This window comes from Salvelinus sp. IW2-2015, linkage group LG4p (assembly GCF_002910315.2).
Source record: "Salvelinus sp. IW2-2015 linkage group LG4p, ASM291031v2, whole genome shotgun sequence".
Classification (NCBI taxonomy): domain Eukaryota; kingdom Metazoa; phylum Chordata; class Actinopteri; order Salmoniformes; family Salmonidae; genus Salvelinus; species Salvelinus sp. IW2-2015.
The window spans coordinates 17,747,543-18,027,684 of NC_036841.1; the positions used below are offsets into that span (position 1 = coordinate 17,747,543).

Below are 280,142 nucleotides of genomic sequence, written 5' to 3' on the forward strand. Positions count from 1 at the left end.
TTTTCAACTTTGCCATGTATTCCCTTGAACATATTTATTATTCATTTGGATGAATGTATGTATGTATAACAGGTATACTGATGCTCCATCTACCACTATATCGAAATACGTTTGAGAAACAAATGAAATAAATGTGTATTTAAATAACTAGTTAATCAACTTGAATAAATATTTGGTTTATAGGTCACATCACTGATGCTGCTTAACACTACATCGCAATACTTTGATGGGAAACTTGATGAAAATGTATACATTTTAAAATAATGAATTAAACTGAACATAAGCTCCCCCTCTACTTCAGAGCGTTGTGTGACAGCCCTGGCGTGGACCCCAAGCTGATCAGTGAGGCCTGGGTGTTCAACAACTACCGCTGGGTGGTGTGGAAACAGGCCTGCATGGAGAGGGCATTCCCAGCAGTGATGGGCAGCCTCTGTCTCACACCAGAACAGGTGCTCCTACAACTGAAATACAGGTACAGCAGCAACCAAAAAGGTAGCTCTGGTGCAGGTTGTTGGGTGCACTTTCCTTCACTAACGACCCGTATCAATGTGCGCACATCAATACAGGACGATAGTAGAGGAACGCGCACTCACGCCCTGGACCAGAGCTACCAGCAAGTAACCTCATACTGCGTAAGCACATTAAATGATTTTGGATAAAGGTTGTGTATGTGTTTTGTGTAATATCCATGCCTATTCAGCCTTTTATGTGACCAGGATGTTTCAATTTCTGTTTTTATATGGCGAACCCATAACAATGTGTACAGTGCAGTGAGGTTGAAGAGAGACTTGCATACATAAACTGCAGACAAAACAAATGTATTGTGCGAACTAAATGTAACACGTATTTGTGTGTGCCACATACAATGTGGAGCTGAACCACAGCAGCAAGTAGCAAGGCTATTGAATGTGTGTGTGTGTGTGTGTCAGGTACGACTTGGAGGTGGACAACAGCAAGAGGTCCGCTCTAAGGAAGATCATGGAGAGAGACGACACGGCAGTCAAGACCATGGTGCTTTGTGTATGTGGTGTTGTCACCAAAGGCCATAACTCAACAAGGTGAAACAGTAGAACAATAAATGACTTTGTTCAATGTGCAGTTTGCCAAAATAATTCTATTGACTTCATGTCATATATAGTTCTGTCGAAATTCTTATGTTATCATTGTTTATAACCTCGGTTCAATGGAGGTCGAGAAGGAAATGCAACAAACCGGTATGGAGCTTGCTTCCCCATGAGTGTGTTGCATTTAGTAAGCCGACTGAAAGAGAACCCTATGTGTATCACACAGGCAGAGCTGGAGTGAGACCAAGACCAAAACACCACCCGGGAGCGCCGCAGGGTCTAAAGCGACGTCGTCCCCAGTAGGCTTGATCTGGCTGACGGATGGCTGGTACGCCATCAAGGCCCAGCTGGACGTCCCACTGACCGCCATGCTCCGCCGGGGCCGCCTGGCGATTGGGGGGAAGGTGCTGGTCCACGGGGCCGAGCTGGTGGGATCTCAGGATGCCTGCTCCCCACTAGAGGCTCCCGACTCCCTCATGCTGAAGGTAAGAACTGGGTTGTGTTCATTAGGCACCAACCAGAAGAAAAGAGACTAACTGGGAGGAACTACTTGTACTTGTCAAATTAGAAACGCTGTTTTCCATTGCGCCCCCCAATGAACTCAAATGTAAGAAGACAATATAGCCGATATGGGCTTAGAAGACACTCAGTATTCAGAATGATATATTTCAACTACATATTACTGCATGTAAATAGACTGAATTCTAAAGGAATTTACAGTACGACTCTGCTACCAGTAGGGCTGGCATGGTAATTGTCTAATCGTGTAACTGACGATTATGGAACGTGATAAATCTTTGTTGCGCCTTGTTTTAGCAAGGTGTTGTAGCGAGCGAGTCTTCGGTTGCCTAGGCAACGCACCTCGCCCTGCAGCAGCACATGCAGCCAGGAGAAAATGTGTGTAAACCAGGCTTTGTTGATTTAAAAATATATATATATATATAAAATTGTTCAAAGAGCAATTATTAACTGTGACCGACAAATAATTCATCCAAAATTCCAGAACTGTCACATCCCTAACTACCAATAACAGCTAGTGCCACTACTACTACGGATCTTCCTGGGTCATTTTCAGTAGGGCACACGAGTCCTGCACAGGCATGATTTTTAAGCCCTACCCATGCCCGATTGCTTCTGCCAAATTTAAGGCCCGGCCTTGCCCAAAATCAAAAATAAATTCCTCCGTTAGTAAATCCATTAGCTGTTCCTCTCTGTCACTCGCTCTCTGCACACAGCTCGCTCTGCTCATGGATGCTCTGAGTATCCATAGCAACGGCTCCACTGGGGCTGCTCTGCTCAATGACGAGACATGAGAGAGCAGTTAGCTGTTAGCTACTTTTCGTCACTCTAAAATCTGACAACTCAAGGACCGTTATTCTTTTCTGTGAAATAATCTGTCCTGTTTTATACTGTATTTGACGAGGTTAAAGCACTTCTGACACCATGTCATGATCTTAGTCAGATAAGACTGTACTGCGCAGCAGAGCACGAGCAAATGTGTCCTCTTCAAAATGTTAGGGATCAATTTAGTGATATCCGAGCCCTACGTGGCCATAAACCGACGTATAATGTCGGGCTCGGTTCGAGTAGCAGAGCTCTAGGGCATACTGTAACAAAACATTTTGCCACTGCTGTCGGCGTATGCACTCTAGGGACCCCAATGGTATAGCAACAAGTTGGGTTGTACCCACCCTCAGCCTGTATTTCCATTAACAGTATTGTCCCTTACACACTCCTTTTGGATTCATTTGGGATTGGGCATAACCTAAAGCGAAACATTTTTTGTTTTGTTTCAGCAGTGATTTTGAATGCAATTGCTTTTACCTAGCTCCGGGGACGAAAGCAGTTGATAGGCTACAGGGGGAAGCTGTAAGAGAATGAATTTAACTGATTGGAAGTGTTTCTTATTGGTTAAGTTCCGGTGGTACCTCCGCATTACACTCCATTTTGGACTTATTTCTTCTGTTTTGTGCCTAATGAACACGACCCTGATGTATGTGGTTTCAGATTAGGGCCAACGGCACCAGAGTGGCGCGTTGGTACACCAGGCTAGGGTTCTACAGCAACCCTAGTCCGTTCCTCCTCCCCCTCTCCTCCCTCTACAGCAACGGAGGCCCCGTGGGCTGTGTGGACATTGTGGTGCTGAGGAGCTACCCTACCCAGGTGTGTTTCACTGTACACGTTAGCTCTGGTCCATTGTGTTAGTTTGCGTTTACCATTTAGTGGAGGAACATGCACTAACGACATGAACCAGAGCTAGGCACACATCATCCACTTAATGAATCCACTAAGAAGGCATTGGTAGGGCCAGGAATTTTTCCCAGATCACGTAACCTGAACAAAGAGAAACTCTGGACCCCTAGCTGTGAGTGATGTACTCGGAGAGGGCGTGTTACATATGTGTAACTTAGGCCCATGTAACACTCCTGGCCCTTGGTGAGAGGTTTATTCAGAGAGGTTGTGTGTGTGTGTGTCCCTCCAGTGGATGGAGAAGAAGTCGGACGGAGGGTTTGCGTTCCGCGCAGGCCGTGCAGAGGAGAGGGAGGCGCGGCGTCACGGGGACGCCAAACACAAAGCCATGGAGATCCTGTTCGCCAAGATCCAGGCCCAGTTTGAGAAGGAGGACGGTAGGAAATCCTGGTTCCATCTCAAATGGCAACCTATTCCCTATACAGTGCACTACTTTTGATCAGGGTCCATAAGGAATAGGGTGCCCCTATTACTGTCTATTATTACTGACAGGAATGGTGAGGTTAGATAAGATCTGTCAATCATATTACCAGTTCAATTTTCTAGTTTGATTTAGTCCATAGACTTGTTCAGGTTCCTATATCTCAAATACAAATTATTTTCATGTTCCTGCATGTATTATGTATTGCAAATTCTTATAGAATTTAGTCTGACTGCTACCAATAACATCAACTACTACTACTTCCTACTAATACTAATCTTTCAGAGTCATTTTCAGCAGAGCACACTGTAGCAAAACATTTTGCGATGTACATCTGTGTAAGTTCAGGTCCCGCCTCCCCATTTCACTCAGTTACAAAACCTTTTCCGCCTACTGAACATGACCCAACAGTTTGCGGTAAACCCAGAGGCCGGAGACGGACCCTGCGTGGTCGAGACATTGAGACACTGCTGGACGGGGAGGAGCTGTACGACGCGGTGGAGAATGACCCAGTTTATCTGGAGGTGACCATAATCACACTGTCCAAATCCATTTGATCAACATTGGTGGGTTTAAATAAAGCATAAGCCTAATGGGACCTGATCAAAAGTGGTGCACTAAATATACAAAAGGGTGCCATTTGGGGCATAGCCCTTGCTAGGAAGGAGTCTTAGTTATGGTTAAGGATACATGACTGACCAAATCAGTTATGTATAGTCACTTATATGATGCTTTATTTCAATCCCACCAATGTTGATCAAACTGATTTGATTAGATGGATGTCCAAAACAAGGGTAAAAAAAACAAACTAATGATGACAGACAACCATCCATGATTCTGGTGTTTGATTTTGACAAAACATGATTCTTTTTGGTCTCTTTGTGTCAATATATCGTCATAACAGTTGAGCAAAACATAATAATTTCATACATTAATTTATACAGGGGAAAATGCCAATTGTACAGTTAAAAATATAAATTGGGAATTAAAAGAACTTGAGCCCTAAGTAGACCTACTGACTTTCATATTGTTTTGTGCTAGGGCCGTCTGAGTGAGCAGCAACGGGAGGCGTTGAACAGCTATAGGCGTTGTGTTGGTGAGAGGAGGCAAGCGGCACTGCAGGAGCGGTTCCGCCAGGCTCTGGAAAGCACCCAGGAGGGCGAGGGCGGGAGCTGTCACAACCGAGACGTGACCCCCATCTGGAAGCTCAGCGTCGCTGACTCCAGGGCCAAGCCGGGCAGCAATGGTGTGAATGGATCTTTGTATATAGCACAATCAGGGATGTAGTGGAGCCTTTTTTTCTCCCAACTTTATTCAGACCAAGGAGAAAGTAAAAGGGATACAGATATGGGAAAAGAGAAAGTTAGAAGGTCAACACAGGGATTTAACCCCGGACTCCGAAGGGGTAGTAGACCAGCGTTCGTCTTTGTTTAATTATTGGTTCCTCACCCAACCAACACCCTCCTTCCAGCAGTGTACCTGTTGAATATCTGGCGCCCCTCCATGGATCTGCAGTCCTTGCTGAAGGAGGGCTGTCGATACAAGGCCTACAAACTATCCACGTCGGAGGGCAAGAAACGGGCCGGTAACACCTCCATTCAGCTCACCGCCACCAAGAAAACCCAGTTCCAGAATTTACAGGTAACACTGAACTTAAACGACATAGTGTGTGAATACGAATGTAAATTCTAAAATTCTTTCCCAATCTCAAATCAACCCTAAACTATACCCTAGGCACTTGTGTATACACTCACCGGCCATTTTATAAGGTACACCCATCTAGTATTGGGTCGGGCCTCCAGAACAGCCTGAATTCTTTGTGGCATGGAATCCTGCCAGGAAAATATTCCCCACACCAGTAAACCACCAGCCTGTACCAGGCAGGATGGGTCCATGGACTCGTGCTGCTTACGCCAAATCCTGACTCTGCTGTTATTATGATGCAACAGGAACTGGGATTCGTCAGACCAGGCAACGTTTTTCCACACCTCAATTGTCCAGTGTTGGTGATCGTGTGCCCACTGGAGCCGCTTCGTGTTTTTAGCTGATAGGAGTGGAACCCAGTGTGTTAATCTTCTGCAATAGCCCATCCGTGACAAGGATCGACGAGTTGTGTGTTCCGAGATGCCGTTCTGCGCACCGTGGTTGTATTACACTGTTGTCTGTCTGTTTGGGGCCCGCCTGTTAACTTGCACGATTCTTGCCATTCTCCTTCGACCTCTCATCGAGCTGTTTTTGCCCACAGGACTGCCACTGACTTTTTTTCTTTTCTTTTCGTTGCACCATTATCGGTAAACCCGAGACAGTCGTGCGTGAAAAGCCTAGGAGGGCGCCCTTTTCTTACGATCAATCGAACAGTAACTGAATGCCTTGATGCCTGTCCGCCTGCTTTATATAGGAAGCCACGGCCACGTGACTCACTGCCGTGAACGGGGGGGTGTATGTAGTAAACTGGCCGGTAAGTGTAATAAACTGTTCGTTAAGTATAAACAACCCTTTACTTTTTCCACATTTTGTTGTTCCTAGGTGGAATTAAGTCTCTAAGAGTGTTCCACACATGGATTGTGCACAATTTGTCCATTGTTGACCAGTAGCTAGGTTTAAATCCAATTGACTACAGATTTTCATGCGTAAATACAATATGGTTATATCATTATTTGCGCATAAAAGCAGTTCCACTGCCATAGATTTAAGTCAAAACACATTGTAGAAGTCTAGCAAATTTTACTCGGCCACTCACAAACATTCACGGTCTTCTTGGTAAGCAACTCCTGTGTAGATATTGCCTAGAGTTTTAGGTTATTGTTCTGCTGAAAGGTGAATTCCTCTCCCAGTGTCTTGTGGAAAGCAGACTGAACCAGGTTTTTCTCTAGGATTCCTTTTATTTTTTTTATCCTGGAAAAACTACCCAGTCCTTAACAATTACTAGCATACCCATAACATGATGCAGCAACCACTATGCTTGAAAATATGGAGAGTGGTACTTACTAATGTGTTGTATTGTATTTGCCCCAAACATAACACTTTTGTATTCAGGACAAAAAGTGAATTGCAACAAGGCATTAAAGTAATTACAGCAAAAAATGTGGCAAAGCAAACAGGATGCATATTTTTGAATATTTTTATTCTATACAGGCTTCCTTTTCACTCTGTCAATTAGGTTAGTATTGTGTAGAAACTATTGTTGATCCATCCTAATTTTATTTTCATTAAACTCTAACTGTTTTGAAGTCACAGTTGGTCTCATGGTGAAATCCCTGAGCGGCTTCTTCCGACAACGGAGTTAGGTGACTGGGTAGTGACTGGGTGTATTGATGCACCATCCAAAGTGTAATTAATAACTTCACCATGCTCAAAGGGATATTCAATGTCTTTTTTTGTTTTACCCATCTACCAATAGGTGCCCTTTGAGGTATTGGAAAACCTCCCTGGTCTTTGTGGTTGAATGTGTTTTGAAATTCACTGTATGTGTGGGGGGTACTAACAGAGATAAGGTAGTCATAAAAAAATCATGTTGAACACCATTATTGCACACAGTGAGTACATGCAACTTATGTAACTTGATAAGCAAATGTTTACTCCTGAACTCATTTAGGCTTGCCATAACAAAGGGGTTGAATACTGACTCAAGGCATTTCAGCTTTTCATTTGTAAACATAAAAAAAAAAACATCATTCCACTTTGACATTGTGTGTGTAGGCCAGGCACAATTATTAATTTTTTTAATCAATTTTGAATTCTGTCTGTGACACAACAAAATGTGGAATAAGTCAAGGGGTGTGAATACTTTCTGAAGACACTGTATTACACTGATTTAATCCTCACAAGTGCCTAGTGGCAAGTGTTTTAGGGATTGATTTGGAATTGGTTGTCTCGTGTCATTTTCTCCATCACCCAGGCTTCTGCAGGGTGGTTGTCTGAGCGTTTCCAAGCCCGAGAGGCGGTTGGCTTTCGCGTTCTCCTGAACCGGGACTTAAAGCCGCTCTGTGGAGAGGTGGATCTGGTAGGCTACGTCATCTCCATCACAGACAGACAAGGTGGGTTGTTCATCAGGGCACACAACTGAAATGTTTTGTGACAAATTAGCTTCTCTAAATGTCCCCCCCTATTTAAGTGCGTTTTCTTATTTTTGGTGCCTGATGGCCAGGACCCTGTTTGGTCTGTAAAGAGTTCAGTTCTCAACTGATTTTATTCATCCCCCAAAGGGCTTATAAAGTGACAGGCAGACAAAATATAACAATATGCAAATCAGACCTGGATTTAAATACATGCATATTTAAAGATCCAAATGCAGCTTATATATATATATATATATATATATATATATATATATATATATATATATATATATATATATATGTGTGTGTGCGTGTGTATAAATGTGCGTGTGTATATATATATTTGTGTATGTGTATATATGTATTCATATGTGTGTAACAATTAAGTACCTTGTAATGTGATTGCTTTTCAGCAAAAAGCAATTTCTCAAGCAAGAATTTTGCCAGCACTGTCTGGGAGTGGTCTGAGTGGGGAGGGGAAAACTGAAAACTAGCTGTTATTGGCAGAGATGTTTGGAACTCTTTCTTATTGGTCTATTAACTAATTTAATGCCTGGTGATGTCAGCAGTCCGGCCAAAACTCCGTCCCACCAAGACAGGCTAAAATTTCAGGCAGTCTTTCTAAACCGCTCTTATTCTAAAAAGGCATAGTCATTTATTATTATTATTCCAACCTCGTAGTATGGAAATATATGTAAAACACAGGAAAATCACATTTTTGACTGCACTGGGCATTTATGTACTTTTGTGTGAGCATTTTTTTAATGTTCAACTATAATTAGTTGTAAATACATGCCAATACTTTCCACATGTGTTTTTCCAAATACATTCCAATGTTCACCTACTTGTATTTTCAAAGATACTTTGTCTAAATACTTACTTCAAAATGTATTTTAAGGTAATTTAAAAAAATAGTATTTGAACACAGGTCTGGAACAAATACATAACCAACAACCTATATGGTATATCAAGAACAAGCGTGAACAGATGGATTTGACCAACTCTGTTGACATGCTGTGCCTGCAGGTCACTCTCCAGTGGTGTATCTAGTGGATGGCTGGCTGGACTTTGTCAAGGTGCGCTGCTGCAGCAGTCTGGTCCAGCAGGGCTTGGAGGAGGTGGTCAAGCCTCTGGCTCTGGTGGCTCTCAGTAACCTTCAGCTCCGAGCCCATCCCTCCTCCCCCACCCCTATCCGCAGCGCCATCCCTGGCCTATACGCTGGAGAACTGGTCTCGTTTTCCACCAACCCCAAGGAGCCACATCTACAGGAGGCTGCCACTCAACTCAGAACCCTTGTCCAGGTAGCTAGGGATTGAGGGCATTTGAAGGTTTCGAAACGTCACAATCAAAACTGGAGTGTGATAGACAGAAAAGCTGTTATACAGGGAAATTGGACACGTTATTCCTGTGAGGTCAAGATTTGTCTTCCTCACTGCCACTGATTTGAGGATATTTGCAACAAACTGATGTTTGAATTTATTGTGTGTGGTTTGAACAGGGCCAGGAACACTTCTTCAGGACTGCAGAGGAGAGGTTATCTAACTTAGTCCAGGGGTCTGCCCAGTGTCTTCCTCCGCCGCCATGGACTCCAGGCTGGAAAGCAGATGCCAAACCAGATGCCAGGACTACTGTGAGTTTTTGTTGGTTTCCCAATCAGACAACTATTCTGGTCAAGCTGGAATGACAGTTGATTTATTTAAAAAAACAAAAAACATGTACATTCCTATGTACACAACACAAGTCTGTATCAATGTTATTCACCACTACACATCAAGTCACATCTACACATTGTACATTAAATTAACAAAGAATGTGTGTCAGGGTTCGCGGAAGGTGCTTGAGGTGCTTAAAGTACTGGAATTTGGCACTCTGAAATGGAATACTTTGAAAATTAGACATTTTCACAAGTTGGTAATTGAAAAGTGCTTGAATTAAAATGAGAGAACAGACCAAAATGTTTTTTTATTAAAAATGTATTGGTCTTGCGAATTAATTTCCGGGCAGACTACCTAGTATTGTTTCGTGCTGTGGTTGCCAGGCGAGCTCGCTCATTCTACCCACACTGTCACTCAGCCAGGAAGGTACAGAACTGACTGATTAGGTGCCGCCAAATGTCACATCGATAGCTAAAATGCTGGGTAGATTTAATCCTGCCTTTTTATGGGTATGGAAAATGTCTGGGATCTTTCATTTTAGCTCATGAAACATGGGACCAACACTTTACATGTTGCGTCTTATATTTTTGTTTTGCGAGCATGGGTGAATCGGCCCTGAAGAGTCACATGAAGGGGGGAAAAAGACAAACTGTGACTTTCTCTAAAACAACCTCCTGAGATTTTTTGCCAATCGCCTCATTCATATATCAAGCGGGTTCTGGTGGCTGTTCACATGCCGTTTTCCTCACACATCCCACCCGCCCGGCGACACTAAAGCTGCCACTCGGAAGCTAGATGCTTTTTCATAGCTATTAAGCAGGAGATTCCCAAATGCCCAATAAAAAGTAATTAAGCTGTAATTGTGTAGTCATTTTTATTTTATTTAACCTTTTTATTTAACTAGGCAAGTCAGTTAATAACCAATTCTATTTTACAATGACTGCCTAGCCCGGCCAAACCCGGACGACACTGGGCCAATTGTGTGCCGCCCTATGGGACTCCCAATCACGGCCGGTTGTGATACAGCCTGGAATTGAACCATGGTCTGTAGTGACGTCTCTAGCACCGAGATGCAGTGTCTAAGACCGCTGCGCCTCTCGGAAGTAATGCAAATAGGAAATGTGTGTTCATCAGTAGGCATCTCCCATAATCATCAGTACCGACTTAACACTCATGTATATGTATTGAAGCAACGTATTATTGAGTAGAACTTGTAAGGTAGTGAGGAATCGTTAGAATATTTTCCCATGAGGTTGTGGCGATCTACTGCCATCTGGCGGCAACTAGAAACAATTGCATAGTACTAACTATTACAAATTGATGGTCCTTGAAAATAAATATTAGTGCTTGAAAAAGTACTTAAGTCCTTGAATTTGACTTGCCACTCTCTGTACGAACTTTTAGTGTGTGTTGTCTTCCAGATGACACCCCAGCAGTCAGTTCGAAGCGTTGGCCCCTTCACCCCCCTGAACAGGGTCGTCCCCCCTCCACCCGCCTGCTCCTCCGGGGGGGACAACAAAGACCCCAAGAGCCTGAAAAGAAAGAGGTGCCTGGAGTACCTGTGTCGTGTCCCCTCTCCCCCTCCACTCTGCCCCTTGGGCACCATGACCTTACCCTCGCCGTCCGTCAACAAGACCTTCAACACACCTCGCAGGACCGAGACCCACCGGATCCTAAAGACACCTTTGGCCCCCGCTCCACAGCATGTCCACCTGCCCCTAGAGGATGAGTGGGTGGAGGATGAAGAGCTGGTCATGATTGACACTCAGGCCCTACACGATGGCATAGGGATAGACACGTGACAGAGAATGTATTGGATTGTTATTGGGAATCCACCTGGAAAGATGTAGGTTCTTTTTTAAGCTGGGGGGGGGAGGATTTTAGAGAGGCTAACCATGACATGATTGGTGCCAGGTGAATGTTAACACTAGCAAAATGTTGGGAAATTATCATATGGAGTTGTTTGTAACATCAGGCTGAATCAAGTTAGGATTTGGTCCATCTTGCCTTTTTGGGCAAAAGTATTGACGCCAACAAGGAGCCCAACAAAATGCATCGGACAGAAAAGGGGGTTGTCTTGGAGGACTCCTGAAATAGTATTAGAAGTGTATAATATAAATTAAAAAATACTGTAACATTTTTGTCCTTGTGTTTATGACCTTGTTGCTCAAATCTGCATGTTCACAATAAATGTTCTGATGTATTGGTAATATGAGTATTTTGTGTAATTTATTAACAGGATTTTACTGGTGTGGTCAAACACTTAAAGCAACAGCAGGTGGCGATATCGCTGTGAAACTGCCTCCATTTTTTTCACAAACAGTCAGTCTTCATGTTAATTTCCTTAAACAAAATGTTACCAAACTAATTTAAAATCATGAAAATGTATCATAACATCACTTTATGGTAAGTAGCTAATTCATTAGCACAATTCTGGCGGCTGCCTATGGCTATTTTATCAGTTACCAAATCTTGCCAAGCAGTAACTTTGCAAGACTTGCTTTAACATTGGCTAGCTTGCTAATGTTTGTAGCTATACTCCGTTGTAGCGGTATACTCTTAGTTTCATCTAGATTGTATATTTTGAATTGCTTAAAATAATATAAAATACATTCTCATGTTGGCTTGCTAGCCATCTATTTAGCATTGTTTTGTCTAGTTAACTTACCTCAGCCATTCTTTGAAACTAGCTATAGTTAAAGCTTGATGCTTGTCAATGAAGTGCAGAAATAATATTTCTTAAAAAAGTATCTTAACTTTCTGGCACTGATTTCAGCTTTGCTTGGCAAGTATTTGCTAAGTATTGCTAATCAAACCCATGAACTACGATGTGCGGTAGAGGGATTTTGGATTTGTCATTGAGGTCTTGTTTCCTTCGTTGCATGTTGATTCAAAGGATTTACCCCAACTTCTCGATGGCATTTCCGTGAGACAAGTCTGGAACTTCTCTCACTGGAAGAAATGGAGAACGGCTGGAGTGTTTAAAAGTGGAGACAAATGGAGCCTCTGCAACAGACAGAGTGCTGCCAGTGAGAATTGATGGAGGTCCCGGCATAAAGGGCAGAGCCAGTTATCAAAAAGCTGGGTACCAGCAGCGCTGCCTTCATTGGACCTGTACAGTTAAAGTCGGAAGTTTACATACACCTTAGCCAAATACATTTAAACTCAGTTTTTCACTATTCCTGACATTTAATCCTAGTAAAAAAATCCCTGTTTTAGGTCAGTTAGGATCACCACTTTAATTTTAAGAATGTGAAATGTCAGAATAATAGTAGAAAAAATGATTTCTTTCGTTTCTTTCACACATTCCCAGTGGGTCAGAAGTTTACATACACTCAATTAGTATTGCCTTTAAATTGTTTAACTTGGGTCAAATGTTTCGGGTAGCCTTCCACAAGCTTCCCACAATAAGTTGGGTGAATTTTGGCCCATTCCTCCTGACAGAGCTGGTGTAACTGAGTCAGGTTGTAGGCCTCCTTGTTCGCACACACTTTTTCAGTTCTGCCCACAAATTTTCTATGGGATTGAGGTCAGGGCTTTGTGATGGACCACTCCAATACCTTGACTTTGTTGTCCTTAAGCCATTTGCCACAACTTTGGAAGTATGCTTGGGGTCATTGTCCATTTGGAAGACCCATTTGCGACCAAGCTTTCATTTCCTGACTGACGTTGCTTCAATATATCCACATAATTTTCCTCCCTTATCTATTTTGTGAAGTGCATCAGTCCCTCATGCAGCAAAGCACCCCCACAACGTGATGCTGCCACCCCCGTGCTTCCCGGTTGGAATGGTGTTCTTCGACTTGCAAGCCTCCCCCTTTTTCCTCCAAACAAAACGATGGTCCTTATGACCTAACAGTTCTATTTTTGTTTCATCAGACCAGAGGACATTTCTCCAAAAAGTATGATCTTTGTCCCCATGCGCAGTTTCAAACCGTAGTCTGGCTTTTTTTATGGCGATTTTGAAGCAGTGGCTTCTTCCTTGCCGAGTGGCCTTTCAGGTTATGTCGATATAGGACTCGTTTTAATGTGGTTATAGATACTTGTGTACCTGTTTCCTCCAGCATCTTCACAAGGTCTTTTGCTGTTGTTCTGGGATTGATTTGCACTTTTCGCAAAAAAGTACATTCATCTCTAGGAAACAGAACGCGTCTCCTTCCTGAGCGGTATAATGGCTGCATGGTCCCATGGTGTTTAATAGCATACTATTGTTTGTACAGATGAACGTGGTACCTTCAGGCGTTTGGACATTTCTCCCAAGGATGAACCAGACTTGTGGAGGATTACATTTTTTTTTACCATAACCGACCTACTGTAATAACGCGCCTTGCCCACACTGTTATGACAATGAGCCATACCAGCCCAGGAGACCGATGCCTTGGGGGCCCAGCTATGGTCCCAACTCAGATTACAATCACTGGTAACCTCCCCCACCTTTCCACACTCAGCCATACCCCAGGTTCCACAGACCTCCACACCGCCTCCTGCTGACCACCAGTATCACCCCCAAAGAGAGGGCTTTCAGCAGGTCCTACGTTGCCACAAGTTCCCTGTCCCTGATGGGTACAGAAACTCTCCAGACTTGGATGACCATGGCTTTCCCCCACAGCACTCTAAAAGAGGCAGAGGGGGCTATGGTTGGAGTGATGATGAGTATGAACAGCAGGTTAATGACCAGCAAGGTTCTTCTGAATGGCAGCAGAGGTTTGACAGAGGATCCGCACCAACCACCAGAAGATACAACATATGACTATGATCCCGAATATAACCCCCACCGTGGCAATTTATCTTCAGACCATGCTTCTCTCAATTATGAGAGGGCTAAGGTTTGAGTAGAGACCATACTTCTCTCAATTACAAGAGGGCTAAGGTTTGAGTCATTGCTGAATTCTTAATCATACCACGTGGTTAAACTCTGAGACTATCGAACCGACAGAATAAGAACAAATATTTGATACTAATTACTAGTCTGCAGCTAGAAATTCGGTATCATTGAACGCGAAGACCGACAACCGCCGAAACATCTATCTATAACAACATTGCTGAATGTTACTCTGAACTATCCATTCTAACCACGACAGAGAGAGAGAGGGCGGACAAACTCTCCAACAGAAACGAACTTTCCAACAGAGATCCCGACGACACACTGTGCGTAAATATATATATTGATTGCAATTATTCCCGAATGAGTGAGCGTTCATGTGCAAAGGATTAGCATTTCAATTGTTATAATTATCAACTTTGTAGTGTCTTCTCAGTCGACCCCCACTTCCCTTTTGTCCACCAAGCCGCGATGCCGGTTTAGCCCACTAGGGCTCATTTCCTTGTAACCATATCTACTTGTTTGTTTGTGTGCATTTCTATGATTATTTAGTTAGTAAATAAATGATTTAAGACAATTGATGTATGGATGACTCATAGTGAAGACTGGGTTCGTGCAGATAACCAACAATTTACGACGTTTGGAATGAGACTAACGTGATCGTAAAGAATAACTCATTAATTAGAAGAAAGTTATATTAGGAAAATTATAACTTTGTAATCTGAATATTTTCCTTGGTGCCCCGACTTCCTAGTTAATTACGTAATAATAATTACAGAGAATTGATTCAATAAACTAAAAATAAGTCTTGAGTTTTATGATGACAATGTGTTCTAAGATTAGGGGCCTGTCTGCTCTTCACTGTTCTCATAGGGGAGTTTACAACTAGATTTGTTTTCTGCTCTTGCGGCCTCGTACGGTTTTGCAAGTGTTCTCGACCCCCCCACCGGCCTCGATGAGGCTTATCATGGGCTAGTATTCCCCTCTTTGTGTCTCGGGGACCCCCCCACCAGCGGGTGATGTTGGTATCCGAGGCACAAACAAAGGTCGGACCTTATGTACGAGTTGTCAGCGACCGCGTCATGAGAATGGCTGAAACCTTGTAACCAAATCTCCTGGTGTTTGTGCTTCAAAACGCTCAGTGGCTGTCGAGCCCTGTCAGTCACCACAGCATCCGCGTTTGGCAACCTCTTCAGTACCTGCGAACTGAGACGAGGATATCTTTCTGTGATATTGCAAAGTGTTACACCAGTGGGAGTCATCGGGTCAGTTGCTGGACTGACGCCATTAGTGTCCTTGTGACATTAGTGTCCTTCCCCCACAAAGCGGAAGATGTATCATCGGAAGCAGAGTACACTTTGCACGCCGATGCTTTTACTGCTTTGGCGGCTGCAGTGCTTGCGGAAGTGTCCGGAGAACAAGAGAAGTTCATCACAGCAACAGTATTGCACGACTCCAAGGAGGAGGGAGGATGCTCATTCACAGAGACTGCTGGCTCGAAATCATGGTCAATCAGGTTTGCTGATGGAATGTATTGAGATCTCGTAATAACTCCTTGGATCGGATTCTGCACCAAGAGATTTCTAAACGTCTTTTTCCCAAGGGATGCTTCAACACATACCCCTCGTGGATGACTGTGTTGCAGCTAGCATTGGGGGAAGACAATGTGGTTAGTGGAGAAGGCACTGTGGCCTGTGACCATACATGGTTGGTTTACCAATCCATCAGTGGGAGTAACCGATCCATCAAGTCTGCTCCAAGTAGCAGGGGTTCAGATTCGAGGCTGGTAACATACACAGGGTGAACGAGCAATACGTCCTGGAAGTGTAGTTTCAGCATGACTCTCAATGTGAGGGGCGAGGTAGTCTGAGTGAAACCTCGAAGTGTAGTGTCGCATCGTTCCACTTTTAACCAACGTTTAGTTAGCTTCAAAGCCCTTTTGAGATCATCGAACGTTTGAGAGATGAGCGATATTGTCGCGCCCGAATCAATTAGTGCATGACAAGTTAAGCAGTCCTCCAGGACTGTTTCCAGGTATGGCCATTCAGATTCGCGTTTAGTGGACATATTTCCCACAAAGTGGAGTGGTCGTTCGCAATGGCCAAGATGGCGTAGCAGTCGGACGTGTGTTTGTCTTGTCTTGTCCCGTGTAAATAGTCCTCGTATTTTTCGTATACATTTCGTATATATTTTAATTTCACTTTCCATCTAGGAACTGAATATACATTCCTACATTCCGCCTCACCCAATGTGGTACGGACCTGCTATTTTTTATACTTTAGAACCGTAACCCCAATCAGAAGCTAGCCAGATAACTAGCTACTAGCTAGTAGTCAGTTAGCCACTGCTGCGGTCTTCACCCTTAACTCGGGCACAGCCAGCTTCAGCTCGGGCCAATACCTGCCAGTCTGCAAGCGCGATATCAACCCAGAGCATATAGGACTGCTTTTTCTCTACCACATCACCGGATTCCTGACGCAAGCTCTGGACAATTACACCGTTATCATCACAGCTAGCTAGCTGCAACCGGTGGCTACTACTGGCTAACACCTCTGTCCCGAAGCAAGCACCAGTTAGCCTTGAGCTAGCCTCGAGCTAGGCCCATCTGCCGGCTAGCCGAAGAGGTCTACCAGCGAATTCTTGGGCTACAATACCTCTTTTGCCAATTGGACTGGACCTTTTTTTGCCGACACAGAGCCCTGCCATCCATCACAACTGGTCTAAATCAGCTACAACGCTAATTCAGCCATTTTTTTGCCGCTGCTAGTAGCTTTTACCTTCTGCACAGACACAGCCCTGTTATTAGCCTGGATATTACTCACCAATTTACCAGCATCGGACTGTCTCTCGACAACTACGCCGGATTCCTGCCGTAATCCCTGAGCCACTACTTCTGATCCTCACAGCTAGCTTGCAGCTAGCGCCACTGCCACGAAGCTAGCACCAGTTAGCAAACACAATACAATTCAAACCTCTCTTTGCCACCGCCATCCGGCTTGGATTCTCTGTCGACACGACACGTCTGAGCAGACCCCCTCCGTCTGAGCAGACCACCCCCCGGGCTACTAACTTTAAACGCCGCGTGCTAGCTTAGTGGAGGCTCCCTGCTCCATCTACGGCTGCCCCCTGGACACTATGATCTCTTGGCTACATAGCTGATGCCTGCTTGACTGTCCATTAATTACGGTACTCCATTCTGTTTATTTGTTTTATCTGTCGGCTCTGTGCTTTAACTCAGATCTGTGTGTAGTTAATCCGACCCTCTCTGCCTAGTCGTCGCCATTTTTACCTGTGTGTGCTGTGTCAGACTAGCACCTGTTTTGCTGCTGTTATCTACCTGTTGTTTTAGCTAGCTCTCCCAATCAAGACCTGCAATCACTTTATGCCTTATGTATGCTCTTCTCAAATATCAATATGCCTTGCATACTGTTGTTCAGGCTAGTTATCATTATCATTGTTTTGGTTTGCAATGGACCCCGTAGTTCCACTCTCCGTACCTCTGATACCTCCTTTGTCCCACCCCCACACATGCGGTGACCTCACCCATTGAGACCAGCATGTCCAGAGATACAACCTCTCTTATCATCACCAGTGCCTGGGCTTGTCTCGCTGTACCCGCGCCCACACATACCCCTGTCTGCACATTATGCCCAGAATCTATTCTACGCCCATAAATCTGCTCCTTTTATTCTTTGTCCCCAACGCTCTAGGCGACCCAGTTTTGATAGCCTTTAGCCGCACCCTCATCTACTACTCTCTGTTCCTCGGGTGATGGAGGTAAACCCAGGCCCTGCATGTCCCCAGTCACCCTCATTTGTTGACTGTGATCGAAAAAGCCTTGGCCTCATGCATGTCAACATCAGAAGCCTCCTCCCTAAGTTTGCCTTACTCACCGCTTTAGCACACTCTGCAACCCTGATTCCTTGCCGTGTCCGAATCCTGGCTTAGGAAGGCCACCAAAAATTCTGGGATTTTATATACCCAACTATAACATTTCCGTCAAGATAGAACTGCCAAAGGGGGAGGAGTTGCAATCTACTGCAGAGATAGCCTGCAAAGTTCTGTCATACTTTCCAGGTCTATGCCCAAACAGTTCGAACTTCTAATTTTAAAAATTAATCTCTCCAGAAATAAGTCTCTCATGTTGCCGCCTGCTACCGACCCCCCTCAGCTCCCAGCTGTGCCCTGGACACCATCTGTGAATTGATCGTCTCCCATCTAGCTTCAGAGTTTGTTCTGTTAGGTGACCTAAACTGGGATATGCTTAACACCCGCGCAGTCCTACAATCCAAGCTTGATGCCTATCTCACACAAATCATCAAGGAACCCACCAGGTACAACCTAAATCCGTAAACATGGGCACCCTAATAGACATATCCTGACCAACCTGCCCTCCAATACCCTACCTGCTTGTTTTCAATCAAGATCTCAGCGATCACTGCCTCATTGCCTGTATCCGCACGGGTCCGCGGTCAAACGACCACCCCTCATAACTGTCAAACGCTCCCTAAAACACTTCTGCGAGCAGGCCTTTCTAATCGACTCTGGCCCGGGTACCCTGGAAGGATATTGACCTCATCCCGTCAGTTGAGGATGCCTGGTCATTCTTTAAAAGTTACTTCCTCACCATATTAGACAAGCATGCTCCGTTCAAAAATGCAGAACAAGAACAGATATAGCCCTTGGTTCACTCCAGACCTGACTGCCTCGACCAGCACAAAACATCCTGGTGCGCCTGCAATAGCATCGAAGAGCCCCGCGATATGCAACTGTTCAGGGAAGTCAGGAACCAATACACGCAGTCAGTCAGGAAAGCAAAGGCAGCTTTTTCAAGCAGAAAATTTGCATCCTGTAGCTCTAACTCCAAAAAGTTCTGGGATACTGAAGAGAGAACAAGAGCACCTCCTCCAGCTGCCCACTGCACTGAGGCTAGGTAACACGGTCACCACCGATAAATCCGTGATAATCGAAGACTTCAACAAGCATTTCAATGGTGCGCCATGCCTTCCTCCTGGCGACTCCAACCTGGCCAACAGCCCGCCCCCCCGCTGCTACTCGCCCAAACCTCCCCAGCTTCTCCTTTACCCAAATCCAGATAGCAGATGTTCTGAAAGAGCTGGAAAACCTGGACCCATACAAATCAGCTGGGCTTGACAATCTGGACCCCTATTTCTGAAACTGTCCGCCCGCCATTGTCGCACCCCCTATTACCAGCCTGTTCAACCTCTCCTTCGTATCATCTGAGATCCCCAAGGATTGGAAAGCTGCCGCGGTCATCCCCTCTTCAAAGGGGAGACACCCTGGACCCAAACGTTTACAGACCTATATCCATCCTGCCCTGTCTATCTAAGGTCTTCGAAAGCCAAGTCAACAAACAGATCACTGACCATCTCGAATCCCACCGTACTTCTTCCGCTGTGCAATCGCGTTTCGGAGCCGGTCATGGGTGCACCTCAGCCACGCTCAAGGTACTAAACGATATCATACCGCCATCGATAAAAGACATTACTGTGCAGCCGTCTTCATCGACCTGGCCAAGGCTTTCGACTCTGTCAATCACCATATTCTTATGGCAGACTCAGTAGCCTCGGTTTTTGTAATGACTGCCTTGCCTGGTTCACCAACTACTTTGCAGACAGAGTTCAGTGTGTAAATCGGAGGGCATGTTGTCCGGTCCTCTGGCAGTCTCTATGGGGGTACCACAGGTTTCAATTCTCGGCGCGACTTTTTCTGTATACATCAATGATGTTGCTCTTGCTGCGGGCGATTCCTGATCCACCTCTACGCAGACGACACCATTCTATATACTTCCGGCCCTTCTTGGACACTGTGCTATCTAACCTCCAAACGAGCTTCAATGCCATACAACATCCTTCCGTGGCCTCAACTGCTCTTAAACGCTAGTAAAACCAAATGCATGCTTTTCAACCATTCGCTGCCTGCACCCGCACGCCCGACTAGCATCACCACCTCTGGACGGTTCCGACCTAGAATATGTGGACATCTATAAGTACCTAGGTGTCTGGCTAGACTGCAAACTCTCCTTCCAGACTCATATCAAACATCTCCAATCCAAAATCAAATCAAGAATCGGCTTTCTATTCCGCAACAAAGCCTCCTTCACTCACGCCGCCAAACTTACCCTAGTAAACTGACTATCCTACCGATCCTCGACTTCGGCGATGTCATCTACAAAATAGCTTCCAATACTCTACTCAGCAAACTGGATGCAGTTTATCACAGTGCCATTCGTTTTGTTACTAAAGCACCTTATACGACCCACCACTGCGCCTGTATGCCCTAGTCGGCTGGCCCTCGCTACATGTTCGTCGTCAGACCCACTGGCTCCAGGTCATCTACAAGGCTATGCTAGGTAAAGTGCCGCCTTATCTCAGTTCACTGGTCACGATGGCTACACCCACCGCAGCACGCGCTCCAGCAGGTGTATCTCACTGATCATCCCTAAAGCCAAAACCTCATTTGGACGCCTTTCCTTCCAGTTCTCTGCTGCCTGCGACTGGAACGAATTGCAAAATCTTCTGAAGTTGGAGACTTTTATCTCCCTCAACAACTTAAAAAATCTGCTATCCGAGCAGCTAACCGATCGCTGTAGCTGTACATAGTCCATCTGTAAACTACCCACCCAATTTACCTACCTCACCCCCATACTGCTTTTATTTATTTACTTTTCTGCTTTTTTGCACAACCAGTATCTCTTCTTGCACATGATCATCTGATGATTTATCACTCCAGTGTTAATCTGCTAAATTGTAATAATTCGATTTATTGCCTACCTCATGCCTTTGGCACACATTGTATATAGATTTCTTTTTTTTTTCTCCATGTTATTGACTTGTTTATTGTTTACTCCATGTGTAACTCTGTGTTGTCTGTTCCACTCTTATGCTTTATCTTGGCCAGGTCGCAGTTGCAAATGAGAACTTGTTCTCAACTAGCCTACCTGGTTAAATAAAGGTGAAATAAAAAAAATAAAAAAAAATGACGTGATGCGCCATTTCTATTCAAGGTGAAAGCAGATCGACTTTTTGGATATTGAGTGGGCTTGGCTTTAACAAAGCTTTTGACCTTTTCTTCGCAACTTTTGTATCAGAGTCTATAGACAAAGTCTGTGGGCTTGTTTTTTGATCAAGCGGGCCCTGGATAGGGTCTTGAGTGAGAGCGGGAGAAATTAGATTTTTAATGTCCTTGTAAGGGTGTTAGCTTCTTGACGCACGGATCCCTTTAGCTGGATCATTTTCGTAAACAACCGCTGAATTGCAGAGCGCCAAATAAAATAAAAATACAACAAATATTTATAATCATGAAATCACAAGTGAAATATACCAAAACTCAGCTTAGCTTGTTAATCCACTTATCGTGTCAGATTTAGAAAATATGCTTTACAGCGAAAGCAATCCAAGCGTTTGTGAGTTTATCAATCACTAGACAAAACAGTAAGAACAGCTAGCCGCAAATTAGCTTGGTCACGAAAGTCAGAAAAGCAATAAAATTAATCGCTTACCTTTGATGATCTTCGGATGTTTGTCTTCACGAGACTCCCAGTTACACAATAAATGTTACTTTTGTTCGATAAAGATTATTTTAAACCAAAAACCTCCATTTGGTTTGCGCGTTATGTTCAGAAAACCACAGACTCGTGCTGGTCCTGAAGGGCAGAACTAATCAAATCTCGCTAATTTTTCAAAATAAAAGCTTGAAACTATGTCTACAGCCTGGTCACAGCCTGAGGAAGCCATTGGAAAAGGAATCTGGTTGATACCGCTTTAAATGGAGGATGGGCAGGCAATGAAACAGGGATTTTTCCAAATAAAAGGCACTTCTCGGTTGGATTTCCTCAGGTTTTCGCCTGCAAAATCAGTTCTGTTATACTTAGACAATAATTTGACAGTTTTGGAAACTTTAGAGTGTTCTCTATCCTAATCTGTCAATTATATGCATATTCTAGCATCTGGGCCTGAGAAATAGTCCGTTTACCTTGGGAACGTTATTTTTCCAAACATAAAAATAGTGCCCCCTAGCTGAAAAAGGTTAATTCCTGCAGACCTGGTATCCGGCAATTCCCCATCTAGTCCTATTGACTTATCTTTTACCCTTTTCTCAAAATGTTCTCGCTTTAGTTCTTCATGTAGTGGAACTTCTAGAGAACACTGGTCTACATTTTGATCGTCCTTTAACCCTTTGTTACCCTTGTGCTCTGACACTTTGTGTGGGTTGGGTGCAAGAACGTAGAGAACAGGTCGATTGTAGTGGTAGTCGTTTCGATGGCGACGTACTTTACAGTTATTTCGACCGAGGTGGTTATTGGTTTCGTGGTAGAAACCGTTGTTGTGCGTCATCTCTCAATGCTCCGATACCTGATAATGCATCCTCTAACTGGAGTGAGTGCTCCTGGTCAAACTTCAAGCCGAGTGGTCAGGGCTCTTAGCGTAGCGAGATTTTGATGCTTCAATAGCTGTGCTTGCAAGCTCCCTGAGTTATAAGATAGGCAAGCCAACGTGGGCTGTAGGGCTCAAGAAGGTAATGAAGGTGGGATACATGTTCGACAGAAACATTTGTTTGAATGGTAAAAGCTCTATCATTCCTGTTTTAGTGAGTTGGCCAAAGTAAGCTGAACGAAGCCTATGATCTGAGCATGTTTGACATTGTTAGCCAGTGAGCTATCGTGTTTGCGGGTCACAGAACCACTGAATTCTAATTTCAAAGCTGTGGCAAGTTTAGCGTAGTCGTTTAGCACGTGGTGCTGTTGTAGACGAATGAACCTCATGTCTATTCGACATTCGCTTCAACAGGTAAAACCTTTCAGAACCCGTAGCATTCAGGTAGCCGTCCTCTATGTCAGCTAGGAACGTCTCAGTATCGTTTTGCTGACCTGGAACGGGGTCTAAAGTGGGGAAATATTTGACGAGTTTGTCAAGGATTAATCATACCTGGATAGGCTATCGGAATTAAGCTTGAATTAAACTGAGAAGTTGGTTCATCTAGGTTAATATGGGAACGTTTAAAATGCCTCATTTACTTGGAAGAACTTGAAAAGGTATGTTCGGCAATTTAACCAATTAAATTGAATGAGACGATGATATCCAATCAATTGAGATTGTCTGGATTATCATAAGTGTAAACAGTAGTTTAAATGTTAGGGTACATTTATCACCAGGTTCACATGTCCCTAAGGCCGAAGCCACATGGGATTCCCGCTGGATCCAAGACTTCAATACTGGGTAGTCCTGAATGAGCTTTGCAATTGCAAATTTGACAGATTGAATCAATGTTAATGATACATCAAACCTGTATAGGTTATTTGGGAATTAAACTTTAATTAATCTGAGAGCCTTGTTGCTCTAGGTTAACCTCTCTGGGATATGGCCAACATCCAGTGAAAATGCAGAGCGCCAAATTCAAATAAATTACTATCAAAATTAAACTTTCATGATATCACACATGCAAATTAGCACACCAAATGATTATGTTAGGTCAGTACATAGTCACAGAAAAACACAGCCATTTTTCCAGCCAAAGAGAGGAGTCACAAAAAGCAGAAATAGAGATAGAATTAATCACTAACCTTTGATGATCTTCATCAGATGACACTCATAGGACTTCATGTTACACAATACATGTATGTTTTGTTCGATAAAGTTCATATACAAAAATCTGTTTACATTGGCGCGTTACGTTCAGTAATGTTTTGCTTCCAAAACATCCGGTGATTTTGCAGAGCCACATCAATTTACAGAAATAGTCATCATAAATGTTGATGAAAATACAAGTGTTATGCGTGGAACTTTAGATCCACTTCTTCTTAATGCAACCGCTGTGTTAGATTTAAAGAAAGCTTTACCGAAAAAGCACACCATGCAATAATCTGAGTACAGCGCTCAGACAACAAAACGAGCCATATAGATATCCGCCATGTTGTGTAGTCAACAGAAGCCAGAAATAGCATTATAAATATTCACTTACCTTTGATGATCTTCATCAGAATGCACTCTAAGGAATCCCAGTTCCACAATAAATGTTTGATTTGTTCGATAAAGTCCATAATTTGTCAGGTCCAGGCCAAAGTTCAGACGAAAATTCATATTACAGTTTGTAGAAACATGTCAAACTAAGTATAGAATCAATCTTTAGGATGTTTTTATCATAAATATTCAATAATGTTCCAACCGGAGAATTCCTTTGTCTGTAGAATTGCAATGGAACGCAAGCTACCTCTCGCGTGACCAGCTCATGCCACTCTGGCAAACCTCTAACTCATTCAGCTCCCATTCCCCCCTCCTTCACAGTAGAAGCATCAAACAAGGTTCTAAAGACTGTTGACATCTAGTGGAAGCCGCAGGAAGTGCAATATGATCCCATAGACACTGTATATTCGATAGGCAATGACTTGAAAAACTACAAACCTCAGATTTCCCACTTCCTGGTTGGATTCTTTCTAGGGTTTTTGCCTGCCATATGAGTTATGTTATACTCACAGACATCATTCAAACAGTTTTAGAAACTTCAGAGTGTTTTCTATCCAATAATAATATGCATATATTAGCAACTGTGCTTGAGTAGCAGGCAGTTTACTCTGGGCACCTTATTCATCCAAGCTACTCAATACTGCCCCCCAGTCCCAAAGAAGTTAACACCTGCCTGCTTAACCCAGAGAAGCCAGCCGCACCAATGTGTTGGAGGAAACACCGTTCAACTGACGACTGCAGGCGCTCGGCCCACCACAAGGAGTCGCTAGAGTGCGATGAGCCAAGTAGAGCCAAACCATCCCCTAACCCGGACAATGCTGGGCCAATTGTACGCTGCCCTATGGGACCCCGTTAACGGCCAGTTGTGATACAGCCCGGGATCGAACCCGGGTCTGTAGTGAGGCCTCTAGCACTGCGATGAAGTGCCTTACACGGCTGTGCCACTCGGGAGGCCCCTTTTAAATAGCCTGTGTGTTTATGCAACTTTCAAAATTATTCCACCAATTATTAGAGTGGATGTCAGTGACAGAAACCACAAAAGTGTCTTTTGAACACTCAAATATCTGGGCACAGCCATGCTTCAGAGTAGGTGAATAGAGCGAATACCATACTCATGGGAAATAAGATCCCGGACAAGCCCCCATTTTGTTACGTTCCCCAGAAAGAAAACCAAAAATGTCTCTCAAACAGAATGGGGAACTAATAAAGAGTCACTGACAATGACCAAAATGAAACAGGTGGGGTTCTAGGAGATGTTCTTTAAGACACTCATGGGGGTGTCCACTGAACGTTGACTAGCAACAAGAAATGGGGCCTAAAGGTCACCACCATGAACACCCACTACATTTGCCCAAGAAGAGGTAAACAAAATAAAACCCATACCAAACTTAAAAGAAAGGAAGCAAACCAAAAAGGTGAAGCAAAACAAAAACATGGAAGATCAGATAAAGGATAAAATAAAAAAATTAATATAAAATATGGCAAGCCAACTAAAGGTGTTAACCCTTCACATCTCTCAAGCCAACTCGAGCACTGGGACAGACGCTCTTAAACATAGGAGGAAACGCCTTCTGACAAACGAGATGACAAACCAGCACAGGTGTAAAACATACTAACGAGGTGACACCAATCGGTGCGGCCAATGTGCTAACATCCAACCTCGAAATATAAATGGAAAAACCAAAGCCTGTAATAGGGGGTATGGTATTTATGCCTCTAACTTTCTCACTCATCATTATTAACGATTCATTCAGGATGATCCGTAATCATGGTAGCATCCAAATTAATCTAGAAGTGTTTAGAAACATTCTATTCTTATTACAATAAAAGTGACTCCAAAATGACATAATACATTATTTACCATTCAAATTGTTTTGTGCCCAATAGAAATTAAACAACCAAAACAAACAGCAAATGCATCCAATAAATGTGTAGAGTCACAAGCTTGATCTAGTCATTTATTATTATGGGATCAAATACTTAACCTTTTACTACACATACTGTAAGTGAATTGTTCCCATTACTTTTGGTCCCCTAAAATGGGGGGACTATGTACAAAAAGTGCTGCAATTTCTAAACGTTTCACCCGATATGGATGAAAATACCCTCAAACTAAAGTTGACAGTCTGCACTTTAAACTCTGTCATTGTATCATTTCAAATTCAAAGTGCAAAAAACATGTTTTGTCACCGTTCCAATAGTTTGAGCTCACTGGATTTAGCATACCCCACCCTACCATGACACATCTATATCTTCACCACTGAAAAAAATACTGTTGAGTTTGATATCATTTGAACGTTTACAAACAGTTGTATACTTTCTTAAATTTCAAAGATAAAATGTAATTTATTAACCTTTGACATCAATTATCTAAAAGCGTAAACAAATTATTTTCATGGTCAAAATTAGTGCACTACATAGGGTGCCATTTGGGAAGCAAATCCCTGGACATGAAACCCAATACATGTATAGTATTACAGAGAATCATTGACTTGAGCAATGTCAGTTCTGAGGATAGCCGGTGAGCTTAAGGACCTATGCATTCCGTGTTTTCTCCCACAATCAGGCTAAGACTTACTTTTTAATGTTTTTATCAACTGTTTCTCCTGTGAGGTAGAAATGTAATTCAGACATGCTAAAGTTCTACTGATAAACACAACATTATTGTTTGTTTTGTGGGTTAGTTGAGACCCATATTCCCTGGCTGCTAGAGACGTTTCGTCCAGACCTAGTACTGTACGATGCTGGAGTCGACCCTCACTGGGATGACAAGCTGGGGAGGCTGCGGCTGACTGAGCAGGGTGAGTTGGATCAGTGTTTCCCAATCCTGGGGACCCAAACGGTTGCACGTTTTAGTTTTTTCCCTAATGTAAAGGACGTCACGGTCAAGCTGCTTGCTTAGAGAGTACCGACTTCCACATGGCCGGCTCATACCGAGACTAGAACTCAGGACCTCTGCCTCGCAAACACACGGACTGCCCTCCTGAAGCATTCCAACCCATTGCAAAAGGCCTTCTTCAATGGTGCCAGGGTCAACAGTTCAGACTGAGTGAGTTTCACAGTTTCCCCATCTGCTACATTCACACCCCAAACTCACTCCACAGCAACCCCAGCAGTCGAGTGGAGTGTAGATCCGAGTCTAGCGGCACCATTGTAAAGGATGTCACGCTGCTTGCTTAGCAACCTGTCTAGCCCCGGGGTTCCCCCACATTCCACTGAAAAGGCAGCGCGGGAAATTCAAAAATATTTTTTTGAAATATTTAACTTTCACACATTAACAAGTCCAATACAGCAAATGAAAGATAAACATCTTGTGAATCCAGCCAACATGTCTGATTTTTTAAATGTTTTACAGCGAAAACACCACGTATATTTATGTTAGCTCACCACCAAATACAAAAAAGCACAGACATTTCTTTCACAGCACAGGTAGCTTTCACAAAACCCCCAAATAGAGATAGAATTAATCACTAACCTTTGAAATTCTTCATCAGATGAGTCATATAACATCATGTTACACAATACATTTATGTTTTGTTCGATAATGTGCATATATATATATAAAAAAAATCTCAGTTTACATTGGCGCGTTACGTGCAGTAATGTTTTGATTCCAAAACATCTGGTGATTTTGCAGAAATATTCATAATAAACATTGATAAAAGATGCAAGTGTTATTCACATAATTAAAGATAAACTTATCCTCTATGCAACCGGTGTCAGATTTCAAAATAAACTTTACGGAAAAAGATTAATCTGAGAACGGCGTTTAGAGCACAATCCAGCCAAAGAAATAGTCGCCATTTTGGCATCAACAAAAGCAACAAAAACACTATAAATATGCACTTACCTTCAAATAACTTCATCAGAAGGCACTCCCAGGATTCCCAGATCGACAATAAATGACTGAAAAGTTCCATAAAGCCCATCATTTTAGCCACTTGTTAGTATGTTCAGCCCAGGAATCCATTTTCATGACGCACGAACAATCCCTCCAGACAAAAACTCAAAAAGTTCCGTTACAGGTCGTAGAAACAGGTCAAATGATGTTTGCAATCCATATTTAGTATGTGTTTTACATTAATCATCAATAAGGATCCAACCGGAGAATTTCATTGTCTGAAGAAAGAGCATTGGAACGAGAGCACTCTCTCTCCCTCGCAAAACCAGACTGAGATTTCTGACGACCACTCACTAAAACAGCTCCTATGAGCCCCTCCTTTATAGTAGAATCATGACTAAAATCTAAAGACGGTGACATCTAGTGGAAGCCCTAGGCAGTGTTTGTTCAGTCATATCTAGAAGGGGTGTCATTTGACACTCTTTTGAAAACCGAGTTCTCATTTCCTGTTTTGACCTCTTCTCAGGTTTTTGTCTGCCAAATGAGTTATGTTATACTTACAAAAATAATTCAAACAGTTTTAGAAACTTCAGAGTGTTTCCTATACAATAGTAATAATAATATGCATGTATTACCTTCTGGGACAGAGTAGGATGAAATTTCATTTGGGCACGCAATTTGTTCAAAGTGGAAACACCGCCCCCTATCCCGATGAAGTTAGCAAGTACCTCTTTCCCCTGATTCCATGCTGGTCATTTATGAACATTTGAACATCTTGGCCATGTTGTTATGCCAGAAGAGGACTGGCCACCCCTCATAGCCTGGTTCCTCTCTAGGTTTCTTCCTAGGTTTTGGCCTTTCTATGGAGTTTTTCCTAGCCACCGTGCTTCTACACCTGCATTGCTTGCTGTTTGGGGTTTTAGGCTGGGTTTCTGTACAGCACTTTGAGATATCAGCTGATGTAAGAAGGGCTATATAAATACATTTGATTTGATTTGATTCAGCTCATACCGAGATTCGAACTCAGGACCTCTGCCTCGCAAACAGACGTGACCGCCCTAATAAAGCATTTCAACCCACCGCGCTATTAAAAAACACTTCCGGCTGAGAAATGAATTTCATAGATCCCCAGCTACACTAGCACTAATACACTTGATTCAACTAATCATCAAGCCTGTATTTGAATCAGTTGTGTTAGCGCTAATGTAAAAGTATTGCTTCCATCCCTCTTCTTGCCCCAACCTGGACTCAAACCAAGGACCTTCTGCACACATCGACAACTGCCTTCCCACAAAGCATCGTTACCTATCGCTCCACAAAAGCCGTGGCCCTTGCAGAGCAAGAAAAAGAAAACTGCCTGCAATGACAAGCTCAGTCTTATGATGCTGTGAAACACCGCCCCAGACCATGATGGACCCTCCACCTCCAAATCGATCCCGCTCCAGAGTACAGGCCTCGGTGTAACGCTCATTCCTTAGACAATAAACGCAAATCCGACCATCACCCCTGGTAAGACAAAACCGCGACTCGTTAGTTAAGAGCACTTTTTGCCAGTCCGGTCTGGTCCAGCGACGGTGGGTTTGTGCCCATAGGCGATGTTGTTGCCGGTGATGTCTGGTGAGGACCTGCCTTACAACAGGCCAGCCTCTCTCAGTCTATTGCAGACAGCCTGAGCACTGATGGAGGGATTGTGCATTCCTGGTGTAACTCGGGCAGTTGTTGTTGCCATCCTGTACCTGTCCCACATGTGTGATGTTCGGATGTACCGATCCTGTGTTGTTACACGTGGTCTGCCACTGCGAGGACGATCAGCTATCCGTCCCGTCTCCCTGTAGCGCTGTCTTAGGCATCTCACAGTACGGACATTGCAATTTATTGCCCTGGCCACATCTGCAGTCCTCATGCCTCCTTGCAGCATGCCTAAGGCACATTCACACAGATGAGCAGGGACCCTGGGCATCTTTCTTTTGGGTTTTTTAGAGTCAGTAGAAAGGCCTCTTTAGTGTCCTAAGTTTTCATAACTGTGATCTTAATTGCCTACTGTCTGTAAGCGTCTTAACGACCGTTCCACAGGTGCATGTTCATTATTGTTTATGGTTCATTGAAACAGACTTTTCTTTTTTTGCTGAGTTTATGTAGTTCCCTGGCTTGCCATAGGATGGTACTAACAGTATTATGTAGTGTAGTCTATTAAATTTGTCTGACAGTTAATGTTGTTCTGTACCCGCATCCTTGGCCACGGCGTATCAGGAAATTGGTAGAATAAACATTTGATTAGAACCAGTAAATCAATCATAAGGAGATTCATAAAAATAATTTATTAAAAATGGGGTAAAAAACATACACGGACAAATGATACTTAAAAATGTTAACTTTTAAAAAGTAAACCTTACATTTTTTTTACTAAAATAATGTATGCTAGGTGATATCAATCTCTATACCAGTAACATAGAAGTAGGTCTAGAACAGTTGCACGGCTTATGCAACCTCCCTGGTTCATTGACTACAGGAATGTTTCAAGTTGTGCCGAGAACTATTCATGTGCGAACCACTGACATTCAGCAAGCAGCAACATACCTACAATGCAACGTTTCACAGTATCATCTAGGATGTGTCTGTTCATTTGACCAAAAAATTCTTAGTTCAGCCGGACAAAATATTAACACATCACACAGACAGTATTGAAATGATAGCACTTGCCTTAAGCATTCTTAATAACAGCACTTGCCTTAAGCATTCTTAATAACAGCACATGGCTCCTTAGAACATGACCCATTATACACAGGTGGTCCATAGAAAGGGATACCAACATCACAGAACGTTGCAGCAAGGTTGATTCCCCTTGTATATTGCGGAATATTTGAAGACAAATACAGGCAGAATTTGCATATATGAGAGACCCATTCCACCACTAATGGTCTCAAGGGTTGTGGCTAAAAACAGAAGATCAAAAGCTTGGAGGGGGAAAACTGAAATGACGCACATCCTTGGCAGACGTGGTCCATCGATAGCAGCATTGGAACGGAGGATGGAAGTCTTTGGAATAGGGTGCCATTTGGGACGCAGACATTTGGGTGCCATTTGGGACGCAATATCCTGGCCCTCTGGATACTGCTTTTAGGTGCTATTAATTTGCGAAACACAGTAACTCTTAAAACACCGTAAGAATGTGAACAGTACCTTTAAAAAGTGTATTTCTTTTTTACATTTGAGGCACAAAATGAATAAATTATTTTAAAAATACAAATCAAACTTATTAAAACCAAGTCATATCTTCCAAACCTGGACCTTCTCGGCCACCACGCACCAGTTGGCGTGGTCAAAGCAGGAGTAAAGGACGTGGAGCTCTTCGACGTGGCTCTTGATCAGCTCCGCCAGCTCGCCCTCCCGGAACACGTGGTAATAGCGCAGACACGAGGCAGCCTCTGGCTCCCCTTCACTGTCCTGAGGGCTCTGACTGCTGTCCTGTTTGAGGTCTCCTGGTGGGCCTGCTTCCCTCTCCCCTGGCCGCCCTGGTCCCTCTGTGTGCTCCATCTGGTAGGAGGTGACCAAGTCAGGCAGGGCCATCGAGCCACACTCCTGGACCAAGGCGGTAGAGGGAGGGGGAGTGGTTGTCTCTGTGGAGGGGGAGTGGTTGTCGTTGGCCCTGGAGATGGTCAGGCTGCCAAAGTCAAAGACTGAGTCCAGGGAGCGAGAGAAGAACCACAGCCTCTGTTGGGGACTGCAGGCCATCTCTTCATCCAGCACGAACGATGTGCTTTTCACCTTCCTGTGCTCGTCTTTGCTGTCGCTGTAGAGGTATTCTTGGATAGATAAGAATAGAATAGTACTTGGTTAGTCCAAGCTCTCACACGTGCGCATGCACACACATTTAAACACTATTTTAGTGCCTTGCTCAAAAGGGACAACAGCAGGAGATTGTACCTGGGATCAACAACAGCCTTCCAGATATTACCAGCTTCTCTCTTACATTGCCCTGCCTGGAATTTGAACCAGCAACCTTCTGGCACCTCCCTTACCCGTAAATAGCTACCTACCGCTCACACTCTGTGCTGCGTCCCTCCACCGGGGTGTGGGCCGCTCCCTGCCCAGGGTGGGGGACGGGGGGTTGGGGTTCCAGGGCACAAATATGTCCTGTTTCTGAAACTTCCGCCGTGTCTGCTCCATGGCCCACACGTAGATCATGATGCGCCCGCCCACACGCAGGGTCCTTGCCATTTCTTTAATTGCTCGAATACGACGCTCTTTGGTGGACAGATGATGGATGACTAGTAGGAGAAAAAAAAACATTTTAAAGTCAGAAAGTTTAAGTTCAGCAGCACAACTGGGACAGCGGTGGATGTTGGAGCTTCTTGTACAGTAGTGTCATGAAGGGCTGGGGGGAATATTGAGAGTGAAGAGAGACGAGCAAAATTAAAAGGAGGGTGGTCAAAAGGGCATAAGGCTACAGGGTTGGGTTCAATTCCAATTGCGGCAATCAACTCAGGAATTAAACTGAAATTCCATTTCAATAATAGCATAACGGGTATCTAAGTATTTAATAATTTCAAATGTTTTTGGTCAATTTTAAATTCGAATGTCTTCCTGAATTGATTTATTTCAATTTGAATTGACCCCAACCCTGATGGACTAGATTTAAACCCACGCCAACACAATACATGTGCTCTGAAGGCAGTGGCAGCAACTGTTCTACCACCCGAGGCCACTGACGGGCTAGTGTTTATTAATACGGTCCTAGGGCAAATGAGCACCCGAATCCTGCCTACTCACAGCGTTGGTAATTAGACACCAATTTACCTGCAATAAAACCATTGATTATTTCCCAAACATACTCTTGTTACCTTGGTGACCCAGCTGCCTAGGCAACTAGGGCAGCTGTGCCAGGAAATGCTTATCTTATGTCACCTGGTAACCCGCCTTGATTTCATTCATGTCACTCAACTACTTTGATATGAAGTGAAGCACATAACATGAACAGCTACATGATACCCAAGAAGAGGCAGTTGCCCGTATGCTAAATGAGCAATCTAGGATTCAAACAAAATGGAACCAGACACTTTTTTGGGTAAAACAGCAGAGGGATGGAGCTGTAGAAATGTAATTCAGACAGAGCTATGGTTGCAAGGACTGACTAAAATGAGATCAAAATGATTTTTAACCGTGTTGTATAGATGTACTGTGTTTGTAAACAAATAATGGAGTAAAACCAGGTGAAAAATATAATGGGTGATGGGTTAAGACAGTTTAACTAAGCTCATGATGCATGCGTACACACACATCATTCACTTAAAAATCGAGAAATGTACAGTACCAGTTAAAAGTTTAAACCTACTCATTCAAGGGTTTCTTTGTTTTGACTATTTTCTACATTGTAGAATAATAGTGAAGACATCAAAACTATGAAATAACACGTACGGAATCATGTAGTAAACAAAAAGAGTTAAACATATCAAAATATATATAGCCACCCTTTGCCATGATGACAGCTTTTCACACTCTTGGCATTCTCTCAACCAGCTTCACCTGGAATACTTTCCCAACAGTCTTGAAGGAGTTCCCACATATACTGACCACTTGTTGGCTGCTTTTCCTTCACTCTGCAGTCCAAATCATCCCAAACCATCTCAATTGGGTGGGAAGTCAGGTGATTGTGGAGGCCAGTTCATCTGATGCAGCACTCCATCACTCTCCTTCTTGATCAAATAGCCCTTACACAGCCTGGAGGTGTGTTTTGGTTCATTGTCCTGTTGAAAAACAAAACGAGATGGGATGGCGGATCGCTTCAGAATGCTGTGGTAGCCGTGCTGGTTAAGTGTGTCTTGAATTCTAAATAACTCCTCCTCCATGCTTCACGGTAGGAACCACACATGTGGAGATCATTCGTTCACTCACAAAGACACAGCATTTGGAACCAAAAATCGAACATTTGGACTCATCAGACCAAAGGACAGATTTCCATCGGTCTAACGTCCATTGCTCATATTTCTTGGCCCAAGCAAGTCTCTTCTTATTGGTGTCCTTTAGTAGTGGTTTCTTTGCAGCAATTTGACCATGAAGACCTGATTCACAGTCTCCTCTGAACAGTTGATGTTGAGATGTGTCTGTTACTTGAACTCTGTGAAGCATTTATTTGGGCTGCAATCTGAGGTGCAGTTAACTCTAATGAACGCATCATCTGCAGCAAAGGTAACTCTGGGTCTTCCTTTCCAGTTTCATCATAGCGCTTGATGGTTTTTGCGACTGCCCTTGAAGAAACTTCCAAATTCTTGAAATTTTGCAGATTAGCTGCCCTTCGTCTCTTAAAGGAATGATGGACTGTTGTTTCTCTTTGCTTATTTAAGCTGTTCTTGCCATAATATGGACTTGGTCTTTTACCAAACAGGGCTCTTCTGTATACCACCCGTACCAGCCGGAGCGCCATACCGGCACTTATACATTTTTTGAGTAACGGTACAGCGGCTCTTCTATTAAACAAAGTAGCCCATCACTGGCCCAGATTCACACACGGAGGCAAAAAAGGTTGATCAAAGCGGAATGAAGTCTGGATCTGCATTGAATAGCAATGGAGAGTGGGCATTCATTTCCTGATTCCATTTTGCTCAAGTTTATTTGCCGCTAGTCTGAATCTGCGTGACAGTAGGCTTTGAGATTGCAAAGAATGAAAATGCGCCAGCCTGAATGAGCATGATGCGCTGTTCCAAATTCATGAATGCACACCTAAATATTACCAACCACTTAAAAATCTACATATTAGCCATTATCGTAATGACCATTCAGTGCAGGTCCGTGTGTGCCAGTGCGAGTGGGCCACTGCCAGAGGGTGCGATATTTCAGCAGCATGTATAATTTATTTTATTTAACTGGCCTCTGGCAGTGGCCCACTCGCACTGGCACACACAGACCTGCACTGAATGGTCATTACGATAATGGCTTAAGTGGTTGATAATAGTAATCCTGACTTAATGAAGTGGTGATTAAAGAGCTCAGCCATGTGCTTCTTCTCAGTAACAACCACATCATCAACATTACAGGACATGGGCAGCTGTGAGGAGGAGGCTTTATTCTCCAGAGGGCGATATTTCAGCAGCATGTATATTTTTTATTTATTTAACTGGCCTTCTGGATAGCCTGAATACATGCTGCTGAAATATCGCACCCTCTCCTCTGCTGAGTGCACTTATTTCTCATTTGCCTGAACAAGAGCCAGTCAGCCTGAGTATGCGTAATGACCATTCACTGCAGGTCCGTGTGTGCCAGTGCGAGTGGGCCACTGCCAGAGGAGAGGGTGCGCTATTTAATTCAGTGCAGGTCCGTGTGTGCCAGTGGGCCACTGCCAGAGGAGGGTACTATATTTCAGCAGCATGTAATGTATACATTTTTTTATTTAACCTTTATTTAACTGGCCTTCTGGATAGCCTGACTCGCACACACGGACCTGCACTGAATGGTCATTACGATAATGGCTGATATGTAGATTTTTTTAAGTGTTTGATAATAGTAATCCTGACTTAATGAAGTGGTGATTAAAGAGCTCAGCCATGTGCTCCTTGTCAGTAACAACCACATCATGGACATGGGTAGCTGTGAGGAGGAGGCTTTATTCTCCAGGTCTTTAACCGTTTTCCAGAACTTCCTGGGATTAGACCCACAGGGAGAGAACTGCTCCTTAAAGTAACTCACTTTGGCCTTCTGGATAGCCTGAGTGCACTTATTTCTCATTTGCCTGAACAAGAGCCAGTCAGCCTGACTATGCGTGTGTCGAGCGATTTGCCAAATGGAATTCTTGAGGTGGAGTAATTCTGCCAGATCACGATCGAACCAGGGGCTGAATCTGTTTAATTATCATATTCTTTATAAAGGAATACCACTGAAAATATCCAAAAAAGGTCCAAGCGTCTTTAACAGAGATCTGTTAAAGCTGATTCGATTTTTTTATTTTTATTTAACCTTTATTTAACCAGGTAAGCTAGTTGAGAACAAGTTCTCATTTACAACTGCGACCTGGCCAAGATAAAGAAAAGCAGTGCGACAAAAACAACAGAGTTACACATGGAATAAACAAGCGTACAGTCAATAACACAATAGAAAAAAAGAAAGTCTATATACAGTGTGTGCAAATGGCGTATAGTAGTAGCGAAATAATTACAATTTAGCAGATTAACACTGGAGTGATAAATGAGCAGATGATGATAAGCAAGTAGAGATACTGGTGTGCAAAAGAGCAGAAAAGTAAATAAAAACAATATGGGGATGAGATAGGTAGATTGGGTGGGCTATTTACAGATGGACTATGTACAGCTGCAGCGATCGGTTAGCTGCTCAGATAGCTGATGTTTAAAGTTAGTGAGGGAAATATGTCTCCAAGCTTCAGCGATTTTTGCAATTCGTCACTGGCAGCAGAGAACTGGAAGGAAAAGAGGCCAAAGGAGGTGTTGGCTTTGGGGGATGACCAGTGAGATATACCTGCTGGAGCACGTGTTATGGATGGGTGTTGTTATCGTGACCAGTGAGCTGAGTTAAGGCGGAGCTTTACCTAGCATAGACTTATAGATGACCTGGAGCCCTGTCTCTTATACACATCTAGATGTGTATAAGAGACAGCTGTGATAGACTGCATCCAGTTTGCTGAGTAAAGTATTGGAGGCTATTTTGTAGATGACGTCGCCGAAGTCGAGGATCGGTTGGATAGTTCGTTTTACTAGGGTAAGTTTGGTGGCGTGAGTGAAGGAGGCTTTGTTGCGAAATAGAAATCCAATTCTAGATTTGATTTTGGATTGGAGATGTTTGATACGAGTCTGGAAGAAGAGTTTAGTCTAGCCAGACACCTAGGTATTTGTAGTTGTCCACATATTCTAGGTCAGAACCGTCCAGGGTGGTGATGCTAGTCGGGCGTGCGGGTGCAGGCAGCGAACGGTTGAAAAGCATGCATTTGGTTTTACTAGCGTTTAAGAGCAGTTGGAGGCCACGGAAGGAGTGTTGTATGGCATTGAAGCTCGTTTGGAGGTTAGATAGCACAGTGTCCAAGGAAGGGCCAGAAGTATACAGAATGGTGTCGTCTGCGTAGAGGTGGATCAGGGAATCACCCGCAGCAAGAGCGACATCATTGATATATACAGAGAAAAGAGTCGGCCCGAGAATCGAACCCTGTGGTACCCCCATAGAGACTGCCAGAGGTCCGGACAACAGGATTGCACAGCGGAGAAGTTACAGTGGGATTCGAAATGATCAGTGATCTGTTTATTAACTTGGCTTTCGAAGACTTTAGAGAGGCAGGGCAGGATGGATACAGGTCTATAACAGTTTGGGTCTAGAGTGTCACCCCCTTTGAAGAGGGGGATGACCGCGGCAGCTTAGCCATCTTTAGGGATCTCGGACGATACGAAAGAGAGGTTGAACAGACTGGTAATAGGGGTTGCAACAATGGCGGCGGATAGTTTTAGAAATAGAGGGTCCAGATTGTCTAGCCCAGCTGATTTGTACAGGTCCAGGTTCTGCAGCTCTTTCAGAACATCTGCAATCTGGATTTGGGTGAAGGAGATGCTGGGGAGGCTCGGGCAAGTAGCTGCGGGGGGGACGGAGCTGTTGGCCTATACCAATTTAGAGGCTAGGTCATGAAGGAAGGCTTGCTCAGCAAATCAAATTGTTTGGGGACAGACTTGGTGGTTGACAACCGAGCACTGAAGGTGTTCCTTGGTAAAGATTGCCACTCCACCACCTTTGGAAGATCTGTCTTGACAAAAAAGGTTATAACCAGAAAGGTTCATGTCAGTGTTCAAAACAACCTTTCTTAACCATGTCTCAGGAGCTGTGAACTCACTTTCAATTTATCAATTTTGGGTAAAAAAGACTCTAGCGTTAACGTGCAGAATATAATGCCAGACAGACTAACTAGATAGCCAAATAGAAACATAACTAGTGAGAAACTGCTACAGTTAACTATAGCTAACAAAGCATTCGTGTTGTTGTCACCTTTCCACCGGCACTGTAGATAGCCTAAATCAGGGATCATCAAATAGATTTAGCCGGGGCCGATTTCTTTGTGAGAGGATGGTCGGGGGGCCAGAACATAGTTACATATCATTTGTAGAATAATCCCAAACAGATATGACAAAAACATGATCATTTCAAACCTTAGGTAGGCTACTTCAAAGCAAGTTGTCTTTGAGCACTGATTCATCGAATGCAGGAATCATTTAAAAAAAGACAAAAGTATTTGGTTGTAATGTTGCAATACTTTATATCAAGGGTGGCAACCATCCTCCAGGATAGCTACTGGGTTTGCAGGATTTTGTTCCAGCCCTGGTCTAACCACATTGTAGCCTAAACATCAGCTGCTCAACAGGACCTTGATGAGCAGACTTGGATCAAAAGCCAAGCCTGCACACCCAGGAGCTCTCCAGATGGACGGTTGACAACATGTGACTAACAGTGCAGTTCTACTAACAGTGCAGTTCTACTTTGTGGGGGGTTAAGTGCCTTGATCAAGGGCACAATTGCAGGAGATGGTGGCCTACATGGGATCAGACACAGCAGACTTCCAGTGTCAATAATACTTACTCTTACATGTAGGCTATAATAATAATCATAAACATTTAGTTAAAAGTCATGGAAAATGGGTATAAACCCTTAACAATGAATAATCAGAGGTCTCTATAGCATAATGTAATTTGAGAATTTCCGTTAACATACGATAGTCTAATGGACCGACTTGGAAAAAGACAGCTCCTGCACTTCTTTCATCCCAAGTCACTGATTACACCTATCCAGACCCTTCCGATATGCAAACATTGTAGGGTTACGCCCGAGGAGTGAGTGAGGGGCACAGTGAAAATAAGACTGTAATGGTAGCAGGAGTGCGAGTTGGAATGCAAGCCTGTTTGCCAGATTCAAACCCATTCTGATTGAACTGGGGTCAGACACACTAACCGCTAGACCACTACCCTCCCATGTTGAGTGAAGTATAGGCCTACCTGCGATGGAAAGGACACCGTCAAAGCAGCTGTCCCTGTAGGGCAGCCTGAGGCAGTCACACAGCTGCACCTCGTGGCCCTGGCTCCGGGCTGAGTCCACAAGGGGGAGACACACATCACAGCCCAGCTTGAACACACTGCCGTTGACGTGCAGGTACTTGCCATTGCCACAGCCTGTGATGTGGAGGATGGCAGACAATCAACAACAAACACTAGGTCCCAGTTCTCTACCCTTCTACCACAGTGTGCACTTGCCATAATGGATTTTAAAGAATTGGATTGGTGTAAACATTGGCTGTAGGGAGTTTCCCACCATGGTTTATCTCTGACCGGAAATGTGCATGTGCACCCTTTGGGAGAATGGCGGAGAATCAGGATGCAGCCTAGATGTCAACCCCAGAAGACATGCATGAGGCCAATACAAAATGGCACCCTATTCGATTGCCTATATAGTGCACTACTTTTGGAGTGCTACTTGTGTTTTGACATTGACATCATGACTTGAAGCAAGGCCTCAGAATCAGAATGACTGGTACTTTCGAGTGTGAAAACCAATTCCTTAGCGTGAAATGAAAGATATCACAACATCTTACAGTAGCTGACTGCAAGCGTAAAAAAAATACCAATTAGCTTGACGACAACGAAACATTGCATCAAGAAATCAATCAAAAGCAGGTAGAAAACCTGTATGTTATTGTCCTTTTTGTTCGTTTCAATTAAACTCGGGCCACAACAGATAGTCGTAAGACAGAGGCCAGTAAAAAGCCAGACACATACCCACTTAATGCATGTCCATCAGTAGTAGAACAGATACCGTAGCGTACATACCCACGTCAGCGATGATACTGCCAGGCTCATGCTCCAGTAGGAACTGGCGCACCTTGGGCCAGGCCTTGTAGCGGCTGTCGTTAAAATAGGGAGCAATCTTCTCATAGACGCTGTGCACATACTCCCTCTCCAGCCGAGTGGCCGCGTCCTCCATCACAGTCATCCAGGCTCGCTCATAAAACCAGCCCACCTCAGCCGCACAGCTACAGGGAAGACAATAACAACGGGTTGGATTTTCAGGGCAGAGGCTGCATCCCAAATGGTGCTCCGATTCCCGAAATAGGATGCCATTTGGGACATAACCAGTGTTCTTATGGGCTAAGTTCAGGACAGGTAGTCCCTTGTCCCATTTCCACCCCAAAAATATATTGTGTGTACAAAACCTTGGCCTTTTAGCTCAGGACAGGTAGTCCCTTGTTCCGTTTCAAAACATTTTCTGCATTTCAAAACATTTGTTCCTACAGGACACAACCCTGGCCTTTTAATGTTCCTACATGATGAACAAAAGTATTCTTAAATCATTCAATATAATGATCGGTGAGAGAATTACAATGTCAGTACAGATGTCAAACCCAGCAACATCACAGCAGATTTAGCATGATTGCTAGAGGTCAAGCGAGGCTAAAGGATAACCAAAAGAGATTATGTCATTCGGGACAGACCGAAATGTACAGAACGGTTACCTGGAGGTTTTAGTATAAAAAAAAAATCTAATCCAAGGGAGGGTCATGTAGTTTGTAATGAATGAAATTGTTATATTTCTGTGTTTCAGAATGAGTTGCATATTACAATATATATATACACACACACACACACACACACACACACACACATAATATATATACACTGCTCAAAAAAATAAAGGGAACACTTAAACAACACAATGTAACTCCAAGTCAATCACACTTCTGTGAAATCAAACTGTCCACTTAGGAAGCAACACTGATTGACAATAAATTTCACATGCTGTTGTGCAAATGGAATAGACAAAAGGTGGAAATTAAAGGCAATTAGCAAGACACCCCCAAAAAAGGAGTGATTCTGCCAGTGTGACCACAGACAACTTCTCAGTTCCTATGCTTCCTGGCTGATGTGTTTGTCACTTTTGATATGATGGCGTGCTCTCACTTTAGTGGTAGCATGGACGGAGTCTACAACCACACAAGTGGCTCAGGTAGTGCAGTTCATCCAGGTGGCACATCAATGCGACTGTGCAAAAGGTTTGCTGTGTCTGTCAGCGTAGTGTCCAGAGCATGAGGCGCTACAGGAGACAGGCATACATCAGGAGACGTGGAGGAGGCCGTAGGAGGGCAACAACCCAGCAGCAGGACGCTACCTCGCCTTTGTGCAAGGAGGTGCACTGCAGAGCCCGCAAAATGACCTCAGCAGGCCACAAATGTGCATGTGTCAGCATATGGTCTCACAAGGGTCTGAGGATCTCATCTTCAGTTACTAATGGCAGACAGGCTACTCTGGCGAGCACATGGAGGGCTGTGCGGCCCACAAAGAAATGCCACCCACACCATGACTGACCCACCACCAAACCGTCATGCTGGAGATGTTACAGGCAGCAGAACGTTCTCCACGGGTCTCAGACACTGTCACGTCTGTCACATGTGCTCATGTGCTCAGTGTGAACCTGCTTTTCATCTGTGAAGAGCACAGCGCCAGTGGCGAATTTGCCAATCTTGGTGTTTCTCTGGAAATGCCAAACGTCCTGCACGGTGCTGGGCTGTAAGCACAACCCCACCTGTGGACGTCGGGCCCTCATACCACCCTCATGAGTCTGTTTCTGACCGTTTGAGCAGACACATGCACATTTGTGGCCTGCTGGAGGTCATTTTGCAGGCTCTGGCAGTGCACCTCCTGCACAAAGGCGGAGGTAGTGTGATTACTTGGAGTTCATTGTGTTGTTTAAGTGTTCCCTTTATTTTTTTTTGAGCAGTGTATATATATAATCACACATAATAATAAATAAATACATATAACACATATTAATAAATAAATACATATACACACATAATAACAATAAAAAAAATATACAGTTGAGTTCAGAAGTTTACTACACTTAGATGGAGTCATTAAAACTCGTTTTTCAACCATCTCCACAAATTTCTTTTAACAAACTATAATTTTGGCAAGTCGGTTAGGACATCTACTTTGTGCATGACACAAGTCATTTTTCCAAAATGTTTACAGACTGAAAAAGCATGTGCGAGCAATGAGGCCTACAACCTGACTCAGTTACACCAGCTCTGTCAGGAGGAATGGGCCAAAATTATCCCAACTTATTGTGGTATGCTTGTGGAAGGCTACCCGAAACGTTTGACCCAAGTTAAACAATTTAAAGGCTATGCTACCAAATACTAATTGAGTGTATGTAAACTTCTGACCCACTGGGAATGTGATGAAAGAAATAAAAGCTGAAATAAATAATTATCTTCTATTATTCTGACATTTCACATTCTTAAAATAAAGTAGTGATCTAACTGACCTAAAACAGGGAATTTTACTAGCATCAAATATCAGGAATTGTGAAAAACTGAGTTTAAATGTATTTGACTAAGGTGTATGTAAACTTCCGACTTCAACTGTAAACAATGAGCTGTAATCAACTGAGGTTTACTTCTAGGCCGGCGAGCCAACCGCATCACCCTCCCCATCATCAACCCTATATCATCCAAATCTAGTAGGTTGCCACTACCAGCACAAGCAGTCTTCACCATGAGCCCTAAGCAGACACACACTGTTGTGAAGGAACCTTCTGAAACTGGCTAGACCCTTCATCTCTGTCCTTTCCCCTCCATCTGTAGGCCTATACTGTAATTCGACGTTCAGCCGCAAATGTGCACATGATGAAATAAACATTCAACACCAACTCTCAATACATACAGTTCCAAATATGATGCGATATTCCTCTCAGAATCAAATGTTTCATTATTTGAACCATAGAGAATGAGAGACCTCTAGTGGCCAAAAGGCTATTTTAGCATGGGCAGCGCCATTGAATGCTTCCGCCATGCTTCCACCATTTTAAAGTAGCCAAAGTAGTCAACTGGGTGGGGATTCCTGTGTTGTAGCCTCAATGCGCTACCCAAGCTGTCACAGATTCTATAATGCCACAGATATAAAGATGCGCCCTCCATCTATCTCTATGATTTGAACAGAAACAGCCTACTGAACTGTAAATCTCAGCCGTTACTAAAGGCTTTCTGCTGTGCAATGCGAGTCAGTTAGGTTAATGATGATACAAGGCCATTCACAGCCAGCTAGTGTTACTTCCTCTGCAGAGTAGCGATTAAAGAGGAACAGCCAGAGCGGGGCTTGAGCCAGCAATCCTGCAGTTATAGGGAACATGCACAACAGGTCTCCTGGACACATTAAGCCTAGTCCTGGACTAAAAGCTATGTCAATGGCTATTCTCTGTTGAACATGCTTTTTAGTCCAGGACTAGGCTTAATCTGTGCCCTGGAAACCGACCCTAAATGTTCAGACCCTTTGGTAGAGGCTACACAGTCACATTAGAGGCTACACAAATCACTGGAAGAGGGAGAGCACAATACTAAGTCTCATAAACCACAACAGAACCGGTTTTTCAGTGAAGCATGCCGCTTAGATAGAGACAGTTGGTGACTCATTACCCAACGATTGACTGTGGTCCCCGGAGTTCCATAGGGCAATTCCTCTAACAGAGTGAATAAGATTCAGATTTCTCACTTTAAAACAAAAACCAAGGAGTGCAAAGTTAAACAAACCACACAACTCTATGCAGGACTCATTTAACAATGTTCACTGAATATTGTACAAACCCATATTTACTTGTACAGTGCAGATATAAAGTTTAGTAACAGAATAAAGGTTTGTGCCATTAGTCTGTTACCAAACTTTGCATCGGAGTCTCAGTGTCACTCTGTGAATGTGGAATTTCCCCATACAGTACTTACGAACAGATTATTTTACTTCTATTAGGCTGATAACGCTATAGAGGGACTCAGGGACCACAATAGAGATCAATCTTTTAGATCTGGGTTGATTACATTGATGTACCCTTACCCTACGAAAATATATATTTTTATTTTATTTAACTAGGCAAGTCAGTTAAGAACTAATTCTTATTTACAATGACGGCCTACCAAAAGGCAAAAGTCCTCCTGCGGGGACGGGGGTTGGGATTAAAAATAAAAATATAAATATAGGACAAAACACACATCACGACAAGAGAGACAGAACAACACTACATAAAGAGAGACCTAAGACAACAACATAGCAAGGCAGCAACACATGACAACCCAGCATGGTAGCAACACAACATGGTAGGAGCACAAAACATGGTACAAACATTATTCTGCACAGACAACAGCACAAAGGGCAAGAAGTTTGAGACAACAATACATCACACAAAGCAGCCACAACTGTCAGTAAGAGTGTCCATGATTGAGTCTTTGAATGAAGAGATTGATATAAAACTGTCCAGTTTTAGTGTTTGTTGCAGCTCGTTCCAGTCGTTAGCTGCAGCGAACTTAAAAGATGAGCGACCCAGGGATGTGTGTGCTTTGGGGACCTTTAACAGAATGTTACTGGCAGAACAGGTGTTGTATGTGGGCTGCAGTAGAGATCTCAGATAGGGGGGAGTGAGGCCTGAGAGGGTTTTATAAATAAGCATCAACCAGTGGGTCTTCTGACGGGTATACAGAGATGACCAGTTTACAGAGGATTATAGAGTGCAGGGATGTGTCCTATAAGGAGCATTGGTGGCAAATATGGTGGCAGAATGGTAAAGAACATCTAGCCGCTCGAGAGAACCCTTACCTGCCGATCTATAAATTATGTCTCCATAATCTAGCATGGGTAGGATGGTCATCTAAATCAGGGTTAGTTTGGCAGCTTGGGTGAAAGAGGAGTGATTATGATAGAGGAAACCAAGTCTAGATTTAACTTTAGCAGAATGGTAGTTGATAATTGATTCACGTTCAGATGGAGTATTTGCCTGCTAGTCTATCTCTGAAAATAACCTTAAATTAAGGTCACATAAGAGTACATCTTGGGCTAAGTGGTTCCCAACCTTTTTTGTTTACTGTACCACTGTTGGGTAACTGAATTTTGGTCTGCCTGGAGTACCCCCTCAAGTGCATTTTACCAGTAGGCCGATGGTCTCATGAGACTTCTCAATCACCAACTGTGGGTAGGCCAAGTACCCTCGAAGGGACCTAGTACCCCTGGTTGGGAACCACCGCATAAGTACATATACCCTAACTAGGCTAAAGAAACCGCTCTACTGAAAAACTATTACCACAAATTCAAAAGAACGATTCTTCGCGTAGCATAGTAAAATTTGTATCCCGTTCAATCGGCAACGTTATAACAATTTAACATGCATCATATTTACCGTATATTCTTCTGCCGGCCAATTTTTCGTTTCGGTTACATGTCAGCAACAACAGCAAGATGTACAAATAGGAAGGCTTCGTTGATAAACGCTGAGTGAAATTGGCTTTCTAACCTGTTTTGACTAGATGGGGTACAGTTTATGTCAGAATTGAGTTTCCGGAGCATGTTAAAACAAAGGTTCGGGTTAGCTCAAATGCGAACTAATTCAACTACCATTCTGTCCGTGACCAAGCCACACTGGCGGCGTCTAATCCATGATTGCCATTGGTTAGCTGTCTCACATGACCAACACACAATAAACACACATAGAGTGACAAAAGTCTACACACCCTTGAATTTTTTTCACATTTTGTTGTGTTACAAAGCGGGATTGAAATATATTTAATTATCGTTTCTTGTCACGGATCTACACAAAATACTCCATAATGTCAGAGTGAAAATAAAATAAATATTCTGAGAACATGGCAACCATGTTCTGTGTATTGTTGGTGGAATGTTGATGGATTATTCTCATAACCCACAGAAAACTGGACACATGAATGTTCTTGCAACGTTCCACTGAAACGTGTCCAGAACATTAATATCTTAAATTCTGAGAACATGGTAACCACGTTCTAGGTAAATTATAATTGACATTAAGGGGATGGTCTCTTGGAAACATTCCTTGCACATCAGGGGAACATTCCTATTAAAACGATAGTTAATGACCTAATGAGACTCTTAAAGGAATGTTCTCTCAAATTGGGGGAACTTTGTTAACTGGGAGCTCACATGTCCTGTCAGACAAAACTGTTCAAAGGAGCATGGTCTGAATGCACAATCATCACAATACTACAGGAACAATAAACAAATCACTGCTATTATACACAAAGGTGCTTTTCCATGAACCAGTTGGACTGGGATTACCATTTACTACCACCAGATTAGAACATATACCTGGCAGATTAAGGACACTCCGTTAAGATGCCCCAGAATTTGTGCCATGCACATTCGGATATTTGGGTGTTAGTTTGTGTTCAACTGGGGCAGTGATTACATGTTGTGTCCCTTGTAATTTCAGTGATGTGGTAGGTGTTCAGAACAGGTTGCTTCCCAAATTGCACCCTATGTACCCTGAGCATGCCAAACATTAGGAACACCTTCTTAATATTGAGTGGGAACACTTTATTAATATTTTGCCCTCAGAACAGCCTCAATTCGTCAGGGCATGGACTCTACAAGGTGTCGAAAGCATTCCACAGGGATGCTGGCTCATTTTGAGTCCAACGCTTCCCACAGTTGTGTGAAGTTGGCTGAATGTCCTTTGAGTGGTGGACTATTCTTGATACACACGGGAAACTGTTGAGCGTTAAAAAAATCCAGTAGCATTGCAGTTCTTGACACAAACCGATGAGTCTGGCACCTACTACCATACCCCCCTGTTCAAAGGCACTTCAATCTTTTCTTGTCCATTCATCCTCTTAATGGTACACATACACAATCCATATATCAATCGTCTCAAGGCTTTACAAAAATCATTTTTTTAACCTGTCTCCTCCCTTTCATCTACACTGATTAAAGTGGATTTAACAAGTGACCGCGTCAGTATGCATGCTCCACAGGAGTCGCTACAGCGCAATGGGACAAGAACATCCCGGCCGGCCAAACCCTACCCTAACCTGCACGACGCTGGGTCAATTGTGTGTCGCCTCATGGGTCTCCTGATTGTGGCCGGTTGCGACACAGGCCGGTATCGAACCAGGATCTGTAGTGACATGGAAAGAGTTCTTAATGTTTTATATACTCAGTGCACTACTTTTGACAAAAGCACCCTAATCCTTATATATTTGACTCCCGAGTGGCACAGCGGTCTAAGACACTGTATCTCAGTGCTAGAGGCGTCACTACAGACACCCTGGTTCGAATCCAGGCTCTATTACAACCGGCTGTGATTGGGAGTCCCATAGGGCAGCGCACAATTGGCCAAGTGTTGTCTGGGTGTGGCCGCTGTAGGCCGTCATTGTAAACAAGAATTTGTTCTTAACTGACTTGCCTAGGTAAATAAAGGATTAATGAAAAAAATATATTTAGTGAACTACTTTGACAGAGACCTGACAGTGTGGTGCCAGGACAACCTCTCCCTCAGCATTAGCAAGACAAAGGAGCTGATCGTTGGCTACAAGAAACGGAGGGGCGAGCACACCCCCATCGATGGGACTGTAGTGGAGTGGTTCGAGAACTTCAAGTTCCTCAGTGTCCACATCACGAAGGAATTAACATCGTCTACACACACAGTTGTGAAGAGGGCACGACAGTGCCCACCCAAGCCATAGACTGTTCTCTCTGCTACCGCAAGGCAAGTGGTACCAGTGCACCAAGTCTGTGAACCAACAGGACACTGATTATCTTCTACCCCCAAGCCATAAGACTGCTAAATAGCTAATCAAATGGCTACACGGACTGCCTGCATAGACCCTTTTTTGCACTAACTCTCTTACACACACTTACAATGACACCCCAACACACACACACATAACATGCGCACACATGCATACGGACACCACACACTGTAACGAACTTCGTCGGGAGAAGGAGAAGACCAAGGTGCAGCGTGGTAAGTGTTCATTTGAATGATATTAAATAAACTGAACACTGAATGAACAAATTACAACAAAGAGAGAGAACGAAACAGTCCTGTAAGGTATACACACAAAACAGAAAACAACCACCCACAAACACAGGTGGGAACAGGCTACCTAAGTATGGTTCTCAGAGACAACGATAGACAGCTGCCTCTGATTGGGAACCATACCAGGCCAAACACATAGAAATACAAAACAAGGACAACATAGAACACCAGACATAGAATGCCCACCCAAACTCACGCCCTGACCAACCAAAATAGAGACATAAAAAGGATCTCTACGGTCAGGGCGTGACACACACACTCACAACATACGCTGCTGCTACGGTCTTATCTATCCTGTTGCCTAGTCCCTATACCCCTACTGATATGTACAGTACTGTACATCTACTTCAATTACCTCGTACCCCTGCCCATTGACTCGGTACTGGTACTCCCTGTATATAGCCATGTTATTTTAACTCGGTGTTCACTGTGTATATATATTCCTCATGTCACTACTTTTATGGGGGTTTTTTTCTTTAGGGAACTGTAAGTAAGCAGTTCACTGTTAGTCTACACCTGTTGTTAATGAAGCCTGTGATAAATAACGTTTTATTTGGGACACAGCCATCATGCAGCATGACCAATACTCCTGGCAGAACTTCCATGTTCCACAGAGGAATATGAAGGAAACACATTTCATATAGAATATTTTATTGTTTAAACAGACTGGAAAATATATTAAGAAATTACATTCTCCTCTGCACAAGGCCAAAAAACAAATTTAATTAGTTGAAAATATATTATTTTCTGTTTAATACTCTTCATTTTCCGTCTCAAAACACTGATAAAACAATACATGGCAGCAAAATGGACCAAATACTTGATTTAATCTTCGCTTCATAGCTTGTTTATTTTTCTTCTTCTGCAGAGGTGCCTTTGCACATGCACAATAAAACGCAAACAGGAGTACACAAATGAAGGAACAAAACCGTATAAAATTACAACTTAAAAAATGCCATCTAAGACACTGTTTTTCCTTGTCACAGAATGATACAGAAGAAGAAAAAAAACAAATACTGAAAAATTACCGATACAGTACTGCTAAAAGTTGATTCCGAACATTCACTATGACAGTTAGAGCTGGTGCGATATCTTAGAGCTGGGAGAAACAAGCTATACAACTGCCTCCTGGCACAGGGGGTACAAAGGCAAGAGAGACTATTTACATTTATTTTCATCAGTTTGGATCATTCACGTGGTCGGCGTCACACAAAACACTGTTAGACAAACCAAGGTGGATGTGTGTGTGGCAAAGCTTAACAACTGAACATCAAGGACAGATACACAGCCAAGGCAAATCGATGTACAGCTCCTCTCCAACTGTCCTTGTCCTCCTGGTCACAGGCCTCCTGACAGTGGAGAAAAACACGTTCTCTGTCTCATCTTCACCTGCCTGTGTGGGAGCTAATGTAATATAAATAGGTGTAGTTGCTATGCTGAAGTAGCAAGGACATAAGTACATTGGCCAGAGGAAGAGAAGGTGACACCCAGTACATTTGCTATTTCTGAGTAGGGTAACATGCCAAAGATTACATTAAGCTAAACGAACATGAGTACATTAGCCAAGGCCATAAGTACATTTATGACAGCTGGACATGCTAATGTCAGAAGGACACAGGAAGGAGGATGGTAGCAAAATGACCAACAGGTGAAACATAAGTACGCAATAAATGTATTATTTTTGTATGACATCAAGGGGTCCCGCCACCATTATAATCTAACCGGAAGCAGATATGGGCGTTATTGGGCGTGAACAAGCAAAGAACTCAGACTAAAAGATAATGGTGGCAGAAAGACTAAGGGGAGTAACCTCATTTACATATGGGATGTACCCATACGCTGTATGTGTATAAAAGCAGAGCCGGTGCTCAGAGGGGTTGGTTGATCCGCGGACCAGCACGGCTTTGCTACTTTGTATTAAAGCCTATATTGAATTCACAAGTTCTTGTAAGAGTGTTATATTTCTSAGGCAATATTCCACAACACCTGTCTTCCGTTGCACCTGGGGACAACAACAGCATCGATTTCCTGGTTAAAAAGCTAGACATACAGTACCAGTCAAAAGTTTGGGCACCTACTCATTCCAGGTTTTTTCTTTATTTTTACTATTTTCTACATTGTAGAATAATAGTGAAGACATCAAAACTAGGAAATAACACATGTAGTAACCAAAAAAGTGTTAAACAAATAAAAATATATTTATATTCTTCAAAGTAGGCACCCTTTGCCTTGATGACAGCTCTGCACATTCTTGGCATTCAAAAATAAAGAAAAACCCTGGAATGAGTTGGTATCTCCAAACTTTTGACTGGTACTGTATATATAATTCTAATCCACAGATATCACACAATATTTTTAAGAGCATGCTGAAATTTGATCCTCTCAATTGAGCGATCAAAATATATTTTTTAATCTGATTTGGACAGCATTTTGGACAAATTGTTGTTGTTTTTTTTCATGCTACTAGGCTTAATATACCACTTACTAATGAAGTTTTGGCCAATTAAAATTACGGAACAGTAATTTTAGGGGACATTTCCATCACATTTCTGCATAAAATTGAAAGGACACATATATAAGGCATACTTTGGTCATTTTATTATGTTCTCCACATCACCTCAAACATTTTAAGCCATCATTGGGCTGTATGTACAAATTGTTTAGTTAGATATGGCCTTGTAAATCCTGTAATCTTAGAACCAATGTAGCTGGTTGTAGAGTATAATAGGTTATTAAATCTGCAATGGCACTATAACTAGACATCTTTATGTATCAGTTTAGTCACTTTGTGTAAAGACTGAAAGGTCTCATCATAATGGGTTACCCGTCTCTCTACTGGACATAATGCATTCTTATGGGATTTTACCTATCATATTATATATCACTGCGATCAGCAGACTTCACTTCAGGGAACACACGTACATTTTTTTAGTATTTAAATGTAAACTATTGAAACTAGCCATGAAAACATTTACAAAAAAACACGTTTTAACCACTTTTCTACTAGCATTTCAAAGGATATGTATATATGGCCTCAAACATTTTAAGCTATTATTGGGCTGTATGTACCAATTATTTATGGAGATATGGTAATGTGAATCATGTCCTGTACGGTCCCATGCAGCTGGTTGGTGGCTGTACAAAAGCTCTGAGTGGAGCAGCATACTTCTGAGAGGAACTTGATCAACCAAGTTGATTTCACCTGTTGACTCTCTCTCAATGCCACAAACTTGTCACAAATTATCAGGAATGCCCTGATAAGCTCCTTCACACCTTTAGTTTGTATTTAAATCCTGTCAAGGCATTCCTCAGTTTCTTTTCAGTTGTTAAGAGCAAGGGTTGGAACCGCTTCAGGGAACAGAACCGAAATTCAGAAAACAACTAAATTATTTGAGGAACCCGAACCGAAAACGAAAGTGTTCTGTGCTGTTCCGGAACAGAACCGTCATTTTAAAAGCATGGGAAACCGGTTAATAACGTTATTTTACGTTCCAGGCATTTTTTTCCCCCAGTCTCACAAAAATTGCAAAAAGGCGCCTATGCAAAACCCTCACTCTGTCACTCAGAAGGCTACCTGCCCCTCCCTTCTGAAGCATATGTTACTGTAGCCTACTGCCGACGTTACAAGCGTAATTCTGAAATTAGGGAGAGATGTTTAATTAGAGAAGAATGGATTTACTTTTTCAATGCTAGTTATGGACACTATGGTTATCACGTTTCACATTGGATTTATTAACTACAAAAAGGTAAGGTGTGTTTTTAATTCTAGTGCTACTCTGCACACACAAGCTTGTTAGCTAGCTAACATGTGCTCTGGTCCAACGTTAAATCAACACGGTAGTTCAAAGACATTTAAAGTTCCTCCATAGAAGCCGCTCCTGTCATGTTTTGTCTTTGATCATCATGTCTTGTCCCTGTGCTTCCCTCTGCTGGTCTTATTAGGTTCTTTCCCTCTTTCTCTCTCTCTCTCTCCTCCTCCCTCTCTCCCTCTCCCGCTCTCTCTCTCTATCGTTCCGTTCCTGCTCCCAGCTGTTTCTCATTCTCCTAACGACCTCATTTACTCTTTCACACCTGTCCCCTATTTTGCCCTCTGATTAGAGTCCTATTTCTCCCTCCTGTTTTCCGCTTCTGTCCTTGTCGGATTCTTGTTTGATGTTTGCTGTTCCTGTGTCCTTGTTCCGCCCTGTCGTGTTTTTGCCTTCTTCAGATGCTGCGTGTGAGCAGGTGTCTATGTCAGCTACGGCCTGTGCCTTCCTGAAGCGACCTGCAGTCTGTGGTCGCGTCTCCTGTCGTTCCTCTTACTGACGAGAGGATTTCAGTTTCCTGTTTTGGATTTACCTTTGATATATCCAGGAGAATCATTGTTTGTTTGATACTGGAATAAAGACTCTGTTTCTCTTACGTCGCTTTTGGGTCCTCATTCACCTGCATAACAGAAGAATCCGACCAAGAATGGACCCAGCGACTACGGATTCTCGCAACACTGCCGTCGAGATCCAGGGAGCAATGCTCGGCAGACACGAGCAGGAATTGTCTGCTGCTCGTCATGCCGTTGAGACCCTGTCCGCTCAGGTCTCCGATCTCTCAGGACAGTTTCAGAGTCTTCGTCTCGTGCCACCAGCTACTTCCTGGTCTTCCGAGTCCGGAACCTAGGGTTAATAACCCACCATGTTACTCTGGGCAGCCCACTGAGTGTCGCTCCTTTCTCACCCAGTGTGATATTGTGTTCTCTCTCCAGCCCAACACATACTCAAGAGAGAGAGCTCGGATCGCTTACGTCATATCACTCCTTACTGGTCGGGCTCGGGAGTGGGGCACAGCTATCTGGGAGGCAAGGGCTGAGTGTTCTAACGTTTATCAGAACTTTAAAGAGGAGATGATACGGGTTTTTGATCGTTCAGTTTTGGGAAGGAGGCTTCCAGGGCCCTGGCTTCCCTATGTCAAGGTGATCGATCCATAACGGATTACTCTATAGAGTTTCGCACTCTTGCTGCATCCAGTGCTGGAACGAGCCGGCGTTGCTCGCTCGTTTTCTGGAGGGACTCCACGCTGAGGTTAAGGATGAGATTCTCTCCCGGGAGGTTCCTTCCAGCGTGGACTCTTTGATTGCACTCGCCATCCGCATAGAACGACGGGTAGATCTTCGTCACCGAGCTCGTGGAAGAGAGCTCGCGTTAACGGTGTTTCCCCTCTCCGCATCTCAACCATCTCCTCCCACCGGCTCAGAGACTGAGCCCATGCAGCTGGGAGGTATTCGCATCTCGGCTAAGGAGAGGGAACGGAGAATCACCAACCGCCTTTGCCTCTATTGCGGTTCTGCTGGACATTTGTCATGTCATGTCCAGTAAAAGCCAGAGCTCATCAGTAAGCGGAGGGCTACTGGTGAGCGCTACTACTCAGGTCTCTCCATCAAGATCCTGTACTACCTTGTCGGTCCATCTACGCTGGACCGGTTCGGCTGCTTCCTGCAGTGCCTTGATAGACTCTGGGGCTGAGGGTTGTTTTATGGACGAAGCATGGGCTCGGAAACATGACATTCCTCTCAGACAGTTAGGGAAGCCCACGCCCATGTTCGCCTTAGATGGTAGTCTTCTCCCCAGTATCAGATGTGAGACACTACCTTTAACCCTCACAGTATCTGGTAACCACAGTGAGACCATTTCCTTTTTGATTTTTCGTTCACCTTTTACACCTGTTGTTTTGGGTCATCCCTGGCTAGTATGTCATAATCCTTCTATTAATTGGTCTAGTAATTCTATCCTATCCTGGAACGTTTCTTGTCATGTGAAGTGTTTAATGTCTGCTATCCCTCCTGTGTCTTCTGTCCCCTCTACTCAGGAGGAACCTGGTGATTTGACAGGAGTGCCGGAGGAATATCATGATCTGCGCACGGTCTTCAGTCGGTCCAGAGCCAGCTCCCTTCCTCCTCACCGGTCGTATGATTGTTGTATTGATCTCCTTCCGGGGACCACTCCCCCTGGGGTAGACTATACTCTCTGTCGGCTCCCGAACGTAAGGCTCTCGAGGATTATCTGTCTGTTTCTCTCGACGCCGGTACCGTGGTGCCTTCTTCCTCTCCCGCCGGAGCGGGATTTTTCTTTGTTAAGAAGAAGGACGGTACTCTTGCGCCCTGCGTGGATTATCGAGGGCTGAATGACTAACGGTTAAGAATCGTTATCCGCTTCCCCTTATGTCGTCAGCCTTCGAGATTTTGCAGGAGCCAGGTTCTTTACTAAGTTGGACCTTCGTAACGCTTACCATCTCGTACGCATCAGAGAGGGGGACGAGTGGAAAACGGCGTTTAACACTCCGTTAGGGCATTTTGAATACCGGGTTCTGCCGTTCGGTCTCGCTAATGCTCCAGCTGTCTTTCAGGCATTAGTTAATGATGTACTGAGAGACATGCTGAACATTTTTGTTTTCGTTTACCTTGACGATATCCTGATTTTTTCACCGTCACTCGAGATTCATGTTCAGCACGTTCGACGTGTACTCCAGCGCCTTTTAGAGAATTGTCTCTACGTGAAGGCTGAGAAGTGCGCCTTTCATGTCTCCTCTTGCACATTTCTCGGTTCTGTTATTTCCGCTGAAGGCATTCAGATGGATCCCGCTAAGGTCCAGGCTGTCAGCGATTGGCCCGTTCCTAAGTCACGTGTCGAGTTGCAGCGCTTTCTCGGTTTCGCTAATTTCTATCGGCGTTTCATTCGTAATTTCGGTCAAGTGGCTGCCCCTCTCACAGCTCTGACTTCTGTCAAGACTTGCTTTAAGTGGTCCGGTTCCGCCCAGGGAGCTTTTGATCTCCTCAAGAAGCGTTTTACATCCGCCCCTATCCTTGTTACTCCTGACGTCACTAAACAATTCATTGTCGAGGTTGACGCTTCAGAGGTGGGCGTGGGAGCCATTCTGTCTCAGCGCTTCCAGTCTGACGATAAGGTCCATCCTTGCGCTTACTTTTCTCATCGCCTGTCGCCATCGGAACGCAACTATGATGTGGGTAACCGCGAACTGCTCGCCATCCGCTTAGCCATAGGCGAATGGCGACAGTGGTTGGAGGGGGGACCGCCCTTTTGTCGTTTGGACTGACCATAAGAACCTTGAGTACATCCGTTCTGCCAAACGACTTAATGCACGTCAAGCTCGTTGGGCGTTGTTTTTCGCTCGTTTCGAGTTCGTGATTTCCTATCGTCCGGGAAATAAGAACACCAAGCCTGATGCCTTATCCCGTCTCTTTAGTTCTTCTGTGGCTTCTACCGACCCGAGGGGATTCTCCCTGAAGGGCGTGTTGTCGGGTTGACTGTCTGGGGAATTGAGAGACAGGTAAAGCAAGCACTCACTCACACTGCGTCGCCGCGCGCTTGTCCTAGTAACCTTCTGTTCGTTCCTGTCTCTACTCGTCTGGCTGTTCTTCAGTGGGCTCACTCTGCCAAGTTAGCTGGCACCCCGGCGTTCGGGGTACGCTTGCTTCTATTCGCCAGCGGTTTTGGTGGCCTACTCAGGAGCGGGACACGCGCCGTTTCGTGGCTGCTTGTTCGGACTGCGCGCAGACTAAGTCAGGTAACTCTCCTCCTGCCGGTCGTCTCAGACCGCTTCCATTCCTTCTCGACCATGGTCTCACATCGCCTTAGACTTTATTACCGGTCTGCTTCGTCTGCGGGAAGACTGTGATTCTTACGGTTATCGATAGGTTCTCTAAGGCGGCACATTTCATTCCCCTCGCTAAGCTTCCTTCCGCTAAGGAGACGGCACAAATCATCATTGAGAATGTGTTCAGAATTCATGGCCTCCCGTTAGACGCCGTTTCAGACAGAGGTCCGCAATTCACGTCACAGTTTTGGAGGGAGTTCTGTCGTTTGATTGGTGCTTCCGTCAGTCTCTCTTCCGGGTTTCATCCCCAGTCTAACGGTCAAGCAGAAAGGGCCAATCAGTCGATTGGTCGCATATTACGCAGCCTTTCGTTTCGAAACCCTGCGTCTTGGGCAGAAACAGCTCCCCTGGGCTGAGTACGCTCACAACTCGCTTCCTTCGTCTGCTACCGGGCTATCCCGTTTCAGAGTAGTCTTGGGTACCAGCCTCCTCTGTTCTCGTCCCAGCTCGCCGAGTCCAGCGTTCCCTCCGCTCAGGCTTTTGTCCAACGTTGTGAGCGCACCTGGAGAGGGTCAGGTCTGCACTTTGCCGTTACAGGCGCAGACTGTGAGAGCCGCCAATAAACGTAGATATAGAGTCCTAGGTATTGTCGCGGTCAGAGAGTGTGGCTTTCCACTCGTAACCTTCCCCTTACGACAGCTTCTCGCAAGTTGACTCCGCGGTTCATTGGTCCGTTCCGTGTCTCTCAGGTCGTCAATCCTGTCGCTGTGCGACTGCTTTCCGGACATCTTCGTCGCGTCCACCCTGTCTTCCATGTCTCTTGTGTCAAGCCTTTTCTTCGCGCCCCCGTTCGTCTTCTCCCCCCCCCCCCGTCTTGTCGAGGGCGCTCCTATTTACAAGGTACGGAAGATCATGGACATGCGTTCTCGGGACGTGGTCACCAGTACTTAGTGGATTGGGAGGGTTACGGTCCTGAGGAGAGGAGTTGGGTTCCATCTCGGGACGTGCTGGACCGTTCGTTGATTGATGATTTCCTTCGTTGCCGCCAGGGTTCCTCCTCGAGTGCGCCAGGAGGCGCTCGGTGAGTGGGGGGTACTGTCATGTTTTGTCTTTGATCATCATGTCTTGTCCCTGTGCTTCCCTCTGCTGGTCTTATTAGGTTCTTTCCTCTTTCTCTCTCTCTCTCTCCTCCTCCTCTCCTCTCCCGCTCTCTCTCTCTATCGTTCCGTTCTGCTCCCAGCTGTTTCTCATTCTCCTAACGACCTCATTTACTCTTTCACACCTGTCCCCTATTTTGCCCTCTGATTAGAGTCCCTATTTCTCCCTCTGTTTTCCGCTTCTGTCCTTGTCGGATTCTTGTTTGATGTTTGCTTGTCCTGTGTCCTTGTTCCGCCCTGTCGTGTTTTTGCCTTCTTCAGATGCTGCGTGTGAGCAGGTGTCTATGTCAGCTACGGCCTGTGCTTCCTGAAGGCGACTGCAGTCTGTGGTCGCGTCTCCTGTCGTTCCTCTCTACTGACGAGAGGATTTCAGTTTCCTGTTTTGGATTTACCTTTGATATATCCAGGAGAATCATTGTTTGTTTGATACTGGAATAAAGACTCTGTTTCTCTTACGTCGCTTTTGGGTCCTCATTCACCTGCATAACAGCTCCTCCGTAGGTATAATGTGTTTGTATTTCATTATGATTAAACCATTCTGTTACGGCAGGAACAGTGGAATGGAACGAGAAGGAAAATGGTTATGTTCAGAACAAAACAATTGGATAATAATTTCAGTTCCAACACCTGATTAAGAGTAAGTTTAATTGCTATTTACCATGTACACTCACCAGCCAGTTTTAGGTACACCACCCGTTCACGAAAATGGATCGCTCTTACAGACAGTGGGTCACGTGCCAATGGCTTGCTACATAAAGCAGGCGGACAGCCATTGAGGCAATCAGTTACTGTTTGATTAAACACTAGAATGGGCAAAACGAGTGACCTAAGACTTTGAGCGTGATATGATCGTCAGTGCCAAGCACACTGGATCCAGTAAACGGCGGCAGTCCTGTGGGTGAAAACAGCTCGTTGATGAGAGAGGTCGAAGGATAATAGCAAGAATCGTGCAAGCCAACAGGCGGACCACAAACAGACAAATAACGGCGCAGAACAGCATCTCGGAATCCACAACTTGTCGATCCTTGTCATGGATGGGCAATTGCAGTAGACAACCACACCGGGTTCCTCTCCTATCAAATAAAAACAAGAAGAAGTGGCTCCAGTGGGCACGTGATCACCAACACTGGACAATTGCTGCTGATGGCAGAGTCAGGACTTGGCGTAAGCAGCATGAGTCCATAGACCCATCCTGTCTGGTGTCAATGGTACAGGCTGGTGGCGGTGGTGTACCGCCGTCCAATCTGCAGCAACTGCATGATGCCATCGCGTCAGCATGGACCAACATCCCTGTGGAACGTTTACGACTTGTAGAAGCCATGCCCCGAAAAATGCAGGTTGTTCTGGAGGCAAAGGGGGTGGGTCGACTAGGGCTGGATGATATGGCGTAAAAGTAATCTCTATATTTTTCAGAAATGTTGACAATTTACGATATATATTAATCTACATTTTTCTTGTTTTCTCTAAACAAACAAAATAATACATACTAAATTGCTATCATACAAAAAAAGTGGGTCTGTGTCAGGGGACATCAAGTACAGTAGCTTGACAGCTCAGGTTTGATGGTGTCCTCTTCTGACTGGGAGGTGTTGGTTCTGTTTTTCTGTGCTCCGTTTTATTTACTTAACAAATAAGGAACACTCAAAATGTGCACTTATAAATCATAACAATTTTAATCAAAATACAGCAGTAGACAGAAGTCAAAGATCAAACATCACACATACAATGATGTCTCTCATGAGTTCTGCCCCATAGGAAAAGTCCAAGTTTTAGAATTGCACCATTTAGAATTACATCACATTGTGATGTAACATTTCCTGATAAGCGTAATTCCTATTTGACAAAGAAAACATATTGGCAAAAACTCTTCACCCTGCATAATACTATGCATGCATACACAAGAAGGAACACACACAAACACTGGTCAATGCTATTGTTTAGGAATGTTTGACCATTGTAGCAGTTTGCATAGGCCGACTGTATATGTTTACATATTTCATAGTTTTGATTGAAAATGTATTTAAATCAAACAATGACATTTTGTCCATATTGTTGTTATTATTTAAACATGCCTGTGGTTCATTTGCTATTGGATTAGTTGAATCACAATCAGCTACTAAGGTTAAAAAAAGATTACAGCTGGTCTGAAGATTCATTTTTTGGAACGCATTTTCATTATCCAATGGTACACTTACCAATGGCGAGGTAAAGCCTGTGTCCAAAGCACTTGAAGGCGGGTCCACTTGTTCAAGCGCAGTGCTTTTGTCATGTTGCTCCCGCTGTCGGTTGTCATGCACACTCGTCTGGCTTCGCTCAGCTTCCACGATGCCAGTGCATCTGAGACCCCGGGCTATTATTTCACCCGTATAGTCAACGGGAAGTATGATGTCTGGAGGCATACATTTAGAAATGTCCATTCTTCATCTTTATAGTGGACTGTCAAGCTTAGGTATGGCTCCGACGTTCTGATCGACCATAGATCGGTTGTGGTAGAAAAGTAAGACACATTAGCCAGCTTCTCGTGACTCTTTCGCAGGTAGCAATGTATAACTGTGGCAATGATTCTTCCGCAAAATACTTGCCGCTTGATAACTGATATTTGGGGTCAATTGTGTTTCGCACCTTTTTGAAGCCAGGCTTTTACACTGTATAGATAGGGACCATATATTTCACATCGGTTTTCTCCTTCCACTTCAAACTTTTCTTGTCAGATGGTATGACGTTTGAAAATGATGTGGCTATGGTAAATTAGCTGTGTTCGAATACCCATAGTTAACACACTGTATACTTAATGAGTATATACACTACATACTATTAGTTCATTTTAGTATACTGTAAACGAACGGAATCCTTTCAGTTGAGCATACTAGCGCTACCCCTGTCTACCGGAAGTTGATGCTGTTGCTATGCAACCTCTTGCTAGCTTGTTAGCATAATAAATTACTAGCTAGACATTTTATGACTTTAGGTGTGTTCATAAATTCAATCTGGAGTGCCAGAGTGCGCTCGGAAAGCGCTTTGGAAGTTAGTAAATTCAGAGCGTTGTCCAATTGTTGATTCGGAAATTCTGAGTATTTCGCTCTTGGAGCGTTTAGAGCGCACATTGGATGCTCTGGCCAAGGAGTAGGGTTGGTCCAAGCGCAGAACGTCAGTCAAGCACCCAAGCTAACTGGCTAACGTTGGCTAGCTTGCTAGCTACTTCCAGACACAAATGAGAAAACACCTCACTCTGACCATTTTACTCGCCCTAGCATAGCTGGTTAGATAGTTTTCATGTTATCCAGAGCCTTGTTGACTGTAACTGTGCTGCTGGCGACAATTTAATTACGTTTTTTTGCCGACGTTTACTGACACCAGCCAAATTCAATGGCCATCGTGGGTAAGACATTTAAGCGTGTTAACCCTCGCAAGGCTGCTGGCCCAGACGGCATCCCTAGCCGCGTCCTCAGAGCATGCGCAGACCAGCTGGCTGGAGTGTTTATGGACATATTCAATCTCTCCCTATTCCAGTCTGTTGTCCCCACATGCTTCAATTTGTCCACCATTGTTCATGTGCACAAGAAAGCAAAGATAACTGAACTAAATTACTATCGCCCCGTAGCACTCACTTCTGTCATCATGAAGTGCTTTGAGAGACTAGTCAAGGATCACATCTACCTTACCTGACATCTTAGATCCACTTCAACTTGCACCCCCCCTATCCACATCAACAGTACCGCAGTAGAGGTGGAAAGCTTCAAGTTCATCGGCGTACACATCACTGACAAACTGAAATGGTCCACCCACACAGACAGTGTGGTGAAGAAGGCGCAACAGCGCCTCTTCAACCTCAGGAGGCTGAAGAAATTTGCCTTGGCACCCAAAACCCTCACAAACTTTTACAGGTGCACAATTAAGAGCATCCTGTCATGCTCTATCACTGCCGGTTACGGCAACTGCACTTCCCGCAACCACAGGGCTCTCCAGAGGGTGGTGCGGTCTGCCCAACCCATCATCGGGGGCAAGCTACCTGCCCTCCAGGACACCTACAGCACCCGATGTCACAGGAAGGCCAAAAAGATCATCAAGGACAACAACCACCCGAGTCACTGCCTGTTCACCCCGCTATCATCCAGAAGGCGAGGTCAGTACAGGTGCATCAAAGCTGGGACAGAGAGACTGAAAAACAGCTTCTATCTCAAGGCCATCAGACTGATAGCAGTCACTCGCACATTAGAGGCTGGTGCCCTATACATACACTTGAAATCACTGGCCACTTAAAATTGGAACACTAGTCACTTTAATAATGTTTACATATTTTGCATTACTCATCTCATATGTACAGTATTCTGTCCTATTGTACTGTATCTTAGTCTATGCCGCTCTGACATTGCTCATGCAAATATTTCTATATTCTTAATTCCATTCCTTTACTTTAGATTGTTAGATATTACTGCACTGTTGGAGCTAGAAACACAAGCATTTCGCTACACCCGCAATAACATCCGCTAAACACGTGTATGTGACAAATTTTTTGTTGATAATGCCAAGTGTGTGCAAAGCTGTCATCAATGCAAAGGTTGTCTACTTTGAAGAATCTCAAATCTCAAATCTATTTTGATTTGTTTAAAAAAAAAAATCACTACAGATTCCATATGTGTTTTTTCATAGTTTTGATGTCTTCACTATTATTCTACAATATACAAAATAGTAAAAATAAAGAAAAACCCTTGAATGAGTAGGTGTGTTCAAACTTTTGACTGGTACTGTATATCACATGACTGCCCATATTAATGATGCAATTATATGAAAAATAATAATAGAATAGGACTTTATGATTTGACTTGTTGAGTAAACTTGGGAATGTTTTTAAATAAAATGGTTTTTTTGTGTCTGGTCTGAATATGATTTTTTATGTCATGACAATACAGTATTTTTTTTTTACTGTGACCTCAATACAGTGAAACACACAGTGAACCGTGGGTGTAAGCTGCGTGTACCGTCTCACCCCTACAAACAGTGTCCATGTATACTCCTGAAAAAGGGGGAAAGCACACAGATGTAAACAAAAAAGGCATATGCCTAGTCGTTTATTTATTTTCTTCAGAAAGTTCACAAAGACAGAGTTCTCAGTATTATAGCACAGGTCGATTGTACTGTTGTCATAGCATAATTTATTCACCACACCCATTTATGCTGGAGTGTTGAGTAAGAGAACATGTAACATGGCAACAATGGAGATTTCAGAAAACACAATTGTTTCATGTCTGGATCTATGTAATCAATCTGTATCTATGTAATGTTATAATGTTTTTGCACCATGGAATTTAGGGACCACAATGGAAATAAGTTTGGACTTTTTTGTGATATCTCGGTTACATTTGTCAAATGTATTGTAATGAAACAGCAGAGAGCAGGTCTCGAACCCAGCGCGCTATCGACTGTGCCGCAAAAGCATGCTCGTCCGGCAGAGTCGATTTCCTCGCTTATAAAACCAGAGTCGTTACACTACTCCCTCCTTTCAAAGAGCGCGTCCTTGCGACTCTACGTCTTACAGGAACGCACTCACCGGCCAAGCACACGCACTGTCGTGGATGCAAGGTCTAATCACTTCTGACACCAATGTAATGAAACAGGCAGGGAGCAGGTCTCGAACCCTCGAGCTTCTAGCCCGAGGTCCAGCGCGCAAACGACTGTGCCGCAAAAGCATGCCCGCGGTTATAAACCCAGGGTCGTTAAAGTATGTAGTGTGAGTAGGTTTTGTTTTTTCGTGGCTAATAAAATCAATCAATCAACCTTGTGGTTAGAGTGTCTGCCCTGAGATTGGAATGTTTGATATCCAGTCAAGTTATCCAAAAGACGTAAAAATTGGGACCCGGCACTCAGGAGATAAGGATCGGTCGGTAAGGGCTACGGCTGTTGCGGTGACCGTATTACCGCCACACCCGCAGTCATTGGTCATGACCACAGTAAAATTCCATGTGACCGTTGAATCACGGTAATCTCCTTTTATGCATTCTGGACATGCTTTGGTAGTACCCAACTTGCTAATGACCACCAGGTCCTAATGACCTAATGGCTCCATTGAAAGAAAAGAAAAATATTTACCATGTCTTAATTGATACATAATTGATCTAGCCTAGGGCTGTTTCGTGACCATATTACCAACACACAGGCAGTCGAGTCATGATGGCAGTCAAATTTCATGTGGCAGTTTAGTCACTGTAATTAGGCTTCTCCAAGCTCTAATGCTGCTGATGGTCATTAGTAGCCTACCAAACTTACTAACTGCCTGGTACTCCGCAGTCTATTGTCCCTCTAATCACTTTGACATCAATGCAAATGTATTCGAAAATCTAATCAAACACTTTGTGAGAGTCCATGACCAATATATCTATAGCCTATGCAATTGCGTGAAAAAAACTGAAAAGAGGAGCATCCCATCAGCTTTTTATAGGCTAGGCCTACTACTGTATATTTATTTCTCAACATTCCTAAAATTAAGCACATTGCTTCTCTTTAAAGCAGGAGTATAGCCTACCTGGCTGGCATGAAAAGGAACCACGTGAAAAGTGTCCTCCATTCGATATTTAAGTGTATAGATTACATGTATTTTTTTTGCTGCCCCTGTTTCGAGACAGGTGCATGATTATGGTCCATTCTAAATCAAAACAAATTTCACACATATATTATTTAGTATACATTGCATTTGGAAAGTATTCAGACCTTGACTTTTTCCACATATTACATTTACAGCCTTATTCTAAAATGTATTAAATAAATAAAAAATCCTTAGTATACACACAATACCCCATAATGACAAAGCATAAAGTTTATTTTTAAATGTATAAAAAAATAACACAAATACCTTATTTACATAAGTATTCAGACCCTTTGCTTTGAGACTCGAAATTGTGCTCAGGTACATCCTGTTTCCATTGATCATCCTTGAGATGTTTCTACAACTTCATTGGAGTCCACCTGTGGTAAACTCAATTGATTGGACATGATTTGGAAAGGGGCTCACCTGTTTATATAAGGCCCCACAGTTGACAGTGCATGTCAGAACAAAAACCAAGCCATGAGGTCAAATTAATTGTCAGTAGAGCTCCAAGACAGGATTGTGTCGAGGCAAAGATCTGGGGAAGGGTACCAAAACATTTCTGCAGCATTGACGTTCTCCAAGAACCCAGTGGCCTCCATCATTCTGAAATGGAAGAATTTGGAAGCACCAAGACTCTTCCTAGAGCTGGTCTGCCCAGCCGAACTGAGCAATCAGGGGATTAAGGGCCTTGGCCAGGGAGGTGACAAAAACCCTGATGGTCAGTCTGAATGAGCTCCAGTGTTCCTCTGTGGCGATGGGAGAACCTTCCAGAAGGTCAACCATCTCTGTAGCACTCAACCAATCAGGCCTTTATGGTAGAGTGGCCAGACGGAAGCCACTACTCAGTGAAATGCACATGACAGCCCGCTTGAAGTTTGCCAAATGGCATCTAAAAGACTCAGACCATGAGAAACAAGATTCTCTGGTCTGATGAAACCAAGATTTAACTCTTTGGCCTGAATGCAAAGTGTGTAGTCTGGAGGAAACCTGGCACCATCCTTACGTTGAAGCATGGTGGTGGCAGCATCATGCTGTGGGGATGTTTTCAGCGGCAGGGACTGGGAGACTATTCAGGATTGAGGCAAAGATGAACGGAGCAAAGTACAGAGAGATCCTTGATGAAAATCTGTTCCAAAGCACTCAGGACCTCAAACTGGGGTGAAGGTTTACCTTCAAACAGACAACGACCCTACGCACTGTCATGACGTTTCCCTGTTGGGTGAGGTTTATGACCCCGCCACCATAAATACCTTTCCCCCTTTTTTCTTCACTATACAGTATGGACTCTTGGAAAGCCCTTTGTTAACATAGAGAGAGTATGGTAACATCAAAAGGTTGGGGAATGGAACAATATTTCCCTTTCTCAACCAGTTGAAGGTGTCCGTTGGTACATAAAGAATATGATGTCAGATCAGTTGGTGTCTGGGACATTATATCTGATGATCGGATGACATAAATTGTACCTTGGAAAGTCTACACATTCTAGTTATCAGATTCACATGGAATTGTTGTGCAATTTAAATGTTTAAGAAAATATTTACTAAAGAAATTAAAGTAACAAATTTTATAAAAAGTAACACAAAATAACAATAACGAGGCTATATACAGGGGTACCAGTACCGAGCCAATGTGCGAGGGTACAGGTTAGTGGAGGTAATTTGTAGAGTGACTATGCATGGATAATAAACAGCGAGGGGGGGTCAATGTAAATAGTCCGGGTGGCCATTTGATTAGTTGTTTACTCGTCTTATGGCTTGGGGGTTGAAGCTGTTAAGGAGCCTTATATGTAATAGTCAATGGAGGTTTTCCAAGAATAAAAGCTTTTTATTAACAAACCCTTTGGTCCCTGTGGACCAATTTGGGTAAGTAAGTCTCGAGATATGACATTTTGGAACACAGTTTCATATCTGTGTTTATGTGGGTGGAATCCTTAGTGGTGTATTCACATCACTCTCAAATGAACCTTTGTGAATGGCTGTATTAAAGGGATACTTCAGGATTTTGGAAATGGCCTCCCAAGAGTCAGATGAACTTGTGGATACCATTTTTATGTCTCTGTGTAGAGTATGAAGGAAGTTAGAGGTAGTTTTTCGAGCCAATGCTAACTAGCATTAGTGCAATGACTGGAAGTCTATGGGTATCTGCTAGCATAGTGGATCTAATTGATTCCAACATTTTAAAAAGACCTCAGGAGGAATACCTTCCCATCCAGCTGATTTGCCATTATTATTTCATTCCAATGCCCGTTTGAGTTCATTGAGAGAGATTTGGGCTCCCAGCTAGTTGGCTTCCTCTGTTGCGAGAAGAGGAGTTCTTAATTTTTTTAGAAAGGACTTAGTCTGGCTTGGTGTGGATTTACAATCAGAGGTGTACAGTTTTTTATAGAAGCGGGAGAATCTTCGATTCATTTGGGTTCAGATTCAATAGTTGCTATATCAGCTAATTGATCATTACTGCATAACTTGTTGGCAAGTAAAGAACTGGGAAGTAATGGTTGAGTCTTACTCAATGGATGGCAAATTCTGCTCTCTGTCTCATCAGTAAATAAAGATGTCTTGACTTTGGAAAGAGTAATGGCTACCTGGTCTGAAAAAGTATTCGTTGAGAAGGCTCTAACACAGTTTAACAACATTTTCAAATCTTCTTAAATTGTGATTTATTCAACCCAGATGCAAATGCAGTTGCATAATTTTTTTATAAAACCTTTAGTGCCATCCCATAGATTCTGGGGGTCATCGACTTAATTCATAATGATCAAGAAAAATTGAGTTAGTTTCAACTTTTTACATTTCAAATTGATCACAGAATGTAAGGATTTTTTTGTAATGAAATGTTGAAACGCCATAATTGTGGCACTTTTAGGAGATTCTGAAATTTGAAGGTTCGCAGTAAGCGTGGTAGTCAGACGAGCTCATATGTATAATTTATATTTTCTTAATGAAAGAAAATAGAGGTGTAGATAATAGTATGAAATCGATTTGTCTAAATTATTTATGCCTGTTTGAGTAGAACGTGTACTCTTTGGCTTTAGGATTATGTGCTCGCCAGGCATCAAATCAAATGCAATTTTATTAGTCACATACACATGGTTAGCAGATGTTATTGCGAGTGTAGCGAAATGCTGGTGCTTCTAGTTCTGACACTGCAGCAATATCTAACAAGTAATCTAACAATTCCACAATAACTACCTAATACACACAAATCTAAGTAAAGAGATGGGATAAAAATATATAAATATATGGACGAAGCGGCATAGGCAAGATGCAATAGATGGTATAAAATACAGTTTATACATATGGGATGAGTAATGCAAGATATGTAAACATCATTATTAAAGTGACTAGTGATCCATTTGTTAGAGCGGCCAATGATTTCAAGTCTGTATGTAGGCAGCAGCCTCTGTGTTAGTGATGGCTGTTTAACAGTCTAATGGCCCTGAGGTATAAGATATTTTTCAGTCTCTCGGTCCCAGCTTTGATGCACCTGTACTGACCTCACCTTCTGGATGAGGTTGTAATCAGAGAGTATATGCTGGAGAGCCTTGGTTGCATGTGGATTGTAGTTGATTTGTCCCACTTGTCCAAAAAGGCACTCATGTCGATTCCAATAACCAGATGGAATTCAGTTAATTCTAACAATATGCTATTCAGATATTTAAAAAAACATAGGATAATATGAATTTGGAGCGACACATGAATAAAGGCAGTTTTCTTTCCACTATGGATACATTTTAGGAAATGGATTCTCCCCTCTTGGTCTTCGCCTTTACCCAAGATAGTAACTTGAGTTACTTATGTATCATTATGATTACACCTTTAGATTTGTTTGGGGCTGATGAAATAGCAGACAGTTTGTACAAATGGTTCTCAATTCTATGTGAGTCATTTTGGAGCAGGGGTGTTTCTTGGAGCATTGCTATATCAATATGGTTTCTTGCTACGATATCAAGACAGCTGGAATGTTTAGTAGGACAGTCTAGGCCTTTCAAATTCCAAGAGAGAATAGCTAGCGTTGCCATTGTTAAAAAAAAAGAAGATTATTAAGGATGTAATTGTTATCTTTAGTGTTAATAAGCCCATGGATGTGAACCAAAAAGCAGGACCCAAAGGGAAACCCACCCATTGGTCATTGCCTATCCAGAACCCACCCATTGGTCGTTCCCTACCCAGAACCCCCCACCCTGCAATGTTTATCAGCTTCCCCTACCCAAACAGTTCATAAAAAAGATTGCTCATGAAGGAAGTTGGGTTGCCTACTTCCACACCAGTTTCAAGTCCTGTGACCTGCACATTGAATTTACAGAATTATTTTTGAGTGATTCGGTTTTCTTTTTTAGCAGGTTGATTTTCCCCTTCCAACTTATATTGCAATATTTCCAGGTCATGGAGTCACATAGGCCACTGTCTCAAAACTTTCCACTTTAGTTGAGTAGGTATCCACTTTAGAAGTGAGCAGTGCAAGAGATGAATTTATCGGTTTTAATTGCAAGTCGAGGGCAGAGGTCATTTCCTCACGAACAATCTCTCAGAAAGGAGTGGCCAACTCTCTGTTGTCGGGTGTTGATAGCTGCAATGTTCCCACAGGTGAACTGTGAATGGACAGATTATGCTACCTGCTGGAGTGAAATAGAGCTACTGTTGCTCCTTGTAATACAGTGAACGTCCCACACCTTAATGTGATGTTATATACACTACTGTTCAAAAGTAGAAATATCTTTGTTTTTGAAAGAAAAGCAATTTCTTTTGTCCATTAAAAAACATAAAATGTATCAGAAATACAGTGTAGATATTGTTAATATTGTAAATGACTATTGTAGCTGGAAACTGCTGATTTTTTAATGGAATATCTACATAGGCGTACAGAGGCCCATTATCAGCAACCATCACTCCTGTGTTCCATGTTGTGTTAGCTACTCCAAGTTGATCATTTTAAAAGGCTAATTGATCATTAGAAAACCCTTTTGCAATTATGTTAGCACAGCTGAAAACTGTTGTCCTAATTAAAGAAGCAATAAAACTGGCCTTCTTTAGACGAGTTGAGTATCTGGAGCATCAGCCTCTGTGGGTTCGATTACAGGCTCCAAATGGCTAGAAACAAAAAACTTTCTTCTGAAACTTGTCAGTCTATTTTTGTTCTGAGAAATGAAGGCTATTCCATGCGAGAAATTGCCAAGAAACTGAAGATCTCGCACAACGCTGTGTACTACTCCCTTCACAGAACAGTGCAAACTGGCTCTAACCAGAATAGAAAGAGGAGTGGGAGGCCCCGGTGCACAACTGAGCAAGAGGACAAGTACATTAGTTTGTCTAGTTTGAGAAACAGACGCCCCACAAGTCCTCAAATGGCAGCTTCATTAAATAGTACCTGCAAAACACCAGTCGCAACGTCAACAGTAAAGAGGAGACTCCGGGATGCTGACTTTCTAGGCAGAAAATGTGCTTTTCTTTCAAAAACAAGGACATTTCTAAGTGACCTCAAACTTTTGAACGGTAGTGTATGTTGACAATTATTTGAAAATAACCAGAACCACCCAAAAAAAGCCATATTCTCTTTCATACTGGCTTAAGGAATCCATCATCTTAAGATTTAAAGTAATGCAATTACTACTACTAACTTTATTTTAAATATCTATGGCTATAACTGTCCAATATTACTTTAAGTTCACAGGCACTATCACTTGCCTGTGATCTTGTTGTCATTGCTTAATATATTGTAATCCTCTTTAGTTAGAAGAGAAGGAAGAGTTTTGGTTGTCTTTGGAATATGAACTTTAGACTTAGATGAGTCATTCTTTGTGCATTTGTATGAGCACAGATTACTTTTGTCAGCTCTCACCACGTTCTCTACTCCCATGGGACGCTACAGGTGGCTGCGCATGCCAATGGAAATCAGTCCAGCCCCAGAGATCTTTCAGAGGAAGTTGAACCAGTTAATGGAAGGTCTTCCAGGAGTCAAAATCATTGCAGATGACATCCGGATTGTGGGAGAAGGAGACAATGATGAAGCAGCGACTCATGACAAGGACCATGACAAGAACCTCAGAATGCTTCTAGACAGATGCAGGAAGCTCAATATCAAGCAGGCTGAAGGAAGTGCCCTACATTGGCAACCTGCTAACATCAGAGGAGTTGAAAGTGGACCCAGGAAAAGTGACAGCCATCAGACAGATCCCTAGGCCTATAGATGTGCAGGGGGTGCAGCGCTTCCTGGGCATGGTAAACTACCTAGCCAAGTTCTGCAGCCACGCCACGGAGCTCTGCGAGCCACTGCGACAGCATCACACACACAAGGACTCACTGTGGAGATGTCAGAGAGACATGAGCTACCTTTCAATAAAATCAGGGATACCATTGCACAGACCCCTGTACTGAAATACTACAACCCAACAGAGCAGCTTGTACTACAATGTGATGCTTCAGAGAGTGAGTTAGGAGCAGCCTTGATGCAGGGAGGACAACCAATAGCATACGCCAGCAGGGCCCTGACAGAGACTGAAAAAGGGTATGCACAGATAGAGAAGGAGCTGCTTGCAGTGGTGTTTGGCATGGAGAGGTTCCACCAATTCACATATGGACGAACTGTGGAAGTGCAGTCAGATCACAAGCCTCTAGAGAGCATCATGACAAAGCCTCTCCTCAGCGCACCAAAAAGACTACAACGCATGCTCATGAGACTCCAAAACTACGAGGTCAGTCTCCGATATGTTCCTGGAAAACATGTGTGCTGGCCGACACCCTGAGCAGGGCGTACCTCACAGAACAAGGAAACAGAGGCCCTGTGGAAGTCGAAGTGGAATCAATCAATATGATACACTACCTCCCTGTGTCAAGCGAGAGTCTTAAGGCCATCCACAGAGCCACTGAGCTGGACCGGGAGCTCCAGACACTGCAGGGGTGGCCTGAAGTGAAATAACATGTACTCTTGGACGTAGCCATGTATTTTCACAACAGAGATGAGCTGAGTGTGCAAAATGGAGTTATGTTCAGAGGTGAGCGAGTCGTTGTGCCTACTGCCCTCAGGTCATAGATAATACAGAGAATCCATTCCTCACACATAGAAATCGAGGGATGTCTGAGAAGAGCTTGCGAGTGTGTCTACTGGCCAGGCATGAGAACATACATGGAACAATGCAGCACCTGCACTGCATGGGGTGTGAAGCAGCAGAAAGAGACGCTGAGGCCACACGAAGCACCAAAGCATCCTTGGGAACAAAATAGGGACCGACCTGTTCCAATTCAACGACAGAGAAGGTCACAGTTGATTATCGCTCCAGCTTCTGGGAAGTGGACCATTTGGAGAACACAAACGGTAATTCTAAAACTGAAGACACACTTTGCACACTATGGGATACCTGACATCCTTGACTCAGACAATGGCCCCCAGTACTCTTCAGACGAGTTCCGAAGTTTCAGCAAGGCTTGGGACTTTCCACACAAAACATTGTCTCCAGGATACCCGCAAAGTAATGGGAAAGTAGAATCGGCAGTGAAAACAGCCAAAAGACTAATGGCAAAAGCAAAGAGAGCAGGTGCTGACCCATACCTGGATCACAGAAATACCCCGTCACAAGGAACAGACAGCAGCCCTGCAATGGCGCTCATGGGAAGACATACAAAGACACTACTGATAATGAGTGAAAATCTGCTGGGACCAGCAATGGCAAACTGTCAGCTGGAGAAGTTAAAAGAAAGACAGCAGAGACAGGCAAAGTACTACGACACCTCTGCTAAGGATCTCACAGAGCTGCAACGAGATGACAGGGTGAGACTTCAGCCACTCACAGGACAGAAACAGTGGTGGCAGAGGGCCACAGTAGTCAGACCTGTGGAGCAAAGGTCATTTGAGGTGAAGACAGAACAGGGACAAGTCTTCAGGAGGAATGGGAGACACCTGAGGAAGAGCAGAGAAATAGAGGATTTCCCCACTGTTGAGGAGCCTGGCACAGAGGCAGTAAACAGAGCACTAGCTGACGCCCAGCAAATCAAATCAAATTGATTTATATAGCCCTTCTTACATCAGCTGATATATCAAAGTGCTGTACAGAAACCCAGCCTAAAACCCCAAACAGCAAGCAATGCAGGTGTAGAAGCACGGTGGCTAGGAAAAACTCCCTAGAAAGGCCAAAACCTAGGAAGAAACCTAGAGAGGAACCAGGCTATGAGGGGTGGCCAGTCCTCTTCTGGTTGTGCCGGGTGGAGATTATAACAGAACATGGCCAAGATGTTCAAATGTTCATAAATGACCAGCATGGTCAAATAATAGTAATCACAGTGAACAGGTCAGGGTTCAGAACACAACCTAGAGGTGGACGCTGCACCTCAGCAAGAAGATCCAAACATCTCAGGTCAAGCACCTCCTGATGTAATCAACACTCCCCACACAAGGTGTGGTAGGGAAATCCGAAGACCTATACACCTAAAATACTTTGAGTGAATGTAAATAATAACAATAATGTAATGGACCGAGACGCGAAACAAACATTCAGTTCACATTCCAGTTTATTGCAGACATGGAAAGCCAAAGTTCGGTGGATTCTGCCTTTGTTGTGTATAAAAATAAATAAAAAAGAGAACAAGAAGCAATATTGATGTTACACTAAGGTGACCAGATTTCTGAAATGAAAACGGGACATTTCCAGTTCGGCGGTCAATATATAATTCAAATATCCAATGTTATTATCTATGAAATAAAAAAGGGGGGACAATTCTGGTTTCATGTATTTAGTCTAACAGGCACACTGTGATAGAGAAAACAACTATATTACAGAAACACTATAGACGGGACAGAACTGTCCGATCTGAACAGCCATTCAGTGGTCCTGGTAGAATAAGAGCAGAAGAGAACATGAGCAAAATTGAAAAAAAGAGACAATAGTATATGTGAAATACTTAACAACATAATAAAGAAATAAGATGCTGATGAGATTGGTAACTACATACTATACTTATACCAACCTAATCTGTCTATTTCTCAGAAGAATGTATTTTCTAAAGGTTTGCTCTGTCTTTGGCCAGCTTCTCCATGAACTCCTGGCAGGGGAGGTTGAAGTTTGTCTTCACAATAAGCATGGACTTGATGGTAGGAACAGTGAACCTATTTCTTGCTGCTGTCCATATACAGTGGGGAGAACAAGTATTTGATACACTGATGATTTTGCAGGTTTTCCTACTTACAAAGCATGTAGAGGTCTGTCATTTTTATCATAGGTACACTTCAACTGTGAGAGACGGAATCTAAAACAAAAGTCCAGAAAATCACATTGTATGATTTTTAAGTAATTAATTTGGCATTTTATTGCATGACATAAGTATTTGATCATACCAACCAGTAAGAATTCCGGCTCTCACAGACCTGTTAGTTTTTCTTTAAGAAGCCCTCCTGTTTCTCACTCTACCTGTATTAACTGCACCTGTTTGAACTCGTTACCTGTAATAAGACACCTGTCCCACACACTCAATCAAACAGACTCAACCATCTCCACAATGGCCAAGACCAGAGAGCTGTGTAGGACATCAGGGATAGATTGTAGACCTGTCAAGGCTGGGATGGGCTACAGGACAATAGACAAGCGATTGATGAGAAGGCAACAACTGTTGGCACAATTTTAGAAAATTGGAAGAAGTTCAAGATGACGGTCAATCACCTCGGTCTGGGGCTCCATGCAAGATCTCACCTCGTGGGGTCAATGATCATGAGGAATGTGAGGGATCAGCCCAGAACTACACGGCAGGACCTGGTCATGACCTGAAAGAGCTGGGACCACAGTCTCAAAAAAAACCATTAGTAACACACTACGCCGTCATGGATTAAAATCCTGCAGCGCACGCAAGGTCCCCTGCTCAAGCCAGCGCATGTCCAGGCCCGTCTGAAGTTTGCCAATGACCATCTGGATGATCCAGAGGAGGAATGGGAGAAGGTCATGTGGTCTGATGAGAAAAAATAGAGCTTTTTGCTCTAAACTCCATCGCGCCGTTTTTGGAGGAATAGAAGGATGAGTACAATCCCAAGAACACCATCCCAACCGTGAAGCATGGAGGTGGAAACATCATTCTTTGGGGATGCTTTCTGCAAAGGGGACAGGACGACTGCACGTATTGAGGGGAGGATGGATGGGGCCATGTATCGCGAGATCTACACCAACAACCTCCTTCCCTCAGTAAGAGTTGAAGATGGGTCTGGCTGGGTCTTCAGCATGACACAGACCCGAAAGCACAGCCAGGGCAACTAAGGAGTGGCGCCGTAAGAAGCAATCTCAAGGTCCTGGGTGGCCTAGACAGGTCTCCAGAACCTGAACCCCAATAGAAATCTTTTGGAGGGGGAAAGCCGTTTACCTGGCCCAGCGACAGCCCCGAAACCTCTGAAGGATCTGGAGAGGTTTATGGGAAGTGGCCAAAAATCTGCTGCAGTGTGTGCAAAACTGGCTCAAGAACTAGGAAAAGTCTGATATCTGTAATTGCAAACTAAGGTTTCTGTACAAATATAAGTTCTGCTTTTCTGATGTATCAATACTTATGTCATGCAATAAAATGCAAATTAATTACTTAAAATCATACAATGTGATTTTCTGGATTTTTGTTTTAGATTCGTTCTTCACAGTTGAAGTGTACCTATGATAAAAATTACAGACTCTACATGCTTTGTAAGTAGGAAAACCTGCAAAATCATCAGTGTATCAAATACTTGTTCTCCCACTGTATATCATTCATTGGGGGAACACTCTCTCGACTGGTGCATTACTTCCAGGTAGCACATGACACCAGACGCTAATCTAGCCAGGTTAGTGTGTGGGATGTCATTCTTTTGAATGTGGGGTAACCACCGTGCTCATCTCTGACTAAAGCGGTGTCTAAGATGTTTTCCATTCTTCAAGCGATCTCCCCTTTAGGAACATCTTTGCAGGCCAGTAACCTCGTCACACAATACATCCTCATTGATGGTCACATTGGGGGATTTTTCTGCAGTGTGCCTGCTGCTTCTGGATTCTTTCGCAGAGGTTGCCTTTTTAAAAAAGAAGACAAGTAAATATTTTAGATTATCTGTGTTCTTTCCCCATGCTTGCAAGTAGTTACAGCATAGTGAAGAATGATTGGCGATGTTTTTGAGAAAGCTCTCTTTAGACATTGCTCCATTTCCCTCTAGCTCTCTCAGAAGTCCTCTGACCAAAACTGGAATGAAGTTGTCATCACGTCTTGCAGTCAATTTTGCCTCAACATTTCTCAGAATTGCAGCGGACTCCACAGCACAGTGGTTCTAGCCTCCAAGCATCTTGATCGTGTTACTGAATACAATCAAGTTTCCATGGACAAAGGCCAGCCAAAGTTCAGTCAGTGGATCTTTGAACATTGTTCGCAGGACAACAGGGCATTTGTCTTCAGAAATAATAAAGGATTTCAATGTCACATACATTTTCAGCACTCTTTCTAGAGCAGAGAGCATGGACATCCAGCGAACATTGCTGTGTCCTAAAATGTTATGGTACTCCTGGCCAACAAACTCACAAAAGCCCTTCAGTCTTTCTACTCTGACGGTGAAAATATGAACATATCTTTGTGAGCAGGTACTCAACATCATATCCAAAGCTGTTCTGGCCGTGATATGAATGATGTGGGCAGGACAACCTAAGCCAATCACCTCCCGCTGCAGAACATTTTAAACTTTGGTATGGACATTGACCCTCCCCAGCCTATTCAGTCCTCCAAAGTTGGTATTTGTTGTCGACTGAGAATGTTTTTCAGGTTACATTTTTGGATGACCACCTGGACCTCAGCTGCAATTTCCTCTGCTGTTTCTCCATTCAATTCAACAAAATCAAGCAGTTTTGTTTCCACAGGTGTGCTGCCATCATATATCTTACATATCTGACTACTATTGGCAGCAGCTTTACATGTCCATGATTGGACGCATCAAAGGCGAGGGACACAAATTCAACCTGGTCTAGGTCCTGTGTTACCAAAGTAGTTGCCCATGGTGCTAACACGTTACTCACTATGGCTTCACATTTTGTCCTAGCACATGTTGCTAACACGTTACTCACTGTGGCGTCACATTTTGTCCTAGCACATGTAAACTTTGGCTCATAAAGCGTCCATGTCAGTTGTGCTGTGCAGTCCATAGATCTGTAACTATGATTGTGTCACATAGTGTGGTATGCAAAGACACCCTCCTGCACAGCTAAACCATATTCTTCTTGGGAAGGCTCTACCTTCTTGAAGAATGTGGTGACAGAGGGCATACCAACATGGGCAATCAGAGAGGCTTTATGCTTTTTCGTCTGCTGATGTTCTACCACTGCCGTTCCTCTCCGGCTGCCAATTGAAAGAGAGGAATTACAAAGGGAGGGTGCAGTGAACCATTCTATCGTGTTGATGGAAATTCTCTCATCATGTTTTTCATAAAAAGTGCATTTCCGTTTCTTGGAAAGAGTCCTTGTATCTCCTCTGTCTGCTCTTCTTCACTCTCCTTGTGTCACTCTTCTTACTCTAACTTGTTCTTCACCTCCAATCTTTCTCCTCCACTTTTCTTCACTCGTCTTCCTTCCTTTCCTTCTCTTCACCTTTCCACCTCACTCTTCTACACTCTCCTTGCTTCACTCTTTTTACTCCCTTATTTTTCCCTTCTCTTTCCTCTCCAACCTGTATTAATAAATAGCATACTATTAGATAAAATACTTTGGTTAACAGGTTCCCATTGCTTGCCTCATTTTTGTATTTTATCTCAAAAACATTGTTTGGAATAATAAATTGGCAGGTTCTGCAATCATATCTTTACCTTTCCTCCTCTGTCTCCTTCACTCTTCATCCTATCCAGTCTTCCTCCTCTCCACTGCTAATGTTATCCATGAACATTTCTAGTGTTAGGATTTATGTTTATGCACTATAGCCTGCTACCATATTGTATGAAGATGAATATTGTTTCGTTACATCTGCATTGTTTGAGTGTGTGTGTGTATGTGTGTAAAGAATGAGCAACATAGAGTGACATGCTATAAAAGCTGTGGTCAATCTGGAGAGGGAAGGGGTGCATATCTCTAGGCCAACCAGGGAGGGTAGAACACTGGACAATACCATATAAGGAACTGTTTGAGTGTAGCATCTGGGGAGCGGAACAAGACAGATCTAATCTACCCAAAGACAGGGCCTGTTGCACAAAAGTAGAATTAAGACATCCGGGATAAATGACTCAGCTGAGCTCAATGAAGGCCAAAACATGTGCGTCCAGCTTAATTGGTTGCACAAAGACCAAGCCAGATGAGCAGACACGGATTCATTAAGCCAGGTGAAACCAGGGGCGAAAATCTGATATCAACCTTGGAGGGGACAATTACATTACATTTCTCAAGAGCAATTCCTGAGGGGACACCAAAAGTAGTGCTGTAACACATAGCCTACGTTGTAATATGTTAAATGTATATTGAGGAACCATAATTCCTACAAACTGAATATTGATAGTACAGTAGTTAACTGAAGGGTTTAACCAACTTGTTCAAATGTTTAAATCATTATAATACTACTACAATAATAGTTATAGCAGTGCTCCTTACCAGTCCAGTATGTATGCAGGTATTCGTACTTACAACTAGCAATATCAAGAAAGGCCAGTAGGTAGCAATGGTACTGTACACTGTATGGGTGTAGTTTTCATAAATACAATGAACATGTGTGATCTCATCTAAAATAATCTCCATTGAGAACCATCACAAAGTTAGTCTCCGTATTGAATTGACCTTTAATTTGACTTTTCTGATACGTTTATATAGTCATTAAATGCCACTGGCCTGAGTCTACTACAATATCTTTACAAAACAAAAAGCTTAAATAAGTACAGTTCAAAAGCAAAATAACTACTTCAATGAAAAACCCAAATAAATCAAACAAAAATCCTTCAGTCAGTGTCTCAACTCTTCAAACAGCACTATGACAAGTATGTCGCACAAAGTATGCAATTTTAAATAAAAATAACATGAAAAAATAATTTGTAAGTGTACTGTCATGTACTAAAAAACTACTCCCTCTAGGCTGCTTAGTACCCGCTCATACTGCCCTAGCACAGCTCTAATAGCATATTTCCGCACAGTCCACCTTGTTGGACATAGGGGTTTCCGGGTGGGCAGATGTGTTTCTTTGGACGTGGCAATTGATTCAAACATGCTCTTAAACTTTCCTGACTGGTCATAGAGGACACCTAACTGATGGACCCAAAAAGGGAATCCCGGATCAGTGGGGAGGCTGAGCAGCCAGCCTGTATAATTCAGATTTACACAGTGTGCTCCACAATGGACATAGAGGCTAATGCTGCTGCCTTCTCACAATTGCCTGTGCACCTGTGTATTTTCCTGCCATGTTTGAGGCACCATCGTAACTCTGCCCACGTAAACCAGACATGGGCAAATTGAGCCTCAACAAACACTTCAGTTGCCACTTTCGCAATGCCCTCGCCTGTTGTCTCCGACACCCTGTATAGCCCAATAAACTCCTCGTGAGGGACAAGGTCATGGTCAACATAATGCAAAAAGACACTCTCCTGTCAGCACCAGAGACATCTTGAGTACCATCAACAATTAATGAAAATTGTACAATCGGAAGAATCTAATCTCAGCTGCAATGCCTTCGAAGATTTTATTGGCCATGATGTTCAAATTTCATCTGTGCTTTGGGCCTCTTGAAACGTCAACACTCTGTTGGCAAGAGTTTGCAGTTCAAAAATTGTGGGTGTGGCTGATATGGTTGGTGCCATCACTGAGGTAAGGACAATGCTGTGCCACTGTCCCCTATACTGTGCTGCTGGCAACAAGGGTGACACTGGTCCTGCCGGTGGCTTGACATTGTTCTCTGAAGTCTCTCTCCCTGGCTCTTTCCCTTTCACCATCCTCACAGACTCAGTCTGTCTCCTAGAAAATAAATAAGTGTGTTGTCGTACTCCTAACTACCGGTACCCAAAACTACACAATTAAATCACACAGCAATACCATTGCCATAAACAAATCTTAGTTTAGTCATCAGTTTTTAAGTTGAGAACGGGGGTATCCATGGCATTTTCCAATTATGTCCCTATTTTACAGTAAAAAAAATTGAGACCTTTCATAATTTGCCAAACAAAGATCAACAAACTTACTTAGACTCCCTGTCTCTGCCAGTCTGTCCCTGCCTATCTGTCCCCAGCTCTGCTGTCTGTGTGCCATCTGTTGCCCTGCTCTGCCTAATGACATCATTGTGAAACATTCCATTAGCATTTCACTTTTTCTTATGAACATTTTTATCAACTCGTCTTGAGATATTAGGCTACTAGAGTTCTTACTTTGCGTTTTGTGTACTGAAAAAATACTCTGATGTCCGTCTTTTTACTTTTTTCTGCCATTTTTCTACCTGGCTGGCTGCTGCCGGTCTAGCTGCACACACACACATTTACACACATATGCTACAACCTTTTCTAATTTAATATAGTTTGTTTCATATTGGCTGGCTTCCAACAATAGCTGAATTTGTAAAGCTAGCGGAGCACCAACTCCGTTTTCTGGTGTTTGCCATAATCTTAAAAAAAAGAAGTGAATAAAATAAATGTAAAAAAGTTCACTAGCGACAATTAGCTTTTGCAACGAGACCATTAAATATATTTAAGACATAAGAGATATAAGAGAGTGTAGTTCTGTTCAGTTTGGACTTCAGTTTATCGCCAACCTTAATCACAGGGACTTTGAAGCACTACAGCTGCTGATCTGAATAAACTAACGATAGCAAAGATTCCATCTTTGACGACGCCACATTAATGGAATAGGTACTAGCTAGCTTGCTAGTTAATGTTTGCTTTAGTTTGCGCGCTAGCTCTGCAATTCAGCTAGTGTGTGAACCCTCCAACATAAAAATGTAAACATTGCTATGGCCCATTGACTGGATTAACCTCACGTCAGTTACGTACACGTGCCTTTTCGGACAGTAGATACCGAAACCCTCTAAAGAACTGGCAGTGGATCAAACCATTGTGAGGCAAAGGGCGGGTGTCGCAATCTTTTGAAACTTAAAAAGCGCTATTAAGTGTCTATAATCAGCCACAACTGCTTTCATTTGCGTATTATTAATATTATTGAATTTACATAGTTATGTTTACAGTGATAGATTGGGGGGGACAAATCATTTTTCCAGGATGGGGGTCGTGTCCCCCCCGTCCTCCCTGGATTTCCGCCTATGGGTGAAACCAATCCTGGATAGGTGCGCGCTCACGGCTCACTCAAATAGACCCCGCCACAGATCACAGATGAACTGATTTACCATGTGCAACTAGAGCCGCGTACTTTTCCCCGTCGGAAGCACAAATCCTCATTGAGGCATACGAGGAGGTAAAATATATAATTAAGAAGAAAGGCAACACCGCCACAGTGATAAAGCAAAGAGAAAAGCGGGGCAAAGTGCATTGACCGCCCTGAATGCGTAAGTAGTGCACAATACACACTCACCGCTCCGCTAAACATCACAATTACAATTCAAAATTTAATTTCACATCTCCAAAAATGCATTTTACTGTAATTATGAAACGGTTAAATTTTTATTGAAATGCACTGCAGATATGAGTGAAATTGTGTAAAGTAACTCCATCACACTTATTAAAGCTATGATACATTTTTTGATATTTTACTGAAAACAAGACAAAATACCAAGTAATTTTTTGCAGTGTGACTCCATTATAGTGGTGTGTGTGTGTGTGTGTGGTGTGTGTGTGTGTTGTGTGTGTGTGTGTGTGTGTGTGTGTGTGTGTGTAGATTAAACATGAACGGGCCAAAACGGACATGGCAGCAGGTCAAAATCAATACAAAACATTTCTGCAGAATGGTATGGTCCCTGACTAATATTTAACAAAGCACAAGCATATATTGTACCCAGAAGGTGCCTGCTCACACATTGTCTGTACTGTTTTAGCAGTGAAAAAGAATACCCACAGACAAGGCACGGGTGTGTCACCAAAGGCTGACCTTACCCAGCAGAGGACATGGCCTTGGAGCTAAATAAAGGCAGCGCCGTCTTAGAGGGATCCCCTGGGGGAAAGAGACGAGCATAGGTCTCCCAAGATGCCACCCGCTTCATTCAAGTATGTCCTTCCATCTCTACATGGGATACAACCACATTCATATTGAATCAATTGGACTGTCTGGACTTTGGTTTACCTATTGCCTTGTGCTATTTTCTTTATGCAGCACGTGTTCCTGTTAAGCACCGCACAAGCACCAGACGATGCTGGATCCAGTGAGTAACTCCATCAAAGCATACTGTAGGCCTGGCATGTCTTGTCTACTAGCTTCAATATGAATCCGATTAAATTGTGATAGGTGAAGCCCCAGTGCAGCAGCAACAGCACATGATGGAGACGATGATGAAGGAAGACCATCTCTCTGGATTCCAGAAGCGCATGAGGTATCATTTTAAGACTGTGAAAGTACTATTTACTTTACATGTTGAGGAGTCCTCATCAAAATCAAAAAATCTAATTCTTTTTACAGGACCCAGATGCTATACGTGGGAAAACCAGCCTGGCAACATAGTGCGTATTAATAAAAGGACACCACATCCTGCCAAATTCCAGCTGCGCTAATTGTATTGTGTTCACAGAGCTCACAGCTATCAGAAAGTTGTTGGCAACCACCTCCGGCGCAAATAGAACGCAGACATAGACATTCAGTACAAGAAGAAAAAGATGGAAAATCTTGCACTGAGTCCGAAATAAAAAGAGGACAATTAGGGAAACTGGACCTTGAAATAAAAAAACTGAGAGGGAGGTGAGATATGCCTTCAATGTACCTGTATGCTAACTGTAACACAAATGTATTAATCATTATTTTTCTTCCTCCCCAGCTCCAAAAGATGACACAGCTCAAAAATAAAAATTAGGTATTATTCTCGTAAAGTCAAGTGAGCCATGACATATGAGCTCTTATTGTGAGCACACAGGACGTGGCATCTTTCTAAGGTTTTTTTTATTTCCCAGCAATCAGTACAACCAAGTCATCGTTATAAGGCATCGCCCTCTTTTGCCCACCCCCCCAGCACCAAGGTGGCCACTAGCCTATATGAAGGCCCAAAATTGTGTGTTCCTTTCTGCTCTGACAATGGCATGCCCATTCGTGCGAGATGTGGTGGATGAAGAAGCACTTGTGCTGAGGAGAGCCTTCAGCGCGAAGGGTCTTCAGGGACCGGTTGGACCCACTGGCCTTCCCTATGACCATCTATATGGAAAATACAGGTTTTCTGCAGATGGCATCAGGTATCTATGCCGACTACTGGTCCCAGGATTAAGCACCGCCTGCACGGAGCCATGCACTGTGTGGAGCAAATGGTTTGTGTGGCCTTGCGCTTTTTTGCTAGTGGAGCCTTCCTGTACTCAGTGGGATGCAGAACAGCTGAACAAGGCCACAATTTGCCGCACAATAAGGAGTGTGTGTCTGGCTACAAAGCATTAGCAGATGTCTTCATCTCCTTCCCTGGCCCAGAAGACTCTGTGACATCAAAGAGGAGTTCTATAGGATTGCAGTAGAGAGGATCTACAAATACGGACAAAACTGTTCAACATCATGTAGGATACTCATTACTTTGTGTGACAGGTTTCCCAATGTCAATGGTGCAGTGGACTGCAACACACATAAGATAAAAGCCCCCTCAGGTGCCCATGAGGCGATTTTGTGAATAGAGAAATCCTTCACAGCATTAATGTTCAGGTGAACATAACTTTTTGATATTGTCCATTGACGAACACTCTGCATTGCCAGTGATTGTGCATTGATTGGTGTAATATTCCTCATCTTATGATTTCAGATGGTCTGCAATGCTGACTGTGTGATCAGCAATGTTGTGGCAAAATGGCCTGGCTCAGTCCATGACTCCAGAATCTTTCGGGCCTCTGAAATCTATCAGTGCCTATCACAAGGTAAGCCACACCACCCCTATTATAACCATCATGGCTGTGTCAAGAATATCACTGTGTTTATGAGGTAGTAATGTGATAGATTTGTGTGTTGACAGGTGAATTCTCTGGTGTGTTGCTGGGAGACAGGGTGTATGCTGCCAGCCTTTTCTCCTGACACCTTTCACAGACCCCCAGGAAGCACGCAGGCCTACAACCATGCCCATGCCAGGACCAGGGCCAGAGTTGAAATGACCGGCCTCCTGAAGGCACGCTTTCACTGCCTTCACAAATAAGGTCAGCCCTGTTAGGGCATGTGATATTACTGTGGCTTGTGCTGTCCTCCACAATGTGGGAGCGCCCAGAGTGCCACCAGCCATGGACTGGGACAATCCGGCAATCTTCCCTGATGACGACAGTGGTCGTGCTTGAGGACCAATAGTGTTGAATTATTTAGTATAGTGTGTGCTTTCAATTTTGGTTAAAATGTCCTGCGGTGGCAGAGGAATTTGGTTTTTTTGGGTTCGTTTTTTGACGAATTTGGCCTCTATGATGTTTGTGCGTATACTGTGTGTAATACAAGGCTGCAGGAGGCTACTGCATCCATTCATTTGTCTGTTCAGTTGATGTGTATGGATTTGTCCTGCATTTATTTTATGTGGCAGACATGCAGGGTGTGTTATATACAGACCTTTGAATGTGTATGTATCATTTTGTATAATATGCTTGGATTCTGTGCTTTCCATCTTGTAGAGTCACTGTGACTTCAGTTTCGAAAGGAGCTGATGGTTTACCTGCTTTGTTTTGTCCTCCTATTCATAAAGGAACATAATGTTACACATTGTGTTTTATATTCATATGGAATGTGTATTTGTTTATATGACAGAGTACTAGGGCCACACTGAAGAAAAAGGATAAAGTCATAAATTATATGAGGCTGGTTCTTTCTGCAGAAAAGCTACATATTGTTTTTACAGTTTTGATACTTATGACAATGTATACTTAATATTCTGGCACATCAGCATGTCTTTGTTTATGAAACCATACTGAAGTACATATTCACGAAAATGCCCCACATCTGTCATTTAACAACTGTCCTCCTTTAAAACAACTGGTTACAATATTATGACTTGTGTTTTTTTCCCCTCTGTGGCCCTAATATTCTATCATTTTATATATAGCCTTATAGTCTATGGGAAACTGTAAATTATCTAATGATAGCAACATCATCTAAAAATCATTTTTTATCCAAAATCATTGAAATTAATGATCACAAACGTTTAAATAATAACAGTGGGTCTATTATATGTGATAACAATGTATAGTGAGCAGTGAAATAAACTATTGGTTCCATTTGTGGTGACTGCTGACTGACATTAGGGATGAGATTAAATAGTCCTGGAATTTAGCCTGGTCTGGAGCAAGCTAGCTCCACAGAATAAATCTCCATGGTAATTTATACCATAACATATCTCTCCTGCCCCCTATCCATCTTTAGTGCAACCGGATTACGGATCAATTGAGCCAGGATCACCAAGATATCCTGGCTTAATCCCTTATCCTAGTTTTGTGCAACAGGCCCCAGATGCGGACACCTGCGAGCAACAAGAGACTGGACCAGTCTGAGTCCACGCATAGGCTGAGCAAAGTTTAAACCACGCTCAGCCTCTACTGTGATAGGCCAACGGACGGGTTGGAAATATGGCTGTCATAGAATAATAACTGTTGTTTGCGCACATTCCAGAGTTCCTGTTCAACCCTGCACGGTGATACAGTGAACCCGTATATACAAAATGGCATTTGCCATTTATTGCTTTGCGTTAATTAAACATAATTAAAGAAAGTTAGCAGACCTTGCTTTTTATTTATCCTGATACCGGATTCGATTAACGCAGCGCTTTCACTAGCATAACCTATTTAAAACCTTATAAAGCAGATCATCCATCTATATAATAAATTGTGACATAACATCACTAGCTAGTATTTCAAACGATTTGTGGTGATGTTGTGGATTCACTTGATACTTGCTAGCTTCTGGCCGAGTTTTCCACAGCAGTTCTCTAAAACTATCACAAGCAATTAGTTAGTGGAAGAAGAAGAGTGAATGAAGCTGCTATAGCGAGCAGCCCCCTCTGTTGGTCTAAACAAGCACAACGCGATTGAGACGTCAACCGGTAGGCTCTGCTGCCGGGTCTTTCTTGCCAAGTGGGCAAGAAAAACCTCTCTCCTTACCTGTTTTTATTAATCACCCTTCTTGCAAATTCTTTAAATAATAGTCCTGTACAATTTCCATAGCTGGTAAAGAAAGTATTATAAGCCAGCTGGCTAACGATACTACACTTTTTCTGAAAGACGCTAACCAAATTCCCATATCGATCAATGTGATACAATCCTTTTCCAAAGCGTCTGGTCTATATCTTAACATGAATAAATGTGGACTCATAGCTGTCAAAGATTGTGTGACACGTTCATATTATGGTATTCCAGTAAAAGAAGAACTTACATATTTAGGCATAACCATTACAAAGGATCAGAAGTCTAGAGTCTTACTAAATTTTAACCCTTTTATTAAAAAAACCCAGAAGAAGCTAAATCAATGGCTACAGAGGGACTTATCTTTAAAAGGTAGAGTCCTAATAACCAAGGCCGAAGGTATCTCTAGACTAACATATGGCGCTGTAACATTCGTCTTGCGGAGAGAGATTGGACCAAGGCGCAGCGGGTGATGAAGACATTAATGAATTTATTTAACAAGACGTAAACGAACACTAACACGAAAATATACTTGAAAAATTACAAAACAACAAAACGACGTAGACAGACCTGAACTTGAGCACTTACATAAACACGAAGAACGCACGAACAGACTACACAAACGAAACAGTCCCGTGTGGTAACACATACAGACACGAGATACAATCACCCACAAACAAACAATGAGAACATCCTACCTTAATATGGTTCTCAATCAGAAGAAATGTCAAACACCTGCCTCTAATTGAGAACCATATCAGGCAACCCATTTAAACAAACATAGAAACACATAACATAGAATGCCCACCCCAACTCACACCCTGACCAACTAAACACATACAAAAATAAGAGAAAACAGGTCAGGAACGTGACAGGCGCTCTATCTTTATATCTTGACAGTAAAATAAGCAAGGAGATAGACCAGATGCTTTTCAACTTTCTGTGGAGAAACCGTACCCATTACATTAGGAAAACTGTTGTAATGAACACTTATGAGAATGGTGGGCTGAATTTTCTGGACTTTACTACCTGAAATAATACTTTAAAGATCAACTGGATAAAACAATTCCTACGAAGACCCATTTCTATCTGGAATTTTATTCCTCATCATGTCTTCTCTACTTTTGGTGGCCTTAACTTCATGTTGTTTTGCAATTATAATATTGACAAAGTTCCAGTGAAACTTCTGCTTTTCGTCGGCAGGTTTTCTTGTCATGGTCTTTAATTTATAAACACAATTTTTCTCCACACAGATATTATATATGGAATAATCAAGATATATTGTATAAAAATACTTATTTGTTTTTAGAATATTGGTTCCGAAAGAATATCCTATTGGTGAGCCAACTGGTAAATGCAGAGGGTCTTTTACTCAGTTAAAAGGAATTCTTATCACTTTACAAGGTCCCTGTAACACCTAAAGATTTTGCAATTGTTTTAGATGCCATTCCCTCAGGTGTTGCTCTGTTATTCAGGAACGTGTCAAGACCTGACCCTCAGAGCCTACCTTCTATTGACCCTGTTGACTCATCAGTAGGAAAGATTTGTTTCTCTTTTGGTCCATTCAACAACAGAGCGATACGAACCTTGTTTCAGCAGGATGTTGTATCTATACCTTATGTCATGCCTTATTGGAATGGATTTATCGATAATATCTGTTGGAAAAAAGTTTGGATGTTGCCACACACATACCTACTTGTTAACAAAATTAAGGAAGTTTCCTTTAAAATGATTCATAAATATTATCCTGCCAACCACTATATGAAGAAGTTTAAGGAAAACATCAACTCAAATTGCTCCTTTTGTAATGACCACCGAGAAACAGTGTTGCAGCTTTTTTGCCATTGTATTCATGTAAGAAAACTGTGGCAAGACATCAGTAAATTTATAATTGAACACTTTTATGAAGGTCTTACACTATTGTGGAGAGATGTACTGCTTGGATTCTTTACCTACGATAGGAATAAGCTGAAACGTTTTTATGTAATTCATTTCATTATTCTTTTGGCCAAATTTCATGTACACAAATGTACATTTACAAACAAAAAAACACATTTTATTACCCTACAAAAAGAAATTGAACTGTATTTTAAGACAGTTAAATACTCTACTAACAAAAAAGCTGTTAGAATTGTAAGTGTATGTAATGTCCCTTAAGGTCCTTGTGTAATTGTAATGTGATATTGTACCACCTAGCTCGATTGTCCATTGTATATATTCTATATATACTTGTGTTCCCTCATGTACTTTCTGTATTGATTTGTTGTTAATAAAACAAATATTTAAAAAAGACAACATGCATAGTAAAGTTTGCTTAACTATATATCTTTGTCTGTCGTGACTACAACCAACACAGAGCATATTGAAACAGCTACTATGCTGTTGTCTTAGGTCTCTCTTTATGTCGTGTTGTGGTGTCTCTTGTGATGTGTGTTTTGTCCTATATTTTATTTTTTAAACCCAGGGTGCCTTTTGCCTTCTGGTAGGCCGTCATTGTAAATAATGAATTTGTTATTTAACTGACTTGCCTAGTTAAATAAAGCTTAAATAAAAAATATACAACAGAAGTCCCAAAGAATTTCAATACAAGTAAAGACGCATATGAACTGCGTATATCGAAGCGCGACCAAAACTAAACGCATGCGCATATGACGGCCCCAGTTCTTTGACGCCATTTGAAACATCGCAGGACTGTTTTTCTTCAGGTACTTGCTAATGTTGATCAATTAGCTATTGTTTTAATTTGTTGACCGGCACGATACACTATCATTGCTGGATAGCTTTCTGACCAGATGGTATTATTTAATTAGCTAGATCTTGACGTTCATGTTGTGGTTGCTAACTAGCTAGCAGGTTGGCCTATTATTTTGTCGGTGCAGATTTCTTGTTTCGGAACTTACATTTTCTCATTGATGCAATAAACACAGATAACATTGATTAATCGGCGAGCCTAAGTACTGAGCTGATTGTCCATAGTGTCTTTCAGACAAATGGATGGCGAAGAGGACGAATTCTTCTCCGGGAACCACTCTGGTAAGAACTGTTTTGATTCCGCCTCGGCGGGGGCTAGCTTGCTAGCTAGGTCCTGTTGGTTTGTTGTTTACTGTACCAGCAACGAGTTGTCTGTTATTTCGTGTATTTATTATGGATCCCCGCAAGGCAGGTCTTACAGGCCTAGTTTTGTCGCTTCTGGACTACTGGTCAGTTGTTACAAAGAAGAACTTGGGAAAATTACAACTGGCCCAGAACAGGGCAGCACGGCTGGACCTTAAATTAATAATACGCCTGTCAATAACGCGTGGCTTTGTTTTTGCTGGGGTCCAGCAATGTAGTGGGTTTTTCTTAACTTTTTACTATTTTCTACATTGTATAATAATAGTGAAGCCATAACTATTAAATAACACACATGGACTCATGGAGCAACCAAAAATATATATTTATATTTGAGATTCTTCAAGTAACCATCATTTGGCTTGATGACAGCTTTGCACACTCTTGGCATTCTCTCAACCAGCTTCACCTGGAATGCTTTTCCACCAGTTTTGAAGGACATGCCACAATAGCTGAGCACTTGTTGGCTGCTTTTCCTTCTCTCTGCGGTCCGACTCATCCCAAACCATCTCAATTGGGTTGAGGTCCGGCGATTGCGGAGGCCAGGTCATCTGGTGCAGCACTCCATTACTCTCCTTTTTGGTAAAATAGCGCTTAAACAGCCTGGAGGGGTATTGGGTCATTGTCCTGTTGAAAAACAAATGATAGTCCCTCTAAGCCCAAACCACATGAATGGCGTATTGCTGCAGAATGCTATGGTAGCCATACTGGTTAAGTGTGCCTTGAATTCTAAATAAATCACAGACAGTGTCACCAGCAAGCACTCTCACACCATAGCACTTCCCCCTCTATAATTTACGGTGGAAAAATACACATGCGGAGATCATCCGTTGACCTACACCGCGTCTCACAAAGACACAGCGGTTGGAACCAAAAATCTCACATTTGGACTCCAGACCAAATGACAAGTTTCCACCAGTCTAATATCATTTGCTCGTGTTTCTTGGCCCAAGCAAGTCTCTTCTTCTTATTGGTGTCCTTTAGTAGTGTGTTCTTGGCAGAAATTTGACCGTGAAGGCCTGATTCAGTCTTCTCTGAACAGTTGCTGTTGAGATGTCTGTTACTTGAACTCTGAAGCATTTATTTAGGCTGAAATTTCTGAGGCTGGTAACTCTAATGAACTTATCTTCTGCAGCAGAGGTAACTCTGGGTCTTCCATTCCTGTGGCGGTCCTCATGAGAGCCTGTTTCATCATAGTGCCTAATGGTTTTTACGACTGCATTTGAAGAAACATTCAAAGTTCTTGACATTTTCCGGATTGACTGACCTTCTTGTCTTAAAGTAATGATGGACTGTTGTTTCTCTTTGCTTATTTGAGCTGATCTTGCCATAATATGGACATGGTATTTTACTAAGTAGGGCTATCTTCTTTATACAAAAGCATGTAATGATGAAGTCAGTCTCTTTGAGCCATGAGTGATTGACATGCGTATTATTCATGTTAACTCTGCATGTACATTTAAAGGCCAGCCGTGCTGCCCTGTTCTGGGCCAGTTGTAATTTTCCCAAGTTCCTCTTTGTGGCACCTGACCACACAACTGGGCAGTAGTACAGGAGCAACACATCTAGGGCCTGGAGGACCTGCCTTGTTGATATTGTTGTTAACAAGACAGCGCAGCGCTTTAGTATGGACAGACCTCTCCCCATCTGAGCTACTGTTGCATCAACATTATTGTTTACATTGTCGTCATGCCCATTGTATATGATACCAATAGTTGTAAACATTCATTCTGGAATGCCAAGAAAATGTGTTGGTTATGTCCCGGTCTTGTAGATGGTGGTGGCACCCCGGTACAGGACGAAAATGCTCCCGGTTCAGATGCGGAAGAGGAGAGGAAGGAGTCGTGCCACTCAGAGGTAAGGGGATTGTCATCTAAGCACGACGTGTTCAACACCAGTCTAGTGTGGTGGTCAAGCCCTCTTGATTTCCCTACCATCTTGCACATACAGATTAACATAAAAAAAAATATGTATAATATCCCAGGGCTCTATGCTGACCTTTTCTTACAAGGAAAAATGTAGGTGCACACAAAGACATTTAGGAGCTCAGTAAAGCTAGAATACTTTTTCTAGGCGCATTGGTGCTCCTAAATTAAAATGTCAGATCGCACAGCAAAATATTTAGGCTCATATGCAAGTAAAATGGTGGCACTGTAGAAACCTGTATCTATCCTAACCTTAGACTTAACTTAACTTTTTTGTTATGCAGGATGAGAATAGTCATGGTGAGGGAGCAGCTCAGGCCATGGAGACAAACGGTTTGGCCAGTGGGTCAGACAACGAGGGCCACAAAAGGGAGGACAGTGACTCTGAGGAGGAGGAACCAGTCAAACGCGGCACCTCAGACGTAGAGTGCACCCCCCCACCCAAACGCAGAGGCAGCAACTCAGACGTAGAGTGCACCCCCCCACCCAAACGCAGAGGCAGCAACTCAGNGCACCCCCCCACCCAAACGCAGAGGCAGCAACTCAGACGTAGAGTGCACCCCCCCACCCAAACGCAGAGGCAGCAACTCAGACGTAGAGTGCACCTCCCCACCCAAACGCAGAGGCAGCAACTCGGACATTGAGGGTCCCCAAGTCAAACACAGAGGCTGCACCTCTGACATGGAGGAGAAAGAAACCAAGCAGGCTGCAGCCGGGAGCGACTCTGAGAACGAGGATCAGCCCCCGTCTCCAGCCCGGAGCAGACACTCGAATGCACGCAGTGATTCTGAGACGGAGGTGCCCGAACACAAAGCACAGATCGAGTCTGATGGAAAGGAGGAGGAGTGCGGTGAGAAGAAGGGGAAGTGGAAGGCTGTAATGCATTCTGACAGTGAGGATGAGGTGGAGGCTCGGTCAGTGAAAGCAGCTGCAGGCAGTGGCCAGGAGAAGGATAGTCCCGCAAAACAGGTGGTGGACGATAGTGAGGATGACGACGCAATGCCAAGTAGGTGCCATCTACATCAGAGTATTGGGATGGGGGAAAACAGTTGACTCCTGATAAGTACACAATCAATCAATCTACTGATCCCTATTCGAATATATTTTCTATTCACTTTCTCCAGATATCGGCATGCTTTGGATTAGTACACACATTCATACTACAACAGTTCCAAGTTATTGCACTGTATCAAGTAGGGGTGTGACATTAAATAAAATTCAGAAAAAATCCCTAACCTAAAAAAAGAAAAAGGTTTTGCAAAATTCAAATCACAGTGTGGTTATCACTAAACTACCACTAACAGGTCCCGATCATCAGAAAGGGGGAAATTAAACATACCTAACACAACAATACTTTAATGTTAGTAGGAGGAGATATGCATCTTTCAAATTATTAACATTTTAGTAATTTAGCAGACGCTCTTATCAAGAGCGACTTACAGTAGTGAGTGCATACATTTTTCATACTGGTCCTCCGTGGTAATCAAACCCCCATCCCTGGCAGTGCAAGTGCCATGCTGCACCAACTGAGCCATCCCAGACTGCCGCAGTTATAAAGCGTTCTGCATGTCATTGTCATTCACAGTTGGGAAAATGGCCGTCGAGTGAGACAGGGAAGGGACTGCAACAAAGCCTTGTATGGCAATACTTTGAAAAGTTAAATGAGGAAGTTGTGTAATGCAAACTTTGAGGTGGAATTGAGCTATAGTGGCAGTACAGGTGTCAGGTGCAATGCTGAAGGGAGGCACTGTGAGACCCAACCTGTTGCTTGCAGCAGTGTGATTTGGGACCGAGTGAGAAAATCAGTGCTGATTACAGAAATGATTGCAGTTGATATGCAGCCATTGTCAATGGTAGAGGATGTCGGCTTCAATGTTGCCTTAACCTCTCTGGGATATTCGGGACGGTAGCGTCCCACCTCGCCAACAGCCAGTGAAATTGCAGGGCGCCAAATTCAAAACAACAGAAATCCCATAATTAAAATTCCTCAAACATACAAGTATTTTACACCATTTTAAAGATAAACTTGTTGTAAATCCAGCCACAGTGTCTGATTTCAAAAAGGCTTTACAACGAAAGCACACCAAACGATTATGTTAGGTCAGCACCTAGTCATAGAAAAACACAGAAATTTTTCCAGCCAAAGAGAGGAGTCACAAAAAGCAGAAATAGAGAAAATTAATCCCTAACCTTTGATCTTCATCAGATGACACTCATAGGACTTCATGTTACACAATACATGTATGTTTTGTTCGATGGAGTTCATATTTCATACCCGTTCCTGTAGGTTCATGCTCTACAACATTCGCAGAGTACGACCCTGCCTCACGCAGGAAGCGGCGCAGGTCCTAATCCAGGCACTTGTCATCTCCCGTCTGGATTACTGCAACTCGCTGTTGGCTGGGCTCCCTGCCTGTGCCATTAAACCCCTACAACTCATCCAGAACGCCGCAGCCCGTCTGGTGTTCAACTTTCCCAAGTTCTCCACGTCACCCCGCTCCTCCGCTCTCTCCACTGGCTTCCAGTTGAAGCTCGCATCCGCTACAAGACCATTGTCTTGCCTACGGAGCTGTGAGGGGAACGGCACCTCCGTACCTTCAGGCTCTGATCAGGCCCTACACCCAAACAAGGGCACTGCGTTCATCCACCTCTGGCCTGCTCGCCTCCCTACCTCTGAGGAAGTACAGTTCCCGCTCAGCCCAGTCAAAACTGTTCGCTGCTCTGGCACCCCAATGGTGGAACAAACTCCCTCACGACGCCAGGTCAGCGGAGTCAATCACCACCTTCCGGAGACACCTGAAACCCCACCTCTTTAAGGAATACCTAGGATGGATAAAGTAATCCTTCTAACCCCCCCCCCCTTAAAAGAGTTAGATGCACTATTGTAAAGTGGTTGTTCCACTGGATATCATAAGGTGAATGCACCAATTTGTAAGTCGCTCTGGATAAGAGCGTCTGCTAAATGACTTAAATGTAAATGATATTTATATCTATAATCTGTTTACATTGGCGCATTATGTTCAGTAGTTCCAAAACATCCGGTGATTTTGCAGCAAGCCACATCAATTTACAGAAATACTCATAATAAACATTGCTAAAAGATACAAGTGTTATGCATGGAATTTTTGATTCTTAATGCAATCGCTGTGTCAGATTTAAAAAAAACTTTATGGAAAAAGCACACCATGCAATAATCTGAGTACAGCGCTCAGGCACCAAAACAAGCCATACAGATACCCGCCATGTTGTGGAGTCAACAGAAGTCAGAAATAGCATTATAAATATTCACTTACCTTTGATGATCTTCATCAGAATGCACTCCCAGGAATCCCAGTTCAACAATAAATGTTTGTTTTGTTCGATAAGGTCCATTTATGTCCAAATACCTCCTTTGTGTTCGCGCGTTTAGTACACAAATCCAAACTCAGGAGGCGCGGGCAAGTCCAGGCAAAAGTTCAGACACAAAGTCCTATTACAGTTTGTAGAAACATGTCAAACAAAGTATAGAATCAATCTTTAGGATGTTTTTATCATAAATCTTCAATAATGTTTCAACCGGAGAATTCCTTTGTCTGTAGAAATGAAATGGAACGCAGCTAACACTCACGGGAGCGTGCGAGACTGAGCTCATGGCACTCTGCCAGACCCCTGACTCAAACAGCTCTCATTCCCACCTCCTTCACAGTAGAAGCCTCAAACAAGGTTCTAAAGACTGTTGCCATCTAGTGGAAGCCTTAGGAAGTGCAATATGACCCCATAGACAATGTATATTCGATAGGCAATGACTTGAAAAACCTACAAACCTCAGATTTCCCACTTCCTGGTTGGATTTTTTTCTCGGGTTTTTGCCTGCCATATGAGTTCTGTTATACTCACAGGCATCATTCAAACAGTTTTAGAAACTGAGTGTTTTCTATCCAAATCTACTAACTATATGCATTTTCTAGCTTTTAGGCCTGAGTAGCAGGCATTTTACTCTGGTCACCTTTTTATCCAAGCTACTCAATACTGCCCCCCAGTCCCAAAGAAGTTAATGGCATGTATAGAGCCAGACTACAAGATGCCAAACCGTGAACGCCTGGATGTAGAAATTGTACAATGATTGCTCTGTAAGTACAAAGTGCAAGCTCTCAAACACCAGATTGTTGGAAGTTTATGAACACGTCACTGCAACGAGCCATCACATTGAGAAGTGAGAAGAGGCACACAGCAGAGAATTGTTGCTGAGTGGGTGGGTGGCAGCAGTAAGGTTAGCGCCGTCTGGTAGGGTTTCCACTAGATGGCAAAGCCACAAACTCATACTTTTCTATATCGTAAAAATGCATGTAAAGAAATGCACTTTTTGGTCTTAATTTAAGGTTAGGGTTAGGCAAAAGGTTGGCAATGTGGTTAAGGTTAGGTTTAAAATCACATTTTAAAGATGCACTATGCAGAAATCTCTCTGCCATTTCCTGTATGCAAAAATTTGAATAGTTCGCCTAATTTCAGTTTGTGCCAAAGCAAGTATAGTGTAGAGAATCATCGTACCATCCAAACCACTGTGAAATATATTTTCCATAACCAATAATCTTAGTATTTTCAGCTGTTTTGAAGCTGGTGTACAAAACCGAAGGTAAAAGTCGCAAAAACACTTGCTTCCGATGAGAATTACATATCTATAACTCACATTTCTATGTGAAATTTGTTTGGGTCGTATAAATAGGCGGGGTTTATGACTGTGGCTGTGGTAACTAGTGACGACCGTCTGGTCGGACTGGATTGCGGTAGATTGAACTCCATTGCCCCTTAGTGGTCATACGGAGGACCATATCTGAATTGTGAAGTCACATAATTTTATGATTTTTCTTATCGTTTAACGATAATTAAATGGCAGTTTAAACGTTAACCACATTTTTTACATTTGTCACATGCATCGATCCCYGGTTCAAATGTTTAAACGTTGTGGTTATTTCCACGTTTAGCAGAGAAATAACAACAAATAAGGCACTGACTGATGGCTGTTAGTGTATCTAGCTAGTATGCTAACCTTAGCTAGCTAATTCAAGTTATGTGAGCACCATTCCAGTTAAGACAGGCATACTGTAAGTCAGGTGAAAAATATTTATTTCAGAAAGACTACCTGTCGAAATGAGTTTCAGCAAAACCATGCCTATACAAGATGTTGACGCTTGTCTGACTTTTGCCGTTTGATAATTCCAGTGACCCTGTCGGATTCCAGACGTCATTAATATTTGGACACGGACATGATCAAAAAGCTATATTTGCTCTCTCTGTCATTTCAGCAAGCTAGCTATATATCAATGCATTATTTAAATTGCGTCCGCGAATCCGCCATAGAAATTGAAAGAATTTAAACTCCGGTAATATGGATAGCCAAACTATTGAACAATGGGCGAGTTTGTTTAGCATGGCCGGTGCACCAGGAAGGAGATTTCTCTTTAGGTTCAATGGAATGGTTGAGAATGAGCAAACCCTGCACACCCGGCGAACCGGACCATGTAAAAATTATTTGCCCCAAAATGTAGTGGTCAAACTATTCATCTTGGGGGGGAGCGGGGTTCTAAAATGCAGTCATATCACGCAATTTTACTATTTATTAGATAGTCGTATATATATTTTTTAATGCAGACTAGCTCAAAAATAAGTGAAATTATCCAATGGATTATGATAATTTTTTGCCCAAAAACGTGGAGGTGTAAAACATTTGTTTTCACCACATATTTTAATTTGCTCCATGTTTCAGACAGCCATGTTTCAGGCAGCCAAGTGTAGGCTACAGCAAAAAGATGTAGCCAGAGAAGGAAGAGGAAGCGAGACACCCCACTTGGCTGTTTTTTTTCTGCTTCTATGAAAGTCGATGAACTAAGAAGACCAGACCCAGCTGCTATTGCATTATTGTCTCTGACACCCACCCCGTTAAGTAAACCGTAAACCAAAAGATGTTTCAATGGTAATCGGCCGGAGTAAACTATCGTAATTTAGCCACCATCTTTGCTGTAGCCTAAGATTAGGCTAAGCATACCTATTGAGTCCACGTACCCATCCTTTGGGTAAAAGAAAAAAGAAAAATCCAGCTGTTTAAATGTTTCAACTATTTCATCTGGTTATATCCAGGACACAGAGCGGGGTGCCTCGTAAGGATCCGCAGAAGGCGAGTGGGAAAGCTGCCGTTACTGTCAATATTACTCGCCAACATGCAATCATTGGACAATAAATTAGACGAGGTGCGATCACGAATATCCTACCAACGGGACATCAAAAACTAATATCTTATGTTTCACGGAATCGTGGCTGAATGATGACATGGATATTCAGCTAGCGGATATACGCTGCACTGGCAAGATGGAACAGCACACTCTGGTAAGACGACAGGGGTGGTCTGTGCATATTTGTAAACAACAGCTGGTGCACGAAATCTAAGGAAGTCTAGATTTTGCTCTCCTGAAGTAGAGTATCTTGTGATAAAATGGAGAACACACTATTTGCCTAGAGTTTTCAGCTATACTTTTCGTGGCTGTTTATTTACCACCACAGACGGATGCTGGCACTAAGACCGCACTCAGTCAGCTTTATAAGGAAATAAGCAAACAGGAAACCACTCACCCAGAGGCGGCGCTTCTAGTGGCTGGAGACTTTAATGCAGGGAAACTTAAATCAGTTCTACCTAATTTCTATCAACATGTTAAAAGTGCAACCAGAGGGGAAAACAATTCTAGATCACCTGTACTCCACACACAGAGACGCGTACAAAGCTCTCCCTCGCCCTCCATTTTGGTAAATCCGACCACAATTCTATCCTGATTACTGCTTACAAGCAAAAATTAAAGCAGGAAGCACCAGTGACTCGGTCTCTAAAAAAGTGGTCAGATGAAGCCGATGCTAAACTACAGGACTGTTTTGCTATCACAGACTGGAACATGTTCTGGGATTCTTCCGATGGCATTGAGGAGTACACCACATCAGTCACTGGCTTTATCAATAAGTGCATCGAGGACGTCGTCCCCACAGTGACTACCTACATACCCCAAGCAGAAGCCATGGATTACAGGCAACATTCGCAATGAGCTAAAGGGTAGAGCTGCCGCTTTCATGGTGCCGGACTCTAACCCGGAAGCTTATAAGAAATCCGGAGCCTGTTTATGTTGCCTGTCAGTGTTTATTAGCCTACTGATTCCGTGAGCACCGAGCCTCACAACGACATGTCAAGTAAACAATTTCACTAATTTGGCTGTTTTTAATCTTTGCTTTGCTGTAACGAAGGCTTTACACTTTTTTTAGTTAGTTATTTACGTTTGTTTACACTGCTCCAAATATTTATAATAACAAAAACGCACCTTTTTCTTGATCTCCTTATATTACTATTATTAAGTAATGTCGTTTATCATTAGTAGGCTTAGTGTAGAAGCCTTGTATAACCTTAATGGAGCTGTAGGCCTAAGAGCAAATCCTGTTTAGTCTTAATACTGTAACTTGCTTAGATTTCGGTCGGTCATTTATTTGTTTATGTCTTCACACAGCATACGAGTCATTCATGATTTGGAATACAATCAAGCATTTTAGTTTTTAAATCAAATAAAGCATGCCTTAAATAATTTTCTTAAACAATAAATAAACCGTTCCATTTCGGAAATTGCATTCACCAATGAATGCGACTGTTTTAGGCCTTTGCTGTAACAAAGGATAAAAAAACTTAAACGGACTCTCTGGTACACTCATTTATTTAGTGTTTACATTGTTCCAAACGGTCAGAAAAATGATATTGTCATCTATACCGCACCTGTTTGGCGCACACAATATGCACGCAGCGCTTGCTCCTTACCATCTTTTTCTTGATCTCCAGTATTTTCCACAACTAATCACATTTATTCCACACATCTGACTTTACCTCCTGAGCAACCAGTAAACATTCCCCCCTTTTCAAGTTTATTTGTCACGTCCTCTGCATCCATTTTGCTGTCACGTGTTCAGAGTTTGTTATAAACAATTTATTGATGTGATTATATGTTATAGGTCAGGCCCTATTCGGATGGGATTAGTTTTACTGTGGGAAGTTGGGTAATTATGTACACAAACGCCACATCTGTAATTTTAGTCGTGTCCGAATCTGCCATGTCGGTCATTTTTATGGCAGCAGAGTAACAATTTCAGCCAGAAATACTTTTTGGGCGAACTCCTAGTCCCGTGCGAATCGACATCCCTTTTTTTGAGAGCGATGTCTGAGTTTGCCAAGTGTTGGTCTAAGTTTGTGCAAGAAGAAACAATAACTGATTCGATAAATTGAACTAAGTGCTACGCATAAGCTATATATGAATGGCCTACATGTAGCCTATCAACTTTCACAGTGAATGCTTTTGTTTGTTTTGTGCGTATAAATGTAATATTGCCAAATGCGCCAGTAAAAAATACTTACGCCTATTTAATGCAACCCTTGCTGTTAATAGATCGCAAAGCAGCATACAACTGACTTAAATGTTTGGAAATAAGTCAACTTCATCCATAGCTCACATCTGAAGGCTGTGTTGCATTTAGGACCTACTGCGGTACTGTGTCAATTTTTTTTGATGCCATAGCCAGTATACATACACTTCCTCAAAATAGTCTGAATGAATCTAAGATGACTCAAGATGTTTTTGCAGAGGAGATCTTAGTTGTGCAATTTTATATCTAAGATGTTTGCAGTATTTCTCAATAAAAAAATGTGCATGAAAACAAGTTCTCTTGTTCGAATGACAACAGACTTTTTTGAATAATCCATACTGTTGACCAATCACCGACGATGGGGCGTAGACTTCGGCTATCGACTTTGGCTTGCCTCATTTTTTTTTGTGTGCGCCCGAACAGCCGAAAAAAAACTAACTGAAGTCCAAATTGAACAAACATTTTTCATTTTGGGGACTGGCGAAATGTCCCTTTAAATTATTATATATTTTTTTAAATCCCCGTTGTTTTACTATCCTTGTGAGAACTTTTGGAACCCAAAAGGATAGTGAAGTTAGTCCACACAGAATTCAGCTCGGACAGACACAGCTCAGAGAGGTCCAACCCATGTACTCTATCAGCAGCATATTTGAATTTAGAATGGAAAATGAATGTGTTTATGCAACAAATGTTAGGGCATTGAATCGAACTAAAATGTATCGTTACTTTTCTAAGTGAAAGATGCACATCCCTGCACTGTATCTGTCAGGTCTCTAACTCCATCTGTTGGTTTCTTAATGTGATTTTTGTTGAATGTGTGTGTGCCGTTACAGTGAAGAGGAAGAAAGCCATCCTGTCAGACAGTGAAGATGAGGAGGAGAAGGCTGACGAACCAGGTAAAATGACAGACCGGCAGCTGGGCCAGCGCAATTGGGTGGTTCTGCTCAAAAGTAATGTACTGTATTTTTTATTTTTTTTATTTTATTTCACCTTTATTTAACCAGGTAGGCTAGTTGAGAACAAGTTCTCATTTGCAACTGCGACCTGGCCAAGATAAAGCATAGCAGTGTGAACAGACAACACAGAGTTACACATGGAGTAAACAATAAACAAGTCAATAACATGGTAGAAAAAAAAGAGAATCTATATACAATGTGTGCAAAAGGCATGAGGTAGGCAATAAATCGAATAATTACAATTTAGCAGATTAACACTGGAGTGATAAATCTCAGATGATCATGTGCAAGAAGAGATACTGTGTGCAAAAGAGCAGAAAAGTAAATAAATAAACAGTATGGGGGGTGAGGTAGGTAAATTGGGTGGGTAGTTTACAGATGGACTATGTACAGCTGCAGCGATCGGTTAGCTGCTCGGATAGCAGATTTTTAAAGTTGTTGAGGAGAGATAAAGTCTCCAACTTCAGAGATTTTTGCAATTCGTTCAGTCGCAGGCAGCAGAGAACTGGAAGGAAAGGCGTCAATTGAGGTTTTGGCTTTAGGGATGATCAGTGAGATACACCTGCTGGAGCGCGTGCTGCGGGTGGTGTAGCCATCGTGACCAGTGAACTGAGATAAGGCGGACTTTACTAGCATAGCTTGTAGATGACCTGGAGCCAGTGGGTCTGACGACGAATGTAGGAGGGCCAGCCGACTAGGGCATACAGGCGCAGTGGTGGGTCGTATAAGGTGCTTTAGTAACAAAACGAATGGCACTGTGATAAACTGCATCCAGTTTTGCTGAGTAGAGTATTGGAAGCTATTTTGTAGATGACATCGCCGAAGTCGAGGATCGGTAGGATAGTCAGTTTTACTAGGGTAAGTTTGGGCGGCGTGAGTTGAAGGAGGCTTTGTTGCGGAATAGAAAGCCGATTCTTGATTTGATTTTGGATTGGAGATGTTTGATATGAGTCTGGAAGGAGAGTTTTGCAGTCTAGCCAGACACCTAGGTACTTATAGATGTCCACATATTCTAGGTCGGAACCGTCCAGGGTGGTGATGCTAGTCGGGCCGTGCGGGTGCAGGCAGCGAACGGTTTGAAAAGCATGCATTTGGTTTTACTAGCGTTTAAGAGCAGTTTGAGGCCACGGAAGGAGTGTTGTATGGCATTGAAGCTCGTTTGGAGGTTAGATAGCAAGTGTCCAAGGAAGGGCCGGAAGTATATAGAATGGTGTCGTCTGCGTAGAGGTGGATCAGGGAATGCCCGCAGACGAGCAACATCATTGATGTATCAAGAGAAAAGAGTCGGCCCGAGAATTGAACCTGTGGTACCCCATAGAGACTGCCAGAGGACGGACAACATGCCCTCCGATTTGACACACTGAACTCTGTCTGCAAAGTAGTTGGTGAACCAGGCAAGGCAGTCATTAGAAAAACCGAGGCTACTGAGTCTGCCGATAAGAATATGGTGATTGACAGAGTCGAAAGCCTTGGCGTCGATGAAGAGCGGCTGCACAGTAATGTCTTTTATCGATGGCGGTTATGATATCGTTTAGTACCTTGAGCGTGGCTGAGGTGGCACCCGTGACCGGCTCGGAAACCGGATTGCACAGCGGAGAAGGTACGGTGGGATTCGAGATGGTCAGTGATCTGTTTGTTGACTTGGCTTTCGAAGACCTTAGATAGGCAGGGCAGGATGGATATAGGTCTGTAACAGTTTGGGTCCAGGGTGTCTCCCCCTTTGAAGAGGGGGATGACCGCGGCAGCTTTCCAATCCTTGGGATCTCAGATGATACGAAGGAGAGGTTGAACAGGCTGGTAATAGGGGGTGCGACAATGGCGGCGGACAGTTTCAGAAATAGGGGGTCCAGATTGTCAAGCCCAGCTGATTTGTATGGGTCCAGGTTTTCAGCTCTTTCAGAACATCTGCTATCTGGATTTGGGTAAAGGAGAAGCTGGGGAGGTTTGGGCGAGTAGCAGCGGGGGGGGCGGGGGTTGGCCAAGGTTGGAGTCGCCAGGAGGAAGGCATGGCCAGCCATTGAGAATGCTTGTTGAAGTCTTCGATTATCACGGATTTATCGGTGGTGACCGTGTTACCTAGCCTCAGTGCAGTGGGCAGCTGGGAGGAGGTGCTCTTGTTCTCCATGGACTTTACAGTATCCCAGAACTTTTTGGAGTTAGAGCTACAGGATGCAAATTTCTGCTTGAAAAAGCTGGCCTTTGCTTTCCTGACTGACTGCGTGTATTGGTTCCTGACTTCCCTGAACAGTTGCATATCGCGGGGGCTTCTGATGCTATTGCAGTTCGCACAGGATGTTTTTGTGCTGGTCGAGGGCAGTCAGGTCTGGAGTGAACCAAGGGGCTATATCTGTTCTTGGTTCTGCATTTTTTGAACGGAGCATGCTTGTCTAATATGGGTGAGGAAGTAACTTTTAAAGAATGACCAGGCCATCCTCAACTGACGGGATGAGGTCAATATCCTTCCAGGGTACCCGGGCCAGGTCGATTAGAAAGGCCTGCTCGCAGAAGTGTTTTAGGGAGCGTTTGACAGTGATGAGGGGTGGTCGTTTGACCGGGACCCGTGGGGATACAGGCAATGAGGCAGTGATCGCTGAGATCTTGATTGAAAACAGCAGAGGTGTATTTGGAGGGCAGGTTGGTCAAGGATAATGTCTATTAGGGTGCCCATGTTTACGGATTTAGGGTTGTACCTGGTGGGTTCCTTGATGATTTGTGTGAGATTGAGGGCATCAAGCTTGGATTGTAGGACTGCCGGGGTGTTAAGCATATCCCAGTTTAGGTCACCTAACAGAACAAACTCTGAAGCTAGATGGGGAGCGATCAATTCACAGATGGTGTCCAGGGCACAGCTGGGAGCTGAGGGGGTCGGTAGCAGGCGGCAACAGTGAGAGACTTATTTCTGGAGAGATTAATTTTTAAATTAGAAGTTCGAACTGTTTGGGCATAGACCTGGAAAGTATGACAGAACTTTCAGGCTCATCTGCAGTAGATTGCAACTCCTCCCCCTTTGGCAGTTCTATCTTGACGGAAAATGTTATAGTTGGGTATGAAATCCAGAATTTTTGGTGGCCTTCCTAAGCCAGGATTCGGACACGGCAAGGACATCAGGGTTGGCAGAGTGTGCTAAAGCGGTGAGTAAGGCAAACTTAGGAGGAGGCTTCTGATGTTGACATGCATGAGGCCAAGGCTTTTTCGATCACAGAAGTCAACAATTGAGGGTGACTGGGGACATGCAGGGCCTGGGTTTACCTCCATCACCCGAGGAACAGAGGAGTAGTAGGATGAGGGTGCGGCTAAAGGCTATCAAAACTGGTCGCCTAGAGCGTTGGGGACAAAGAATAAAAGGAGCAGATTTATGGGCGTGGTAGAATAGATTCTGGGCATAATGTGCAGACAGGGGTATGGTGGGGGCGGGTACAGCGGAGGCAAGCCCAGGCATCGGGTGATGATAAGAGAGGTTGTATCTCTTGTAGCTGATTTAGACCAGTTGTGATGGATTGGCAGGGCTCTGTGTCGGCAAAAAAAGGTCCAGGCCAATTGGCAAAATATGTATTGTAGCACAAGAATTAGCCGGAGGACCTCTTCGGCTAGCCGGGAGATTGGCCTAGCTCGAGGCTAGCTCAAGGCTAACTGTTGTTGCTTCGGGACAGAGACGTTAGCCAGGAGTAGCCACTCAGATTGCAGCTAGCTATCTGATCCGGTGTAAAGGTCCAGAGCTTGCGGTAGTAATCTGGAGATTTGGTAGAGAAAGAAAGCAGTCCGATATTCTCTGGGTTGATATCGCGCTGTGCAGACTGGCATGTATTGACCAAGCTGAGGCTGGCTGGTGTCCGAGTTAACGGTAAAGACCACTAGCAGTGACTAACTGATAACTAGCTAGTAGTTAGTTAGCTGGCTAGCTTCTGATGGGGGTTCCGGTTCTAAAGTATAAAAATAGCAGATCCGTACCACATTGGGTGTTGGGGGTTGCAGGAGAGTATATTCAGTCCGTAGATGGAAAGTGAGATTAAAATATAAACGGAAAAAACGAGGAAAACGATTATTTACACGGGACAAGACAAAACACACGTCCGACTGCTACGCCATCTTGGAATTTGATGAGGGATAGGGAATAGGGAATAGGGTGCCATTTAAGATGCACACCTTATCTTGAAGTCTATGACGGTTAAGCTAGTGTGTGGAGATTAAGGCTGCATCTTAAATTACTCCATAGTGTACATTACACTGTGGTGTGTTAGGTCTAATGTATTTTTTTTATTGAGCTGCTCTGTTGGCCAGGTCTCCCTTGTAAAAGAGGTCTTCTGACCTCAATCGGACTTCCTAGATAAATAGTTTTGGTCAGAGCCGTGGGGCTCTATGATCATAATGACGGTGACTCCTCTTCCTCAGCGTCGAAGAAGAGCCGCACCGTGTCTGACGACGAGAACTCTGACAGTAACGCAGGCTCAGAAGCGCCCGACAAAACCATGGCCAAACTGCGGGAGCTGGGCTCAGAAAGCGAAGACGAGGATGATGGACAGAAGGCGGCAGGAGGGAAGAAGGACGAGAAAACACTGTTTGGTAGCGACAGCGAATCAGGTGACGAAGAAGAGTAAGTATTCCGATCCCTTCACACACACTCGCACTCCGTTTTTAGTTCGAGTTTTGAATTTCCTTATATAAATGACAATTTGCTGTTTACTTTGCTTTTTACTAACTTTGTCATTCTTTCTGTAATGATAGCACTATACAAGGTATTATTGTTATTTTAATTCTGTATCTTGACATAAATAAAATTGTATTGTATTTTTCACATGCTTTGTTAACAACAGGTGAAATGCTTACTTTACTGGTCATTTTCCAACAATGTAGAGTTAAAGATAGATTACAAAAAATTATATTAAAATAGTGACACAAGGAATAAATACACAGTGAGTAAAAATAACGGAGTACCAGTACCGAGTCGCTGTGCTGGCGTATGATAATTATTATTATACCTTTATTTCAATAAGGAACACAGACTGAGACCAATGTCTCTTTTACAGCTGGGCCCTGCGTATACAGTTTAGGTACAATGATTAAGAAATTACACAAGACAAACAAAGCGATCACAGATAACATAAGAAAATACAGTAGCAGATTGTTACTTACACACAGGTTATTCCCCTAATAGCACAAGAAGTTGCATTACCTGAATCAGTTGCAAGCAATACAAAAATAAAAATCCTCCAATAATTGTTTAAAATGGGCAAGGGGGACAAGTCTCAAGTTTAAGTTTAGTCTGCAGGCTATTCCATAAGCAAGGAGCATAACAGGAAAAGGCAGCCATACCCAACTCTGTGGAGATCGCAGGGGCGTCAAGTGTAATCCATGCTTGAGACCTGGTTTTATGAATTATAGTTATAATGTTGATGAGTGATGATAAATAAGAAGGTAGTTTATTCAGAAGTGCTTTATAGACAAACACGAGAGCATGTTGTTCTCGTCTCATGGACAGCGAAGTCCAACCCACATTTTGATATAAAACAGTGGTGAGTTCTGTAGCTAGCACCCGTAATAAACCTAAGTGCGCAGTGATAAGTAGCAACCAGCGATTTAAGTGTGGATGCCGTAGCATGCATGTAGATAATATCCCCATAATCTATAACAGACATAAAAGTAGCTTGCACAATTTGTTTTCTATTTGGAGAGGACAAACATGTTCCTGTTTCTATAGAGGAAGCCTAGCTTGATTTTTTGCCGTTTGCAAAGTTCGTCAACATGCATTTTAAGGCAGTTTATCATCCAACCATATCCCCAAGTATTTATATGCAGAGACCTGATTAATTCGAGAGCCATCTAAGCTCGTAAGTGCAAGTGTATTTTCAACCAACTTTTTGAACCTATTCAAAATCATAAAATGTGTTTTCTTTGCATTTAAAACAAGTTTCAGCTGTATAAAAGACCCTTGTAATATCTTAAAATCTGTCTCCAATTGTTATAATGCTTGGTCAGCTGTTGAAGCGATAGAGTACATGAGTGTCATCAGCATAAAAATTAATTTTACACTTATCTCATCACCGATATTGTTTATGTAGAGCGTGAACAGTAATGGACCAAGTATAGAACCTTGTGGGACCCCTTTAACCAACTCCAATGGCTCCGACTGGATGCCGTCGACTCTAACAGCCTGAATTCTATCCTTTAGATAGTCATGAAACCAACGACAGGCTTCCGATCCCAGTCCTATTAACGACAGCTTACCCAAAAGTATCGCATGGTCTGCAGTACATGCGATACATATGTACCGAAAGGATGCGTATGTATTCTAGACTGTATGGTTTCTGATTGTAGGGTTCCTATGCTCTCTCTCATATAGGAAAATGATTGCAGACATTTTTGGTGACTCAGGTGATGAAGAGGGGGAAGAGTTTACGGTGAGTTTTATTAACTTTACAAATCAAATTTCAAAAGTTTGGACACATACTCATGCCATGGTTTTTCTTTATTTGTACTATTTTCGCCTCTCCCGAGTCCGTAGGGGAGTTGCAGCGATGGGACAAGACTGTATAACTACCAATTTGGATATCACGAAATTGTGTAGAAAATGGGTTATAAATAAATAAACAGCCTTGATGGCCTAAATGTAGTTTTCAGTCTCTCAGTCCCAGCTTTGATGCACCTGTACTGACCTCGACTTCTGAATTATAGCGGTGTCCACAGGCCGTGGCTCGGATGGTTGATGTACTTAATGATCTTTTTGGCCTTCCTGTGACATTGGGTGCTGTAGGTGTCCTGGAGGGCAGGTAGTTTGCCCCCGGTGATACGTTGGGCAGACCGCACCACCCTCTGGAGAGCCCTGCGGTTGCGGGCGGTGCAGTTCCTGTACCAGGTGGTGATACAGCCCAACTAGATGCTCTCAATTGTGCATCTGTAGAAGTTTGTGAGGGCTTTAGGGGCCAAGCCACATGTCTTCAGCCTCCTGAGGTTGAAGAGGCGCTGTTGCGGTGTCTTCACCACACTGCATGTGTGGGTGGACCATTTCAGATCGTCAGTGATGTATACGCCGAGGAACTTGACGCTTTCCACCTTCTCTACTGCGGTCCCGTCGATGTGGATAGGTGCGTGCTCCCTCTGCTGTTTCCTGAAGTCCACGATCGGCTCCTTTGTTTTGTTGTGAGAGGTTATTTTCCTGGCATCACTCTCCCAGAGCCCTCACCTCAACCCTGTAGGCTGTTTTATTGTTGGTAATCAGTCCTACTACTGTTGTGTCGTCTGCAAGCTTGATGATTTGAGTTGGAGGCATGCGTGGCCATGCAGTCGTGTGTGTGAACAGGGAATACAGGAGGGCGCTGAGCACACACCCTTGTGGAGCCCCTGTGTTGAGGATCAGCGAAGTGGAGGTGTTTCCTACCTTCACCACCTGGGGGCGGTCCATCAGGAAGTCCAGGACTTTAGCAGTCTCATGGCTTGGGGGTAGAAGCTATTCAGGGTCCTGTTTGTTCTAGCATCGGTACCGCATGCCCTGCGGTAGCACAGAGGAACAGTCTATGACTTGGGTGGCTAAAGTTTGTACATTTTTAGAACCTTTCTCTGACACCGCCTGGTGTAGATGTACTGGGCCGTATGCACAACAGAGGGTAGCTACTTGCGGGTCAGATGCCAAGCAGTATGTTGTCTTGCTGTTCTGCCTCCTCTCCTAGCGTTCTGTCTCCATTGGTCCCGCTAGCAATCCTACCCCTGCACTTTTTACAGATCTTAAAGTACTGGACAAGTGAAAGCTAGCCATAAAGCATATTTAGCCAATAACTTGTATTATTCAGAAACATAAATACCGTCAAAAATGAGAAAAATACTGTGAAATTGTTTTTTGACCATATCCAGTCCTTTCAGGTCTGTGAACATCAAGGGTCCCAATCACAGATTAAGCTTGTCCTGGACTAAAACACATTCTTAATGGAGAATCTCCATTGAAAGGGCTTTTAGTCCAGGATTAGACTTAATCTGTCTGGGAAACTGACCCCAAATGTTTAGGGACTCTTGGGAACTGTCCAGACACCGAAACTATACCTTATCTTTGATTCCCGATCCCAACGACTGATGTTTCTGCACCAATAGGGTTTCAATCAGGAGGATCTGGAGGGGGATAAGAACCAATCACAGGCCTCGGCAAAGAAAGCAATGGCAGACGACTCGGACTCTGACGAGGGCGTGGACAGGGGTGGTGGCCAAGAGTGAGTATCTCATGAAGTCTTTGTCAACATGTTCAATCAATTGATTTCCTCTTGCCACTATACTTTCATTCTATAGAGGCGTGGCTAACTGGCTGACTGTCTCTATTCAGCACCAGCTTCATGTCAGACTTTGACGTGATGCTGGCTCGTAAGAAGGCCCAGAGCGGGAAGCGGCGACGGAACCGCGACGGGGGAACGTTCATAAGTGACGCTGACGACGTGGTCAGCGCCATGATCGCCAAGATGACAGAGGCTGCAGAGGTGATGTTCAGGCCCCGAACTGTGTGTGTGTTCTGTCATAGCTCTTCGATGCAGATGCGGGTTTACCATTCTAACTGTGTGATTTACAGGAGGACAGAACACTGAACGCTCAGAAGAAGCCAGCCTTAAAGAAGCTGACCCTCCTCCCCACTGTAGTTATGCACCTGAAAAAGTGAGTCCATCCATGGCTCTCGATACTACCACAAGCCTAGTCTATATTCGTTGACTTTACAAAACATTAGGAACTTTCCATGACAGAATGACCAGGTGAAAGCTGTGGTCTCTTATTGATGTCACTTGTTAAATCCACTGCAATCAGTGTAGATGAAGGGGAGGAGACCGGTTAAAGAAGGATTTTTAAGTCTTGAGACAATTGAGACATGGATTGTGTATGTGTGCCATTGAGGGTGAATTGGCAAGACCAAATATTTAAGTGCCTTGGAACGGGGTATCGTAGTAGGTTCCAGCCTCCTAAGGCTGTTCTGAAGGAGGCCTTTAGTGTCTATTTTATTTTTGAGTGTTAACTATAAACTTGATGTCCTCTGTAGCCTTGTCTACAAGGCTTGCTGCCACCAAATGCACCTTGGTTTGGGTGTTGTACAGCCCAACTTTGAATTCTGCATGACAAGCCAGGGGTTATGCGTTTGCTTGTTGTTGAACTGCAAATTACACCTGCTCTGAGCACTTCGTCAGTGGATGCACTGCCCCCCTCCCCCCAGCTCCCCGTCTCCCTCTCATGCTGAGTCTGACTCGCTAGTAGGCCTACGGTGGGGGTGCCGGTGGTGATGCTGAACTGGTGGGATTAGCAGCGCTGCTAGCTAAGAGGCATTGCCATCAGGAACAGTTTGCCTCTCACTCCTCTCCTCCGCACTGACAGATCTCTGGCTCGTTCTGGGTTTAATTCACCATCTTTCTCTGGATTTTCGGTCTTGGAAAATGTCATCAACCTTGATTGCCTTTTCTTATCATTTTTTTTTTATTTGGCTTTCCCACATTTCAAATTCAGTAGGGAGACGACTGGCCTAGACGACGTGACGTGATTTACGTAGGGACCTCTTCACCAGCTGATCACCACTACCAAGACCTGTGTCAGGATCAGTTACTTCCAACACTGGCCCTCCCCATAAACTCTATGTACAAATAATAGCGCAGGTCTGGAATCAATGTGGCAGGATAGGATGCTTACACAGAAGGATCACCCCGCATTTACTTGATGGTTTTTCTGGGAGGCAGGGGAAGTGATTTTAACCCTGATCGCTTTTATTAGAATGTCTACAGTGCAAACAGTGAAACAATTAATAAATCATGCCGCGAGAGGTACCGGATCGGGGAAATACGTGTCGGAACAAACAAAGTCCAATCTGAGCGGTGCCGAATCCTGTTCCGGCAGGATCCAGCTCAAATTAAGCACTAGCTATATGTTTTGATTTGTAATACATTGTAAGGCTGCTTTGTTTTTTTGCGTAGGCTGTACACACTTCATTAGTCTCTCACTCACAATTTGACAAGCGCTTGATAATGCCTCGAATTTCACGGCGGCATCCCCTTTGTGGCCGTAATGCACCCTAAAAAAATCCATGCCTTTTGCGGCCAGTGGCCGTTGTGCCCTTGGCCGGAGTGCTGCGTTGGGCCCTTCTCACTGAGCGCTATGCGCTCCTAAGCACCTCTTACTCAGATGGCTCTCCATCGAGTGATCGGGTCTTTCTCACAGGCTACAAGTGAGGAGACACATCGGGGACGCAACTACGCGCATCCTTATGCAATTCCGAGATGCATAAGGTGAGTAGGCCTAAAAGAACAGCAAAAGCACTAGCCTATGTCAATCTACTAACCCCCATAATACAGAAGTTGACCTATTCTGTGCGATAAATAAATATTCCAAACATAGTCTGGGACAGTTGTGAGATACAATAGATCCCAAATGAATACAACCCCACTAGCATCCAAAAATATTTTTTGCGCAATGTGGCTGACGCAACAAATCAGAACATTTAGCTTAAAATATTGATAAACTGAGGCTATTTCTTCACATTAAAGCAGAGCAATGTGCACATGGCAGTAGGCTATAAGCGTGAATGTTCCATTACCCGAAAACACCATTATCAAAGGTGACCGCAAATGTGATTATACATGTAATGCTTTTATTATAACGGTGCATTTTTATGGTAAATTCTAACCCAAACTTGAAACTCACATGCTGCTTAAGTGTGCCAGTTAAGCTCTAAACACCTTGTAAAGCAGATTAATGTGCTTAATTTTAAGAAGTTATTTGGTCACTTTAGATACAAACCTTATCAAAACATATAGGCCTATGGGCTAGGCTACATGAGGTGTGCGACTATGATTCGAAAGGCATTGTTTCTTATGCTGGGCATCATTCACAAGTGATAGTTTAATAGGCTAATATTGTCACCTATTGTTGATTTAATCTTGTCTTTTCACACATACATAATTTTGTATATGCAATTTATTTTGATTTAGAATGGATACTTATCGTGCACCTGTCTCAAAACGGGCAGCAGGATAAAATCCATGTAATCTATGCACTTAAATAACAAATGGAGGATGCTTCTCCGGTGGTTAATTTTCATGGCAGCAGGATAAAATCCATGTAATCTATGCACTTAAATAGCAAATGGAGGATGCTTTTCCGGTGGTTAATTTTCATGCCAGCCAGGTAGGCTTTACTCCTGTTGTGAAGATAAACAATGTGCTTAGTATTAGGAAAGTTGAGAGAAATATAGTAGGCCTAGGCTATAGAAGGCTTAGGGGATCCTCTTTTTAGTAGAGGCCATCAATCTGTTTTCTCACGTAACTGCATAGCCTATTGAATTGTTGCGCAAAATGAGCTCATGGGCTCTCATGAAGTGTTTGATTAGATTTTCGAACACATTTGCATTGATGTCAGTGATTAGAGGGACAATGGAGTGCTGAGTACCAGGCAGTTAGCATGTTTGGTAGACTGCTAATGACCATCAGCAGCATCAGAGCTTGGAGAAGCCTAATTACCGTGACAAAACGGTCACATGGAATTTGACTCAATTTGTCTCAAGGTTTAAAAATGATTCTTTAACTTGTCTCCTCCCCTTTGTCTACACTGATTTGGAGTGGATTTAACAAGTGACATCAATAAGGGATCATAGCTTTCACCTGGTCAGTCTATGTAATGGAAAGAGCAAGTGTTCCTAATGTTTTGTACACTGTGTGTGAGAAATACCACACGGAATCATGTAGTAACCAAAAAAGTGTTAAACAAATCAAAATATATTTGAGAAGTTTCTTCAAATGCAGTCGCAAAAACCATCAAGCGCTATGATGAACTGTCTCTCGTGAGGACCGCCACAGGAAAGGAAGATCCAGAAGTTACCTCTGCTGCACAGGATAAGTTTATTAGAGTTACCAACCTCAGATATTGCAGCCCAAGTAAATGCTTCACAGACTTCAAGTAACAGACATTTCAACATCAACTGTTCAGAGACTGCGTGAATCAGGCCTTCACGGTCGAATTGCTGCAAAGAAACCACTACTAAAGGACACCAATAAGAAGAAGAAACTTGCTCGGGCCAAGAAACACGAGCAACGGACAGTAGATCGGTGGAAATCTGTCATTTGGTCTAGAGTCCAAATTTGAGATTTTTGGTTCCAACCGCCGTGTCTTTGTGAGACGCAGTGTATGTGAACGGATGATCTCCGCATGTGTAGTTTACACCGTGAGACATGGAGGTGTGGGGGTGCTTTGCTGGTGACACTGTCTGTGATTTTATTTAGAATTCAAGGCACACTTAACCAGCATGGCTACCACAGCATTCTGCAGCGATATGCCATCCCATCTGGTTTGTGCTTAGTCCCACAATCATTTATAGGACAATGACCCAAACACACACCTCCAGGCTGTGTAAGGGCTATTTGACCAAGGAGAGTGATGGAGTGCTGCATCAGATGACCTGGCCCCCCAAATCAAAAGTAACAGTCAGGATCTGGTGTGGAGACCAGATGCATTAACTTCTTACGGCTGAAATCTCATTAACGGGACAACAGCCAGTGAAAGTGCAGCGCGCAAAATTCAAACAACAGTAATCTCATAATTAAAATTCCTCAAACATACAAGTATTTTACACCATTTTAAAGATAAACTTGTTGTTAATCCCACCACAGTGTCCGATTTCAAAAAGGCTTTACGACGAAAGCATACCATGCAATTATGCTAGGTCAGCGCCTAGTCACAGAAAATCACAGCCATTTTTCCAGCCAAAGCGAGGAGTCACAAAAAGCAGAAATAGAGATAAAATTCATCACTAACCTTTGATCTTCATCAGATGGCACTCATAGGACTTCATGTTACACTACATGTATGTTTTGTTCGATAAAGTTCATATTTATATCTAATCTCAGTTTACTTTGGCGCATTATGTTCAGAAATGCATTGTCTCAAACAAACATCCAGTGAAAGTGCAAAGAGCCACATCAAATTACAGAAATACTCATCATAAATGTTGATGAAAATACAAGTGTTATGCATGGAATTAAAGATATACTTCTCCTTAATGCAATCGCTGTGTCAGATTTCAAAAAAGCTTTACGGTAAAAGCACACCATGCAATAATCTGAGTATAGCGCTCAGGCACCAAAACAAGCCATACAGATACCCGCCATGTTGTGGAGTCAACAGAAGTCAAAAATAGCATTATAAATATTCACTTACCTTTGATGATCTTCATCAGAATGCACTCCCAGGAATCCCAGTTCCACAATAAATGTTTTTTTTCTTTGATAAAGTCCATAATTTGTCCAAATACCTCCTTTGTGTTCGCGTGTTTAGTTCACAAATCCAAATTCACGAGCCGCAGGCACTTAGTCCAGATGAAAAGTCAAAAAGTTTCCATTACAGGTCGTAGAAACATGTCAATCTTTTGGATTTTTTTATCATAAATCTTCAATAATGTTTCAACCGGAAATTCCTTTGTCTTTAGAAAGGAACAGAGCTCTCTCTCATGGATGCGCGCCTGACTTAGCTCATTGCATTCTGCCAGACCTCTTAGTCAAACAGCTCTTATTCTCTCCCCCTTCACAGTAGAAGCCTGAAACAAGGTTCTAAAAACTGTTGACATCTAGTGGAAGCATTAGGAAGTGCAATCGGACCAAATTTACACTATCTTGGATAGGTAAAGACTTGAAAACCTACAAACCTCAGATTTCCCACTACCTGGTTGGATTTTTTTCTCAGGTTTTTGCCTGCCATATGAGTTATGTTATACTCACAGCCATCATTCAAACAGTTTTAGAAACTTCAGTGTATTCTATCCAAATCTACTAATAATATGCATATCTTAGCTTCTGGGCCTGAGTAGCAGGCAGTTTACTCTGGGCACGCTTTTCATCCGAACGTGAAAATAGCACCCCCAGCCATAAGTTAAGTACTGCAGTGTTCTCCTCCTCATGGACTGCACCAGAGTTGCCAGTTCTTGCTGTGAGATGTTACCTCACTCTTCCACCAAGACACCTGCAAGTTCCCGGACATTTCTCGGGGGAATGGCCCTAGCTCTCACCCTTCGATCCAACATGTCCCAGACGTGCTCAATGGGATTGAGTTCCGGGCTCTTCGCTGGCCGTGGCAGAACACTGACATTCCAGTGTCGCAGGAAATCACGCACAGAACGAGCAGTATGGCTGGTGGCATGGTAATGCTGGAGGGTCATGTCAGGATGAGCCTGCAGGAAGGGTACCACATGAGGGAGGTGGATGTTTTCCCTGTAATGCACAGCGTTGAGATTGTCTGCAATGACAACAAGCTCAGTCAGATGATGCTGTGACACACCGCCCCAGACCATGACGGACCCTCCACCTCCAAATCAATCCCGCTCCAGAGTACATACCTCAATGAAATGCTCATTCCTTCAACGAGAAATGCGAATCCGACCATCACCCCTGGTGAGACAAAACTGCGACTCGTCAGTGAAGAGCACTTTTTGCCAGTCCTGTCTGGTCCAGCGATGGTGGGTTTGTGCCCATAGGCAATGTTGTTGCTGGTGATGTCTGGTGAGGACCTGCCTTACAACATACCTGCATGCCCTCAGTCCAGCCTCTCTGTCTATTGCGGACAGTCTGTGCACTGATGGAGGGATTGTGCGTTCCTGGTGTAACTCGGGCAGTTGTTGCCATCCTGTACTGATCATGTGCAGGTGTTGTTACACGTGGTCTGCCACTGCTAGGACGATCAGCTGTCCGTCCTGTCCCCCTGTAGCCCTGTCTTAGGTGTCTCACAGTACGGACATTGCAATTTATTGCCCTGGCCACATCTGCAGTCCGCATGCCTCCTTGCACAGATGAGCAGGGACCCTGGCCACATCTGCAGTCCGCATGCCTCCTTGCACAGATGAGCAGGGACCCTGGGCATCTTTCTTTTGGTGTTTTTTTCGAGTCAGTAGAAAGGCCTCTTTAGTGTCCTAAGTTTTCATAACTGTGACCTTAATTGCCTACCGTCTTGAAACTGTTAGTGTCTTAATGACCGTTCCACAGGTGCATGTTCATTAATTGTTTATGGTTCATTGAACAAGCATGGGCAACATTGTTTAAACCCTTTACAATGAAGATCTGTGAAGTTATTTGGATTTCTGCCAATTATCTTTGAAAGACAGGGTCCTGAAAAGGGACGTTTATTTTGATTTGTTTAACACTTTTTTGGGTTACTACATGATTTCATGTGTGTTATTTCATAGTTTTGATGTCTTCAATATTATTCTACAATGTACAATGTAGAAAATCTTTATTTATTTATTTTTTTACCTGAAATGAGTAGGTGTGTACTAAATTTTGAGTGGTACTGTACCTAAGTACATGCATACAGTGTGTGTATGTATATGTGTGTATATACATAGATAGATAGATAGATAGATAGATACATACATACATACATACATACATACATACATACATACATACATACGAAATAGTATGTGGACACACCAAATTAGTAGATTTGGCTATACCTACTGCTGACAGGTGTATTAAGTCGAGCAGACAGCCATGCAATCTCCATAGACAAACAATGGTAGTAGAATGGCCCGTACTGAAGAGCTCAGTGACTTTCAATATGGCACTATCATAGGATGCCACCTTTCCAACGAGTCAGATCGTCAAATTTCTGCCCTGCTCGAGCTGCCCGGTCAATTGTAAGTGCTGTTATTGTGTAGTGGAAACATCTAGGAGCAACAATGGCTCAGCCGCGAAGTGGTAGGTCACAAAAGCTCACTGAACTTGAACCTACTGGAGCAGTGGAAATGCGTTGTCTGGAGTGATGAATCATGCTTCACCATCTGGCAGTCCGACGGATGAATCTGGGTTTGGCGGATGCCAGGAGAATGCTACCTGCCTGAATGCGTAGTGCCAACTGTAAAGTTTGGTGTAGGAGGAATAATGGTCTGGGGCTGTTTTTCATAGTTCGGGCTAGGCCCCTAACGCTACAGCATACATTGATATTCTAGACGACTCTGTGCTTCCAACCTTTTGGCAACAGTTTGGGGAAGGTCCTTTCCTGTTTCAGCATGGAATGGATTTGTGCCCCATGCACACATCCAGGTCCCTACAGAAATTGTTTGTCGAGATTGGTGTCTAAGAACTTGACTGGCCTGCACACAGAGCCCTGACCTCAACCCCATCAAACACCTTTGGGATGAATTGAAACGCAGACTGCGAGCCAGGCCTAATCGCCCAACCTCACTAATGCTCTTGTGGTTGAATGGGTGCAAGTCCCCGCAAAAGAGGGAGACTGTTATGACGCTGTTCCTCCCTTTGCTGCTATATGTAATGACCATGATTTTGGAATGAAATGTTCGAAGAGCATGTGTCCACATACTTTTGGTCATATAGTGTGTGTGTGTGTGTATTTATATATACAGTACTTTTGGAAAGTATTCAGACCCTTTGACTTTTTCCACATTTTGTTACGTTAGTCTTATTCTAAAATTGATTAATTTGTTTTTACCCTCATCAATAATGACAAAGTAAAAACAGTTTTTTATACATTTTTGCAACTTTATTGAAAATAGAAAACTGAAATTTGACTTACAGTACATAAGTATTCAGACCCTTTACTCAGAACTTTGTTGAAACACCTTTAGCAGCAATTACAGCCTCGAGTAATCTTGGGACACCTGTATTTGGGGTGTTTTTCCCATTTTCTGCAGATCCTCTCAAGCTCTGTCAGGTTGGATGGGGAGTGTCGCTGCACAGCTATTTTCAGGTCTCTCCAGAGATCTTTGATTGGGTTCATGTCCAGGCTTTGACAAGGCCACTCAAGGACATTCAGAGACTTGTCCCAAAGCCGCTCCTGCGTCGTCTTTGCTGTGTGCTTAGGGTCGTTGTCCTGTTGGAAGGTGAACCTTCGCCCCAGTCTGAGGTCCTGAGCGCTCTGGAGCAGGTTTTCATCAAGGATCTCTCTGTACATCTTCCCCATGATCCTGGCTAGTCTCTCAGTCCCTGCTGCTGAAAAACATCCCCACAGCATAATGCCACCATACTTCGCAGTAGGGATGGTGCCAGGTTTGCTCCAGATGTGACGCTTTGCATTCAAGCCAAAGAGTTCAATCTTGGTTTCATCAGACCAGAGAATCTTGTTTCTCGCTGTCATATGCCTTTTTATTGAGGAGTGGCTTCCGTCTGGCCGCTCTACCATAAAGGCCTGATTTTGGTGGGGTGCTGCAGAGATGGTTATCCTTCCGGAAGGTTCTCCCATCCCCACAGAGGAACTCTGGAGCTCTCTGTGACCATCAGGTTCTTGGTCACCTCCCTGACAAAGGCCCTTCTCCCCCGATTGCTGTTTAATGGTTCCAAACTTCTTCCATTTTAAGAATGATGGAGGCCACTGTGTTTTTGCGGACCCTTTTGCAGATCTGTGCCTCGACACAATCCTGTCTCGGGGCTCAAAGGACAATTCCTTCGAGTCGCATATCAAAGGGTCTGAATACTTATGTAAATGAGGTATTTTTTTATTTTTATACATTTGCAAAGATTTGTAAAAACCTGTTTTTGCTCTGTCATTATGGGGTATTGTGTGTAAATTGAGAAAGTCATTTTATTCCATTTTAGAATAAGTTTGTAACGTAAACAAAATGTGGAAAAAGTCAGTGGGTCTGAATACTTTCCAAATGCTGTGGTGTGTGTGCACAGACTGAATGATTAGAGTTTTTAAATTAATATGTAGTACAATTGAGTTCACGTGTAGCATGTAGGTGACGTAGGTGATTGGCGTTTTGTCTGCGTATATGGTCTGACGTGTGTGTGTGTGTTCAGGCAAGACCTCAAGGAGACGTTCATCGACAGTGGAGTGATGTCGGCCATCAAGGAGTGGATCGGCCCCCTGCCAGACAAGAGTCTCCCGGCCCTCAAAATCAGAGCGGATCTCCTCAAGATCCTACAGGAAGTAAGTGCTAGGGATTCCATTTCCGCCAACTCCCCCCTGAAACGTCACCATGGCTTTTAATCTTTGTAAAGACCTGTGTTTTCATATAGTTTTCGGTTCTCCCCCCCAGCTCCCCAGTGTGAGTCAGGAGACTCTTAAACACAGCGGGATTGGCCGAGCCGTCATGTTCCTCTACAAACACCCCAAGGAGTCGCGCCCCAACAAGGACCTCGCCCTCAAACTCATCAGTAAGTGCCTAGATATCTACGCTCAAAAACATAAAATATGCATTCAATAACGTGCATTTTGCTGACAATAATAGCTGACCAAATATTGTCTGACTCTGAAAAGGAAGTACGTTATTAAAGTGATTATAACATTTTTTTAAATCTCATTTTCACTCACCTGTTTCATAGCTTTGGTTTTTAGTAAGATCCAGTGGCTTCTAACGAGCACACAATAGGACACGGTCCCTCTGTAGAGGTAAATAGTGTTTGGGTGTTGGTAAAGTATTCGTATTGATACGTGCCATGTCTGTACAGACGAGTGGTCCCGCCCCATCTTTGGCCTGACATCCAACTACAAGGGCATGACGCGCGAGGAGAGACAACAGAGAGACCTTGACCAGCAAATGCCACCTAAAAGACTCCTCAGGTAAATGTGTGCACACACTGGGGTTTCCGTCGGGAAAATGTGGCTCTGGATAAGGTGACCGGCAAGTTATTTGAAACAATATATACACTACCGTTCAAACGTTTGGGGTCACTTAGAAATGTAATGGTTTTTGAAAGAAAATCACATCTTTTGTCCATTTAAAATAACATAAAATGTATCAAAAATACAGTGTAGACATTGTTAATGTTGTAAATGACTATTGTAGCTGGAAACGGCAGATTATAATTTTTTTTATATAAAAAAAATAAAATGGAATATCTACATAGGCGTACAGAGGCCCATTATCAGCAACCATCACTCCTGTGTTCCAATGGCACGTTGTGTTAGCTAATCCAAGTTTATCATTTTAAAAGGCTAATTGATCATTAGAAAACCCTTTTGCAATTGTTAGCACAGCTGAAAACAGTTGTTCTGATTTAAAGAAGCACTAAAACTGTCATTCTTTAGACAAGTTGAGTATCTGGTGCATCAGCATTTGGGGGTTCGATTACAGGCTCAAAATGGTCAGAAACAAAGAACTTTCTTCTGAAAGTTGTGTCTATTCTTGTTCTGAGAAAAGAAGGCAATTTCTTGCATGGATTAGCCAAGAAACTGAAGATCTCGTACAAAGCTGTGAACTTCTCCCTTCACAGAACAGCGCAAACTGGCTCTAACCAGAATAGAAAGAGGAGTGGGAGGCCCCGGTGCACAACTGAGCAAGAGGACAAGTACATTAGTGTGTCTAGTTTGAGAAACAGACGCCTCACAAGTCCTCAAATGGCAGCTTCATTAAATAGTACCCGCAAAACACCAGTCTCAACAGTGAAGATGAGACTCCGGGATGCTGGCCTTCTAGGCAGAGTTCCTCTGTCTAGTGTCTGTGTTATTTTGCCCATCTTAATCTTTTATTTTTATTGGCCAGTCTGAGATATGGCTTTTTCTTTGCAACTCTGCCTAGAAGGCCAGCATCCCGGAGTTGCCGCTTCACTGTTGACGTTAAGACTGGTGTTTTGCGGGTACTATTTAATGAAGCTGCCAGTTGAGACTTGAGGGGTCTGTTTCTCAAACTAGACACTAATGTACTTGTCCTCTTGCTCAGTTGTGCACCGGGGCATCCCACTCTTTCTATTCTGGTTAGAGTCAGTTTGCGCTGTTCTGTGAAGGGAGTAGTACACAGCGTTGCACAAGATCTTCAGTTTCTTGGCAATTTCTCGCCTTCATTTCTCAGAACAAGAATAGACTGATGCGTTTCAGAAGAAAGTCTTTGTTTCTGGTCATTTGGAGCCTGTAATTGAACCCACAAATGCTGATGCTCCAGATACTCAACTCGTCTAAAGAATGACAGTTTTAGTGCTTCTTTAATCAGAACAACAGTTTTCAGCTGTGCTAACATAATTGCAAAAGAGTTTTCTAATTATCAATTAGCCTTTAAAATGATAAACTTGGATTAGCTAACACAACGTGCCATTGGAACACAGGAGTGATGGTTGCTGATAATGGGCCTATGTACGCCTATGTAGATATTCCATAAAAAATCTGCCGTTTCCAGCTACAATAGTCATTTACAATGTCTACACTGTATTTCTGATCAATTTGATGTTATTTGAATGGACATAAAATTGTATTTTCTTTCAAAAACAAGGACAATTCTAAGTGACCCCAAACTTTTGAACGGTAGTGTATATAATTTTACCGACCATTTGAGACATTTACCGGACCCATATGCATTGGTTCCATAACCTATTAGGGCATCCACCCACGGTGCTCTGAAGGATGGAAATCTCATTTAGATTTTGGCAACTCATGTAATGAAGTGGCCAATAAAACGTAATTTTCTAACGTTTTATCAAAATTCGCGGGAAAACACCTTTCTAAACAGCGCACCTGATAATGGTTTCATATGTGAAAGAGATTAAAATCTCTGTAAGAAAATTAGAAAGAGGGGGAATCTAAAGATGTAACTGCCTTAATTTTGCTAGACCCCAGGAAGAGTAAAAGGGATCCATACTAAATACAAACCACTAGGATGGGCTGCTAATATGAATAGGATTGTGCCTTTGGCTTCTGGACAACAAAAGACAGCTGATATGAAAACCAATAGAACAGGAGAGAAATGGCGTAGCAGTGGGTCCAATGGGGAAGTAAATGGTGATTAATTTGCCAGAATGATATAATTACTCCTGTCTATACATAAATAAAATACTTCACCAGAAAGCATGACTTAGCCACAAGAGGAACCAAGGCTCATTAGCATCTTACAATTTTTTGGCTGTGGATTGTTTCAAATCACAAGATAAAGGGCCTATTCCTATTTTGGGAAGAGTGCAATTTGGGCAGCGCGTGTGGCAATAGGCCTAGCTGATTATTGAGTTGTGGCTGTCAGTGAAAAGCATCTAAAATATGTGTGAAGATAATGTGTCTTGAGTATCATTTAAAATGTTGAGACAAGAAGGGGAGGGCGATTGTGTGAATTGTTTGCCCGTTTATTTTGATCAATTCCCCGTTTGTGTAAGTCACCTCTCTTGGAGTGGAAAAGTTGTTTGCTGAGTTCACAACCTACACTTGTGAGAAACAAATTTTTGTTTATCGCAATCATTTACGAGATTTGACAATTTTTTGGAATTGTCTTGAGTTTGGAGTGCTCCATATGAGCATGTCTGGTTTCTCTGTCCTGATAATGTTGAGGGAGCATGCGCGCCTGAGCACGCATAGAAGTACCTGGCCTGCTGAGCGGAAATGTAGGAACGTTTATTTTTTTTACATTTTGAATTTTATTTTTTACATCCATTGCGAATGTTAATATATTAACTATAGTTCCTCACAGTAAGCTATTTGGAAAAATCTTTACAACAATCTCCCCCTCGATAATCACCAATCCTCGGTGTGAAAAGGCAGTGGAAGTTTATAGGCCTACCGCTGCATTGGCCTATAGGCTGAGTTCCATGTGCTAATTTCTTCAGCCGCCAATGGATCACGGTGTATCAATGTTTCCTCATGGCAGAGGCTGGTGATCTCACATTAGTTGACTTTCCGATTTGTGTCATTTTTATTCCGATTTGTGTAATTAAAAAAAAAATAATCCTCCATGTTTACATGTTTGGATTTTGCCTATAGGCTACTTTGAAGACATAGCTCATAATGTAATAAAATGTTCAGGTTTCAAACAAGTATGTTTTCAAAATGCATACTGCCTCCTGCTCACATTGTAAAGTGGTGGTTGAAGCGCTGATAGCCTGTTGCCTGCACTTTAATGGTGAATGGGATGCGTGCTTCAATTACCAGTTGAGAAATAAAAATGGTAGTTCATTTCAATCGTGCCCCAAAACTGTTTTTAACTGGATTTATAATTGTTGCACAATAAATGGGTATATAAAACCATGTTTTATTTACTCCAGCTGAGGAACTGCAGGTGAAATCCCGCGCGTGTGTGATAGTCATCATGCATATTAACTAATGAAAATACACACGGGCCAATTTAATTCCATAAAATTATGCAAATTAACCTATAGACCGATAAGCATGACAGTCAAATGTATTTCCATCAATTTAATAAAAAGCATTATTTTGCAATGGAATTTATTTTCTCCTGGTCTTTTTATCTGCTTCATTTTTTCTCCGTCTGGCTATTGCCGACTAACGGAAACCCTAACACACACACGCGTAGATGTACCACACACTCGTTATACAATATACTCCTGAAACACACATGCAGTTGTTTCACATTATCACTGTAGACATGATCTGTTCACTCCAACCAACCCCCTCCCACCTTTTCCAGCTCATTGTCCCGCTGTCCTATCAAATCATCCCGCCTGTCCTCCATTCATCCGCTTCTCAGTCCTCTCTCCTCCTTTCACTGTGTCATTCTCATGTTTGTCAAATCCCCCTCTTTCCATGACATCTGTCTATACTTCCCGATGTGGTCCCCCTTCCTCCTTCCCTTTCTTTCCCCCCCCAGTCAGCCCCAAAAGGTGGATAGGTCCAAGGAACCGGATGTCTTCTCCCCGCAGCAACTCAGGTTCAGTGTGGTTGCATGGTTGCTCCGCCTCCCGAGTGACTTTGGCTGCAGTCTGATTTTCAACCTCTCCAGGTTGTTACGCTTGATGTCCCCCCACCCCCCCCCACACACACACAAAGACTATGATACAGTTGTTGGTATGAATGATAGAGGAAAGAGTCAGATTGAGCCTAGAGTTACTGAGGCTTTGTTGTGTCAGTGGCTTAATTTTGAGTTAGTTTTTCCCTTATTTTGTTTGGGATTCGAAAGGCTACTTTGTAAGCGTATTGTTTGTGTGGGAGATTCTCTTCATTTTAATCACGCTGGATCAGTGTTTGCTGTTGTAACTAACAATGTCTGTCAGAAGCTAAAATGCATCACTGGGCCAGGGTTTCGATCTTTGCATGAAGCAGAGTATAGCTATGGATCTCTCCCTCAGTTAGTAGTGAAGGTTGTCTGGCCATTTGCCCTCTCGCTGACCTTAACCCTACCCTTTGTGCTCTTCAAATGACATCTCTTTCCAGCTGAGGAATGAACAACTAGTTTTTTTTCTTCGTGTAGCCTGTACATCGTGTTTTGATAGTTCAATGCTGTATTGATACACGGTTATGTTAGGACCTAAAGAACCGAGTCAGTTCAGGCAGCACACGAGTGACATTAAGAGTAATTTTCCTATAGCTTATTTCATTAACTGTTATACAGAACTCAAGAGTAATGTAGTCTAGACAGAACAGAGAATTCCACCAAAGCAGGGCAAAATGTCCCGTCAGACCAATATTGTTGCTCTCCCCCTCTGGTGCATGGGTCTTTATTAGAGGTCGACCGATTAAATCGGGGCCGATTTTTTAAAAATGTATTTTTTATTTTTAAAGAAAGGAAAAAAAGTTTTTTTTATAACAATCTGCATTTTTGGACGCTGGTTATGGCCGATTACATTGCAATCCACGAGGAGACTGCGTGGCAGGCTGACCACCAGTTACGCGAGTGTAGCAAGGAGCCAAGTTGCTAGCTAGCATTAAACTTATCTTATAAAAAAAATCTATCTTAACATAATCACTAGCTTGTTCTGCGTTGCATATAATCAATGCGGAGCCTGTTAAATTATCATCGAATCACAGCCTACTTCGCTAAACGGGTGATGATTTAACAAAAGCGCATTCGCGTAAAAAGCACAATTGATGCACCAATGTACCTAACCATAAACATCAATGCCTTTCTTAATCAATACACAAGTATATTTTTTAAACCTGCATATTTAGTTAAAATAAATTCATGTTATCAGGCCATATTAACTAGGGAAATTGTCACTTTGCTTGCACTGAACGCAGGAGGAGTCAGGGTATATGCAGCAGTTTGGGCCGCCTGGCTCGTTGCGAACTGTGTGAAGACCATTTCTTCCTAACAAAGACCGTAATTAATTTGCCTGAATTGTACATAATTATGACATAACATTGAAGGTTGTGCAATGTAACAGCAATATTTAGACTTATGGATGCCACCCGTTAGATAAAATTTGGAACGGTTCCATATTTCACTGAAAGAATAAACGTTTTGTTTTCGAAATGATCGTTTCCGGATTTGACCATATTAATGACCTAAGGCTCGTATTTCTGTGTGTTTATTATTATTAAGTCTATAATTTTTATAGAGCACTCTGACTGAGCGGTGGTTGGCAGCAGCAGGCATTCATTCAAACAGCACTTTCCTGTGGGGTTTGAGAAGTGAAATTATTCTTTAGTTCATTTTCTCAATCTAAAAGCACAACCTAGATTCGAGCCAGTGTTTAAGTAGTTAACGTGGTATTTCTCCAACCTCATGAAATTGACACGTTTACATTTTTCTCAAAAACAACTTTATATCGAAGAGGTGCGTTTGATTTGACACGATGCGCATGTGTAGTTCGGCGCGAGAAGCGATGACGTGTTTCTAAGCATGAGCTTAGCTAGCCAACGTTGCCATGACATCGTCTATAAGTGTGATCTGTTTTTTTTATTGAAGAAGCAGTTTCTGCCTGTCTTTGCTACTACTCTCAAACTTGAACCTTTTGAAAACTGGAAAGTGGTAGTAATGGCATGTGTAAAGACTTAAAACCAGTGTGCAGAGTGCTACTGTAGCTGAACATTTACATTTGGTAAATTGTGTGTGGCCTAAGCAGTCAGTGGTCACTCAGGACCAGAGAGAGTTGACAGTCTCTCTCTCTCTCGCTCTCTCTCTCGCTCTCGCTCTCGCTCTCGCTCTCTCTCTCGCTCTCTCTCTCTCTCTACAGCTCAGGGGGACAGACTCCTCATAGAGACCTGGAAAAAGTACTGACAGGAGAAGAGAAGTGAGTAGCTGTGACCTGGGTGTTCACGTTGTGTGTGTCTAAAGTCTTTTGTATGTCTGTCTTGAGCCTGTGTTTGTTGCCCGACAGAGCTCTGCGCCCAGGTGACCCTGGGTTCTGTGCCCGAGCCAGGGTGCCCATGCCATCCAACAAGGACTACGTTGTGCGGCCCAAATGGAACGTGGAGAGCGAGTCCAGAGCAGTGAGTGTTTTGGCTGTCCGTCTGTCTGCCAGAGAGAAGGACCCATAATAGTTTATCCATTTTAACTGTCTCGATCAGACCAATAATTTTCTCATCAGACCTGAATTCCTGGATTCTGGTCATGACCTAGAACTTGTTATTTTAGCTAAGTTACCTTAGGTGTGACTGTGAACTGGGTCTGAATTGTAGCTTGTTAGCTGTTTTGTCACTACATGACATGGGCATCAGTAAGGGAAGGAGCTGAATGTGATTGGTTCCCGACTGTAGACAGGCTTTAAGAAAGGGGTAAGCCGATTGGAAAAGCACAAGCGTCGCATCGCCCAGCAGAGGTCACAGCGGCGCATCATGGCGGTGAAGATCAACGTGGACGGCAATGGCATGCCCCTGTAGTACCTACTGTCACCACACGGGGCAGTAAGTGCCACCTGCATGCCTCTTGCTGGTCCTGGGTAGGAGAGCAACCCTCCCACCAAGTCAAACGGCTCTGCACGCTGTTGCAAGCCACCTAATAATTTAATGAGCACGCTGGTTAAGACATTAGGCTATACCAGCATGTCGCTTGAGTTTCTGTGTCCGGCGTGGCGGGAATGTGTTAACTATTGAGTTTTAAATACTAGGGTTACGAAACTTAATGCAGAACATTCCAATTTTCATGATTCCAAAAAGTGTGTTTGTGTCTTGGTAATCTCACTCGCTAGGTTTATAGTGGTACTACAGTATATTATCACTACGGCAAATTATATATATATATATATATWTTTTTTTGCCGATAATATACTGTAGTACCACTATAAACCTAGCTATATATATATATATATATATATACTTTCTATATATATATATACGTGGGCGGCAATATATATATATATATATATATATATATATATGTTGTCGAAGAAACACTGTTTTAGTAAGTAGTTTAACTTTCTCCTCTCCCCTTCGCTAATTCTCTCCTCCCTCTGTCTCCCAGGCCCCCGTTAAGAAGGGCGTGTCACGGGTGGACAAACAGTTGCGTCGCTTTGCCGACATCAAGCGTATGACGAAGACAGGCCACGCGGTGAAAATCAGCGTCCAGGGCAACCGGATGCCCCTCTGATTTTTAAAAAACTTCTAGATTTCTTCCGACTTTTTATTTTATTTCTCCTTTTTTAATATGTTGCTCCTATAGCGTGGGCCTAGTTCAAATGGTTCATCCTCATGACTTTCTTGAAGTGATTGGCTACGTGAAAGCATAGGTTTCACTGATCCAGTAATATCAGAGCTGTGATTTATTCCAAGGAAGGGAGGATAGAATAATGCAATTATTTCTTTGATTTGGGCCAGGGTCCGTGCGCTTTAGCCAACTCCTCTAACTAACATGACAATGTTTAGACGAGTTGGCTCAAGCACATGGGACCATTCCCTATACAAACCCCCTCAGCCCAGCCTGAATGGATGATAGTGGTGTGGCTTCACAGGCTGGGATAGATTCACGTTACAGCGCGATTGAGCAGACATGCAGCGTTTACCAAACCATTGCAATCGCTCCATATTGTTTTACTTTGTTTCTAAAGAAGCTGTACAGACGTAGGAGCTGCCTGTGTGTCTCCACTGTGTGCTGGTTGGTTCCGAAGTTACTTTCATAATAAAGAGGGTTTCACCAGATCTCTTGATTTCTCTTCTTTATTTGAGAAAGGTTACCTATGGCCTTGAACTATATCATTTCACTACTGTTGATGTCTTAACAGGACGACGCATTGATTTGAGTGAAATAATTCAAACTACTTATTGCAACACGTGTACTGTTAAGTTTAAATAAAATTTCATAAGAGTCCTAAAACTTTGGGGTACATTGTTTTTAATGGGGCAGGGAAACTGAAAGTGCTCTGGGAACAAAATCGTACCTGATTAACAATATGCACAGTTTGTATGTGGTCAAATCTTTGGTAACTTGTAATATGTTATTCACAATAAAATGAAATAAGGTAACTAACTGGTTGAAGCTCTATTCATTGCATTTCTATCCGCAATGTTCTGACATGATATCCAATTTATACATCATGACTTAAAATGCAGTTATCTGAACGCTCTGTTGCAGTGTATCCTCGGAACTGACCCTCTGGTGCAACTCATATTCCATAGCGCTAAAAAGGATTGGACAGTTGTACCCTATATGGTTTAAATTCCTCCTCAGAGGGCAATTAAAAGCTAATGCCTATCAGATCCAATCTACATAAATTGTTTAGGGGCTAGGGTTTGACTTGGAATTCATTATCAGCCACTCCCAATTTGTTCCTTGTCCCTAACCCTTCGTTCTCCGCAGGTGTGTAAGCAATATGGTAAAGCGCCACCACTAAACTGCTTGCACCTTATCCAGACCCTTCAGATGATCAAAGCTGCAAATCATCGAAGGGCGGGCCAAGGGGTAGGGAATGAACTGAGATCGTCTCCGAGCTGCACCTCAGGTATGTGAACTGTTATGCACCTGCCTTTTCTATAGTATCTTGTATCCAGGGCAGGTAGTTCCCTAGCCGGGTGTAGATGCCATACTTCCCCTTGGCGGCACACTTCTCCCCCCAGCTCACCACCCCTGTGAGGAACCAGGTCCCGCGGTAGTTGACCACAAAGGGACCCCCACTGTCCCCACTGCAGGCGTCCAAGCTGGCCTCCAGGTAGCCGGCGCAGAACATGTTGTCCGTGATGACCTGCTCCGTGGAGCGGATGCACTTCTGCTGGTCGACCACGGGCAGAGCGACTTTCCTCAGGAAGCGCGAGGAGCGCCCCAGGTACTGTGTGGCGCCCCAGCCTGTGACCATGCCCCTCACGTCCTCCCGCTGGAGGTGGAGGGCCAGCTGACCATTGGGAAGGCAGGCGGGCACCGCCACGGGGCTCAGCACCACGGGGGCAGAGAGGTAGACAAGAGCAATGTCGCTATCGAAGGTGTAGTCGTGGAAGTGAGGGTGGACGACGACCTTCGCCACTTTGATCTTCTGCTCGTCTGGGTCGGGACGCCGCTTGTCATAGTCCCCTGTAAAACACAGACAGACAGTTTAAACAGGCACAATGGATCATCAACATGTTGCACTTGTTGAGTTCTGAGAATATGAAATGTACTTATTCATGTCACTAAGGGAGAGTGGGTAATGTATGACATTCACATTGTCAGGATATGTTATTGTTAGCCGGGAGGGATCCTCTGGGAGGAGAAGAGACACCGTGAGTTTGGGAGGAGTGAGCACTTTGGGGTAGAGGTCAGATGAAGTGAGGAAGAACAGATATCACTAAGGTTCTGTCTAGCAACAGATGCATTGGCTGTTCAGGTGTGCAGGAGACTCAGAAGGAAGGGTTAAATATCAGTGCTTGTGTGAAATGTCGTCTGATGCAGCTGTATTGACCCTCTGGGAGAACTTGGTTAAGCTTTCATTGTGTTAGGTTCTAATTCTCAGAGAACAAAAAACTCAACAAAAACTGCTTGAGCATTTAACAGTATGCTCACTCCTTCTAAACAGTGGATCACATAGCCTCACCGATAGTCACATGGTCAGGGGTTTCCTGCATGCAGTGTGCGGCACTGACCACCCACCGCGGCCTGATCAGAGTTCCCCCACAGAAGCCATACCCATCCTCCCTCCAGAGCATGACCTGCAGGGACATGGAACAGGTATTAGGGGCCTGCCACAAACACTACATGCATTATGATTAGTGCCTGCAGTGCCAGTAGAGCTCCAATCAAGACTATCTTACCAACGGGACATTAAAAATTAATATCTTATGTTTCGTCATGGCTAAACAACGACATGGATAACATACAGCTGGCTGGGTTTTTGGTCCATCGGCAAGATAGAACAGTCGCCTCCGGTAGACAAGGGGTGACGATCTGTATTTGGTGCACGAAATCTAATATTAAGGAAGTCTCAGTTTTGCTCGCCTGAGGTAGAGTATCTCATGATAAGCTGTAGATCACACTATTTACATGAAGAGGCGATATTTTTTTCCGTAGCTGTCTATTTACCACCTCAAACCCGATGCTGGCACTAAGACGGCACTCAACGACCTGTGTAAGGCCATAAGCAAACAAGAAAATGCTCATCCAGAGGAGGCGCTCCTAATGGCCGGGCACTTTAATGCACGGAAAATTAAATCCATTTGACCTAGTTTCTACCAGCATGTTACATGTGCAACCAGAGGAAAAAATACTCTAGACCACTTTTACACCACACACAGAGATGCTACAAAGCTCTCCCTCGCCCTCCATTTGGCGAATCTGACCATCACTCTATCCTCCTGATTCCTGCTTACAAGCAAAAACTAAAAGTAGGAAGTACCAGTGACTTGCTCAATAAGGAAGTGGTCAGATGATACAGATGCTAAGCTACAGGACTGTTTTGCTAGCACAGACTGGAATATGTTCCGGGATTCTTCCGATGGCGTTGAGCACTACACCACATCAGACACTGGCTTCATCAATAAGTGCATCGATGATGTCATCCCCACAGTGACTGTACATACATGCCTCAACCAGAAGCCATGGATGACAGGCAACATCAGCACTGAGCTAAAGGGTAGAGCTGCCGCTTTCAAGGTGCGGGACTCTAACCCGGACGCTTATAAGAAATCCCTCTATGCTCTCCGACGAACCATCAAACAAAGCGTCAATACAGGACTAAGATTGAAACAGACTACACTGGCTCTGACGCTCGTCGGATGTGGTAGGGCTTGCAAACTATTACAGACTACAAAGGGAAGCACAGCCGAGAGCTGCCCAGTGACACGAGCCTACCAGATGAGCTAAATAACTTCTATGCTCGCTTCGAGGCAAGCAACACTGAAGCATGCATGAGAGCATCAGATGTTCCGGACGACTGTGTGATCACCCTTTCCGCAGCAGATGTAAGACCTTTAAACAGGTCAACATTCACAAGGCCGCGGGGCCAGACGGATTACCAGGATGTGTACTCTGAGCATGCGCTGACCAACTGGCAGGTGTTTTCACTGACATTTTCAACCTGTCCCTGACTGAGTCTGTAATACCAACATGTTTCAAGCAGACCAAGGTACCCTGCCTAAATGACTACTGACCTGGTGTACTCATGTCTGTAGCCATGGACTGCTTTGAAAGGCTGGTCATGGCTCACAACACCATTATCCCAGAAACCCTAGACCCACTCCAATTTCAATACCGCCCCAACAAATCCACAGATGCAATCTCTCTTGCACTCTACACTGCCCTTTCCCACCTGCATAAAAGGAACACCTATGTGAGAATGCTATTAATTGATTACAGCTCAGCCTTCAACACCGTAGTGCTCTCAACTCAGCTAAGGACCCTGGGACTAAACACCTCCCTCTGCAACTGGATCCTGGACTTCCTGACGGGCCACCCCCAGGTGGTAAGGGTAGGCAACACCACAACTGCTACGCTGATCCTCAACACAGGGGCCCCTCAGGGGTGCTTGCTCAGTCCCCTCCTGTACTCCCTGATCACCCAAGCACGACTCCAACACCATTAAGTTTTCCGACGACACAAATGTGGTAGGCCTGATCACCGACAACGATGAGATAGCCTATAGGGAGTTCAGAGACCTGGCAGTGTGGTGCCAGAATAACAACCTCTCCCTCAACGTACCCAAGACTAAGGAGAAGATTGTGGACTAAAGGAAAAGGAGGACCGAGCACACCCCCATTCTCATCGATGGGGCTGTAGTGGAGCAGGTTGAGAGCTTCAAGTACCTTGGTGTGGCTACATCACCAACAAACTAACATGGCCCAGGCACACCAAGACAGTCGTGAAGAGGGCATGACAACGCCCGATTCCCCCTGAGGAGACTGAAAAGATTTGGTATGGGTCCTCAGATCCTCAAAAGGTTCTACAGCTGCACCATCGAGAACATCACTGCCTGGTATGGCAACTGCTCGGCCTCCGACCGCAGGGCACTACAGAGGGTAGTACGTACGGCCCAGTACATCACCGGGCTCAAGCTTCCTGCCATCCAGGACCTCTATACCAGGCGGTGTCAGAAGAAGGCCCAAAAAATTGCCCAAGACTCCAGCCACCCTAGTCATAGACTGTTCTCTCTGCTACCGCATGGCAAGCGGTACCGGAGCGCTAAGTCTAGGCCCAAAATGCTTCTTAATAGCTTCTACCCCCAAGCCATAAGACTCCTTAACAGCTAATCAATTGGCTACTCAGACTATTTGCATTGTGCCCCCCACCCCCATGCTTATGCTGCTGCTACTCTGTTTATTATTCATGTATAGTCACTTTACCTCAACCTACATGTACATATTACCTCAATTACCTCGACCAACCTGTGCCCCCGCAGATTGACTCTGTACCGGTACCAGCTGTACATAGACTCGCTTCTGTTATTTTACCTCAATTTATTTTTGTAAATCATTTCTTAACACTTATTTTTCTTCAACTGCATTGTTGGTTAAGGGCTTGTAAAGTAAGCATTTCACTCACACCTTTTGTATTTGGTGCATGTGACAAACAAAATTTGATGTAGTAACCAAAAAAGTGTTAAACAAATAATAATAATATTTTAGATTCTTCAAAGTAGCCACCCTTTGCCTTGATGACAGCTTTGCACAGTCTTGGCATTCTCTCAACCAGCTTCATGAGGAATACTTTTCCCACAGTCTTGAAGGAGTTTCCACAGATGCTGAGCATTGGCTGTTTTTCCTTCACTCTGCGGTCCAACTCATCTCATTTGGGTTGAGGTCGGGAGGCAAGGTTATCTGATGCAACACTCCATTACGTGTTTTGGGTCATTGTCCTGTTGAAAAAACAAAATGTCCCACTTAAGCGCAAACCAGATGGGTTGGCGTATCGCTGCATAATGCTGTGGTAGCCATGCTGGTTAAGTGTGCTTTGAATTCAAATATATCACTGAGTGTCACCAGCAAAGCACCCCCACAACATCACACCTACTCCATGCTTCACCGTGGGAACCACACATGCGGCGATCATCCGTTGACCTACACTGCGTCTCAAAGACACGGCGGTTGGAACCAAAAATCTCTAATTTGGACTCATCAGACCAAAGAACAGTCTCTTATTATTATTGGTGTCCTTTAGTGGTGGTTTCTTTGCAGCAATTTGACCATGAAGGCCTGATTCACACCGTCTCCTCTGAACAGTTGATGTTGAGATGTGTCTGTTACTTGTACTCTGAAGCATTTATTTGGGCTGCCATTTCTGAGGCTGGAATGAACTTGTCCTCTGCAGCAGAGGTAACTCTGGGTCTTCCTTTCCTGTGGCGGTCCTCATGAGAGACAGTTTCAACATAGCGCTTGATGGTTTTTGTGACTGCACTTGAAACTTTCAAAGTACTTGGAATTTTCCAAATTGACTGACCTACATGTCTTAAAGTAATGATGTACTATCGTTTCTCTTTGTTTATTTGAGCTGTTCTTGCCATAATATGGACTTGGTCTTTTACCAAATAGGGCTATCTTCTATATACCACCCCTACCTTGTCACAAGACAACTGATTGAGCAAACAAAGAAGAAACCTGTTAATTTAAATGCATTCCAGGTGACTACCTCCTGAGGTTGATTGAGCTTTGCACACTTGTAGCATACTCTATCAAGGCAAAGGGTGGCTACTTTGTAGAATCTCAAATATAAAATACTTTAATACTTTATTGGTTACTACATTATTTCATAGTTTATGTCTTCACTATTATTCTACAATAATACAAATAAAGAAATGCCCTTTAATGAGTAGGTGTCCCCAAACTTTTGACTGGTACTGTATTTATAAAAAATAATGCTGCATTGTCGACAATACACAATTGGCTCGAATCCCGACGTTGTGTCCTTCACATGTAAGCTAAAGTTCCTTTGCGTGTTTCATTTATAAATCACATATTTTCTTATTGAACAAGTTCAGGTAGTACTCTCAGATGAGAGAACTATTTCACTTTGTTCCCAACTTTTTCTTCCGATTTGTGCCTACGGAACACCACCTCGTAGGCCTACCTGCCATGGACTTCCTCCCTGCCTCTCCAGCTGCCCTCCCACTATCCGGTTGTCATTAACACCCTCCATGTGTTCAGTGCTGTTCCCCCCTGGCTGGGTTGAGTTAATCCCACACAGGGTGGAAGTTGAGTTCCCTTCTCCCTCCAAGGAGACGTTGAGGTTCCCGTCAGAGTTGCAGAGGGTCAAGGCCTCGGACTCGTCCAGCAGAGAGCGATGCAGGGAAGCCTCACTCTGCTTCTTCCCACAAGGGAACGCCACTGGCAATGAAAATGTACAGGAAAACCATAACCATCTAGAGCATATGCCTCTAGAGACAGTAAAGAAATAGGTGATTTGTTTTTCAGTGCTTAGTCTACCTGCTTCAGAGCAGGTCTTGCCGTCCTCATCTAACTGGTAGCCCTCTGCACAGCTGCACTGGACCCCTGTGGTGCGCTCCTGGTTGGTGCAGTAATGCAGACAGCCGCCGTTCTTAAACTGGCACTCAAACACCTCTGGAGGAATAGAACAAGGTTCAACGAAATGGCCATTTTATGGTATTAGAAGAGTAGAAAAGAATTGACTCTTAAATTGTATTTTATTGAGCAGGCAATTAGCTCTTTTGTTTACCTGAAGGATCCTACAGTATCAATCTAAATTAGCATACAAATATTTCCTACTACAGTAATTAGTTTGCTAGCAAGTTTTATAAACAAGTCCTAATTCTATTGTTTAGATAGGGCATTCAGACCCCTTGACTTTTTCCATATTTTGCTACGTTACAGCCTTATTCTAAACAGTGCATGTCAGAACAAAAACCAAGCTATGACAAAATAATTGTCCGTAAGAGCTAAGAGACAGGATTGTGGCGAGGCACAGATCTGGGGAAGGTTACCAAAACATTTCTGCAGAATTGAAGGTCCCCAAGAACACAGCAGCCTCCATCATTCTTAAATGGAAGAAGTTTGGAACCACCAAGACTCTTTGTATAGCTGGCCGCCCAGCCAAACTGAGCAATCGGGGSRGRGGGGGGGGGCCTTGGTCAGGGTTGTCACACTGACAGGACAACCATCTCTGCAGCACTCCACCAATCAGGCCTTTATGTTACAATGTCCAGACGGAAGCCACTCTTCAGTAAAAGGCACCTGACTCATAGAGAAACAAGATTCTCTGGTCTGATGAAACCAAGATTTAACTATTTGGCCTGAATGCCAAGTGTCACGTCTGGAGTAAACGTGGCACCATCCCTATGGTGAAGCATGGTGGTGACAGCTTCCTGCTGTTGGGATGTTTTTCAGCGGCAGGGACTGTGAGACTAGTCAGGATCGAGGGAAAGATGAACGGCGCAAAGTACAGAGAGATCCTTGATGAAAACCTGCTCAAGAGCGCTCATGACCTCAGACTGGGGTGAAGGTTCACCTTCCAACAGGACAACGACCCTAAGCATACAGCCAAGGCAATGCAGAAGTGGCTTTTAGGACAAGTCTCTGAATGTCCTTGAGTGGCACAGCCAGAGCCCGGACTTGAACCCAATCGAACATCTCTTGAGAGACCTGAAAATAGCTGTGCAGCAAAGCTCCCCATCCAACCAGACAGAGCTTGAGAGGATCTGCAGAGAAGAATGGGAGAAACTCCCCAAATACAGGTGTGTGCTACGCTTGTAGGGTCATACCCAAGAATACTCAAGGCTGTAATCGCTGCCAAAGGTGCTTCAACAAAGTACTGAGTAAAGGGTCTGAATACATATCTATACATTTGCAAAAATCTGTTTTTGCATTGTTATTATTGGGTATTGTGTGTAGATTAATATAATAAAATAATTTAGAATAACGCTGAATACTTTTGTAATATGTTGGTTTTCCCTTAGATGGGAGCAAAATGTGAAAGCAATGTGGAGAGGTCACATTACACTCATTCAACTACGAGAAGGGTTGTACAGTAACTTCTGCAAGTGGTTTTCCAACAACTGTCCTGTAAGTGGTCCAGTGAGGTCACATTCACAAAAGAATCCGCCGTGCCATAACAGTTGGGACGTGTTGTACAATGATTGTAGTCCAGAGGAGGCTGGTGGGATGAGCTATAGGAGGATGGGCTCATTGTAATGACTGGAATGGAATAAATGGAACAGAGTCATATGTTTGATATCGTTCCATTTATGCCATTGCAACCTCCTATAGCTCCTCCCACTAGCCTCCTCTGTTGTAGACGTGCCAGTGTGAACGGCACCAGTCCTGTAACAGAACAATATTCAGTGTGGATTCCAGTCTATGACTGGGAGGTCCAGGGTCATGTAATTCAGGAGGTGAGAGTTTATAGACACAGGAAAACAGATGTATTATGACTGAGTAAAAGCATACCTATTGCACAGGTTTTCCCATCGTAGCGTGGGGGACACAGGCAGAGGTATCCATCCCGATCGATGGTGCAGATTCCTCCATTCTTACATGGGTTGTAGTGGCAAGGATTCAGATCTAATTCACAATTCATACAGAGACATCTCATCAAAGCTTTCCTTTTAAGTGGCAATGTGGATTTAAATAATCTAATGAAGCCATACGGTACTCACTCTTATACCTATACCAAAACTCCATCTGTAAGATAAAACAAAAAGGGACGCAGTCAGTTTGAATGTGGTATTTTGAGCTGTATGCGCTTTAGCCTACTCCTCTGACTATCCTGTGATGTAAGAAGGCCTGGTTACTTACACCTTGCATTAACATGTGGGCGGGTGGGTTTATGGTCATGAAATATTTTGTGATTAAGGGCGGGCGGGTTGAATAAAGAGAAAATAATGCATAATAAAAATCCATAAATGTATACATTCTTGTGCAATTCGTATCTATAGGCTACATTGAGTTTTTCTTTCAAAAAAAAAATGTTTTAGAAGGGAGTGTACTAATCTTATGAAGGTATCTGTAAATCATATGTGCAATGGAGCGTATGAGGACGACTCTCCGGGAAAATCTGTCTTCCTCCAGCAGGTGGCGTTTTTCATCCATCAAGCAAGGACTATTTGTATGACGGTCAATGAGAGTGTCAAATTTTTGTCAACAAAAACATGAATGGTTATTTGATCGAATAGAAGTTGTTTCGATGCATATTCCTACCATTTCTCTTCATTGAATATAGGCGGTTTATGTCAACAACCCTCATTGAGTATTCAAAAAATGATTACAATAACGAGATGTATCCACCAATCCAAAGAAAGAATAGGAAGCTAGACAGCCCTCTGTGCTGCTTTGTAACTCCCCAGGGTAAGAAGAGACATTTTTAATTTAACCAGGTAGGCCAGGTGAGACAAGTTCTCATTTACAACTGCGACATGGCCAAGATGAAGCAAAGCAGTGCGACAAAAACAACAACAACAGAGTTACACATGGGATAAACAAACGTACAGTCAAAAACACAATAGAAAAATCTATATACAGCGTGTGCAAACTGAATTAAAGAGGTAAGGTATTAAATAGGCCAATAGTGGCGAAGTAATTACAATTTAGCAATTAGACACTGGAGTGATATATGTGCAATTAGAAAATACTGGTGTGCAAAAGAGCAGAAAAACTCAAACAAATATGGGGATGAGGTAGGTAGTTGGTTGGATGTGTGCGTGGGATGGGGCAAATTTATCCAGAATCGGCCTGGGGTATCATAGTCTGGCCAATCGGAATCGGTAAAGCCCATTAGACAGCAATAGAATAGCTTAGAACAGTCTATGAGACGAGGAGGGATCTACCAGCGTACATAATTATTTGCCAATTCGGTTCCAGTCAATTTGGCAGCAAAGAGAACTCTGGAAGGAAGCAGACCAAGGAGTGAACCTAGCAACTAATGGGACCTGGGACCAGTGACACATAGTATAGCGGTGCGGCAAGCGACGTGTTACCGGTGAGGTATCGCTAACGTGGTACCGATGAGCTGAAAGTGTCGAGGAGCTTTACTCAGCAAGAGGAGCTTATCAAAGAGAACCCCTGGAGACCAGTGAGGGAGAATTTGACAAAAATAGAAGTGAGCGGAAACGCAAGACGCAGCGGGAAGTAACAGTGATGCGCCGATGCCGTAGGGTGAGTGAGCATTATGGCTTTCCGTCTGATCAAAACGTGACAAGACGTTAGTTATAGCTGATCAACATCATACTTCTAGCCAACACAGTCTAAGAATCGGCTCTAGCAGACCACACTGTCTTAATGTTTTTAGAACCTGCACTTGTTGCTAAGCAACACGTACAGTTACCCTTATATCAACTGCAAACCCGTCATCAAATGAGCATCAGTTACTGACTGTAGTCAAGCCAAAAGACCACCCAAGTGGACCACGCAGCACCTACCAATATCAACAGACTCGCGAACACTCCACAATGGGCGAACAACGAAGACACAAGAGACTGGTGTGAGAGCTGGTATCAGGAAAGTATTGTAGACCTGCACAAGGCTGGGGATGGGCACATAGGCAAGCAGCTTGGTGAGAAGGCATCAACTGTTGCGCCAATTATTAGAGAATGGGAAGAGTTCAAGATGACGATCAATCACCCCCGGTCTGGGGCGCCATGATATCTCGCCTCGTGGGGCATCAATGATCATGAGAAGGTGAGGAGCAGCCCAGAACTACACGGCAGGACCTGGTCAATACCTGAAGAGAGCTGGACCACAGTCTACAAGAAAACCATTAGTAACACACTACTCCGTCATGGATTAAAATCCTGCAGCGCACGCAAGGTCCCCGCCTCAAGCCAGCGCATGTCCAGGCCCGTCTGAGAATTTTCCATGACCATCTGGATATCCAGAGGAGGAATGGGAGAAGTGTCATGTGGTCTGATGAGACAAAAATAGGCTTTTTTGTCTAAACTCCACTCGCCGTGTTTGGAGGGAAGAAGAGGATGAGTACAACCCAAGAACACCATCCCAACCGTGAAGCATGGAGGTGGAAACATCATTCTTTGGGATGCTTCTCGCAAAGGGGACAGAGCGACGCACGTATTGAGGGTAGGATGGATGGGGCCATGTATTTCGAGATCTTGGCTAACAACCTCCTTTCCTCAGTAAGAGATTGAAATGGGTCGTGGGGTTCTTCCAGCATGACAACACCCGAAACACACAGCCAGGGCAACTAAGGAGTGGCTCCGTAAGAAGCATCTCAAGTCCGGAGTGGCAGCAGTCTCCAGACCTGAACCCAACTAGAAAATCTCTGAGAGCGGAGGATGAAGTCCGTATTGCCCAAGCGACGAGCCCCAAACCTGAAGATCTGGGATGAAGGTCTGTATGGAGGAGTGGGCCAAATAAACCCTGCTTGCGAGTGTGCAAACCTGTCAAGAACTACAGAACGTACTATGACTGCTAGTATGTGCATACAAAGGTATTCTGTCCAAATATTAAGTTCTGCTTTTCTGATGTATCAAACTTAAGCTTATGTCAGCAAAACAATGCAAATTAATTACATATACAAATAATACAGTAAATTATCTGGAGTTTGTTTAGATTCCGTCTCTCACAGTTGAAGTGTACCTATGATATAGAAAAATTACAAGACCTCTACATGCTTGTAAGTAAGTAGGAAAACCTGAAAAGTGCAGTGTATCAAATACTTGTCTCCCCACTGTATGTGAGAATGCTATTCATTGACTACAGCTCAACGTTCAACATCATAGTGCCCACCAATGCTCATCACTAAGCTAAGGACCCTGGGACTAAACACCTCCCTCTGCAACTGGATCCTGGACTTCTTGACGGGTTGCCCCAGTGGTAAGGGTAGTAGGTACAACACATCCGCCACACTGTTCCTCAACATGGGGGCCCCTTATGGGTGCGTGCTCTGTCCCCCCTGTACTCTCCATCCTTAAGTTTGCTGATGACACAACAGTTGCAGGCCTGATCACGACAACGATGAGACAGCCTATAGGGAGGAGGTCAGAGACCTGACCGTGTGGTGCAAGCTCAACAACCTCTCCCTCAACGTGGTCAAGACAAAGGCGATGATTGTGGAACTACATCGCCCATAGCACTCACTTCTGTCATTATGAAGTGCTTTGAGAGGCTAGTTAAGGATCATATCACCTCTACCTTACCTGACATCCTAGACCCACTTCAATACCGCCCAAATAGATCCACAGACGATGCAATCGCCATCGCACATCCCATCTGGGCAAGTGGAATAGCTATGTAAAAAAATGCTGTTCATTGATTATAGCTCAGCATTCACCACAATAGTACCCTCGGGCCCTGGGTCTGAACCCCTGCCTTGCAACTGGGTCCAACTGACAGACACAGCAAACCTTCTTGCCACAGCTCGCATTGATGTGCCATCCTGGATGAGCTGCACTACCTGAGCCACTTGTGTGGTTGTAGACTCCGTCTCATGCTACCACTAGAGTGAAAGCACCGCCAGCATTCAAAAGGACCAAAACATCAGCCAGGAAGCATAGGAACTGAGAAGTGGTCTGTGGTCACCACCTGCAGAATCACTCCTTTATTGGGTGTCTTGCTAATTGCTTTATATTTCCACCTTTTGTCTATTCCATTTGCACAACAGCATGTGAAATGTATTGTCAATCAGTGTTGCTTCCTAATGACAGTTTGATTTCACAGAAGTGTGATTGACTTGGAGTTACATTGTGTTGTTTAAGTGTTCCCTTTATTTTTTTGAGCAGTGTATATAAAAAACATTTTTGTCAAGCAATTATTTTAGTAAACAATTATTGTGATTCATCCTATATTGTCCCTAACATCATTACCACATAGCAACAGATGTGGGATACACACACACACGCACCCTCATACACTCCTACACCCACCCCACCCTTCCCCTACAAACAACCACGAGCCGAGCCAAACTCAAGAAATTACTTGATCTGCGAATGCAAATACAGTTGTAGCCGTTTGAGAAGGCATGCAAAATTTAACAAGAATGGGGAGATTTGATTAACCAATCAAATCCTACATGATGGAGTGTTGTAGAGGTAGACCGATTATGATTTTTCAACGCCGATACCGATTATTGGAGGACCAAAACAAGCCGATACCGATTAATCGGCTGATTTTTAAAATGTATTTATTTATTTGTAATAATGAAAATTACAACAATACTGAATGAACACTTTTATTTTAACTTAATATAATACATCAATAAAATCAATTTAGCCTCAAATAAATAATGAAACATGTTCAATTTGGTTTAAATAATGCAAAAACAAAGTGTTGGAGAAGAAAGTAAAAGTGCAATATGTGCCATGTAAAAAAGCTAACATTTAAGTTCCTTGCTCAGAACATATGAAAGCTGGTGGTTTCTTTTAACATGCATCTTCAATATTCCCAGGTAAGACGTTTTAGGTTGTAGTTATTATAGGACTATTTCTCTCTACACCATTTGTATTTCAAATACCTTTGACTATTGGATGTTCTTATAGGCACTTTAGTATTGCCAGTGTAACAGTATAGCTTCCGTCCCTCTCCTCGCCCCTACCTGGGCTCGAACAAGGAACACATCGACAACAGCCACCCTCGAAGCATCGTTACCCATCGCTCCATAAAAGCCGCGGCCCTTCCAGAGCAAGGGGAACAACTACTCCAAGTCTCAGAGCGAGCTACATCACGATTGAAACGCTATTAGCGCGCACCCCGCTAACTAGCTAGGCATTTCACAACTGTTACACCAGCCTAATCTTGGGAATTGATAGGCTTGAAGTCATAAACAGCTCGATGCTTGAAGCACAGGGAAGAGCTGCTGGCAAATGCACAAAAGTGCTGTTTGAATGAATGCTTACGAGCGTGCTGCTGCCTACCACCGCTCAGTCAGACTGCTCTATCAAATATCAAATCATAGACTTAATTATAACATAATAACACACAGAAATACGAGCCTTATGTCATTAATATGGTCAAATTCGGAAACGATCATTTTGAAAACAAAACGTTTATTCTTTCAGTGAAATATGGAACTGTTCCGTATTTTATCTAACGGGTGGCATCCATAAGTCTAAATATTCCTGTTACATTGCACAACCTTCAATGTTATGTCATAATTACGTAAAATTCTGGCAAATTAGTTCGCAACAAGCCAGGCGGCCCAAACTGTTGCATATAGCCTGACTCTGTTGCACAGAACGCAAGAGAAGTGACCCAATTTCCCTAGTTAAAAGAAATTCATGTTAGCAGGCAATATTAACTAAATATGCAGGTTTAAAAATATATACTTGTGTATTGATTTAAGAAAGGCGTTGATGTTTATGGTTAGGTACACATTGGTGCAACGACAGTGCTTTTTTTTGCGAATGCGCTTGTTAAATAACCGTTTGGCGTAGTAGGCTGTGATTCAATGAGAAATTAACAGGCATATGCAACGCAGGACAAGCTAGATAAACTAGTAATATCATCAACCATGTGTAGTTAACTAGTGATTATGTTAAGATTGATAGTTTTTTATAAGATACGTTTAATGCTAGATAGCACCTTACCTTGGCTCCTTGCTGCACTCGCATAACAGGTAGTCAGCCTGCCACGCAGTCTCCTCGTGGAGTGCAATGTAATCGGCCGTGATCGGTGTCCAAAAATGCCGATTACCGATTTATGAAAACTTGAAATCAGCCCTAATTAATTGGCCATTCCGATTAATCGGTCAACCTCTAGAGTGTTGTGACCATTTCCCCAAGCATCTCTGTGCAGTCAGACCTTTGATTTTTTTGTGCCACCAGGGCCACAATTTGCCTCCTCTCAGATTGTCCAGTTGAATTTACATAAAGTTCTCTTATTACAATATATAACAAAAATATCACACAACGCAGCTAGTGTTGCCAGCACTACCGCCAACAGAATCCCCACCGGCTAGATACAAGGTTGTCAAGGTTCTCATTAGCAGAAATCCCTTGTATTTTATGCTCACCCATCTGGAGATTTTGGCTTTGTTGGACCAACCCTGCCAGGCAGGTTCAGAAACTTAAGAGGGCGGGGCTGCTTTTGTGGGTCTCTGACAGCATTTATCTTTCTGTCTTGGCTGCGTATAGCATACTTGCAGTAGGCCTATGAAAAGGATAAGGACTTCTCCTTAGTGTATGGGTCGCTCAGGTGGGTATCTAGGGTATAGGGTTGGGGACTGTGCCATCATGAAAGGACAATAATTAAATAAACTATATTTATAATTTATTTAATTATAATTTATTTTTGAAATGTATATCCCATATCTGCACACAATTGAAAGCTCTCTCTGTCATAACTCCTGCTTGCAGACACACATGGGCTCTGGCATTTGCAACCATTTTCCTTTTTCACTCACTTAACTCCACACACATCACAATACACCCGCACATACCCACATACTGTGCCTTCTATGTCCTATGTTTGCTGTGTTTTTACCATGTTGATTCCTACCTAATTTGACGCTTTGGAGTACTTTTGTGTTCCAGTTCCGTATATTTGAAGAGGTATTTTTTCAATAATTATCCTTTCTTCTAATGCAGTTTTTTAAATCAATTTATAAATACTATAAATAGAAATACTACATTCCCTATCTTGAATGGTATAGTGTATTTGTAGTTTATTTCTTTATCAATTGTTGTATTTGATTGTTTTCCTATTATTATTTTTTTATTACAATCCGTACCATGGATAGTATTGGGTGTTCCATTACTCGACTCCTCTATGGGAACGTTGTAATATTTAGAATAGTCATGGAGTAGTCTTGGTGTCTCGGAACAATTGGTTATCAATATACAGTTATTCGACTACAAGAGTTCCAGGTTTCCCTTTTAATCTATTCACCTTGAAGAGTGGGTACAGAACTTTGCGCCGTCCGCAATTTCCTTCAGGATCGGATGATTCATGCATATTTTCTAGCCAGCAACTCTTTTACCCAGGCTTTTAATCATTATTTTATCTTTAAAGAATGCACATTTGGCAACGATTGGGATCTCATATCTCTGTGCGAAACGGTGTACATGCTGAGTTTGATTTTGCGACAGTATCGCCTGGGATCTGTAGTGATTCAAGAAATAATGATATCACCTGTCACGCCCTGACCGTAGAGAGCCTTTTTATGTCTCTATTTGGTTTGGTCAGGGTGTGATTTGGGGTGGGCATTCTATGTTCTTTAGTTCTATTATTTGTATTTCTATGTTTTGGCTGGGTAGGGTTCTCAATCAGGGACAGCTGTCTATCGTTGTCTCTGATTGGGAACCATACTTAGGTAGCCCTTTCCCTCCTTTCAGTGTGGGAAGTTAACTTTGTTTGTGGCACATAACCCTTAAGCTTCATGGTTGTTTTTCTATTGTTTATTGTTTTTGTCGGCCTCATCCTAATAAAAAGGAATATGTACGCTCACCACGCTGAGCTTTGGTCCTATTCATTCGACGGCCGTGACATCATCACACTCTCAGGATCTTCACACTCCGTCTTTGATAAGTACCAGATTTTCTCTCATCGATCTACTGTGGTCTGTATTTCAAGTAAGGCTCGTCTCAGAAACATGTTCTCCTTTTAAAGTTCTTTAACGTCCATTTCAACCGTATTGACTGTTCCTTTTAGGTTGTTTGTTTCTTTCTCCATTGTCCCAGCTTTTTAGTCACTCATCTTGAGGCTCGCCTTCAACTCCTTTATAGCTTTACTGACTAGTTCAAGTATGCCCAGTTTATCATTTGTCGACTTTAGTAAATCGGTTTCTACACTTACCATTCCCGGTGGGGAAAAGCATAAATTGTCTGTGTCCGTCGAGGAGTCTTGTTTACTTTTGGGGATTGGTTCTCCATGCTTTACACTCCCAACATGTTTGGGTGTTGATTGTATTGGTGATATTGGTCGATACATTTATCTAGCCTTATAATTTGTTGTGTTATTTTCCAGATTGAAGGTTATTGCCCACGAGTATGTGGAGTGAAGTGCTAATATTTAGTTATGCTGCACCACTGTTTTCAGTCCGCCGTGACACCTATGCCTATTGAATCCATCCAGAAAGTTAATTTAGGCAAAAATGAAAGGAGGCTCACTCATGTTTAGGCTATCCTAACGTCCAATTCTTAAAAAACAGGTATCAACTACAGTAACAGTCCAAAGTTTGGACACACCTACTTATTCAAGGGTTTTTCTTTATTTTTTAAAACTATTTTCTACATTGTAGAATTTTTATTTCACCTTTATTTAACCAGGTAGGCTAGTTGAGAACACGTTCTCATTTACAACTGCGACCTGGCCAAGAATAAAGCAAAGCAGTTCGACACATACAACAACACAGAGTTACACATGGAATAAACAAAAATAGTCAATAATACAGTAGAAAAAATCTATATACAGTGTGTGCAAATGAGGTAAGATAAGGGAGGTAAAGGCAATAAACAGGCCATGATGGCGAAGTAATTACAATATACCAATTCAACACTGGAGTGATTGATGTGCAGAAGATGAATGTGCAAGTAGAGATAGAGGTGCAAAGGAGCATGATAAATAAATAAATACAGTATGGGGATGAGGTAGTTGGATGGGCTATATTACAGATGGGCTATGTACAGGTGCAAGTCCCCAGCTCCGGCACATCCATGCCTATGCGGGGGCGACCATTTCGGGCAAGGACACACACTCCCTGGGTGTCGAACACGCAGAAGCAGCATTTGACGACCCTCGGTCATGCATCCATTGCAGGGTTTTTGCTGCTAACACCCTCCAGCGGAGAGTGCGCAGAGCAGCCCGACGTAGTTTGTCTCCCACTTTTAACTCAAGCGGGGAGACTGCCTCACAGACACCGCCCTCATAGGCTGACATTTTTGATGGCTAACCCAAGGACCTTCACCCACTTTTCCTTTCGAGCCGAAGGAACTGTTTGGGCCAGGTGTCGCCGCCATGAGAACTTCAAAAGGAGGGCGATGCCTTCAACTCCTGTCTGCCCCGTAGACTCAGGAATGGTGGCTACCTGGCCTACCCCTCCACAAGCCAGAGCTGCGTGGCAGGGAGAGGGCAATTAGCTGGCACCAGAACTTTCTGCCAGATCTACCCCACAGTTCAGGGTAGCCAACAGTTCAATCCATGTTCTGGCCTGCCTCCTCTCGGGTGGTGCACAGACTTTCTCCCCACCACTATGGGGGAGAGGCACATTTGTGCTCATAAAATCCTACCCTTTGTGCAGCTACTCATTTTCATGTGTTTACTCTCAAGGAAGATGGAGGGAATCCACTATGCCCTCTGTGCCACGGCTCTCCCCCCAGTTAAAGTAGCTGGGGCAGGATGGCAAATTGTCAGTCGCCAGCAAGCACCGTCCCCATGTTCCAGTGTGTTAACACTTCCCATTTAAAAAAAAAGCCTCTGTTGTATCCAGGCGTCATGCCAAGGACAATGAAAAATATACATTCTCCATAGCCACCTGAGGGCGATCGGGCGTCACTAGTGAGCGAGAGTTGATCAAGCTGTGGTCAAGTCGTTCACCTCAGTTGGCCTGCAGGACGCTCGTTTTCACTTAAGCATTCTGCCAGTACACAGGAGGTTTCTGAAGTTTGCTTTTCAAGGCACAGCCGATGAAGTGTAGTGGCGAACATCAACCGACAGATTGACTACACAGACTATCTGCCAGGATTATTCTTTGGCGCAGAGCACACTTACTGCCCATACACACGGCTCATGTCTCGGGCGTACTGAACTCATTTTCCAGAGGGAATCCCCATCTAAGGGACTGGAGACTCCTTCCCCAAGTGGTGAAACAGATCTGGGAGAGATGGGGTTAAGCGTCCGTAGAGCTCTTCGCATCACAAGAAAACGCTTACTGCCTGTTGTTTCTCGTGCTAGCAGGAGACGCACCACTGGGGTTGGATGAGGGTGTTGCTTTACACTTTTCCTCCCCTCACTCCCCACTCTGGCCAGACTGAGGGGAAAAAGGCTTATCCCTCATCTTGATAGCCCCTCAATGGCAAGGCAAGCTCTGGATAACGCAGATCACTCTCCTGCTATATGACGAGCCTTGTCAACTACCGTTACTAAGTAGACGGTGTGAAAGAAGCCGGCGCAGGGGATGGCTGCCGTTTTATGGGCTCTTAACCAACCGTGCAAATTATATATATTTTTTCATATTGTTTAACTTATTTTGTACATTGTTGGATTCGACATTTTGAACATTGAGATATGAAATAAATGATAGGAAAGACGCTTAGAATCAAAGGAGAAAGAGACTGGGCCTCTGTAGAAAGACGGATAGCTGTGGAATGTGTTGGGGACGGGAGCAGAGCACCGTGTTGATACAGGGGAGACAGATTGACATCTGTGGATTAGATGAAGGAGGGGTTGAGGTCAGGAGATGAGGACAGATTCCCTTAAGGGAGTAATAAGGGTTATCCTGTTACCCTCTTTCTGTTGAACCATAAGATGTAAGGATTGGAGAGAAGGCGTGTCTTAAGTAGGATGTATATAACTGATGGAGAGAAATGTTTTGGTGTCTGAATACAGCTGTACAGAACTTTTGGGAATAATTACACTTGGTTAAAGCTCCTCTAGTGTCCGTGAATTATTTACTCTGAAAAATAAGAACCTAACAACATAATTTTGCTGCTACCGTCTCTTATCACCGAAAAGAGCTTCTGGACAGTGATTACTCACCTTGAACTGGACAAATAATTTTTAACGAGTCGGACGAGACACCCGAGCAGGCCCTCATCCCCATAATTCGCAGGAGATCGGGGTGACTTGTGAGGATAATCTGCCTTTGCCATCGGTACTATTGGCCAACGTACAATCGCTGGATAATAAATTGGATGAACTACAAGCACGTATATCCTACCAACGGGACATTAAAAACTGTACTATCTTATGTTTCACCGAGTCGTGGCTGAACGATGACATGAAAATAACATACAGCTGGAGGGTTATACATTGTATCGGCAGGATAGAACAGCAGCCTCTGGTAAGACAAGGAGTGGCGGTCTATGTATATTTGTAAACAACAGCTGGTGCACGATATCTAAAGAAGCCTTGAGGTTTTGCTCGACTGATGTAGAGTATCTCATGATAAGCTGTAGACCACACTATCTACCTAGAGTTGTCAACTATATTCTTCGTAGCTGTCTATTTACCACCACAAACCGATGCTGGCACTATGACTGCACTGAATGAGCTGTATACGGCCATAAGCAAACAGGAAAAAGTTAACCCGGGGTGGCACTCCTTGTGGCCAGGATTTTAATGCAGGGAAACTTAAATCCGTTTTACCAATGACGAGATGTGCAAAAAGAGGGAAGAAAACAATACACCAGTGGTTCCCAAATGTTTTATAGTCCCGTACCCCTTCAAACATTCAACCTCCATCTGCGTACCCCCTCTAGCACCAGGGTCAGTGCACTCTCAAATTTTGTTTTTAGCCTGCCACACACACACACTATTCGATACATTAATTAAACATAAGAATGAGTGTGAGTTTTTGTCACAACCTGGCTCGTGGGAAGTGACAGAGCTCTTATACGATCAGGGCACAAATAATAATATAATAATAATCAATAATTTTGCTCTTTATTTAACCATCTTACATATGAATAACTCACCACAGGTTAATGCGAAGGGTGTGCTTGAAAGGATGCACATAACTATGCAATGTTGGGTTGTATTGGAGAGAGTCTGTGTGTGGATAATGATTTAAGACAGTCTGTGCTTGTATTTAGTTTTCATGCCAGTGAGGGCCGAGAATCACTCACATAGGTACGTGGTTGCAAAGGGCATCAGTGTCTTAACAGCACGATTTGCCAAGGCAAGATACTCTGAGCGCAGCCCAATCCAGAAATCTGGCAGTGGCTTCTGATTAAATCCAATTTTCACAGAACCGCTTGTTGCAATTTTGATGAGGCTCTCTTGTTCAGATATCGGTAAGTGAACTGGAGGCAGGGCATGAAAGGGATAACGAATCCAGATGTTTCTGTCATCTGTTTCAGGAAAGTACCTGCGTAATTGCGCACCCAACACACTCAGGCGCTTCGCTATATCACATTTGACATTGTCCATAAGCTTGAGTTAATTTGATCACAAAAAAATCATACAATGATGGAAAGACCTGTGTGTTGTCCTTGTTAATGCAGACAGGAAAGAGCTCCAATAGCCTCAATTTTGTCCAGCACATTGAATATAGTTGCGTAGAGTCCCTGAATTCTAAGATTCAGATCATTCAGGCGAGAGAAAACATCACCCAGATAGGCCAGTCGTGTGAGAAACTAGTCATCATGCAAGCGGTCAGACAAGTGAAAATTATGGTCAGTAAAGAAAACTTTAAGCTTGTCTCTCAATTTAAAAAATACATGTCAATACTTTGCCCCTTGATAACCAGCGCACTTCTGTATGTTGTAAAAAAGTTACATGGTCACTGCCCATATCATTTCATAGTGCAAAAAATACACGAGAGTTCAGGGGCCTTGCTTTAACAAAGTTTTCACTGTAGTGTCCAAAACGTCTTGCAAGCTGTCAGACATTCCCTTGGAAGCAAGAGCTTCTGGTGGATACTGCAGTGTACCCAAATGGCATCGGGAGCAACTGCTTGCATGCGCGTTACCACTCCACTATGTCTCCCTGTCATGGCTTTTGCGCCATCAGAACAGATGCTCACATGGACCGTTAGTGGAATTCCTGCGAGAGAGTAATGGTTAATGTGATTGGATGTTAATTATTTGACTAGGCTACCTGTATTTGACATTGTGTTGTTATTTCGCTGAACACTAGATGGTTTCATTTTATTTTTGGCAGTGAAACGAGGCTACTCAGGTGAGAAAAAAACCTCACCCAAATGTATAGCCACGTTGGAAAATATAAATGGACTGTTTGAAAATGTGAAGAAAAGAAATGTCGTACCCCCGACGGCATTGCGCGTACCCCAGTTTGGGAATACCTGCTTTAGATCACCTTTACTCCACACACAGAGACGTGTACAAAGCTCTCCATCGCCCTCCATTTGGCAAATCTGACCAGAATTCTATCCTCCTGATTCCTGCTTAAAAGCAAAAATTTAAGCAGGAAGCACCAGTGACTCGGTCAATAAAAAAAGGGTCAGATGAAGTAGATGCTAAGCTACAGGACTATTTTGCTAGCACAGACTGGAGAAATGTACCGGGATTCTTCCGATGCCATTGAGGAGTACACCACATCAGTCACTGGCTCCATCAATAATTGATGATGTCGTCCCCACAGTGACTGCACGTACATACCCCAACCAGCAGCCATGGATTACAGGCAACATCCGCACTGAGCTAAAGGTTAGAGCTGCTGCGGAAGCTTATAAGAAATCCCACTATTCCCTCTGACGAACCATCAAACAGGCAAAGCATCAACACAGGACTAAGATCGAATCTACACCGGCTCCGACGCTCGTCGGATGTGGCAGGGCTTGCAAACTATTACAGACTACAAAAGGAAAGCACAGCAGAGAGCTGTTCAGTGACACGAGCCTACCAGATGTGTTAAATTACTTCTATCCTCACTTCGAGGCAAGTAACACTGAAACATGCATGAGAGCATCAGCTGTTCTGGAACAACTGTGTGATCACGCTATCCGGAGTAAATGTGAGTAAGACCTTTAAACAGGTCAACATTCACATTCACAGACGGATTACCAGGACGTGTACACCGAGCATGCGCTGACCAACTGGCAAGTGTCTTCACTGACATTTTCAACCTCTCCCTGTCTGTAATACTAACATGTTTCAAGCAGACCACCATAGTCCCTGTGCCCAAGAACACTAAGGTAACCTGCCTAAATGACTACCGACCCGTAGCACTCATGTCTGCAGCCATAAAGTGCTTTGAAAGGCTGGTCATGACTCACATCAGCACCATTAACCCAGAATGCTAATCATTGACTATGGCTCAGCGTTCAACATCATAGTGCCCTCAAATTTCATCACTAAGGTAAGGACTATGGGATTAAACACCTCCCTCTGCAACTGGATCCTGGACTTCCTGACCCGCCGCCCCCAGGTGGTAAGGGTAGGTAACAACACAACTGCCACACTGATCCTCAACATGGGGGCCCCTCAAGGGTGCGTGCTCAGTCCCCTCCTGTACTTCCTGTTCACTCATGACTGCACGGCCAGGTCTGACTCCAACACTTTCATTAAGTTTGCAGAATACACAACAGTGGTAGGCCTGATCACTGACAATGACGAGACAGCCTATAGGGAGGAGGTCAGAGACCTGGTCGTGTGGTGCCAGGATAATAATCTCTCCCTCAACGTGATCAAGACAAAGGAGAAGATTGTGGGCTACAGGAAAGATTCTCATCGGCGGGGCTGTAGTGGTGCAGGTTGAGAGCTTCAAGTTCCTTGGAGTCCACATCACCAACAAACTAACATGGTTCAAGCACACCAAGACAGTCGTGAAGAGGGCACGACAAAACCTATTCCCCCTGAGGAGACTGAAAAGATTTGGCATGGGTCCTCAGATCCTCAAAATGTTCTACAGCTGCACCATCCTGACAGTTTGCATCACTACCTGGTATGGCAACTGCTCGGCCTCCGACCGCAAGAGACTACAGAGGGTAGGTACGGCCCAGTACATCACTGGGGCCAAGCTTCCTGCCATCCAGGACCTCTATACCAGGCGGTGTTAGAGGAAGGCCCTAAAAATTGTCAAAGACTCCAGCCACCCTAGTCATAGACTGTTCTCACTGCTACCGCACAGCAAGCGGTACCGGAGCGCCAAGTCTAGGTCCAAGAGGCTTCTAAAGAGCTTCTACCCCCAAGCCATAAGACTCCTGAACATCTAATCAAATGGCTACCCAAACTTTTACGATGCTGCTACTCTCTGTTATTATCTATGCATAGTCACTTTTAAGAACTCCACCTACATGTACATATTACCTCAATTACCTCGACTAACCGGTGCCCACGCACATTGACTCTGTACCGGTACCCCCTGTATATAGCCTCGCTATTGTTATTTTACTGCTGCTCTTTAATTATTTGTTACTTTTAGGTGTTTTTCTTAACTGCATTGTTGGTTAAGGGCTTGTAAAGTAAGCATTTCACTTTCACTAATACCTGTTGTATTTGGCGCATGTGACATAACATTTTAGTTGATCTGCTGACCCAAGCAAACAGAGAGATTTTCAAGGCCCTCTGTGTCCAGGACGAATGCTGTGCATAAACCTGGGTAGGGCGAGAGCCTTTGAGCAAAAGCAAACAAGTCTTTGTGCCCCTCTCTCGTCAACAGTTATGTGGAAGCTATTATATTGGCCTATAAAAGCAAGGGGTTACAGCCTCCAGAGGGTCTAAGGGCTAACTCCATCAGAGGTATGGCTACCTCTTGGGCACTGTTCAAAGGCATCTCCTTACAGGAGATTTGCTATATGGCTTGTTGGGCATCCCCTCATACTTATATGAGGTTCTATAGACTAGACGTCACTGCGTCCTCTTTGTGCATATTGTCCTTAGCGTCGGGACCTCCGAGGGTTGATATTGAGAGTACCTGGCTTCGGCAAGCGTGTGCGATATGGGAGTTGGCCGTATCCCACTAGTGAGATGTCAAAACGAATAATTGAAAGAGAACTAAAGGCTACTTGTGTAACCCCAGTCCTCTGATATTATGAGTGAGACATCTCACCACATTCCCCTACGCGCAAGCTCAGAGGCCAGGCGGGTGACTCTTTAGTATGAGGTGAAGGGCTTCGATAGATGTACATGATTGGTTCTTCAAGCTACTTAGGAGATTCTGGTTAATTCCACTAGTGAGATCTCTCACTCATAATATCAGAGAACCGGGGTTACGCAAGTAACCTTAAGTTTGTCTTCCAGTCAAGATGATCCAATCACTATCTAATCAAGGCTCGGTGAGTCTACACATGGTATTAAAATGTATCTCTTATTGGTCCACTGTGACCAGATGAGGGCACAAATCAGAATGTGGTCAAAATCTGGACATAGGACACATGTTAGCGCAAAGTATAAACAGAGCGTTCATAAGCTCTGTTCCAGGGCATCAGTGCGCATTCCCTGGACCAGAGCTTTCATGTGATGGAGCTGTGCTAGTACCGTCTTCTCCTTGGTCTGGAAGATCTCAGCAGCCTCCTCCTGGGAACAGGTCTCCTCGTAGCACTCCCGCTCCAGGTTGCCGGGCATCATCTCCTCAAGGAAGAAGTTGGCCCTGGGCCGCCGGGGCCCTCGGAGCAGCTGCACTGCACGCCTCTGCTCCAGAAACACTGGGTACAGTGGAGTAGGGTGAAGTCGCCACTAGATGTTGATCTTGAATCAGTTTAGCATTTCCCCCACTTATGGTTAAAGTTAAGATTGGGGGAGGGGAAGCTGATCCTAGATCTGTACCTAGGGGAAACTTCACCCCAGAGCGGGCACAATGCTTTAGTCCTGTGTGGCTCAGTTGGTAAGAGCATGACACTAACTAGGGCAGGGTTGTGGGTTCAATTCTCGCAGTGATCACCACACATAAAACATGTTGGCCTATGTACTGTAAGCTGCTTTGAAAAAAAAAAAGTGTCTGCTAAGTGGCATTCATATACAATACTGACATCTGCAACCCAGACATTGACAAGGGCCTCAAGAGCATAGATTTGCTGGTTTTAGTTGTGTAGCTTAATCATATCACTGAATTGAGTTATATTTGAATGTATGACACCCATCACAAACGTAAATATCTCATTAAGTATCTAGTAAGCTGGAATTGAGGTGGTTTAATTAACGATTGCAAATACAGCACAATAAATGGGCCCGTTCCACTCTGACTACAAGGTGAGGTGTTACCTTTTGATTCAAACAGGGAACAGACAGAGACCAGAAGTACTGTGAGGAGCCAACCGTCAGACTGTGACATTCCTGCGCTCCAGGTAGAAGTTGAAGGGAGGGAACTGGGATCAGCTAGACTTTTCTGTGTGGACAAAAGTATACAAAATGGTAAGAAAGGCAGGAACTGGAATAGGTAACCAGGAGTGCTTTATCCATATTACCACATAGAATTTCCTTGGTAAAAACAACCAAATTGACAGTGCTAATCCTTTAGCAGTAGTGGTCTGAATTTATGAGAATCCTATTGTTGTCTTTACTTAATCCGTGTCCATGTAGTACATACTTTGAGATATCTACTCTGTGCCTGGAGCACACATTACCCCGTCGGTTCACTAATCAAGATTTAGTTATGAGAAATAACCTACCGTTTTCTGTGGGTGTCTGCTAAAATGGTGGCATTTCCCCACAAGCTCGGCTATTGATCTTTAACTAGATTCTAAATGTTGACACAGTGAATCATTGGCACTGGCCAGGGCAGCGTTCAAGGCACTCGACAGTTTTGCACTATTCATCATACTCATGTCTGATTCTAAAGAATCATGAGACTGAATGTCTTAATGAGAAGGAAAAAAAAATTCTGCCGTAGTTCTAAAGTGTGGCCAGGGAAGCCATATGTTAAAAACAATGTTGGACCTTCCATTTATGAACGAAACATTTTTAAACATGGCTAAACATTGAAATCTTGAACGTAATCCACGTGATGGTATTGCCTAAAGAAACACGTCCAAAGACCCAACTCACACATATCCAATTTTTATTACAGGATGGCGGTATTTCAATATACAAGACAGACATATTTACAACCAAGTGGGTCGGGCTTATGTACATGGAAAAAAGAGGTATAGCATACGGTATTATTTCTAACGTATAAATTATCAATAAATACTGGAACGGGAAGAGACCGCTTCCCAGGGGTTCTCGATTCTCGACAAGCAAAGAAGAAAGGGACAACCCCAAAGGTTGCGAGGAGGGAAATGATATGACCATACAGACCATAATGAAAACAATTGCAACGCTGCACAGCCAGACATAAAACAGAACCTGGACATCCACACGGGACTGAGTGGGAGAGAACATGACTAGGCCAAAGAGTTTCTCCTGACCCAGGGACTTGACCAGGAAGAACACTGGGCCATACTTATTATACCCTAGATTTGAACCGAATCCCAAATAAACCCTCAATCCCTACCTCCTATTTGTTTGTGCAGACCTAAGAGGATAGGTATAAGCAATTGGCGACAATTCCATCTGGCCTGTCAGAGGGCAAAACTGAGCTACCACCATATTGCTTATTGACCTATCCAATCCTGTCATATCTACACAAGTGCCCACAGGTGTAGGGACGAGCGGTTGATTTGAGTTTCAGGATATAACTTGGTCAGGAGAAACTAGAGGCCTTAAACATTACCGGCCAGTTTCTTGGAGCCAGATTGAGCCCACTCTTGGACTAAAAAGCACTTTCGAGGTAGATTCTCCATTGAGTGTGCCTGTTTAATCCAGCAATAGGCTTAATCTGAGTCCGGGAAACTACTTTAACCGAGGTGAATAATCTTAAGGCAGTGTTCGAAAAATGTGATCTTATGGACACCAAAAGGGTGCCAAGACATGCTCCACACACCCAGAGATCTGCCTGATATGTGACAGTTTGTAGATTATTTAAGGCATGGTCAAGTTTGGCTTTTCCCTACAATACATGAGTGTTGTGTTCAGTAGGAGGGAAACCTTTTGAAACGGGGAGACTACCTGAATCTCCGATGTGCACTAATGAACACGAACAATCGGGGGCCTATCACGCTCTAAAATGACGTTTGGTCACAAAGCAGGGTCGTCGCTTTCGTCTAGTTCACCGGCCCCACATTCAACCTAGGTAGTTGGAATTGTAATTGTTATTCATATAAAAAGGACAGGGACGAGGAGAGACATAAGGAGAAAGAGAAATGACACATGCGCCTGGGAAAAGGCTGAAGGTTGTTTGAAGTGATTGGTTGATTGTCGCTGCTTATCCTTGTAGTTCAGACCTCTTCCAGTCTATCTGTTTCTCTTTTGGGAACCTATTACCTGGCATCCCACGTCACTTTCAGAAACATCCTGGTTCAAACGCATTCAAACTCAACATATCCAGTACAACGCATACGAAATAAATAGATGCATATTTCAATACGAAAAACTCAGCCTCTTCCATAAGTCTTTTCCATGATCCAGTCAGTGGAAACTATGGAAATATAACCTATGGTGCCCACTCTATATGTTCAAAAGACACCTCCTAGAATCATGCAGTGCATTACCTCTTGACCTATGAAGCTCTGGTCAAAAATAGTGTCTCATATGAGGAATAGGGTCATTCGAAATGCAGCCTTGCTAGTTTCTGCATCTTCCTTGACTTGGCAAACAAGCTTCTGAAATGTATCAACTGTTTAAAGTTCAATTGGTCAAACGTTAATTGGTGGAGTCTGGCGCTGGTTTGTTGATAAGGCATTCTGGGTAGTTTAGTTTTTCTGTCAGCAGAGTTTGTTCCTGGTAGTCAGCCCGATTGGATTCCCTGCAATCTCTCCTGACCTTCCTCTCTCTCAACTGACATCATTGAACACCCCTCCCCAGTGGCGATAGTGGTTTGGCCTCCTCCGTTTGCAGTTCAGTTGGTTGCTCCCAGACATGGACGCTGCAGAGATGGGGTGTGAAGAAAGGCACTGTGGTAAATTTTGAGTGTATCCATATTTGAGTGTATATTGGTCCCGTTGGGTTCAAGCTGTTCAAGGCTTGGGAGGCGTGGGTACAGCATGGCTGGGTACAGTCAGTTTAGGTAGAGGGTCTGGTGCAGCACACACAGTTGTACAGGAGAGAGCCTAGGCTTCGCTGGCAGTGCTGCTGCGACTCAACTCTCTGATACCCTGGAGAATACGCTTCATGTGGCCAACCTTCGTCACCCCCAAATCCTGCAATGGATGGACACACACACACACACACACACAAATTAGATCAAACACAAGGACACACATGTGGACCCATGTACCATGTAGGGTCAGGACTTTTCCCAGAGGTCACCTGGCAGGGAAAACTCCAAGCTCTTTATAGACTATAAATAACTTAAATCAATGAACAGGGAGTCAAATCAAACACCCATGGTAAAGCCCCAGAGTAGTGAAACATAAGAAAGCTCTACCTGGCACCTGAAAGAACTGCTGCCTCCCAATAACCATCTCCTTTCACATGACGTGTGCACTCGTTCACAATGTTGGCGAAGCTACTCTGAAGATATAGTTTACCAAGCTACCAATTACTTCACACTGGAATAAGTTAAGCTACAATAAAGCTACCCTTAAGAAAAATAGTTTAATTAACTAAAGTTGATTTCAACAAGTCGTTCACTACATCCAAACTATACTGAAAAAAAATGTAAACGCAACATGCAACAATTTCAAAGATTTCACGGAGTCACAGTTCATATGAGGAAATCAACCAATTGAAATGAATTCATTAAACCCTAAATCGATGGATTTCACATGACTGGGAATACAGATGTGCATCCGTTGGTCACAGAATCCTTTGAAAAATAAAGAACTAGGGGGATTCCGAGTCGCGCAGCGGTCTAAGGCACTGCATCGCAGTGCTAGAGGCTTCACTTCAGACCCAGGTTCGATCCCGGGCAGTGTCCTTATGGCGGGCAGATTAACCTCGGTTAATAAAAGCAGGGCCGTGGATCAGAAAACCAGTCACTGTCTGGTGTGACCACCATTTGCTTCATGCAGCGCGACACATCCACTTCGCACAGAGTTGATCAGGTTGTTGATTGTAGCCTGTGGAATGTTGTATCACTCCTCTTCAATGGCTGTGCGAAGTTTCTGGATATTGGCGGTAACTCAAACACGCTGTTGTACACGTCAATCCAGAGCATCCCAAACATGCTCAATGGGTGACATATGTCTGGTGAGTATGGAGGCCATGGAAGAACTGGAACATTTTTAGCTTCCAGGAATTGTGCAGATACCTTTGCAACATGGCATTAACATGCTGAAACATGAGGTGATGGCGGCGGATGAATGGCATGACAAGACTTTCAGGATCTCATCACGGAATCTCTGTGCATTGAAATTTCCATTAATAAAATGCAATTGTGTTCGTTGTCCGTAGCTTATGCCTAACCCCACCGCCACCATGGGTCACTCTGTTCCCAACGTTGACATCAGCAAACAGCTCGCCCACAGGACGCCATACACATGGTCTGCGGTTGTGAGGCCGGTTGGACGTACTGCCAAATTCGACACTGACGGCGGCTTATGTTAGTGAAATTATCACTCAATTATCTGGCAACAGCTCTGGTGGACATTCCTGCAGTCAGCATGCCAATTGCACGCTCCCTCAAAACTTGAGACATCTGTTGCAAAACGGCACATTTTAGAGTGGCCTTTTATTGTCTCAAGCACAAGTTACACCTGTGTAATGATCATGCTGTTTAATCAGCTTCTTGAAATGCCACACCTGTCAAGTGGATGGATTATCCTGGCAAAAGAAAAATGTTCCCTAACAGGTATGTAAACTAATTTGTGCACAAAATTTGAGAGAAATAACATTTTGTGCGTAAGGAACATTTCTGGGATCTTTTATTTCAGCTCAAGAAACATGGGACCGACACTTTACATGTTGCATTTCTATTTTTGTTCAGTATACTTTATGAAAAATGATCATACCTAAATCTGAAATGTCATAAATTACAAAGTACACTCTGAAGTCAGATGTTAACATAATGTGTAATTTAGACCTTTAAACACAAAAACTATGCTTCAAGTGAAAATTAGAAAGGTCTGATGCCGAAAAAGTATTGACATTTTGCCTACTTTTACCCGTATTTTACCCGTATTAACTAACTACTGAAAACACTACAAATATTTGAATTTAGTGAAACTACCACCAAGCTACAGCAAAATGTAATTAAATTACTAGTTGAACTACATGTAGTTCTCTATTCCCCAAAACTGCTCTTTCACTACTGCCCACAAACCTAAAATTATTGGATTGGTGGAAGCATGGGCTAGTGGGAGTTTCTTATGCCACTAATTTCCTCTCAAATCAGTGAAGGGTAGTAAACAAGTGCACACTTCGGGAAGAAGGATAGATATTTGGGACAGCCTGTATGTGTGTAGTACCTTGAGATCCCTCCTCTCCAGGTGCAGCAGCTCGGCGCCGCGCACGTCGTGCCCAATAAAGATCTCCTTGTACTCGGTGAGACAGATGAGCTCCAGCCAGGCGGCTACCTCCTCTGTGCCCCACTGGTGCACTGCAGAAAGCAAGACCCCCTTCAGACCCCCAACCACACCACGGAAAGACACCACAGAGAGACGCCACAACCCTGCACAGCCCTTAACCGCAGCTCTAGGATAAGAATAACCTACCCTAAATCCTAACTTTGACCATTACAGGGATGATGGTGTGTGGAATGTTGTGGCGACCTCAGAAAGAATTGAATGTGATTTTCAAAGAGTGTTGACCATGATTTGTCATTGTCCAAACATGATTTAATAAAGAGTGTTCCAGAGTAATTCCTGTGAGAGAGTGAGAGAGAGAGAGTGCGAGAAAAGAGAGGTAGATAGTACCTGGCAGTGTGAGAGTGGCACAGGCCTCCTTGTTCTTGTTGTTTTTGTCCTTCTTGAACTTGGGGACGAGACGGAACTTGGCACTGCGGCTGCGCTTGGAGAAATCCGTCAGGTGTCCCTGCAGAAACACAGACAGGTTAGACAGCCAGGTTAGACAGCCAGACAGACAGGTTAGAGAGAAAGACAGCCAGGTCAGACAGACAGACCGACAGACAGACAGGTTAGAGAGAAAGACAGCCAGACAGATTAGACATTGGGTGATACAGACTGTCCAGTACTATGGACCCACAGAGTTGAACAGTTTTACTCTAGCCCAGCACTAACACACCGACCTGATTCAATGAATCAATCATCAAGACCTTGATTATAAGTAGCCCATTTACACTTGTACCCGTAAACGGGTTGAAAATAGTCGATTTGGACAGTGATAAGTGCCTAAATGGGAACGCAGTGGCTATACAGTAACATGCTATACATGACGTCAGAGCTCAGGGTCTCTGCTTCACAGATCTGTATTGGTTTTGACTGACAGCCGTTCTGAACTTGAGCACCGTGCACAACAAGAAGTAGCCTCCAAATGAAAGCCTAACACTGTAAGATCGTATTTTATAATTTAGCGAGTCATGTTGGCAATAGAACAAGCTTTCAAATTATGCCCACCTGACCAGATTGTAATTTATAATGGACCGTTTTTGGATTGTGGAAACAACAACAGTAATTGTGTAAAGGCGGTGATGCAGGGCTATGTTCCAAAGAAAACAATTACAAATGCACATAAAATCAACGGCGTAATGCTTGGATTCAGTCTTTTGTCAGGTGAACTGTTGTGTTCTCTTTAGTCTAATAATTTCCCCATACTCTCCAAACGGTTCCCTTTTAATTGTTACCATGGTTATAGATGCTTTCCATATTTCCACTTCTCTAAGAAACATTTCAATTTAGCCCTATCCATATAGGCCAATTCCCCCAAGTGTAATGGGTTAAATCAGGTGTGGTATTACTGGACTGGGACTAAGATTGAAAAGCACTGAGGTAAGCGGCTGGTGTGTATAGTGTGTGTGTGTGTGTGTTTGTGGTCGCATCTAGATCTACCTCATCATCCCCAGGTTCGATGAGCTGACACAGCCAGGGTATGTCTGGGAGTCTGCGTAGCTGCTGGGCCACAGTTCCCAGGGCTCCAGTTAACTGCTCCTTCTGAGGAGGGTCCAACTGCTGAAAAGACATACCCAGTTACAAAAACATAATAACCCCCCCCCACACACAGACACATGCAGCTGCACCTACACACAAACAGACAGACCGACAGGCAGGCAGACAACAGCTTTGAGACTTACCAGGCACATCTTGCCTGCCAGTAGCAGCTCTGTCTCACTGTGAAGGGCCTTGACGTTACTGACCATTTGAACCACAACACTGCAGTTCAGACCCTGCGTAGAACAGAGACGAACACACACACATTACAAACCACAGATGCACTTAGTTAACCACAGAAGCAGGGGTACAATGTGCATTCAATGTGTGTGACTGTGTAGATATTGCATTGATTGATTGTCATACATGTACACCATTTAGTGCCAGCCCATATTGGCTTAATCCCTAGACACAAATCATCAAATCACAAAACATAATGACATTATACAATTTAAGATGTACAGTGCATTCAGAAAGTATTCAGACCCCTTCACTTTTTCCACATTTTGTTATGTAACAGCCTTATTCTAAAATGTATTGTTGGAATCGGCTAAACTTTGATCATTGAGATAGGAAATGAATGATAGGAAATGAAAGAGAATGGGTTTTACGTCAGAAGTGAATGGTTCTCTGAAGAAAGACAGATGGCTTTGGAATGTGTTGGGGGGATGAGATGAGAGCAACGTGGGAAACAGGGGAGACAGATGGGCATCTGTAGATTAGATGAAGGAGGAGTTGAGGTCAGGAGGTGTGGACAGATTCTCTTAACTTCTTTGGGGTAGGGGGCAGTATTTTCACGTCCGGATGAAAAGCATGCCCAGAGTAAATGGCCTGCTACAAAGCCATAAAAGCTAGAATATGCATATTATTAGTAAATTTGGATAGGAAACACTCTGAAGTTTCTGAAACTGTTTGAATGATGTCTGTGAGTATAACAGAACTCATATGGCAGGCAAAAACCTGAGAAAAAAATCCAACCAGGAAGTGGGAAATCTGAGGTTGGTCGATTTTCAACTCAGCTCCTATTGAGGGAGGAGTACAAATTGAACAAGTGGCAGAAACCAAACTATTGGGAGTGCAGCTAGACAACTGCTTATCATGGTCATCTCAAATAACAAATCTATGTATAAAAAAAAAATGAAAACAATTCTTAAACTTCTTGTCAATACGGGGGCGCTGTTTTCACTTTGGAAAAAATCGTGCCCAATTTAAACGGCCTCGTAGTCTATTCTAGATCATACAATATGCATATTATTATTACTATTGGATAGAAAACACTCTCGTTTCTAAAACTGTTTGAATTATATATGTGAGTAAAACAGAACTCATTTGGCAGCAAACTTCCTGACAGGAAGTGAAAAATCTGAAAACGAGGCTCTGTGTCAGGGCCTGCCTATTCAACTGGCTTATATTTATCGATATACATGCACTTCATACGCCTTCCACTAGATGTCAACAGGCAGTGGAAGGTAGAATGGGGTGTCTAGCTTGATCTGAGGTCGAACAAGAGCTTTTGGAGTGACAGGTCTGCCATTTTGTCAGTTTTCCAAGGCGCGCGAAGGAGCTCCACATTGTCTTCTGAAAAGCGTTCGGTTTACACGGCGAATATCTCCGGCTCTGATTTTATTTGATACATATTAGAAAAACATCATAAAGTAGGTTTTTTCAACCGAGTTTTATCAGTTTATTGGGACTTTTGGAGTTTTCCGTTCTTTGCGCCAAGAGAGGATGGGAATGTTAGCAACCTTGGCTAGCATTGTGGCGCGAATTCGACAGAAGAAATGGACATTCTAAAACCAAACAACATTTATTCTGGACCAAGACTCCTTGTACAAACATTTGATGAAGCTCATTCAAAAGTAAGAAACATTTATGATTATTCGTATTTCTGTGTAAAATGTTGAGTCCTATTCTCCGCCTTTTGGTGAGCGCTGTCTCGCAATAACGCAAGCTGTATGTTATGTAAAGTTATTTTTAAAATCTAACACAGCGGTTGCATTAAGACCAGTGTATCTTTCATGCCATACAAAAGTATTTTTATGTAAAGTTTATGATGAGTCTTTGTCAATTAGTGAGTGTCAAAATATCTCCGGACATTCTGGGAAATGTTGCTACATATTCACAATGTTAACCAGATTTGCAGCTCTAAATATGCACATTTTCGAACAAAACATAAATATTGTATAACTTGATGTATAAGACTGTCATCTGATGAAGTTGTCCAAAGGTTAGTGATTCATTTTATATTTATTGCTGGTTTTGCGAAAGCTACCTTGCGGTAATAAATGCGGTTGTGTGTTTGGCTATTGTGTAAGCTATATAATTCTATATGTGTTTTCGCTGTAAACACTTTAAAAAAATCGGAATATTGGCTGGATTCACAAGATGTTTATCTTTCATTTGCTGTACACCATGTATTTTTCATAATGTTTTATGAGATATTTATGTATTCACGTTGCTCTCTGTATATTCTGGCTGCTTTGATGCTATTTTGATGTGGCTGCAATGTAAAACTATGATTTATACCTCAAATATGCACATTTTCGAACAAAACATAAATGTATTGATAACATGTTATAAGACTGTCATCTGATGAAGTTGTTTCTTGTTAGTGACTAATTAATCTCTATTTTGTCGGTTTGTGAAAGCTACCTATGCGGTGGAAACATGGTGAAAATATGCAGTTGTGTGTTGGCTATTGGGTTAGCTAATATAATACATATTTGTTTTCGCTATAAAACATTTTAAAATCGGAAATGATGGCTGATTCACAAGATGTTTATCTTTCATTTGCTGTATTGGACTTGTGATTTCATGAAATATATATTATGATATCCCTGTCCCGTTAGCTAGGCTATGCTAGTCAGCTTTTTGATGAAAGGTTTTAAGCAAATAACACAAGCATTAATTGAGAGTCAGGTGAACTACTGTTCTGTGGTCTGGGAAATGCATCATCAAGTGAATAGGAGCTGCAGAATGCCACAGAACAAAGCAGCAGATTGTTTTTAAGGTGGAGATATGTTCTTCTGTTGCAGTCATGGCAATGTTCTTGGTGGTCATCAATCGACAAGATAATTGAAAAAAACATGCTTATTTTATTTCATAATATACACAATTTAAAACGGCCAAGTTCTATTCACAACGGTATTCAGTTGTAAGAGACAGACATTCCGTAAATACTAGGAATAGATTGTCCACATCTAGCGTTATCCAGACAGAAAAGAGAAATAGGCAAAAGAACATTTCATTTAGTATAAAGAAATGTAATAAATTAACTGAGCAAACCAGAAACATTCAATATATAAATTTTAACATTATTTTAAACGATTTAAATTAATACATAGAAATGTTGTGAGACTATAGTAGATGAAGAATCAATATTTTTTTAGATTGAGATTATTGGTCATTATGTTAGTATATTATGTATGTTGTAATAGTTGTTATATGTAAAATGTGTTCGTATTATAAATTGTATTTTAATGTTTAAGGACTCTTGGAGATTAGTCCAAAGTGGACTAAAAGAGATCCAAATCAAATCAAATCAAATCCAGGACCTATATACTAGACGGCGTCAGAGGAAAGCCCCAGAAAATTGTCAAAGACCCCAGTCACCCAAGTTATAGACTGTTGTCTTTGCTACCGCACGGCAAGCGGTACCGGAGCACCAAGTCTAGGACCAGAAGGCTCCTTAAACCTGTTACGGCTGGGGGTTCCGATAGCGGAACGTTTCGACATTTCACATCCAGTGAAATTGCAGAGCGCGAAATTCCCAAAAATGTATTAGAAATATTTAACTTTCATACAATCACAAGTGCAATACACCAAATTAAAGCTTAACTTCTTGTTAATTCTAGTTAAGAGAATGCCAAGAGTGTACAAATCTGTCATCAAGGCAAAGGGTGGCTACTTTGAAGAATCTAAAATATTTGATTTGTTTAACACTTTTTTGGTTAATACATGATCCATATGTGTTAATTCGTAGTTTTGATGTCTTTACTATTATTCTACAATGTATAAAATAGTCAAACTAAAGAAAAACCCTAAATAGGGTTGAATGAGTAGGTGTATCCAAACGTTTGACTGGTACTGTAAATATACTTGAAAATATATGGCATAACCTGAAAACTGTTGTCTAGCAATGACCAACAACCAGTTTGACAGAGCTTGAAGAATTTTTTTAAGAATAAATGGCAAATGTTGCACAATCCAGGTGTGGAAAGCTCTTCGAGACTTACCCAGAATACCTCACAGCTGTCATCGCTGCCAAAAGTGATTCTATTCACTCAGGAGTGTGAATACTTATGTAAATGTCATATTTCTGTATTTCCTTTTCAATACATTTGCAAAAATGTCAAAAAACATGTTTTCACTTTGTCATTACGGAGTATTGTGTGTAGATGGGTGAGGATTTTTTAAAATGTACCTATTATGAATTCAGGCTGTAAACAACATAATATGAATACTTTCTGAAGACACCGTATGAGCCAAAAAAGATTGTCAATCTACATTTGGCACATGTATGTTGGGCACCCCTGTATTACTAGAAGTTGGTTGACTGGTATAAAAGGTAGAACAGGAGCCCCACGTACCCCTGTGCTCTTGGAATTGGCGTAGACCACGTCCATGGCCTTCGAGCTTGCGTTGACGGCATGGGCCAGCTCCTGCTCCATACTGTGGTGGGACTGGGCGATCTCTCGGATACTGGGAACACACACAGTTCGTCACGACATCGAACATCTAATGTTACTGGGAAACTACACTGCAAGCATATCACAAGCGTTCTGTAAGTGATGTTTTTGGCATACTATGCCAGAAACAGCAAACAGAGCATCGAACTGTATAGTTTGGCCGGTAGGTAAACAACGAGGGAATTGTATATCATGGTCTAGGACAATTTTCAATCTAAATGGAATTCAACCATACCCTGCTTTAATCCAATGTTATTATTAATGAATCAATGTTATCTTACCTGTGGATGAGGGCGCCGGCCGCCTGTCCAAACAGGTTGATCTGGGAGGCTTCTTCCTCGGATACGATCTCCGGCTGCAATGCATACTGGGGCAGCGGCCGGGGGAACTCGCACCTCTGCTTGTCTTCCCACGACTTCAGCGTGCTCTCGAAGGCCTGAGACAAGCAGGCAACAGGATGAATAGAATAGGATAGGATAGCTGTATTCTTCCCAGAGGGAACTATAGTTGCGGTACGTTAGATGCGATACGTCAATTAAAGATATGACCGCAATATAACAGCAACATTCACACAAGACATACAAATACTATACAAACAAATCATGTCAAATCATCGAACCGTGAAAGGTTCAACGAATTGTGTGAGCGGTAGGAATGGGTGGATTTCTCCATTCCCTTCTCAGGCCGTTGTATTGGGCAGTTCAATGGTGAGAAATGTCTCAGTCCCTAGAGCAAAAACGTTGTGCTATCCAGGAGCACGAGTACAGGACATCAATAAGCTGCTCCCAAACATTTTAAACAAGCATCAGGAAATTAAGTCTATGATAGTTCATGTGAGATTCAATGACATTATGAAGGGCAGCTCAGAACAGCTGAAGATGGATTTTAAAGAACTGATTTGGTCACTGCTTGACAACAAGAAACGCCCCATAATATCGTGGCATTGAACATTTCAGCAAACTTTTAGCCCTCCATCACTGGCTACGAGACAATTGCGGCACTGTGGGTGTAATATTTATTGACAATTATGATACCTTCTGGAAACAAAACTCGTTTTATAAGGATGATGGGATCCACCCAAATCATTTGGGTTCCTGGATCCTTTCACAGCATTATAAGGCAGCGTTGAGACAATGACTTATCAATGACCCAAGCCCAACTCAGTTAATTCCTACCATTATGTCGCTGAGTTGTCATAATGCTTCAGCAAATGTACATTATCCCAGGGGAGTTGGAAGACACAATGTAAGTAACCTAATTTATGTCCCTCTAACTACCCTGGTGCTTCTGCTGATCCCACAGCTACAGTGGTTCCTCCTTTAAAAGTTGGGTCATACAGCGGCACACCTTGTGGGCTGCTGCAGCATTCTGTGGCACGTTATCTATTTGTCAGCCATTTTTTCTGTTAACTTCATTGGGATAGGGGATGTTTGGATGAAAAGCGTGCCCAGAGTAAATTGCCTGTTACTCAGGCCCAGAAGCTAGGATATGCATATAATTCGTAGATTTGGATAGAAAACACTCTAAAGTTTCCACAACTGTTAAAATAATGTCTGTGAGTATAACAGAACTCATATGGCAGGCAAAAACCTGAGAAAAATCCAACCAGGAAGTGGGAAATCTGAGGTTTGTAGTTTTTTTAAGTGATTGCCTATCCAATATCCTGTGTCTGTGGGGTCAGATTGCACTTCCTAAGGCTTCCAGTAGATGTCAACAGTCTTTAGAAGTTGTTTCAGGCTTGTATTGTGAAAGGGGATCGAATAAGAGCTGTTTCAACAAGTGGTCAAGCTGAAAGACATTATTTTAGTCTCGCACGTGGCCGTGAGCGCGACGCTCGTTCTCTTTCCTTTCTAATGACAACGGAATTGTCCGGTTGGAATATTATTGAAGATTTATGATAAAAACATCCTAAAGATTAATTTTATACATCGTTTGACATGTTTCTACGACCTTTAATTTACCTTTCGTCGGGACTTTGTGCCTGCCCTTTGTGCATTTGGATTACTGGACTAAACGCGCGAACAAAAAGGAGGTATTCGGACATAAAGATGAACTTTAGCGAACAAAACTAACATTTATTGTCTAACATGGAGACCTGGGAGTGCCATCAGATGAAGATCATCAAAGTGATACATTTTAACACTATTTCTGACTTTTGTGACACCTCTCCTTGGTTGGGAAATGGCTGTATGGTTTTCTGTGGCTAGGCGCTGACCTAACAGAATTGCATGGTGTGCTTTCGCCATAAAGCCTTTTTGAAATCGGACACAGCGGCTGGATTAACAAGAAGTTTATCTTTAATCCTATGTATAACACTTGTATCTTTCATCAATGTTTATGATGAGTATTTCTGAAATTTGATGAGGCTCTCTGCAATTTCACTGGATGTTTGTTTGAGACAATGCATTTCTGAGCATAACGCGCCAATTTCAAATGAGGTTTTTGGACATAAAGATCAACTTTATCGAACAAAACACACATTTATTGTCTAACATCGAGTCCTGGGAGTGCCATCCGGTGAAGATCATCAAAGGTTAGTGATTCATTTTAATGCTATTTCTGACTTTTGTGACACCTCTCCTTCTTTGGAAAATGGCTGTATGGTTTTCTGTGGCTAGGCGCTGACCTAACATAATCGCATGGTATGTTTTCGTCGTAAAGCCTTTTAGAAATCGGACACTGTGGCTGGATTAACACGAGTCATGATGGCAGTCAAATTCCACGTGACCATGTAGTCACAGTAATTTATTGTTTACTCCATGTGTAACTCTGTGTTGTCTGTTCACACTGCTATGCTTTATCTTGGCCAGGTCGCAGTTGCAAATGAGAACTTGTTCTCAACTAGCCTACCTGGTTAAATAAAGGTGGAAAAAAAAAAAAAAAAAAAAAAAAAAATTAGGCTTCTCCAAGTTCTGATACTGCTGATGGTCATTAGTAGTCTACAAAACTTGCTAACTGCCTGGTACTCAGCACTCTACGGTCCCTCTAATCCTTCTGACATCAATGCAAATGTAATTGAAAATGTGTGACCCCATAGATGTGTACTCACTCGGTCTCTGGTGAGAGTCTGGGTTCGGTTCTTGTGGATAATCTTGATGTACCCCGGGGGCTGGACCCAGGCCTCTCCGTCCACCTGCACCGGCACGCCCTCATCCCCGAGGATGGTGATCTTCACTGTACGACACTGCAATAGGAGAGCAAATGGGGAGAAACATTCAACCAGACAGTACGCTATGAAACCAAGAAAATTGTATAAAAAATCTCAAGGATGATCAATGGAAACAGGATGCACCTGAGCTCAATTTCGAGTCTCTTAGCAAAGGGTCTGAATACTAATGTAAATACATTTGCAAAAATGTCTAAAAACCTGTTTTCCCTTTGTCATTATGGGGTTTTGTATGTAGATTCAAAAGGAAAATCTATTTTAGAATAAGGCTGTAACGTAACAAAATGTGGAAAAAGTCAAGGGGTCCGAATATTTTCCGAATGCACTGTTCATTAGAATAACACAAAGGCCTGCACACTGTATATGCTTCCATTTAAAAAGGGATAGTTCACCCAAATTACAAAATTACTAATTGGTTTCATTACCCTGTAAGCAGCCTATGGACAAGGTATGACAGCAATCCATGATTTGCTTTTGTTTACCTGGCCACTGTTTCCAAATGCAAACTTTTTAGCATTTGTGGTCCAAATCCAATTCAAGTCAATGGATACCGTGGATTGCTGTCATACCTTGTACATAGACTGCCTACAGGGAAAGGTAACCAACATTTTATTTCGTGATTTTGGTGAACTATCCCTTAAAAGAAAATATTGAAAATGTTTTCAATTACTTTGGTGCATTTTACAGGTGTAAGTGGTATAATTTCAAAACTCTAAGTACAAAACTGATAACACTTGTAATGCCCCCTGTATTCTGTTCAGAACCTTTGATTGTGCATTCATTGGAGCTCAACACATCTTTCACCCCTGAGTCATTCATGCAACATTTATGTTTTCCATTAAATACCATGAGAACATTTTGTTTAATTCAATAGCAAAAAATGCAAGGTACATTTTCTAAACAATGCTTTTTGCAGTGTTTGAAAAGGAATAGTAGATGGTAAATATAATTTTCCATACTGTATTTGGGTATAACTTGACATTTTTCTTGACATAATTTTTTTGTTTTGCAAACCACATTTTTTATGCTTTGTTTTCAATGTCAGGTTGAGAGCATGTTGAGAATTATTTCAGTCTTACAGTTTAATTATTCTTACTGAATACAGAACACACAAAGGACAAATCATAAAAAAAGGGGTATTGTATTGCAGTAGGCTACAGTATAACGGTATTGTGGTAGCACGGTGTGTATGCCATTTCTGCCCCATGTAACAATGTATAAAATCTAATTTTCTATGTGACTTTTCAACTGAGATGATGAGTGGAATATATTGCTATATATAACCCAGGTATTTCATCAGTGCATTGTACACTACACGATCATTCGAAATGGTAGCAGATAGGACAAAGTGGAAAAAGTTACTATCTGCTACCATTTCGAATGATGAGGCTGTAAATAGTACATCATCCTCCATCAGCCTGCACCACAAAAGATGGAGGATGATGTACTATTTACAGCCTCATCTATATATGATTTGGTTTCACGTTCCAACATAAATGCGTGCCAATTGACACATTTATGATGTAAGAATATAGAATTTTACAGTGTTCAGCAGTTATATAAAAGTGATAAAGCCCTTGAAGCCGGTGTTTGGAGAATATATTGGCACGGGTGTTAGGAATTGTGAACAACTGAGTTTAAATGTATTTGGCTAAGGTGTATGTAAACTTCCGACTTCAACTGTAGTCCCGACACAAATCTAGGGATGCTACCCAAGCCGGCTGGTCGTTCGTTCTATCGATTCGGTTGCTAGAGACGTGACCCAGTCGTTCGTTCTAAATGTTTCATTGACATACTAGCTGGCAACGTTCTTAACTTCTCTAGGATAGGGGGCAGCATTTTCACGTTTGGATGAAAAGCGTGCCCAGAGTAAACTGCCTCCTACTCAGTCCCAGATGCTAATATATGCATATTATTATTAGTATTGGATAGAAAACACTATGAAGTTTCTAAAACTGTTTGAATCATGTCTGTGACTATAACAGAACTTATTTGGCAGGCAAAACCCAGAGGACAAACCATTCCAATCAGTTTTTTGTTGTTGAGGTCACTCTCTTTTCAATGGGTTTCATTGGGAATCCAGATTTCTAAGGGACCTTCCTGCAGTTCCTATCGCTTCCACTGGATGTCAACAGTGGAATAATAATTTTATAAGCCATAAAATGCGCATTCTTCCTATTTCAACTCAGCACTACAACAAGCACTGCAGCAGTAATGAATGAGTAGGAAAGTATATGGATGGGTTCTGACTCCTGAACTTGAAATATTGAGTGCCATAGTCTGATTTCTAAACCAGAAGTTAATGGTTATCTGTAGGAGGAATCACATGGTTGCAGGCACTGATAAGGTTGGAGAGATGTGGTTAAGTTAAGAATGGGGGCCGAGGTCAGGTCACATTAAGGGAGAAGGAACAGTTTATTGTTCGCATCGCTTAACTTCCTGCCTAGCAATAAAGTTCGAGAGAAGGAGGATACTTCACCTAAATTGGGGTATATATACAGTGGGGAGAACAAGTATTTGATACACTGCCAATTCTGCAGGTTTTCCTACTTACAAAGCATGTAGAGGTCTGTAATTTTTATCATAGGTACACTTCAACTGTGAGAGACGGAATCTAAAACATAAATCCAGAAAATCACATTGTATGATTTTTAAGTAATTAATTTGCATTTTATTGCATGACATAAGTATTTGATCACCTACCAACCAGTAAGAATTCCGGCTCTCACAGACCTGTTAGTTTTTCTTTAAGAAGCCCTCCTGTTCTCCACTCATTACCTGTATTAACTGCACCTGTTTGAACTCGTTACCTGTATAAAAGACACCTGTCCACACACTCAATCAAACAGACTCCAACCTCTCCACAATGGCCAAGACCAGAGAGCTGTGTAAGGATCAGGGATAAAATTGTAGGCCTGCACAAGGCTGGGATGGGCTACAGGACAATAGGCAAGCAGACCTGACATTTGCTCAATGACAAAACAAAAGAGGGAACATTGGTAGTAGGTGCCAAGGGAACTGGTTTGTGTCAAGAACTGCAGCTCTGATGCGTTTTTCACGCTAAAATGTCTCCCGTGTGTATCAATAATAGTCCAGCACCCAAAGGACATCCAGCTAACTTGAAACAACTGTGGGACGCATTGGCGTTAATTTGGCCAGCATCCGTGTGGAACGCTTTCGACACCTTATTGAGTCCATGCCCTGACGAATTGAGGCTATTCTGAGGGCAAAGGGGGGTGCAACTCAATATTAGGTGTTCCTAATGTTTGGTATACTCAGTGTAGTTTGATATCTGCTGAACACTGAAATTCTAGCCTGCTGGCCTGCTGGAGGTCATTTTGCAGGGCTCTGGTAGTGCTCCTCCTTGCACAAAGGCGGAGGTAGCGGTCCTGCTGCTGGGTTGTTGCCCTCCTACGGCCTCCTCCACGTCTCCTGATGTACTGGCCTGTCTCCTGGTAGCGCCTCCATGCTCTGGACACTACGCTGACAGACACAGCAAACCTTCTTGCCACAGTTCGCATTGATGTGCCATCCTGGATGAGCTGCACTACCTGAGCCACTTTTGTGGGTTGTAGACTCCGTCTCATGCTACCACTAGAGTGAGAGCACCGCCAGCATTCAAAAGTGACCAAAACATCAGCCAGGAAGCATAGGAACTGAGAAGTGGTCTGTGGTCACCACCTGCAGAATCACTCCTTTTTTGGGGGTGTCTTGCTAATTGCCTATAATTTCCACCTTGTGTCTATTCCATTTGCACAACAGCATGTGACATTTATTGTCAATCAGTGTTGCTTCCTAAGTGGACAGTTTGATTTCACAGAAGTGTGATTGACTTGGATTTACATTGTGTTGTTTAAGTGTTCCCTTTATTTTTTTGAGCAGTGTATTATTGATCAATTGACTATGACTTTTTAAATCATCCAGTATTGCTATCTGCAGCATTAGCTCCAGGTAAAGGCTGCAATTCTTCAGCCATTCCTGGACCTGTGACCAAAACTAAGCTACATATGGACAGTGTCGTTTTGCGTGTCAATTCATAACCCATCTGCCATGGAATCGAACATTTTGGAATCGAACATTTTGGAATCTATATGGCACATCTGTCCATTTTTTGGTCCTTAAATGAAACTGGTATATTTTTATTCATCACAATTTTCTTTAACCAATTCTGGTCTTTAATGCAGGGCCGACAGACAAGTTCCTTACTTTTCCCCCTTCCACTTGCCTCTTCCATTTTTGTGGTAATACTGCAATTACTTGGTTGTAATTTTGGGTAGAGCATACATTTCCATATATTTGTGTTAGCTCCATGTGTGACATAACTCCACCAGTCCTATTTATGATATAATTTACAAAGATTATAACTTTTTTTAAATGTATTTTTATTAAAAAATAAAGTTTTTTATCAATTAGTATACTTGAGTTTAATCACAATATTTGTTGTATTATTTCTTCTGTCTTTTCTGGTGGATTAAACTGAAATTGCAACCAACTTTCTATGGTTTGTTAAAAAAAATAACTATATTTTGGAGATTCAAATGTTTTCAAATAACCGAAAGTAAGCAGCTGTAATCTGAAAGGGGAAAAAGTCCATTCTTGAACATCGGATGAGACATTCTTACTAATTTGCAAGAGAACCAGATTGGTTTAAGTATAACTTTTGTATGACTGACGCCTTTAGTGAGAGGTCTAATGCATTAATATTTAATCATTTCTGCACTCCGAATTCATATTCATTACATAAATAGGCCCTTTAAATTTAGTCTGTCTTGCCATTCCCAAAAAATTGAATATTTTTTGCTCATATAATTTAAAAAACAGATTGCTAGGTGTAGGCAAAACCATAAGCAAATAGGTAAACTGTGATGTGACTAAAGAGTTAAATCAGGCAGAATTTTCCACAAATAGACAGCTATTTTCCTTTCCATGGCAGCAAGATCTTATCTACTTTTGCTAATTTTCTATTAAAATGTATTGGAGTGAGATCATTTCTTTCTTTCGGGATATGTATACCGAGTACGTCCACATCCCCGTCAGACAATTTTATTGGTAAACTACACGGTAATGTAAAAGTTGTATTTTCTTGTGATCGAATACATAATATAGTACACTTATCACAATTTGGTTTTAATCCAGAGAGGTTCGAAAAAGTATCTAGATCCTCTATGAGGATGTGGAGGGATTCCACACACTCTGAGTTCGTGAAAATGTTGTGTGTTACCTGTGCGATACGGTGGTGCTGCAGGTTGATGACTCTGGACACAGCCATTTGAATGCTGCCAAACACCGCCACCACCTCCAGGATCTTATCGTCAAAGGACGGCGCCGTGAACGTCTGCAGGGAAGAGGACATGTCATTTTTTACATAAACTGACGGGACAAAACATTAGGAACACCTTCCTAATATTGAGTTACAATTCGTTGGGGCATGAACTCTACAAGGCCCATGTTGACTCCAATGCTTCCCATAGTTGTGTCAAGTTGGCTGGATGTCCTTTGGGTGGTGGACCATTCTTGATACACACAGGAAACTTTTGAGCGTTCTTGACACACTCAAACCGGTGTGCCTGGCACCTGCTACCCTACCCCACTCAAAGGCACTTAAATATTTTGTCTTGGACATTCACCCTCTGAATGGCACACATACACAATCCATGCCTCAAGGCTTAAAAATATATCTCCCCCTTCATCTACACTGACTGAAGTGGATTTTTCACCTGGATTCACCTGGTCAGTCGGTGTCATAGAAAGAGCAGGTGTTTCATATGTTTTGTAGACTCAGTGTATATGCCAAATATATTGTGCAGAGCTGTGGTCGAGTGGCAACACTCCTCGGCACATGTCACATATACAGTATTCACACCCCTTGACCTATTCAAAATGTTGTTGTGTGACAGCCTGAATACATGGAATTATGTTTTTAGACATTTATTCAAATTAATAAAAACTAAAAGCTGAAATGTCTTGAGTCAATAAGTATTCAAACCCTTTGTTATGGCAAGCCTAAATAAGTGCACACTGTGTGCAATAATAGTGTATAACATGAATGACTACCTCATCTCTGTACCCCACACATACAATAATCTGTTAGGTCCCTCAGTCGACCAGTGAATTTCAAACAAAGATTAAATTACAAAGACCAGGGAGGTTTTCCAATGCCTCACAAAGAAGAGCACTTACTGGTAGGTGGGTAAATGTAAAAAAATCTGTGAGCAGTTTCCGTCCTCTCTGGCAACTGAGTTAGGAAGGACGCCTGTATCTTTGTAGTAACTGGGTGTATTGATACACACTCCAAAGTGTAATTAACAACTTCACCATACTCAAAAGGATATTCAATGTCTGGTTTTTGTACTTTACACATCTACCAATAGGTGCCCTTCTTTGTGAGGCATTGGAAAACCTCCCTGATATTTGCGGTTAAATCTGTTTGGTCCTTATTTGACTTGGTAAGCAAATTTTTACTGTTGAACTTATTCAGGCTTGCCATAACAAAGGGGTTGAATACTTATTGACATCTGTGGGTTTTTCCCCAAATTAATTTGGAAACATTTTGAAAAACATAATTCCACTGATATTATGGGGGCCAGTGACAAAAATGTAGTATGTAGGCCAGTGGCAAAAAAATAATTCTAAATGTAATTGATTTTAAATTCAGGCTGTAACACAAAAAAAATTAAAGTCAGGGGGTGTGAACATACTGTGCCTTCGGAAAGTATTCAGACCTTGACTTTTTCTACATTTTATAATGTTACAGCCTTAGTCTAAAATGGATTAAATAAAACAATTTCCTCAGCAATCTACACACAATATCCCATAATGACGAAGCGAAAACATTGTTTTTAAAATGTTTGCAACTTTATTAAACACCAAAGACAGAAAAACCTTATTCACACCATTTGCTATGAGACTCGAAATTGAGCTCAGGTGCATCCTGTTTCCATTGACCATCCTTGAGATGTTTCTACAACTTGATTAGAGTCCACCTGTGGTAAATTCAATTGATTAGACACGATTTGGAAAGGCATACACCTGTCTATATAAGGTTTCACAGTGCATGCCAGAGCAAAAACCAAGCCATGAGGTCGAAGGAATTGTCCGTAGAGCTCTGAGAAAGGATTGTGTCGAGGAACAGATCTGGGGAAGGCTACCAAAACCTTTCTGCAGCATTGAAGGTCCCTAAGAACACAGTGGTCTCCATCATTATTAAATGGAAGAAGTTTGGAACCACCAAGACTCTTCCAAGAGCTGGCCGCCCGGCCAAACTGAGCAATCGAGTGAGAAGGGCCTTGGTCAGGGAGGTGACCAAAAACCCAATGGTCACTCTGACAGAGCTCTAGAGTTCTTCTGTGGAGATGGGACAACCTTCCAGAAGGACAACCATCTCTGCAGCACTACACCAATTAGGCCTTTATGGTAGAGTGACCAGACGGAAGCCACTCCTCAGTAAAAGACACAACAGCCCGCTTGGAGTTTGCCAAAAGGCACCCAAAGAACTCTCAGACCATGAGAAACAAGATTCTCTGGTCTGATGAAACCGAGATTGAACTCTTTGGCCTGAATGCCAAGTATCACATCTGGAAGAAACGTGGCACCATCTCTACGGTGAAGCATGATGGTGGCAGCATGATGCTGTGGGGATGTTTTTCAGTGGCAGGGACTGGGAGACTAGTCAGGATCGAGGCAAAGATGAACGGAGCAAAGTAGAGAGATCCTTGATCAAAACCTGCTCTTGAGCGCTCTGGACCTCAGACTGGGGGCGAAGGTTCACCTTCCAACAGGACAACGACCCTAATCACACAGCCAAGACAAGTCTCTGAATTATCTTGAGTGGCCCAGCCAGAGCCCGGACTTGAACCCAATCGAACATCTCTGGAGAGACCTGAAAATAGCTGTGCAGCGACACTCCCCATCCAACCTGACAGAGCTTGAGAGGATCTGATTGTAGCATCATACCCAAGAAGACTTGAGGCTGTAATCACTGCCAAAGGTGCTTCAACAAAGTGCTGAGTAAAGGGTCTGATTACTTATATAACTTTGACATTTCCGTTAATTAAAAAAAAAAAAAAATTGCAAAAATGTCTAAAAAATATTTTTTGCTTTGTCATAATGGGGTATTGTGTGTAGATTGATGATAGGGAAAAACATTTTAATACATTTTAGAATAAGTGTGTAACTTAACAAAATGTGGAAAAAGTCAAGGGGTCTCAATACTTTCCGAATGCACTGTACACACTGTGTACAAAACGTTAGGAACACCTTCCTAATATTGAGTTACACTCCCTTTTGCCGTCAGAACAGCCTCAATTTGTCAGGGCATGAACTCTACAAGGTGTGATGCTGGCCCATGTTGACTCCAATGCTTCCCATAGTTGTGTCAAGTTGGCTGGATGTCCTTTGGGTGGTGGACCATTCATGAAACAGTTGAGCGTGAAAAACCCAGCAGCATTGCAGTTCTTGACACACTCAAACTTGTGCGCCTGGCAAGTACTACCATACCCCGTTCAAAGGCACTTAAATCTTTTGTCATGCCCATTTAAAATTATTATGAATCCCCATTATGCTGCCACAGCAAAATTAATGCAGTTTATACAATTTTAAAAACATTACAATACATTCACAGATTTCACAACACACTGTGTGCCCTCAGGCCCCTACTCCACCACTACCACATATCTACAGTACTAAATCCCTATTTGGTAGGAAGTTTACATTCACTTAGATTGGAGTCATTAAAACTGTTTTTTCAACCACTCCACAAATTTCTTGTTAACAAACTATAGTTTTGGCAAGTCGGTTAGGACATCTACTTTGTGTATGACACAAGTAATTTTTCCAACAATTGTTGGAAATGGAGGAAGCCGAGCGGAGCCGAGCGGAAATGGAGGAAAACTCGCCTCCCTGCGGACCTGGCATCCTTTCACTTACGCATCTCATCTTAGCTTTCTCCTCTTCTGTCTCTGCTGCTAAAGCCACTTTCTACCACTTAAATTCCAAGCATCCTGCTCTACCCTAGGAAGCTTTTGCCACTTCTCTCCCTCCTGAATCCTCCTCCCCTCCTCCCCTCCTCCTCTCTGCGGATGACTTCGTCAACCATTTTGAAAAGAAGGTCGACGACATCCGATCCTCGTTTGCTAAGTCAAACGACACCGCTGGTTCTGCTCACACTGCCTACCGTGGCTTTGACCTCTTTCTCCTCTCTCTCAGATGAAATCTCGCGTCTTGTGACGGCCGGCCGCCAACAACTGCCGCTTGACCTATCCCCTCCTCTCTTCTCCAGACCATTTCGGCGAACCTTCTCCTTACCTCACCTCGCTCATCAACTCATCCTTGACCGCTGGCTACGTCCCTTCCGTCTTCAAGAGAGCGAGAGTTGCCCCCTTCTGAAAAAACCTACACTCGATCCTCCGATGTCAAAACTACAGACCAGTATCCTTCTTTCTTTTCTCTCCAAAACTCTTGAACGTGCCGTCCTTGGCCAGCTCTCCTGCTATCTCTCTCAGAATGACCTTCTTGATCCAAATCAGTCAGGTTTCAAGACTAGTCATTCAACTGAGACTGCTCTTCTCTGTGTCACGGAGGCGCTCCGCACTGCTAAAGCTAACTCTCTCTCCTCTGCTCTCATCCTTCTAGACCTATCGCTGCCTTTGATACTGTGAACCATCAGATCCTCCTCTCCACCCTCTCCGAGCTGGGCATCTCCGGCGCGGCCACGCTTGGATTGCGTCCTACCTGACAGGTCGCTCCTACCAGGTGGCGTGGCGAGAATCTGTCTCCGCACCACGTGCTCTCACCCTGGTGTCCCCCAGGGCTCTGTTCTAGGCCCTCTCCTATTCTCGCTATACACAAGTCACTTGGTCTGTCATATCCTCACATGGCCTCTCCTATCATTGCTATGCAGACGACACACAATTAATCTTCTCCTTTCCCCCTCTGATAACCAGGTGGCGAATCGCATCTCTGCATGTCTGGCAGACATATCAGTGTGGATGACGGATCACCACCTCAAGCTGAACCTCGGCAAGACGGAGCTGCTCTTCCTCCCGGGAGGGACTGCCCGTTCCATGATCTCGCCATCACGGTTGACAACTCCATTGTGTCCTCCTCCCAGAGCGCTAAGAACCTTGGCGTGATCCTGGACAACACCCTGTCGTTCTCAACTACATCAAGGCGGTGACCCGTTCCTGTAGGTTCATGCTCTACAACATTCGCAGAGTACGACCCTGCCTCACACAGGAAGCGGCGCAGTTCCTAATCCAGGCACTTGTCATCTCCCGTCTGGATTATTGCAACTCGCTGTTGGCTGGGCTCCCTGCCTGTGCCATTAAACCCCCTAACTCATCCAGAACGCCGCAGCCCGTCTGGTGTTCAACCTTCCCAAGTTCTCTCACGTCACCCCCCGCTCCGCTCTCTCCACTGGCTTCCAGTTGAAGCTCGCATCCGCTACAAGACCATGGTGCTTGCCTACGGAGCTGTGAGGGGAACGGCACCTCCGTACCTTCAGGCTCTGATCAGGCCCTACACCCAAACAAGGGCACTGCGTTCATCCACCTCTGGCCTGCTCGCCTCCTACTCTCTGAGGAAGTACAGTTCCCGCTAGCCCAGTCAAACTGTTCGCTGCTCTGGCACCCCAATGGTGGAACAAACTCCCTCACGACGCCAGGTCAGCGGAGTCAATCACCACTTCCGGAACACCTGAAACCCCACCTCTTTAAGGAATACCTAGGATAAAGTAATCCTCCTAACCCCCCCTCCCCTTAAAAGAGTTAGATGCACTATTGTAAAGTGGTTGTTCCACTGGATTTCATAAGGTGAATGCACCAATTTGTAAGTCGCTCTGGATAAGAGCGTCTGCTAAATGACTTAAATGTAAATGTAAATTGTTTACAGACAGATTATTTAACCTATAATTCACTGTATCACAATTCCAGTGGGTCAGAAGTTTACATACACTAAGTTGGCTGTGCCTTTAAACAGCTTGGAAAATTCCAGAAAATTATGTCATGGCTTTAGAAGCTTCTGATAGGCTAATTTACATATTTGAGTCAATTGGAGGTGTACCTGTGGATGTATTTCAAGGCCTACTCTTCAAACTCAGTGCCTCTTTGCTTGACATCATGGGAAAATCAAAAGAAATCAGCCAAGACCTCAGAAAAAAAAGTCTGGTTCATTCTTGTGAGCAATTTCCAAACGCCTGAAGGTACCACGTTCATCTGTACAAATAATAGTACGCAAGTTATAACACCATGGGACCATGCAGCCGTCATACCGCTCAGGAAGGAGACGCGTTCTGTCTCCTAGAGATGAACGTACTTTGGTGTGAAAAATGCAACACAATCCCAGAACAGCAAAGGACCTTGTGAAAATGCTGGAGGAACATGTACAAAAGTATCTATATCCACAGTAAAACGAGTCCTATATTGACATAACCTGAAAGGCCGCTCAGCAAGGAAGAAGCCACTGCTCCAAAACAGCCATAAAAAAGCCAGACTACGGTTGCAACTGCACATGGGGACAAAGATCGTACTTTTGGAGAAATGTCCTCTGGTCTGATGAAACACAAATAGAGCTGTTTGGCCATAATGACCATCGTTGGAGGAAACAGGGGGAGGCTTGCAAGCCAAAGAACAACATCCCGAACATGAAGCACGGGGGTGGCTGCATCATGTTGTGGAGGTGCTTTGCTGCAGGAGGGACTGGTGCACTTCACAAAATAGATGGCATCATGAGGCAGGAAAATTATGTGGATATATTGAAGCAACATCTCAAGACTCAGTCAGGAAGTTAAAGCTTGGTAGCAAATGGGTCTTCCAAATGGACAATGACCCCAATCATACTTCCAAAGTTGTTGCAAAATGGCTTAAGGACAAAAAGTCAAGGTATTGGAGTGGCCATCACAAAGCCCTGACCTCAATCCTATTGAATATTTGTGGGCAGAACTGAAAAAGCGTGTGCGAGCAAGGAGGCCTACAAACCTGACTCAGTACATACACCAGCTCTGTCAGGAGGAATGGGCCAAAATCCACCCAACTTATTGTGGGAAGATTGTGGAAGGCTACCCGAAACGTTTGATCCAGGTTAAACAATTTAAAGGCAATGCTACCAAATACTAATTGAGTGTATGTAAACTTCTGACCCAATGGGAATGTGATGAAAGAAATAAAAGCTGAAATAAATAATTCTCTCTACTATTATTCTGACATTTCACATTCTTAAAATAACGTGGTGATCCTAACTGACCTAAGACGGGGAATTTTTAATAGGATTAAATGTCAGGAATTGTGAAAAACTGAGTTTAAATGTATTTGGCTAATGTGTATGTAATCTTCCGACTTCAACTGCATCTACAGTACTAAATCCATGTGTATGTAACAGGCGTATGTTATTGTGTGTGTGTGTGTGTGTGTCTGTGTGTGTCTGTGTGTGTGTCTGTGTGTGTGTCTGTGTGTGTGTGTCTGTGTGTGTGTCTGTGTCAATGTTTGTGTTGCTTCACAGTCCCGATGTTTTAATCTGTTTTTTAAATCTAATTTTACTGCTTGCGTCAGTAACTTGATATGGAATAGAGTTCCATGTAGTCATGGCTCTATGTAGTACTGTGTGCCTCCCATAGTCTGTTCTGGACTTGTGGACTGTGAAGAGACCTCGTCTTGTTGGGTATGAATGGGTGTCTGAGCTGTGTGCCAGTAGTTTAGACAGACAGCTTGGTGCATTCAACATGTCAATACCTCTCATAAATAAAAGTAGTGATGAAGTCAATCTCTCCTCCACTTTCAGCCAGGAGAGATTGACATGCATATTATTAATATTAGCTCTCTATGTACATTCAAGGGCCAGCCGTCCTACCCTGTTCTGAACCAATTGCAATTTTCCTTTTTTTGTGGCACCAAAAGTCCTTTTTTTGTGGCACCTGAACAGTAGTCTAGGGCCTGTAGGACCTGCCTTGTTGATCGTGTTGTTAAGGCAGAGCATCACTTTATTATAGACAGACTTCTCCCCATCTTAGCTACTACTGCATCAATATGTTTTGAACCCTCTGAATGGCATACATACACAATCCATGTCTCAAGGCTTATTTTTTTAACCCATCTCCTCCCCTTCATCTATTTAACAAGTGACTTTAATAAGGGATCATAACCTTCACCTGGTCAGTCTATGTCATGGAAAGAGCATGTTTTATACACTCATATCTCATACGTGGTTAGTCACATATGAACACAACGCTGACTGGGAGGGGGGGGTCGATGTGAAATGGGTTAGATTTGTGCTGGGGGTATTCTGGTTTTGTAAAGGGAAGGGGATAAATAATAATAATAATTATTATAAAAAATATTACTAATACATGTGATTTACATAACAAAGACCCAAAGAGGCTTAATAACATTCAAAACAAAAATGTGGAGGAAACATGTGAGCACTGTTACAATGTCATGTAATCTTTATGTGTTAGAGTTATAAAAAAAATATCCAGCTGCCTATGGAGTCATATTGTACTTATGCAACAACAACACAAAGAGAGGCTTTTGATGCCACTTACATCATCCTCTTTGGTCCCGCCCCAGAAGTTGGTGCCGCCTGCATAGCTTGGGATGTTCAGGACAGCTATGCCCTGCAGGCTGGGGAGGGGGATAGGCCTCCCGTCGCACTAAACACACACACACACACACACACACACACACACACACACATTATCATACGGTAACAGAACAAAACTGTCTGCATATGTTCGGTTACAAACTCCCACAACCACAATAACACCACCAGACATGAATTGAAAAGTCTAAAAACGGATATGCCAATCCCAGATTGCCCCACGGGGTTAGGGTCAGGGTAAGAGTTATGGTATGACAGTCAAGTCTCTTTAGTGTATGGCACACTGAGGCGCATGACACAGATGAAATAGTATATGACGTTCATCATTGTCCGTTTTTGTCTGTTGAAATTTTAACGCATCTCTGCTTTTGTTGACGGATGAGTTGCGCACGTACAAAGGCGAAAATATTGTTCTTTGTCGGACAATTTCAACTAATCTCCATTGTCATTCATCCAGCAACGGATGACACCCATTGAAAAACCATTGGCTCCACCCGGAATATTCAGACAAACTCTCAATGTGGCTGTACCCTTAGTTGCACCAACTTGGCTACTGTTGTGTTTTCTTACCTCCAACAATACCTTCTGCTCTAGGTTCTTGTAGGTGCGATGCAGCAGCTCCTTGGTGCCCAGAACCCCGTACCACATCATGTTTTTGGTGCGACTCCTGAACACAGACCGAACCACAAATTAACACATGTGACGAGCCACAACACACACACCACACACACACACACACACACACACACACACACACACACACCACACACACACACACAGCACACACACACACACACACACACACACACCACCCACACACACACACACACACACACACAGCAGTAGCACAGAAATGGAAGACATTGCTACTCTAAAGTACAAAACACACCGCTGCCACTCACTGCATTTAGCCGTTGGTCTTTGCGGTGTGTCTGAGCTATAAACAGTCTCTCCAGGATTTGGGGTGTTCCAAAAATGCTTGATTTTGCTGCGGCAATAGACATTTCGCGAAGAGTTTTGTCCAAATAATCCCGAAAATGGGGACTCATTTCCTACAATTCTGAGCATTTTGCCTTGGCTAACACCGTGTTCTTATGCTCAAACATTATAAGAAAATCAAAGTGGGCCCCAATCGGTGTGCCCTTCTTGCCCGGTCGGCCAAGACAAAAATACTCCTGAATGAATCGTTTTTTGAATTTTTCGATTCTCTCCGACTGTCTAGGTTTTAATTAGGTGCTTGTTATTTCCATAATCTTTTCTACATACTTTATATGTAATTGTTGTCGTATAAGTTTACACTAAAAGCATTTTTTCCAATCCTAAAAGTTCATTTCTAAACTGTTTGGTTTCTAAACTGTTTATTTTACAGTTTTACACTGACCCAGACTAGACCCCATGAGACCCAGACCCAATCTATCAAGACCCAGACCCTGAGTATTGAGACCATGACCAGACCAACACTGTATTTATGCGGTCTCAAGACAAAGACCACGAGATCAGACTCCATCTCTGCTTATCACCCTATCCAGTACTGGGTGTATCTGGTTTTGCTAGCAGACAAGAGGCTCTGCCTCATTCCTCAGTTACCTGCACTTCTCGGGATGCTCGTCCCGCTTATTGTTGAAGTCCAGTGAGATCTTAGCATCCAGGCCGATCCCAAAGTAGTTGTTCATCACACATTTCTCAGTGTAGCAGTCACTGAAACCAAACACAGTACAAGGTCACTCACAACTCTGGTGCAAAAGGTAGATGATGATGATGAGGTTGGGCTTAAAGGGATAGTTCACTTCAAACGCATGGGGAAAGCAGAAACATGGAAAGAGGAAGGCAAAACTCATTTTTAATACACCACTAGCTAGTTCAATCCATTTCCACTAGCATTGCTCCATGCCCCAAAGACGCTGGTCAGGAGATTCTTGACGTTGTTTAATAACCAGCTAAAAACCTACAAAACGGTTTGGATGAAATGACGACACCAAAGGTAAGTTGGAAAATAATCTACAACCTAAAAAGTTAACTAAACCTTTAAGGGAAGGAGGAGAAAGACTGAAACGGGACACTCACAAGGTCTCTGGGTCGCAGCTGAAGGAGTCAGCGTTGACCAGCAGTCTGCTGATGACTGAACTGCTGGAGAGGGAGCCAGAGATACCAGCCCTGAGACCTGAACACACACATAAACACACACACACATTTAACACATACTGAACACTGAAAGATAAATGAGCACAGAGAAAGCAAAATTATATCACAGGAATATAAAGTGTAATATTGTTAAAAGTAGGTGTTAATTATTTTCGGTGCACTAGAGATGAGCGACTAACCATAATGTCAGCTATTTTTCGTTTTTTAAACAACTAATTGTCCAACGTTGGTTCAATTATTTGAATTCAATTTTCTGTGAGTTCAATGAGCTCAATGTGAGTTTCTCTAGAGATGAATCAGATCATGCCAAAACTGTGCGTTGTAGTTGGGAGCTGTAGTGTCCTACAGGCCAATGTTCTACATAATTATCAAGTTTTCTGGGCTACCCTAAATACAATGACCATAATCCATTGCGCGGATACTTGTCTGGTCTGTGTTTCTTTTTCGCCTGCTACGTAAGGGACAGAAGAATGCGGATCATGAGGGGATACATAGTGAGCAGTTTCTTCGAGGTATCTTTAACTGAAAACGCATGATCTAAGTGATTGATAGTTGGTATTCAGCAGTCCTAAATGTATGCCTTATTTACAGTTGAAGTCGGAAGTTTACATACACCTTAGTCAAATAAATTTAAACTCAGTTTTTCACAATTCCTGACATTTAATCCGAGTACAAATTCCCTGTCTTAGGTCAGTTAGGATCACCACTGTATTTTAAGAATGTGAAATGTCAGAATAATAGTAGAGAGAATGATTTATTTCAGCTTTTATTTTTTTCATCACATTCCCAGTGGGTCAGAAGTTTACAAACACTCAATTAGTATTTGGTAGCATTGTCTTGAAATTGTTTAACTTGGGTCAAACGTTTCGGGAAGCCTTCCACAACCTTCCCACAATAAGTTGGGTGAACTTTGGCCCATTCCTCCTGACAGAGCTGGTGTAACTGAGTCAGGCTTGTAGGCCTCCTTGCTTGCACACGCTTTTTCAGTTCTGCCCACAAATTTTCTATGGGATTGAGGTCAGGGCTTTGTGATGGCCACTCCAATACCTTGACTTTGTGTCCTTAAGGCATTTTGCCACAACTTTGGAAGTATGTTTGGGGTCATTGTCCATTTGGAAGATCCATTTGTCCAACGGGGTGGTGGCACCGGGATCCTCATCTCTCCCAAGTGGTCATTCTCTCTTTCTCCCCTTACCCATCTGTCTATCGCCTCCTTTGAATTCCATGCTGTCACAGTTACCAGCCCTTTCAAGCTGAACATCCTTATCATTTATCGCCCTCCAGGTTCCCTCGGAGAGTTCATCAATGAGCTTGATGCCTTGATAAGCTCCTTTCCTGAGGACGGCTCACCTCTCACAGTTCTGGGCGATTTTAACCCTCCCACTTCCTACTTTGACTCATTCCTCTCTGCCTCTTTCTTTCCACTCCTCTCCTCTTTTGACCTCACCCTCTCACCTTCCCCCCTACTCACAAGGCAGGCAATACGCTCGACCTCATCTTTACTAGATGCTGTTCTTCCACTAACCTCATTGCAACTCCCTCCAAGTCTCCGACCACTACTGTATCCTTTTCCCTCTCGCTCTCATCAACACTTCCCACACTGCCCCTACTCGGATGGTATCGCGCCGTCCAACCTTCGCTCTCTCTCCCCGCTAAACTCTCCTCTTCCATCCTATCATCTCTTCCCTCTGCTCAAACCTTCTCCCACTATCTCCTGATTCTGCCTCCTCAACCCTCCTCTCCTCCTTTCTGCATCCTTTGACTCTCTATGTCCCCTATCCTCCAGGCCGGCTCGGTCCTCCCCTCCCGCTCCGTGGCTCGGCGACTCATTGCGAGCTCACAGAACAGGGCTCCGGGCAGCCGAGCGGAAATGGAGGAAAACTCGCCTCCCTGCGGACTGGCATCCTTTCACTCCCTCCTCTCTACATTTTCCTCTTCTGTCTCTGCTGCTAAAGCCACTTTCTACCATCTAAATTCCAAGCATCTGCTCTAACCCTAGGAAGCTCTTTGCCACTCTCCTCCCTCCTGAATCCTCCTCCCCTCCCCCCCCTCCTCCCTCTCTGCAGATGACTTCGTCAACCATTTTGAAAAGAAGATCGACGACATCCGATCTCGTTTGCTAGGTCAAACGACACCGCTGGTTCTGCTCACACTGCCCTACCCTGTGCTCTGCCCTCTTTCTCCCCTCTCTCTCCAGATGAAATCTCGCGTCTTGTGAGGCCGGCGCCCAACAACCTGCCCGCTTGACCCTATCCCCTCCTCTCTTCTCCAGACCATTTCCGGAGACCTTCTCCCTTACCTCACCTCGCTCATCAACTCATCCCTGACCGCTGGCTACGTCCCTTCCGTCTTCAAGAGAGCGAGAGTTGCACCCTTCTGAAAAACCTACACTCGCTCCCTCCGATGTCAAAACTACAGACCAGTATCCTTCTTTCTTTTCTCTCCAAAACTCTTGAACGTGCCGTCCTTGGCCAGCTCTCCCGCTATCTCTCTCAAGAATGACCTTCTTGATCAAATCAGTCAGGTTTCAAGACTAGTCATTCAACTGAGACTGCTCTTCTCTGTATCACGGAGGCACTCCGCACTGCTAAAGCTAACTCTCTCTCCTCTGCTCTCATCCTTCTAGACCTATCGGCTGCCTTCGATACTGTGAACCATCAGATCCTCCTCTCCCCCTCTCCGAGTTGGGCATCTCCGGCGCGGCCCACGCTTGGATTGCGTCCTACCTGACAGGTCGCTCCTACCAGGTGGCGTGGCGAGAATCTGTCTCTCACCACGTGCTCTCACCACTGGTGTCCCCAGGGCTCTGTTCTAGCCCTCTCCTATTCTGCTATACACCAAGTCACTTGGCTCTGTCATAACCTCACATGGTCTCTCCTATCATTGCTATGCAGACGACACACAACTAATTCCTCCTTTCCCCTTCTGATGACCAGGTGGCGAATCGCATCTCTGCATGTTGGCAGACATATCAGTGTGGATGACGGATCACCACCTCAAGCTGAACCTCGGCAAGACGGAGCTGCTCTTCCTCCCGGGGAAGACTGCCCGTTCCATGATCTCGCCATCACGGTTGACAACTCCATTGTGTCCTCCTCCCAGAGCGCTAAGAACCTTGGCGTGATCCTGGACAACACCCTGTCGTTCTCAACTACATCAAGGCGGTGGCCCGTTCCTGTAGGTTCATGCTCTACAACATCCGCAGAGTACGACCCTGCCTCACACAGGAAGCGGCGCAGGTCCTAATCCAGGCACTTGTCATCTCCCGTCTGGATTACTGCAACTCGCTGTTGGCTGGGCTCCCTGCCTGTGCCATTAAACCCCTCAACTCATCCAGAACGCCGCCGCCCGTCTGGTGTTCAACCTTCCCAGTTCTCTCACGTCACCCCGCTCCTCCGCTCTCCACTGGCTTCCAGTTGAAGCTCGCATCCGCTACAAGACCATGGTGCTTGCCTACGGAGCTGTGAGGGAACGGCACCTCAGTACCTCCAGGCTCTGATCAGGCCCTACACCCAAACAAGGGCACTGCGTTCATCCACTCTGGCCTGCTCGCCTCCCTACCACTGAGGAAGCACAGTTCCCGCTCAGCCCAGTCAAAACTGTTCGCGTCTGGCCCCCAATGGTGGAACAAACTCCTCACGACGCAGGACAGCAGGAGTCAACACCACCTTCTAACGCCGTTTCTGAAGACTACCCATGGATGGCAACAGCACTCTTACCCAATCGCTCTGCTATTCTAAGAAAAGTAAACTTATCCTTAAGAGGGGATAGGATGAAAGTGAGAGGGTGCCATCGCATGACTCACTCACGCCACCTCCTAAAAGATTTAGATGCACTATTGTAAAGTGGCTGTTCCACTGGATGTCATAAGGTGAATGCACCAATTTGTAAGTCGCTCTGGATAAGAGCGTCTGCTAAATGACTTAAATGTAAAATGTAAATTTGTGACCAAGCTTTAACTTCCTGACTGATGTCTTGAGATGTTGCTTCAATATATCCACATAATTTTCTTTCCTCATGATGCCGTCTATTTTGTGAAGTGCACCAGTCCCTCCAGTCCCCCCCGTTCTTCACGGTTGGGATGGTGGTCTTTGGCTTGCAAGCCTACCCCTTTTCCTCCAAACATAACGATGGTCATTATGGCCAAACAGTTCTATTTTTGTTTCATCAGACCAGAGGACATTTCTCCAAAAAGTACGATCATTGTCTCCATGTGCAGTTGCACATGGCTTTTTTATGGCGGTTTTGGAGTAGTGGCTTCTTCCTTGCTGTGCGGCCTTCCAGGTTATGTCGATATAGGACTAGTTTGACTGTGGATATAGATACTTTTGTACAGGTTTCCTCCAGAATCTTCACAAGGTCCTTTGCTGTTGTTCTGGGATTGATTTGCACTTTTCGCACCAAAGTACGTCCATCTCCAGCAGACAGAACGCGTCTCCTTCCTGAGCGGTATGACGGCTGCGTGGTCCCATGGTGTTTATACTTGCATACTATTGTTTGTATAGATGAACGTGGTACCGTCAGGCATTTGGAAATTGCTCACAAGGATGAACCAAAACCAGACAATTTTTTTTCTGAGTTCTTGGCTGATTTCTTTTGATTTCCCCATGATGTCAAGCAAAGTTTGAGTTTGAAGGTAGGCCTTGAAAGACATCCACAGGTACACTTCCAAGTGACTCAAATTATGTCAATTAGCCTATCAGAAGCTTCTAAAGCCATGACATCATTTTCTGGAATTTTCCAAGCTGTTTAAAGGCACAGTCAACTTAGCGTATGTAAACTTCTGACCCACTGGAATTGTGATACAGTGAATTATAAGTTAAATAATCGGTCTGTAAACAATTGTTGGAAAAATTACTTCTGTCATGCACGAAGTAGACGTCCTAACCAATTTGCCAAAGCTATAGTTTGTTAACAAGAAAATTGTGGAGTGGTTGAAAAATGAGTTTTAATGACTCCAAGCTAAGTGTATGTAAACTTCCGACTTCAACTGTACTTTGAAGAACTACTAAAAAAGGGGATTTTGTCAGACAGCATAGGCAGCAGTTCTATAGAGATGAGATGATTACTTGGAATTAAATAATACAATCAAACAAAACAAATGTAATATACACCAACTGAAATATTTTATTAAAGTAAAGTAATGTGAATAACTGATGGTTATTAATAAGTGATAAACAGTAATGGGCAGTCACTACTATCCTGGGACTTTTATTAATTGTTTTATTCTTTGTTGTTACAGCATTCAACCCACATAATGCATAGTGCATTTGTTTAAAAAAGATATTGAAAATTGTGATGAGTTTTTTTTAATAATCGAACCGATTTCAAAAAGCACTAATCGCACAGCACTACAGTGTACAATAGTGTCCAAGGGAGTAGGGGTTGATTTGGGATTAGGGAACTGAGTGCCCTCGGTACAGAGCTGGTGAGAACTTGTGCTCTTACTTGGGTAGAGGATCTTGGTGTTGAGCATCGGCATGTTCTCGCGACTTCCTGTCTGGGCGGGAAGTAACGCAGAACTGCCCAGTGACAGGCTTCCTTTGCTGATGAGCTTCTCACAAGGAGTCTTGGAAACTACAGGATGAAACAAAGACACAGAAAGACATGAGACACTGGGATCTGGATTAAAGGCCCACTCCTTAAATTTGAAAAACAACGCACATTTATCAGTGATAATCTTCAATACTAAATTGGCACGCATCTTTAATTAAAATCATCTGTTTCGTCTGGGCCGTGTTCATTAGGGCATGCAATGAAAAACAATTTAAAAGGTGATCTTTCCCTGGTTGGGACTGTTTTCTTATGTTTGGTACCAAATTAACACGACCCAGGTTAGGAGACTCAGGGTTCAATGACTAACCTCTGCGGACTGGATGGCTCCTGGTGCTGTTACAGGCGTTCCCGCTGTAGGACAACTGCAGAGACAGCTTGTTCGGTTCTTCCTCCTCCTCCTCCTCCACCCCCAGAGCAAACACCTCCTGAGTCTGTGCATTCTGCTCGTCCACCGCTGATAGAAGAATGGAGAAAGACCGTTCAGCAACAAGAGCAGGTATGTTGAAAAAGTAGAGAAGTAAAACCGCTCTCTTTTGGATGAGTATAGATAGCAACTATATTATATTGGGGTCGGGGTACATCCATTCCATTTCGCGTCACTCAATTCAGGAAGTTAACTGAAATTCCTATTCCAATAACTAGCCTGACTGGCCACAAGATTGCCCAGGAGTCCTGCTCTACTGTTGCAATGCTTATGGCATTGAAGTTTTCGTCTGTCCTCTGTTTTTATGTAACATATGAAACATCAAGTATGCCAAGTCGGTCAGTGTAGTCTACTATGTTTTTTATTTATTGTTTTTTTACCACATCAGACAAAAACTTCCCTTACAGGACAAATAACCTTACTGTAAATCTAATTCCAATATTCAGAATTGCTTTTCACGGAAGTCTGAATTAGAATTTCAGTTTACTTCCTGAATTGACCCATACCAATTAGAACAGAAGTAGCGGTAGGAAGATAACATCTCACCTTTCTCAGTGTGCTCGATTATCTGCCTGATGGCTTTCTTCAGGCTGTTGGCTCTCAGCATCAGCTGTTCCCTGGGTTTAAAGATGGCCGTCAGGGGCCTGGGGGAGCACGGGATGGCGGCAGGTGCGGGTGACGATGGCACCAGAACCCCCTCGCCCTCCTCCTGCTCCTCAGCGATGGTGGGAGGGGGCATCATAGTAGATGCCTGCGCCTCCTCGTTGAGCGTCTTCAGCAGCGAGTCCAGCTTTTCCTTCAGAACCCCACACTGCAACCAACCGACCAATCAACACGGATCTGATTCACTGGATTAGTGCAAACATGGCTGGAGGGAGTTTCCACCATATTTCCTATACCAGTCATTTACATAAAATCAGTGAAGGGATGTCAGCAAGATGAGATAATTGGTACAAAGCCATGGTTCCTCAAAGCTTACCTTCTTGGCCATAGCCTCTGACTCCTCGGAGCTCTCCTTGTTCTTCTCGTAGGCCTTCCCCACTCGAGCCACAAAGTCCTTCACTGTCTCACACAGTACCCTACGAACATGCACAACACACGCACAACACACAACACAGTCAGGGCAACGGAAACCTACACCTAAAGAAACGGTATGGACTGAGCAGACAGACTGATTGAAGCCACAAACATACTTAGCGGAGGAGATGACCACTGAGTGCTGATCTGAAGTCAAGATCTTGGACAGGTGGGCTGCCACAGAGTCTTCGTAGGTCAGAATCTGTTGCACCTGCGGCACAGGTAACAATCAAGGTCAAAAACAGGCTAGTCTTCAGGAAATGTGTCTTGAACTGCAGAGCATCACCACCTATAGTGCAACATACAGTGCATTTGGAAATTATTCAGACCCCTTGACTTTTCCACATTTTGTTACGTTATAGATTATTCTAAAATTGATTCAATCGTTTTTCCCCCCCATCAATCTACACACAATGCCCCAAAATGACAAAGCAAAAACAGGTTTTAATACATTTTTGCAATTATAATTATTTAAAAAACTGGAAATATCACATTTACATAAGTTTTCAGACCCTTTACTCAGTCCTTTATTGAAGCACCGTCGGCAGCAATTACAGCCTCAAGTCTTTTTGGGTATGACAGATATGGCAGCTCTGCATCTAGCTCCTAAGCAACTTTGCAGTATTTCGTTTTCTGTGATATTTGTTACATAATTAGGCCAGAAATGTTTTTGTGTTATTACATACAGACGGAAAGAACTTTTGGATTTCAGAGCGGCGGTAACTCACCAGGAATACGACTTTCCCGAATTGGAGCTTTGTTCATACCCCCCAGGGCAATTGAACTTATTCTAGAGGCAAAACACCGGCGGTGGTGAAGAGGTATTCGGAGTGGACACCATCCACCGCTTCCGAGCAGATTGCTCGCTAATGTTCAGTCTTTGGATAACAAAGTAGACGAGCTCAGGGCGATCATCTCCTTCCAGAGAGACATCAATGATTGTAACATACTCTGTTTGACGGAAACATGGCTCTCGGGATATAATGTCCCCGTCCATACAGCCATCTGGGTTCTCAGTGCATCGCACAGACAGGAATAAAGAACTCTCCGGGAAGAAGAAAGGCATGGGTGTATGTTTCATGATTAACTACTCATGGTGTGATTGTGATAACATACAGAAACGTACAGTCCTTTTGTTCACCCGACCTAGAACACCTCACACTCAAATGCCGACCGTATTACCTCCCAAGAGAATTCTCTTCGGTTATAGTTACAGCCGTGTATATTCCCCTTCAAGCCGATACCACAACGGCTCTCAAAGAACTACACTGAACTTTATGCAAACTGGAAACCAAATATCCTGAGGCCACATTTATTGTAGCTGGGGATTTTAAAAATGCAAATACTACTAAAATAAAATGCTACTAAAGTTGTACCAATACATTGGACCACTGCTACTCAACTTTTCGAAAATGCCTACAAGGCCATTCCCCGCCCTTCCTTCGGCAAATCTGATCACGACTCCATTTTGCTCCTCCCTTTCTACAGGCAGAAACTCAAACAGGAAGTACCCGTGCTATGGTCTATTCAACGCTGGTGTGACCAATCGGATTCCATGCTTTAAGATTGTTTTGCTCATGCGGACTGGGACATGTTCCACGTAGCCTCTCAGAATAACATTGACGAATACAGAGTTCATCAGGAAGTGTATAGGATATGGTGTACCCACTGTGACTATGAAAACCTACCCAAACCAGAAACAGTGGATAGATGGCAGCATTCGCGCAAAACTGAAAGTGCGAACCACCGCATTTAACCGTGGCAAGGTGACTGGGAATATTGCCAAATACAAACAGTGTAGTTATTCCCTCCGTAAGGAAACCAAACAGGCATAACGTCAGTAGAGACAAAGTGGAGCCACAATTCAACGCCTCAAACACGAGACGTATGTGGCCGGGTCGACAGACAATCACGGACTACAAATGGAAAACCAGCCACGTCGGGGACACCGACGTCTTGCTTCCGAACAAGCTAAACACCTTCTTCACCCGCTTTGAGGATAACACAGTGCCACCGACGCAGCACGCTACCAAGGACTGTGGGCTCTCCTTCTCTGTGGCCGACGTAAGACATTTAAGAGTGTTAACCCACGCAAGGCTGCCGGCCCAGACGGCCGTCAGAGCATGCGCAGACCAGCTGGCTGGAGTGTTCACAGACATATATTAAATCTGTCCCTATCCCAGTCTGCTGTCGCCACTTGCTTCAAGATGTCCATCATTGTTCCTGTACCCAAGAAAGCATAGGTAACTGAACTAAATGACTATCGCCCCGTAGCACTCAGTTCTGTCATCATGAAGTGCTTTGAGAGGCTAGTTAACTTCTTATGGCTGCAGGGCAGTATTGAGTAGCTTGGATGAAAGGTGCACAGAGGTGCCCAGAGTAAACGGCCTACTCCTCAGTCATAGTTGCTAATATTTGCATATTATTAGTAGTATTGGATAGAAAACACTCAAGTTTCTACAACTGTTTGAATTATGTCTGTGGGTATAACAGAACTCATATTGCAGGCAAAAACCTGAGAAGTTCCACTTCCTGTTTGAATTTTTTCTGAGGGTGGCAGATTTTCAACCAAGCTCTCGTTGAAATTACAGCGAGATATGGATGAGTTTTCACTTCCTACGGCTTCCACTAGATGTCAACAGTCAATAGAACTTTGTCTGATGACTCTAATGTGAAGGGGGGCCGAAGGAGACAGGAATTAGTCACCACTGCCACGAGCTGACCATGCTTTGACCACGCGCATTCACGTGATAGGCAGCTCTGACCCATCTCTCAACTGAAGTCTATGTAATTCTCCGGTTGGAACGTTATTCAAGATGTATGTTAAACAGGTCAACATTCTCAAGGCCAGACGGATAACCAGGACGTGTACTCCGAGCACGCACTGACCAACTGGCGAGGGTCTTCACTGACATTTTCAATCTGTCCCTGGCAGAGTCTGTAATACATAAATGTTTCAAGCAGACCACCATAGTCCCTGTGCCCAAGAACACCAAGGTACCCTGCCTAAATGACTACCGACCCGTAGCACTCACGTCTGTAGCCATGAAGTGCTTTGAAAGGGCTGCTCATGGCTCACATCAACACCATCATCCCAGAAACCCTAGACCCACTCCAATTTGCACCAAGTCTAGGTCCAAAAGGCTTCTTAACAGCTTCTACCCCCAAGCCATGAGACTGCTGAACAGCTAATCAAAAGGCTACCCAGCTAATCAAAAGGCAACCTCAAAAGTCATCCAGGAGCATCCTATTAGCTCCGTTCTCCAGGGAAGGGGGAGACCGCTTTGAGGAGTGATCCCTACAGAGTACTGGCCAGTTGGCTGTGGAGAGCCGACGTGGCGGGCGAAAAGTCCACCACATAAGAGCGGCGTCCAGCTACAGGGGTAGAAGAGAAAGCGAAAGTAGACGGGCGTGGATTCCCCAGTAGCTTGTGTAGGTTCGCTACTTGATTTCTAAGAGTAGCCACTTCGCCCCTGTAGTCCTCTGCAAGAAAACAGTTGCTTCATTGAAAGTCCGGGCGGTCCACATCGTCCCGGGAATAAAGCAAAAATAAACACAGCTCCTGCAAAGTTGAAAATGTTCAATAGGGACCTCTAGGCTAGCTGGCTGGGATAGCTGGGCTTCCGTGTCTCTCTCTTTACATGGAATTATCAATTAAGTGAACAAAAAGAACTCGCACAAATTGAAAAAATCTGAAAAGCAGAAAGATGTGTCCTTCTTAAAATCCTCTCACAGCGGTGACCACAAAAGCAGTGTCTTTGCACGTACTGGTAGCAGCAGCATCGGCTGCTAGTTTGAAACTGATAGCTACCAGATAGACTAGTAGCTAGCTTCTGTAAACAACTTCAGACTTTTTGGTCTGGCAGGATCCCGGGACAGATAGTACCGGTCACAGCAACTGAGACTAAACGAGTTGCGTGATCCAAACTCAAAAATGGTATAAATCAAACTTTGCAAGGAAACACTCACAACTTTACAAAAACAATAAACCAAGGTCTCTCGTTCAGCATTCAACATACCATGTGACCAGACAGACATCGCTCTCCAAGGTGACATTGCGGCGGCCACGGGGATGGCACACCAGTATCACCAGTAGTACATTTACCGTTAATTTGCAATATTTGTAATCTACAATGTTTGTTTGGTTACTATAATTTGTGACCCGTTTCAGGAAACTAGGCGTATGTCGTGGGTCACTATTTCACACAAGAGCCATTTGAACGTAATCTTTTTTTTAAATTTTTATTGTTGCCAGCAGCACAGTTACAGTCACCAACAATCTGGATAACATGAAAACAGCCTAACCAGCTCTGCTAAGGTGAGTAAAATGAGTGGGGTGTTCTCTCATTTGTGCCTGGAAGTAGCTAGCAAGCTAGCCAATGTTAGCCAGTTAGGGTGCTTGACTGTCGTTGTGAGATCAGAATGCTCGGATCAACCCTACTCATCGGCSAGAGCATGTGAAATCCATAAATTAGGGCCGTATGATTTTTATTTATTTAAATTGACTGATTTCCTCATATGAACTGTAACTCAGTAAAATCAATGAAAGTGTTGCATGTTGCGTTTATATTTTTGTTCAGTATATTAATATTGTTTTGTTTGGAGCACTCCTCTCAATGTTGAGTAAGGACGCGAACCTGATTACGCATAGAAGTAGGCCTAGGCCACCTGGCATGCACACAAATTTGGGGAGCTGATAGTATTTCTGATTGTCTTAACTCACCACCACCAATGAGCTGTGGAGCTTCTTAAAGTAAACAAGTCTGTTTCTACATACATTGAGAATGACAATAGTTCCTCTACAGCCTAGATCTTTCCAGCTGTCTCCCTTTGGATAACCACTCGGTGTGAAAGGGAAAACAAATGTCATGCTCTGATTCGGTAGAAACATCATAAAACACACCTACCTGATTACTTCTTATCCCTTGCACAAATAAATAGCCTACAGCTGTGTGGGAAACTGATATTTTATACAATGTTGCAAGTTTGTTAGCAAGCTTCAGGCTAGACCAAGTTGATACAATGTTTCAAATTCCTTGCAGACATGTGTGATTTATTTTTATTCTGATATTTTCTACCTGCAGACTGCAATGTTTTTATTTGTTGGCTTTATGTAGGCTATTTTTTACATAGTTGGTTATAAGTTATTTTTAGATTTGTATAATTTCCATTTAGATATAATTTTTATTAACCATAAGACAATGATTTTGAGATACGAAGACTTTATTATAAAATAAATGAAACTGTTCCACGAAAATTTGCATTTGAAAATCATAACTGGCATGCAGATCGGTAGAAATGTTTTTCATATGCACATTTTCGTGGAACAGTTATTTTAATTGGCACTCCAAATGGAAAAGGTTGCTGACCACTGGTGTAGCTTTTTACCAGCAACTTCGGAAACGTAGTGGCAGAATCTGCGACGGTCAGCAGGACGAGATGGTTCGGGAAGAGGTTTTTTTCTTCTGTTTATGCTATCTTGATCTCTGGCTCCCCCTTGAGTCATTTGTTTGTCTTCAGTGCGCTTAAAGCATCAGACAAGCTCAGTAGCCTACATAGTGTATATCTGAAGACTCCATCCATAAATGGAATGTAACTGCAATTGTACTCGAATTCAGCTAAAACTTTCACGATGTGTAGAACAGGAATTTATGTCATTGCCAGGTACCTCAGAGTCATCGCTGCAATCCTCTGTCACCGTAGAGCTGGAATGTTGCCGTGGGAACTTTGTCTCATACACCATAATACTCCACCTGGACAAAAAATAAAAACAATGGATAATTTAGGGGCTGCTTCTTTTTTTTCCTGACCTGACAAGAAGAAACTCCTGGACTAATGATAACTGGCTTAAAAGCTACAATATGTAAATTTCTGTGCAAGCTGACCAAATTTACATAGAAATCTAAGTTATAAATCTGTCTCATTCTTATTCTCATTGATATTTCACAGCGGTTTAGATGGTACAATGACTCTTCACAATCAATGCTTGTTTCGTCACAAACTGAAATTAAGCCAACTGTTAGAATTTTAACAACCAGAAAATGGTGGAGCGATTTCTGCAAATGGTTCCTTTAAATGGTACCTTTTTAACAGTTATTTACATGCTCTTCATCCCTCTCACACCTGTCAAGCATCTTGGTGAATATTTCCCTCATCCCGTTCTCCTCCCTAAGTCTCTCTCTTTCCCTCCTCCTCCTCCCTTCCTCCCTCTCTCATCTACATGTCGAGCATCTTGGTGCTGGCTCTCTACAGCTTCTACCCCCTCCCTCCCTCCCTCCCTCCTCATTCCTCATTCCTCCCATCCTCCCTCTCTCATCCTCCCTCCCTCCTCCTCCTCCCTCCCTCTCCTACCTCCCTCTCCTACCTGTCAAGCATCTTGGTGCTGGCCCTCTCAAGCTTCTCCAGTATTTGAGGCAGCTGTGCGTCATCGTCACAGGCCGAGCCCCAGCCCAGGACGCGGGCGAGGTCATTTCCTGTCCCCAGGGGCAGAACACCCAGCTGGCACTGCAACACAACAAGTTATTTATCCAGTTACAACTGACCCCCGTTACATTTAACCCCGTTGTCCCCCATTTAATCCCAATTCAGAGAACACGAATATAGCTCACATATCAAATCTTTGATTAGTAACTCCTACCATTTTGTTTTTGTCATAAAAATGCATATTGATGGTTATATTTATACAAAACAAAGATTTTACTGAGTTACAGTTCATATAAAACAAATCAGGCCCTAATCTATAGTTTTCACATGACTGGGCAGGGGTGCAGTCATGTGATTTTCCACAAAAGGGCTTTATTACAGACATAAATACTCCTCAGCAACCCCCTCCCCAGACGATCCTGCAGGTAAAGAAGCCGGATGCGGAGGTCCTGGTCTGGCGTGGTTACACGTGGTCTGCAGTTGTCAGGCCGGTTGTACGTACTGCCAAATTCTCTAAAATTACGTTGGAGGCAGCTTATGGTAGAGAAATTAACATTCAATTATCTGGAAACAGCTCTGGTGGGCATTCCTGCAGTCAGCATGCCAATTTCTCACCCCCTTAAAACTTGAGACATCTGTGGCATTGTGTTGTGTGAACCTCAAGAGTTTCACTGCACCCTGAGCTCCTGACAGACACAGCTGTAGGCTATTTATTTGCACAAGGGATAGGCATATTTTATGATGTTTCCACCGGATCAGAGCACGACATTTGTTTTCCCTTTTACACTGAGTTGTTATCAAAACGGAGAGAGCTGGAAAGATTTTTCAAATAGACTACATTGAGGAAGTATTGTCATTCTCGATGGACGTAGAAACAGACTTTGTTTACTTGCTGTTTGGAGGTGAAGACAAAATTACTTTAAGAAGCTACACAGCTCATTAGTGGTGGTGAGTTAAGGCAATCAATAATACTATCAGATCCCCAAATGGGCACATTTATAAGCCTACATTTAATCGCAGGCCAGGTAGCCTAGGCCTACTTCTATGCATAATCAGGTTCGCGTCCTTACTCAACATTGACAGGTGCACTCCAAACAAAACCCAATTAATATACTGAACAAAAATATAAACATGCAACAATTTCATTGATTTTACTGAGTTACAGTTCATATTAGAAAATGCGTCAATGCACCTGTGTAATGATCATGCTGTTTAATCAGCTTCTTGACCTGTCAGGTGGATGGATTATCTTGGCTAAGGAGAAATGCTCACTAACATGGATGTAAACACATTTTTGTACAACCTTTTAGTGAAATAAGCTTTTTGTGCATATACAACATTTCTGGGATTTTTATTTCAGCTCTTGAAACCTGGGACCAACAGATTACATGTTGCGTTTATTTTTGTTCAGTGTAGTATTTGTTGAGGCATGATCTATTGAATGGTGAAATTACCTACTTATTCATTGACAAACTATTCTGTTTTGATGGATTCAGATTGTTCAGTCACATGTATTATATGCTCTAGGATGTTGCAGAAGTCCTCTTCTCATTAAACAACAAATTATACTGTTTTGATAAGAGTTTTTTTGTGATAGGTATTTTAAGTTGATGGTGTTAGTGTATTTCGAAAGAAAAATATGTTGTTTTGGCAAACGTACTTCAGTTTAGTGGGATGTGGTAACTGTTTTGCAAATGTGAACCCTGTTTCGAGAAAAGTGTTCAAGCAATCGAAAATAACTAATATATGTGAACACAGAGCCCGGAGAGCCAGGACTGTGTGTACCTCACGACCAGCAGAGGGCAGTGGTGGTCTGTCTGTTTCTCTGTCTATCTATCTAATAGAGGGAGGTAGTGTTATAAAATGGTAGCTTTCTTACTAGATTGTTAAAAGAGGGACAAGGGAAACATGAGAGTGGCTGACTGGCACAGTAGCCAAAGCTGCCTGCGAGGCTCGGGGATTGCTGAGGGATGATGGGAAAGTAGGCAAAGCTCTTTCTCAATTCATCTTTTCCCAATTCCTCTCCTCCTTCCCAAAACCCATTAGATGAGAAAGTCTGATGTCCAAGAACATGAGAAATAGAGGAAACACAAATTGAGAAAGAGCCCAAGAGTCAGTTGGTGTAGCCCAACTGATGGAAGCTTATTTTCAGCTCATTGCAGATGGAGAGGGGGCGGGATGAACTTGCTTGTTTGTGGAGCGTCAGAGTGTCGATCTCAGAGAGGACCCAGCCCACGCTGCCGTCACCCCCACACACCAGGATCCGGAACGTGTCGAACTTCTGGAAGAGCCGTAAACTAGGACACATAGAAGAGAGCCCCCTAAGACAAGCAGCAAATACACACAGTGCTGTCGGAAACACACACAGCCATGTCAGAAGCATGCATGCACGCACACACAGGGCAGACTCACCCAAGGTGTGGCCCACCGTTCATGAGGTCAAAGACTTGGGCAGGGTTGAGCAGCTGTTTAAAGCGGCGCAGGAACTTGATGCCCTGGTTGTCTCCACTCTTACTGTTGACAAACACCAGGAGAGGGCTGGTGCAGGAAGGCGGGCAGGTGGCCTTCCAGAACCCTGAGGACCAATGACAGGCAGATGATGAACAATGAGAACCAATGACAGGTAGATGAGGACCAATGACAGGCAGATGAGGACCAATGACTAGGCAGATGAGGACCAATGACAGGCACATAGAGGGCCACAGACAGGAACAGCCCCAAACCCCCATATTCAGGAGGATAAACAAGGTCCGGAGTCGGGCGCTTTAACCTCTATACCAGACTCTGGCACACAACTGAACTTCTAGGGTTGGTTTCCCGGACACAGATTAATGGAGAATCTCCATTGAGCATGCTTTTTAGTGTCTGGGAAACCAGCCCCTAATATCTAATAAGAAAGAGCATCTTTTTTTATCGTTTTGCTACGTTAACTTTACAAAATGTCCAGGTTTAGCAAAAAAAAGGTTGAACAATTGGAATTTTCGTGCTTATTCCCTTCTGATTCCTAGAGTCTTCCAACCGGGATTTCTGGAAAACCTGGGAATTTTTGGAAAGTTTAGAATTTTGCAAACCTATAGGCCTAATGAACACTACCCTGGCCTATCACGCTGACATCCCTATATGTCCTGTTCACCCACAAAGACAGGTGTAAAGTGAAGTTGCCCCTGATCCTGGGTCAGTTTCCCCAATAACGGTTAAGGTTAGCATTGGGAGAGGGAAAGCTGATCCTAGATCTGTACATAGGGGAAACTTGGCCCCGGAGAGGAAGTGAGGCGCAGAACTCACCGTCGGAGTCGATGCTGTTGAGGGCTGTGGGGGGGATGACCGAAACCTTACACTGCCCCAAGGGACACTTAGTGGACAGCTGCTCCTTACACAGCGTGTGCACCTGGACATCGACACACACACACTTTATTTTTAGTCACACTACACAGAGCATTACGGCAAGTATGTACAGTCAACAACCTGATAAGTACAATGGCCTTGTGACTGTTGTGAATACGTCATAAGTCAGTGCATGCAGAAAAAAATGTGCATTACTACTGTATTGTGGCATAGTAGTAATGCAGTTTGCACTTAACCGATTTGCACTTAACCCAAAGAAGCACCACCCAAATATGCACGCACGCACGCGCATGCAGACTCACCATGGCCTTGCACCAGAGGCAGCGCCAATCCTGCAGTCGGAGCACACTGCCACACGTCTTGTCACACACTGTACACTTAGCACTAACCGGCAGGTTGCCCTCCAGCCACTGGTGAGGCATAGAGATCTACATTGAGGGAGAAGTCACTGTTATTATTCAGTAAGTATTTATTTATGCATATTATATAATACATAATATATATTGTTTGACATATTTGATATATGCTTTTGCATAACGTATAATGATGTTTAATAAACCGGCAACACTGCACTTCTCTCTAGCCGGGGTACAGGGGACATCTCTAGCCTTATTTTTGAGGAGTTCTCACACAGCTCCGGGGGGTGAAGTTTCCCCTAGGTACAGATCTAGGTTCAGCTTCCCCTCCCCCAATCCTAACCTCAACCATTAGTGGGGAAAATGCTAAACTGACCCCTTACTCACTCACCCCATCCTCATCTTCGATGATGTCCTTCCCAATGGAGGCCAGAGTAGTCCACTTGCAGTTGTTGGTCGCTCGGACAGCACAACGTTTGTGGGCCTTGAACTTACACACTGTGAGAAGGAGAAACGCATCAGATTGACAAACACATGCACAGCCAAAGAGCCAGACACACAGATGCACATTCACACCCTGTGACGCAGCATTCCACCAGTCTGTCTTTCGTGTGCACGGTCTCTGTCTCGCGCATGGTGTCTCCATTCGCGTTCCAATCTTCCAGACAAGTCAGTTAACATTACACAATACCCAAGATCCATGACAATCATATCAGATCGGACCCGTGGATCCGGACCCGCTCGGGTCGGATTGGGTATCAGTTATTCAGATACAGGTGGCTCCGTGAAGACCTTTAGCTGGCATATAGCCAGGGCAGTGTGTATGTGTACAGAGAGGTACGTACCTTCACAGGACAGTCCGTGCGAGGTGACTCCGGACAGGGCCTCGCGGCACACGTTGCAGTAGGTGGGCCGGGCGTGGGAGCAGGCGTACCAGTTATGCATCCCAGAGAAGTGATCCATGCTATACTGGGTGGACTGGGAGGGGAAGAGAGGAGACGAGAGAGGGGAAAATAAGCCCTAAATCGTCCCCGTTAATAACCACTACTCATTTCAGGATTTCTTCATCCTGTTATGCATCCCAAATGGCACCCTATACAGAGCCCTATGGGCCCTGGTCAAAAGTAGTGCACTTTATAGGAAATAGGGTCCCATTTTGGATGCAGCCCTGATCCTGGGGACCCACAGAGGATAGGATTTCTGTTCATCTTCTTTACCCACCACTAATAGGCTACACTTGATTCAACTAATCAAAGGCTTCAGAAGTTGAAATCAGGTCTGTTAGTGTTGGGCTATAACAAAAACGTGCACCCCTGTCAGACCAACAGGATCAGGGTCAAGAAACCCAGTGCAGACATTAGCGTAGATATCGTTATTGCCTTGCTAATAAATGTATACGGCGAAACTACAGTGTTCCTTTAAAAGTTGCGTCGTACTGCAGCACAGCTTGCGGGCTGCCACAGAATTCTATGGCACGTTATTTAAGTGTCAGCCATTGTTGCCATTAATGCTAGTTAGTGCTAGTTTGACCACCAGAGGGCATCTTTGAGAAGCATTTGACTGTTTTCAATATTGGCTGTACTAGAGAATTTAAAACCTTTGTTGTAAAGACATAGTATATGGGATTGATTTGAAGAAATGTAGCTTAATTAATTTGATTCATATTATTCCAAGAAAAATGAAACGCTCAGGGTTTCAGTTAGGAAAATATGGAGCTGTACAACGTGACCGGTCGGGAGTAGGCTACTAAGTGACTGCGAGTGAAGAGCAAAATAATCATAACATCTCCACACCCTAATTTTAGGCTAACCAATACCCAAATGGAGATTCAGTGAAAATAACAATCTCATTGATTTATCAAGACCAGTCCCTATGCTTGTCTAAGAGCAGCGCGAAACGGTGCTGAAATAGTTGACCACACGCGGGTAGGCAATTGCTTCAAATCCTATTATAACAATTGGATGACTTTATTTCCTACTTTATTGCAATACTTGTCATTCAGTGACATTTATTCCCATAGTAATTCGTTATGTATCCATCCAGATGTGGTTAGAAAACAATGCGTTTGGTGGACTCGGTAAGAGTCTATTGTCCTGCTGCTAGCCTATCAAGGCTGGATGGATTCTTTTGTATTCTTAAAAGAACTCCAGCACAGAGAAGAGAAAGGACCCTTGAATAATTAAACATGTCAGTAAAATACTGTTAGACTTGGGGATTATGGTCACGGACAGTGCTATTCCCCCGTGTTACACCGAACTCGAAAGCCCAGGAAAATGAACAGGTACAGTTGGCTACAATACAGTAAAGTAGGCCGAATAATGCTAAAAATAATGCTGAAATAAATTGACTGCTGGTCTTTACTGTATGCTGCACATTTTTACATCAAATTACATTTCCAACGAGACTATTCAAGCCATTGACTCACTGATGATTGAAGATGATGAGCGATCGGCAAAGGCCATCTGTAATCTGCTGACATCACGGCACAACATCAACATCGCTCTAATCACAGTCGGAAGACAGTTGAAGAAACTTGAGTGGACTTATGGAAAGGCACTGTAGATCTAATTCAATTTAGAGGATTGGAGGATTCAAAATTTATATTTAAGGGGCATTTTTCATTATGGCAAAACTGGTGTGTGATATTGACTTAGAAATGTAAAACCTTACAGAGAATATCTAAGGGGCTTTTATATAATTATAATGCAGGGTAAATAATAATAATAATCGTTGGATAACAGATCAGCTCTCGGGAACTCATTAAGAGGCGGCTTCTATCTTCAATATAATCATTAATTCAGAAGGTTAAACCCATAGGCCTGCAGTAGGTTATAATAATCTTCCTTCTGGGAATGTTAAAAAGTCAAAAAGTTATGGGTGGAGTTAAAGTTTTGGCTATCAGAAGTATTAAAATCAACCAATGTCGCCTTCTGGATGATAGCGGGGTGAACAGGCAGTTGCTCGGATGGTTGTTGTCCTTGATGATCGGGTGGTGTAGGTGTTCTGGAGGGCAGGTAGTTTGCCCCCGGTGATGCGTTGTGCAGACCTCACTACCCTCTGGAGAGCCCTTACGGTGGCGGAGCAGTTGCCGTACCAGGCGGTGATACAGCCCGACATGCTCTCGATTGTGCATCTGTAGAAGTTTGTGAGTGCTTTTGGTGACAACGAATTTCTTCAGCCTCCTGAGGTTGAAGAGGCCTTCTTACAACGCTGTCTGTGTGTGGACCAATTCAGGTTCCGTGATGTACACCGAGGAACTTAAAACTTTCCACCTTCTCCACTACTGCCCGTCGATGTGATAGGGTGCTCCCTCTGCTGTCCTGAAGTCCACGATCATCTCCTTTGTTTGTTGACGTTGAGTGTGAGGTTATTTTCCTGACACCACACTCCGAGGCCCTCACCTCCCCCTGTAAGCCGTCTCGTCGTTGTTGTAATCAAGCCTACCACTGTAGTCGGCGCAAACTTGATGATTGAGTTTGAGGCGTGCATGGCCACGCAGTCGTGGGTGAACAGGAGTACAGGAGAGGCCAGAACGCACCCTTGTGGGGCCCCAGTGTTGAGGATCAGCGGGTGGAGATGTTGTTACCTACCCTCACCACCGGGGCGCCCGTCAGAGAATCCAGGACCCAGTGCACAGGGCGGGTCGAGACCCAGGGTCTCGAGCTTGATGACGAGTTTGGAGGGTACTATAGTGTTAAATGCTGAGCTGTAGTCGATGAACAGCATCTCACATAGGTATTCCTCTTGTCCAGATGGTTAGGCAGTGTGCAGTGTTGGTTATATCTGAGTACTTCTTCTGTCTTATCAGTTCCTGTGTGAATATTAAGTATGCTCTCTCTAATTCTCTCCTTCTCTCTTTCTTCTCTTCTCTCGGAGGACCTGAAGCCCTAGGACCATACGTCAGGACTACTGGCATGATGACTCCTTGCTGTCCCAGTCCACTGGCCTTGCTCTGTTCCAGTTTCAACTGTTCTGGCTGCGGTTATGGAACCCCTACCTGCCCAGACCTGCTGTTTTCAACTCTTAATGATCGGCTATGAAAAGCCAACTACATTATTCTCTGATTATTATTACCATGCTTGTCATTTATAACATTTTGAACATCGTCCATGTTCTTTATAATCTCCACCGGCACAGCCAGAAGAGACTGGCCACCCCTCATAGCCTGGTTCCTCTTCTAATCTATTTATTTCTCCTTTTTTGGCGTTCTCTAGCGGACCACACGTGCTTTTCCTACACCGTGGCGTATTGCATGCTAATGTTTGTGATTTTAGCTGGGTTTCTGTACAGCACTTCGAGATATTAGCTGATGTACGAAGGGCTATATAAAAATAAACTTGATTGATTGATTGATTGATGGTGTGCATTGCGTCGTCTGTACCTATTGGGTCGTAAGCAAATTGGATGGTGTCTAGGGATGTGATATAGTCCTTGACTAGTCTTCTCAAAGCACTTCATGATGACGGAAGTGAGTGCTACGGGCGTAGTCGTTTAGCTCAGTTACCTTAGCTTTCTTGGGAACAGGAACAAATGGTGGCCCTCTTGAAGCATGTGGAACAGCAGACTCTGGATAAGGATGTATTGAATATGCCTTAAACACACCAGCCAGCTGTCTGCGCAAGCTCTGGAGACGCGGCTGGGAATCCGTCTGGGCCTGCAGCCTTGCAGGGTTTAACACGTTTAAGAGTCAGATTTTAACACTCACGCTCCGCTGCTTCCAGATCAAGTGAACTCCGCAAGTATTTATTAACAAACGTAGCGGGCCGTGTCAGTGGCACTGTATTGTCCTCAAAGCGAGCAAAAAAGTTATTTAGTCTGTCTGGGAGCAAGAAATCCTGGTCCGCGACGGGGCTGGTTTTCTTTTTGTAATCCGTGATTGACTGTAGACCCTGCCACATACCTCTTGTGTCTGAGCTGTTGAATTGCGACTCTACTTTGTCTCTATACTGGGACTTAGCTTGTTTGATTGCCTTGCGGAGGGAATAGCTACACTGTTTGTATTCGGTCATGTTTCCGGTCACCTTGCCCTGGTTAAAAGCAGTGGTTCGCGCTTTCAGTTTCACGCGAATGCTGCCATCAATCCACGGTTTCTGGTTTGGGAATGTTTTAATCGTTGCTGTGGGTACGACATCAAAGCAGGGACCGAGAGACTGAAAAACAGCTTCTATCTCAAGGCTATCAGACTGTTAAACAGCCATCACTAACATTGAGTGGCTGCTGCCAACATACTGACTCAACTCCAGCCACTTTAATAATGGAAACATTTATGTAAAAAATGTATCACTAGCCACTTTAAACAATGCCACTTAATATAATGTTTAAATACCCTACATTACTCATCTCATATGTATATACTGTACTCTATACCATCTACTGTATCTTGCCATCTTTATGTAATACATGTATCACTAGCCACTTTAAACAATGCCACTTAATATAATGTTTACATACCCTACATTACTCATCTCATATGTATATACTGTACTCGATAACCATCTACTGCATCTTGCCTATGCCGTTCTGTACCATCACTCATTCATATATCTTTATGTACATATTCTTCATCCCTTTACACTTGTGTGTATAATGTCGTTTTTGTGAAATTGTGAGGTTAGATTACTCGTTGGTTATTACTGCATTGTACGAACGAGGAGCACAAGCATTTCACTACACTCGCAGTAACATCTGCTAACCATGTGTATGTGACAAATAAAATTTGATTTGATTTGAATGAAACTGGTATATATTTTTATAGTCACAATTTGCGTTGACCAATTTTGGTCTTTAATGCTGGGCCGACAGACAAGTTCCTTACTTTTTCCCCATTCCACTTGATAAAGGTTCCAATTGATAAAGTTTTTTTGATCAATTAGTATATTTGAATTTAACCACAATATTTGTTGTATTATTTGTTCTGTCTTTTCTGGTGGATTAAACTGAAATTGCAACTAACTTTCTTTGGCTTGTTTGAAAAGAAGTCAAATAACTGAAAGTGAGCGGATGTAATCTGAATAAAGGAGACATTCTTGAGACAATAGGCCCTTTTAATTTTGTCTGGCTTGCCATTCTCATATAATTTAAATAGGTCGCTAGGTGTAGGAAAAATCATAAGCAAACAGGTCAACTGTGATGTGACTAAAGAGTTAATCAGGGTGATTTTTCCACAAATAGACAGCTATTTTCCTTTCCATGGTAGCAATATCTAACTATTTCTGCCAACTTTCTATTAAATGTACTGGAGTGAGATCATTTCTTTCTTTCGGATATGTATACCGAGTACGTCCACATCCCCGTCAGTCCATTTTATTGGTAAATTACACGCTAATGGAAAAGTAAAAAAAAAAAATCTTAATCTATAAATTAAGCCAGTTTGTTATTTAGAATTATTTATTTCTGTTTTTAGAGGGAGAGAAACCAAAAGCCCCCAGTGCCTATTTTTCAAAAATCCACATGTCAAGTGAAATTCCCCCATTGTATTTACCCAAGTTCTCTCTTAACTACAGGACCACCGACAGTTTGTTGTTGTTCCCTGATGCAGGACTCAGACTGAAAACACCTCCATTAACTTACAAAAAGATAGTCCATTTGTGCCACAGTTTAGACTACCGATAGATTAGCATTCTAACTCGTCCTTGTGATAGGGTGGTGCAATGACAGAATGCCACCATCCACCACTAACGGTCGCGGCATGAGCTCAAAACTTTTAAAAGAAAGAACCACTGTAACCTACTAAAGGTCAAATCGGAGCTATTACCATATTACTTATACCTGCCGTATGTATCCTTTCCCAGAAGACACATTTCAGTTGAATACATTCAGTTGGACAACTGACTAGGTACCCCGCTTCTCCTTTCCTTCCACAGAAGTGTCTAGGCTAGGAGAGTAGAGTCCAGCGGTCAAATTTCTTTTTTTTGGAGGGGGGGGTCCCAGGTATCTCTGCTTTCCCAAAGTGTGCATCGTGTTCACATACCTTCAGGGATTTGGAAGGAAATGACTGGTACATGGAATCTCCATCCAGCCCATGTCTACACCAATCCAATGCTTTCAAATTGTGGGGAGTAGTGAATGAGGGCACACTTCAAGAGGAAGGAGAGATTAATGGGACTTACCCTGGGATTGAATGAGAAGAGAGGTAGAGAAGAGTGAACCCTGACCCCTGGACTCTGTGACCTTGCCCTCACCTCAAAGTGTTCTCTGTTCTGAACGCTCTTCAGGGCTGCCATCCAGTCCTCCATCTCTTTCCTGTTCTCCGCACACAGAATCAGCCGGCGACAAGGAGTGATGATCTACACAGAGAGAGAGAGGACAAGACAAATATCACTTGACAGAAAGAGAGGGAGAGAGCGCAAGACACACCAAGTGCTCAGAGAAATGAAACCAGGGGTTGTGCAATGCCATGTGGCCAGGAATACAAACAGAGGAAGCACATCCAGTCCCATGCTTTGGCACTCTGACTGAGTTGATGGGCCAACTTGAGTATGTGTGTGTGCACATATGTGACACAAAGATGTGTGTGAGGGTGAACGTGCCTGTGTATTGTGTATCAGCTTTATTAGATGTACGACTGTGCTTTTTGGAAAAGTTGTGAGTCTGTGCTTATGTGTATGTATTGATATATTGATTGGGTCAGAGGTTGTGGATGAATGTGGGTAAGTAGCGCTATTTCCACAGAGCGGACATCCATTTCCTTTCCTCCACAGCTTCTTCACAAAGGGGCTCCTGTTCCCAGATGGATAAAAATAGTCGCACGCCTTTCCTCTCTCCCAGAGACCAGCACCGCAAACACGCACGCACTTAAGATGGCCCATCCACACACACACACACACTATAGACTTAGTAAGACTTCTCCTCTTTGCATCTGTCGCATTATGGCATCTGTGACACCATGGGGGGCCATTGAGGCCATCTCCATTTTAAAGTAGTCCATTTCTTCTTCTATGAGTTGGTAAACAAACTGAAAGGGTGCATACTGCCACCTGGAGTGTGTTGTTTGAACAGGTATAAAGCCAATTTTGGTATACAGTGCATTCGGAAAGTATTCTTGGCCCCTTCCCTTTTCCCACATTTTGTTACGTTACAGCCTTATTCTAAACTGGATAAAATATTTTTCCCCCTCATCATTCTACACACTATACCCCATAATGACAAAGGAAAAACTTTTTTTTACATAAGTATTCAGACCAGTTGAGCTCTGGTGCAACCTGTGTCGATTTATCATCCTGATTTATCATCCTTGAGATGTTTCTACAACTTGGTTAGAGTCCACCTGTGGTAAATTCAATTGATGGGGCATGATTTGGAAAGGCACACACCCGTCTATATAAAGTCCCACAGTTTACAAAGCATGTCTGAGCAAAAACCAAGCCATGGAATTGTCGGTAGAGCTCCGAGACAGGATTGTGTCGAGGCACAGGTCTGGGGAAGGGTACCAAAAAATGTCTGCAGCAATGAAGGTCCCCAAGCTCACAGTGGCATCCATCATTCCTAAATGGAAGAAGATTGGAACCACCTACACTCTTCCTAAAGCTGGCTGCCCGGCCAAACTAAGCAATCGGGGAGAAGGGCCTTGGTCAGGGAGGTGACCAAGAACCCGAAGGTCACTCTGACAGAGCTCCAGAGTTCCTCTGTGAAGATGGGAGAACCTTCCAGAAGGACAACCATCTCTGCAGCACTCCACCAATCAGGCCTTTATGGTAGAGTGGCCAGATGGAAGCCACTCCTCAGTAAAAGGCACATGACAGCCCACCTGGAGTTTGCCAAAAGGCACTTAGACTCTCAGACAATGAGAAACAAGATTATCTGGTCTGATGAAACTAAAATTGAACTCTTTGGCCTGAATGCCAAGCATCACGTCTGGAGGAAACCTGGCACCATCCCTATGGTGAAGCGAGGTGGTGGCAGCACCATGCTATGGGGATGTTTTTCAGCGGCAAGTAGATTAATGATGATGATGATGGCACCGGAGAGAATGGCTAACGTTTTACGGTCTCCTAATTTTGTACATAATGTTTCTGCCACATTTTATGACCGAAAATAACTTCTAGAAATCAGGACAGCGATTACTCACCTCGTACTGAAAGACAACTTTATCTTTAAGGAGTCAGACGAGAGACATTTACTCCAGACAACCAACAAGGCCCTTATCCCGTCATTCGCAGGAGAAAGAGATGGAGACATCGAGGACGAAGGTCAAGGTGCCTTGTAAGGATCCGGCGGCGAGTGAGTAATTTGCCTTTACGGCGAGGGAGTAATTTACCATTACCATCGGTCCTATTAGCCAACGTACAATCATTGAATAATAAAAAAACACGACCTACAAGCACGTATATCCTACCAACAGGACATTAAAAACTGTAATAAGCTTATGTTTTACCGAGTCGTGGCTGAACGATGACATGAATAGCATACAGTTGGCGGGTTATACAATGTATCAGCAGGATAGAACAGCAGCCTCTGGTAAGACAAGGGGTGGCGGTCTATGTATATTTGTAAACAACAGCTAGTGCATGATATCTAAGGAAGTCTCAAGGTTTGCTCGCCTGAGGTAGAGTATCTCATGATAAGCTGTAGACCACACTATTTACCAAGAGAGTTTATCTATATTCTATGTTGCTGTCTATTTACCACCACAAACCGATGCTGGCACTAAGATCACACTCAATGAGCGGTATTGGGCCATAAGCAAACAGGAAAAAGCTCATCCAGAGGAGGCGCTCCTAGTGGCCAGGGACTTTAATGCAGGGAAACTTAAATCCATTTCACCAAATTTCTACCAGTTTGTTAAATGTGCAACCAGAGGGAAAAAAACTCTAGACCACCTTTACTTCACACACAGAGACACATACAAAGCTCTCCCTCACCCTCCATTTGGCAAATCTGACCATAATTCTATCCTCCTGATTCCTGCTAACAAGCAATAACTAAAGCAGGAAGCACCAATGACTCTGTCAATAAAAAAGTGGTCAGGTGAAGCAGATGCTAAGCTACAGGACTATTTTGCTAGCACAGACTGGAATATGTTCTGGGATTCTTCCGATGGCATTGAGGAGTACATCACATCAGTCACTGGCTTCATCAATAAGTGCATCGATGACGTCGTCACCACAGTGACTGTACGTACATACCACGACCAGAAGCCATGGATTATAGGCAACATCCGTACTGAGCTAAAGGGTAGAGCTGCCGCTTTCAAGGAGCGGGACTCCAACCCGGAAGCTTATAAGAAATCCCGCTATGCTCTCAGACGAACCATCTAACAGGCAAAGCATCAATACAGGTCTAAGATCCCATCGCACCACACCGGCTCTGACGCCTGTCGTATGTGGCAGGGCTTGCAAACTATTACAAACTACAAAAAGGAAGCGTAGCCGTGAGCTGCCCAGTGACACGGGCCTACCAGACAAGCTAAATTACTTCTATGCTTGCTTCGAGGCAAATAATACTGAAACACGCATGAGAGCATTAGCTGTGCCGGACGATTGTGTGATCACGCTCTCCGTAGCCGATGTGAGTAAGACCTTGAAAACAGGTCAACATTCTCAAGGCCGCAGGGCCAGACAGATTACCAGGATGTGTACTCCGAGCATGCGCTAACCAACTGGCAAGTGTTTTCACTGACATTTTCAACCTGTCCCTGACTGAGTCTGTAATACCAACATGTTTCAAGCAGACCACCATAGTCCCTGTGCCCAAGAACACCAAGGTAACCTGCCTAAATGACTAACGACCCGTAGCACTCACGTCTGTAGCCATGAAGTGCTTTGAAAGGCTGGTGATGGCTCACATCACCATTATCCCAGAATTTGCATACCACCCCAACAGATCGACAGATGAGCGCAATCTCTATTGCACTCCCACACTGCCCTTTCCCACCTGGACAAATGGAACACCTATGTGCGACTACTATTCACTGACTACAGCTCAGCGTTCAACACCATAGTGCCCTCAAAGCTCATCACTAAGCTAAGAACCCTGGGACTAAACACCTCTCTCTGCAACTGGATCCTGGACTTCCTGACGGGCCGGTAACAAGGGATCTGTGGATCTGTTGGGGCAAATATAGAAAATGCTCTATAGTCTACAGTCAAAGACTGCAGAACGATTTGACGGGGTGCAGGATTTTGTTTTGTGCCTGATTTTAGATATGTTTCTGCTTATAATTTCAGACATTTTGGTAGGCTATTTGTTAGTCAACTTGTCTATAATTATTATGTAGCTTATCTTTTGTCATTATATGCTGCCCTAGAAGACTAAATAAACCCTTTCTCACCGGAATAATGTAATAGATCGATAGAATGAACGCTTCAATCTAGTTGACATGGGTAAAGTTCTCTGTTATCTTTTGCAGAGCAAAGACATTTAGGAACTTGGTAGAAAATACAATAAAGCAACAAAAAAAAACACACAAAAAAAAAACGGGAAAGATTTTCTGTACAAAATGTCCAAATTACATCAGTTTGACCGGTTGTAAGGGAAAAGAAAGCTGTGAAAACTAGCCAACGTGTTTCTCATAAGATTTCAGTTTGTCTTCGATGTATATTTTATAAGGTTGAAATACTAAATCAGCTTTTGTGATGCTTTTATGATGAAGACAGCACATCTACAGATGGCATCTAACTGAGCATTGCGTTCTCTCAAGATGCAGAAAGAAAGAAATCATGTTTCTCCACTCCTGTTCCCAAGTCCAAATTTTGCCCATTTTGCTGCAAGAAATGCTTAATTCTGCAGGAGTTATTATTAAGGCTATTTGAGAGGTGATAGACCTACAGTCCATTTTTGTAATTGTTATTTTATTTAACTAGGCAAGTCAGTTAAGAACAAATTATTATTTACAATGGCGGCCTACCCCGGCCAAACCCTAACCCGGACAACGCTGGGCCAAATGGGATCCGCCCTATGGGACTCCCAATCACGGCCAGTTGTGATACAGCCTGGAGTCGAACCAGTGTCTGTAGTGACACCTCTAGCACTGAGATGCACTGCTTTAGACCGCTGAGCCACTCAGGAGCCCGTCCAGATTTCAGTTTCCAGTTAACCCATCTAAACAGTAGGCTACAGTTCCATTGACATGCCATAGGCCTATTTGAAGTCCCGTCTTGTGACTGTCGACATCACACATGATCCTTTTTTACCACTTCACCAAATATTTCCCAAACAGTACTTTTCTGGCCCTCCCTTCTCTTTTTTTCAACTTTCCTTTCGCAGCTTTCGTCTTATTGAATAACATTTCGACAATGTCCTTTTTGCCTCCGTGGACAGATTTTTTTATTATTTGGCGATGTAGGCTATTTGGTACAGTTAAGCCCGAAAGCTTAGGCTCATGCACTAATACCAGAGAGCCTAAAATAATAGAGAAAAAAAACTACATGTAGCCTATAGAAATTGAACAATAATTAGAAATGTATGTTTTTTTTCAAGTATTGTTTCTCTTTATACAACCGCCCGCCCGCCACCCACCTACCCACCCTTCAGCCACAGATTTTCACTTTATCACAGTCGGGCGGTTGCAGATGGGTTATTAGCAATTGAAGGCAGGTGAGGGTGAACAAACAGCCGACCCGCGCACCACTAACACACGTCTCTGTTCTCCCCCACACACACTCTCATTCCTGACATTCTTCTGCCTTACTTCCAACGTGAAGTCCAGTCAAATTTGGCTCCGGTGGTTCTCCTTCTCTCTCCCCCTCTCCTCTCTTCTTCTCCAGACTGTGCTGAGTGTGCTCGGCTATATTTGGTCTGGGGTTGGGAGAGAATGGGTCAGGTCCAGGTCTAGGAGCTGTACTATCCCTCTTTACACCTTGACAGCAAGTCACTGGCTCTACCGGCTGCAGTCTCCCACTCCTTCCCTGAAGTCCTCCTGACGAAGCAATGACAGACAAGTTCTCCGTGGCTGGCGTAGAGTTCTCCTATCTTATCTAAAAACTGGCCCAAGGAAGCCTCTCACTCCGGAGTCCCGAAACAGATACCTTCCGTTACTGCCTGGCTTTTCCCCCCTTTTTCCCCCTAGTCTGAGTGTTCTAGCCAGTAGAGAATTACCAGAATTCCCTCAGTCATTTCCTTCTGTGGATCCCTGTAGTGGAAGTTGTTCCAGGAGGGTTTTCCTTCTCTCCCCACTCGGCTGTTAGCTCTGTTAGCCTAGCCAGCTTAGTGGTTTCTTACTGGGAGAGAGCAGGGAACCGTGGTGCAGGCCCCTCCCCCATCCGCCTGCCTCTGTTCTCTGACTCACATATATAAACTTCCTGTCGTCAAGGCGATCCCACAGAGGGGTGTGAGTGGGGTTGTTGAAGGCCACAAAGCAGCCCCTCTTTACAACACAGAGAGAGAGGCGGGGAAAGGTAAGTACTTAATTTAGCTGTCTGGACCTGAAAGACCACCTTCGCCTGAGCTCAGACCTGGGTGCAGATACTATATGAAATCTACCAAATACTTTGAGTATTTGCTTTAGACTTCCTGGAGTGCCTTCCTGGAGTGACAGATAGTTTGCGATTATTCTATTGGTTCCATTGCAGCAGTCAAGTTAAATCAAGCAAAACTAAACTATTAGAAATGATTTCAAATAGTATTTGTACCCAGGTCTGCTTGGGTTTGGGTTGTCATCAACAAGAGACTAGGAGAGCTCCACTCCAGCCAGTGTGAGAAACCAATAAAAATAGAGCAGGAGGAATTAACCTCAACACAGAAAATGCAGCTCTGTGGACGCATTCGCATACTGTCAACATTCTCTATCACTCATGCACAGACATGCACGCACACACACACACACAAACACAAGCCGCCACTTCCGGATACTCACTGACTAACACAGCCCCACCCAGTTATTAAATGTAAATGAGTCCAAAGGGTTGTTCCATGTCATTTCATCAAGCCATGACACCCACCATCTCAGATCGTTCTGAAATCTTTTCTGTAGTTAGAAACAGATAAGATGAGCGTTCCTGCAACATTATTTGGTTTAAATATAATTTGATCTCTGAGAAATTAGGCTATTTTACCTGGTCACTGATTCAAATGCAAACTTTTTCAGCAATAAGTATTTGTATTTATTATGGATCCCCATTAGCTGCTGCCAAGGCAGCATCTACTCTGCCTGGGATCCGGCAAAATTAACACAGTAATACAATTTTAAAAACATTACAATACATTCATTACAGAATTCACAACACAAAGTGTATGCCCTCATGCCCACACTCCACTACCATATATCTACAACACAAAATCCATGTGTGTGTATGCATGTGTCTATGTTTATGTTGCTTCACAGTCCACGTTGTTCCATAAGGTGTATTTTTATATGTTACTTGAATCTGATTCCACTGCTGGCATCAGTTACCTGATGTGGAATAGAGTTCCATGTAGTCATGGCTCTAGGTGGTACTGTGCACCTCCCATAGTCTGTTCTGGACTAGGGGACTGTGAAGAGACCACTGATGGCATGTCTTGTGGGGTATGCATGGGTGTCTGAGCTGTTTAAAACAGACAGATAGGTGCATTCAGCTTGTCAAATCCTCTTACAAAAAAAGTACTGACGAAGTCAATCTCTCTTCCACTTTGAGCCATGAGAGATTCACATGCATATTATTAATGTTTGCTCTCTGTGTACATCCAAGGGCCAGCCTTGCTGCCCTGTTCTGAGCCAATTGCAATTTTCCTGAGTCCCTCTGTGGCACCTGACCACACGACTGAACAGTAGTGCAGGTGTGACTAAACTAGGACCTGTATGACCTGCCTTGTTGATAGTGCTGTTAAGAAGTCAGAGCTGCACTTTATTATGGACAGACTTCTCCCGATATTAGCTACTTTTGTATCAATGTTTTGACCAAGACAGTTTACAATCCAGGGTTACTCCAAGCAGTTTAGTCACCTCAACTTGCTCAATTTCCACATTCTTTATTACAAAATTTAGTTGAGGTTTAGAGTTTAGTGAATGATTTGTCCCAAACACAATGCTTTAAGTTTTTTWAATATTTCAGACTGACGTATTCCGTGCCACCCATTCTGAAACTAACTGCAGCTCTTTGTTAAGTGTTGCAGTCATTTCAGTTGCTGTAGTAGCTGACGTGTATAGTGTTGAGTCATCCGCATACATAGAAACACTGGCTTTACTCAAAGCAAGTGACGTGTCGTTAGTAAAGATTACTTTTTTCAAAGGGGCCTAGACAGCTACCCTGGGGAATTCCTGATTCTACCTGGATTATGTTGGACAGGCTTCCATTAAAAGAACACCCTCTGTGTTCTGTTAGACAGGTAACTCTTTATCCACAATATAGCAGGGGGTGTAAAGCCATAACACATCACTTTTTTTCAGCAGCAGACTATGATCGATAATGTCAAAAGCTACACTGAASTCGAACAAAACAGCCCCAACAATATTTCTCTCATCAATTTCTCTCAGTCATTTGTTTAAGTGCTTGTTGAATTTCCTTCCCTATAAGTGTGTCAATGTGTTTACTGTAAAATAGCATTGTATATGGTCCAAAAAAAAGAATCCAAAACATTACTAAAAGGTTGGTAACAGGCTGATTGGTCGGATATTTGAGCCAGTAAAGGGGGCTTTACTATTCTTAGATAGCGGAATTACTTTTGCTTCCCTCCGTGCCAGAGGAAACACACTTTCTAGTAGGCTTAAATGAAAGATATGGCAAATAGGAGTGCCAATATTGTCCGCTATTATATTCAGTAATTTTCCATCCAAGTTGTCAGACCCTGTTGGCTTGTTTGAGTTTATTTTTTTCACATTGAGATGCAAACACGAGTCACTGAGCCACTTTGTAACCTGGACCATTACAGTAGTGAGTTCTTGTGCAGCTTGTTGTCATTGTTCATAGACAACAACAATAATTGTTTCACCTCTTCCACACTCGCTTTACGGAATTCAAAATTACAATTTGTGTCTTTCATAATTTGGTCAGATATACTTGGATGTGTAGTGTCAGCGTTTGTTGCCGGCTCAGCGTTTGTTGCCAGCTCAGATAAACATGAAATGACCCAGGGTCTCAATAGAACATCCCTCAGAGATGCACAAAAACAATATGACAATCAAAATAGGTGAATCTTACTTTAAATGGGTTTCCATATTATTTTTAACTCCACTGATGGTTTTGTTACAAAACATGTTGCGTTATATAGCAAATGTGCCCACTCTGGTCTTGGCACGTGCGCTCTAGCCAAAAACCTGCAGATACAGTGCAGGTATAAGCCTACATGATCAGATTATTATGGACAAAGGAGCGAGATTATTTACTTGTCAAACGGCAGCCAAGCATCAAATCATCATGTCACCAGAACAAAACCCTCAATATGTATTGGAAATGAGCATCAAACTCATCACTGTGCACTTTCATCATAAATGATTTAATCTGCAGCTGTATTCTACTTGTCAAACAGAGAATTGATACTATATACTTGTTGATGGGGTGGGATTGGCGTGGGGAGTGGGGGGGTCTGTGGGTGGCTTTTAACAATTTATTTAGATTCCTCACATCTAACTCATTGATAGAAAACAAGTTTGGTCCAAATCGGATGTTAGGTACTATATTTATTGATCATATGAACCCTATAAATTAAAAATGACCAATTTGGATGAAATCAATTAGCTTAATTTCTTAGATCAAATTATACTTCATCAAAATCATTTTGCAGGAATGCTAAACTTATCTGTTTCCAACAACAGAAACCATTTCAGAACAAATCAGATGGCGGGTGTCGAAATCCTCTTTCTTTTGCCTTTTTATGGTGAAATGACCACAAAGGCAACCTATAAACACACCGCAAGACTCAAAACGTATTTTTGCCCGTGATAACCCCTATTGCAGAGTAGCGTGTATGTGATGAAATGTTATTCATGTCATCAGGAAATGTTATCATTATCAACAGTCAAAAATCGTGAGTGACACTACGTAGGTTTGGTGATTTTAGTGGTGTTCATCCTGCAGTTTGGTCGTTTGACCACCGCATGACCACATGATGATGACCCTTAGGTTAGAATGACCACGGCCAACACAGGGCTGATATATGGCTGGACAAGAGACAGAAAGACATACAGTACCAGTCAAAAATTTGGACGCACCTATACTCACTCAAGTTTTTTTTTTTTTTACAATTTTCTGCATTGTAGAATAATAGTGAAGACATCAAAACTATGAAATAACACATATGGAATCATGTAGTAGCCACAAAATGGTTAAACAAATCAAAATATATTTGAGATGAGATTTTTCAAAGTAGCCACCCTTTGCCTTGATGACAGCTTTGCACACTCTTGAAATTCTCTCAACCAGCTTCATGGGGTAGTCACCTGGAATGCATTGCAATTAACAGGTGTGCCTTGTTAAAAGTTCATTTGTGGAATTTCTTTACTTCTTAATGCGTTTCAGCCAATTAGTTGTGTTGTGACTAGGTAGGGGTGGTATACAGAATATAGCCCTATTTAGTAAAAGACCAAGTCCATATTATGGCAAGAACATTTCAAATAAGCAAAGAGAAATGACAGTCCATCATCATTACTTTAAGACATGAAGGTAAATCCAGAAAATTTCAAGAACTTTTAAAGTTTCTTCAAGTGCAGTCGCTAAAACTATCAAGCGCTATGATGAAACTGTCTCTCACGAGGACCGCCACAGGAAAGGAAGACCCAGAGTTACCTCTGCTGTAGAGGAGAAGTTCATTAGAGTTAACTGCACCTCAGATTGCAGCCCAAATAAAAGCTTCACAGACTTCAAGTAACAGACGAATCTCAACATCAACTGTTCAGAGGAGACTCCTAAAGGACACCAATAAGAAGAAGAAGTGACTTGCTTGGGCCAAGAAACACGAGCAATGGACATTAGACCGGTGGAAATCTGTCCTTTGGTCTGACGAGTCCAAATTTGAGATTTTTGGTCCCAACCGCTGTGTCTTTGTGAGACGCAGAGTAGGTGAACGCATGATCTCCGCATGTGTGGTTCCCACCGTGAAGCATGGAAGATGAGGTGTGATGGTGTGGGGGTGCTTTGCTGTTGACAATGTCAGTGATTTATTTAGAATTCAAGGCACACTTAACCAGCATGGCTACCACAGCATTCTGCAGCAATACGCCATCCCATCTGGTTTGCACTTAGTGGGACTATCATTTGTTTTTCAACAGGACAATGATCCAAAATACACCTCCAGGCTGTGTAAGGGCTATCTGACCAAGAAGGAGAGTGATGGAGTGCTGCATCAGATGACCTGGCCTCCACAAATCACCCGACCTCTACCCAATTGAGATGGTTTAGGATGAATTGGTCCGCAGAGTGAATTGAAAGCAGCCAACAAGTGCTCAGCATATGTGGGAACTCCTTCGAAGACTGGTTGAGAGAATGCCAAGCGTGTGGAAAGCTGTCATCAAGGCAAAGGGTGGCTACTTTGAAGAATTTCAAATATAAAATAGATTTTGATTTGTTTAACACTTTTTTCTGGTTACTACATGATTCCATACGTGATATTTCATAGTTTTGATGTCTCCACTATTATTTTAAAATGTAGAAAATAGTAAAAAATAAAGAAAAACCCTTGAATGAGTAGGTGTGTCCAAACTTTTGACTGGTGCTGTAAATATAGAAAGACAGACAGGAAAATCAAAGGAAGTAGGCTAAAGAAAGAAAGAAATAGAAAGAAGGGACCCACAGTGAAACTATTGTTGACGTTCTTAGTGCTGGATTCGGCCACGCTCGCGTCGGTCAGGTCAACCTCATCAAAGATGATGGACTGAGGGGGAAAAAAGAAGAAGAAATTGTTACATCATCCGACTGTTAGGTCTAAAATCAAGAAATACAGAAAACTGTCTGTAGATAGGTACTACTGAACTGTTTTCAAAAGTCACGTGGCCTGTGTAGTCCAGGGGTTAGTGTCGCTGACCCTGGTAACACATGTACAGCCTAGGCTTACAGAATTGGCATGAGTTTGAACCGGACCCACTGTCCTTCTGACTCGCAATCCCTCCTACCTTTCCTATCTCCCCTTCACTGTACTGGCTCAATAAAAAATAAAAATAAAATATATACACATTTATCTCCAAAAGTATTGGGACAGTGACAAAAGGTTTTGTTGTTCTGGAACTGTACTCCAGCACTTTGGATTTGAAATGATTCAATGACTATCTGTCACGGTAGCAGCTACTCTTCTTGGGGTCTGGCAAAATTAAGGCAGTTATACAATTTTAAAAACATTACAATTCATTCATTACAGAATTCACAACACACTAAGAATCTGCCCTCAGGCCCATACTCCACAATCCATGTGTACGTGTGTGTATAGTGCGTATGTTATCATGTGTGTCTGTGCCTATGTTTGTGTTGCTTCACAGTCCCCGCTGTTCCATAAGGTGTATTTTTACCTGATTCCACTGCTGGCATCAGTTACCTGATGTGGAATAGAGTTCCATGTAGTCATGGCTCTATGTAGTACTGTGCGTCTCCTATACTCTGTTCTGGACTTGGGAACTGTGAAGAGACCTCTGGTGCCATGTCTTCTGGGGTATGCACGGGTGTCTGAGCTGTGTGCTAGTAGTTTAAACAGACAGCTCGGTGCTTTCAACATGTCAATACCTCTCAATACTATCAGGTTAAAGTGCAAACATCATTAATTTGATGGTATTTTCATCAATATCAGATGAACCATTTTGAAATTCCTACACTTTTTGTACATAGTCCCTCCATTTTAGGGGACCAAAAGTATTCAGACAAATGAACTTTTGTATTAAAGTAGTAAAAAGGTTAGTATTTTGTCCAATATTCCTAACACAATGATTACATCAAGCTTGTGACTTTACAAACTTGTTGGATGTATTTGCGGTTTGTTTTGGTTGTGTTTCAGATTATTTTGTGCCCATAGAAATGAATAGTAAATAATGTAGTGTCATTTGAGTAACTTTTATTGTAAATAAGAATAGAATATGTTTCTAAACACTTAATGTGGATGCTACCACAATTACGGATAGTCCTGAGTGAGAAAGTTACAGACGCACAAATATCATACCCCCAAGAAATAACCTCTCACCATTACAATAACAGGGGAGGTTAGCATTTGGGGGGGGGGGGGGTGATATTTATGCCTCTAACTTCCTCACTCATATCCACGTTTCATTCAGGATTATCCGTAATCATGGTAGCATCCACATTAACGTAGAGGTGTTTAGAAACATATTCTATTCTTATTTACAATAAAATAATCTGAAACACACACAAATTTTAAATCACAAACTTGATGTAGTCACTGCGTGCTACGAATATGGGAACAAATATTAAACTTTAACACACATAAAAGTGAATGACAGTGTCTATCCAAATCATCTTGGCTCCTGGACCCTGTCGACACGTTTCAAAGCTACATTGAGATAATGACTTATCAGTGACCCAAGCCCAGCTCAGATAATCCCTACCATTGTGTTGCTGAGCTGTCGTAGTGCTGCTGCAAATGTACATTGTCCCAGGGGCGTTGGCAGTCATAATGTAAGTAACCTAATGTATGTCCCTCTAACTTCCCTGAATGCCTCTGTCAATTTTACAGCTATTGGATGCAGTAATCATGTGCCTATGAACCTGAATTATACTGTTAGCACTTAGGCTAACTGTTTGTTAGGTTAGATTACTCGTTGGTTATTACTGCATTGTCGGAACTAGAAGCACAAGCATTTCGCTACACTCGCATTAACATCTGCTAACCATGTGTATGTGACAAATAAAATTTGATTGATTGATTGATTGATTGAGGCAGTTTTCCCTAGTAGGAAGTCCACTGTGTGCAACTCACCCTACAACTTACCCTCAGCTCAAACATAAATATCCCTGTCGTGTCTACCTCGGATAAGTCTCCCAGTAAAGCAATTAAAACAACCAACAAAAAAAAAAACGCAGAAAAGTGCTAAAAAGCTCACGTTAACATATGCAACCTAAGAAGCAAGGTTTATGAAATTGGTAACTTGCTAGTAACAGATGACATGCATATACTGACCATCTCTGAAACTGACTTCGATGATACAGTGGTAGCAATACACGGTTCAACAGCTTCAGAAGAGGCACATGCCAATGTTGGAAGTGTTGCCGTTTATGTTCAAAGTCATATTCCTGTAAGGCTGAGAGAGGATCTCGTGTCAAATGCTGTTGAAATAATATGGCTACAGGTTCGTCTGCCTCACCTAAAGCCCATTCTGGTGGGAAGCTGCTATAGACCACCAAGTGCTAACAGTCAGTATCTGGATAACATGTGTGAAATGCTTGATAATGTATGTGATATCAACAGAGAGGTATATTTTCTGGGTGATTTCAATAGACTGGCTTTTATCAAGCTGTCCACTCAAGAAAAAGCTTAAAACTGTAACCAGTGCCTGTAACCTGGTTCAGTTTGTCAGTCAACCTACCAGGGTAGTTACAAACAGCACAGGACTCAAATCATCAACATGTATTGATCACATCTTTACTAATGCTGCAGTAATGTGCTTGAACGCAGTATCCAGATCGGATGTAGTGATCACAATATAGTAGCCATATCTAGGAAAGTCAAAGTTCCAAAGGCTGGGCCTAAAATAGTGTATAATAGGTCATACAAGAACTTTTGTAGTGATTCCTATGTTGTTGGTGTAAATAATATTTGTTGGTCCGTGGTGTGTAATGAGGAGCAAACAGACGTTTCACTTGACACATTTATGAAATTGCTTATCCCAGTTACTAATAAACAAGCACCCATTACGAAAGTGAATGTAAAAACTGTTAAATCCCCTTGGATGGATGAGAAATTGAAAAATTGTATGGTTGAGAGGGATGAGGCATAAGGAATGGCAAATAAGTCTGGCTGCACAACTGATTGGCAAACATACTGCAAATAAAGAAATCATGTGACTAAACTGAATAAAAATAAACTACACTTTGAAACAAAGATAAATGAAATAAAGAAGCTTTAGATTTACGATTAAATTAAGGAAAAAAGGCAAATTCAGCTCAATCATTCATTGAAGGAGATGGCTCATTCATCACAAAACCCATTGATATTGCCAACTACTTAAATACATTTTCACTGGCAAAATTAGCAAACTTAGGCATGACATGCCAGCAGCAAACGCTGACACTACACATCCAAGTATATCTGACCAAATTATGAACGATAAGAATTGTAATTTTTCATTCCGTAAAGTGAGTGTGGAAGAGGTAAAAAAAATTACTGTTGTCTATCAACAATGACAAGCCACCGGGGTCTGACAACTTGGATGGAAAACTACTCAGGATAATAGTGGACGAGATTACCGCTCCTTTTTGCCATATATTCAATTTAAGCCTACTACGAAGTGTGTGCCCTCAGGCCTGGTGGGAAGCAAAAGTAATTCCGCTACCTAAGAATTAGGGATGCACGATATATCGGTGAACATATCTGAATCGGCCGACATTAGCTAAAAATGCCAACATCGGTATTGGCAGATGTCTAGTTTAACGCCGATGTGCAAAAATGATGTCAAAGCTGACATGCATACCTATATAACGTAGGTACATGCCTTAATGACTCCACGTAAAATGTTGCACTACACGTGCAACACAGCATTCATAACCTAGCCCACAATGTCTGCTGTGTGGATCGAGCAGTCAACAAGTCGAGCAGTCATTTGAAAAAAAAAAAAAGAACATTTCAGCGAGACGGCTCAAAGTCGAAATCCATTAAAGCCAAGATAATGGAATTCATTGCCCTTGACAATCAACCGTTCCCTGCCATGGGTGATGTTAGTTTTCGCCGACTGGTCGAGCACTGGTACACTACCAAGTGCGCTATTTTTCAGATGTTGCCCTACCGGAGTTACACAGTAATAGTGTCACTTCTATTAGCTTCACAACATACATACTATAGAATGCCGTTTGGGTCTTTACGTGTCAAAAAACATACAGTAGCACTTTATTTTTTATTTCACCTTTATTTAACCAGGTAAGCTAGTTGAGGACATGTTCTCATTTACAACTGCAACCTGGCCAAGATAAAGCAAAGCAGTGCAACACAAACAACAACACAGAGTTAAACATGGAATAAACAAGCGTACAGTCAATAACACAATAGAAAAAAAGAAAGCCTCAGTACAGTGGGCAGCTGGGAGGAGATGATCTTATTCTCCATGGACTTAACAGTGTCCCAAAACTTTTTGGAGTTAGAGCTACAGGATGCAAATTTATGTTTGAAAAAGCTAGCTTTTGCTTTCCTGACTGACTGCGTCTATTGGTTCCTGACTTCCCTGAAAAGTTGCATATCGCGGGGACTATTCGATGCGAGTGTAGTCCGCCACAGGATGTTTTTGTGCAGTCAGATCTGGAGTGAACCAAGGGCTATATCTGTTCTTCGTTTTTTTGATAGGGGCATGCGTATTTAAGATGGTGAGGAAATTACTTTTAAAGAAGGACCAGGCATCCTCTACTGACGGGATGAGGTCAATATCCTTCCAGGATACCCGGGCCAGGTCGATTAGAAAGGCCTGCTCGCAGAAGTGTTTTAGGGAGCGTTTGACAGTGATGAGGGGTGGTCGTTTGACCGCGGACCCATAGCGGATGCAGGCAATGAGGCAGTGATCGCTGAGATCCTGATTGAAAACAGCAGAGGTGTATTTGGAGAGCAAGTGGGTGCCCATGTTTACGGATTTAGGGTTGTACCTGGTGGGTTCCTTGATAATTTGTGTGAGATTGAAGGCATCTACCTTAGATTGTAGGACTGCCGGGGTGTTAAGCATATCCCAGTTTCGGTCACCTAACAGAACGAACTCTGAAGATAGATGGGGGGCAATCAAGCACTGTCAAAGCTGTACAAAAAGAGTCTGCAAACAAGAAAACACCGGCCACGAACGATGTGTTTACAATACCGCGTTGGTAATAAAGCATAATTTGTTCGACCACAACTTCGGGGGTAGCTAGTTTTAGCTTGGTACCTGGCTAGCACCAATATAATCAGCCTGAAAACAACGACCAGTAGAAACTGCAGTCATTTTCATTATTCTTAGCAATGATTCAGGAATCCTTGTGGCTAGGTTGCCACTTGTTGTTTGCCTATTGAAATTGAACTTTAGTTAATGAAAATAAATAGCTAGCCAGCTACTTAACCCTGTTGCCCAAATCTAACGTTATAAGCAACCAGCTAGCTTAATCTGGCTAGTGAGTCTCGACCGGACTTGGTTATGTGTTGTGAAGCTAGCCACAATAAGGATTAGGCACAAATAGTGGAATATGCGGTTTGCCTTCAAAATAAAAGTATGTCATTGACAGTGATGCAAATGAAAACAAATAGTAGAATTATCACAATTCTATTTTGAAGGCTAACCCCAAAGTCCACTATTTGAGCTGATCCTTATTGTGGCTATCTTCACATAGATGGGTCCGACCACTATTAATCAATGTCTTATAAATTAGGGTTATTTTAGATGATGCCGACTAGCTATATAGTTAGCTAGCTAACTATAGCTACTGAAACAGATTGTCGTTTTGCTATGTTTTTGGGGAAGAACATTGTTTTCATCCATGAGCTAGCTAGCTTTTTTTTATTACCAGCACTGTAGGTGCGCGAGACAACTTTACCAGCATCATAGCATACGTATCGATGAATCGTTGTGACATGAAATATAAGTGATCGTGTAATCAATGTGTAATAACAATGTAAAAAATGTATATACGCGTTAAATTACTATGTGATGTGAACTCATATTCATGATTGGTCAACAAGCTAAGTTGACACGTCAAATAGTGTTATCTACTGGCCAATGTTTATTTTTTGACATGCAAAGACCCAAACGGCGTTCCATTGAAATCCTGGTTGAGAATGAAACGACTGAGCAAATGTATCAACGAAACAGCACAGCAAGTGAAAGAAATATGTTTTGATTATGTTTTACTGGTAACGGGGACATACGTAAATGGCAACAAAATAACTTTTTGGTCAGTGCGGTGTGTAAGCTATATTTAACTAGGCAGGTCAGTTAAGAACAAATTCCTATTTGTAATGACGGCCTACCCCGGCCAAACCCTGACGACGCAGGGCTAATTGAGCGCCGCCCTTTGGGACTCCCGATCACGGCCGGATGTGATAGCCGGGATTCGAACCAGGGACTGTAGTGACACTTCTTGCACTGAGATGCAGTGCCTTAGAATGCTGCGTCCATGTGTGCGTGTTAACTATTTAACTGTACTAGAATGCTTAAACATTTTCAATAATCAGTTATTGGTATCATTTTTTGGGGCAAGGAAAATATCGGATATCGGTATCGGCCAAAATTGTCATACCGGTGCATCACTACTAAGAATAGTAAAGCCCCCCTTACTGGCTCAAGCCAACCAATCAGACTGTTACCAAAAAATTGTGTTTGACCAGATACAATGCTATTTTACAGTAAACAAATTGACAAGACTACCAGCATGCTTAATAGGGAAGGACATTCAATAAGCACAGAACTTACACAAATGACTGATTGGCTGAGAGAAATTGCAGATAAAAAGATTGTGGGGGCTGTTGTGTTAGACATCAGTGTGGGTTTTGACATTATCGATCATAGCCTGCTACTGGAAAAACATAGGTGTTATGGCTTTACATCCCCTGCTATATTGTGGATTGAGAGTTACCTATCTAACAGAACACAGAGGGTGTTCAGTGGGGCCTCCAGGTAGAGTCAGGCATTTCCAAGGGCAGCTGTCTAGGCTCATTACTTTTTTCAATCTTAACTAATGACCTACCACTGGCTCTCAGTAAAGCCTGTGTGTCTATTGTATGTATGCTGATGACTCAACACGTCAGCTGCTACAGCAAGTGAAATCACTGCAACACTTAAAGAGCTGCAGTCAGTTTCAGAATGGGTGGCAAGAAATAAATGAGTCCTAAATATTACAAAAAGCATTATATTTGGGACAAATCATTCACTAAACCTCAACTAAATCTTGTAATGAATAAATGTGGAAATTTAACATGTTGAGGAGACGAAACTGCTTGGTACAACCTTGGATTGTAAAACTGTCATGGTCAAAACATATTGATGCAACAGCAGCAAAGCAGATGAGAGGTCTGTCCATAATAAAGCGCTAATCTGCCTTCTTAACAATGCTATCAACAAGGTAGGTGCTACAGGCCCTAGTTTTGTCGCACCTGGACTACTTTCCAGTTATGTGGCCAGGTGCCACAAAGAGGGACTTAGGAAATGTACAACGGGCCCAGAACAGTGCAGCACGGCTGGCCCTTAAATGTACACGGAGAGCTAACATTAATAATATGCATGTCAATCTCTCCTGGCTCAAGGTAGAGGAGAGATCGACTTCATCACTACTTGTATTTGTGAGAAGTATTGCCATGTTGAATGCACCGAGTTGTTTGTTTAAACAACTAGCACACAGCTCAGACACCTATGCATACCCAATACATGCCAACAGAGGTCTATTCACAGTCCCCAAGTCCAGCACAGACTATGGGCAGACACACAGTAAATCAAATCAAATTTTATTGGTCACATACACATGATTAGCAGATGTTATTGCGGGTGTAGCGAAATGCTAGTGCCTCTAGGTCTGATTGTGCAGTAATATCTAACAAATTATATGACATATACCCAATAAACACAATTCTAAGTAGGAATGAATTAAGACTGTATACATATGGACAAGTGATGTCAGAGCGGAACGGACTATGACACAGTAGAATAGTATAGAAAAAACAGTATATACAGTTGAAGTCGGAAGTTTACATACACTTACGTTGGAGTCATTAAAACTTGTTTTTTAAAGACTCCACAAATTTCTTGATAACAAACTATAGTTTTGGCAAGTCGGTTAGGACATCTACTTTGCGCATGACACAAGTACATTTTTCCAAAAATTGTTTACAGACAGAATATTTTACTTATAAATGCACTGTATCACAATTCCAGTGGGTTAGAAGTTTACATAAACTAAGTTGACTGTGCCTTTAAACAGCTTGGAAAATTCCAGAAAATGACGTCATTGCTTTAGAAGCTTCTGATAAATTATGTCAATTAGCCTGAGTCAATTGGAGGTGTACCTGTGGATGTAATTCATGGCCTACCTTCAAACTCAGTGCCTCTGCTTGACATCATGGGAAAATCAAAAGAAATCAGCCAAGACCTCAGAAAAAAATTGTAGACCTCCACAAGTCTGATTCATCCTTGGGAGAAATTTCCAAACGCCTGAAGGTACCACGTTCATCTGTACAAACAATAGTACGCAAGTATAAACACCATGGGACCACGCAGCCGTCATACCGCTCATCTCCTAGAGATGAACGTACCATGGTGCGAAAAGTGCAAATCAATCCCAGAACAACAGCAAAGGATCTTGTGAAGATGCTGGAGGAAACAGGTACAAAAGTATCCATATCCACAGTAAAACGAGTCCTATATCGACATAACCTGAAAGGCCGCTCAGCAAGGACGAAGCCACTGCTCCAAAACCGGCATAAAAAAGCCAGACTACGTTTGCAACTGCACATGGGCACAAGATTGTACTTTTTGGAGAAATGTCCTCTGGTCTGATGAAACAAAAATAGAACTGTTGGCCATAAGGACCATCGTTATGTTTTGGAGGAAAAAGGGGGAAGCTTGCAAGCCAAAGAACACCATCCCAACCGTGAAACACGGGGATGGTAGCATCATGGTGGGGTTGTTTTGCTGCAGGAGGGACTGGTGCACTTCACAAAATAGATGGCATCATGTGGCAGAAAAAGTATGTGGATATATTGAAGCAACATCTCAAGGCATCAGTCAGGAAGTTAAAGCTTGGTAGCAAATGGGTCTTCCAAATGGACAATGACCCAAGGCATACTTCCAAAGTTGTGGCAAAATGGCTTAAGGACAACAAAGTCAAGGTATTGGAGTGGCCATCACAAAGCCCTGACCTCAATCCCATAGAAAATGTGTGGGCAGAACTGAAAAAATGTGTGCGAACAAGGAGGCCTACAAACCTGACTCAGTTCCACCAGCTCTGTCAGAAGGAATGGGCCAAAATGCACCTAACTTATTGTGGAAAGCTTGTGGAAGGCTACCGAAACGTTTAACCCAGGTTAAACAATTTAAAGGCAATGCTACCAAATACTAATTGAGTGTACGTAAACTTCTGACCCACTGGGAATGTGATGAAAGAAATAAAAGCTGAAATAAATAATTCTCTACAATTATTCTGACTTGTCACATTCCTAAAATAAAGTGGTGATCCTAACTGACCTAAAACTGGGAATTTTTACTAGGATTAAATGTCAGGATTTGTGAAAAACTGAGTTTAAATGTATTTGGCGAAGGTGTATGTAAAATTCCGACTTCAACTGTACATATGAGATGAGTAATGCAAGATATGTAAACATTATTAAGTGACTAAGATACTGTAGATTAGTATAGAATACAGTATATACATATGAGATGAGTAATGCCACATATGTAAACATTATTAAAGTGACTAGTGTTCCATTCCTTAAAGTGGCCAGTGATTCCTAGTCTATGCCTATAAGCAGCAGCCTCTAATGTGCTAGTGATGGCTGTTTAACAGTCTGATGGCCTTGAGATAGAAGCTGTTTTTCAGTACTACATGGAACTCTATTCCACATCAAGTAACTCATGCAAGCAGTAAAATCTGATGTAAAAAAAAAAGAAAAGATAAAAATACACCTTATAGAACAGAGGGGACTGTGGAGACACACACAGGGACAGACACATGCATATACACACACACACACACGTAAACATGGATTTTGCATTATAGATATATGGCAGTAGAGTCGTGGCCTGAGGGCAGACACTTAATGTGTTGTGAAATGTTTTTAAAATTGTATGTAATTGCCTTAATGTTGATTGGCCCCAGGAAGTGGGGATAGATAATAAATACAAATACAATTACATGAATTTGTCCCAATACTTTTGGTCCCCTAAAATGGGGGGACTACGTACAAAAAAGTGCTGTATTTTCTAAACGGTTCACCCGATATGGATGAAAATATCTTCAAATAAATAGTAATTGTATCATTTGCTATAGTACAGAGCCAAAACAACAAAAAAATGTCTCACTGTCACAATACTTTTGCAGCTCACTGTATACATAAAGAGTAAAAATGAATACCAACCTTGGCAGTCTTGGCGTAGTACAGAGTCCTCCCACGCAGTTTGAAGTAGCGTCTCTTCCAGCGCTGGAAAGAGCTGGTCTGTTTTACCAATTTGCCCTCCTTCAGGATCGTCTGCACAGGATGACAACGTAGGGAGACTAGAGTCAGTGACGTCCACATCCTCCCAAACACACACACACACTAACGGACACGCACACACACACAAAAACCAGTGATGCATGGGATCATCCATGTGCAGCCTTATCAAAACATCAACCCCATGACTATATAAATAAGAATATAATATCATCATGAACCACACAACCTTTTCTCGGGAACGTCTGTGAAATCGAATGTATAATCCCCTGAGCTGCACTAACAATGCCAGCCATTCACAATGTCTGAACGATGTCTCCCTTAATCTACCAAGCTTAGCTACCCGAACCCCTGCAGCACTGAGCACTCTTACCACCAGCACCGTTATATCATCTCTCTGCCCAGAGATATAGCCTAGCCTAGCTCCTCTACTCTGACATATAGGGGGTTTGGACAGGAGCATTGGCCATGGTCGATATACATATCCAGGGAGGCAGAGTCACTGAACTGGGCTTGACATTAAGACATTGCCAAAGCTGGAGAGCGGAGACACAAAGTCAGTTCACAAATAAACCCACCTAGTGCCTAAATATAGGAAGGAGATAGGCCTACTACCCCTGAATATCAAATCAACCCCGGCTAGTTACTACTCCCTACGTACTTGTGTAGGCCTGAGAGGATGGGATAGAATAATTGAATTCTACCTGGCCAATCAGAGAGCAACCCACCATATTGCTTCCTCTCGGATTTAAACTCAGCAAAAAAAGAAACGTCCCGTTTTCAGGACCCTGTCTTTCAAAGATAATTTGTAAAAATCCAAATAACTTCACAGATCTTCATTGTAAAGGGTTTAAACACTGTTTCCCATGCTTGCTCAATGAACCATAAACAATTAATGAACATGCACCTGTGGAATGGTCGTTAAGACACTAACAGCTTACAGACGGTAGGCAATTAAGGTCACAGTTATGAAAACTTAGGATATTAAAGAGGCCTTTCTACTGACTCTGAAAAACACCAAAAGAAAGATGCCCAGGGTCCCTGCTCATCTGCGGGACACTTGCCTTAGGCATGCTGCAAGGAGGCATGAGGACTGCAGATGTGGCCAGGGTAATAAATTGCAATGTCTGTACTGTGAGACGCTGAAGACAGCGCTACAGGGAGACAGGACGGACAGCTGATCGTCCTCGCAGTGGCAGACCATGTGTAACAACACCTGCACAGGATCGGTACATCACACCTTCGGGAGCAGGTACAGGATGGCAACAACAACTGCCCGAGTTACACCAGGAACGCACAATCCCTCCATCAGTGCTCAGACAGTCCGCAATAGTCTAAGAGAGGCTGGACTGAGGGCTTGTAGGCCTGTCACCAGACGTCACCGGCAACAATGTCGCCTACAGGCACAAACCCACCGTCGCTGGACCAGACAGGACTGGCAAAAAGTGCTCTTCACTGACGAGTCGCGGTTTTGTCTCACCAGGGGTGATAGTCGGATTCGCGTTTATCGTCGAAGGAATGAGCGTTACACCGAGGCCTGTACTCTGGAGCAGGATCGATTTGGAGGTGGAGGGTCCGTCATGGTCTGGGGCGGTGTGTCAGGCCTCTCAAGGTTCCGTTTTAGGACCACTATTGTTTTCACTATATATTTTACCTCTTGGGGATGTTATTCGAAAACATAATGTTAACTTTCACTGCTATGCGGATGACACACAGCTGTACATTTCAATGAAACATGTGAACCCCAAATTGCCCTCGCTAGAAGCCTGTGTTTCAGACATAAGGAAGTGGATGGCTGCAAACTTTCTACTTTTAAACTCGGACAAAACAGAGATGCTTGTTCTAGGTCCCAAGAACAAAAGAGATCTTCTGTTAATCTGACAATTAATCTTGATGGTTGTAAAGTCTCTCAAATAAAACTGTGAAGGACCTCGGCGTTACTCTTGACCCTGATCTCTCTTTTGACGAACTATCAAGACTGTTTCAAGGACAGCTTTTTTCCATCTACGTAACATTGCAAAATCAGAAATTTTCTGTCCAAAATGATGCAGAAAAATGGATCCATGCATTTGTTACTTCTAGGTTAGACTACTGCATGCTCTACTTTCCGGCTACCCGATAAAGCACTAAATAAACTTCAGTTAGTGCTAAATACGGCTGCTAGAATCCTGACTAGAACCAAGAAATTTGATCATATTACTCCAGTGCTAGCTTCCCTCACCTGGCTTCCTGAAGGCAAGGGCTGATTTCAAGGTTATACTGTTAACCTATAAAGCGTTACATGGGCTTGCCTACCTATCTTTCCGAGTTGGTCCTGCCGTACATACCTATACGTACGCTACGGTCACAAGACGCAGGCCTCCTAATTGTCCCTAGAATTTCTAAGCAAACAGCGGGAGGCAGGCTTTCTCCTATAGATCTCCATTTATGGAACGGTCTGCCTACCCATGTGAGAGACGCAGACTCGGTCTCAACCTTTAAGTCTTTACTGAAGACTTATCTCTTCAGTAGGTCATATTGATTGAGTGTAGTCTGGCCAGGAGTGTGAAGGTGAACGGAAAGGCTCTGGAGCAACGAACCGCCCTGCGTCTCTGCCTGGCCGGTTCCCCTCTCTCCACTGGGATTCTCTGCCTCTAACCCTATTACAGGGGCTGAATCACTGGCTTACTGGTGCTCTCATGCCGTCCCTGGGAGGGGTGCGTAACTTGAGTGGGTTGAATACTGACGTGATCTTCCTGTCTGGGTTGGCGCCCCCCCCCTTGGTTTGTGCTGTGGTGGAGATCTTGTGGGCTATACTCGGCCTTGTCTCAGGATTGTAAGTTGGTGGTTGAAGTTATCCCTCTAGTGGTGTGGGGCTGCTTTGGCAAAGTGGGTGGGGTTATATCCTTCCTGTTTGGCCCTGTCCGGGGGTTTCTTCTGATGGGGCCACAGTGGCTCCTGACCCCTCCTGTCTCCAGCCTCCAGATTTATGCTGCAGTAGTTTATGTGTCGGGGGGCAAGGGTCAGTGTGGTTATACCTGGAGTACTTCTCCTATCTTATCCAGTGTCTGTGTGAATTTAAGTATGCTCTCTCTAATTCTCTCGTTCTCTCTTTCTTTCTCTCTCGGAGAACCTGAGCCCTAGGACCATACGTCACGGCAAACGGGCATGATGACTCCTTGCTGTCCCCAGTCCGCCTGGCCTTGCTGCTATTCCAGTTTCAACTGTTCTGCCTGCGGTTATGGAACCCCTACCTGTCCCAGACCTGCTGTTTTCAACTCTTAATGATCGGCTATGAAAAGCCAACTGATATTATTCCTGATTATTATTTGCCATGTTGTCATTTATGAACATTTTGAAAATCTTGGCTCTCTCTAATTCTCTCCTTCTCTCTTTCTTTCTCTCGGAGGACCTGAGCCCTAGGACCATACGTCAGGACTACCGGGCATGATGACTCCTGCTGTCCCCAGTCCACCTGGCCTTGCTGCTATTCCAGTTTCAACTGTTCTGCCTGCGGTTATGGAACCGCCACCTGTCCCAGACCTGCTATTTTCAACTCTTAATGATCGGCTATGAAAAGCCAACTGAAAATTATTCATGATTATTATTTGACCATGCTTGTCACTTATGAACATTTTGAACATCTTGGCATAGTTCTGTTATAATCTCCACCCGGCACAGCCAGAAGAGGACTGGCCACCCCTCATAGCCTGGTTCCTCTCTAGGTTTCTTCCTAGGTTTTGGCCTTTCTAGGGAGTTTTTCCTAGCCACCGTGCTTCTACACTGCATTGCTTGCTGTGTGGTTTTAGGCTGGGTTTCTGTACAGCACTTCGAGATATTAGCTGATGTACGAGGCAGGTATATAAAAAACTTGATTTGATGATTTGATTGATAGCGTCATCGGACTGACGTTGTTGTCATTGCAGGCATTCAACGCTGTGCGTTACAGGGAAGACATCTCCTCCCTCATGTGGTACCCTCCTGCAGGCTCATCTTGACATGACTATCCAGCATGACAATGCCACCAGATCAACTGCTCATTCCGTGCGTGATTTCCTGCAAGACAAGAATGTCAGTGTTCTGCCATGGCCAGCGAAGAGCTCGGATCTCAATCCCATTGAGCACGTCTGGGACCTGTTGGATCGGGAGCGGCGGGCCATTCCCCCAGAAATGTCCGGGAACTTGCAGTGCCTTGGTGGAAGAGTGGGTTAACATCTCACAGCAAGAACTGGCAAATCTGGTGCAGTCCATGAGGAGTAGATGCCTGCAGTACTTAATGCAGCTGGTGGCCACACCAGATACTGACTGTTACTTTTGATTTGACCTGCTCTTTGTTCAGGCACACATTATCATTTTTTGTTAGTCACATGACTGTGGAACTTGTTCCGTTTATGGTCTCAGTTGTTGCATCTTGTTATGTTCATACAAATATTTACACATGTTAAGTTTGCTGAAAATAAATGCAGTTGACAGTGAGAGGACCTTTCTTTTTTTGCTGAGTTTATGACATAAATGATTTTTTGTTAACTAGTAAATAGTAGCCTACAGCAAAGCGTGTTTAAATTATTTCTAACTTGTTAACAATTTCTGCTAGTTAGTTTTTGCAACCATGTGGGTTTTAGATTGCTTGAGCTGCTAATTCACCTGTTTCCATACGTTCATTTTAAAATATTTATCTTACAAAAGGAGTTGCAATCTAATTGCTAACTTATTATCTGTACATGGAATTGTATTTGGGGTTTTCTTACTGATTTTTTCTAATCTTGACTAGAGGTCGACCGATTATGATTTTTCAACGCCGATACCGATTATTGGGGACCAAAAAAAGCCGATACCAATTAAATCGGACGATTTTTTAAATGTATTTGTAATAATGACAATTACAACAATACGAATGAACACTTATTTTAACTAATATAATACATCAATAAAATCAATGTAGCCTCAAATAAATAATGAAACATGTTCAATTTGGTTTAAATAATGCAAAAACAAAGTGTTGAGAAGAAATAAAAGTGCAAATAGTGCCATGTAAAAGCTAACATTTAAGTTCCTTGCTCAGAAAATGAGAACATATGAAAGCTGGTGGTTCCTTTTAAAATGAGTCTTCAAAATTCCCAGGTAAGAAGTTTTAGGTTGTAGTTATTATAGGAATTATAGGACTATTTCTCTCTATACCATTTGTATTTCATATACCTTTGACTATTGGATGTTCTTATAGGCACTTTAGTATTGCCAGTGTAACAGTATAGCTTCCGTCCCTTTCCTCGCCCCTACCTGGGCTCGAACCAGGAACAAATCGACAACAGCCACCTTCGAAGCATCGTTACCCATCGCTCCACAAATGCCGCGGCCCTTGCAGGGCAAGGGGAACAACTACTCCAAGTCTCAGAGTGAGTGACGTCACCGATTGAAACGCTATTAGCGCACACCCCGCTAACTAGCTAGCAATTTCACATCGGTTACACCAGCCTAATCTCGGGAGTTGATAGGCTTGAAGTCATAAACAGCGCAATGCTTGAAGCACAACGACGAGCTGCTGGCTAAAGGCCTACCATCGCTCAGTCAGACTGCTCTATCAAATCATAGACTTAATTATAACATAATAACACACAGAAATACGAGCCTTAGGTCATTAATATGGTCAAATCCAGAAACGATTATCTCGAAAAAACATTTATTATTTCAGTGAAATACGGAACCGTTCCGTATTTATATAGGATTGAGGTCAGAGCTTTGTGATGGCCACTCCAATACCTTGACTTTGTTGTCCTTAAGCTATTTTGCCACAACTTTGGAAGTATGCTTGGGGTCAATGTCCATTTGGAAGACCCATTTGCTACCAAGCTTTAACTTCCTGACTGATGCCTTGAGATGTTGCTTCAATATATCCACATACTTTTCCTGCCACATGATGCCATCTATTTTGTGAAGTGCACCAGTCCCTCCTGCAGCAAAGCACCCCCACAACATGATGCTGCCACCCCCGTGCTTCACGGTTGGGATGGTGTTCTTCAGCTTGCAAGCATCCCCCTTTTTCCTCCAAACATAACGATGGCCAAACAGTTCTATTTTTGTTTCATCAGACCAGAGGACATTTCTCCAAAATCTACAATCTTTGTCCCCATTTGCAGTTGCAAACCGTAGTCTGGCTTCTTTTATGTTTATACTTGCGTACTATTGTTTGTACAGATGAACGTGGTACCTTCAGGCGTTTGGAAATTTCTCCCAAGGATGAACCAGACTTTGAAGGTAGGCCTTTAAATACATCCACAGGTACACCTTCAATTGAAATGATGTCAATTGGCCTATCAGAAGCTTCTAAAGCCATGACATCATTTTCTGGAATTTTCCAAGCTGTTTAAAGGCACAGTCAACTTAGTGTATGTAAACCTCTGACCCCACTGGAATTGTGATACAGTGAATTATAAGTGAAATAATCGGTTGGTAAACAATTGTTGGAAAAATGACTTGTGTCATGCACAAAGTAGATGTCCTAACCAACTTGCCAAAACTATAGTTTGTTATCAAGAAATTTGTGGAGTGGTTGAAAAACGAGTTTTAATGACTCCAAACTAAGTGTATGTAAACTTCCGACTTCAACTGTATATGAAGGATCATCAAGCACCAATCTACCTCACCAAGCAAAGTGAGAAGAATAAGAGCACCACATTGAAGCTGCCCAGCAGGGAGACCATCATATCTGGTGTTCAGACTCCACTTGCAGATGTAAGAGAAGAAATCTGTACTGCCCTGCCCACTTCACTGTTGCGCCAAGCAGAGGAAACTGCAGTTCTGAAATACATCAAAAAGCGTGAAGACTTCTGCCTGAAGTCAATACACGCCGCAGCGTACATGTTGGACCCCAAGTATGCTGGCAAAAGCATCCTGTCTGGTGCAGAGATCAACAAGGTCATCACTACCGTGTCTCGCCACCTTGGCCTGGATGAGGGCAAGGTTCTTGGCAGTCTGGCGAAGTACACGTCCAAGCAAGGGCTTTGGGATGGTGATGCAATATGGCAGTCGTACCAACATATCTCATCAGCCACCTGGTGGAAGGGACTTTGTGGATCTGAGGCTCTTTCCCCGTTGCCTCCATCATCCTCCAAATCCCACCAACATCAGCCGCCTCAGAGCGCAACTGGTTCTTGTTTGGGAATACACACACCAAAGCACGCAACAGGCTGACCAATACAAGGGTTGAAAAATTGGTGGCCATCCGGGCAAGTTTTACGCTTTTTGAGCCTGACAACGATGCATCCTCAACAAGGTTGGACAGTGACAGTGAAGATGAGGCCTCAGAGTCTGATGTTCAAGAGGTGGACATTGAGGTCCAGGGAGAAGCAATGGAAGCTTGAGAGGAAGACAACCAAAGCTTTAGTTTCTAGACTATCATTTTATAGATGTTGAAAACGTTTTTGGGAGATGCGATGGATCATTGGGAATCATTCAATATTCCCTTTCTTTTGTTGTTCAGTGAAATCCTCCCATGTGAAGAGTCAACTCATTTCATTCAAGTTCGTAACTAAATAGATATTTTTATTTCTATTGTTAGGATTTAATAATTTGCAATTATGTCTACTTATGATAAGGTAAAATGTTTATGTTTCTGTCTCCATATGATATGGTAAATATATCCAATGCAAAAAACATCTACATTTAAATGGTATTAATATTAATTTGCATATATTTCTGTTAATTCCCAAATATTCCCATGGGATGTTTCCACCTCTGAATATTCCCCAAAATGTGCAACCCTAGTCTGAATACTTTTTGAATGCACTGTACGCTGCTGCTGCTCTATGTTTATTATCTATGCATAGTCACGTTACCCCTACCTACATGTAGATATTACCTTGACTACCCCGTAGCCCTACACATTGTACCGGAACCCCTTCTATATAGCCTCGTTATTCCTTTTTTATTGTGTTTCTATTTTTTCTTTAGCATTATTATGCATTGTTGGTTAAGGGCTCGTAAGTAAGCATTTCACGGTAAGGTTGTTGTATTCGGCATGTTGTATTCGGCAAAACCAATTCTTCCTTTGGCCGCCTCTCCTTACAGTTCTCTGCTGCCAATGACTGGAACGAACTACAAAAATCTCTGAAACTGGAAACACTTATCTCCCTCACTAGCTTAAAGCATCAGCTGTCAGAGCAGCTCATAGATTACTGCACCTGTACATAGCCCATCTATAATTTAGCCCAAACAACTACCTCTTTCCCTACTGTATTTATTTATTTATTTTGCTCCTTTGCACCCCATTATTTCTATCTCCACTTTGCACTTTCTTCCACTGCAAGTCAACCATTCCAGTGTTTTACTTGCTATATTGTATTTACTTCGCCACCATGGCCTTTCTTTGCCTTTCACCTCCCTTATCTCACCTCATTTGCTCACATTGTATATAGACTTATTTTTCTACTGTATTATTGACTGTATGTTTTTTTTTTTTTTTTTATCCCCATGTGTTGTTGTATGTGTCGAACTGCCTTGCTTTATCTTGGCCAGGTCGCAATTGTAAATGAGAACGTGTTCTCAACTTGCCTACCTGGTTAAATAAAGGTGAAAAAATGTGACAAATCCAATTTTACAGGACTTTAACCCTAATCCCTAGCATAGCTAATGTTAGCCAGCTATCCACAACGAAATGGAATTCTTAACATATCATAAGAAATGGATGATGGACATTCCCAAATTAATACATACAATACGAAACATAACATAATAAATGGACCAGCTTGGATTTAGGTAAAGAATAATACGAAACGCTCAGAGTCTAGGTTGAATTACTGCATTCCCACTGGGCACACACTGGTTGAATCAACGTTGTTTCCACATTTCAATGAAATTACATTGAACAAACATTGAATAGACGTTGAATTAACGTCTGTGCCCAGTGGGTTATTTCATCTGCAATTGTTCTTCTGCTATTTATGCTGTTACCAATAATATTGACATGTTAATAATATTTTCTGACTACAATTAATGTGTCATCTTTTAACTCAAATCTGTTAGCTTCCAAAATGTAAGTAGGTATATCTAGCTGTCGCGCCTGGTGTCATAGCCGTAACATAGTAAATGTAAATCCAGGACATGCAAATTAATATGATATGTTGTTTTTGGTATGCGTACATAACACGAACGTCCAGCAACTCAAAGGTTGTGAGCTCGAATCTCATCACAGACAACTTTAGCATTTTAACTAATTAGCTAACTAACGACTTACTACGTTTTAGCTACTTTGCAACTTAGCATGTTAGCTAACCCGTCCCCTAACTGCAACCCATTAAGCTAACCCTTCCCCTAACCAAAACTTAACCCTTTAACCTAACTCCTAAACTTAACCCTAAATCCTAGTCTAGCTAACGGATATACGTACAGAATAATACGAAATGCTCTGAGACCAGGTTGCTGCCAGCCAACTGAAAACACATTCTGATGGAATGGCTCGTCCTGCGCTTTGTATAAACCCAGAGAATATATTGGTTCCTTTCTTTCCTTCCTTTCTAAATACAGCAATGTGAACGCAAATAGGACTCGGCACACAAAATAGGTGAAGTGAAGTGGCAAAAGAGTTGAGTCCTCTTTCAAAGGCAAGGGCAGTGTGAATACAACGACAACTGTTTAGCTTATTTTTTTCTTCTCAGAGTTCACTTTAAAAAGAGGACTGAAATCGGTTATTTTAAAAAGGGGCCTATATGTGAAATCACTCTTGAAAGGAAAAGCATTAGCCAAAACATAGCCTGTCTCCATTGTACAATATTGTAAATTACAACATATTTGTTGGCAGATAAGTGCTCCTGAAAACGTATTGCTAGTTATGAATATCAAACGAGATGCTGAATGAATCAATTGCGATAGTAGTTAGAAGAAAAAACTAGCTAGAGCTAGCCAACAGAATCGAGGAGTATCATATTGCTATGAAACAGCTGGCCATTCACATATGGAGCTATTTAGCAGCAGTAATCCACGGATTTAATATATTTTAAATTAAAATAGATTAAGGTTTTGGTGAAGGTTAGCTAACGTTACGATTTATCAACACCCAGTAATGATACCGTTAGGTGTGGTGCTGATGATAGTACAGTAACGTTACTGATATCGAGAGCTCGAGCTATTATAGTTCCTTCCAGCTAGCGCAAGCGAGACCTGTCCGGGGACCCTACTCGCCATCTCGCGGATGGAGAGAGACAGGAAAGAGCGGTGTTTCCCATCTGGCCTCCCAAAGCTAGAAAATTAGCATAGCGGATGGAGAGAACAGCTACCGAAAAGTATGGTCAGCTTTGAATTGCAATGTTACCAATGCAATTACAGGTTACCTTGCTTCGTATCTGACCCGATGTGGAAACTTTGCGTATTAATTTCTGCGGAGATCCATGTTCCTGCTCTGGTTCACTATCCGAAGATTCATCCAGGCATCTTGCCGTGGCCTCGACTCGGACTGCCACCGCCATATCGTTCGCCCCCAGGGAATGATATATACAATGAGTGGAAGGTGGAGTCATGAGGAATTAGCACCCCCTTGTGGTCAAGACAGGGCAAAGCAGCACCAATGTGGACTCGGTTTTTTTCTCAACTCATGCATCCTCCTGCTCCTCTCTCGCCTTCTTTTGGAAAAGGGTCAAAGGTAATCGAGGAGAGGCGGCGAGGAGAAGGAAAGTTTACGAAAATGAGCTTGTATGAAGTTGGTGTCAATTAGTGACCCAATCAGTTCTTTCAAATGAATCTTAATCTGTTCTGAGCTGCACTTCATAATGTAATTGAATCCCACATTAATTATGATAGACTCAATTTCCTGATGCTGGTTTGAAATGTTTGGGAGCAGCTTATTGATGTCCTGTACTCGTGCTCCTGGATAGCACAACATTTTTGCTCCGGTCAGTGGAAATATATTGCATATCGCAATATTTCAAAATACAATCGTGGTAAAAACATAGTTTGGAAAGCAAAAGGCTATTGCTGTAAAGAGAATACAATGAAAAGACTCTAATCTGTCTTTTAGTTAGGCAATCAAAATGCTCAACTTAATTGAACGAACTCTACGCTATACTCTGTGCTATAGACTCTTAGAAAAAAGGTGCTATTTAGAACCATAAAGGGGACAGCTGAAGAACACTGGTTCTAGATAGCACCTTTTTTTCTAAGAGTGTATAGCATAGAGTAGACCCGAACTATAGGCTATATCAGATATGTTTCTTTTTTCTTTGCACAACATGTTGCCTTTTCTAAACACATTGGGGACCATGGGAGAACCCTTTGAATAATCAAGTTTGGTTCCACGTAGAACGTTTTTGGATTTCATGTAGAACCCTTTCCACAGAGGGTTCGGCATAGAACCCAAAATAGTTTGATCTTGAACCAAAAAGGGTTCTCCTATGGGGACAGCGACAGAACCCTTTTGGAACCCTTTCTTCTAAGAGTGTAAGCGCTCAGCCATTGAACAGTCTTTTTTGCAAACAGTAATTGAGTTAAATTATGACTATCCAATTTACTCATCACGAATAATTACGAATAATAAGCCATCTTACATAAGTCTGAAAATGCGATGATGCATGGAATGCTTTACAATGAAGGTGAATATTTATGGTGAACATTTTAGATGTCTCAGATCCACTGGGCACTGCCATCAGTTCAACGTCTAGTTTTGATTGACACTTGGTGGAGTTGTCAACTAACATGAATTCCGAGTGAAATCAACAAAACTTTGAACCATGATTTAGGTTAAAAGTCACATAATTATTTTACGTTGTTGACTTTTTACAAATCCAATCACTTTTCCACGTTGATTCAACGCCATCAGACGGGGTAAGACTGAATTTTTGGTGTTGAAATGATGTGCAAACAACATTGATTCAACCAGTTTGTGCCCAGTGGGATATGTCTCAGTGGGAGTAAACAAAAGTATATCTTTCCACTGACCTGTACAACTCTCTCCAGAGTGTTATGGCTTACCCATGCGAGTGAGCCCAACCAGGCAACTATACTGAACGTGAGGATAGTTTCAATAAAGCATATAGAAGAAGTGCAGAATGGATGATATTTAGCCTTCTCTCAAGTAAATAATAATTTATTAAACTTTTATAGGTCAAACTGTTACATATGGGATAATCAATGACCCTGGTCAGCAATAAAAATGTAACCGAGGAGCAGTGGCGGTTGAATGAATCACATCCTTTATCCATCAATCATTTCCGCATTGGGAATGCAGGGCACCGGGAAGCAGTCATTAGTAATTCTCAATGCTGACATGTACAATGCAGACGGAAGGCCATTAAACAAAGTGTACATCTAGTTGTACATGTACATCATGGTGTGAGAAACAAGGTCACTCACTGGGTGTAGGTGTTCAGGTTACATAATGCCTTTTGTTTGTCGTCCCATTGTTTGTAGGGTTCGAGTTTCCCAGGTGTCTTGAACTCATTATGGAGCCAGCGTGAATGAAGTGGTCTCTGGTTCCAGAGTATGAAGTGGGAAAAGAGAGGAAGAGTTTGACAACTGGGCCCCAGCTGAAGAGCACAGCTCCTAAAAGCTTCAGTGTGACAGCCTTCCCTCTCTCGCTCCCTCGCTCCTTTCTCTTAAGGCCGATTGTTTTTTAAGATGTTCAAACGTTCATAGATGACCAGCAGGGTCAAATAATAATCACAGTGGTTATAGTGGGTGCAACAGGTCGGTACCTGGAGTAAATGTAATTTGGCTTTTCATAGCCGAGCATTCAGAGGTCAAGACAGCAGGTCCGGTGAACAGGTCAGGGTTCCATTGTCGCAAGCAGAACAGTTGAAACTAGAGCTGCAGCATGACCAGGTGGACTGGGGACAGCCAGGAATCCTCAGTCCAGGTAGTCCTGAGGCATGATCCTCGGGCTTAGGTCCTCCCGGAGGGGAGGGAGATGGGGAGCGAGAGAGAATTAGAGGGAGAATACTAAAATTCACACAGGACACCAGATAAGACAGGAGAATTACACCAGATATAACAGACTGACCCTAGCCCCCCGGCACAGAGACTATTGCAGCATAGATACTGGAGACTGAGACGGGTGGGTCGAGGGACACTGTTGCCCTGTCCAACGATACCCCCGGACAGGGCCAACCAGGCAGGATATAATCCCACACACTTTGCCAAAGCACAGCCCCCACATCACTAGAGGGTTATCAACAGACCACCAATTTACTAATCTGAGACAAGGCTGAGTATAGCCCATGAAGATCTCCTCCGCCGCACGAGCAAGAGGGGGGCGCAAAAACAGACAGGAAGATTATGTCTGTGACTCAACCCACTCAAGTGATGCACCCCTCACAGAGACGGCATGGAAGAGCACTAGTAAGCCAGTGACTCAGCCCCCGTAATAGGGTCAGAGGCAGAGAATCACAGTGGAGAGAGGGGAGCCAGCCAGGCAGAGACAGCAAGGGCAGTTCGTCGCTCCAGTGCCTTGCCGTTCACCTTCGCAACCCTGGGCCATACTACACTCAATCATAGGACCCACTGAAGAGATGAGTCTTCAGTAAAGACTTAAAGGTCGAGGCTGAGTCTGCGTCTCTCACATGGATTGGCAAATCATTCCATAAATATTGAGCTCTATAGGAGAAAGCCCTACCTCCAGCTGTTTGCTTAGAAATTCTAGGCACAATAAGTAGGCCTGCGTCTTGTGACCGTAGTGTACGTTTAGGTACAGTTGAAGTCGGAAGTTTACATACACTTAGGTTGGAGTCATTAAAACTTGTTTTTCAACCACTCCACAACTTTCTTGTTAACAAATTATAGTTTTGGCAAGTCAATTAGGACATCTACTTTGTGCATGACACAAGTACATTTCTCAACAATTGTTTACAGACAGATTATTTCACTTATAATTCACTGTATCACAATTCCAGTGGGTCAGAAGTTTACATACACTAAGTTGACTGTGCCTTTAAACAGTTTGGAAAATTCCAGAAAATTATGTCATGGCTTTAGAAGCTTCTGATAGCAAAATTGACATAATTTGAGTCAATTGGAGGTGTACCTATGGATTTATTTCATGGCCTACCTTCAAACTCAGTGCCTCTTGCTTGACATCATGTGAAAATCAAAAGAAATCAGCCAAGACCTCAGATAAAATGTGTAGACCCGCACAATTCTGGTTCATCCTTGGGAGAAATGTCCAAACGCCTGAAGGTACCACGTTCATCTGTACAAACAATAGTACACAAGTATAAATACCATGAGACCACGCAGCCGTCATACCGCTCAGGAAGGAGACGCGTTCTGTCTCCTAGAGATGAACGTACTTTAGTGCGAAAAGTGCAAATCAATCCCAGAACAACAGCAAAGGACCTTGTGAAGATGCTGGAGGAAATGGGTACACAAGTATCTATGTCGATTTATCCTAAATCGACATAACCTGGAAGGCCGCTCAGCAAGGAAGAAGCTACTGCTCCAAAACCGCCATAAAAAAGCCAGACTACCGTTTGCAACTGCACATGAGAACAAAGATTGTACTTTTTGGAGAAATGTCCTCTGGTCTGATGAAACAAAAATAGAACTGTTTGGCCATAATGACCATCGTTATGTTTGGAGGAAAAAGGGGGAGGCTTGCAAGCCGAAGAACACCATCCCAACCGTGAAGCAAGGGGGGGGGCAGCATCATGTTGTGGGGTGCTTTGCTGCAGGAGGGACTGGTGCACTTCACAAAATAGATGGCATCATGAGGGAGGAAAATTATGTGGATATATTGAAGCAACACTACACCCAATTCCTATTTTCCAATTGCCTAGAATACTACCTATATCAGGGTTCTCTACACAAAATTCTAAAAATAGGTCACCAAGTAAGAATGCCCTGTGGGAATTTTAAAATCAACACCTAAACTACACAAAAACAATCAAATATATTTCTGAATGTAGCCCGAGCGTCAATTCCCCAAATTCGTGAATAAAGAGCACTGACCTTATTTTTTTCCCCACGCTGAGGTTTCAATGTTCGTTGGATCTCGTCACCGTTTCTGTCGCATACCAGTTCGCCACCGGCCTGTAAAAAACCCTCAGAAAGAGGCCAGGTCTTTAATCTACGGATATTTCATCCGCCCGTGCACGGTTTCGGTGTCTCTCTGGACCGACAGAAGCAGGTATTGAGATCCGGCTCGAAGGACCAAGCTGTCACGGGAATTTTCAATCGCAATGATTATAACAATCAATCAATAGCTTTGACCAGTCCCCGAGGTTTGTAAGACCATGGGTTCAATAATAATTAGTCAAAGACTCAGCTTATGCAAAAGGTTAGTACAGTTTATTCACGAGAACGTTCTGAAGTCCACAATACAAAGACATCCATTTTATAGCGGCGCACATACTTCCACACAAACAGTAGATATCATACGCACATACAAACACACGAACAGTAGGTATCCTACGCACATACTGTATCACTACCCAGCCAACAAAGATTATAGAGACCGTGAGAAGCACTCCCTGTCCTCCCCCAAGATTAGGAAGGCCGTGAGAAGTACTCCCTGCCCTCTCCCAAATCTCTCAGTGGCCCCTGGCCAAGGTTGGCACCGAATTTTGCTCAGACAGTCTGTGTTAAAGATACTATAAAGACATATTGTACAGATATATTGTTTTACCCTAATTCTGACTAAAACTACACACATCATTAATAATAATTTTCAGTTCCTTCCCATATACAAAAAATGTCATCAATATATCGATACCACTTCAGGACTTTATTCAAAAATTTATTTTCGTTTTCATTATTAACAAAATGTTCTTCAAAAAGACCCATATAAAGGTTAGCATAGCTCGGAGCGAATGTGGAGCCCATCGATGTTCCATTCGCTTGGAGGTAGTATTCATCATCAAACCTGAAATAGTTATACGTCAAAACATATTCAGCCAGCTCTAGAATGAAGTTTGTTGGTGGATATTCATTAGTATCTCTGTCTCCCAAATAGTGTGCTAGTGCTGCCAGCCCCCCCACATGGGGAATGCTGGTATATAGACTCTCAACATCTAATGTGACCAAAGTACAGTCTTCTTTTAAACCCGTTATTGGTGAGATCTTGTTATGAAGTCTATAGAGTCTTTTACATATGATGGCAATGATTGCACATGAGATTTAATAAAAGAGTCTACAAAGTTCAACAATGGCTCTAACATCGAGTCTATTCCTGCAACCACTGGTCTGCCTGGATAGTTGCCTTGTTGTGTTTTAGGTTTGTGTAATTTCGGTAAAATGTACAAGCATGGACGTATGGCACATTTGCAGCAAAGATATTCATATTCAGGTTTTGAGATAAGGTTGTTTAATAGGGCTTGCTTCAGATTAGAGGAAATATCCCTTTGGAACACCTGTGTGGGATCAACACTCAGTTTTCTATAGAAACGTTCATTGCTGAGTTGTCTCTGAATTTCTTCTTTATATTTTTCATAGTCTAGAACAACCACAGCACCCCCTTGTCTGCAGGTTTTATAACCAAAGATGAATCTTTCATTCATTCATTGAGTGCCTGTTCTTGCCTGTTCTTCTGTTCTAGTGAGATTCTTCTGAATGTGGTTTGTTTGTCTCGTATATACTGACATGTCTTCTTGTTCGACTAACCTACAATAGGTATTAATCGAGGAGTTGTTAACCATGGGACAGAATTAGCTTTTGGGCTTAAAATGGGTACCAGTTCTTTGATGTGTTACTAGGCCCGAATCAGTTTTGCGAAAACACATGCTTAAGTTTAATCTTGCGAAAGAATTTAAACACATCTACTTTCGTATCGAATGGTTTATCTGTACATGTAGGTACAAAAGAGAGGCCCTTAGATAAGACTGAGACTTGAGCGTCAGTAAGGTCTTTTTTGGAGAGGTTAATTACCGCGTCCTGCTGTAGCTCCGTGTCCACGGCCTGTGTTCCTGGTCTCCTCTTCGACCGCTTGCTTCTCCTGCATCGTTTCTTTTCTTTCGTGGAGCCCTCTGTTGCTTCCGGGCTAAAAAAACGGACTGTGTGCCATGGTAGCTGGAGTCACTGTCTGTAGGGAATTCGCTATCGGTGGATGCCTCTGTGTCCAAGTTTCAATGTCCTCCCGCTGCTGCGTATCTGCGTCCCCCGATCAGTGGTGCGTCCCTCCGTGGGCCTCTCCGTGCTCCTGTCCTTATGTCTATCTGAGCAGAGGGAGAGAGATCAAAGAAAGTGAATCTCATTCTAGTTCTGTGAGAGATACAAGGAGAATTAAGGAAGAGGCAACTCGAATGAACTTTGATTGCGTTTATTAGAATGTTTACATTGCAAAAAGTGACAATTATCTTTCATGCCATGAGAGGTATCGGATCCAGCCAAATAGGTTCCAGAACGAAACAGTCCAAAACGGAGAGGTGCCTGATCCTGTCCGGGCAGGATCCGGTTCAAATTAAGCACTGGAATATATCATTGTAATACTTGTTCATTAATTGTATATTGGCTATTTATTTAGTAATTGTATAATAATAGAGCTTGTCAGTTGAATGAGTGACAAACCAACTGTAGCTGTACTAAGAAGAGCAACCAGATATAACGTCAAACTCATTGTTTTAAACTTGATTTCCAAGGGCTGGACAAAATTCACACATGGCAACAAAAAAAAGGCCAAAGAACGTTGGCTGAGCTGGAACACTAGTGTGAGGCCATGTCAAAAGAATTGAAACGAACTGTTGCTTCTCACGAGTGATGCTTAGAATAAAATGGCACCTAAATGGCACCAAAAAATGTCTACCTTATTGTATTTTGCCAATACAATATGTTATTAGGATGAAAGTGAAAAGTAACAACTCCAGAGCTGCCAACTCTCATGCATTGACCGTGAGACACACGCATTTGACCCTCAAACGTCTCACGCATTGAAATGTACTTTTTATTTTTCTTGGTCAGCGCATTAACTTTTCAACTGTGCTCCAAATCGTTTTGAAATCGGAGCATCTGCGCCTGCAATTTAACATCACGAGCCTCTATCATTGTCCTGTCGTGCCACAGCACTGTGAACCGCGGCACATTGAAGCATATGATTGGTCTAGTTATGTAAGGGCTCAAGAGGATTGGATGCATGTTTTAAAGAAATACTCCTCAAGATTAGAGTGGAGCTGAATGGAGAGAGAGAACGTTCTCTGCTGAGTGTATAAAACTGTACAAAGAGTAGCATGGTAGTACGGTCTCACCACAGGTGTTATTACTACCTCTGAGGGTTTAGAGCTCGAGGTAATCACCTCATACAAGTACTTGGGAGTATGGCTAGACGGTACACTGTCCTTCTCTCAGCACATATCAAAACTGCAGGCTAAAGTTAAATCTAGACTTGGTGTCCTCTATTGTAATTGCTCCTCTTTCACCCCAGCTGCCAAACTAACCCTGATTCAGATGACTATCCTACCCATGCTAGATTACGGAGACGTAATTTATAGATCGGCTGGTAAGGGTGCTCTCGAGCGGCGGATGTTCTTTACCATTCTGCCATCATATTTGCCACCAATGCTCCTTATAGGACACATCACTGCACTCTATACTCCTCTGTAAACTGGTCATCTCTCTGCATACCTGTCACAAGACCCACTGGTTGATGCTTATTTATAAAACCATCTTAAGCCTCACTCTTCCCTATCTGAGATCTCTACTGCAGCCCTCATCCTCCACATACAACACCCGTTCTGCCAGTCACATTCTGTTAAAGGTCCCCAAAGCACACACATCACTGGGTCGCTCATCTTTTCAGTTCCCCCTTTTGCTGCTATAACAGTCTCCACTCTTCTGGGAAGGCGTTCCACTAGATTTGAAACCTTTTGACAGCATGTACTGAAGTCGATTTAATCCACACTTGCATTAGTCCCCTCGTTTGGTGATTGGCATTTAAGCATGTGACAACGAAAAAGCAGCAGACATTCTGTCAGGTTTTGGCCAGGACTGTTCAGGTTTTGTTCACTAGATGTCCCCCTTGCACCTTTTTTGTACCTTTTGTTTTTCTTGCCCTAATTATTGTTTGCACCTGTAAGTCATTCCCTTGTTAGTATTTAAACCCTGTGTGTTCCTCAGTTCCTTGCTCAGTGTTTGTATGTTAGCACCCAGCCCCAGCCTTTGTGATCATTTTTCTCTTGTTGGATTTTCCAGAGGTTCTCTGGTTTTGTTCTCGTGTATTTTTGGATTGGTCTTTTGAGGTTTGTTTTTTCCCTTGCTGTTTTTACCACTTTGTGGATTTTCTTTGTATTTTGGAAGATATCAATTTTTTATTAAACCACCATCTCTAGTACTGCTGTGTCTGCCTCATCTTCTGGGTTCTGCCCATTATTAGTGACTGTTTCTCGCACCGGGTCCTGACACATTCCTACAGTTTTAGCAGTGACATTTGGTAGGGTGACCTGATTTGTACCTATGAAAATAATTTTGTCAGACAGATTATGAACCCAAAAGTGTAAGTTTGATTCTAGACAGGGGACAATACATAGAACACATGGTTAGGGTGTAGGGGCAGATTTGTCATCTTGTCTTCAGGAGATTTTATTACCTATTTACTTTATTTAGTCTGATCAGTGGAACAATTCTCATTCTTAACAATGGGCTAAAATATAGGTTAATTATTGTGCTTGTCAGCAAGACCAATATTGTTTTTCCCCACACTTATTTTATTATCACTTCTTCCTAATTTTGCCAGAGTAATCTTATATTGGAAATCTGATATGCCTACTTGTGTCTTTGAAAATGTAATATATGAGGCAATGCATTTTTGCGTACATTCATGTACAGGTTTGTATAAGTCATACAAATAAGCATTGGATATTAAATGCTCCAGGAATCCAATATACACAACTCCTAAACGCAACATATTTTGTCTATGTAGAGTAAGACGATGGCAAGGATTTTCAACTAGTAGACTTAAACCACCTGAATATTTTTGAGAAATGAATTGTTATAACAAGAACATTTTCAAACGCCCAGCACTTGGGAAACACAGATTAGTGGTGGCTAACCCTCCTGGAGAGAAAGCAGGATTTTCTTCCATCCCTCTTTTTAGACATAGTTCACCCAAATAATAAAAATGTTGCATCATTACCTTGAAAGCATTTAGTCTATTTTTAGATATTTGGTGAAATAGACAGACATGTCCCTATTTTACAAAAACAATGGCAGTCTGAAAGTTCTAAGTGCAATAATTTATTTAACCAGCTTACAATTTATCTGCTACAATTTGACTGTTTCTGTTTAAAATTGTGTGCTTTGAACTAGACCTCTATGTGAAAGCGTGGCAAATAACTTTTCATTATTCAAAAGCCTACTCCTCTGCAGGTTTTCACTCCTCCTTTATACTTGATTGATGCATTACGGTCACTAATTAGTAAGGCGCTTCCCTCACCTGGTTGTCTAGGTGTTAATTGAAAGGAAAAAACAAAAACAAGTAGCCACTAGGGGGCCCTCCATGGAATGAGATTGACATCCCTGATTTATGATTATGGCGAAGGTGGTATGTGCTGTAGAAAGTTGTGCTCGGCTCCTTTTTGTGATATAACATATCTTTATACAAGTCTAGTCTAACTGTATAAAGTGCTTTACAAATGTATATGAATCAAACTGTGTGAAAATCAGACTCATTATCTGTTTTTTGTATCGTGATGCTGGCTAACTAATTGGTACTGAAGGAATGTATGTTCATAATAGTCTAATTCTAACTTGAACACCTAAGTTGTAATTTATTGACTGTGTTAAATGTATTTTTTATAATGCTATCTCTGAAGCTAGCTGGTTGTTGTGGCTACTCCTATTTTCAAATCAATTCAAATGTATTTGTCACATGCATGGTTAGCAGATGTTAATGCAAGTGTAGCGAAATGCTTGTGCTTCTAGTTCCGACAGTGCAGTAATCTCTAACAATTCCCCAACAACTACCTAATACGCACAAATCTAAAGGGGTGCATGAGAATGTGTACATGTAATTATATGGATGAGCGATGGCCGAGCGGCATAGGCAAGGTGCAATAGATGGTATAAAATACAGTATGTCATGAGTAATGTAAGATATGTAAACATTATTAAAGTGGCATTATTTAGAGTGCATTGTATAAAGTGACTAGTGATCCATTTATTAAAGTGGCCAGTGATTGGGTCTCAATGTAGGCAGCAGCCTCTCTGAGTTAGTGATGGCTGTTTAGCAGTCTGATGGACTTGAGATAGAAGCTGCTCTTCAGTCTCTCGGTCCCAACTTTGATGCACCTGTGCTGACCTCGCCTTCTGGATGGTAGCGGTGTGAACAGGCAGTGGCTCGGGTGGTTGATGTCCTTGATGATCCTTTTGGCCTTCCTGTGACATCTGGTGCTGTAGGTGTCATGGAGGGCAGGTAGTTTGCCCCTGGTGATGGGTTGTGCAAACCGCACCACCCTCTGGAGAGCCTTGCGGTTTGATGCTCTGCAAATTGCCGCTTAGGCCGCACATTGTGACTCGCTTGTAGGCGTGCTGGCAGCATGTTCGATTGTGCGTTAAGAATTCAGCATAGCAAGTTTGTATGAAGGTCTAGTTATTAATGGGTACATAGTTCAATAGTAATATCCTCTAAATGCTCTGGTGACAAACAAACTTTTCTGCCCTGTTTCCAATTGTACAGATAGCTGGGAGGACCTATTCAAGTAAGTAAATACATTTTGAAAATGTATTATTAGCTAACTAGCTACAGTGTTGGCTAACTCAAATGAGCTGCTAAATAACTAACGTAAACTCGTACATCGCCTTGGTCCATACAATTGCCCTTATTTTAGCGCCCCAAAAACGTAATACTTCCAGACCAACTGTAATGTCAATACCATTGTAAAGCACAATTTCTCCCCTTTCCAACATTATCAATTACATGACCTAAACGCTGCCCGTTTCTGCATAATTCAAGCAGGCAATGAGCCCCGTCGGGTCTTTTTAAAAATGGCGGGTGGGGAAGCGAAACTAATGCGTGATAGTGAGAAGGAGAGAKGTTGTGTGGGAAAATTGCTTTTTTTCACTCGATCTGTCCAACTTATCACCTTATCGCCTCTAAAATGTAAATAAAACACTATAAAGAGTTTATATAATGTGTCATTACATACCTATTTGAAGGTTTGTGTTGAATTTGAATCAGGTTTTTAGGGCGGTGCTAAAGTGATCTTAGAAGTAAACAGCGGCTTTGAGAATGATGATCGCATGCAATGATGACGCAAAAAATGACTAGGTATCCCCCCTTACCCCYGTCACTGTCCATTTCTTGTTTTTAAAYGATGAGAGAAGTGCTACACCTGGTGGAGAGAGATTGTAAGACAKAAATAGTTGCTTTATGCGTGCTGTACRTTACGACATGACACGTCACRATGTAACGGAGGGTCCGTTTTTTTCAACTTTTCTCCAATACTATAGAGCCATTACCATGTCGATCAACGCTTGAATAGAAACCTAGTTCACACCCCCGATTTTGAAGTCAACAGTCTCTACAGTCCCATTAGTTTTCTTTGTAGCCTCGTTTGAATGTTGCGGTTGCGCACATTTGTACGGAATGGGGTGAGTTTACTTTAGCTAACTTCACATACTGTATAGATAGCTAGCTAAGTGAATTAAATATCACCATCTACCTAACTTCATATTAGCTAGCTATCTTGATGTATTTATCACTGTAAAAAAACTAACTAAATTAATTTGTAGATAGGTAGCTAGCTAACAGCCATGGAGGAGGGTGATAGGATAGAAGCCACAACTATCAGTGAGAGAGTAGGCTATTCTGGGTAGGGCAGGTACTTTTGTGTAGTTCCTGTCCCTAGAAGTGAGGATGGGGATAACAGTAACATAATATTCAGTGGGGTGTAATTTGACTATAATGAAGTCTGTTTCTTGTGAGGTTTTCTGTCCTCAGATAAAGAGCTATGAAAGCCTGTCTACATATGAAGAGGAGTGCTTCTCAGTCCTGGGGACTCAAAGGGGTGCACATTTTTGTTTTTGCCTTTGCACAGCTGATTCAAATGATCAACTCATCAAGCGGTATTTATGTATTCATTTGTGACGCTATCCTTGATATGATCCCGTTATTGTCACATGCTACACATGTGTGCCCATGCATCTATCAATCCAATGTTATCATGATTTGTTATCAGGGATATTATACTTTAGTTGTCCACAATGACCTAGTGATGTAAAAGTCTAATTATTACATTGTCTTCCATATTCCTACAGATACCTTGTAGCTGGAGATTCCTTCAAAACAATTGCCTACAGTTCTCTCCCTTTGATTTCTACTTCTCAGGTGAGGGTGCTGTTTAGGTAAGGGTGTGATGTCTGTACAAAAACAAAACAGGCTATTTTAAATCATCCATATTGAGAAAATGTAGAACATTTAGACACCCTATAACCCACAGTCATGTATCAATATGATTGATGGATTGTGTTGTGCGGTAAGCAGGCTCAGGTGTATAACTGTGGCTCCTTCCACCTTCAAAGAACAGGCAAGAGGGCCAACCATGGTGAATAGCAAGACACTTCATTATTTCTATAACTACGCTATATTGTTTGTCCTCGTGTGTTCGTTCATGTTTTATAGCATAAAGTACTCTGCAGCAACTTAAGTGTGGCGTGGACACCAGGTGAGGCCACACACACAGATTCCTGTTGAACACGGTGTCTTTAACTACCTTATTTTCTCAAAAAGTCCCTCTCTTCTCCCTAAATCCTCTAGATTAAATCAGCTGTGTCGGTGAACCCCTCCCGCATCTGAACTGGCTACATAGAGGGCACAGCACGATCAGAGGTCACTTGGTCTGGTCAACAGGAAGTATTATTAAAGAAATGCTTTACATTGAAGTACAGAAGTCCCAGAGTTAATGATCCAAGGTCAGTTTTGTATTTCACCTCCTGATTATGACTAACAATGTTCAAATAAAAACGAGGCTTAAACATGTTATGTCTCTCGTCTGCAGATATGTTTTGATGGGAGAGTATGCCAACCCCCAGTCCCATCACCACCTCACCCGCTTTTAAGATAAGTGTCTATAGTCAGCCCAAAGGTTATGTAATTGTGATGAACCGAGAGAATATTTGGGTTGCACTGTAATTCATTAATTATATGCTGCCCTCCCTGCTCCAATGTCTTACCTCTATCCCTTTCTGTCTTTTATACCTCTTTCTTCCTATGTTTTTATAATGCACAACAGATGTGCATTGAAGTACAGATTAAACTTGTATTTATAATATTAATAATACATGTAGTTAACACTTGGATAATGAACTTTCAATAAAGCGTTTCACATTCTCTACTGGTTGAAATTAAGTCTCATTTGATTAAATACTACACCTATCCTGTTTATCTGATTTATCCGATTTTTTTTTATTTTTTAAATAATCTGTATATATGAATTACAAATCACCCTTTAACTAGTTAAATCCTGTTTCTAGTCTAATAGTTAGAATGTGCAACCATTGATAACCCAGGACCAAGATTGGTAAACACTGAAGTGTACAATTGTAATACATACATGCAGACACAGCATCATTCAGACTGGAATTTGATACTCCTGGTATTGGATATGACTGAAATCTCAAAGACATTCCTACCTGAACTGCACCTTTTATTTGTCAAGGTAGAGTACATGATCAGTGAATATATTAAATGTACATGCTACAATGTGGGGATCCCATGCATGGTAATAACCACATGTATATACGACTTGCATCCTTGGCACAAAATTATATTATTTACTACTCAGTCCATAGGCTTCATTAATGTCATTCAGACTGTTTTAAGTTGATACAACTGGCTAAGGTTCATAGCTAGGTTCTGAACTAATATGTATACCAAACATTTGGGTCATTACACAGATCGTTAAGATAGCTAGCTACACATCCATAGGCATACAGGTATTTTTTTTCCTCCGCTGCACAATAACCAAGTAATGTAAACTCACACATCGCCTTGGTCCGTACAATTGGCCTTATTTTAGCGCCCCAAAAACGTAATACTTCCAGATCAACACCATTGTAAAGCACAATTTCTTCACTTTCCAACAAAATCGATTACATGACCTAAACACTGCCCGTTTCTGCATAATTCAAGCAGGTAATGAGCCATGTCGGGTCTTTTAAAACGTATCGGGTGGGGAAGCGAAACTAATGCGTGATAGTGAGGACAGATGTCGTGTGGGAAATTGCTTTTTTCACTCCAACTTATCACCTCTAAAATGTGTCATTACATACCTATTTGAAGGTTTGAATCGGGTTTAGGGCGGTGCTTAAGTGATCTTAGAAAATGATGATCGCATGCAATGATGACGAAAAAAAATGACTAGGTATCCCCCCCTTACCCCCGTCACTGTCCATTTCTTGTTTTTAAATGAGAAGTGCTACACCTAGTGGAGAGAGATTGTAAGACTTTGAATTGCGACTCCACCTTGTCCCTGTACTGGCTGTTTGATTGCATTGCGGCGGGAATAGCTACACTGTTTATATTCCCAGACTTCTTTCCATGGTTAAATGCGTTGGATCGCGCTTTCAGTTTTGCGCAAATGCCGCCACCCATTTGAGCCTTGGTTCACGTTACTGTAAAATAAAGTATTCTCTGAACTGATTATATGTAAAACTATACGATCATCGTGTTAATATAGCTACATTTGGCCTTTCATGTATGATTATGATTTAGACGGAGGAATGTAGATTGATAATCGTGTGCTTTTTTGCCAGACTACAATAAACGGGGCACTAGCCTCAACCCGTTGATCCTGTGTGTGTGCACGAGGGCATGTTCATTGTGATTGGCACATGAGTTTATGGAGAATTGTGTGTAGTCTTGTCCACAACAACATGTCTTCACACTCCTTACAGCAGTGTTTTTCAATCCCATGGACCCATGCTTTTTCTCCAGCCCAGTTCAAGTACTTGATGTGATGTGTTGGTGCATAGCTATAAGGACCACCTAACAGGCCCTGTGGGTAGCCAGGACAAGGGTTGAAGAGCACTGAACTACAGTATTAAATGACCCCTGACAACCTCAATGCTCGGCAATTGGATAGGATTAAATGTATAGAAATAGTGTGAATCAAACGGGCATCCCCATTCAAGTCAATGATACACCCATTCTATTTCTGTGCATTTAATTCTATCCGATGGCGGGAATCCGATCAGATTGCTTCTCCTGGGCCCAGTTTTTCAAAAGCTGACAGACTTCAACATTAAAAGCCTATGCCCACCCCAAGGTCATGTAAAACTAACGACATGTCCAATTGCAGCTGTAAAAACAGATTATTCAGCTCTGGTTATAGTGGCAATTTGGCAACTGTTTTATAAATTCAACGGTGACTCACTCGCCTTGGTTGGATATTTCAATATTTCAATCATTTCAAATGGATATATGATAGCGTTTTACTTAAAGAGAACTGCCTTCATGGCTCTTCCACTGACACTTCCAACTGGACACCAACTAATTCTCTGCTGTCCACCCATGGGCCACCAGATGACCTCCTTCCTATAGGCAAGCCACCCCCCACGCATTTGAGCACAAAATGGTCCAATGCCAGTGAGGGAAAGTAATGGGGGGGATCGGACATTAGAGGGTGGGGCTAGGGAACCCCTTGTCCAGTCTGTGCCTCCATTGAACAGTCCAGACAGACAGCCAGCCAGTCACCCAATGGCAGAGGGCTAGAGCAGAGCCAATCACATGTCGGACCAGAGCACGGCCTTGCTGCCTTTCTCCACACTGACCACGTAGGCTCCCGACGGTGACCAGGACACAGAGTTGATGGCCGAGCTGAGAGAGGAGAAAACAGAACGTCAGAATTGAGCAGGACGGCAGAACAGGAGTTTCAGGTAGAAGGTAGGTACCCCTTACCTCAGATGGAGAAAGTTCCCTTCCTTTCATCTGTGCCATAATGGCTTCTATGACAGCATGGGCAGCACCATAGATGATTTTCTTCATTTATCCCCCTCCCCAATTTCGTGATATCCAATTGGTAGTTAGTCTTGTCTGTAGGGGATTTGCAGCGATGGCCCTCGACCTTCGCCTCTCGAGTAACCATGTGTCCTTTGGAACACGACCCTGCCAAGCCGCACTGCTTCTTGCTTAACACTAAGCACTGCAGTGCATATATCGATGCATATATCGACTTGTTGACTGCTCGATCCACACAGCAAACATTGTGGGCTAGTTTAGGAATGCTGTGTTGCACGTATAGTGCAACATTTTACGTGACGTCATTACGGCATGTACATACATTAAATAGGTGCGCACGTCAGCTTTGACATCGGTTTTAAACATCGGGGCGTTCAACTAGACATCTGTTCACCGATATATCGTGTATCCCTACTATAATCCATACCTGTTTAAGGCCTCAACCTCCCCCAGTAGCCCAGGCAATAGATTCAGTTTTTCTTTTTTAACTGCTCACTCATGCTTAGAAGATAGAGCATTGCTTACATGTTAAAATTAGAATTTTAGACAGCGGCTTCCCTTCAGTTTCACTCGCAGAGCTCGAGGAACTGTATTTTGTTTGCGTCAGTGTACCTGATTTTGAGCATATCAAAATGCTGATCAATAAATAGTTCAAGATTCTCTAAATATTATCCAGAATGTTTGTTTCGTAGTTATCAGCTAATCCACAATTTTTATGATTAATTCATTGGACAAGCTGTGCCTAACACGCCTGCCACACTTTGAAGATGCTAGAACTATCAACATGTACTTTCCCTCGGTCAACAAGAGTAATGAACAGCATCAGACAACCCCATAGTAGACTTGTTAACCTAGCTATTTACCTAGTCAGCTTGTCGTTTTGTGTTCTATGTGAGAAATAAATATTCTTCGAGGCGCATTCAAGTTGAGAGTGCCACAGGGAGAGAAACATGCGTTCTGATAAGCAGTCAATTCACATTTCTTAATGCAATTCCAGGAAAAACTTTTGAACGCTGTTTTGATAGCCTTTGTTAAAAAGAGGGGGATCCCAGCTTTCCATGGCTACTACCTTTCTTTCTCAACTCCTAATAATGAGCGATCTGCGCTGTATATCAGCATGGTTTAGGCACGTTTAGACTCTGCAATTCACTGAGTGCATAGGGGAGAATGGTGATAAATGTAACATGGGTCAATTGTAACATTCACTGTGTTTAGAGTTTGGGATCTAACTAATTATTAGCCCAATGGGGTATGCATATGGGTAACACCATGTTTCAGCCTATTTAATTATATTCAGCATCCATAATTTCATTTCAATAATTTGAGTAGAATGTCCTATTAAAACACTCACCATCCCGGTGGGGCACTCTTGAGACCATCCTCCACCCATCCTTCCCTGACCCTTGCCACCGCTGCTAAAATTCTAAGGGAAACTCTGCAAAGAAAGTCCCACCCAGCTCACTACTTAAAAATTGTAAAAGTCCTCAACGGCCCTGCCCAAGTTAAAACAGGATTTGTGGCACTAGAGCTGTCTATCCAAGTCTATGGCTTACCCTCAAATTCTGACCGTCAGGAAGTTCCACACATAGAGCTCCGTCTGCAGAGCCCCCCGCCACATAACTGCCATCGGGACTGAGAACACAAGGAAACGGGAGGATCAAAACAAGGCGCTCGAGTGGAGACTCATGGGACTGTGGTTGGATAGGTGAGCATGTGCACACTTTCAAGGTGGATGGTAGGGAATTTGACCATGACCAAATGTTAGTAAAACTATAAACAAATGATTGGGCTCTGGTCAAAAGTAGTGCACCATGTAGGGAATAGAGTGGCATTCGGGACACCCATTGGTATAAAAAGGTGGTGTCCACTCACCTGAAGGTGACTATGGTCCAGTCAGTGCCACAATTGAAGCCCTGAGCACTGAGAGGAGAGATTGGAAAACACTGTTGACAAACCTCCAACACCACTAATCTATATCAGATCTGGGTTCCAATAATATTTGGTTTCCTTTGAAATACGTTGAGTGTCAGACAGGCAGGGTTTGCACTATTCCATTGCCCACATACAGCATCTATTCACCAATAAGAATCTCTGACCACCCATGCAATCACCTCAGATTATCTTAATTGACAATATGGATGAGGCTATCCAGGACTACAAATATACAAGAAAGAAAACACTGAGTATGGTCACAGGTATGGTCTCAGTTTGAAAGTTGATATCAGCGGCCCAGCCCCGTACCACAGCTTGATACYCCTTAGTGATTGGTTCTGTTGGATGCCCATCAACACAGTGACKCCATGGTCTCTTAGAGACACAGGATGTGAGGTTATCCTCTATGTCAGCAGCCCCTGTGTCCAACGATGCACAACTAGAGCATGCTGGGGGTAGAGCAGGGGCTGTTGGGAGCCGATGGATAGCAGGGAGTGGAACTGGGCRTCAGACCTTTTACATAACATCATTGACCAACATATGACCCCATATCATAGAAAGCTATAACTGCTGAACCCATCCTAAGAACTGTCTAGGGATGTTCCCAACTAAAAACAATCTTGGTTCGATCAATACGTCTCTTCTTTCCACCAATCGAATGGTGGAAATTTTTAAAAGTATATTTTCCCCATGCGTTTTAATAAAATCAACTATATATACACACACCGAGCTTCTCTGATGCTTTAAGCACGCTGTTTGATTAAATAATTACGACACAAAGGACTCAATAAGGAGCCAGAGATGAAGCCTAACCAGAAGGAAAAAACCTGTTCCCGACCCTCCTCCCGCTGGCCGTCGCAGATACTTCCGTTACGCTCCTGAAGTTGCCAGTAATAGGCAAAAATAAAAATTTATAATAGTCTTTATATTTAAAAAAATTGTCATTTGGTTAATCTAAATTAAAATGATAAACCTAAATGTTACTTATATTGCCACTGCCAACTATGTAATAGCCTACATAAAACCAACACATAACATTGCAGCCTGCAGGTACAAAATAACCTGCTAAAAATTACTATCCTAGAAATCACATTGGCTACGCATGACCTGTCTGCAACGTACTTGAAACATTGTAGCAACTACCAACTGTGTCTGGCCTGAAACTGCACAATTTTATAAAAATATTCTGGACCTCAGTTTACTGCACCAGTGAACTCGGAACAGACACAGCTATAGGCTATTTGTGCAAGTGATATGAAGTAATCAAGTAATTTGACTTTTCCATTGGATCAGAACATACATTTTTCCCTTTCATGCAAAATGGTTATTGAAAGGGAGGAGCTCAATATTTTTCAAATACAATGAGTAACTATTGTCATTATCAATGGATTCTAAAAACAGACTGTTTACTTGCATTTTGAAGTGAAGAATTTAAAAAATTTACTTTCAGAAAGTCGCAAATCAGACATGTTCCATGAAAAAATGATATCTATATGCGACTACTCAACTAAAACAAATAGTAGTCGACCAACAGCCTATCGACCAAACATTCAACTAAATGGGGTCAGCCCTACAACCTTCACTTGCATGCTACAGCAATAAGTACAAGCGAATAAGGTTTGTTTTGTTCTGGATGTATAGAAGGGCCCTTCTGAGGCATACTTACCCTAAGTCTGTAGTCATCCACAGTCCAGAGCCTACTGGCAAAGTCTTGGACGCACAGCAAGTAGGAGCCCTGAGCGCACAAATATCAGAGTTAAACAGTGGAGTGGAAAAGCATCATTGCAGTCAGAGGTAGGTCATTCAATTAAAAAAAATTTTTTTTTAACTCACTGAAAAAGAAACAAATCTAGTCCAAGGTTTATTTTTATTTTTTTAACAGTACAACAACTTGCTGTGCAAGCATCCAAACAAAAAACAAACTAGGCAAAAGTTAACATGTCGTCCGCCACGAATGATGCAGTCCTTGAGCCAATTAGTGACAACAATTCAAGCTCAAACGGGACAGGAGATATGCTTGTTCAAAGTTTGGAATTTCGTAAATGGGGTAGCTCTATGGCAAGACGCATCATTCATCGAAGTTGTCAAATTGGGCTAGTGGTGTCAGATTTTGCGTGTGACTAACATACGTACGAACAGACACAGAATCATAGTCTCCCCTCCCCCATTTTAAACAGGGTAGGATATTAAGCAGGATGACACTCACAGCACTGTCAAACTCTATACTGGTGATCCCGGCGTTGCTGCCAGTCAAAGCACCCTTCGGCTCACAGCGACCTGCACAAAGGAAGAAAACGGGGTTCATTAGTGCATACCCAGCAAAACGTTTTGCAAAGGAAACATTTAGCAACGAAAACAAGCCTTTCATATTGAATAAGTTCAGGTTAGTCCTTCCCGTTTCCACCCATTTGCTTCAGTTGGGTTCCTAGCGAATACACTACAGAACCATACCCAGTCAGTGCCTAAGGAAGTTCTATTCAAATCTTAGAGACAGTCCATTTGAGAGGGAGTGACGTCTGGGCCGTATTAATTGTAGCACGCAACAAAAATAAAATATGCGGTCCATCCCGCCGGTGGCCAGGAGTCAGGAGCCTGTGCTAAAACCGCACTCACCTCCCCGTCATGGGCTTCCTGAATAGACAAATAAATGGCACACACAGTGGGTGACCAAAGAGGTCAGAGTTACCGTGTCGATATGTGCACACACGCAACTGAAAATGTCTCAAAGGTTTTGCGACAGAAAACAAGAGCACATCTTATTTGACGATTTCTTCCGTTTGGTGCCTAACGAATACAAAATCGGGTTAATACAGTAAATACAGGTGATGACTAAAGATAGGTTGTTTTTAAGCCACAAACAAATTACAAACACTCTCTCAAATTAGATGCACAGCTCCATTGAAAGCCAATTTAAGTATTTTTCTTTGTCTCTTGCATTGTTTTCAGAAGTTTAGGTCTCCGCTTCAAAACTTGAGATCTACCAACCCCACACCCCGATACTCCTTGGTGATTGGTCATGTTAGACATCAGTCATCACAGACGCCTTGTTCTTTTAGAGAGACAAGATGGGAGGTCATCCTCTGGCCAATGATGTATAAGTAGAGCATGCTGGGAGTAGAGCAGATGGGTTGCTGACCTAAAAAAAGGCTCCCGCCTTTCGCGAGAGAGCGAGCTGGCCTGATCTCAAAACACATTGTGTGTAGGTGAATGAAACGAAGATACTTACAAATACCTGGGAGGGCTGTGGCGGGAACATCAGCACACACTCCGGAGGGGGTCTCCGTGCTTTCAGATGAGGTTCCGTACCAGTTCCCGGGACGACGTCTGCCAACAGAGATGTGAGCTGTCAATCAATCTAGTCAGAGATCACCAAGCATGTTTGAGACGGACTACATTGCGGTCGGGTCTGCTCAGAACTGCTGACCTAAAATTCACCTCGCATCCCAAATGACTTTACTACCCATTATGTGATTGAGATAAACAATTCTACACCTCACCCAAACTAGTAACCACCTCAAACGTGCAATGAAAAAAAACTACACATTCAGGGGAGTTGAAATACAACCATATGTTCACTGAACTCATAGCACAACATACAATGGTCCCAGGGAAGCCAGTGCATGGACAGAGAGCAGAGTGATGGGAGTGGGAGGAAGTCAGAAATGTTGTCAGGAAGCAAATGGAAGTCAGGGATTTCTAGGATACACAACAGGCTCACACTTCATTTTAGTCCTATAGTAAGACAACTGCACCTCTCTTTGCTAGCAATCGTAATGCTGCCTCAAACTGACAAGTAAAAAATATTTGAAATTACCACAGTATAATGGACTTGACATCTAACAACTCAACGTTTATTTTTAAAAGAATAAAAACAAACATTTTTACTGCTTATCAAAGTTCACTGGCTAACTTAATGATCCTGATTTATGGAACACCAAAGTCTCCAGGCTTGTTGGCATTTTACATAACGGTATAGGGTGGAGATCAGACACACAGACGCAGGCGCTTTGAAAAGCATGTCAGTATGTGATATTCCCATCCGAATAAAAGTAGACTTACTAGAGGGAACAATTGGGAATTATCAAACCAACTACCTCATTCACAGATGGAATTAGGCCTATTCAAAACAAGCAATAAAAAAAAAGGAAACATTAAGCAAGAGTCGAGTTCCGACTTTTGTTTCCACAATTTATCAATTTGCTTTGGAACAACTTCCACAAAACTTCAAAGTTCCTGCCAGAAATGTGATTTTAAAAAGCCATTTAATTACTAATGAAGCAATAGCTAAGTCCAAAACCATGTTTTAGATCAGTTTAAGATGTGATGGTCGGTCAATAAATGCAACTGTCATTCCCAGATTTGGCCATAGATAATCCCACATGGGTAACAAAATCTGACTAAGTGTGTTAATTTGTTTGCACTGAGAATCCCAAATTTTAAATCGTGCCATCATTGTGGACCATTTTTAGTAGCGACATCAAGATGCTTCCTCTAAAACGCACATACAATGCCTTTGGAAAGTATTCAGACCATGACTTTATCCACATTGTATTACAGCCTTGTTCTAAGACTGAGGGGGGAAAAAACAATTTAATCAATCCACAGTCGTGGCCAAAATTTGAGAATGACACAAATATTAATATTCAAAGTACGCTGCCTCAGATTGATGGCATATGGTATGATGGCAATTTGCATATATTCCAGAATGTTATGAAGAGTGATCAGATGAATTGCAATTCATTGCAAAGTCCCTCTTTGCCATGCAAATGAACTGAATCCCAAAAATCATTTCCACTGCATTTCAGCCCTGCCACAAAAGGACCAGCTGACATCATGTCAGTGATTCTCTTGTTAACACAGGTGTGAGTGTTGACGAGGACAAGGCTGGAGATCACTCTGCCATGCTGATTGAGTTTGAATAACAGACTGGAAGCTTCAAAAGGAGGGTGGTGCTTGGAATCATTGTTCTTCCTCTGTCAACCATGGTTACCTGCAAGGAAACACGTGCCGTCATCATTGCTTTGCACAAAGGATATTGCTGCCAGTAAGATTGCACCTAAATCAACCATTTATCGGATCATCAAGAACTTCAAGGAGAGCGGTTCAATTGTTGTGAAGGCGGCTTCAGGGTGCCCAAGACAGTCCAGCAAGCGCCAGGACCGTCTCCTAAAGTTGATTCAGCTACGGGAACGGGGCACCACCAGTACAGAGCTTGCTCAGGAATGGCAGCAGGCAGGTGTGAGTGCATCTGCACGCACAGTGGGGGGCGAAGAATTTTGGAGGATGGCCTGGTGTCAAGAAGGGCAGCAAAGAAGCCACTTCTCTCCAGGAAAAACAACAGGGACAGACTGATATTCTGCAAAAGGTACAGGGATTGGACTGCTGAGGACTGGGGTAAAGTCATTTTCTCTGATGAATCCCCTTTCCGATTGTTTGGGGCATACGGAAAAAAGCTTGTCTGGAGAAGACAAGGTGAGCGCTAGCATCAGTCCTGTGTCATGCAAAGCATGGTAAAGCATCCTGAGACCATTCATGTGTGGTGTTGCTTCTCAGCCAAGCCAATTTTGCATTAGAACACAGCTATGAATAAAGAATGGTACCAACACATCCTCCGAGAGCAACTTTTCCCAACCATCCAGGAACAGTTTGGTGGCGAACAATGCCTTTTGCAGCATGATGGAGCACTTGCCATAAGGCAAAAGTGATAACTAAGCGGCGCAAAACCCAAAACAATACATCGATATTTTGGGTCCATGGCCAGGAAACAGGAAACATGGCCAGGAAACAGCAGCATTCAGAATTTTGGAGGAAAAGCGTGCCCAAATTAACCTGCCTGCTACTCAGCCATAAAAGCTAGAATATGCATATAATTAGTAGATTTGGATAGAAAATACTTAAGTTTCTAAAACTGTTTGAATGATGTCTGTGTATAACAGAACTCATATGGCAGGCAAACACCTGAGAAAATCCAACCAGGAAGTGGGAAATCTGAGGTTTGTAGTTTTTCAAGTCATTGCCTATCGAATATACAGTGTCTATGGGGTCATATTGCACTTCCTAAGGCTTCCACTAGATGTCAACAGTCTTTAGAACATTGTTTGATGCTTCTACTGTGAAGGAGGGGGGAATGGGAGCTGAATGAGTTAGAGGTTTGCCAGAGTGGCATGAGATGACCACACGCGTGAGCGTTAGCTTGCCTTCCATTGCATTTCTACAGACAAAGGAATTCTCCGGTTGGAACATTATTGAAGATTTATGATAAAAACATCCTAAAGATTGTCAAACGAAGTATAGAATCATGTTTCTACGAACTGTAATTTGACTTTGTCTGAACTTCTGCCTGAACCTGCATCGTGAGTTTGGATTGTGTACTAAACGAGTGAACAAAAAGGAGGTATTTGGACATAAATTATGGACTTTATCTAAAAAAATCTAACATTTGTGGAACTGGGATTCCTGGGCGTGCATTCTGATGAAGATCATCAATGGTAAGTGAATATTTATAATGCTATTTCTGACTTCTGTTGACTACACAACATGGCGGATATCTGTATGGCTTGGTTTTGTGTCTGAGCGATGTACTCAGATTATTGCATGGTGTGCTTTTTCCGTAAAGTTTTTTTGAAATCTGACAGCGGTTGCATTAAGGAGAAGTGGATCTAAAATTCCATGCATAACAGTTGTATCTTTTATCAATGTTTATTATGAGTATTACTGTAAATTGATGTGGCTCTCTGCAAAATCACCAGATGTTTTGGAACTACTGAACATAACACGCCAATGTAAACTGACAAACCTCCAACACCACTAATCTATATCAGATCTGGGTTCCAATAATATTTGGTTTCCTTTGAAATACGTTGAGTGTCAGACAGGCACGATGGGTTTGCACTATTAGAACTATTCCATTGCCCACATACAGCCCATGCTTATTATCATCCAAAATAAGAATCTCTGACCACCCTATGTCAATCACCTCAGATTATCTTAATTGACAATATGGATGAGGCTATCCAGGACTACAAAATTACAAGAAAGAAAACACTGAGTATGGTCACAGGTATGGTCTCAGTTTGAAAGTTGATCAGCGGCCCAGCCCCGTACCACAGCTTGATACTCTTAGTGTTGGTTTGTTGGATGCCCATCAACACAGTGACGCCATGGTCTCTTAGCGACACGATGTGAGGTTATCCTCTATGTCAGCAGCCCCTGTGTCCAACGATGCCCACACTAGAGCATGCTGGGGGTAGAGCAGGGCTGTTGGAGCCGATGGATAGCAGGAGTGGAACTGGACATCAGACCTTTTACATAACTATCATTGACAACATAATGACCCCTATCATAGCAAAGCTATCCACTGACTTTGAACCTCTGCAACCTCCAACTGCAACTGTCTAGGGATGTTCCAACTAAAAACAATCTTGGTTCGATCAAATACGTTCTCTTCTTTCCACAATCGAATGTGGAAATTTTAAAAAGTGTATTTTCCCCATGCGTTTTAATAAAACAACTACATATATACACCGAGCTTGTAAGATGCCTTTAAGCCACACTGTTTGATTAATAATTATAACGACACAAATGGACTCAATAAGGAGCCAGAGACGAAGATAGCCTAACCAGAAGGAAAAAACCTGTTCCCGACCCTCCTCCCGCTGGCCTTCGCAGATACTTCCGTTACGCTCCTGAAGTTGCCGGTAATAGGCTAAAATAAAAATGTATAATAGCCTTTATATTAAAAAAAATTGTCAATTTGGTTAATCTAAATAAAATGATAACAACCCTAAATGTTACTTATATTGCCAACTATGTAAATAGCCTACAATAAACACCATAACTAACATTGCAGCCTGCAGGTACAAAATATCCTGCTAAAAATTACTATCCTAGAAATTCACAATTGGTACGCTGCGAGCCCTGTTGCAACGTACTTGAAACATTGTAGCAACTACCAACTGTGTCTGGCCTGAAACTGCACAATTTTATAAAAATATTCTGGGCCCTTAGTTTACTGCACCAGTGAACTCGGAACAGACACAGCTGTAGGCTATTTGTGCAAGTGATATGAAGTAAATCAAGTAATTTGACGTTTCCATTGGATCAGAACATTACATTTTTCCCCTTCATGCAAAATGATTATTGAAAGGGAGAGAGCTCAAAATATTTTTCAAATACAATGAGGAACTATTGTCATTATCAATGGATTCTAAAAACAGACTGTTTACTTGCAGTTTGAAGTGAAAAAAAATTTACTTTGAGAAAGTCTGCAGCTCATTAGAGGTGTTAAGATAATCAAAAATACTGTCAGACATATCCAAATTGGGACTGCGCGCAAATGTAGTGCCAGGTAGCCTTGGCCTACTTTTATATGCGTAATCAGGTGCATATCCTTACTCAACATTGACAGGACCACACCAAACAAAAGACAATGAAGAAATTGACGAAACTCAATGGTATGAAAAACCAAAACTTGTTTCTCACAAGTATAGCATAGGTTGTTGTGAGCTCTGCAAGTGTCCACTCCGACAACAATGGTAAAACGTCTAATAATACTAATAATATTATTGAACCCATTAGCAGAAATGACACATTATGGGAATTAACAGTAAATGTAGGCTACTACTGGTGATTAATGTAATGGGGAGTTGATAGACACTAACAATCAAAGAGCAAACAACTCAATGAAGTTATGAAACAATGAATGCTCACAAAATGGCTGGAGATCGCAACGTGCCTTGTACATCCTAGCCACACTCCCCCTTCTTGGACTATAGCATTCCCGCAGCCTAGTCAATGGATTAGTCCACTGCGACAGGCGCAAATCAGACATGTTCCATGAAAAAAATGATATCTATATGCGACTACTCAACTAAAACAAATAGTAGTCGACCAACAGCCTATCGACCAAACATTCAACTAAATGGGGTCAGCCCTACAACCTTCACTTGCATGCTACAGCAATAAGTACCAAGCGAATAAGGTTTGTTTTGTTCTGGATGTATAGAAGGGCCTTCTGAGCATACTTACCCTCAGTCTGTAGTCATCCACAGTCCAGAGCCTACTGGCAAAGTCATTGGACGCAGCCAGCAAGTAGAGCCCTGAGCATACAATATCATAGTTAAACAGTAGAGTGGAAAAGCATCATTGCAGTCAGAGGTAGGTCATTTCATTATAAATTTAAAAAAAATTACTCACTGAAAGGCCCACTGAAAATAAACAAAAGTCTGACCCAAAAATTTTTTGTAGTTTTTTTTAAACAGTACAAATTTCAGGTTGTAACAGTTCACAAAGATCTACAGTTGTGACTCCAGCTTAACTTGGCTGTTGCAAGCCATCCCAAGCAAAAACAAACTAGGCAAAAGTTAACATGTCGTCCGCCACGAATGATGCAGTCCTTGAGCCAATTAGTGACAACAATTCAAGCTCAAACGGGACAGGAGATATGCTTGTTCAAAGTTTGGAATTTCGTAAATGGGGTAGCTCTATGGCAAGACGCATCATTCATCGAAGTGTTGTCAAAATTGGGCTAGTGGTGTCAGATTTTGCGTTTGTGACTAACATACGTACGAACAGACACAGAATCATAGTCTCCCCTCCCCCATTTTAAACCGGTAGGATATTAAGCAGGATGACACTCACAGCACTGTCAAACTCTATACTGGTGATCCGGCGTTGCTGCCAGTCAAAGCACCTTCGGTTATACAGCGACCTGCACAAAGGAAGAAAACGGGATTCATTAGTATTTAGTGCACACCAGCAAAAGGTTTTGCAAAGGAAAACATTTAGCAAAACGAAAACAAGCCTTTCATATTGAATAAGTTCAGGTTAGTCCTTCCCGTTTCCACCCATTTGCTTCAGTTGGGTTCCTAGCGAATACACTCAGTATTCGGGGCACCACCAGTACAGAGCTTGCTCAGGAATGGCAGCAGGCAGGTGTGAGTGCATCTGCACGCACAGTGAGGCGAAGACTTTGAGGATGGCCTGGTGTCAAGACGGTCAGCAAAGAAGCCACTTCTCTCCAGGAAAAACAACAGGGACAGACTGATATGCTGCAAAAGGTACAGGGATTGGACTGTGCTACACACAATCTACCAGACCATTCCACCATATGCTGCAGTCCAATTTCATCTTGAGCTCTTTCCCAAACTCTTCCGTCACGTAGCATACCACCTGGCCTGTAGCTTGTCGTAATTGACATGACTTGCGAAAGTTGTTCTTCCTCAATTTCTCTGTGCAGCTCCCCTCAGCCTACTGTTCCTTCACGCTCCCCATCTTCTTTAGCGTCAACAAAAGTTTATGAAGCCAGAAGGTTCACGTTTCATTCATTTTATGCTGTGGCTATATTTGGAAACAATGTAAACTGTGTTTTTTCACCAATATTTTATTTTGTGGAAAGTCCTATTTATTCTTGGCCTACTGTATGTCAGGAATTGATTTATTCATTCATTGAATTATAACAATATGAATAGCCTATGCCTACATTAAGGCCAAGTTGTAGCATACATTTTTTACACTTAACAAAAATATAAAGCAACATGTCATGTGCTGGTCCCATGTTTCACAAGCTGAAAAATAAGATCAACAAATCTGTTTACATCCCTGTGAGTGAGCATTTCTCCTCTGCCAAGATATGCCATACCTGTCAGGTGGATGGGTTATCAAGAAGCTAATTAATCAGCATGATCATTACACAACCTTGTGCTGGGGACAGAAGGCCACTAAAATGTTTACTTGTCACAACAATGCCATAGATGTCGCAAGTTGCGGGAGCATGCAATGCTGACTGCAGGAATGTCAAAAAGAAATGTTGCCTGATACTTTCATGTTCATTTCTCTAACATAAGCAGTTGTTTTAGAGAATTTGGCAGTTTGTACAACCTGCGTCACAACCACAGACCACGTGTAACCAACCATCACCTGCAGGATTGTCTGAGACCAGCCACCCAGACAGCTGATGAAACTGGGTTTGCACCGATATGACATTCTTGGCTGATACTGATATCTTCCTGTCCGTGGGTCCTCTTCCTTGGTGTGCACTGTCACTGTCCGTTTCCATCTTGTCCAGCTGTATCTAAAATTTCACGTAAACCCTGTTTGTCTGCATCGAAGTGGCGGTTCTCGTACCTAGCATTGAGGCAACACAATTAAGAGGCTCAGAGAGAATGCCACCGAATCGCTTGTTCACGGCCTCTTGTAAAGTATTTTTACAAGTTAACTTCTTTGGGATAGGGGGGGGGGGGGGGCACTGTCTTCACTTTGGGGAAAAATCGTGCCCAATTTAAATGGCCTCGTACTCTTATTTCAAATCGTACAATATGCATATTATTATTACTATTGGATAGAAAACACTCAAGTTTCTAAAACCGTTTGAATTATATCTGTGAGTAAAACAGAACTCATTTTGCAGCAAACTAATCGAGGCTCTGTTCCAGGGCCTTCCTATTCATTTGCTTGAAATCTATAGATATACATGCACTTCATACGCCTTCCACTAGATGTCAAGAGGCAGTGAGAGGTGGAATGGGGTGTCTAGCTTGATCTGAGGTCGAACAAGAGCTCTTGGAATGACGTGACCCCAAATTTCCTTTGTTCAGCAAGGCGCGGGAAGGAACCCTGGATTGCCTTCTGAAAAGTGTTCGGTATAGACGGCTAATTTCTCCGGCTTTGATTTTATTTGATACATGTGATAATATCATCGTAAAGTATGTTTTTTCAATATAGTTTTATCAAATTATTGAACGTTTATCGGGAGTTTTGGCGTTTTCCGTTCTCTGCGTTTGGTTAAGATGGACGACTTCGCGCCACTTGACTAGCTTTGGTTGCTAATTCGACAGGAGAAGAGGACATTCTAACACCAAACAACGATTATTCTGGACAAAGGACTCCTTGTACAACATTCTGATGGAAGCTCAGCAAAAGTAGGAACCATTTATGATGTTACTTCGTATTTCTGTGGAAAATGTTTAGTACTATTTTCCGCCCTCATTGCAGGCGCTGTCTCGCTATAACGTAAGCTGTATGTCGTACTAAAGTTATTTTTAGAATTCTAACATCGCGATTGCATTAAGAACTAGTGTATCTTTCATTTGCTGTACAACATGTATTTTTCATAAATGTTTTATGATGAGTATTTAGGTATTTCACGTTGCTCTCTGTAGTTATTCTTGCTGCTTCGGTGCTATTTGTGATTGCAGCTACAATGTAAAACTATGATTTATACCTGAAATATGCACATTTTTGGAACAAAACATAGATTTATTGTATAACATGTTATAAGACTCATCTGATGAAGTTGTTTCTTGGTTAGTGACTAATTCTATCTCTATTTGGGGGTTTTGTGCAAGCTACCTGTGCTGTGAAAGAAATGTCTGTGCTTTTTTGTATTTGGTGGTGAGCTAACATAAATATACGGGGTGTTTTCGCTGTAAAACATTTTAAAAATCGGACATGTTGGCTGGATTCACAAGATGTTTATCTTTCATTTGCTGTATTGGACATGTTAATGTGTGAAAGTTAAATATTTCAAAAAAATATTTTGAAATTCACGCGCTGCCTTTTCAGTGGAATGTGGCTAGACAGGTTAACCCCACAGTTGTCTGCAGTTTTGTTGAGCAGGCGTTTCAATGCCATGACAGAGGCTATCACGTCTGCTGCAGACGCAGTTGATGAGCTTATTTCGAGTCAGTTGTTCGAATGGAGCGTTTGTTTCCAACATATTCTCATGCCATTTGAAATGGCAGCAGCGGTATGAGAACAAGCACATTCTTGAGCATGCAATATGGCTTCCCTCGTCGACCCACTGTGCTGTCAGACTCTGCATGCGCATGGTGCTGACATCGCTGGTCCAAAGGTCAGTCGTGAAGATAATAGCAGTGACGCCGAAAAGCAAGTAGCTCATGGATGTGCGTTTCAACAATACTGTGCAACTCCGGTAGGGCAATGAATTCAATTTTCTTGGCGTTAATGGATTTCGCCTTCGAGTTGAGTCTCAAATGACTGCACGAATTGAACTTGTTTAGTTGTTGGAAGTGTGCGCCTCATTTTTTTCCTGCTTTTGTTCTAATTCACTGAACGTCTGGGGATGATGCACTTTCAAATGAGCAATTACGTTTGTGGTATTGAAAGATATCACTTTCTCCCCTCGGGAAATAATAGCAGCACAAATGTTGCATATGGCCTTTTTGTTATATTCCATTGAAACTTCAAAATAGATCCACACAGCAGACATTGTGGGCTAGGTTAGGAATGCTGTGTTGCACGTGTAGCGCTGTATTTTGTGTGGCGTCATTACGTCATCTACCCACGTTATATAGGTATGCACGGCATCTTTTTTTTTTATATACCTCGTTTTTGCGCCAATTTTCTGATATACAATTGGTAGTTACAGTCTTGTCGCTGCAACTCCCGTACAGAATCTCTAGTGGCACAGCTAGCCGCAGTGCCTTAAAACACTGTGCCACTCGGGAGGACAACACGTCAGCTTTGTCATCCATTTTGCACATCGGTGTTAAACTAAAATCGGGCCGATGCCTATGTTGGCATTTTTTGCTAATATCGGCCAATTCTGATTAGCTTAGCGATATATCACGCATCCCTAGTTTGCACAACCAAAGAATTTCTTCACAAAATGTCAGAAAACGTCTCAGGGAAGCTCATCTGCGTGATCGTCGTCCTCACCAGGATCTTGAACGCCAATATCCAGGAACTTTGCACAGCCATTGAAAAGAAGTGGGACAACATTCCACAGCCGAATAAACTCTATGCGAAGGAGATGTGTGACTCTGCATGAAGCAAATGGAGGTCACACCAGATACTGACTGGTTCTGATCCACTCCAACTTTTTTTAAGGTATGATTTCCTTATACGAACTGTAACTCAGTAAAAACTTTGAAATTGTTGCATTTATATTTTTGTTCAGTGTATAAAGTAGTTTGTTCATTTAAACCATTCTATTTTTGCCTCTGATTCAGGCTGTTTCAAACCCCAACGACAAAAATAAACAAGAAGCTGCGAGATTATCAATGACTTTACTTTGAAATTACTATTATATTTTTAGGCTAACGAACAATAACATTTTAGATTTTTGTATAACACCTTAGAATAGCACACGATTACATCCGATGGTTTTATATGCTTTAGAATGACACTTCTGGTTTTGGCAGGATAGTTCTCGGATGGAACATTTGCAAAATACCGGGATAATGTTAGACCCTAGTGTTCACTAGGAGGCTAACTGAAACAAACAGGCCGAAACGGGGAGGGACCTAGCTGACCCAAGTTACGCTAAGGTTTCCACTAATGAATACATGTTAATACGTGAGAGGTAACCCAGGAACCTTTACAGAAGGGTGTCAAACTCTTTCCATGGAGGGCCTAGTGTCTTCTGGTTTTTCCCTTTCCATTACGACCTAGACAAGGTTAAGGAAGGTTAAGGAAGTTCCTTACTAATTAGTGGCGTTAAATCAATCAAGTACAGGGGAGGAGAGAAAACCTGACGACACCCGACCTTCCATAGAATGAGTTTGACACGTGCTTTACAGAGATGACGTCTGGTTGTTGTGCACAAATGACTGAGTTTCCACCTCCCTCACTAAAGTTGTGGGTTCTCCTTTGAATCAAAGACTTCATAGCCTTGTTCAAATTTGATAAATTATGATATCGGTCAGTGGTACACAGCCAGACATGTGAGTGCAGGTCACATCTCATGATTTCGGGGGGGGGGTTCATTCACTGGTGCAGGCAAATTCCAAATCTGAGCCTTGAAGCCAGTTCCACTGCCAGTTCATTTGTCCCCTCTAGTCAGGGACTGATTACATATCAGTTAGAGAACAGAAAATCATCAGTACTTCGGACCTCCAGGCTAGCATTTGAATACCCCCCCTGCACTAGTATGCATGGGGAAACATCCTGGAACAGGGTTGTGTCTGAAAAAGTTCTGGGGGTCAAATCATTACATTCTGTCCTTGTTCATGTCCTCCTAGGCATGATCTCCCAAAAGCATCTTAAGGCTAAAATCATGATTAGAACCTTTGTAGGCGCATCGTTAAATCTCTGAGCAGTTTCCCAAAAACATTGTTATTAATGTTGCACTTAAACGCTTGTAATCCAACGCCTGCCTCAGACAACTCGTAGAAAAATCTAATTACATCGTTAGATGCTTCCTTGCCCTCCCTCGCTTTACACACACACGATCTCCGCTAACCAGAATCACATGGTTTAGCCGCCTTTGTGACCGCCGATAACATCACAACAAAGTTGACTACAAATAAAGTTCCGAAATTCTTTGCAATTGATAAACAAGCGATGTATTTTTTTTTTTTATGCTTCAAATTAAACCGAGATGACTGCGTTAACATACTTTCTACTGTAGGCTATAGGCCCATTTCAATCATTAAAATACATTTCATGTTCGATGAATTGAGTTATATTTTGCTACGGTCTGTAATTTGTCTCAATATATAACATGTGCAATGTGCCAAATCTTGAATTAGTGCATTATAGGGTAAGCATTATAATAAGCCGCCTCAATTTGCAGTCATAGGTGATATCTTTCTAGGAGCTGATCCGTCGTCACTATTGTGGAATAATAAAAAAAGATTTGAATGGAAAAAGCTGATCCGAGAGCAGCGTTGCCTTTCGTTCCTACCAGTATCGACACACCTCAACGATGCACTTTGCAAAAATTCTCTCTGCGTGGTGTTTTGGGAAACGTATGTTACATCTTCGTCCCTTGTCTTAAAGACGCATCGTTAAAACACCTGAAGCCTAAGTTCTATTGCTATCGGGTAACCGGGCCCAGTTCGTTTTGAGAGGAAATAAGGATTTGACAGCTAGTAACATTTTCAGACACGGGCCAAGTGGTGCCCCAATCCTCCTCCCGGAGAGCTACCCTCCAGATTTCGCCCCAGCCCTAATCTAGCACACACACACAATTCTAATAATTAGCTGCTCCCCAGAAAGTAAATTAGCTGAATCAGCTGTGCTCATCAGCTGTGAAAGCCTACAGTATAGTTCTCCAGAGGAAGGTTTGGCCTGGACTTTGGACAGGCAGGTATAATAAACACACTAACCTCGCCCCGTTTCTCTGTCAGCTCCTCCTGGTGCCTGATTCGCATCTGGGCCATCTCCTGCTGTAAGGTGTCGCTGCGATTTGAGTCCACCCCCAGGCTGAGGAACCAAACACAGATGGTTAGACAAGGCCACAAGCCAAGTTACTACTATCCGGGATCCTTGGGACATCCCTACCCTTACCCCCTACCTTAACCCTTACAGTTTCAACAGGTTGACAGTCGTCCCAAGTTTTCCGTTTAGAATTTTTCACAAGCAAGGGATTTCTGGACCGCCACCCCCTCGAATGAAAACAACATTTCTTATAACAAGGCCCAGTTCTAAATGAACCGCTATCCCCAGGCACTCTAGCAGATCTGAAACGAGTGGATAGGTATAAGCAGATAGCCTAGTGGTTAGAGCATTGGACTAGTAACCGACAGGTTGCAAGATCGAATCCCCGAGCTGACAAGGTAAAGATCTGTCGTTCTGCCCCTGAACAAGGCAGTTAAGCCACTATTCCTAGGCCGTCATTGAAAATAAGAATTTGTTCTTAACTGACTAGCCTTGTTAAATAAAGGTTAAAAAATATGTAAAAGAATTTAAAAAATATGGTAGTAGCTTGACTTTGCAACACACAAGTTCAGAAATCAAATCTGGGTGAGGCCTACCTGCCGTCATGTCTGTTCTGAAAGTCATATTTGTCTGACTGGTATCTCTCTGAAAGAACAGCCTGTAGATTGGACTTCTCCAGGAGATGGTTCTGAGAACACTACAAATAGGTCCTTCAAACACTTTCTGGGTAACTGCACAGACAGCAGAAACAAAAACCAGTCAATCAACAGCATCTTGAGCACTAACAATTGTGGATGATCTCCTCGAAGGCCTGCCGCTGGACATGGTCCCCCTGCTTAAGCTGCTCTGCGACGCGTCTCTTCCATGAGCACTCCACACGACGCTCTGCCATCACCACCTGCACACACACCAACCAAGAAGTCAATACATCCATCACGCACAACCTCATGAACCCATTTCAAGACAAATGACCGGTAAAAGCATCTAAGCACACCACAGCTTCCAATAATGTATCAAGTAAAGCCAAGTCTAAGAATAAATAAATAAATAAAGGCGAGTATTGCTGCTTTATCCTTGTTAGAATACATCCATGTTCCATTTGATTCTGTAATATTCCAAAATGACACATTTTAGGTGTAATATCAATATTCTGAAAAAAGTCAAACAGGGAATAGAGACAGAGGAAGGGGCGAAGCGATAGGGTTTACTACACCCAAAAATTAGTCCACGAAGTGAGGAATTTTTGTATAGAGGTCAATTGGCTACAATGGTCCCACCTGATCTCACCTGCCATCTTTGAGGAAATCTATTTCCATTGTTAGAGCGGTCACTCGACCATCTTGCCAATATAATATTTGCTATAGCTAGCTATATGACCACAGTCGAAGGTTGAATTCAAAGCCTGTATCTCTCAACCACAAACGGATTTGGTTGGTCTAAAGGCAAAAAACTCGAACAAAACGCATTTTAGCTGTCACATGCTTCGTCAACAACAGGTGTACACTAACAGTAAAATACTTACTTACGGATCCTTTTCCAACAATGCAGAGTTAATAATAAAGATAGAAAACAAAATAGTGACAAGGAATAAATACACAGTGAATAACAATAATGACTCAAAATAACATGGGAGTACCAGTACAAAGTCGATGTGCAGGGGTAGGTGGTAATTAAGGTAACTATGTACATATAGGTAGTGCTAAAGTGACTACACAACAGCATAGATAAGACCATAGCAGCAGCAGCATATGCCGTGAGTGAAAGTGTGTGTGTGTGTGACTTCAGTATTCATGTGTGTAGGGTATGTAGTGTGTGTGTTGGGGTGTAAGTATGTCAGTAAAAGAGTTTGTGCAACAACAAAAAAGTAAATGCAGGCAGTCTGGGTAGCCTTTTGAGGAGCTATTTAGGAGTCTTGTGACTTGGGGTAGAAGCTGTTCAGGGTTATGTTGGTTCCAGACTTGGTACCGCTTGCCATGAGGTAGCAGAGAGAACAGTCTATAGTTTGGGTGGCAATGGGCCTTCCTCTGACACCGCCTGGTATAGAGGTCCTGGATGGCAGGGAGTTCGGCTTGCTGAATCAACACGTTGTGTTGGCATAGCCATCATTGACAGCGCAAGCAAATACACAATAAAAAAATCCTAATTATCCTGTCAATTTTGCAGATTATGGTAGCCCTCCCTGGTCTAACTAGGCTCATGCTAGCAAACTAATGTTAACTATAACATTAAGCAACACATGCCAGCTAACTAAAACATATTTAAAGTTACTTTGTAGCTAGTGTTTGCTAGCTAACGTTGGACTAAAGTTGTTTGTACGTTACAGTACTTCTATAGCACGACAAGCTAGTTAGAAGTCTATCTGCTAAAGCTATCTAGTTAGGTAGCTGTTTTCAAACACGAAGTCATTAACGTTAGTTAGGCTGGTAGCTAGCAAAAAGAGGAATGGAAAATATTGGTAACTAACGTTAGCTACTTACAAATCCACTCAGATCCTGACATGCTGTAGTTTTCAGCTGCCCAATTCTGTTAACTTGGCGTAAATTGATGCTGTGAAAAAAAAGTTGATGAAAACCACATAGCTAGCAGCCAATAAGCAAATGGTAGCTAATCAAGGCAGTCGATATCCGTCAGCCGAGACGAAAGCCCAAAATATTTAGGGGAAAAACCGAGAACCATCAACTCACACCATCTAAACGATTCTTCAGACACAAATGAACAGTTCCGTGTTTGCTGTATTGTTGTTTTTCAGTTTAAAATATCCCAAGGTTAACTGCCTATCTCGCTAACCAACTCCAGTCGGTCCAGCTTCAATTAACTTTACAACCATTTTGGCTTTCCTTCTTTTTAGAAAGCGTTTGACTACCCGTACTATTTGTGACGTAATTTGAGTATGTAGTATGGTATCGGTCATAGAATGGATAGGGTTAATATGTGAAAAGTTCCCGGATGTCATACTACATTCGCTAAATTACGAAGAATACACGCAGAGGACACTATTTCCGTACGTCTATGGCCCATAATGCAATTCTTCACTAAATGGGCGTGGCTTCGCAACATTTTCAGATTTGAATAAAATGGCATTAAAAATGCTGCCGAAGTCCGACGAGAGCGGATACAAATGAATTGCTTTAACTATGACAAATGTTAAGAAAATGTTGAGCAAAGTATTAAAGTAATGCATTTTCATGCATTATTTACACTACACGTTATGTTGGCTACGCTATCCTTACGAACCACATTGCATATCATTACAGCATACCGGTATGTTGGCTACTAATACATTGAACTTGCCATTATATCAACTATAAATATATATTTATTTAACTAGGCAAGTCAGTTAACAAGAACAAATTCTTATTTTCAATGACGGCCTAGGAACAGTGGGTTAACTGCTTTGTTAAGCGGCAGAACGACAGATTTTTACCTTGTCAGCTCGGGGATTCGATCTTGCAACCTTTTAGTTACTAGTCCAATGTTCTAACCACCAGGCTACCTATCTAACTATGCAACGTTTATTGACTTGATTATTCACGTCATTCATAGCTAAGTGGTATAGTCATTTTGCGTTCACAATGGACATAAATTGGCTATCTACTCCGATTTCAGAGCACTCTCGTCTGTGTGCCAGAGTGCAGAATAATTGATGAATTTACGAACGCTCAACACCTGTTTAATATGGCCGGTGTCAGTAAAAGTCGGCAAAAAAAGCATAATTAAATTGTTGCCAGTAGCACAGTTACCAACGCTCTGAATAACATGAAAGCAGTCTAATCAGCTCTGCTATGGCGAGTGAAATGGTCATAATGAGATGTTTTCTCATTTGTGTCGAAGTAGCTAGCTTGTGTGCTTGACTGCAGTGCCATTGTGGTGGTCAGAACCCTACCCCTCGGCCAGTGTGCGCTCTGAACATTCAGAGAGGGGAAACGTTCAGAATTTACGAATGGACAATCTGAAAATGCTCTGAATTTAAGAGCACACTGGCATTCCAGATTGAATTTAAGAACACAAAAATGTCTTGGTAGCAAGAGGTTGAAGAGGTTGCATAGCAACAGAATCAACTTCCGGTAGACGGACGTAACACTAGTATGCTCAACTGAAAGGATACCGTTCGTTTACAGAATACTAAAATGAACTAATAATTCCCGTGTGAATTTCCCGCAGGCTAGACGCTGTGTTGCGGACTGCACATTTTGTTAACAAAAGAAATAAGTACAGGTACGTAGCTGAGTCACAGATATTTCACCGGATGTATAAATTTGAAGCATCCTCTTGGCATTTCCACTCACTACCAAATATGGCAGTGAGGGAAATCCACTGGCCGGCAGTGGGAGAAGATTGAAAGAGATGGATTTTGGCATTCAGACAGTTTTCTCATCGATGAAACATTTGATCTCAATACAATTTTTTGTTCCCAAAACTAGAATTTGCTATGATTGTCCAAGTTCTGTAGACTGTACCTTTTGCCAAAGTTGTAAAAAAACACATTTATTAGAAGGAGTGCAAAGGCAAATTGAGTTATTGCACACGCGCACTAGGATCTCACTAGCTTGTGCTTGGCTCTGCCCACCTCCTGGCTTGTTCTGCACAGTATGACTAATTTGTTCCCATTGGAAACGACAGACTGCTGTCTATCTTAGTTTATTCATAAAAATCTTCGTCTGAGTCCGGTACTGGTCTCGATGCAGAGGGTGTGTCGAAAGGAGTGGGTGTGTCAAAAGCGCTCTGCTATAGGTTAGACGCTCTTGATTAAAAGTTTTCCCATTGGTCAATTCCAGACCGTTCTCTACCTGATGTTGCAGAGACTACTGACAGCTGGTTGTTTTGTGCTAATATACTGAACAAAAATATAAACACATGTAAAGTGTTGGTTTCATGAGCTGAAATAGAACATCCCAGAAATTTTCCAAATGCCCCAAAAACCTTATTTCTCTCTAATTTTGTGCACAAATGTGTTTACATCCCTGTTCGTGAGCAGTTTTCCTTTACCAAGATAATCCATCCACCTGACAGGTGTGGCATATCAAGAAGCTAATTAAACAGGATGATCATTACACAGGTGCACCTTGTGCTGTGGACAACAAAAGGCCACTCTAAAATCTGCAGTTTTGTCATACAACACAACGCCACAAATGTCTAAATTTTTGAGGGAGCATGTAATTGGCATGCTGGCTGCAGGAATGTCCACCAGAGCTGTTTCCAGATAATTGACTGTTAATATCTCTACCAAAAGTCTTCTCCAACGTCGTTTTAGAGAATTTGGCAGTACGTCCAACCGGCCTCACAACCTCTCCAGGTCCTCCACATCTCGCTTCTTCACCTGCAGAATCATCTGAGGGGGAGTGGATGGGGGTGCTGAGGAGAATTTCTGCCTGTAATAAAGCACTTTTGTGGGAAAAAACAAATTCTGAATAGCTGGGCCTGGTTCCCCAGTGGGTGGGCCTGGCTCCAAAGTGGTTAAGCCTATGCCCTCTCAGACCAACCCATGGCTGAGCCCCTGCCCAGTCATGTGAAATCTATAGATTAGGGCCTAATGAATTTATTTATATTGACTGATTTCCTTATATGAACTGTAACTGAAATTGAGTTCAAGTAACACACATCTCAACATCAACTGTTCAGAAGAGACTGTGTGAATCAGGTCTTCATGGTCAAATTGCTGCAAATAAACCACTATTAAAAGACACCAATAAGAGGTAGAGACTTGCTTGGGCCAAGAAACATGAGCAATGGACATTAGACCGGTTGAAATCTGTCCTTTGGTCTGATGAGTCCAAATTTGAGATTTTTGGTTCCAACCGCCGTGTCTTTGTGAGATGCAGAGTAGGTAAATGGATGATCTCCGCATGTGTGGTTCCCACCGTGAAGCATGAATGAGGAGGTGTGATGGTGCTTTGCTGGTGACACTGTCAGTGATTTATTTAGAATTCAAGGCACAGTTAACCAGCATGGCTACCACAGCATTCTGCAGCGATATGCCATCCCATCTGGTTTGCGCTTAGTGGGACTATCATTTGGTTTTCAACAGGACAATGACCCAATAGGCCTCCATGCTGTGTAAAGCTAGTCGACCAAGAAGGAGAGTGATGGAGTGCTGCATCAGACGACCTGGCCCCCACAATCACCTGACCTCCAAAAAGTGCTCAGAACTCCAAGACTGTTGGAAAAGCCTTCCAGGTGAAGCTGGTCGAGAGAATGCCAAGAGTGTGCAAAGCTATCACAAAGACAAGGGGAGGCTACTTTGAAAAATCTAAAATACATTTTGATTTGTTTACCTTTTTAGTTACTAGTTGATTCCATATGTGTTATTTCATAGTTTTGATGTCTTAAAAATTAAGAAAAACCATAGAATGAGTAGATGTCCAAACTTTTGACTGGTACTGTATATATAGTAGTAGTACACCTGAATAATACATAGGATAGAATAGTATATGGACAGCAATAGTTAAATAGGATAGGCCTTGACTAAAATACAGTCTATACATATGAATTGGGTAAAACAGTATGTAAACATGATTAAACTTACCAGTATGCTATGTCTATGTAAATAGGCAGCAGCCTCTAAGGTGCAGGGTTGAGTAACCGGGTGGTAACCGGCTAGTGACATTGACTAAAGTTCAGGGCAGGGTACTGGTTGGAGGCCAGTCTGATGGCCTTGAGATAGATAGATGTTTTTCAGTCTCTCAGTCCCAGCTTTGATGCACCTGTACTGACCTCACCTTCTGAATTTCTTCAGCCTCGCTGTTGCGCCTTCACCACACTGTCTGTGTGGGTGGATCATTTAAGATTGTCAGTGATGTGTACACCAAGGAACGTGAAGCTTTCCACCTAGTCCACTGCGGCCCTGTCGATGTGGATGGGGGCGTGCTCCCTCTGCTGTTTCCTGAAGTCCACGATCAGCTCCTTTGTTTTGTTGACGTTGAGGGAGAGGGTATTACCTCTGTAAGCCCATCATGCACATTCAGAGTTTAGCAGCACTCAGTCCACTCTTGTTATAGCGTCATGAAACATAGTCCCCCATCGGACTCCACACTGAAATAAAAATAACAATTATCTAATTGC

The 280,142-nt window shown here is 42.9% G+C and overlaps 5 protein-coding genes and 2 non-coding genes across 17 annotated transcripts in view; 2 read left to right on the forward strand and 5 right to left on the reverse strand.

The window, feature by feature from the left end:
- The window catches only part of brca2 (BRCA2 DNA repair associated), a 33,494-nt gene extending 21,852 nt beyond the window's left edge, over positions 1 to 11,642 (forward strand). For 5 of the 6 annotated variants that reach the window (XM_023982705.2, XM_023982710.2, XM_023982708.2 and 2 more), the window contains 12 exons: positions 302 to 472; positions 930 to 1,058; positions 1,291 to 1,549; positions 3,072 to 3,227; positions 3,547 to 3,691; positions 4,147 to 4,259; positions 4,777 to 4,981; positions 5,207 to 5,376; positions 7,634 to 7,772; positions 8,820 to 9,094; positions 9,292 to 9,423; positions 10,870 to 11,642. In XM_023982705.2, coding sequence (XP_023838473.1) covers positions 302 to 472; positions 930 to 1,058; positions 1,291 to 1,549; positions 3,072 to 3,227; positions 3,547 to 3,691; positions 4,147 to 4,259; positions 4,777 to 4,981; positions 5,207 to 5,376; positions 7,634 to 7,772; positions 8,820 to 9,094; positions 9,292 to 9,423; positions 10,870 to 11,250 — 2,275 coding nt within the window. In that variant the 3' untranslated portion in view covers positions 11,251 to 11,642. The remainder of the gene's footprint in view (positions 1 to 301; positions 473 to 929; positions 1,059 to 1,290; positions 1,550 to 3,071; positions 3,228 to 3,546; positions 3,692 to 4,146; positions 4,260 to 4,776; positions 4,982 to 5,206; positions 5,377 to 7,633; positions 7,773 to 8,819; positions 9,095 to 9,291; positions 9,424 to 10,869) is intronic. The other variant, XM_023982709.2, reaches the window with a different exon arrangement.
- An 18,755-nt stretch (positions 11,643 to 30,397) lies between these two features.
- LOC111960629 (probable tRNA methyltransferase 9B) lies at positions 30,398 to 45,526 on the reverse strand. Of its 2 annotated transcripts, none has more exons than XM_070438513.1 (5): positions 45,279 to 45,526; positions 39,893 to 40,095; positions 39,065 to 39,154; positions 32,132 to 32,362; positions 30,398 to 31,897 (listed from the first exon to the last, which is right to left on the reverse strand). In XM_070438513.1, the coding sequence occupies exons 2-5, from the start codon at positions 40,053 to 40,055 to the stop codon at positions 31,362 to 31,364; spliced, it is 1,020 nt and encodes a 339-aa protein (XP_070294614.1). In that variant the 5' UTR covers positions 40,056 to 40,095; positions 45,279 to 45,526; the 3' UTR covers positions 30,398 to 31,361. The 2 variants fall into 2 exon arrangements, with proteins under 2 accessions (XP_070294614.1, XP_023838482.1); XM_023982714.2 differs by having other exon boundaries at positions 39,065 to 39,238.
- A 41,513-nt stretch (positions 45,527 to 87,039) lies between these two features.
- Positions 87,040 to 125,484, forward strand: LOC111960632 (protein IWS1 homolog). The gene is given in 18 exon segments (XM_070438556.1): positions 87,040 to 87,112; positions 87,384 to 87,440; positions 89,293 to 89,375; positions 89,728 to 89,945; positions 89,947 to 90,449; positions 98,695 to 98,757; positions 103,207 to 103,408; positions 105,155 to 105,212; positions 106,894 to 107,009; positions 107,120 to 107,270; positions 107,360 to 107,442; positions 116,559 to 116,688; positions 116,798 to 116,915; positions 117,210 to 117,321; positions 121,280 to 121,339; positions 123,585 to 123,641; positions 123,729 to 123,840; positions 124,811 to 125,484. Coding segments are annotated over 17 exon segments (2,235 nt in total). The 5' UTR covers positions 87,040 to 87,112; positions 87,384 to 87,397; the 3' UTR covers positions 124,937 to 125,484.
- A 176-nt stretch (positions 125,485 to 125,660) lies between these two features.
- Positions 125,661 to 151,955, reverse strand: LOC111960637 (coagulation factor IX). Its single transcript, XM_023982736.2, has 9 exons — positions 151,865 to 151,955; positions 151,458 to 151,581; positions 150,735 to 150,901; positions 134,349 to 134,373; positions 134,140 to 134,253; positions 132,163 to 132,297; positions 131,807 to 132,063; positions 127,347 to 127,461; positions 125,661 to 126,847 (listed from the first exon to the last, which is right to left on the reverse strand). The coding sequence occupies exons 2-9, from the start codon at positions 151,525 to 151,527 to the stop codon at positions 126,297 to 126,299; spliced, it is 1,434 nt and encodes a 477-aa protein (XP_023838504.1). The 5' UTR covers positions 151,528 to 151,581; positions 151,865 to 151,955; the 3' UTR covers positions 125,661 to 126,296.
- Positions 151,956 to 152,236: 281 nt separating this feature from the next.
- LOC111960631 (diacylglycerol kinase delta) lies at positions 152,237 to 238,640 on the reverse strand. Of its 5 annotated transcripts, none has more exons than XM_023982716.2 (30): positions 238,495 to 238,640; positions 228,119 to 228,229; positions 217,685 to 217,765; positions 206,224 to 206,328; positions 199,888 to 200,020; positions 199,434 to 199,540; positions 198,989 to 199,114; positions 198,627 to 198,729; positions 197,754 to 197,916; positions 197,530 to 197,638; positions 195,283 to 195,422; positions 194,587 to 194,671; positions 189,035 to 189,129; positions 188,821 to 188,920; positions 188,388 to 188,652; positions 187,725 to 187,871; positions 187,310 to 187,438; positions 181,784 to 181,880; positions 181,307 to 181,417; positions 180,290 to 180,386; positions 179,664 to 179,771; positions 171,354 to 171,467; positions 166,016 to 166,150; positions 163,248 to 163,402; positions 162,868 to 162,979; positions 158,422 to 158,514; positions 158,180 to 158,296; positions 157,088 to 157,205; positions 156,641 to 156,771; positions 152,237 to 154,432 (listed from the first exon to the last, which is right to left on the reverse strand). In XM_023982716.2, exons 1-30 carry the CDS (start codon positions 238,627 to 238,629, stop codon positions 154,343 to 154,345), a joined length of 3,612 nt encoding a protein of 1,203 aa, XP_023838484.1. In that variant the 5' UTR covers positions 238,630 to 238,640; the 3' UTR covers positions 152,237 to 154,342. The 5 variants fall into 5 exon arrangements, with proteins under 5 accessions (XP_023838484.1, XP_023838483.1, XP_023838485.1 ...); XM_023982715.2 differs by having other exon boundaries at positions 158,180 to 158,299; XM_023982717.2 differs by lacking the exon at positions 217,685 to 217,765 and having other exon boundaries at positions 158,180 to 158,299.
- An 18,588-nt stretch (positions 238,641 to 257,228) lies between these two features.
- On the reverse strand, positions 257,229 to 257,496 carry LOC111960806 (small Cajal body-specific RNA 6). The gene has a single exon (XR_002876912.1). It is a non-coding gene; the product is annotated as a small Cajal body-specific RNA 6 (non-coding RNA).
- A 6,529-nt stretch (positions 257,497 to 264,025) lies between these two features.
- On the reverse strand, positions 264,026 to 264,285 carry LOC111960807 (small Cajal body-specific RNA 6). The gene has a single exon (XR_002876913.1). It is a non-coding gene; the product is annotated as a small Cajal body-specific RNA 6 (non-coding RNA).
- Between the last annotated feature and the right edge of the window lie 15,857 nt (positions 264,286 to 280,142).

Bases quoted from the DNA above. Each gene is read 5' to 3' on its own strand.
- LOC111960629 (XM_023982714.2), bottom strand. From the start codon at position 40,055: ATGACTGTGATGGAGGACGCGGCCACTCGGCTGGAGAGGGAGTATGTG. The intron at 39,239-39,892 runs GTATGTACGCTA...TCCACATCACAG, and splicing joins CAGTATCATCGCTGACGTGG to GCTGTGGCAATGGCAAGTAC. The intron at 31,898-32,131 runs GTAGGTAGCTAT...TATCTATCCAAG, and splicing joins CGCAGCACAGAGTGTGAGCG to AATACCTCTACAGCGACAGC.
- LOC111960637 (XM_023982736.2), bottom strand. From the start codon at position 151,527: ATGTCACAGTCTGACGGTTGGCTCCTCACAGTACTTCTGGTCTCTGTC. The intron at 134,254-134,348 runs GTGAGTACCGTA...ATTGTGAATTAG, and splicing joins GTTTTGGTATAGGTATAAGA to ATCTGAATCCTTGCCACTAC. The intron at 126,848-127,346 runs GTGAGGCTATGT...TGTGTTTTACAG, and splicing joins CCCTGACCATGTGACTATCG to GGGACTATGACAAGCGGCGT.
- LOC111960631 (XM_023982715.2), bottom strand. From the start codon at position 238,629: ATGGCGGTGGCAGTCCGAGTCGAGGCCACGGCAAGATGCCTGGATGAA. The intron at 171,468-179,663 runs GTAAGTGGCATC...TCTTCCCTGCAG, and splicing joins GCGGGACCAAAGAGGATGAT to ACGTTCACGGCGCCGTCCTT. The intron at 162,980-163,247 runs GTAAGATAACAT...GTGTGTTCCCAG, and splicing joins GCCGGCGCCCTCATCCACAG to TATCCGAGAGATCGCCCAGT.